At 38.1% G+C, this 226373-nt stretch overlaps 9 protein-coding genes across 14 annotated transcripts; 3 read left to right on the top strand and 6 right to left on the bottom strand.

Moving 5' to 3' along the window:
• Positions 1-1656: 1656 nt before the first annotated feature.
• Positions 1657-115884, bottom strand: cacna1ha (calcium channel, voltage-dependent, T type, alpha 1H subunit a). Of its 3 annotated transcripts, none has more exons than XM_082172377.1 (35): positions 115590-115884; positions 113380-113716; positions 65761-65870; positions 64250-64383; positions 63805-63902; positions 56074-56233; positions 52837-53149; positions 50468-50560; positions 48967-49744; positions 46259-46614; positions 32782-32933; positions 30952-31137; positions 30643-30760; positions 29829-29984; positions 28246-28333; positions 27707-27915; positions 26076-26453; positions 23536-23636; positions 23329-23446; positions 23147-23215; positions 22880-23064; positions 22370-22496; positions 22152-22277; positions 21833-21922; positions 21499-21712; positions 15960-16111; positions 15537-15646; positions 12070-12203; positions 11882-11952; positions 11519-11597; positions 9195-9316; positions 8823-9095; positions 5369-5537; positions 5116-5270; positions 1666-5020 (listed from the first exon to the last, which is right to left on the bottom strand). In XM_082172377.1, the coding sequence occupies exons 2-35, from the start codon at positions 113690-113692 to the stop codon at positions 4022-4024; spliced, it is 6936 nt and encodes a 2311-aa protein (XP_082028503.1). In that variant the 5' UTR covers positions 113693-113716; positions 115590-115884; the 3' UTR covers positions 1666-4021. The 3 variants fall into 3 exon arrangements, with proteins under 3 accessions (XP_082028505.1, XP_082028503.1, XP_082028504.1); XM_082172378.1 differs by having other exon boundaries at positions 1667-5020; positions 21520-21712; XM_082172379.1 differs by lacking the exons at positions 5116-5270; positions 5369-5537 and having other exon boundaries at positions 1657-5020.
• A 28956-nt stretch (positions 115885-144840) lies between these two features.
• On the top strand, positions 144841-149580 carry b9d1 (B9 protein domain 1). Its single transcript, XM_082178908.1, has 7 exons — positions 144841-145024; positions 145135-145203; positions 145465-145573; positions 146280-146376; positions 146480-146542; positions 146846-146913; positions 147059-149580. The coding sequence occupies exons 1-7, from the start codon at positions 144962-144964 to the stop codon at positions 147184-147186; spliced, it is 597 nt and encodes a 198-aa protein (XP_082035034.1). The 5' UTR covers positions 144841-144961; the 3' UTR covers positions 147187-149580.
• Positions 148804-174265, bottom strand: epn2 (epsin 2). Its single transcript, XM_082176341.1, has 9 exons — positions 174081-174265; positions 168607-169381; positions 160251-160363; positions 157040-157141; positions 155442-155568; positions 153768-153935; positions 153517-153606; positions 152981-153178; positions 148804-151591 (listed from the first exon to the last, which is right to left on the bottom strand). The coding sequence occupies exons 2-9, from the start codon at positions 169199-169201 to the stop codon at positions 151215-151217; spliced, it is 1770 nt and encodes a 589-aa protein (XP_082032467.1). The 5' UTR covers positions 169202-169381; positions 174081-174265; the 3' UTR covers positions 148804-151214.
• Positions 174266-177882: 3617 nt separating this feature from the next.
• Positions 177883-185457, top strand: grapa (GRB2 related adaptor protein a). The gene is made up of 5 exons (XM_082178498.1): positions 177883-178188; positions 178284-178381; positions 178970-179089; positions 183679-183847; positions 184467-185457. Exons 1-5 carry the CDS (start codon positions 178111-178113, stop codon positions 184644-184646), a joined length of 645 nt encoding a protein of 214 aa, XP_082034624.1. The 5' UTR covers positions 177883-178110; the 3' UTR covers positions 184647-185457.
• Positions 185458-187530: 2073 nt separating this feature from the next.
• On the top strand, positions 187531-194639 carry fam83ga (family with sequence similarity 83 member Ga). 2 transcript variants are annotated; one of them, XM_082174342.1, is made up of 5 exons: positions 187531-188251; positions 188951-189118; positions 190434-190558; positions 190682-192383; positions 193186-193345. In XM_082174342.1, exons 1-5 carry the CDS (start codon positions 187793-187795, stop codon positions 193198-193200), a joined length of 2469 nt encoding a protein of 822 aa, XP_082030468.1. In that variant the 5' UTR covers positions 187531-187792; the 3' UTR covers positions 193201-193345. The 2 variants fall into 2 exon arrangements, with proteins under 2 accessions (XP_082030468.1, XP_082030467.1); XM_082174341.1 differs by adding an exon at positions 193822-194639 and having other exon boundaries at positions 187550-188251; positions 190682-193706.
• A 2019-nt stretch (positions 194640-196658) lies between these two features.
• Positions 196659-203380, bottom strand: prpsap2 (phosphoribosyl pyrophosphate synthetase-associated protein 2). 2 transcript variants are annotated; one of them, XM_082177902.1, is made up of 11 exons: positions 202660-203380; positions 202010-202170; positions 201183-201235; positions 200742-200808; positions 200148-200320; positions 199930-200045; positions 199492-199547; positions 198598-198746; positions 198441-198511; positions 198213-198359; positions 196659-198129 (listed from the first exon to the last, which is right to left on the bottom strand). In XM_082177902.1, the coding sequence occupies exons 2-11, from the start codon at positions 202090-202092 to the stop codon at positions 197971-197973; spliced, it is 1074 nt and encodes a 357-aa protein (XP_082034028.1). In that variant the 5' UTR covers positions 202093-202170; positions 202660-203380; the 3' UTR covers positions 196659-197970. The 2 variants fall into 2 exon arrangements, with proteins under 2 accessions (XP_082034028.1, XP_082034029.1); XM_082177903.1 differs by lacking the exons at positions 202010-202170; positions 202660-203380 and adding an exon at positions 201884-202000.
• A 136-nt stretch (positions 203381-203516) lies between these two features.
• Positions 203517-209693, bottom strand: cln3 (CLN3 lysosomal/endosomal transmembrane protein, battenin). Its single transcript, XM_082177182.1, has 15 exons — positions 209396-209693; positions 209277-209313; positions 209106-209202; positions 208087-208164; positions 207874-207953; positions 207494-207579; positions 207342-207414; positions 206283-206426; positions 206031-206191; positions 205866-205918; positions 205263-205331; positions 205099-205154; positions 204171-204264; positions 203906-204046; positions 203517-203814 (listed from the first exon to the last, which is right to left on the bottom strand). Exons 1-15 carry the CDS (start codon positions 209442-209444, stop codon positions 203698-203700), a joined length of 1335 nt encoding a protein of 444 aa, XP_082033308.1. The 5' UTR covers positions 209445-209693; the 3' UTR covers positions 203517-203697.
• A 3375-nt stretch (positions 209694-213068) lies between these two features.
• aldoaa (aldolase a, fructose-bisphosphate, a) lies at positions 213069-217574 on the bottom strand. 2 transcript variants are annotated; one of them, XM_082177527.1, is made up of 7 exons: positions 217427-217574; positions 215842-215960; positions 215486-215752; positions 215141-215301; positions 214320-214578; positions 213997-214196; positions 213069-213600 (listed from the first exon to the last, which is right to left on the bottom strand). In XM_082177527.1, the coding sequence occupies exons 2-7, from the start codon at positions 215951-215953 to the stop codon at positions 213505-213507; spliced, it is 1095 nt and encodes a 364-aa protein (XP_082033653.1). In that variant the 5' UTR covers positions 215954-215960; positions 217427-217574; the 3' UTR covers positions 213069-213504. The 2 variants fall into 2 exon arrangements, with proteins under 2 accessions (XP_082033653.1, XP_082033654.1); XM_082177528.1 differs by lacking the exon at positions 217427-217574 and adding an exon at positions 216377-216534.
• Positions 217575-218105: 531 nt separating this feature from the next.
• On the bottom strand, positions 218106-224329 carry LOC309505750 (uncharacterized protein). The gene is made up of 4 exons (XM_082179223.1): positions 224188-224329; positions 222278-222388; positions 221899-222036; positions 218106-219404 (listed from the first exon to the last, which is right to left on the bottom strand). Exons 1-4 carry the CDS (start codon positions 224188-224190, stop codon positions 219318-219320), a joined length of 339 nt encoding a protein of 112 aa, XP_082035349.1. The 5' UTR covers positions 224191-224329; the 3' UTR covers positions 218106-219317.
• Positions 224330-226373: the final 2044 nt, after the last annotated feature.

A 226373-nucleotide genomic window follows, 5' to 3' on the forward strand; every position in this document is an offset into this window, starting at 1 on the left:
AATTGCATTAGCATGGTTTAAATCATACTTATCTGACCGTTATCAGTTTGTAGCAGTAAATGAAGAGATGTCTTATCGATCAAAAGTTCAGTATGGCGTACCACAAGGCTCAGTACTTGGACCGTTGCTTTTCACTCTGTACATGCTACCCTTAGGAGATATCATTAGGAAGCATGACATTAGTTTTCACTGTTATGCTGATGATACTCTGCTCTATATTTCTTCACGCCCTGACGAAACTTACCAATTCACAAAATTAACGGAATGCATAGCTGATATAAAAAACTGGATGACTAGTAATTTCCTACAACTTAATTCTGAAAAAAACCCCAGAGATTTTAATTATTGGACAAAAAACTTCCTCACGTAATAACCTAGAATACTATCTAACACTTGATGGCTGCTCTGTCAAGACTTTGTCTTCGGTTAGGAACCTGGGTGTGCTCTTTGATACCAATCTTTCATTTGAAAGTCACGTGTCTAGTAACTGCATTTTTACATCTTAAAAATATATCTAAATTACATCATATGCTCTCAATGACAAATGCGGAACAATTAGTTAATGCGTTCATGACATCAAGGCTAGATTATTGTAATGCTATTATGGGTGGTTGCCCTGCACGCTTAATAAACAAACTACAGCTGGTCCAAAACGCAGCAGCTCGAGTTCTTACCAGAACCAGGAAGTATGACCATATTAGCCCAGTTCTGTCAACACTGCACTGGCTCCCTATTAAACATCGTATACATTTTAAAATATTGCTGATTACTTAAAAAGCACTAAATGGTTTAGCTCCCCAGTACTTGATGCATTATAGTCCTTCACGTCTATTGCGATCTCAAAATTCCGGCCAGTTGATAATACCTAGAATATCAAAATCGACTGCTGGCGGTAGATCCTTTTCCTATTTAGCACCAAAACTTGGGAACAGTCTTCCTAACATTGTCCGGGAAGCAGACACACTCTGTCAGTTCAAATCTAGACTAAAAACACATATCTTTGGCCTAGTATACACATAACACATTATAGACTTCTATAATTCAATGTTAGGCTGCATAGTTTAGATCAGCCGGAACCGGGAACACTTCCCATAAATCCTGATGTACTTGTTACATCATAAGAAGGATGGCGTCTACGTTAATATTAGTATCTCTGTTTATCCCGAGGTTTACCGCAGTCCGCCGAATCCAGGCTGTATCCAGATCTGATGAAGGAACTGTGCCTGGACACAACGACAACGCAGTCCTGAAGTGTCAACTAGGCTCTCCCCTGTGAAGGCCTCATTCCCTTCTCTTTACCTCTGTAAAGATAAAACGTTGTCGTTTTATCTGTACAGAGTCACCACGTGGCTACACGGACGCGATAAATAATTTTGTATTATACATTTTTAAGGCCAGACAAGTAGTTTGTTGAGGGTTGATTTCAATTAAAACTAACTTTAGCTGGACAATAACTTTATCCTAGAGCTGCTGTAAAGCCAAAAAAAATCTCTGTTACTGTAATTTCCTATTATCACTGTAAAGCTGCTTTGAAACAATTCATATTGTTAAAAGCGCTATATAAATGAAGGTGACTTGACTTAACTATTTTAAGGCTGCTAGGTCTGAACTGCCTCTGCTTCTCCGTCTATGTGTGTTTGCCCTCTGTTATGGACAAAAGACATTTGTGCATTTAAAAAAATGTTTTTGGGGGGGGTATGGTTTAATATATTAAAATTATAATTAATTATAATTCAAATAATATAGAACTGTCTATATAAATAAAAAATAAAAAAACAAATTACACATCTTCCTTTTGCTATAAAATATTTATGTGTATATCACAGAGAATATCCCTCAGATTAGTTGTGGTCATTACACAATACAAGGTAATACAATGTAGAAATACAATTCTATAGCTTTTCAAACACTTCTGCTTTATCAACCAAGTCATATCAAATCCCCAAAAATAAAAATTGAACTTATTGCAGACAGTTTGTGTAAATAAACAAGTCCTATAGTTGCAATAACAGAAGAGAAAAAAAAAAACTGAGAAATGACTGTAATCATGAAAGCTTGAGGAAAATGTGTTGATTATTTATTGAAGGGTAAAGGACATTAGGCTGTTTGATGGCAAAAGCTAAAAAATAAATAAAAAAACAGCTAATAATGTCCAGATGCCCAAAGTGATTAAAACACTTTAAGCAATTATATACTACTCCATCCATACAGATCTATCATTTATTCAGTAGCAATTGTTCAGTAACTCTCAACAATCCTCTTGCAAAAAATGTGGATCTAGTACCGTAAGATGCATGAAACACTGCACACATTAGTCTCAAAGCCCAATATTAAACTGATGTCAGATTATGTTGTCTGAGTACATACTTTTGTAATCATCAATGAGTTTTGCTTACAACTAAACCTCTTGCACTCATCTCAACATTAACTATCATAAAATATTGCATTAGACAACAAGTGGGTTTACTCAGTTCTACAAAGAGGAATACCTTGTAATTACATCTTAGTGCAATTAGATAAGTCTACAAATGGAAAATATCTGAAAATCGAAATATCAAAAACTTAAAAAAACACCCAGATGTTTATATTTCTAAACCTCTTGGTAACATGCAACTGATTTTCCTCCTCCATCTTTTGAGGAGATTCAGAAATAAAGGAAATTAGTAAATTAACACAGCACAAAAGCTGCATCGAGTATTTTAAATCTCAGGTGATACACTGATGACACTGGATATGTACGTTTTATCATTTAAAGAGCAGGATCTGCAGGAGTCATTTACCTGTGAATTCCCCAAAACATCATGGCTTAGTTTAACTATACATAAATCACATTACTCCCTTTAAAAAACAAAAAAAAACAAAAAAAAAAACATACCTTTGTGTCCCTTTCATTAAACATGTGTCTCATTGCTGCACAAGGGCACAAACTCAGAGGTGCCATTTCAAAGCAGAACAGATCAAAAAATAGATCAGAAGTGTAGTGATATAAACTCCCTTAGTCTTCTGCTTTGATAGTTATAAAGTTTGAACATCAGGAGAAACAAAACAAGGTCACATTTACATTTGAATTACCTTGTCCTTCACATGCAACTTGTGCCACAGCCAAGGGCATCAAAATGTCAAAATAGCATGTTGTAGTTAAATTAGGTTATAATGTAGAGTGTAGCAGAAATTGTAATATACATTTAGAGATGAACCTGAGTATGGTAAAGGGTTGTAAATGTGAGATGCACGTTACTGGCTATGTTTGTGTAAAAAGTGAGTAACCTAACTGGGTAAACTTACAGAAACATTTATAGTGTATTGCACTCAGGCTACAGATCATTTGTAGTTTGGTTCTCATTGGATTTATGTAACACGACACACTCCGTCCTCTCAATAGAAAAATAAAAATCATCTCAGTATCAGTAGGCCTAAACAGACTAGAATTGATCCCACAGCTATTCGATTAAAAAGAACTTGTACATTCACAAGAAGACAACAGAGGACAATTCAAATTGATATGTGCAAAAACATTTTAGATCTCTATAAAAAATATGTGCATATGAATAGAGCTTGTTTCTTCACTAATACAATATGTTCTCTATTTACACATTATGAGTCAATAAAGTACATAACTTGTACAATTACTATTAGTCTTTTATTCTGTATACTCTGTCTTTACAGAAAACATTAGCAATGCTCATGACAAAGAGAGGAGAGACTGACAAATATGATACAGATGATACATAACACTACACATCCTGAACTCAAATCAATGTGATTGAGCACTGGGACTAAAATAAGAACCAGAGTTCCATTTGGAAACCTGAAATTGCATATCCCATGTTCAACACCCTTCCAGATCAAACGCTGTTCCCACTAGGATCGGCTGCCATTCCTGGCTGGCTTTAATGATGAAATTACATTTGAAAAAGAAACAAAGAAAACTTTGGCTACAGAAAGAGGTCAACATCCCCTGTTCAACTAGTTGCCGCACCCGCAAGTGCGAACGGTAAAATTTGGCTAAAGCCGATGTCCCTCATTGGGCTGTCCTGTTTACAGAGCTGAAGTCTGTGGATTCTTCAAATCTGCTATCAAAGGGGGGAGGCTGTGTGCTTTCACACAGAATGCCTGCCAGACTGCCCATTGGGGCGGGGTGTGGCAGGGACAGATACTCGGCACAGTGAGAGGGGTGCCGCTCTACTTTGATGAGCGGCTGGGTAGACAGCTGGTTCTCCGGCATATCCAGAGAGTCCCGCTGCAGGGCCAGGTCATAGGATGGCGTCCTCCTCCGCAGTAACATGCTGCTCTCTGACAGCTTTTTCATGGATGCAAGAGAGGCAGGGGCCTCCGTTTCAAATGGAGGCTCGATGGAGATACACGGAGGGCTAATCTTTTTCTTCCGGGGAATGTGCAACGACTGTCCGCGCATCGGAACGTGCCTCTTTTCGCTGAGTTCTTGACCAAACAGCCCATCATCTCCTGAAGAGCAAATCTCAATTGAGTGCCTGCGATGGTCATCGGCACCGTAGGGTTTTGCCAGAAAACCCTCAGTGTCCACACCGAAGCACTTCTTCGGGTCTTTGACGCTTAACTCGCCTAAGTTGGCAGCACTGCTGCAGTTCTTCACGAGAATGGGAAGCAGTGTCCCTGAGGTGGCGTAAGGAGACAGGGAGTGACTCCGTGCTTCTGCCTGGACCCCTGCCCACAGCCGTGTTGTACTGTTGATGTGGCGGACCTCCTCGTCGGTCGGATCAGCGGAGTCAAACATGGAGCCACTGGGGCTGGTGCTTCTGCTGCTGCTGGCCAGGCTGGGAGGTTTAGAAGGGAGATTGTGCTGGCTATGCGGCTGCTGGAAGGTGCGGACACTGGGTGTATGTCCACGTGGGGGCAACAAGGGTGACCCCTGAGGAATGCTAGGGCCAGGGATCCGAGGAAAATGCAGCTTGAAGCTGCCTGTGGTTATCCCTGCCTGTCTTTCAAGATTGTCTTTGGAGTCAAAACTTTGCACGTCGATGGAGTCATTTTTAATTGCTTCCTGAAAGAATAAACATAGGACATTGTGAACATGTGGCCTGCAATCAGAGCACAACAGTGAAGAACTTGATATCGATAGGACATTTGAGAGTATACCTGTCTGTATAAAGTCCTGCCAATACTGTGGGTTGGAGAGGAAATGGGAGGGGGAATCTTGGGGAGGCAGCTGAATTGGGAATGGGGAGGAACACCAGGGACCTGAAGCAGGGAACGGCTTTCGCATGGCTGGGAGTGGACTGAGGTGATGGAGCCTATTTGGGAAAGGTTAATGAATACTTTCCTTAAGTTTTTGTTCTTTTGAAGTCAATAATTATTAATGCATAAATTCATGTTTTCTGGGTCTTTATACCTAATTCAAGGTACCCTTGACTGGTCTCCACTTCTTCTAGTGGATATGGAGCACTGGCTGGCCTCACAGGGCAAAACATGTAGCTGTCATTGGGCAAAGAGTGCATCCTTGACACTGACATTTTCCGTGGAGATAGCAAATTCTCCTGTGTTTTTTGCATCCCCTCCTCCTGTGGAAGAGAAATGTATTCCACTGCTTTTTCCCTCACACATAAACTCACAAACACATAGAGCCAAGCTTGCAAGGTTCGTTCACCAGCTCACTGCAGTTGACAAAGCAAATTTACTCTTTGACAGAGCAGCCCATGAGGGGTAACAAATGTTTCTGGCCTCCTTGTAGAGCCTCACTTCTCACTGTCCACATCGCCTCAGCATATTTTCTTTGTAATGTGACAACTCAGCACCCAATAAAACACAAATGCAATCCTATTGCCTGAAGCCAACTCAGGCTGCTCCTTATAAAGTTAATGGTGCACAGTAAGTGCAAAACTAAACTAAAGAAACTAAAACAAATGGGACAATGTTTTGTATACTATATGACCAGTTCATTATACAAGGGGTTTTCAAACTTTTTGATGCCACAATATGATGATCCCCTGGTAAGAAACCTAAAATATAAAAGGCATCTATATATATTTGTATTAAGAAAAATATTAAGTGTGATTTTATATAGACAACATGTTTTCATAGTGTCACTGTACCAAAGCAAATTATTACAATATTATCATAATTTACAAAATATTTAATCTGTATCAAGATATCTTCTGTGTAGGTTTTGGGAGTAGATTTGTGTTGTGTAAGCAAGGGGTCATTTGTTAATTTGAATGTCTGTATAGCATATTTGTTTGTATGTTTTAAGATTATTTATTTTCATGATTGCTTTATGGAAAATGTGGTGAAAAAATATTTGTATATTTATAATTAATTTAATTATTTTATATACATACCATTTCTTTATGTTTGATGTAACAAAGATTGAAGTGAGATTATGTTGGAGACCCTTTATTATCAAAGGGTTTGGTCTGTTTAGTTAAAAGGACTGGATTTTTGCTGCTGAGTTAGGTCTGGTGAGAGATCCCTGAAAAATGGATTAGGAAGTAGTGATGTGTAGTCATTTGTAGTTCTTTTTTTTTTATGGCCAATTCTGATTGCCGATTTTTTCTTTGTTAAAGCAAATTCATTTGTTGTTTATTTGCTCTAAACAAAAAATATATTTAGCCATTTTAAATTAGAGGCAACCACTGCATTTGAATCACGAGCCAAACAAATATGCTACACACATGGAGTATGAGCAGTTGTTTTTCATTTAAATTAGATTGTATAATTTGCGTTTATGGAACAGGAGTGGTTTCTTTGGTTATCGCTTCGCTTATAAACGCTACCTTTTACAGAGGTAAGAAGAAAAGAGGTAACACTTTACAATAACAGGGCATGAATAATCATGTACTAATACCTGAATTTAATACTGCCATCATTTAAACTGTAATATCACAATCTGCCATCTGCAGCTTTGTGACAAATAATTGGAATGGCACATGATTATTTATCCATTAATTACACAGATCTGTCTAATCAAACGTGGAAAATAGACTAATAACTACCACTAATACATTTAATTTGATCTAAACGGTTTTCTGATTTTTATAGTTCATTTAGGCCTATGTTTAGTAATAGCTACTTTTCGTCCTGGAACTACAGTATGTAGGGTTTGTTTCTGGTGGGACACTCATTAATGGCGCACTAGGTGCTTGCTCTGCACCATAGACAGTAAAAGAAATGGACACAGCGACCCCATTGGATTCAACGGAGAAAAGTGAAGTCAATTAGTTGCACTCACTTCCTGATGGCCGAGCGTACTGCGCAGCCTCAAACTGAGCTTGACGACGTAGATGTGACGTGAGCAACCTGTCTGTCTTCTAGTAGCTGTGCCAAGAGAAATCTGAATCATTCCCTTCCGAAACTTGCAGAGACGGAGATCATAAGTAAGTCCATGAGCTAGGAGGAGCAGGAGCAACTTTTGCTAAGTATTCTGATTAATTATTTTGTCATTTTGCCTCCATGTCCCCTCGATTGCCCGCAAGCTTCTCCTCCTGTCTATACGGTAATTTATCTACTGTGCGACAGAGAGTCGCGTGGTTATGACGCAATCGTTAGCCTATTTTTACAAAAACTGCTTCTACGGGGCCATAACGTAAGATACAAGGTAATGGAGCCTTTTATACATTTTCGTGTTTATTTAGAAATAAATAATGGACAAATGGAGTCTTTAAACACCTCAGATGTGAAGTTATTCGCTGTCAAAGTGATGCCAAAATGAATGGGAGTCAATGGAATGCTAACAGCAGGTGATGGTCTGCTAATCAATGGCGGCCCCCGGGGAAGCTTCAGTTTCCGGCTGATAGATTACCCCCCTGCTCTGCACGTTAGTTGTGTTTTTTTAGGAATCAGGTTTTTTTTAGGGGAACCGATTCCTCAGGAACTGTTGTAAGTCACAGTAGGTTTAGTTTGATGGGAAAGAATATCACAAAACAGATTAGGACCTTTTAAGATAAATTATTAGTCTATTTAGTATGTTCTATTGATAAGGAGGATCAGTGAAATTGACAAACTAATCCTGTGCCTTTCAGTAATGTTTATGATGAAGCTGCTGATGTCAATAGTTTAAATATGACTAATAAATTGTTTAAATGAATTTCAAAGTCAAAATATTTCTTATTCATTCTTACGGAGCCAGACTGATTTAGTTGACCCCTAAATGTTATGCAACATTAATGCATTAACTATCAAACGTACTCAAATGTTTAAGGCTGCTGTTATTCATGAATGAATCATTATAACTCCTGTCGTATAGTTAAGGATTGCTCTTCATTGGTTCATGATTACTTCATATATTCACTAATCATGAGTTAATGTTGAAGTAACTATTAATTCAGGTATTAGTACATGAATGCCCTGTTATTGTAAAGTGTTACCAGCAAAGAAAATCCCATCAAAACTTTTCTGAACTTTAGTTCTCTTTAGAGATACATTCAAATATCCCCCACCACCCCCAATTTAATATTTATATTTTTCTTCCTATATATCTAGCATTGCGAACAGTGAGCTTGCTGTGTCTGGTATAGAACACCAAAGAATCAGCAAAGTATTTGATTACATACCATAAAAAACTTGGTATATAAAATTGAATAACTTGATAAATGTGTTAAAATAATTGCATGAAACATGTTTTATTGACTTAGGTTAACATGTTAACTTTGAGAGCCCTAAAAATACATTTAGTACTATATTGATTTTCCTGAAATGTTTCACATACCCCCTAGCACTGTCTTGCAGCCCCCTGAGGTTTCCCAGATCCCAGTTTGAAAACCCCTCGTTATACTATTATCATAAATACATAGCTTGACAATGTTTATTCATAACTTCTGATTTATTTGGGCAAACCAGGACATGTATACCTGTTCGGGGGAATTTGGATGTGCAGGCCCTGCAGAACTCCCCGCTGAGATGTTGCTGAGACGCCGAGCCATTTTCATCTCCATCTCAATCTCAGCGTCCATTTCTGCATCTTCTTTAGCCTCCTTATTGCTCTCCTCCAGGTGTTTCATTAATACGGCCACCACCACGTTCACCAGCACAAACTGAGCCATCAGTACAAAGGTGACGAAGTAGATGGGGGAGACCAGAGGCAGATAGCAGTACTCCTCTTTAGGGCACTCTCGCAGAGTGTCCTGCACATATGCAACGTATTAATGATTAAACCTGCACCTGTGAAACCCTCTCAATACAGTTACAGAAGAACAATGAAAAACTCCTCTGCATTGTAGTACCTTCATTATGCCATTCCAGTTGTCCCCCGTCGATACTCTGAATAACGTTAAAAAGGCCATTCCAAAGTTCTCAAACGTAGCATGGCGACTTAATCCTTCACATGGGTCATCGTCAGTGCATTCTAGATTAAATATTGGTAGACAATAGTTTACCAAGAGTCGAATTCTTTAAACATCTTATACACAAAAAGCTTAGCTAGACTCCCAGATTATCACTGAATGTGTTGCTAAAAGAAAAGATAACATGACAGGGTCCTCTGAATTATCATTAAAGAAGCAAATGAGCCGTTACTCACAGACACGTCTGACACAATAATTATCATTGATTTTAAAGTTGAAGGCTAATGAAAGTAATTAGAGTGCTTGCCCTTTAAGAGAAAGCATAATCCTGTCATTTGTGATCCAGAGGCCTCTCGCAGGGATTTAAGTAGCATAGAAAAGGGATATAACTAAGTAGCATAGAAATTTCTCTTTGAGCCTAGAGGCTATCTCACAAAAATGCTACCTGTGCAGGAGCAAGGTCCAAAGATCAACAGCGCTAATTTAGCTTCTTCTTCCATTATAACCAGGGGTTCAATTGGGCCAGGGCTGTCCGGGGCTGAGCCCCGGCACATAGTCTTACGCTGGTAACTCATCAGTGGACTTTCCTCCTTCCACATTTTCAACAATATAGGCTATATATTTATTTTTATTTACTTACTAATTCAACAATAAAACAAATCCCAAACTCGAGCACAAAAAATATGATGCACACAAATCAGCATGTTGCGAGGAGAAATAACAAAATTGTGAGTCCTGACAGGACACATGCAGAACTGGCCACACGTGCGAGTTTTGTTCTGCCAGTGCGTGCAAATCTGAACATGCGCGCGTCGGCTTGCTACGATAGTCGGTGTTAACGTGTTCAGAAGCAACACCGGATACATCACTTGCCCACCATGGCACCGCCCCCCATTTTTTCAATAAAATAATTTAGTTCAGTTAGAGAACAGACACTACAATTAAAAACTGAATGGGGTCTGCTTAATAAATCTTGAGCTGAACGAGAGTCGTAGCACAGATCAGCAGCAGGAGTCAGATTTAATTTTTCGCGAGAGTGAGGAGCTAACTAACAAGATGATGGCGGAATATTTGGTGTCAAAGTGAAATGGAAAAGTGCCTATATAAGTGAATTTGGCCGCACGTGTCAACGGGGTGGTGGTGGCGCAATGGATAATGCCTTTGGTGTGAGAGACCCGGGTTCGAATCCACTGTGAGACACCAATGTGTCCCTGAGCAAGACACTTAACCCCTAGTTGCTCCAGAGGCGTGCGACCTCTGACATATATAGCAATTGTAAGTCGCTTTGGATAAAAGCGTCAGCTAAATGAATAAATGTAAATGTAAACGGGCACGGACCGAGCAGAACAGAACAGAGCACCATTATGAATGCACATGCGGACGTGCGCATTTTACTTTCGCCTTCAAATTAGCAATGTAAAAGCCCCCGCCTGTGATACCGGTATTACTGGTGTTGCCACACATCTTAATAGCTGTACGATTCTTTGTGCATTGGAGCAGGGGATTTCCATAAAGCAAACATGCTCAGTTTCATAAATGTATGATGCTCGGGAGGCTAACTGCAAATTATAAATGGTCAGCCATTTAAAATAAAAGATGAGGATTGTGATATTAACGATGTACACTAGGATCTAAGAATACACAGGATCTTTAAAATCTTAATGTTTTTCTTATCAGTTTCCATCCCTTTTAATGGAAATGCATTGCTTTAGCTCATTTGTATAACTATGGTGTCCTGACAATATAGTTTTATATAATTAGTGTAGAAATATGTGAAAGGCTTATAGATCATTAAATGTTTAACTTTTATGGACCCCAAATAATTTTTTCAAATAGCCAGACATGATTAAATATATTGCTGTCTATTTCACGAGTTAACACTTACATACAATTAGAGGGAGTAAAGTTTAATGCGTATTTGGCGTGCTATCCAGGGCTCGGGCCCCCCCATATGACAGTTTGTTCCGTGTAGTATTTCTGCATTCCAGTATTATAATTTCTTTATTTATTACAGTGTTTACCTGGTCATGGGCCATTGACACCACAGAGGGGTGGCACATAACAAATCCCAATTTAACCCCTGATTATGACAGTACTGTATAGTCCAAGGAGAGTTCTAAAACTGTGAGAGAAGCATTCCCATGGGGACCAAACTGAAGCAATTCTGGTCTAAAAATAAGAGTGTCAGCTAAGGTAGAGCAAAGCCGCTAAAACTGTGAAATGGAGAGCTCAGTATGAAGAGTGAGCAGGATTGCAGCACTGACCTAGTTTCCCAAAAAGCTCCACGCCAAGTGCCGCATAAATGAAGAAGAGGAGCATAAACAGCAAGCCCAGATTTCCCACCTAAAGAGAGGAAGCACAATATCACTGTATGTTATTAAACAATCAATCATGGGGAGTACAGTAGCATTGTGTTATAGATACTTTATCTCCAACTTTTACTCTGTCCTCCCACATGACTTACATATCCACACAAAGACACAAACAAATGCAATTGTGCAGTACATCTACATCTCTCTAAAGCAAAATCACACATATACACAACAGCATACTGTATACACTGTAAAAATATTTTGTTTCTACTATAAACTGTATGTGTAAACAAAAACACACACAACATTAGGTACCTGTGGTAAAGCTTGCATTACTGTGTCCAGCAGGGCTCTCATACCTGTAGCCATCTTCAAAAGCTTCAGTACTGTTGGGCAAAAGCACAGAGAAACAGATATCCAAAAACACATCCACTTGTAAACGACCATACAAATACATTTTGTATGGTCTGGGAGAAAAACAAGAAGCTAAAAAACTGCAGTACCTCTAGCTATTCTCAGCACCCTCATAATGCGGATGATGGTGGGGTTGATTGGCAGCGCTGCATTCATCTTGATCTCCTCCAGTGTGATGCCCATGATAGAGAGCAGGACTATGGCAAGATCAAGCTGGTTCCATCTGCCAGCACATTAAAACATCATCATACAGTTAAAATATTACTTCCAGCAACGAGTGTCATTTAGCTAATCGGTGTCTGAACATTAAGCAAGCTGAGCAAACAAACCGTACACAGATTTATAAGCATATTGCAAATACAACAACATACGGTTGATTGCAGCTGTACATGTGCTAATGTGGGATTAATGATAAACAACAGGGATCATGACTCCTTTTAATTTAGCATGTTTCATTTAACTGAAACAAATGATTCATCCCATTCCCTATGCATGACATCAGACGCAACATATTAAAACAGGACTTAATCACGCTGTCACGCTTAATCACAAAGGTGTTTTACAAATGTGTTAGAGAGGTTAGTGAAGTTGTCTTGTGATAATACTGTATACATAATTCATTTTAATTTAAATACTTGATTGGGTGTGGTAATTACAGTTATATTTTGAATATTGCCAAAAGAACGTCTCAGGTTACGTATGTAACCCTGGTTCCCTTTCAAGGGAACTCGAGCTGTGTCGAGACGCTGTGGGAACGCTCCTGAGTGATTGCGTCGTGAAGCACGTGTGAAATCAGTCATGATGGTGTGATGGAACGTCATAGGCCGGTGACGTCACAGACCAGGAAACTATAAAGCATACCCAGAATGAGACTGCACTAGCTTCTGATAGGCTGAAAACCTGACAACCTGAAGTCAATAAACCTGAAGTCAATAAAACCTGACAAAAGTGTCCGGAGAGTACCAGCCTGCTGCATCAGACCCTCAGAGGGTCGCTGGGAACCCTTGCGCCCCGAAACGCCTGAGGTGGCGGGGTTGGCAGAACGGCCCCCTGAGGGCACCGAAGAGAAATGGGCACCGCATAATGAGGTGTAATTCACTTCTCCCCAGAGGGGACTGCCCTCAGAAGCCTGACAGCCTCTGCGTCAGGACTTCTTCTTTGTCAAAGCCTTCCCAGACCCCCCTGTTTGTGTAGCCAGAGTGGCGACGCTCTGCTTTTGCTGCACTGTACTGTGAGGAGCTGTGTAGACGGCCCATAGACCATCGAGGAATAAATCTTTGGAACGCTGCCACTTGTTTCTTTGACTCCTGAAACCTCTTGACGACCAAAGTGACAAGAGTCTCCGAAGACGCCAGAAGGCGAGAGCGGAGCATCCAACGCTTTACCCACCAGCGTTGATATAGCTTTAAGAGGCTTGGTGGGTAATGTTGGGGATTTTAGTCACAACCATGCTGTCTCAGCCCCATGACATTACTGTATTTAGATGTTTGGGGCTGAAGCAGCGATAAGAAACTGGTTTCTTGGGGAAAAATGGCAATCCCCAATGAGGAGATTGTGATCTAGATGGTAGGTATCGTTCATACCGATATTGATCTGTTTATTCTAAGCACGTGCTGCAGTTTTGTCGTCTACCGCTTTAAATGCTCGAGCTCTTTAAGGCAGGATGGATTTTGATTGGCTGTCAATGTTTTTATTGTTTATCAGCTGGAAAGTGTGCATTTCTCTGTGCCGTTATCATTATAGTTATGGTGTGAAATCTGCTATTCTTTTATATTTAGAATGATTTTTAGACCTCTATATTATTATCGTTATCTTTATAGTTATAATTTTTGGTGTGAACAGGCCTTAACACACAAGAATGAACCTCATTGGTTCTCACATGTCCAGCAAACATCCTTAAGCTTCCGTTTACCATATCTAATGTGAGTGTTGATGAATGTTTATATGTGAATAAAAGCCTAAATTCATCATATAAAGCGATTGTGTCTCTTCAGAAAATTTTGACTAAACCGTTAAATTCCAATGGATTTATTTTACAATCTTTTTATAAACTTTTTGAATTGACAAAGAGGTAGTTGCATGGACTGTCAATAGAGGGACAGAAATCTCTCAGATTTCATTAAAAATATCTTCATTTGTGCTTCAAAGATGAACGAACGTCTTATGGGTTTGGAAAGACATGAGGGTGAGTAAATTATGATAGAATCTTCATTTTTGTATGAAGTAACCCTTCAAGTACACATATTTTGGAAGGACATTGGTGTCAATTATCTTTTCTGTCTGATCTGAGTAACAGCCAGTCATGCATTGATCTCATGTCTTTGTTGGCTTGATTAATTCATTCATAATTAGTGTACACCATCTCTCAATGAAGAAAAAAAATATTTTGCTGTACACAAAGCTGATGGAGTCTTTAATTAACTGAATTGGGTTAAGCACTTGCAAATTACAGCATGACTACAGTTATCCAAAAACACAAGTTGATCCACTGCACAAGGAAAGTCTGTGATAAGGGACAAGGTCACTGAGGGGTTGGGGACTGACAAGACTCCCCTTAGACCTCCTTAAAGTGACTTTAGTATCAGGATTAGAATTAGAATAAGATGGCTTAGTTAAAAATAAACTGGTAATGAGAATGTAATGTATATGGTCAGTATAATACCTTAAAGGGTTAGTTCACCCAAAAATGGCCCTGTAAGACTTTCGTTCATCTTCGGAACACAAATTAAGATATTTTTGATGAAATCTGAGAGCTGGCTCACTCCTTCATAGGCTGCTAGGTAATTGTATTCTGCCAGCCCAAAAAAGTTAGTAAAGCCATCGTTAAAATAGTCCAAGTGACTACAGTGGCTCAACCTTAAGTTTATCAAGCGACGAGAATACTTTTTGTGCGACTTTATTCAACCATCTCTTCTTTTCCATGTCATTCTCCTAAGCTGTTGACGTAGTGTAAACAGAGCAGCGCTTCTGGGTTGTACGTCAGAACGTAGGCTCACTATTGGCCGACGCTGGTCATGTGTGTGATGCGTGTGATGCTGGCCAATAGTGAGCCTACGTTCTGAAGAAAACGTAGGCTCATGATTTTCTAGTGAAGAAAATGAATAGTTGAATAACGTCGTTATTTTTGTTTGTTTTTGCGCACAAAAAGTATTCTCGTCGCTGAATAAACTTAAGGTTGAGCCACTGTAGTCACTTGGACTATTTTAACGAATTTCTGGGCCGGCAGATTAAATTATCTAGCAGCCTATGAAGGAGTGAGCCAGCTCTCAGATTTCATCAAAAATATCTTAATTTGTGTTCCGAAGATGAACGAAAGTCTTACGGGGTTGGAACAACATGAGGGTGAGTAATTACTGACAGAATTTTCGTTTTTGGGTGAACTAACCCTTTAATACCATCTAAAGTGCGCCCTAATAAGCATTTGTGAATACTGATTTTACTTCCAGAAATTTCTTCAGTACAATACAGATTTGCATACATGCATCCATTGTTAAACATATTTACAGGGTATTCACATTATATGCTGTTCACATTAGAGCCATATAGGCAACAATACCTGTCTTTGAAGAATTTCCGAACACCAAATGCCACGAGTTTGAGCAAAGCCTCAATTATGAAGATGACGGTAAAGACATAGTTACAGTATTTCAATGCCTCTTCAAGGTACTGTGGGAGATAGGAGCAATGATTTCACCAGTTTTAATGTAGTACAATTTATAGTTAAAGTAGCATATTGACACTTAAAACACATTTAATAATGCACAAATGCCTTTGCATTTATATAAATTGCATACATTCTATAAAAATAATACACCAGGTGTCATTTATTTTAATGAAGAGCACAAACACTTTCCAAGCAGAACATTTCACAAAAATAAGTTTGTTACTTCAGCTTTCAAATGATGAAATACAACTTTATGCAATGGTAGATCACTAGATGAAACAAATCAAGATGTGTTTAAAGTGTTCACAAACTCACCCGAGGCTGATTGAAATGCTCGATTGACATAGTGACCACATTGATGCCGATGATGCAGGTGATAAAGAGGTCCAGGTAGTGGTTGGTACACAGTGTGTGGATGTAGAGCCGGGCTGGAGAGTAATCTGCATAGTACGGTCTTTGCTGGGCCTCTGTTGATAGTCATACAGACAGACAGACAGCACAGAAGAGTCAGTGCAGGGTAAATACAGATAAACCAAATCACTGAGGCAGAGGCAAAAGGCACTGGGTGTGAGGGGACAACCGCTGCAGAGAGGACCAGTACTTTATCTTTTCATCTCTGTGCTATTATTGCGATGCTATCCGTTTACAGTCCTCTCGTGCAGCACTTGTGCCTTCATGGATTTCAAGCATGCTGCTTTGGTGAACATGCCGTTGTAAACATGGCAGGGTGTGGGAGAACATGTGAAAGGACTTCTGCGAGTAGCACCGGTGACGGGGACATGGGTGTTTACCAAGGAGAGCTTAGAGGTGACTGTTTATCGATTAGCGTAGTTGAACTGTGTGTGATAGCAACCATACAATTTATTTGAGTTTGAATCCATCTTTCTGAGTCTGCCATAAAAGCATGTTTACAGGTAAATAGTACCATATGCCAAGAGAGAAGCCTTTTGAGCTACTGAATATCTGATTGAGTTAAACATGCAGGTAGAGCATAACCATTACATGGAACATCTCTCCCTAGCAGATACGACACTCATGGCCACCTTGAAAGTCTTTTACAGTTGCACACAGAAACAGCCTGTCTTTCACTATGATGGGATAATGGCAGGCCCAGATGGAATCTGTAGATTTTTCCCACATTTTCTGCTCTGAATTTGGGGACAAATCTGCTGAATTCTGCAGAACATAATGAGTTAAGCTGAACTCACTGTACTCTTAATGATAGTTTAACGCTTTTTTAGCAAATTAGCCAACATATTTCAAGAGTGGCACAAGATTGATATTCCAATTTTGAGGCAATCCACTGAGCTTTCTGTGGGAGCAGATTCCATGCGAGTCTGGATAATGGACAGATCCACAGATGTTATTTGGATATGTTATATTTATAGGGTTGTTTCTTCAACTTCGGGCTCATTTGTGTCCCATGGGTTTATATTATTTATGTCCCAAATGGGATCATCTTAAAAATGTGAAATAAACAATTGCATTATTTATTTCAATGAAATAATATGAATATGTATATAATTGAGCGAAACATTGAGGTAATAAAGAGGTCCTATGACTTATGAGCATAATATTTTTCAATTACATTTTTTTCAAATTATGCAAAAGCATATTTAGGATGCATAATTAGCCTAAACAAAGTCAAAATAGTATGCCATTTTAATTAAATTTTTTTTGAAAATATCTTTTCCATTTCCAATGCTACTGAACACAATACATAATTTCAGATGTGGTAGGAATTTCCAATGCTTAATAAAAAAAAAAAGACAATTCTCCTGTGATATATGACAAATGTTTTCCACAAGGCTAATTTCTTAAGTCCACATGGCCAAAGTTGAAAAAACATTATGTATTCAAATATTTGCCTTCTTTTCTTTCCTGTCCTGCTAAACTCACTCTGTGTTGTGAGGACTGTTTTGTGAGACGTCCTTTAATCTATCCCAGATGAATGCACTGAGGGGCTCTTTGAATAGATCCAGGGAAATAAAAAACTCAACTGCTATGGACTCAGCTATGAGTACTATAAGTCACAATCTCATACACGATTAATCCCCTGACTGCAGTAAAGGCTAGAGGAGCCAAGTGTGACAAACGTAGATAAAACCGTAAGCTTTTATGCTAAAGATCATTTATCAGGAAGCTTTGCCCTGGCAGGCTTGGTGCTTAAACAAAGAAAACACTTCTTCACATTTATTCGTTTAGTCACGTAAAATCATGGCCTGCATTCTCAGAGTCCTTAATGCTCACAGAAGTGAACCAGACAACCCTAATAAGTGCCCTCAGTGTGCCAAACTGATTAAAACAGACAGCCAGATCATTGCCAACTAACCATTTCCGATCTCTCAACTTGATAATATGATCCTAAATGTCATTTTACATATGTTTGAGTTCAGCGCTCTAGAATAAATATCAGCCACACATCCCCCACCCCTATTCAAAAAATGTTTACTACCTCTTTGGATGCATTACTACTAGGTACTTTATTTAATCATTTGCAGATTAATTCAATTAAATACATTTAGTAATATTTGCTTAGCAAAGCCGCCAAATGAAGACAAATCAAAGGCATGACGTGACTAAGGCAGAGGAGTAAATCCTTGAATATATACACTCACCTAAAGGATTATTAGGAACACCTGTTCAATTTCTCATTAATGCAATTATCTAATCAACCAATCACATGGCAGTTGCTTCAATGCATTTAGGGGTGTGGTCCTGGTCAAGACAATCTCCTGAACTCCAAACTGAATGTCAGAATGGGAAAGAAAGGTGATTTAAGCCATTCTGAGCGTGGCATGGTTGTTGGTGCCAGACGGGCCGGTCAGAGTATTTCACAATCTGCTCAGTTACTGGGATTTTCACGCACAACCATTTCTAAGGTTTACAAAGAATGGTGTGAAAAGGGAAAAACATCCAGTATGCGGCAGTCCTGTGGGCCAAAATGCCTTGTTGATGCTAGAGGTCAGAGGAGAATGGGCCGACTGATTCAAGCTGATTGAAGAGCAACTTTGACTGAAATAACCACTCGTTACAACCGAGGTATGCAGCAAAGCATTTGTGAAGCCACAACATGCACAACCTTGAGGCGGATGGGCTACAACAGAAGAAGACCCCACCGGGTACCACTCATCTCCACTACAAATACGAAAAAGAAGCTACAATTTGCACGAGCTCACCAAAATTGGACAGTTGAAGACTGGAAAAATGTTGCCTGGTCTGATGAGTCTCGATTTCTGTTGAGACATTCAGATGGTAGAGTCAGAATTTGGCGTAAACAGAATGAGAACATGGATCCATCATGCCTTGTTACCACTGTGCAGGCTGGTGGTGGTGGTGTAATGGTGTGGGGGATGTTTTCTTGGCACACTTTAGGCCCCTTGGTGCCAATTGGGCATCGTTTAAATGCCACGGCCTACCTGAGCATTGTTTCTGACCATGTCCATCCCTTTATGATCACCATGTACCCATCCTCTGATGGCTACTTCCAGCAGGATAATGCACCATGTCACAAAGCTCGAATCATTTCAAATTGGTTTCTTGAACATGACAATGAGTTCACTGTACTAAAATGGCCCCCACAGTCACCAGATCTCAACCCAATAGAGCATCTTTGGGATGTGGTGGAACGGGAGCTTCGTGCCCTGGATGTGCATCCCACAAATCTCCATCAACTGCAAGATGCTATCCTATCAATATGGGCCAACATTTCTAAAGAATGCTTTCAGCACCTTGTTGAATCAATGCCACGTAGACTTAAGGCAGTTCTGAAGGCGAAAGGGGGTCAAACACAGTATTAGTATGGTGTTCCTAATAATCCTTTAGGTGAGTGTATGAATATAAGTAGCTTTAGAAGTCAATACATTGTTAACTTTTTTCAGTGCCATTGATTATAAGTCTTTCACTGGCCTATGGTCCACAGCAATCTATTATGCAATCGAGTTCGTCAACCTGTCTGAGATACACAACGGTTTAAAAGTTTGGGGTCAGTACTAAGAAATACTTTTATTCAGCAAGGATGCATTAAATAAAATAAAGGTGAAAGTAGAACATTTATAATGTTACAAAAGATTTTTTAATTTCAAATTTCTTTGAACTTTCTATTAATCAAAGAATCCTTTTCTTTACGGTTTACACAAAAATATTAAGCAGCTCAACTATTCTCACCATTGATAATACAAATGTTTCTTTTGGAATGATTTCTGAAGGATCATGTGACACTGAAGAATGGCATAATGATGATGAAAATTCAGCTATGGCATCACAGGAATATATGACATTTTAGATATTTTCATCCTGTCAAAAAACTTCAACGTGTAATAATATTTCACAGTATTACTGTTTTTACTTAATTTTTGATCAAATAAATGTAGCATTGGTGAACATAAGAGACTTCTTTCAAAAACATAAAAAAATCTTAGAGATCCCAACTTTTGAACAGTAGTGTAGACTTGGTGGCCGTTCACACAGGATGCACTCTTGGTCTAATGGCGCTTTTCCACTGCATGGTACGGCTTGGTTCGGCTCGGTACGGTTCGACTCGGCACGGAACGGTTCGGCTCGCTTCGCTTTTCCACTGCGTGGTACGACTCGGCTCGGTACGGCACGGTTCGCTTTAGCTCGGTTGCTTTTCCACTGCAGTTAGTACCGCTTCAAAGTGGGTGTGACTGATCGTTATACAGTAGTTGCCGTCTCTACTGCCATGACATCATCATATTAAATGCGAATTTTTCATTCCGGGTTTCCCCATCCGCTCCTCGGCAACCAACAAGAGGAACGTCTGCACCTCGTCCACTGACCACGATTCAGCCATTTCTTTTTTTAAGTTTATACTCTTTTTTTTTTGAAGCAAATACTTTGAAAACAGGCGCTACAGCGTTGGCTGTTGTCTACTGGCTATTTAAATCTAGCGGGTTTAGTGTCTCGTGTTGTAAATACAATGACGCTGGTAGTGATGATTCTGTCTGACCTATCAGTGATCTGCAGTGTTTTCACATCACATTTTAGTATCGGTACGGTACGCTTGGAACCTCAACAGAGGTGGTACCATTTAAAGCGAGCCGAAGCGAGCCGTACCGTACCGTACCATGCAGTGGAAATGCATCATAAGTGAGCCGTACTGAACCGAACCGTACCGTACCATGCAGTGGAAAAGCGCCAAAGCGTGCCGTACCGAACCGAACCGTACCGTACCATGCAGTGGAAAAGCGCTATAAGTACACATACAGACTGATGTAGATCTCAGATCTTTGGCCATTGCGCTGCATATTGTGCATGAATATGCCATTGAATTAAAATCAACTTTTCAAGTTTCAAAGTCGCAAACGTTGAAAATTGCTTTTGCATGCACGGAGATGCGAATGGCTTCTTGCTCACTTTGTGCTGCCTGTTCTCAGTTAGTTTGGTTTACCGAGGTGTGTTGACTCAACACACTCAAGGTTGGTAATGCAATGTTGAATTGCTCTGATGGTAATAAAATGAACACAAAATGAACACTAATTAGTACTAGTTCAATCTTATATTCAAAATAAATCTGCGTGTACTATTAACCGATCACACTATATATTGATTGCAGGATGCTCTGCTGCTTTGGTCTTGATGCTGACCCCATATACTGCGCAAACTTCCCCTGTTGGCTTGACATGCAGCATTTTGTGTTGCGGGCATCTCATGCAGGAACATGCTGCAGTCAATCACAATCTAAGGCTGACATCAGATCGGTGCAAAAATGTGCACTTTTTTAAATGTATTTACTCAGCCTTATGACTGCTTCTGTCTTTAAAAAAAAATCTTTCTCTAGCTTTCTCTCTCAGGCTCTGGAAGCAGGCAGTGCTCAGAAAAATAGACTACCGACCAGACCCGCAATTCTCCTTACTCCTGCGCTTTTTGTCCAGCAGTTTATGCCTCTTCTCCTCGCGTAGGCGTGTCTCCTCTTCCTCCTGGTCCTGACGACACTTGTGGAAGTTCTCCACAACCACTCCCACAAACATGTTCAACACAAAAAAGCTGACGATCAGCAGGAAAGAGATGAAGTAGAGGAGCATCCAGGGGTTGTGATTGCGCTCAGGCTGCAGGCGTGAAGGACAGGAAGATAGAGGACACATCCATCATATTACAAATTAGAAAGGTCATGTGAATTTTTAAATACTGAAACAGCACCGGCCAGAATGAGCAAAGCAGATCCAAACCTGCTGGTCCACCCCGACAGCGTCCAACCCGTCATACATTATATTGACCCATCCGTCCTTACAGGAGAGCACGAACAGTGACATGAGAGCCTGCGGAAGAGAGACAGTAACCAGCAAAACCCTCATTCATTCAGTGCAGTTGCAGGGATCATAATGACAGTTTGGGGAATCATTTCAAACAAATTACAGCAGAAAACAATTTCTGGAGGTCCTATAAAAATGAAAAGGCGACATGACCTCACTTTCTCACTCAGCCAATCATATTATAATGCTTCAATGTGTCCAAACCAATTAATAATGTCTAGTGAATAACAGTTACCTGTCCCAAGTTATCAAAGTTGTACTTTCTTCGAATCCATTTGTACTTTGCATCAGTACAATCAGACTTATTGGTGATGTTTTTGGTGTCGCCACCTTCACAATGGAAAAACTTTCCTTTGAAGAGCTGTGAAAGATAATATCGATGCTATGTTATATAAAAAAACCCCTCATATTTCTGTTGAAAAGCATGTATTGTGTTCCAGTTGAAGCAATTACCTGAACTCCAAGAATTCCAAAGACAATAAAGAAGGCACAGCAGATCAGCACAATGTTCCCAATGGGCCTCAGGGACGTTATTAGCGTTTCCACCACCAGCTTCAGTCCAGGAGCACGACTAATCACTCTATTTAGGTGAAAAACAAAGACACAACCTATTTCAACCTGTTTGGATTGGAGTGACGTTTATGTAATGGTACAATAGACTGGGTGACCTTTAAGATCGATAAACCACCGCTTGGCCTTACCTCTGAAATGAATTGCAAGCATAATAAACTTAATTCTGCCAAGCTTTAGTTGAATCGGGACGTGAGAAGCGTGTAGACTCGAGAGATAATGCAACCACATAACTAACCTCTAAGGAAACTTTATTTCCTAACTAGAGCCTCTCCTTACTCCTGCGCTTTTTGTCCAGCAGTTTATGCCTCTTCTCTTCTACACCACTGTGTAGTGGATTTCATTGATTGATTGTGCCTCAGACAGTCAGGTTGTGACCTTTCACTGACTCACCTCAGTGGCCGCAGAGTTCTCAGCAGGCGAAGAACCCTCAGGATGCCAAAGATTCGGTTTGTACCAGTAGAAGCCAGAGAGACCAGAATGTCAATGAGAGAGACAAAGACCAGCACCCCATCCAGAACATTCCAGGTGCTCTGCAGATAACTCTTCTTCCCGGAGCAGAAGCCAAGGGCCACCACCTTTAACACAAGCCATATCACGTCTGTGCAATTGTTTTGTGGAATGAACGCTCTTCATATATATGAAAATACAAAATCATACCTTCACAGTCATTTCAGCAACAAAGATCACAGTGAAAACATAATTGGAGATACTGAGAAACATTCGCTCCTGAAGTGAAAAACAAAATGACATACTGTATGATACATCCAGTAAGCATGACAATCTCAAATATTAGATGCAAATGAACTATTAAGGATAAGATTTCACTTAAGCAAACTTACAGGTGGCTGGATAGTGGGTCTTTCCAGAGCAATAGTTATGCAGTTTAAGAAGATGAATACCAAGACTACATGATCAAACATCTTGTGAGAAATTAACCTTTGGCACATCATCCGAAACCTAGGACAGAATTATATAGCAGTTACAGAAGTGAACGTGAAACTTTAAAAGAACAAACTGGCGAGCAGATGTTAGGAGATGGAAAATACTTGTTCTGAGGAGAGAACAGATAAAGGGACCAGTCGTCATGATCTTTACACCACTTAGGTTTATATGCTTCCAATGTCCTCTTGAGACGCAGACAGAAACTCTGTAACACACAAGAGAGAGGCGTCAGCAAATTGAACAAGAACTACAGATAATTACTACAGCTCTAAATTGTCAGGAGTTTAAAGTGTTTGAGGTAGATAAGAACCTCTGTTATAAGCATTAGGCTAATGGTCTTGATTCAATACATCAATAAATAGGGATTCAAATGCATGCTTGTTTAAATGTGATGAATTACCATTTAACTAACTAATTGTTTATTTTGCAAATGTGTTTTCCGGAAAATAGATTTTGCGCAATTAAAATCCACTTTGTCTCAATGTATAATTGATTTGCCAGGTACTTGGCATGAAAGATGGTTCAACTTGAAGAAATGACACCATGATGCAGCTGTAATTATGCAGCTTGTAATACAATTGTGGGAAATCATTATAGATTATTTCCAGCACTGACACATTTATGCTGTTTTTATGGACATTTTATGCACTGCATTATGCAGTTTCAGTTTCACCACCATGCAGCACCTTATAAACAACAATTTAAAGTGTTTTCCCCCCAACAACTCAGACTCCTTCATGATGCATAACTCAAATTTCCTTCGCAAGAAATAATAGAAACATGAAGACAAATGTACACATGCAATTTGGTTTCCTGGAACAGCCTAACAAAACACAAGACAATGATGAGAGTAGTTTGCCTATAAACCTGTGCTATAAATCTGCACATCTAACAAGAAATACAGAACTAGTCAAAGCTTGGGCACAATTGCTTCTCATTGTATTAAACTTTTTGATCTTTTTGTATTAATATTAATGGTTAAGCTGGACCAAATAGTGAATTAAAAAAACAAAACAACAACAGGAAACAAGTGTTGGGGAACATGATATTTAAGAGTAATGCACTATTAAATACAACTTTAATGAATTAAAATGCAATTTTTAAAAGTAAAATAATATGTTCACAGATATTACAACCCCAATTATTACACCCCAACCTATTTTTATTATTATTATTATTATATCTTATATTCTATTACAAAGGAAAGGGTTTTCAATTGTTTTCAATTCAATTTATCAATACAATTAGAAAAGTAATCCATGTAGGTTATTTGAAAAACAAAAAAACTTAGATATTATGGTGTATTACATTACATATTAATCTCATCAGTACTGCTTAAAAGTATTTAGTTGAGTAAATGAACAGAATGTGCAAAACTAGAAACTAGACAAACTGTGGCAACTTTGAATAATCTAAAATTTATGGTTAAAAAGTTTGGGTTTTTGAAAAAAGTCTCTTTATGCTCAACAAGGTTAGATTTATTTGATAAAAAATACAGTACAGTAATATTGTGAAATATTACAATTAAAGGGATAGTTCACCCTAAAACGAAAATGAAGTCATAAATTACTCACCCTTGTGTTGTTCTAATGAAATTTGCCCTTCTTCTTTTTTTTTTTCGGACCACAAATGGAGTATTTAAAAAAATATGTCCATATAATGGCAGTGAATAGCGACCAGCATCAAGCTTTAAAAAAGGATGTAAAAGTATGACAGAATGATCCCATGCGACACGAGCCGTATATTCCAAGTGTTCTGAGGGTATATGATAGGGTTTGGTGAAAAACAAAATAAAATTAAATTTATTTAACGAAAATCCCAACCTTGACTGTTGGTCTTCTGTGCTCGATTGCACATTTATGAGAATCTGTTAGCTCCGCAGTTCACTCCGACTCGCCCAGAAAAACACACAAGTTGTGAGAAATCAAGATCAACAAAAACATTCTTTAAACCCTATCGTATACCCCCAGAACACTTGGAATATACAGCACATGTTGCATGGGATCATTCTTTGATACTTTTGCGTATTTTTTAAAAAGCTTGATGCTGGTTGCTATTCATTATGTGAATGAGTGCAAGCAGGAATTTATTTATTTTTATTTATTTTTTATTCTCTTGATTTGTCTTTTAGGGTGAACTATCCATTTAAATGATCAGTTTTCTATTTTAATATATTTTAAAATGTAATGTATTCCTGTGATGGCAAATCTGAATTGGTAGTGTATATATTGTTTTAAAATGTACTACAATTGTAAAATGTGTAAAAAAAAAAATATATATAATAAATAATGTGTAGGTGTGTCCAGACTTTTGACTTGTTGTGTTTGTTGTTTGTATGTGGGCCTTTATTGTAGCCCCATTGTTTCTGGTAATTTCACAGCACTTGAAACTCAATTTCAAGACAATGCCTCTTGAGTGAGGAGATATCATCACACTTACACCAATAAAGGTCATTTTCCACCCACCAAGAAAAACAATTACTGTCTTCAAACTACCGTGCTGAATCAATTACAGCATGACAATTAGTCTCCTCACAAGACAAACTCCTGGGAAGACATCTTCGAAAAACAAGTCATAAGCAATGCCTGACTGTAACAAACAGCACAGCACAGGTGTGATTCTCAAGTGTCAAGCCATGACTTACATCGTCCATGTCCTCCTCTGTGATGGAGTCTTCTTTGCTCAGACTGGTGTACAGGTCAGTGGGTATGTGCAGGCTTCTTCCATTGCAGTCGTGGTACTCTCCCAAAGAGCTGAAGCTGGGGGTCTGGGGCAGCTCAGGGATATCTAGAGAGCTGGGATATTGCAGCGAGCCCCCACTAATATTGGCCAGTTTCTCACCCTCCAGGTCCTCGTCCTCAAAACTACCCCTGCCTTCCCCAGACAGCAGAGACTCCTTCTCCCCAGACGTATCCTTCCTTTTCAAACTCGGCGCCCGTCCTAAACTGTTCCAGCTGGATCTGCGGCTGCCCCAGTTACTGCCTGAGCCACGGGGGTGGCACGGAGATCTTCTTGGGCTAGTCTGAGTTAGTAAAAGAATATGTTGTCCTGGTAAGATGTTACATTACAGTGCTTATGTTACACATATTGCTTGTTACTGCAATGAAGTACTGCCTTTCATCGGTACTGGGGCATCAAAATAAGTGTATATTTTGATGCTCTTTTGGATATATGGATATACATTTGCTTTACCTGCAGTACATGGTCATGCATAAGCTGCATGCTCAATAAACAGCTGGTTTGTCATTGATAAACGATAGAAGACATTTACAAGTTTTGTTTCCTACGATGGATTGTAAGTACATTTCCACCGAATCCAGCACACTTTTTGTTTTCTGTCTTATACAGTATCCTGTTACTATTTCGGTGTGAGAAAACTGCATCAAAAGATTCAGTGCGTGAGTGAACTGTTCGAATTAATTAAACTGAAAATTTGACTGATTAGATCAAAAGGGCCATTTATTTGAAAAACTAGGATTGTTCTGATTATGTTCAGGTGATTGTAAAAACACAATTGATTTGATTTCTGAAATATTATTAGGGAAAATGATTCTCAGGTTTGTATACAGTAATATCCAGTGTGATAGAAAAGGATTTATTAGTAATATTTTAGTGGGGCACAGCGAAGGGTCTAGCGACGCCCCTTAATAGCAATGAGAAATTAAAAACAACATAAAATAATTACATTTATGCATTTGGCAGACACTCTTATCCAAAGTGACATTACATTCGAGTTTTAAGTCAATAACAAATAAACAGTGTCCACATTAAACAAATCTTTAAAAAAGTGTGACATGTTTGTTAAAATTTGCTCTTTGTATTCATGATTTCATATTGTTTAAAAAAAAACGTTTACACCATTTCAGGCAAAGTTTAAATTGGATGAATCTAAGAATGTAATGTGGTGTAACCAAGTAGATAGTAATATTTTACAACTTACAACTTGAATACATAGTTAATGTACGTAACCAGTTGCATGTACACATGATAATCATTATTTTCGAAAAAAAGTTTTTACATATATTTTTCAAGGTAAAAAGTAAAATATCATAAATGATTAATGAATAAATATCACTTCGTTTTTTGGGAGCCACAATACATGACGTCACAATTGAAACAAACTTAGCTATGTCATAAAATGATACATTTTGACATCACTTCACCTTATGATATCACCTTTTTTGTGTTCTTTTCACAACTATTTTACGCTAAAGCAATCTATCTGTGATGTCACTGTAATGTACATAAGGTCGACATAGATTTTTTTTTTCTTACCAGGGATTTCTGATCAAAAGCATTTGGATCTATCGAGATCCCACTGCCCCGCCTGGACTCAGTCAAACTATACACTGACTCCGGCCCAAGAGAGCTCTTTGGAGTGGGCATGGGTGTGGCAGCAGTGTGCATGATGATTGGAGGGGGCAAAGTGCCTTGAGGATCCACATGCCCATTCGCTGACATCATCAGAGAGTACATCTTCAACTCTATTTGTGGAAATGAAAGAGGTTATTCAATGAAAGTCAACTGAATAAAAGTAAAAAGGATTATCCAGGATCTACTTAAAGTAAATGGCAGAGGAGCGTAAAAAATACATTTTCCTTAGTAGATTCATTTATGGGAAATGGGTACGCATTGACTTTAATGTGGCTCTAGAGGACCACTGCCCACTTGAATGGGTCTTAACGGACTTCACTCCGTCTGAATGATCAGGCTAAGAATAGGAAAAATCTATGTAGTGTAAAAAGTGTGCATGTGTGCATAAAAGCCATTTTTTGTTACCTGGCAATAACATTTTATGTGAATAAGGAAGTAACCTGAAGCTTGTAATTCCCCCATCTTCTCCTCCTCTTCAAAGTTCACAGATCGCTTCTCCTCATCCGCATCTGACCTATTAGCATCTCCCTGCAAAGCACAAGAGGTTTTTGTGGACAGCTCACAGTGTTTCAGTAAACGCTCAGCCCACTAAAGTGTTATTCAGGGCGCAGTGAAGCCAAACAGCCAGTGAAGCCCGAGTCGCTCTCTCGGAGGATGCTGGCCTCTGGCATCAACAACAAACTGCCCTTCACTCAGTCACAGCCTGCTGTGCATACAGACAGCCGTGGTGCCCGTATTCTCTGTGCCCTGCTACTCTGTCAGAAATTTGGTTAGGGTTGTGTTAAGTTGGTGTTTGTTTTGTTGCAGGTTTACACCTACTAATAACAAGCTCACAATTCACACAATCCCCAGAATGACAGATGAGACAAACACTGCAGCACTGTATCAGCAATGCAGTTCAACTCCCCAGACTATCTGGAGAAAGCAACTACTTAGTTTGTGCAAAAATCTGCATCCTTCAGAAGCCAAATTCAGTAAATGCTTGTAGCACAAGATCAACTTGTGTGCCACAGGTTGACCCTCTTCAAGGGGTGAACACTTTGCATATTAGCTACATATTTAGCTGTACATTTTAATTAAATTAAATTTCTATTCAATATTTAAATTATATTTTGTATATAATTTAAACTTTAAATGTACAAAACAAGCTGTGAGGGTCGTGAAAAACCAGCACAAGCTTATTAAAGTGTAACTTCGCAGATTTTCAACCCACTTTGTATTTTTACAATGTCGGTAGTAGGCCCATATGTAAATGAACCATGTTTACTCCTTGTTACCCGGACTGAGAAATTCATGCGTATTAGTCAGCAAAAACTTTTGACAGCTCCAGGACTTTCTGGAAAACAATAGATTATACTTTGGCATTTTTGTATCCCCGCCCTTGTTCAGTCGAATCGATGGAGGGTTATTAACAGAAAAGTTATTGTAAGAGTCTGTTTATCACTGGAAATTGTATGCAGACTGGTGGGAGTGGCCTTGGAACATGCCCAGTGCATTATGGGTGTTGAAGCTTTATTTAGGAAAAGGAAAGATAACAGCCTTTTTCTGTTTTCTCTAGTCAGGTAGCACCGATATCTTTAGATTTTTTTCTCCCTTTCTTCTGCATAGGCAGCCAAGTTTTATTAAAAGCCCATTTTGCCAGTGGGGAAGTACTCCAAAGCATATTAACTACATATTTAGCACTAGATTTAGATCTGGAGTTGATATATTGGTTTATAAGATGTACATTTAAATGTGTTTTTTTCAAACCATGAATCTATAGAATAATGAAAACCAAAATAATCAGTTATTTGCAGCACAGTTTACATTCTTTACTTTTTTTTTTCATTCAATGCATTATTTATTTATGTAATGTAAAGAACAAAAAAGCTGAAAAATACTTATGTTGACTGCAGTATTGTAACAGCAATGAAGTTAAACTCCCCAGACTATCTGCAGGAAGCAATTACTTTGCACAAATGCTTAAGAAATATAAACAAAATACTGTAAATGAGACAGCTGTAATAGAAAGTTTTTTTTATACCTCTGCCTGAAACCCCTCCACTAAGATGGCCACAAGCAGGTTAAAGAGGACATAATTCCCAAAAGTCATCAGAGCCACAAAGTAAAGAGCCGCCCATGGGGAGGTGGAAGCCATTCCATTATAGAGGACCACGTTCCAGTCTTCCTGAGTCAGAATCTGAAAAACACACGCAAACAGTTTGTCTGAGAAAAAGAGTACAGAGAACGGGCTGAGTAAAGAAAAAAAACTGACATATTAATTAGATGTGCAATAGAGTAGTGTTTTGTGTATGTGTTTTCCTGTATCTGAATTATACAGTGGGGAAATGAATACAGAATTTGATGAATTTGATGAATTTGAATAGTGTTTTGTGATTATACTATACAAACTATTCAGAGTTCCACTCCTTACTGAAGTACAAGTAATTGGCTTTCCCAGTCTAGCAATTAAGTCTTTTTTTAACCACAAAATGGTGTTGCGATAATCTAGTGAGAATAGCTGTAAATGCGCATGGTAGGAAGATACAGTGCAGGTTCAGCAATTCTGGAAATTGTGCTGATGCAAAATTATGCTGATGCTTTCCATTGTAGTGAGCTGCACATTAGTAACTATTTTAGCTCAAGATATCGATATGGAGTTAATAAATTGGTTTATGGGATATACAGATATTTATAATAATATAAATAACTCTGACCTGACAAAAATAAGCAATTACTTACAACACACTTTACATTTGATATGTCAATATTTCAAAGTATGAAAACATTTCTATTCATTCTATATCATTGAAAGTAAGGACAGATCTACGTACAGTAAGCATAGTTTCTGTTCTTACCTGAAACACAGTGACAATGGCCCACAGCAAGGAATCAAAGTTTTTCCTGTCAGGAATGGTGTCTCCATTCTCCATCTTCTGGCTGAATTTGCATCCAAACAGATGCATTCCAAGAATGCTGTATTGACAGTCAAATAAAAATAAAATGCATAAACATTTAAGCACATAATTCCAGAATTACGTTTAATAAAATCGAATTAATGATGCACTGTGTTTTCTAAAACGGTCAAGATTAGCTATAGTGTTGGTGGCACTGTGCAACAAGCTTGGTTCTAACTGGTTGAATGAGGGTGTGGGTTTGGTCTGCACCTGAATGTGAAGATGAAAAGCATGAGCAGCATGCAGAATGTTGCCACATTATCCATTGTCTTCATCAGCACCACCAGCTGTCTACGCAGTGCAGGGAGGAAGCGCACCAGTTTGAGTACACGCAGGAGACGAAACGTCCTCAGCACTGAAAGACCCCCATCCGCCTGCCCTATGATCTCCCACACACTGCCACCGGAAACACATGGTTATATTTAAGGAGTTTATATATTGAATAGTTCAGATGAAAAAAACATTACCTCAACATTGCTTATGTATGCTTACAAGCACTTAAAATACTGTACAACATATTAACAAGAAGCCCTGCTAAAATGTTCTACTATCTTTCAGCTATAGCATCTGGGTAGCTGATGCATACTGTAACATGGCCATGAAAAATCAATAAAAGTTTAGGTCATTTTAATGTAATTTATTTAAAACCTTTTTATGTTTCATTTCATTATCACAAAATCTTTAATAATAATTGTATTAAAATATTTTATAATCTGTTGCTAAGTTCGGGGTCAATAAGATGTTGTTGTTGTTGTTGTTATAATAAATATACTGATACTAATACTTTTATTCAGCAAGGACGCATTCAACTGATCAAAAATGACTGTAAAGACATTTATGATGTTTAAAAAAATTATATTCAAATAAACCCTGTTCTTTTGAACTTTCTATTCAACAAAGAATCCTAAAAATGTAAAATATAAAGCAGCACAACTGTTTTAGATATTGATAAGAATAAGAAATGTTTCTTGAGCATCAAATCATAGAATGATTTCTGAAGAATCGGGTGACTGGTAGCCTAGAAATCTAGACGCACCCTAGCGGCAGCTAAATTTATTTTGCAGCCAGTGTGGTCTAGCAACTCTCCGTTGACTTTCGAGCTGGAAAAACCAAACTCAGGTCAGGCCAATCACATCGTGTATAGAGTAGGTGGGGCGGGCTTAACATAATGACGACAAAGTTGCGACGGTTCCCTGCTACTTGAAAACAAACGAAAACAAAGAATGGCTGCTGCTGCTGGCGAACAGCGGTCTTTCGAATCGGCTTTGGCCACGACTCTGGAGGACTTGGAGTTAAGCTTTTCTTTGAGAAAAGAGCAAAGAACGGCACTTAAGTCATTTTTAAAAAAGGAAGATGTGTTCGGAGTTTCGCCGACTGGATACGGCAAAAGTTTAATATACCAACAACTAGCCTTCTTCGTTGCTCTGATTGGTTGTAGCGCTATCCTATTGCGTGCAGAGGGATTTTGAGAGACAACCGTTTATCCCGCCCCTCGGATTGAGCCGTGCCAATGGTGAGTTACCAGACCTAACATCTTGATGTAGGTCTGGCTTGCCAGGCTAGGTGACTGGAGTAATGATGCTGAAAATTCAGCTTTACCATCAAATTAATAAATAGCATTTTAAATGATATTAAAATATAAAACAGTTATTTTAAATTGTAATAATATTTCACAATATTACTGTTTTACTGTATTTTTTAATCAAATAAATGCAGTTGATGAGCATAAGATATTTCTTTTCAAAATCATAAAAAAAACTTCTGTAGTGAAAAAAGTAGTGTATTTTTGATACGTATTTTATAAATTTTCCATCAATTGAATGTTACAATATAATCTATTTAATATATAATGTAATTCCCTGCTGAAGAATCCAGCATTGCCGGTCACCAGCATAAGGTATGTTTTGCATGCTAAGACCTGCACGGGGTGCTGGTTGTGGTAACCAGCATACAGTAGGACCAGCATGGAATTCATGCTGGTTTATGCTGGATTTTTCAGCAGGGATATCAATATAGATATAGATATATAACAGATCTTACCTTATGACTACAATAATCCCATCAAAGATGTTGTAGGGGTTCTTGATATAGCCGAAGGTACCAAAGGCCAGCAGTTTGAAAAGCATTTCAAGGACAAACATGCTAGTGAAGACGATGTTGCTGATCTCCAGAACATTCGTCAGCTGCATGGGCTGCGAGAGGAAACAGAGCCACACGTCATTACCTTCTGCAGACCAAAGTAATGCCAAGATACTGCTGGGAATACAACATGTGAGTGACCTTATTCACTGACCCTCATAATGGTACCTTCACACACCTTTACTCTCACAACATCACTTGAAACACCATGAGTCAGAGTACTGTATATGAATACAGAGACCTGCAAAACTACTGAGCACATTCAAACGATAAATGGAGCGTTTATGTAAACACGGTACCTCTGGGTCAAATGAGAAAGATATTTCAGCACACTTATGAAGCAATTACAATTGTTCAGTTTTACACAAACAGCTCTAGCGCTGAGCTTGGATAAGCAAAATCAATCCCAAAGCATTATAAGCTCTTTTATTAAGAGCAAAGCAACACAGATCAATCAGACGGACAGTACCTCTAAAATCTGTCCATCATAAGCAGTTTCAGGGCATTTGCTGATGCAGACTGTACCAAGTCTTGTGCTTGAAGAATTACCACTGCACTCTTCCGTTCTTCAGCACAGAGCAAATCAATAAACACATTCTAAAGGAAGCATAAATGATATGAACCTCTTAGTTCTGCTGCCCATTATAAGAGCAGCAAACCTCAGAATTCACCTGGATACTGTTCACATTAAAATACTGTTATAAAATCAATGCCAAACTGTTAGACAATCGCCCTTGCTATGGGCAAACTGAAAGTCATGATGTTAAACACTTCCATTTAGAAAGATAAAACCTCATACATTAAGATTTAACTGCTTCTGATATCACTCTCTCGCCTTATTGATGCTTTTACAGACACATAAAACTGCATTATTGCACATAATGAAATAACAACAAACAATACAGTATTCTACACTCTTAGAAGAAAAGGTGTATTGGACCTTAAAGTGTTTTGTCAGGCGCTTAATATTTAGAACTATTTAGAGGTTCCCATCATGGGATTATTTTATTGATTTAGTTTAACCCTTTCACGCATAGTGGTCACTACAGTGGAAAAATGGATTTTCTTGAATTTTTGAAACTTAAAACTTCAAAACTTAATCTGCAGTGACTTTTTTTACTGTAAATAAATGTATTTGTATTATTAGAATGTAATTTTCATTGACATCGAAAAAAGTCATGTGATTACATAATGTATGACACTTGTAAAGCATTACTTTATCTGTTAGATCAAAAAGTAATTTGATTTCGTAATACATGTTATTGTAATGCATTTTTTTACTCATAACATCAAAAAGTAATCTGATTACGTAATGCATGTTACTTGTAATGCGTTTCTTTACTCGTTACATAAAAAAGTAATCTGATTACGTAATGCATGTTACTTGTAATGCGTTTCTTTACTCATGTAATCAAAAAGTAATCTGATTACGTAATGCATGTTACTTGTAATGCGTTTCTTTACTCGTTACATCAAAAAGTAATCTGATTACGTAATGCATGTTACTTGTAATGCGTTTCTTTACTCGTTACATCAAAAATGAATCTGATTAGGTAATGCACATTACTTGTAGTTAATTACTTGTTAGATCAAAAAGTAATCTGATTAGGTAATGCATGTTACTTGTAACACATTACTTTACTTGTAACATCCAAAAAGTAATCTGAATGCGTTATGCATGTTACTTGTAATGCGTTACCCCCAACACTGATCATTTCAGATGAGATAGAAAAAACGTATCGCTAGGTTTTCTCAGAGGAGGGCTATGATAGAAATGTGCATGTCCATCTTGAACATAATCAGAATTATCAGCTAATAAGGGTAAATCTCCATACTCTGGTACACTGGAGGGAGCATCTGAGTGGTTTCCACAGTTGTACCTTGACAGGCTGTAGAAAATTCTGATGGAATCACGTCCTCATGTTCTGATATCAAAGATACGCGAAGTGCAACTTGTATGAAGTTGTATGAAGCCTTTGCAATATTTTGCATTGATATTTTTTGTATATATTTTATAGTTTTCACATGATTTGATATAATTGTATTGATTAGTTCGATAAATTCACATACTTTATCTGTTTGATTATTGTCTTATTTAATACAGTATATCTTCAGTTTAAACCATAACCGCATGCTGTCCACTCAAGTGGACATCTGAAAATCTCTTTGAAAAATTTGTAAAAAATAAAATAAAATAAATCAATTCTTGTTTTTCATGCCCTAAGAGCAATAAAAACACATAGGAAAAAAATCCTGACTGAGGTTATCATAATTCATGCATGAAAGGGTTAAATTAATAAATTTTGCTTTAATTAATTTTAATTTTTTATTAAATCATATAAATTAAACAGCTCACAATATCACTTGAAACAAATTGAAATAACCCATTCAACTTGAAAGTTTTATGCAATCATTTAAGACATTTCTCTTTATAACAAAGAACAATAATACATTTATAAATTAACATTATCTAGATTAACAAATGCTGTAAATTGCTGTTTGTTGATAGTTCATGATTCCTACTACAGAATGCTGAATGAAACCTTATTGTAAATTGTTACCAGTGAAGTATGTTTCTATTACAAAATATACAGTAGGTTATCTATACCTGTCTCATTATTGAATTAGTTTGCAAGTATAAACTCATACCCTCTAAATAACAATAGGTTACTGTCGTAACCCCGGTTCTCTGAAACATAGAGTGGAGATATCCACCTATGGGATGGGCATCCGTACCTGACCTCTGCAGAAGCATCCAATTGCCCCAAGTCTGGCAAGACAGCGCAGCCAATGCCCGGTAAGGCCCCACCCCTTACCTGCGGGCATAAGAAGCCTGCATGCGCTGCTGTTCTCAAGTAAGTATATTCGCTTCTCGTGCCGTAAGCGGGGCAAAGCTCTCCACTCAGTGTTTCAGAGAACTGGGGTTACAACAGTGACCTATTCTGCCGTGCAAAGGCAAAAGACCGTAACTTAGCTTTAAGTCGAAAATGAGTTATTGATATTTTTGGCACATTCAAGACCTCCTTTATCATGTGGATAAGTATCTTGAGTCAATTCCGTTGTTTTTGCAAGGAAATAATGGGATGTCTTAACAGTAACTTCCAAAAGCCCATGAGAAACCAAGGCAGAACACCATAACACCAGTTACCGCTCTTTGGCTTTGTTTTGGAACGCTTATATTGAGTGAGTCATAATACTCTGCCTTTGTTTAGCCGCACGTCGATATGAAGTTACTGTGCCAGTGTTCTATCAAATTATGCTACCTATCCTACCTAGAACACACAATGCCCACTGAACACATGGGCTGCGCAGCCTCGAGAGGGGGGTGGTCGACCCCTCCATAAGAAACCCTCCGTCTCTTGAACAGGGGCTCTAGGGCAGGAAGAGAGTCCAAAGAGCTTGTGGCTTGTGAGTGTGGACTCGATGCCCGCGGGTTCGAGGGTTTTTCCCGCCGCGGCAGGAGTCAGTTTCCCCCAGGTCTTAGCAGAGGGTGGGTTGCTCTGTCGTGGCAGGGGTTTGTTGCGGGGCCTTTCCTTGCCCTGATGGAAGTTTTGGACGAGTGAAGGTCCTTCGCAGCAGGCTATTCCTGTGATAAGCTATTCCCGTGAGAAGCGGCAGGTTTAGAGAGCGACATACTAGCGAAAAACTCCGTGGCGGGCAGCCGTGGAAAGGGAAACAGGTGAGAAGATGCAAGAGCGTGGGCGGCTCAGAAAGCAAACACAGCTAATCTTGGTAGAAAACAACTGTCACGCCTGGCGGAGGCTGATCTAGCGATTTGTCTTCCTGCAGACACGTATGGTGAGCAGCGTAAATCCAACCAAACTGTGTAAGTGCAGAGATTGCGAGAAGCTAATGTCAACTGGAGAACAGCAGCGCATGCAGGCTTCTTCTGCCCACAGGTAAGGGGTGGGGCCTTACCAGGCATTGGCTGCGCCTGCGCGCTTCTGTCTGTCTTGCCAGACTTGGTGCAATTGGATGCTTCTGCAGAGGTCAGGTACGGATGCCCTTCCCATAGGTGGATCTCGAACACGAGATGATGAAAGAGAACTGAAGTAAAAGAACCTGTGCTGACAGATCACCACTAGGGGGCTCCACTGCCTCTGGTGCCTGCATTAACATCTACATACATTAATCAATATACTTCATGAATATTAAATGCCACTTCCCAAAACTACTTGGTACCCAGGAACAACAGATTAGAAATGGATTAGTAAAAGAAAAATTAAAACCTTTCATTATATCATCTTATACTGCAATGTTAGATTAGACAGGCATTTTCCGCCTAACAGGCATCAATTTGTAGTCCTAAACAGTTTTAGCATCACCGATTTTGTAGGCTATTTGTAGGCTAATTGGTATTGCCGGGTACAAGAAATAAACAAAAAACCAGAATATCTGCTAATACAAGCTAGCAGTGTCAACATAAAACAGATGATAGTCACATTTTCAGTGGGTAAATTTCCATTTAAATCTTACAATTTATGCAACATATATACATAAACAGATGTGGTTGTGTCGTGTTGAACAGGTTGCTTTGTGAATCATTATTCCAGCAGCGGACACCACCTCAGGTGCCAAGATTGTTGAAGTGTGTTAACTCTAATTTGGCTTGAAATAAAATGCAATGCTAATTTGCCAGAACAATTCTGAAGCAACAGATTCATAAAACATACTATGGGGCAAAAACATTGTTTAGTGTAATTTTCCTCATAGAGTGAGACACGTGCCATTATGCAGTGCCATAGCCTGAGCTCAGTCGTGATTCATTCGAAACACAATCTTCAAGCCTGTGCATAATTTTTCCAACAAAATGACGTGTCTTTTTTCTAGTGACAGAGATAATCAGTGCATGTCTAGTTTTAAGATATTAAACAATTGTATTGTTGTTGATCCCTCCTCCCCAGACCCTATTGCTCATCCCCTGCAACAAAACCAGGGATGGTTCACATGACAATCACACACTATCAATATCAAAACAATATCCTGACCACTCTTCAATAGTTGAATAAAGTCGGGGGTTTTTTTGCGCACAAAAATTATTCTCGACGCTTGATAAACTTAAGGTTGAGCCACTGTAGTCATTTGGTCAATTTTAACAATGTCATTACTAACTTTTCTGGGCCGGCAGAATACAATTACCTAGAAGCCTATGAAGGAGTGAGCCAGCTCTCAGATTTCATAAAAAATATCTTAATTTGTGTTCCGAAGATGAACGAAAGTCTTACAGGTTTTGAATAACATGAGGGTGAGTAATTAATAACAGAATTTTTGGGTGAACTAACCCTTTAATGATCCTCAATGATCGCAGCAATTATTGTACCACCCGAATGGGAAAATTATCAGTAAACATCAATGTAAATGAATGTCTGTTTCTCACACAAATATATTGCGTGAGTTCAGATTTGGAATATAGTGTATGGACTATTTTAATATATTTTTATACTGCTTTTGGGGGCTTTTTGAAGACCCTTTTAATGTCCTTTTAACATGAGGGTGCGTAAATGATGACATTTTTTATTTTCGACTGAACCACAACACCACTTACACAACACACAAATCGAATATCCATCCCAGCTTTCCTGAAAATGGTCTGCTTGAGTGCAAAGATACAAATTCCCACTGCTGCTGCATCAAGCACATTTGCTGGACAGAGCAATAGAAAAGCAATGACAGTGAAAATGCATGTTGGGACACTAGGCTTTCAGTGGCGGCAACATGGCAGACTAAAGGAGAGTGATGTTAGCAGGACAGTCCAGAGGGAGTCGGCTGCTGCAACCTTTATTGCCCCCTTCCTCCATCATTTCCCATGATGCATAGCACACATTCCCACTTCTTTATACACCTCTGAGTGCAGAACAACTCAGAAAAGGCAAAATTAATGAAAAACAACAACACTGTCTTTGACTTCACAGCTATTTGAGATAATGCTGCTCATCATTTCACAGCTCTAAACCAATCAGTGACCAGCACAATCTCAAGATAAACACGGCATGGTGTGACAGATAAATGTGTGATGATGATAAGATTCTGGGTGAAGCTAAGTAGATTATGCATAATGTGTCTATGGACATATTTTTGTATGGATTTGCATGCAACGATGCAACAGATAGAAGCTATCCACAGTGTACGCAACAAAGCGACTGTTGCAAATTAATTTGTCCTTTGTATCAGAAGTAGCTCGAGAGCTTGGAGTACGTCAGATATAGAACGGGGGCATCAGTTTACTGTTGGGAATTTTTTGTGTCTGTGTCGTGCCGCACCGCACCGCACTGCATCCAGTGTAGACAGCATCATTGAGTAAAATGGGTCCAATATGCTTTTACTGCATCTGGTGTAGACACAGTGTAATAAACAGGAACATAACTGTGTTAAAGTTGCACAGTTCATCAATTAAGAAACATCTCCAATTTCAGCTGTAAAACAGCTGTACAGAAGATATTATTTAGCTCAATTAAGTTAAAGGTCTCATGACATGAACATTTCACTTTATGAGTTTTTTTAACATTAATATGAGTTCCCCTAGCCTGCCTATGGTCCCCCAGTGGCTAGACGTTTTGATGGGTGTAAACCAAGCCCTGGGTATCTTTGAGAAAATGAAAGCTCAGACGGGCAAATCTAGAATCTTCCCTTTATGTCGTCATAAGGGGAAAGGTCACCTCCCCTTTCTCTTCTTTGCCCGCAAAGAGAATTTGGCACGCCCACGAGAAAATGAGCTACGCGAGCGCGATATTGGCTTGCAAACGAGCGAAGCATGGCAGTTGCTCAGTGTTTGGATGTACAAATGAACACAAAAGTATTTTTTTAGTTCCTTCATCCGAGCCTCTGAAGAACCAGTGGGTTATGTGAATTTCTGATGTGTAATTGTTCAAGTTCAGACAGATAATCTTTCTCTCAAAATTGTTCAATACTGTTTATGCATCAGTAAATCAAGCCAGTGACTAAAATATCAACTTCACATCGTTTCTCTTGGTAGGATGAAAATAATCGTATTTAAACTGTGATTGAAATATATACAGAAAGCGATCAAAGAACAATCCCTTTCCAATCGCCCAAGCTGTCAATCACACAGCGCGAGTTTATCTGGACACTTGCCAAAACTCGTTATGAAATCAATGTACTGTACTTACCTCATGTTTGCATTGGTGAAATCATTAATAAGAGTGCAGAAACTGCGTTGCAATGATAAAATCTTCATTCACGCAATCAACAGGCTGTCATCTGCTCAATGCTCATCACTGCAACCTTTTATGTGATGGAAATAGATCTAAATACTTAAAAAACTTCTCACGATTCGTTAATCTCGATAGCTGTAATAGTAAAAATGTATAACAGCTGTAATAGTAAAAATATTCGAGAGAGTTCCACATGTAATGCTAGCTATTTCATATGCAAGCATGTCAGCGAATCACAGCAGTGGGCGTTTACACTGAAGTCTCACAGCAGACACGCCCCTTCAAACAGAGCGTTCAAATCAGAGGCTAAAATCAGGCTAGGAAATATGCCTTTTATTTCTAAATTATTAAAAATGTTGATCTTAAAAACATACTAACATTATAAGGGCACCCCAGGAAACATTATAAAATTATTAAATAATCCATGTCATGGGACCTTTAATTAAGACATAATAACATTGTCTAACAGTAATTAGCAGAGATGGGGGACTCGAGTCATATGACTTGACTCGAGTCAGACTTAAGTCGCAAATTTTAGGACTTGAGACTTGCTTGACAAATATTAATAAAAGACTTGACTTGACTTTGACTTGATATTCATGACTTGAGACTTGACTCGGACTTGAGGTAAATGACTCGAAATAACTTGTCTTTTTAAAAAGAAATATCTGTGTTTGAACGCACCGCAACAATCACGTGACGCAGCAGGAACGCGCGCTGTGTGAACAAAAGCCGTAGTGTCGTAGTGATGACGCTGAAGCGCGGGATCGTTCGCCAGCTGTGTGAAACGGTACGTAATGCGCAAGTTTATGATCGAATCAGAGAGAGAGAGAAAAAAATGCACAAGCGTGGTCAAACTTAAGACGCTGCTAAGACATTACATGTCTTTAGGGGTTGTGTGTGAACGCAATCTCTGATTCCGGGAAATCACTGGCACTGCCAGACTGGCAGTGTGAATGAACCTAAATCAAACGAACCCGGGTCAAATCTTGGGTCACTTATCCGTGTATTTTCCGGAATCTCTGTGTGAAATGGGCTTTGGTCACACACCCTGACAAAGGCTCATTAGCCACAACGCATAGTTGTGCAAGTACTTGTCACCTGATTTTAAAATATTAAAGCCATGATGAAATAAAGGCTTTCTATATATTTTTAATAATATTCGAGTGCCTTGGATTAATGATTTTTTTTATGATCTGAATAATCCCTTACATACAAAAGCACAGAGAAAAAATATTTTCTTGAAAATGAAAATCGGGTTAAAATATGTTAAAATATGCCATATTCCAGTTTTTCTTACCTGCATGCATCCCTTTGTACTGTCTAGTTATATGCTACCAATATAGTCTGCTATCCCAGGGTTGACTTGAATGTTAACAGAAAAAAAAAAAAAAATGTAACTGTAATTTAATAATAATTAATAATGCATTGGTACAGTTTACCGTTCTCTGGGATTTGTTTTCATGATAATCGAATGTAAAGAGTTTTATCTCTAAAAACTGTTTAGCTTATAACGCTAGTATATAGGGCATAGAGTAAGTAAAAAGAAATCGCTAGAAACCATGCATACACAAATACACAAAACAAAAATTCAAACTTGCAAGCACAACCATGCACACATGCAAACAAACAATACACTCTTCACTCATACACACGCACACACATTCACTCACAAATATTAATGAATCAATCACACTCAATCAAATCATCTCTCTCTCTCTCTCTCTCTCACACACACACACACACACACACACACACACACACACACACACACACACACACACACACACACACACACACACACACACACACACACACACACACACAGTCAAACACAACCATGGACATGCAAACAATACACTTTTCACACATACACATGCACACACATTCATTCACAAATATTAATAAATCACTCACTCACACAGATTAATAATGTACAATAGTCAATCCACCTGATTGACAGGTGTAAGTTTTGTGTCAATTCAATTATTACTGTTTTTTTCTTGTTATTCTTTTGTTAAAAAGGAAAGATCTAACTTCTTGTTAAGGATGTGTTCATGTTCCATAAAGGGGATGCCAGTTTGAAGAATGCCATTTGGTGGCATAGGAACCATTATACTTGAATTGTGAATTGTTTAATACCTTTTAATGGTCTTCTGCAATGTTTGAGGCATATTTATTTTTCATGCTTTAATGTTGGCCTAATTTCAGTTACATTTACATTTTAGGCTATGTAGTTTGACATTTTTTATTTTTTTATTTTTTATTGTAGTAACCACTCAGCTGTATGTGGAAATGCATATTTAAAAAAAATGTTGCAAATAAAACCATAGTCCACAGCTTATGTAGTTTTAACTTATTTTAAATTCAGTGAAATCATCAAACATTTGTATGACTTGCCAGTGACTTGTGACCCAAGCTACGACTTGACTTGACTTGCTTGACATAAAGCAGTGACTTGACTTGACTTGACTTGCTTTTCACAAAATTGACTCGGACTTGCTTGAGACTTGAAGGTTAAGACTTGAGACTTACTTTTGACTTGCACATGTGTGACTTACTCCCACCTCTGGTAATTAGCGTTGCATAATTAAAACTATTTTGTTTTGTTGCCACTAGCAAATTTTCGGCACTGTGACAAATGCATTTTTAAACATACAAAATAAGTATTTTAATTAATAATGCTATACAAAATTTCAAGCATAATAAATAAATAAATGATTGTATGCAAATCAAATCGGAAATACCAAAAACTCTGCCATTGGTGGCAGAAACAGATAGCCCTGCCCCAAACTCGTCCCATTGGTTGAGCAACTGTTGCTATGTTGTGCTAGTCAGGATGTTCAAATAAACAGAGCAATGTTTTGAGTCACTGTGTTTACACATTCAGGGGAATCAGCCAATAAATGACTTACAAATGGCTTTAAAATACTTTTCGAAGGAGAATAGCACATCACACTGCAGGATATGTCAACTTCCCAAAATAATTTCATGTCAGCCCCACACCCTAATGTCTAATATTTATAAAAAGGAAATAACAGTATGTGCAGTCAAGACATGCATGTATCTTTAGTGATGGGGTGAACAGTTATCTCAGTGGGGTGACTTTGACTGATGCAGTAATGAAGACTGTCAGTGGCCCCATGTAAATCCGATTAGGGGGCTGATTGACTCGAGAGTGCGGAGACTCTGCTGAGTTGCTGATCTTTCTCCCGACTATGCCAAGAGCATTCAGTACATAGATCAATGCACCCAGCCTTATCTCATTACTGTAATCCTCCCTCAATTACTACTGGTGACAATTTTTCCCAATAGCTGACAGAACTGAACAAACACCTATATGGATAAGCCTTAAAACAATTGATTTCAAATAACGGCAGTTACCCAGTAAACATCCTGTTTATCACATACATTTTTGTTCTTTAATTTAATGCATGTAGACTATGAAGGCTTGTTACCACCTCAGATGAAAAATAAAGTTGCAATTACACTACAAAGTCAAAATTACAATTAATAAAGATTCAGTAGTGATATAACCTCGTAATAACATTTTCTTACTTCAGCTTTTGTGGCATGCCAACAATAATTAGAAAGATATTTATACATTAAATACACATATAATGGAAGACTAGGCAGCAAGCAGACAGCGCCATAAATAGATTCTTAAAATGTGCTACTATCAGACATAGCCTACTCAAAAGCATAACTCATTTAACGGACTATAAAGCACTGACATTGCCATTGGTTACATAATCACAAGTTCTTCAACCTAAAAAAGTAGTCCCTCCTCAAGACACAAATAACAAGCATTTTACTGAAGAATTCATGTCAATTCTTTAAAATGGATCTAAGAATCTCCAAAGAAGGAAGTCTCTAAACCCCAAAGCCACCATAACAAATGTCTACTAACAATTTTCACCTCTTCTGCTTCTCAAATAAGGATTAAAAGAGCCTTATTTCATGTCTTGGGTTAATTAGACAACATGAACTGTTCTTTAAAGTAACATAACGATTAAAGACTTTACTTCAAAAGCAGATGTGCTATCTGGGCCCCGTATTGGTATTCAACAAGCCACGCTTTAGTCAAAGAGCAACCAATCAATCATATATAATTACACATAATTAAATGTAAGATAAAAGGGTTTGTTCAGATCTATTATTAGTACACTAGCTTCCTATTGTGAAAATTGTTCTTTCAATGATGAAAAAAGTCAAGGTGCAGCTGAAATTTATTTCTACCAGAGCAGCTAAACATATTTTCAACACCAATCACTCTCCAAACTACCTTTTAGCAAAGTAACAATATTTATCACAAGCCATTTATGCAATAGGCTTTATGCTGGACGTCACATGAACAAACAGGAAAACAGGTCTCATTGTATCCGCGGTTGTACGAACTGACGGCAATAGCTATGACTTTAAAGGTAATCAGCTAACCTAGCTAGTTCTTTTTATTTTTTTCTGTTTTATTCGATTTAAATATGTAAATGTTAGTGAGAAGAAGAAAAAAAAAGAAAAAACTTTTAGATATCAATCTGCATATGTGTTGGACTCGCTCCTTTGAAGGTATCTTGAGTAAAACGGCTCTATATTTCACGACGCACATGCAAAAAGACCAGAACCGGAACCGATGAGACCCGTTTTACACTTTGTAAAATAACCCAATATGTCGAATACAGTTTGTTGTGCATAACCCAAATTTTGACAAAACTTAATTTGTGTTAAAAATCTAGAAAACTTAATGACATTTAAATCAATCGAATTTACAACAACATTGTACATCACTGTTTGCAAGGCATAAAAAAAGCATATCTTGTCAATTGAGTCAACTAACGAAACCCCGCCAGTTGGCCATCGGGCCATCATTACTGTAAATCCAAGATTAAGTATTTATTACTATTACAAGAGTGTAGGTAAATGTTTAATTCCCCCTGCATATAATTATTAAGTTTTATACGCAAGACTCCATTCTTCAATATTATCCTCAATACCAGCTGCAGAAAATGTCAGTACTGCTTCCACACACATTCCTTGAGACCTCTATCAGATTGGATAAATGTCAAACCACAGGATTGGGTGCGAAACCACGAGTAGTAACATCCCAACAACATGGTGAGGAGAGATAGAGGTGCATTGCAGCACAACACAGTTATGTAACCAGGAGATCTGTTTGCCCAATAAAGCTATGAATCCTCATCACTGTTTATGAATGCAAAATAAATAAATAGCTAACCTCTGCTCGTGTCACAATGATATTTTGCTGGGGAATACATCATTATATAGTCAGTTTAACTGCAAATGACTTTTTTCTTATTAACTGTTATTAATTATTAGTTATTTATTAACAAATAACAAGGTCACATGAGACAGCCATCTTCTAACCGTATACATACTGGGAACTATATTCTCAGAAGGAGAAGCACTGCTACTTCTGCGGAGTGATTTGCTCGCAGCACCTGATAAGCCCCGTGGTGAGGAGCAGAGAGTTTGTTCAGAGTTGGAGTAAATCCCTCTGCAGAAGTAGCAGTGCTTCGGCATCTGAGAATATAGTTCCCAGTATGTATACGGTTAGAAGATGGCTGTGTCTCATGTGACCTTGTTATTTGTACACGCTGTGACTACAGATCACAACATGTAAATAGGAAAATGTTGCCGTTATTTTGTCACTTATTGGGAGCAGTATGCTAGCTGGAGCCGTTTACCTCCAGTCTTTGTGCTAAGCTAAGCTAGCGGTGGGTGCGTCAGACAGAGATACGGCACGCACGGAGATGAAAAGGGTATGTATGGACTGATCTAACTCTGGGGGATACGGTGAATAAGCTAAAGTCCCAAAAAGTCGGTGTGTTACTTTAAATGCTAATTATTTATGGGGATAAAAAAAAAAGGAGTGTGTGGATTTTTACCATTATAGGGTGGTTGTGTACACACACTGCCAGCAAATTATATTGAATTTTGCATAATATGTTCCCTTTAATTAAAGGGGGGTATTACTGATGTATTTTAGGTCATAGAATAAAACGTGAAAATATCTTGAGCTTTTGTTAACCAAAGACCTAATTGCAAGTGTTTAACCAAAAGCCCATTAAAAACCCATTGTCTTCATGCCAACAGAACCGGAAGTGCAAAACTAATAATAACTTGTTTTCGGTTTTTGGCCAACAAAAATACAACAGAAAATTCATGAAGGAACCCACACTTGCACTCACCTGCTCATGGTGTTCAATCCCCATACTCAAGGTGTTGATAAGGATGGCAATCATAATCCCTTGATTGAAGTATTTGCTATCCACTATGCGTGTCAATCGGTCCCGGAAGTCCTCCCAGAACTGAGCCAGGTGGTTATGCTTCTCCAGTATTTTATGATGGAATACATGTCTGGATTTTAACTCTGCTCCATGGGAGAGCCCGTACACCACGTCCCCTTCTGATCTGGAGTAGTCTGAATCACCGAGCTCCAGATCCATGGTCTCCAGGGCCCTTGAGCAATACGGGCAACTCAGGAGCTCAAGAAGCAACTGGGTGGGCACCACACCAGCTATCTGCAACAGCACACGACTGTGGCCTACATGGGGGAAAAACGCTATCAGTCAACAAGTTACTGCGTTTCATGCATTTCAATACATTACATTATTGTTTTCGAAACATTACTTCACATACAAAGTAACACTGTAACATAATTATACATTTTTTATAATGCAATTTGTAATGCTTAACTGCTTTTAAAAGTAACATTCCCTAACACTGATTGCTAATTTATCTGTTGCTGTTGTGCATTAATTCCTTCTGGATTGAGGACATTTCTCAGGAAACATTATATCTAAATCATTCACATGCTTTATTCTACCTGGCGTATAACTCAAACATTAACAGATCTTACAATTAACCTAATGTTTATTGTGGGGTCACGCATTTGAATGATTACACATATCTGGACTACCCTGGTAATCCAGAGTTCTCGCGAGAGCACAAGTTGAATATGCTCAGCGAGTTACTCTGGTGTCGAGTAATGATGCTCATTAAATATGCCCCTCGATCTGAGCTGCACCAATCACATCGGGTTATCTGATATAGGCGGGCCAGAGGCGAGCTAAACAGATGACGACAGCGCTGTGACGTCGAAGTCATTAGTAAACATTGCAAGATGGCTATGGATGAACACCAGTTGTTTGAAACGGCTTTGGCCGCTACAATGAACGAGTTAGACTTGGCTTTTTATCTAAAACAGGAACAGAAGACGCCGCTCGAATCGTTCCTTTGCAAGAAGGACGTTTTTGCTGTTTTGCCGACCGGATGCGGAAAGAGTCTAATCTACCAGTTAGCTCCGCTGGTAGCTAAGCGTATGGAGCTTATTGTTGTGATTGGTCGTAGTGTTATCCTATTGCGTGCAGTGAAATTTTCAAATGCATGCTTGGTGCCGCCCCTTGAGCTGGGCGATTTTCATTAGTCGACACCAGACCATTAATCTTTTAGATTTAGGTCTGGATTTCCAGGCTATATCTGGATCTAATTTGTTCCACTTTACTAGTCAAACCAATAAAACCAGTTACTTCAACTAGTTAGTCTATTAGTTTACTTTTCTAGCCACAGTCAAGTCAGTGCTCTATGCATTCTGTTTAAGCCCTCTCTTGGTCTTGTGATCTCACTACTTTAAATAAAACTAATTGGTCCAATCAGAGTATGTTTGTGGCTGTACTCTTATACTAATGTGTTTCCTGAGGACATAATCTTACACCGTGGCCCACTTTAGTCTGTGGTAATGAGCTGAAGTGTAGGTGACTCGAGCAGCAATCAAAAATGACTGCTGGCACTGACAGAGGCAGTGAATTTGCAGTACACATTCATGTTGAAAGAAATCCACAAATAGTCATTCTGCAACAGACTGATATAAAAATGAAAACTGGCTTGGGCATGAAAGAGATGCCTTGATTATCTGGGGCTGAACAAACGATATAATGCAAAACCAAATGCACTAAATAGTAGTACTATTTAGTATAGTACTGGGACAAAATGTACTGCTCCTGCAGTAAATTTGTCACTTCAACTCATATAAGTATCATACATTTAAAGGAATAATTGACCAAAAACAAACAAAATAATATTTTTAGTCATACAATAGTTTTATGTGAGGAACAGGGCATAATTTAAAGCGATAGTTCACTCAAAATTGAAAATTCTGAAAATGTACTGATCATCATGTACAAACACAAGCCAGCGTCTTGCCTCTTATTCAGTGTCAGACAGTCAAAACTCAACCTTTAATGTCAATTTCGACTTAACATTACACAGAAAATTCATCTCAGCCTATAGTGCATAAACTTGTATGTGAATTTTAACTTACTTTCAAGTTTTTTTGAGTGCAAATTAAAAATGTGAACTTAAAATAGTTTTTTTTATAGATATCAAACTAGTGACATTTCTAAAAACCAGATGCTTTACCGATATAAGTAATGTAGAAATATGTATATGTGAATGTGGATTCAATGAGAGCTGTGGTAAAAATTCATTTATATGGGTTTGAAAATGTTTAATTATTTTTATATTTGGGTGAACTCAATCTTTAATACTACTCAACTAGAAACGCCAGCGGTCTGAATCATTGAAAACCAACTGATCTTTTCCTTCCAGTGACAGAATAAGCCTGCTGTCTCCGTCTAACACGAGGAATCAACGGTTGATGTAGGATTTCAAAGGGCTTGATGGCCACAATCGCTAGTGGAGTGCTGGTTGCCGCCTCACTCCTTTAAAGATTGTGTTAATGACTTTAACATTTGAGGTATTGATTTTCTGTCGCGTTCGTAAAGGGCTGCCCGACAATCACTTCACAGAACGCCTTTCATTATCCTGAAACAGGCTGTGCAGGGTGAGTACAACTGGAACTGCCTGGAAGTGGAAACAATGACCATGAAAAACTTACTATGTTCTCCCATTAGCTGGTGCAGCTTCTCAAAGGGATCAATCGCTTCACATCCTGTATTTGCATCCGATTCCTCTCTCCCTTTCCCAGCAGAACTGCTGCCTGTATAGCTGCAGATGAGGGAGGGCAAGATGGTCGGATAGTTCATACCCCCGTTTAGTCGTCCGAGCCCCGGCACGCCCACCGTGGCGCTCGATCGCCCTTGTGGGGCCTCGTGAAAGTCACCTTGATAAATGCTGTGCACTGACTGAGTCCTGGAAGAAAGATTGTGCATGCCGGTTGGCTGAGAGGACACAGTTAGTTGCGGCCCCGTTGCGATAGACCTCATTTCCAGAGCCTCGCCGGGCCCAGTAGAGACCACAGGACTGGGGCTGCCGTTGCTGAGGTGACAGTGCTGTCGTTGGTGCTGTTGGATGAGGTTGTGGATGGAACGGACCCAGTTCCCGCCACCCCTGTGCCTGCTGTGACCATTGACCCCGCCGCCAGTGCCTCCTCCTCCACTCAGCACGCTGTTGGGGTTCACCTTCTTTCTGCGCTTGCTCTGCCAGTTGTTGTAGATGCGGGAAACGCGGCGCTTCACCTTGCGGTACAGGTGGCTGATGTACCTGAGCATCTCCTCGTAGCAGCTCCCCGGCTCAGAGTAGCTGGCAAGGGTGCTGTCGTTGGAGAGGTAGCATGCTCGCTGCTCCTGCATCAGCTGGTTCTCACGCTGCTTTGTTTCTGAGAACTGGGTTGCTATTACAACCAGGCACAGGTTGATCATGAAGAAGGAACCCACCTGAGGGACACAAAGGTCATTGTAGTTCACCATCATGAACATGAGAAGTCTCCTTAATGCCTGTTTAATGCCTGTTTTACACCTCACATGTACTGCAAGTGGTGCACATACACCACAGTTCAAAAGTTTGGGGTCGCCAAGATTTCTTTTTTGAAAGAAGGGTCTTATGCTCACTAACAGTAATATTTAATATTTTTAAATATATTTTAAAATGTAATTATTCCTGTGATGTCAAAGCTGAATTTTCAGCATCATTTTACATCTACTCAACCGTGATCCTTCAGAAATCGTTCTAATATGCTGATTTGATGCTCATGAAACATTTCTTATTATTATCAGTGTTAGTATGATTGTGTATATTTTGGCATCCCTATTAACCGGGGTTCTGCTCAATTCAAACTCAGGAATTGAAATGTAATTTTATACCCATTCTCAATTCAATATCCTGAATTTAAAATCAAATTTAGGACTTTGAATTCCAAAATAAGGAGAAACAGATAAATCTATTTGTAATGTCACTTGTAGAAATTTGTATACTACTTCATATTTAACAAATGAATGGATCAGGGTTGAGGAACATTTCATTTCCTGAAATGTTATACCTGTTAAATTTGTCTGAATTGAAATTCAGTAAATTCCACTTTCCTGTTATTGCACTCGATTCATGTATACAGTGTGAAACAGGCCGACATTATGAAATACATTCAATTAGAGTATACTTACTATAATAAGTAATATAAAATATATAAAATTGTAAAAGGAGTGGGCATCCATGACGTAATACATGATGTCCACCCATCCTTCCAAAGTAATAACCTGCAAAAAACAGAAGAGAAATTAAGAGAAATGCTGTGAGCTGGAAGATTCAAGTGATCATTATTTTGAGTTTGGCTCAGCACAATAGCAGTCTCAGGGGCCTGGCTCACATTTCCAACTGTGCAGATGGCTGGTGGCTCAAACACTGAGTTTTGAGAGTTTGTCTGGGGAATGGAAAGCCTGCAAGTTTATTGTATTTTTTTTTTTCTGGAGGTTTTTGAAAATTATAATTGAGTTCAAACACATTCAAATGTAGAGTCCAGGTAATACACCTTGACCTGAGGTAAAGTTTCAATAAATTACCTTACCTCAGATTAAGACATGTCTAATTTTTTATCTTGAGCACTGTTAGACACTAAAGCTCTTGAAAAAGAGTTTTTTCTTCCCAGGGATTAATTTTGAATGTGTGTGTGTGTTTTTTTATAGATAGAGACATACAAATCAAAGAGAAATATAGCAAAGTCTTCATGGTACAGAGTGATGCCAGAGGTCTGATTGTTAGTTTGATTGCAGTAAAAGTAGTAGCGCAGGGTTACGTCTATTAGCATTGAGTCATTTGCTCTGGAAGCTCTGCGCCTGCAGCACTGCATTTCATTCCCATCCAGCTGTATCATTTAGCATTAGACCTCATGTGTGAACCCCCGTTTTTCTCATTCTTTCTATGCTGTCTAACAAGAGACAAATTTCTGTTGTTCACATAAAAACAAAAACATGAATCTTCTTTCTTGATTTCCGCAGTGGATCTACACAGTTGGCTTTAAAATAGCTGATTCAAAACTTTTACATTTTTGCAAATGGGACTGTACTGCTAGACACACAATTTTACATCATTTATTATAGCCTCTTTTTACATACTGTAAACAGCCAGGCATAATTTCAAAATATTGCTTGAGTCCATTTGGGCTCAGGATTTATTGGATGTCAGACTAACAAAAACGTGTTACTTGTATTGTTTTCAGCTGATCATAGCACTAATATCCTTGAATATTTCCTTATGTGGCAGGTGTTTAATTGTAAAAAATGTTTAGAATAAAACTGCCGGCTTTGTGGCTAAGTAAACTTTAATAGATAGCAGTTTATGCATTCCAAACACACACAATTAACTAATATATTTTCAAACTTTTAACATAATTTAGCAAAATATCTGCCAAATTACAAATAGACAGTAAAAATATTTTGCTCACAGGTGAAATTTACCTTGAATTTCATTCTTTTTTTTTTATATAAATTGATCTAAATCCATTTTCACACAATAAATATTAAATCCTAAAATAGTATTCATGTTACAATTCATGACTCCATTCTTAAAATGTAAAACCAATTTTTTTATGATCGATTTTTATTTTTGAAGACTGTAAGTCTGCATCTGAAACAACTTTAAAACAAATATAGTTTCTACAAATAAATAAAAAATAAATTATGGCATGGTATGTGTAAGTTAAATTTTATAGTAACCATTATATAAGAAGGCTTATCTGAACATAAAAGGGAATAACCTGCTCTCGGGGGTGTCATCTTATGAGTACAATCCAGGTCTTATTAAAATCTCATGTTGACACAGATGAAAACGCCCTCTTTTATTATTGCATAACCTTTCCTGTCATTACAGCCCAGCCAAAAGGGACGCCATGTGACTTGTAATGATCGGACAAATGAGATCGACAATCATTTCCACAGAATGAAACATATTTCTCGCTGTATGTCCGTACGGTGGGCCCTCCACCAAAGGCATGACTGCGCATATTAAAATACTCTTTTAACAGAGGTCTGTGCCATCAGTCCGTCTGTGGTGATTCAACTCTGCTGATGAGGATGGATTGAAAGTACTGATGAGTTAATATGCAGCGTGACACTTATTCTTTTCTTATTTAATTTCCACAGGCTGTGATAAAAGATATCACTTTCCCATCGAAAAATCTCATCACTTTGCAGAGCTCCTTCCAAGAAAGGGGCAGAAATGACTAAAACAGACATTTTCTCAGTCGAGATTCAATTATTTGGTGTGGTTGGAGCGTGCTTAACAAGACTTTGTCCTTTCATGAAGAAAATCAAGCAATAAAAAGTTGTAAAAAGCCTAATCTATCTTTGGAATAACTAGGGCCTTTGACTTTAGGAAAACGAAGATAAATGGGTTTCATAGCGCAACCATAAATGGTTACTGAAAGGGCCATAATGCATTTCCATTCCCACAGCGTTCAACAAAAAGAGCATCAGTGATGTGAAAAAAAGATCTGGACAACAGAACTGATCAGAACACCATTTCAAGAGGAACGTACCTGGAATATCGCAATCCAGGCATATCCAATGTTATCAAAGTTCACTGCCCCTTTGTGTGGGTTGAGCTCCCCGGCCTTACACACATTGTAATATTGGTTCCAGTTAACACAGCTGCTGTTGCTGGTCCCATCCAGGCCCGAGTAGGCATGTCCCGGTGGAGATGCATTTAAAGTGCACTCAACACCCTCCTTGAGGCGGGGCACCTCACTGCAGCGCAGCATGCCGTTCTCCTTATTGGTGGAGCAGATGAAGGGGTTGTCCTCACCGTCTTCATTCATGTAGTACGGACTCATGAACGACAGATTATAAAGGCTGTGGAAACACATACAATGCGAAATATATGTATATATATATATACAGTGAGGAAAATAAGTATTTGAACACCCTGCTATTTTGCAAGTTCTCCCACTTGGAAATCATGGAGGGGTCTGAAATTGTCATCGTAGGTGCATGTCCACTGTGAGAGACATAATCTAAAAAAAAAAATCCAGAAATCATATATGTAATAATATATAATTTTTTAACTATTTATTTGTATGATACAGCTGCAAATAAGTATTTGAACACCTGTCTATCAGCTAGAATTCTGACCCTCAAAGACCTGTTAGTCTGCCTTTAAATTGTCCACCTCCACTCCATTTATTATCCTAAATTAGATGCACCTGTTTGAGGTCGTTAGCTGCATAAAGACACCTGTCCACCCCATACAATCAGTAAGAATCCAACTACTAACATGGCCAAGACCAAAGAGCTGTCCAAAGACACTAGAGACAAAATTGTACACCTCCACAAGGCTGGAAAGGGCTACGGGGAAATTGCCAAGCAGCTTGGTGAAAAAAGGTCCACTGTTGGAGCAATCATTAGAAAATGGAAGAAGCTAAACATGACTGTCAATCTCCCTCGGACTGGGGCTCCATGCAAGATCTCACCTCGTGGGGTCTCAATGATCCTAAGAAAGGTGAGAAATCAGCCCAGAACTACACGGGAGGAGCTGGTCAATGACCTGAAAAGAGCTGGGACCACCGTTTCCAAGGTTACTGTTGGTAATACACTAAGACGTCATGGTTTGAAATCATGCATGGCACGGAAGGTTCCCCTGCTTAAACCAGCACATGTCAAGGCCCGTCTTAAGTTTGCCAATGACCATTTGGATGATCCAGAGGAGTCATGGGAGAAAGTCATGTGGTCAGATGAGACCAAAATAGAACTTTTTGGTCATAATTCCACTAAACGTGTTTGGAGGAAGAAGAATGAGTACCATCCCAAGAACACCATCCCTACTGTGAAGCATGGGGGTGGTAGCATCATGCTTTGGGGGTGTTTTTCTGCACATGGGACAGGGCCACTGCACTGTATTAAGGAGAGGATGACCGGGGCCATGTATTGCGAGATTTTGGGGAACAACCTCCTTCCCTCAGTCAGAGCATTGAAGATGGGTCGAGGCTGGGTCTTCCAACATGACAATGACCCGAAGCACACAGCCAGGATAACCAAGGAGTGGCTCTGTAAGAAGCATATCAAGGTTCTGGCGTGGCCTAGCCAGTCTCCAGACCTAAACCCAATAGAGAATCTTTGGAGGGAGCTCAAACTCCGTGTTTCTCAGCGACAGCCCAGAAACCTGACTGATCTAGAGAAGATCTGTGTGGAGGAGTGGGCCAAAATCCCTCCTGCAGTGTGTGCAAACCTGGTGAAAAACTACAGGAAACGTTTGACCTCTGTAATTGCAAACAAAGGCTACTGTACCAAATATTAACATTGATTTTCTCAGGTGTTCAAATACTTATTTGCAGCTGTATCATACAAATAAATAGTTAAAAAATCATACATTGTGATTTCTGGATTTTTTTTTTTAGATTATGTCTCTCACAGTGGACATGCACCTACGATGACAATTTCAGACCCCTCCATGATTTCTAAGTGGGAGAACTTGCAAAATAGCAGGGTGTTCAAATACTTATTTTCCTCACTGTATATATATATAAAACAGACTGTAACTGTAACTGACACATTATATGCTCAGAGACCACAGCTTCTTCCTTATCTTTACATTAGTCATTTACTGTACATGAGACTGAGGACCCCTGCAGAACCTCAGGACTGCGTGCCAAGGTCAATAAGTCTCTTAAAATATCCGATATGTGACCTTTTTATGACAAGGCAAGGTTGGTTCAGGTTGTAAAATGTCATGTGGGGTGATTCCTCCAAAATAGTATGATATTCATGAATTAAATGTAAACTAGAAAATTGTATAAACATTGTTCAAAACCATCTGAAACCAACCGGACACAAAGAATACATTTCTACAAATTTGGAAAATGTGTTTTAAATGAGATTTCTAAAATATTTTTTCCTTTTCTTTATCATGGACACTCTTGCTTATCATTGATTCGTCCGCCTGATATGTTTAAATTAAGAAGTATAAGATTTAAAGGGAAAATAAGTTAATTTCAAAATTGCTATTATCATTTTATATGCACATCATTGGGGAGCGTGGAGCCCCCAAGCATATAACAAATACAATTTAAAACAGAACATGACGGTCAAACATTGTTATTAAAACAATATATACTCTGATGCCATTAAAGGCCTGGGAATATCATGTCACAAATGGTATGGCTAAGAAAAAATTAAATCAACTGAATGCATGTAAGGGCTGAACCGGGTCAAAACTCTGCTTTTACCGCCATCATATGCAGTGCTTAATTTAATTTAATCTCAATAAAATGAAAATAAACTTTCAGCAAAAACACTTCACAACAGGACATTTCACTAGCTCATATTTCATGCTAAATAAGAACTGGCTGAAGAAAATGTTTGCGTAATGGCCCCTTGAATCACAGGGGCCATTACACAAACACATGCACTTACAAAGCACCAATTTGTCCCATTACATCAAAATATACGATTTATAATTCAATCCATTTTGACGACTGCAGTCTGTACTCATCAATGCCTCTAAATAATTTTCTTATGTAATGTTGTTTTACTCTTGTACCTTTGCTGGAGGTGTGTGTACCTTCAGTGCTCGGGGACCAATGCTCGGCACTGATTTGACACCAAGGTGCAATGCTCAGTTTACAAGACTGTCAGTGGCTGAAATGCCATTGCTGCTGGCAACAGTTGGCTGCCAGTTTGGATCATGTTGATAGCGCTGACATGCTCCCAGCGGAGAGAGGGTAAAAGAGGAGAAGAGGGGAAGAAGGCTGCCGGTTAGATAAGAGCAGGACAGTACTTACGCTTTCACGTCAGCTGGCATGAAACACCGATTCCGAAGAAGTCCAGCCCACAGCTGCACCCCGACAATGCCGAATATAAAGAACACAAAAAAGCACAGCAGGAGGACGTTGCCTAACATAGGCAGAGTATCAAGAAGCAGAGTCACCAGTATTCTCATACCTGAAATACAAAGGCACAAGAGAACACAGACGCAACAGCATTTTAATTATCCTGTGCTAACTCCATACTGCTTTTATGGTTTGCATAACATCCAATGCTTTATTTTTTTAAGTACCAGTATAAATTGTGGATAGACCAGTGTATGGATTAATCAGACAATGAGTGCTTCTCAATGCTCTCAATTGATGCTTCCTTGTTTCCTTGCTCCTACGTCATCAAACCTGTGACCGGACTCCAATCGAACATCTTTGATTCGATTGAGCCATCTTAGGACATCTCAATTCTCTAATTGCACCGTAAGGAACGAGGAGCGAGGAAGTTTCCTGAGGAGTCATGAGTGAGGATAGATGATGATGATGATGATGATGATGTTTTTATGTTTATTTTATTAACATTAATGACACAGACAGGGAATATTAGGCTGCTGTCACTTTAAGACTGAATGCACGGACTGAATATCACACATCCGGTTTCTTTCTCAACTGTTCACTTATGACATTACCGGAAGAATACTTGTGGAGAAGGATATTTTGACATAATTTTGTGTGTATGTGTCCGTTCAAGCTTAAGTAAACGCAAAAGAGGAATCAATTCGGTGTTCAAGCACTGCTTGAAACGAGCCTCCCTCTCTCCCTCTCTTTCTCTCTCTCTGCGTGCACGCGCTTCGAGTGTGTGAGGCTGTGCGCACAGATAACAGCGCGCGTGGGCCGATTATTGCCTCTTCTTCCACGTTTAAATCATTTGAATGTGTGTGTGTATATATATATATAAAGCATAGCGTCAGTTCTGGCAGGTCACATTAGTCAAGCTCGCATCAGCTGACTCTCAGCTGATACACGTCTACCTACAGTATAGGAATACAACGCCTATCACTGTATACATATATAAGCTCCATCAGTATCAGCAGCTATCGCGTTTCTCACAAGCTAATTACCCTCCTCCATCCCCAGCCCCTCCTCTTGTCCAGTCAGTATGGCATTAAATTCTTGAATCATGTTGTACTTTAAAATCTTGGATTTATGATATCTGCAATACATTCTTGTTGGTTCTGTTCTGTGTACCCTAAGGGGGGTTATTGCTGCTCTCCCTGCTCTTATCCATGCTAGGCTGCATGAATGCGCAGGGAGTTCTTGCCCAGAACAGAACCATACCGCCAATCTGTATGCATTTGCCAATCGTATTTGACGATAGTGGTCCTGACAGAAATATATATATTGGGTTTAATTTCGGGGTTGAGGACGCCATGTTTAGCCTAAAAGCAGTGAGGAATATGACGTCAAATTTGGTTTTCGTTCCACTTTTGGAATACGGTACAGATGTTTTCTTGTGGAGCTATGTACATATGGACCTCTGATGTCTAGACCCTGCTATTTTGCTTATGATTAATTTTAGTTTTATTATGTATACTTTGTTTAGTTTTGTATTGTTTTTTTGGCTTTGTGTTTATGTTGTACTCTTGTATTTGGTTTAAGTGTGTGATTTTAAAACCTGGGATAAGGTTGAGCCCACCGCTAAGGTTTATTTTGTGTAATTGTTCAAAGGGGAGGTTTTGATTCTTTTCTTTGTGTTCCATGAGCCAGCCTGAGTGGGAGTATCTGTCCTCTGGGGTCATCAGAGTCTTCCCCTTTCTTCACTGCTTGGGGGCTTGAGGTTTTATAGTCGGTATTGGCATCGGGAATTAAGTGTGACCTTTTGATACAGCTCGGTTACATGTAGCTGACTTGATGAATTTAATGAATTTATTGCCTGAACTTATTGCATTTTGCATTTAGTGAATGAACAAATTAAAATGTCCAAAACAAAGTAATGTTACTTCGGACATTTTTTTTAAACAATAGTTAAGAGAACCTAAAACATTTTCTACAGTGTATATCGTGTAAAGTAAATCAAATGGCAAACCTTCCCTCGGTTTCACAGACAAGGCTTACTGTAAGTTATTCCCAGACTAAAATGCATGTTTGAGCTGTTTTAACTGAAAGCAACTTGCACTGACATATCTTAAAATAAAATGCCATTGTTTTGTCTCAAGACGCACACCAGTAAAGTTTTTTTTCTAAGGCATGTTTATTAAAGCTACTTAAATGCCCTAATTGAACTAAGACCTAATCCTGGCTTCATCTAAGCCCTGTCTGTAAAACTGGGCCCTTATGATGTAGAATGACACCTTTAACTTAAATTGGTCCCACGTGTAATAATGCTCGGCAGAGCAGACAAATTGCATATTTTAAGTGCTCTGCTGAGGGACCGGAGGGACTGACTGAGTCTAACTTGAATGGAAAATTAAGACCACTGAACAAAAACCCATTCCAAATCCATTCCCACAACCACTAATAAAAGCTAACCACCACTCAGAACACAGTAGCAACCACATAGCAAGACCCTAGCAACCACATAGCAATGTGCTAACAACCAGTCAGAACACATTAGCAACCCACCCAAAACACCTTAGCTACCAAACAGCAATGCCCTGGCAACACCCTACAATATCATTGTTTTGCAGGCAAGGAACACTCACATTTTCTTGAGTGGATGCAGAATTCTAGTGTAGTGCTGAGAATTACCATAATAGGAAAAGCTTAAGGAATGTATTTCACATGCTAATATAAACTCACACCCGAACTTTCAGGCAGTTAAATATTACACTGTCCTAAAGAATACAAACAATGGCTGTCAAATTTAGCACATTAACGTATGTGTTTAATTCAACTCTAATGTTGTTATTTTTATTACACACAGTTAACACATTAAATCTGACATTATAACGGTTTTATTCTATTCTGTGATTACTAAAAAGAGCCAAAATGTTAGAATTGATTAAAACTGAATTAATGATTAGTATAATTAATTCAAGAGTTTTATTAATTGTCTCTCCTTGGTGAACTATCAAAAATGTAATTTGGACAAACATTAGATGATTGTCAGAGGCAACCTAGGATCATTGGGAAAATTTTGCAACACTTTCGAAGTGAAATGTCCAGTAAGTGGTGCCAAAAGTGTGTTTAATTTTCTCTGAAACATATGAACGTGATTATGGCAATATATTATTGAGTTGGTTGTTCAGAAATGAAATGTTCAGAGAGTGGAAATGAAGTTGTTGGTGTTTTACTGTCACTAGTGCTCATTTCAGCTAGAAACTGCAGTAAATTACATGTATAGGTATTTTTTTAGTTTTGCAAAAATGTTGGTAGAGGTATGTTTTTCCAATGAGCCCAAGTTTGGTCTAAGCCAGGGGACAAAAGTAATTTTACAAGTATAATCTATTAAGTATGTGATGGTGGGGGGGTCCATAAAGTTATTTCACCATTGAATAATATGCAGATGATATTTTTGTGCAAGTGAGATAATCTCTGTGGTGCACATATATTTTGCTGCAATTGAAACATAAAGTGTCCATGTTATGTGTTTTTTGTGAGATTATGTGAAATTAATTACAATCAAATATATTAATCAATTGACAGCCCTGACAAAAAACAAACCAAAGAGCAAAAGAGCAGGCATGGATGCATATGTAATTCAGTTGTGTCACATGGCCCAGTGATCAAAACAGACCGGTGTGTAAAAAACTGTCAGAATGGATAAGCCAGAGAGTATTAACATTCAGCATATTTCATGCAGAATGAATAACCTGTTACCTACATGTACTCATTCTCATTTAAGATGAAACAGAACTGTCTATCACTCTGCTTTCTTGAGATGACACAACAATGGTGAAAAGCAGCAAAAAGACACTGCACTGCTCTCTCAAATGCGCATAAAAACATCAGCAAACATCATTGAGAGAAGTGACCCAGGAGAGAAGCGATTCATCCGGTGGATCCGTGTGACTAATGTGTTTGATGTGGGTGTGTGTGGCTGATGTAATTTAAGTGTATGATATGGGGAGGAGAGGGCTTTAAATGGGCCTGTCTGAGTGCGAACATCCTCTCGATGGCCTGCATCCCTCCCACCAAAGACAGCGTGGAGCCACAGCGTCGCTCGGACACTCTAATGAGCCCCCTAGAGAAAAGCATGGTCATTGGAAGAGGATGAACATGCTAACTTGCTCTCTGGTAAACAGATAGAGGGGAGATAGAGAATCGCTCTGCCAAGCATTTCTAGCTTGGTATTTGAATTACGGCATGTCGGCAATAACAAAACAATGGAGACGCACACATGCACTCAAACTAACATCCACAATTCGCTCCAGCGAATAGTAATATCATTGCATACTAAAAGCACTCCTGCTGGCGGCAACACTCCGCCGAGACAAATAAATCACGATATCTCGTCTTCCATCTGGGCAACAGCAAAGTCATTAAAGCTGATGTGGTGGAGCAGACTTACTCATACTTAAAATCTACAGCTCCAGGGGTGTGTCTCAATCCACCCCCTAGTTTAGTAGTGAGTGCACTGCCCAGGGAATCTTGAAATTCAAGTGGACTAAAAGTTTGCTCCCTAAAAACACTGCAAAGAAACAAATTGGGAGTTTTGAGCATTCTATTCAATGTAAATATATCAGGGTTTCCCAAAAAATATCAAGCAGAACGACTGTTTTCAACATTGATAATTAATAAGGGATAATGCAATGTTAGCTGTGCATTAAACGATTTTAATGCACGCCGTGGAGGCAAAGAAGCACCCGAAGCAAAGCGGAGTGCTTTCAAATCGTTTAATTCACAGCTAACGTTAGCCGTGGATTATCCTGCTTATAGACCTTATTCACAGCAGCGCCATCTTAGATATTTAACGGGAATGAAAGCGAGGCTGTGAGGGATAGACATGCATTTCTTCAGTGGGTTGTACTGTTATTTAATGGGCTTTTGGATTATTCTGTTGATGAAACACTGCAAAAATATCTTTCCAAGACAATCTAACTCCAGACAACATGAGCTGTGGAAAATGATAAGTGATCTAGGAGCTTTATACAGCGTTTTACAGTGGATGCCAATGACAACATGGCAAGTCTATCCCTCAGAGCCTCGCTTTCATACCTGTCATGGCACTGCTCTAAATAAGGTCAATACCATGGTAATTTGCATGCAGCACTGACACGTTAAAGCTGTCATTGATGTTTGCAGTGCTAAATTTGACTGGAAGGGTTAAAATGGTGGTTAGGTTCATCAGCTAAGACTCGTTAGATCTTGCAGAGATTAAAGCCCTATTCAGACGGGACTAGTTTAACATGGAGAGGTGGGGTAAAGTAATAATTACCAGAGCTGCTCAGTGATTTTAGTCCCGTCTGAATGTGCCATCTCAGTAATCATTACAGACAATGTCAGTAAAGATTACGGCGACTTTTACCTTCAGTAAAAAGGTCCGAAAAAATTACCTCAGGTAATACTAATCCCGTGCGAATAGACCCGCTGTAAATATGTACGTAAATATTTCATCATTTTGTGTTTAAAAGTATTTTTCAAATTTTTTCAAGTATGGAAACGCTTGAAAAAGCATTCAGAAGATCGAAAGCACTTGTTAGAGGCACGAAACATCTTTTAGCGTTAGGTAAGTGCCTATTACCAACACAATCCAATCTGAAGTTAATTAATACATCGTTCGACCAGACATAATAGGTTATGTATTTGCACAAGTGATATCAGGAAGCAATGTAATACACACATGACGACAGGAGGGTGACGGCGATGCCCACTTCTGCTAGTTTTACTGAGATATCTTATCCTGTGCGAATTGGCCATTAATATTATAGACATCCTGTGGTAAAATTACATTACTCCATCTACCCTTGTAAAGTTAATCCCGTCCGAATAGGGCTAAAGTAGTGCAGTAAGATTAGCTTTATTTGAATGAATTAGCCTATCGGGAGAGAGAGAGACAGAGAGAGAGAGAGAGAGAGAGAGAGAGAGAGAGAGAGAGAGAGAGAGAGATGTGTGTGTGAATTACCTGTGTCTGTTCAGTGTCTCTCAAGCAATGAAGCTGCGAGTTGAATTGAGTTAAATGAGTCAGTGACGTATGTGTGTGTTTGCTTCAATGAAAGCAGCTCATTAAAGGTGCTCTAAGCGATGTCGCGTGTTTTTTCGGCCAAACATTTTTTTGTCACATTCAGCAAACATTTCCTCACTATCCGCTAGCTGCCTGTCCCCTGAACACACTGTAAAAAAAACGCGGCCTCTGTAGACAGCCCAGGCTCCACAAACGGCAAGAAAAACAAACTGGCCCAGCCTGGACCACGAAACATAACAGTGTTCCAGCCAATAACCGACAATAATTATTTGGGGGTGGGGGTTGGGGGGTTAGTGCACCGCACGTGCACATGAAGGGGGGTGTGGGGAGTGAAGGAGAGAGAAGCATGAAGAGGGAAGTTAGCTAGAGGAGAGATGTCCTAACAACGACTAACGTTAAAATGTTATATTCTTGCGAATTTTGATATGGCCGACACACGACCAAAGAGACAGTGTGTGGGATGAGGAGGAGGGAGGGTTGAGCTAGCCTCCGTTTTGTTTGACAATACTTCGAACGTCAACAAGAAGTGACGTTACCCAACATCGCTTAGAGCACCTTTAATATAGAATGCTGATTAAACTGACTTGGAACTAGCTGTGCATTTTATTGCAAAGCCAATCAGAATTTAGTATTCAGACAGACCATGGTATAATAATAAATGTTTCTTGAGCAGCAAATCATATTAGAATGATTTCTGAACAATCATGTCAACTGAAGACTGGAGAAATTCAGCTTTACCATCACTAAATTACATTTTAATAATAATAATAATAATTAATTAAATTAAAATATTTCATAATATTACTGTTTTTACTGTATTTTTGATCAAATAAATGCAGCCTTGGAAAGCATAAGAGATGCTTCTTTCAGAAACATAAAAAAAATCTAACCATTCCCAAAGTTTTAAATGGTACTGTCTATATATATGACACTTGCCTTTGTAAAAGTCTGTTAACAGTAAACAGAGACAAAGCGGACACAAGTGTAATTTTATTTTCCCTTAGACTTATGGGACACATTATGGGACTCATTGTTTTATCTTATAGGATCTAGGAGATCAAATATAACTGTCAGTCTGTCACACAGAGGCTCATTATTAAAAGAAATACGCCTCTCGTTTGTGGGACATGTTCTGCTGGGTAATTTATAGACTAGTGTGTTCTGTAAGTTGTCTTTCCTGCACACAGGCTCATCACGTGATTGGCTGAGATGATCTCTGCTTCACATGTCATAGATCAGGCAGCTGTTTTCTCCTTTCATCACAGATGAAATGACACGTAACAATGTCTTTGAGAGGCAGGTAGCATCAGCAGCCAAAGATCAGCCTGCTGGAAAAACCAGGTCATAGCAGCCTCAGGTGGTTAAAGCTGGTTTCTGGAATATAATAGCTAGTTTGTTGCTGTCAAGGAAATTCATAGCGGAGAAAAATACTCTCCTGGAAATATACAAATTGCTAGCCGTATTCGCTGAGCCGTAAATGTCATGCGATTAATCACCTTGGATCCCCAGCAGCTCAGCCAAGGTGACCCAGTCGACTTAACCTGACTGATTTAATATGTTTAAACCACCTTGAACCAACCAATGACCATAAATGCATCATTTTATCAGGATTTCCCAGCATGAAAGAAACTTACTAGGCACTCTGTTGATGGCTCGCAGGGGCCTGAGCACTCGCACAGTCCGGATGGCTGACAGGCTGGCGTTATGACCGTCCAGTGAATACTCCATCATCCTGGAGGAAGCAGAGCAGAGGAAACGTACTGCAAGAGTCAGACACTAAAGGTCAATCTCTATAACCTTTCTTTTTGTCGATCTTACGTGAGGATAATGAAAGAAAAGTGGTTTTAAAAAAGAAGACTTGATGTGTTCATCACTCGTGTCAATTTAAAGGTCAATTTAAACAACAAGGGGAATGTTTTTTAAACGGTTAATGGCGTAGCGCTGGGAAATCTCACAGTAATTCTATTTCCCAACTGACGGTCTGTAAATCGAGCGGCGGGTCCCTCTTGACCAGCTTTACCGTGGTGATAATGGCTGAATGCACGAGTGACAAGTGAGAAAAGAGACAGGTTTCCTCACCCTGCCATGACAATGAAGAAGTCCAGGCGGTTCCATGTATCGCCAAGGTAACACTTTGATCCAAAAATCCCCAGGGCTATCATTTTGATGACCATCTCCACAGCAAAGAAGGCGAAGATGCAGTCATCAAATGCCTGAGGACAAAAACCACAGTATTTTTAATCATATAGAAGGACAGACATTTTACGTAGGAGGCAGAACATGAGATGGGGGGAAAACTATTATATTTCAATGCTTTTGCATTTGAGTGCACCATTTTTGCTCTGTGAAAGAACGCAAAAGCATTGAAATATAATTGTTTCCTCTCATCCCTTTTTCGCATCACATGTCGCTTTAGGGCCTCTGTACAGGTTAAGAACTTCAAAAATGTGTGAATATAAATTTGGGCACCATTTGAGAGTTTTACAGGGAGAGAGTGAGAAGATCAGCTATGATTCATGTTATGTAGTATTTTCAGCTCTGGCCTCAGCTGACCCGATCTCCGAAATCCTGCCGATGCTGATGTCAGGCTCTTTTGGACATAAAAATTTCCCACAGTACCATATATACAACCCAGCTCACTTTGGTGGGAGCGTGGGCAGGATTACAGAGAATTACAAAACTAAGGAAGCAAAATGCTTCAGTCTCTGATATCTGGCAAAGGTTCCAGTGACCCCTAAACCTGTTCGTGCCACAAAACATGGGCTTAACGCCAAGTCTATGGTGGGACAGTCCTAAAAACAGACACTGGACACAAAATTGATCAAATAAACAGATAAAATAAAGGGTAACTAATCGTTTTAAGAATAAAATGTGAATTCTGATGTATTGTGGCCCCAAAAAGTATTTTGGACATCCACACCATAATCCACACCAGTGTTATTTTAGATACTATTATAGTTTTTATTAATATTTTGACTATTTTTTTTCTTGATATATATATTTTTGTTATTTTAGTACATAAAGTTAAACTAGATGTTTATGTTAATGTTACCTTGCCAACTAATTGAAATAAAATAAGTTTTTTTTATGTTTTTTGTATTGCTTTAGTATTAGTTGATTAACTATACCCTGATGCACACATAAAATCCATGAATGTCATGGAAGAAAAGGAAAAGAAAAGGTTGTTAGGTTTCAAATGATGAAAAATATGGATAAACCGATAAAAGAAAAAAACAAAAAAAACATGGACCATGTTAGTCTAACATGTGATGAACTATGGCTGTTATTCTAGGACGCCTGTTTGATCTTCATACATCCACTAAAAATCACATTGAAACTAGTTTGATTTGAAGTAATGGCTCAGAAAAGTGAAGCTAGTTCTGAGAAAAGCTCTAACGACATTTGATTGCAGAGGCCATTTGGTTTGATGCCATTTTGTGCAATTTAATATCTACAGTATATACAACTCAATTCAATCTTTCTATCCAAAACTTTTATGAAACACTATCTTTGAATGATGTTTGAGGGAACATTATCATATAATGAGCTTTCAGAGTCCATCTCTCATAGTAAATTGGAGCGAGACTTACCTGTAAGATGATACACCACTCTGACTGGCACTTGAGGTCCTCACATGGCTGGAACATGCCCAGAGTCACACAGTTCAACAGAATCACCAGCATGCTCACATGCTCAAACCATGTGCACAAGAGTCAAGGAAATTTATCATAGATATCATATAGTCATGGTTTCTGGATTGTGATTAGCTCATTGCAAAGAACATAAAAACTACAATAGATAGTAAACACCAATATTGATTTTATTGATCCCTTAGTAAGAGAAAATGAGTTTAACAAATTAGAGCAAACAACACTACGGATTTGCAAAAATTCAAGGACATTATTGCAAAACTTTCCTTTCTTCTGATTGAATTTTAATTAAACTTCTAAAGCATGATTACGGAGTGCAAAGCCTATTATTTACACATTTTTCTCTTTTAATTGTAGATGAAATGAAAATAAAGTACATTTAGTGAAAGGTCTGGAGGTGTATTAAAAGTTTAACAAACCATAATAAAATAAAAAGCCAAGATATGTTGTAAAAAAAAAATTGCTTATATATTGAGAAATCAATGTTACACACAAAGCTACATTTTCAGCATCATTACTCCAGTCTTCAGTCACATAATCCTTCAGAAATCATTCTAATATGATGATAATAAATGTATTTGCCATCACTTTTGTTAAATTTAATTTGTCCTTGCTGAATTCGTAAGACATTCAATAAACTATATCCACAAAGCAGCCATATCAACAATCCAAGCAGAAATAAAATGTTCTTCTCACTGCTTATCTGCTGAAATATTTAGTGAGTGCAACAGAAACAGGGTTATGTGTTTCAGCTGCACAACTATTGGTTCCACTGCTGTCTGAGATGTCAGATGCCATAAGAACCGTCAGCGAAGAGGCCGAAACAAGCTGTTGCTGCTGCTGTCACCAAGCACAACATATCAGCATATCCATACGCGCTGTCCACTACACTGAAGATCACGACCAACGTGTCCATCATGACCAGCGGCCGTCGCACCACAAATCAACACCAACAACACCCACAGGCCCCTATGGATCCTGATGTTTTCCAGACAATTTCTGATCATATAGCTCTATTCAAACACAATCTTTAAAACATCTGCGCTTAAACCCTCCAAGGACACAATCAGCTTTCTTAGGGTTGAAATGACATCATCGTTCCAGCAAGGGCTTCGCAACTCATCTATTAAGCAGGTCTGCTCATCTAAAATGGGGCAAATGATGGGCACTTGCTATGCAATACACAAATGAGAAATTTGAACACTGCTTCATGGACTCATTTCCATAAGCAATCACAGAGCTTCGGATTGTGGGCGTCACAACATTGTACTCCCTCACAATGGAGCAGTGACTGAAATCAGGTGCTGATGATGAACCCTGAGGATTTGCCACTGTCGGAGCCTCACAAACAACAGATAAGGTCTAAAGAATAAAGAACGGAGAGAAAAAAATATATTTTCAAGAGTTTCAAGGATTTCTATTGAACTTGCACACAATGAAGAAAATTAGGGTTGGACATGATTTTCCAAGGTAAATGGTAAATCAGGATGTGGAAGACTTTGATTAACGTGACAGAGATCCAAGCAGATCCAGGTCCCAAATCCCACTTCATAAAGATGGCTACACTCTCCAGGGAAATGCAGGTAATGGAGTGGACTTTAACAAGTCACGTTCCCACTCACAGTCTACAGTCTGAGTGGAGTGGCTTAAATTGATAATCTGTCACTTAATAAATAATGCTTTTCTGTTGAAACGAACTGGCCAAGTTTACCAGCTCTACGGTCTATCCATCCCCTTAAAAGGTAAATGGAAAAGCATTACTGCTAAAATAAGAATTTTCCCAACCACCAGTCGAGCCAACTCTAGGGAGGCAAAATGTCCCAACCAGAGAAGATTGTTTTCTTCTTTCTACTCCTTTATTATTCCACCATTCTTCCCCCTTTATCACCTTTCTTGTATTATTCACAGACAAGATGCTTCAGTAAATATATTGCTTCATAATACTTTGCACATGATGTGTTTTGGAAATGTAAGTGTTTCATACTAGTTCATAGAGACATACTGTAAAATAACAAGTATTTGTTGGAACTCTTAAAGAACCCATGAAATCACATGATGAACACAGTTTTGGTCTTGTGTTGACATATTTCTTCTGGACCTATTAAAATAATTATCTCTCTCTTTTTTAAAATAGACTTTATGTACACAAGTTACACAACCATTTAAATGTGTGCGTTTGGTACAATTTCGAATGCTTTTGAAAAGTTTGTTTATGCTCAGCAAGGCTGCATTTATTTGATTATGGAATTTTACTATTTAAAGTAACTGTTTTCTATTTGAACACATCTTAACATTTTATTTATTCCTGCGATGTCAACACTGAATTACTCCAGACTTATTCCTCATAATTATCAATGTTGAAAACAGTTGTGTTTTTCAGGTTTCTTTGACAATTGAAAGTTCAAAAGAACAGCATTTATTTGACTTGGAATTGTTCTATGACAAAGTCTTTACTGTCATTTTTGATACATTTAATGAATTTCTGTCTGTTGGCGTCAGGGGAGGGACATTCTTATTCTAGAGAGCATCTGAAACCGGTATAGTGCAGAATGAGTCAATATTTATTGTCCTTGTAGAGAAATATTAAAAGTGTGTATGTGAGAAGAGCCATTTTTTAGCAAGTTAGTTCAATGTTATTGTGAATGATTAATCTCTTCTATATGATTTGTCTCTACCCACATACAGCAATATTATTTAATTGTCTGTATTCTGAGAGAGTTTAATTCATAGTTTGATTGATAATTGATCATCTTGTTCAGGACATGATACATTATTCACTGCCATATACGAACTTCCCCTGCACAATGTGAAGTTTAGCAGCAAGAACTGATTTCTTGTCAAAACGGATTTTATTTTTACAATCAACAGATCTATTATGTGACCAGATTTTCCAAAGCTATGGGTATTAGGACATCCAGCAGCATGAACGCCTACTAGTAACCAACAATACAGCGACCTGGTGACCTGCAGTGATGAAAATCGCTGTCATTTTATTCGTTCTCTACACAGCAACAACACAGAAAACTTGCCTCGTCTGAGTGTTTTTTCATCCAAAGCCTCCAGTTATTGTCTTCAGATAGCTCTAGCAATGGGGCTTATGGCAGTAATTTACTGGGCTTTCTGCAACATCACAGAAAAGTTGCACGACTTTGATGTCTAGATGGAACTGTGTTTGTGCAAGACATTGTCTGTCCTTGAAGAACTCATCCTGCTGACTAAGTGGTACACAGCCACGGCAGACTGCCTCCTTTATCACGCTCTCTTGTGAACATCTGCCATATGACTGTGTTGCAAATTGTGTTTGTGTGTTAGAACAAACCTTCAGCATCTCTTTTCTGAGGAAGCCGCAGCTACCGCCCTGATTGAAACCCACTAACATGCAAATGCATGACTCACTGAAAAACTATTGAGGTTGGAAATCACACTTTAAACTTAAATCCCTGTGACTGCAGCAGTTGGCATCGTGTCGCTGAATAAATAAGGCATTTAGTTGGCAAATAAAGCAATAGTAATAAGACATAATTAACAGAGGTGTTCATTTACACATTCTAGGTGCTAATGTGGGTTTTTGGCACTGCTGTTCAGATTATTAGCAGTAGCTTCTTTATTATTTTTTTTCTCTGACAGTTGCCGATGTTATAACAGCATTAAAGTTAGGTAAAAATATACAAAAGATTGTTCTGGGTTTTTTAAAGCGAATACGTGTAATTTGTGCTTCATTCTTGATTTCTCCCATGCAGTGAACTGAAACTTTTGAATCAGTTGACTAAAAAGATTTCTGCAGATTAAGCCTACATCATTGCCCCAGTAAGTGTCAATAAGCAAGACTGAACTCGGATACATTACAATTAAGTTTATTAAAATATGTTATGTTATTTCAAATTCAGTCGTTTCATCTCACATGTTTTACAAGTGAAGTTTTAGCAACATATAAAATGTTTGAATATTTGGTGAGTTATTTTTGTTGAGTAAAATTAAATGCATTTTCAGTCAGTTTAAAATTGACGAATATGATGAGAAAATACTGACTTAATAGATTTGAAAAGTTGTTTTCATGATGCCACAGTGGGAAATCAACCTATGAATGACTCACGTACAGAATTTTTTTTTTTTTGATTCCTTTTATACTAATACAAATATCCTGCAATGTTAAAGCTTAAAGAGAGGCTTCCTTTTTCTGTCAAACCCTTCAAAATGATAAATGGGCTTCCTCTGAGCTCTGGTTTCACCTTTCTTGGCAGCATCATGACCACAAAAAAAAAAAAGACTATGAGAAACAGAAACTGGAAGTCTCACTACTTACTGTCACTGCTAACAATTGTATTATTTGCTTGTTGCTAGCTTAGGAGAAAAGGATTAATGAAGCCGTCACATTGATTAAGCCAAGAGGACCGTCACAGCCTGCCACCTAGACTAATGGACCCCACTGACATGAGGGTGACCGGGTTCTTCTGAGTCAGCCAACTCATCACAATGCAAGTGGAGATGCATTGCTCCCCTCTGCTGTACGTTCATTAGCAGAGAGCAAATTCAATCAAGACAGTCTGTAATAACATTCTCCAGTAGGGTCAGAGGGTCCAAACCCCTGGGACATACAATATTGTTGGGTCCTTCCTGTTTTGCAATACTCTGCGACTTACAGCATATGAATACAAAGAATATTCTGGTGTTGTAATTCAAAGTAGTATTTACTATTAAAGTACATAGACTTAGCAGACACAAATATTCTCAGGTCAAGCTCAAGCACTTAAGACTAATTAATTATTGAATATAACTTGATTTACACAATGGCACAATTGACAATGTGCCTAATAGGATGCAAATAAATGTTCCCTTAATTGTGATTAAATATAATAGGACTGTAAGAGCTCAGTAAAAAAAAATTCAATGGGAGAAATTGTAACGCTCAATTATGGCAGATGTATGAATGAAAGTCCCAACATTCTCATACATGCTATTGAAATGTAATCTTGACAAACCGTTTTGGAGATTTCAGTATGTCTCCCATTCAAGTAGATATGAGCTGTACATGTTTATATATCTGTACATATATGTATTACCTATATAGAAAATTGCTACCCAGATCATTAGCGAGATGGCCGTTGAATAAAATTACTTGCCTTAAAAGGACTTTGGGGAGACTTAAGCGGAGACGGCAGATCCCATGCCTTAAAAACACTGATTCAGCATACCATTTATGAACTATGACACTATAATGATGGGAGGGAATAAGTCCTGGCCTTGAAATACAATAAAGCCTCCAAGCTTCAGTGGATGTATCAGGCTGTGATAGTGTAAGCGGCTTCTTAGAAATAAGATAATCTCATTCTCATTTCCTGTGCTCTCCATTCACCACCACTTAACGTCTTTAATCCTATACATTAAATAACGATGAAGGTCTGACCTCTTTTATTATCCGTTTCTCCAGAGGTGGAATTAGCCGACAGCCAGATGCCATCATTAACCAGCATCAACCAGTACGGAAATTCATTCCTGGTCTAAGTCGGTCCTTTTAACAGGGAGTATGATAAAATACCAGATTCCACAAGCTGAGTGGCTTTTAATGATCACGGACCTGGATAAGTAAAAGGTTTATAGAATGCAGTTCCGAGAGACGAGCCATTTATCACTGTCAGGTGGCTGAATTCCCACAACAGATCCAGCGGATCTAAGAACCGCACCAGGCCAGCTGTACTGCAAGAAAACCTGCTGATCACATCCAAACCATCATCGTTCCTCTTAGTCTCCATAACATGCTGCTAAATTCTTCCATCCACAGGAACAATAAGGTGAAACGGTCCCGGGAGCAAAGACAAACTCAAATTATCAATCACTGGTGAACCAGAATCTGCAGCTGCTTTTGTGTGCAGAAAATAGAGGTCACAGTGTTTGATTGACAGGCAAAGTCACTCTAACATAGTAAAGTGACACAAAAAGTTTCTTAACAAATTGCACGGCTACGGCTTGAATTGCGCTGAGGTCATGAGGTCATTATTCCTTAAATGCAATATTAATATTAATAGAACAACTAAAAAGATCAAAGTGCTTGCAATATTTTTGCATGTTTGCTCATATTTTAGCCTGCTTTATATTTATTTATTAGCATCAAATTGATTATTGTGTGATGAAGACAAAATATCTTTCAATTAACGCTACATCTGTATTGCATTTCCATGCGTAGGTTTTAAAACCTTTACAGGAACCTTTTAAAATGCATTACAAATTTCAGCCAATGCTGCCTACAACACACTTTTTTAAAATGGCTGTCCACAGGGTGTATAAATGACAAAACCTGGCAACTCTTTTGAAAATGTCTTTAACTAAATAAAAAACTTTCCTATATGGACAAAAACAGATCAATTACCATAGCGCCCATGCATTCTTGCAATAACATTTTGGTCTTTAAAAATCAATTACTGAGGCTACTATCAAGCATTACAATACCAGATAACAAAAAACACACACACACAAAAAAAACAAACACATGAGGCCTACTCAAAGTTTGCGCAAAAACGTCCAGGTCATCATTGCCTGAAAGTAGTGCTTTTAGTCTACAATGAAGGACAATTAGCACTTTTTTGTTTCTCTGAAGAAGGTTGCAGTTTTTATAGCTTAAACATTTATCTCAGAGCAGTTGACAAGCGCTCACATCTTTTATGGTAAAGGATTCAGATGAATGTAGCATACATCTGAGAGACAGGGAATATTACTCACAAAAGGTTAACATATTTCATGTTTCCAATAGAGAATTGAAATCGTTACGTGCAATGCTGAAGCTATCATGACGTTCCCTTTGGGCATGTGCTGTTCCACACCTATATACATCATGTGTGGATATACATCAGTGAGAATGATCTAGAGACCAGGCCAAGATGAAAATCTAAGTGCTGAACGCACATGTGACGTGTGCAAGGGCCCTGGGCTATCCAGGAACAGTGAAACATCTGGAATTGTAGCAGACCCTTGAGTCGACCGCTGGCTTCGCTAACGTGCCGGTCGTTCTCTCCGTTAAACCTACGTCTGTTTATAGAGGACGTACAGCGGCAATTAAACAAGCCCCGTGTGGTGCCCCTCCACTGTGTCCTTGAGCTGAGATGCCGTTTATTTCAGCTGAACCACCGCAGCCACTGCCAGCTGTGTGCATAATGATCTGGAGGATTACACGCCTTCCAAACGGGAGAAGAAACAGACACAACGGTGACGTTAAATAAAAGGTTATTGAATGCTACTGATCTTCAAACTTCATGGAGACTGCAAGTGGACAGCATTTGGTTTTAGCACACAAATTAAGCGTAGCATCAGTTCTGGCATGTCACGTTTGTCCAGCTCGCATCAGCTGACACTTCGTAGATCCACGTCTACCTATAGGAATACGATGCCTATCACTGTATATATATAAGCTCCTTCACATGTCTTATCTTTAAAACTGTCATCTGTGTAACTTAAAAAAAAGTGCATGATGCAAATAAAAAAGGCTATCAGGAACAGAGACAGCCAACATTGATTGCACTGATTAGATTGCTTATGAAAAATCTCTCCACTACACTGTTGTATAGTTTTCTAGTTGCTTGGTAACAGCAGGAACAGCCGTTGACAGGGACAGGCCATCTGCGGTGTGACACACCAACAGAGAAATGATTTATACAGGAACAGAGAGTGGAATCACAGACTGACACTTTAGCATTTAAGTCCTAGATAGGCATCTGAGATCCAGCCCACCTAAACTACTTCCACTCGAGAGAGTGAGAAGCTGCAGTGTTGTTGTTTTATGTCTTCTGTGCAAGATCACTTTTTTGCATGAATGCATATCACTGACATTGATTGACAGTATTTGATGTATAACATAAAAACTGGCTAAACAGATGGTGTGAGCCAAAAACAACAGCAAAAAGGAAATCCCAGGAAATGCTTAAATGCACATTCACTTTCACTGATAATTGAAATGTACATTCACTTGCAATCCTTTTAAAAAGCACTTACCTAATCTCGCTCTAATGTGATTATAGTAACAAAATCCAAAAACGTTTCTGACACAAAATCCTTTTTAATAAACATACAGTATAGAGAATTTGGATCCAGTTCTTATATATAAAAAAAATCTATTACTACTTACTTTTATTATTTTACTACTTTCCTTAAAAAAAAAAAAAAAAAAGTGTACTGTGGGTAGTACAGTCACATGCTGAATTAGCATTTATCTTGTCAATTCCAGGTTTAACCAGCAAGATTAGTTCAGTTATTACGTCACAACGAGCTATTTGTCAAATATAATCTCTATTCGAACTTAAAAGAGTAGTACATATTCGACAGTATATTTGAATTCAATACACTATACAAATACAGAATGTAGCAAAACAGCTGTAAACTATGGAAGCTTGTTTCTGCCACAAAAAAGAAAAAGTAATTGCTACTTTTCAGAATTGCATGATATAAACTCACAATTGCAAGTTATAAAGTCAGAAATGCGTGATATAAACTCACAATTGCGTGTTATAAAGTCACAATTGCATGTTATAAAGTCACAATTGCGTGTTATAAAAATCAGAATTGTGAGTTATAAAGTCGCAATTCTGACTTTTTTTCTCAGAATTTGACTTTATAACAATTGAAAGTTTATATCTCACAGTTCTGAGAAAAGAAGTCAGATTTGCGAAATATAAATTCATAATTGCAAGAAAAAAAGTCAGAATTGCGAGGGGAAAAAAGTCACAATTGTGATTAAACAGCCATAGTAAACATAGTAAAGTGTTGCATCATTAAAAATGTCCTTCGATCCGTCTCACTTATCTGTACTGTAGAGCTGTATGTAGTTTTCAGCGGCCTCTAGCGGTGATGTTTCAGATTGCAACCAATAAGTTGACAAGCGCGTGCTCTTGCGCGTGGCGTGCTCGAATTTATGAGCGAGCGCTGTGGGTACCGGCCAGACTGAGACGCGTCACGCAACACACCGGAGAAAGCATCCCACAACATGCTGGAAACTCAGGTAAACTCCCACTGCAACGTTACAATAATAGGCTAATTGTATCAGCTTGACGTTGAACTAATGCTCCATGCTCGTACCATGATAAGTATGGAACCCTATCAACCGTGCCGAATTTTGCCACTGCAAGCACTACTTAACATTTTCTTCAGGAAATGTACATTCTAGGTTTGTAGATAAGGTTTCTCCATGATTAAAATGCCCTGCCGATGTTGATCTGTGTTTCTTTACCCGAAGTTCATCCGATACACGTCTGGCCTTTAATACGAGCTTCAGCAGAAAAAAAATCGTTCTATTGTTTTTTATCAATATGTGGAGTTTGTGTTGGAGTCTGTGACGTGTTGTGCTGGGAGCAGGTCGTTTCTTAGTGTTATCAGACATGTCATAAGTTGCATAAGTCATAAGTCCATGTCATAAGTTGCAGTGTCGTCGCTGTTGAGTGCAAAGTTAGGCTAGACGAGGCGAGAGGCTCGGGGGCGAGCATGCAGGTGACGTCACTGGATTTCGCGGTAAATCCGACCCGGCATCTTCACATAAAAATAAGAATACTTGCTTTCAGAGGTAATAGCAAAACCCGCAAAGTGGATCATTTTAATGTGAGATTACAACCCCTTCACACACAGGCGATAAAAAAAGGATTCGTTTTAGTAGAAAAGCTACATACAGCACCTTTAAAACACTGCCTTGGATTCAGCAATCTCAGCTTTTTGCAGCAGGGAACATGGCTGAAATTACCCTCCTTTCATATAAGAAAAGAAAAGACATAAGGAGGAGAAACAGAGGCAGGGAGCACAGAGAAAAATAATCAAATTTGTTTCCTCATTGGTTGTCTCTACAGGAACAATTGTCTGCCTTGGGGACAACGCATAAGTGTTCAGCAGCTTCCTTTCCCACAATCCTTTGCTGCCTTACATTAGATTAAGAGTCTAGTAAAAAAAAAAAACCACACCTTAAAACACCTTTAAGAGATATTACAATGCTCTTGTCTTTAATGTGTGTCTATCTTCTGTTACTCCATTACAGTATCCATTTCACACACATTATTCCAAACAATGCTCCGTATAAGTGCAGTGTGTTTTATGCTGTTCATTGCATTAAACAAGTGAAGCATCCTCCATTATTGGCACCTCATCCCCTCTGGCAATATTCAACAAGTTCTTTGGTTATGTTTCTATTATCATATGCAGGCCCTGCAGCTCGCTTGAATTAATAATTAAATCAACAAATTATATCTATACTGTATAAACAATAGTGTCTGATATCGCCAACGCTGTAATTTCACATAACAGGCCTATAATCTTCTGCACCCTGAGCGCTTTCCTGTCTAACGTCCTTGACATTGTTCATCTGTCAATCCTCTGTTCAAAACGACAACAAAGACAGAGAGAGAAGAACCTCCACAACTACATTTTAAGAAGACCTATTTCTCAACTTTCTTTAGTGTGTAATGCTGCTGTTTGAGCATGAAAAACATCTGCAAATTTACAAAGCACACAGTCCACTCCAAAGGGAGTTATTCCAACGCATTCTCATCTTAGGGCGTCATATACTGACGCTTTTGACATTTCGTCTACATCCAACGCACATGGCACCCTTTAGCGTCAATATGACACGCACAGAGCTTTGTTCGGTTATGGGTAGGTTTAGGTCTGGGGTAGGGTTAGGGTTAGACCGCTAGGAGGCGCCTTCTGGCCCATATCTATCTGCGTCTCATATTGACGCTAAAGGGTGCCATGTGCGCTGGATGTAGACGAAATGTCAAAAGCGTCAGTATATGACGCCTTGGTATTCTCAATATCAGTAAGCACTGTTTCTGAACTCCCTCAAATGCCTTGATTGTAGTCTTGCGTTTTCTTTGGTAAAGTACGTCACAATATTCCTCATTTAAATAATTCCCTCCCAGATTATATGCAAAAAAGGGGGCGAGGCCTGGTTGAGTTGCTTTAGTAGTGTGTTGAAACTCTTGGTTATGGTAAGGGGTGTGACATTTCCGAAACATGCTCTAAGTGGTTGACCAATCACAACATGCTTGCCCAGCCAACCAATCAGAGCACATTACGCTTTTCAGAAGGAAGGGCTTCATTGAGACCAGAACTAAACAGAGATTTACTGAAGGACTGGGAAGAGAGGTGCTGCAATAATGTAAAATATCTGAAAAATACAGTTTTTTTTTACATTTAAGCATAAAAACCTGTTCTAGCAGACCAGACCAAAAACAAAATCAAGACTTTGTAAAGGGGCATAATATCGCCTATTTTTTTTTTTTTTTTAAAGTGGTGGGGTGGTTTAAAGGGATAGTTCGTACAAAAATGCAAAACCTGTCATCATTTATGCACCTTCTAATTTTCTGTCTTCAATGGAATGCTCAATTCTGAAGACTGTGCTGGTTGCTCCTTTCTGTGCAAGTTTAATGCATGGGATCTCAAGCTTTCAAGTTAAAAAAGGACACAAAAGCACCAAACAAGTATTATTAAAGTTAAGTTTCAAGTTCTCTAAAGTTATACAATAGGTTTGGGTGATTAATAGACTTTAATTTAAGTTTGCTTACACTTAAACTTAAACTCACTAATCATTTTCCCCTCCATTGAGCTGTAAACCTCTGCATTCAGTCAGTTGAACTGAGAACCAATTCATGATTTGTGAATGAATTATCCATGTATTAACTGGATCACCCGATATACTAGAAATATTTATCTCAAATCTATCTACCATGTGACCTAAGACTTGGAACACACAAATAATATGATTTGATTTGTCACCCCTAGTCCTTATTTACTTTCAATGTATGGAAAAGCATGGCCAGAACATTCTTCAAAAATGAACTATCTCGCTGCTTGATAAATAAATAATCTGTGTGATATTAAATAAACCATTTTAATAGCACATAGAGAGGCTTTTTTCATACAAATCTCACTCCTTGTAAAAAGTAGTAACTTCATACCTTCAAAGATTAACAATGAAATTCAGTGTTGATAAGTTGGTCTAAGGGTGAAAAGAATTTGAATGAGGCTTATAGTTGAAAGTGATGGTTGGTTACCCACAATGCTTTCCTTTGAACATTTTATTGTAGTTCAAACCTGCAAAGCAACCAGCTTTTGTGACTATAAACGTAAACCCTATGAAAGAGAGTCTGGGATCCATTTTGCACAGCAGATGGAATTTTAGCCAGACAATAGATTTGTCATATTCTGGCTTGTGCACTTTAAGAGTCTTTTAAAAGTGGGACAGGCACAACAGTGGTGTAGATAGCCTGTGAGAGATAAAAGCACTCTATATATTTTGCCCCACATCTCTGTTTAAAAAATAAACAATATTTCTGTCGCTTGCCTGATTTGTGTGAGGAAATTAGCAACTTACGTAACATAATTACAAATGGTTCAGAGATGGAAAGAACAGCCTTATTTTTGTGCAACATAAATTCAAGCAATTTCAGAAGCAACACTATGCCATGGACCAGTTTACAAGCAGTGTGACACTACAAATGAGAGAAAAACAGAAGCAGGTGCAGATATCAGTCACAAATATTAGTGCCATGCACGTACACTAGTAACATTACATAAGCTAAAGCTTTCCATAAACAAGCAACATTTAGGAGAAAGACAGCAGCCAGGGTACTAAAAGCATTAACTGTTGTCTCCTTTGGAGTTGGTAATATCGTAACTATGAGTTACAGAGCACATAAATGACTATGCAAAGTAGTATACTGCACAAGCAGAAACTCTCAATTCTAGTTGTTGAGTTGGAATGTTGGAAGTGTTGTGTCGATTTGAAACATGGCGGAAACACTGATCTTTAATATAGATGACATCATATAATCTAGAGTTAAGTGAGCAAAAAAGTCTGTAGTGCATTGTACTTTTACATGCTGTATTTCACATTTTAAAGACTTGATGTAAGGAACCTCTAATAGAAAACAAGATAATCACTCAACTTTCATGGTTTGCAAATATTTAGTATAGATAGCTTACAATGTATAAAGAAGTGAATTCAGATGTAGTTATTTGGGTGTATTGGTCAGAATTCTTTTGTTTCTTAAATAGGCAGCATAAATATATATATTTTTCTAATCAGAAGTTCTGGCTCCATTACCTTCCATGTCCTTTGCTAAATGCTAAAGCTCATGTAAATAAAACATGCATTCATCTTTAAAACCAAGTGCTACAACAGCTTCTTCAACTTCTTACAATTTTACTTGGTAAATAAATATTTAAACAGAGTCAATAAGAGCGTCTTCAGCTTTGAAACTGCATATATCCAAGTCTACGTTTGTGCAGTAAGTTCTCTCACTAGCACTAGCGAAGTGGATGGGAATCACATAGACACGCAATTAGCACACTCCTGATTGCCATGGAGATACGTGACTGTGCATCTGCTTGAATGAGAAATTCCGTTTCCACAGTCCGTTAAAACGCCCACGTATTTTTTGAGCTGTTTGAAAGCTCCCCTGCGTATTTTAGCACCCTGACAGATCCTCAAAGTCTGTGTCGATGCGACGCAGTCTAACTCCTGCATTTCTCACGACTGCAGAACTTCTTCTTTTGTTTTTTTACCTCAAGGGACAAGAGGATAACGGTTTGCGGTGGTTTAGACTGTATTAATCACAAAGCGTGGCTTGGGGTTTTTCTTCCAGTGGATGCACACATGCGTCGATTGCACAGGAGAGACGTTTGGCAGGTGCTGTCACATCAACACTCCTCCTCCATACTCTTCAAAATGGTGTCCAGATCTACGGCTGTCCTCATATGGATAATAAAACTCAGGCTATGGTGTCAGCCAAAACTTTCTCCTTCATTTCCCCTTTGCTTTAAAGCTGTAAGACTGTAATTTGTGATGATTTGCTTTCCTTAATGTACTGTCCCAACCTCTGACTTAACAATGGTACATCTCCTTCTAGAGACCAAGATCTAGTTTAGCTAACAGATCCTCTCATTCCGCATGGAGCACACACATCCACACATGCTTATGGCAGAAAATAAGGAGCTAAAGGAGGCAAAACACTGCATTTCTTCCCCCCCGAGTCAGCTACAGTACACAGCTGACACATGCTGCTCTGCCTTGATGTCCCAGGCAAGATTGCATGCTTTTATGCCTGTCGGGATGAATGGTTTTCTGCGGTCAATCCCAGCTGTAAGCCACACCAGAGGAAGAGGGGACAGAGGAACCGGCGTGGGCTTTCAAATAAAGGCATCATCACCCTGCGTGCTACCCTTTCAGGCTCTGGAGACTGCTGAGGGAGACTGGTGCTTGCAGAGGGTTGAGTTTCATGCCGAGCTGATAAAAAAAAAAGACACCCCACTTGGGCAGAAGCAACACGATCGTTCAAACTGAGAGGGTATGTGCCCCCTCAAATTTGTGAGTGGAGTGGATTTTGAATGCAGCCTCCGAAATAAAATAATATATACACTCACCTAAAGGATTATTAGGAACACCTGTTCAATTTCTCATTAATGCAATTATCTAATCAACCAATCACATGGCAGTTGCTTCAATGCATTTAGGGGTGTGGTTCTGGTCAAGACAGTCTCCCGAACTCCAAACTGACTGTCAGAATGGGAAAGAAAGGTGATTTAAGCAATTTTGAGCGTGGCATGGTTGTTGGTGCCAGACGGGCCGGTCAGAGTATTTCACAATCTGCTCAGTTACTGGGATTTTCACGCACAACCATTTCTAGGGTTTACAAAGAATGGTGTGAAAAGGGAAAAACATCCAGTATGCGGCAGTCCTGTGGGCCAAAATGCCTTGTTGATGCTAGAGGTCAGAGGAGAATGGGCCGACTGATTCAAGCTGATTGAAGAGCAACTTTGACTGAAATAACCACTCGTTACAACCGAGGTATGCAGCAAAGCATTTGTGAAGCCACAACACGCACAACCTTGAGGCGGATGGGCTACAACAGAAGAAGACCCCACCGGGTACCACTCATCTCCACTACAAATAGGAAAAAGAGGCTACAATTTGCACGAGCTCACCAGAATTGGACAGTTGAAGACTGGAAAAATGTTGCCTGGTCTGATGAGTCTCGATTTCTGTTGAGACATTCAGATGGTAGAGTCAGAATTTGGCGTAAACAGAATGAGAACATGGATCCATCATGCCTTGTTACCACTGTGCAGGCTGGTGGTGGTGTAATGGTGTGGGGGATGTTTTCTTGGCACACTTTAGGCCCCTTAGTGCCAATTGGGCATCGTTTAAATGCCACGGCCTACCTGAGCATTGTTTCTGACCATGTCCATCCCTTTATGACCACCATGTACCCATCCTCTGATGGCTACTTCCAGCAGGATAATGCACCATGTCACAAAGCTCGAATCATTTCAAATTGGTTTCTTGAACATGACAATGAGTTCGCTGTACTAAAATGGCCCCCACAGTCACCAGATCTCAACCCAATAGAGCATCTTTGGGATGTGGTGGAACGGGAGCTTCGTGCCCTGGATGTGCATCCCACAAATCTCCATCAACTGCAAGATGCTATCCTATCAATATGGGCCAACATTTCTAAAGAATGCTTTCAGTACCTTGTTGAATCAATGCCACGTAGAATTAAGGCAGTTCTGAAGGCGAAAGGGGGTCAAACACAGTATTAGTATGGTGTTCCTAATAATCCTTTAGGTGAGTGTGTATGTATATATATATATATATATATATATATATATATATATATATATATATATATATATATATATATATATTAGGGCTGTCAGTTAAACGCGTTATTAACGCCGTTAACGCAAACCCATTTTAACGGCGTCAATTTTTTTATCGCGTGATTAACGCCTAACAAACTTTGTAGTTTTTTTTCACATGCTTTTGCAACAACTAGTAACGTTAGTTAAGTAAGGGATAATCCACAGCTAGCCATGCATTAAAGGATTTTAATGCACGACGTAGAGGCGAAGAACCGCCCGACGCGAAGCGGAGGGTGGTTGCCTCTACGAAGTGCATTAAAATTCTTTAATGCATGGCTAGCTGTGGATTATCCCGCTTATACCTTGGTTATTTGCCAAGTTAAAAACAAGTTAAAGCTGTAACTGATGTTCACAGTGTAATTTTTTAACAGACGTGTAAAAATGACGGTTATTTTCTTAAGTTACGGCTCGTTAGTTCTAGCACTCCGTCCACTTTAAATAAAGTAGAGCCATCGGATTGCTTTTATTTGAATGAATCATCACATTTATTTAAATTCATTATTAAAAGAGAGAGACAGAGAACTGAAAGAGAAGGAACAGAGAGAGAGAGAGAGAGAGAGAGAGAGAGAGAGAGAGAGAGAGAGAGATGCGTGCGCGAGTTAACGTAGTTACCTGTGTGCGTCTCTTTAAAGTCTAGCAGCTACAGTCCCCTCGTTGCTTAAGCATATAGCTAACTTAATGATTCTTTAATGGATTTATTAAAATTATTTATGAATGACAGGCAACACTGACAGTGACAAGGCAATCTTTATTTGAACTAATGTCATTATTGTTAATTCTTTGTGCCGCTTTTTGTCATTCAACAAGTCTTCTTTTTCGTCTTGTGCCTGGGCCCATTTCTCAAAATTGCCATATTCACCATACAAATTAAACGATATGCAAAAATCATCCATTTAGCCTACCTAAATAAACGTTTTCATATGAGTCTCTCACTCTGCTTGCAAGTGTAACTGTGTTACTATGGTTACCAATGTTTATAGTAGCGGATTCATTTCGAACTGTAACTGTAATCAAACTGACTGGAACTACCTGTGCATTAAAGGGTTTTACTGCACACCTTCCAGCCAATCAGAATCGAGTATTTAAACAGCCCATGGTATAAACTACAACACCACCGGATCTAGCTAGACCGAAAACAAAACAACAGGCACGCCGCTCACACTTGTTTGGGCTTGCGAGCCGGCCGGACGAGAAGCCGCGTCTACAACTCGTATCCGCTTGTATCGCACATCGGACGCGCACTTTCTCAGTTTATGGCCAGCAATAAAAACGCCGAATGGCGCCGCCGGTGTGGTGTACACTCATAGAGAATAATGTGTTCGAATTTTAAATACGACGCGCTGCGCTTCGCTTCTCGTCCAGTGTGCGCCTTTAACATTACGTTTTGAGTGGATGAATGATGAGCGCGAGACGGCGAAATGGATGCCAATAAGATTCTGAATGGAACGTTTATTTTTAAAAAAGTGGCCAAATGGTTCAATTGACAAGACCAAAGTGATCTGTGTGTTTTGTCGTTGTGAACTGAGCTATCATCGCAGGCTTCGCAGCACGTCCAGTCTGAAATACCACTTGTTGGCCAAGCACACACAGCTGATGCGAATTCTCCGCCCCTCGTCAATATCAGGACCTCGTCAGTATTTCTTTCACCCTTTTATTGATGGACAGTGTTACATTGTGTGAGAGATTATTTGCTCCAAGTGAGAATGTTAGTGTCAAATTGAACACTACAGTATGCCAATGTTGTTTTCAATAAAAAAAACATTTGCACAAAGCAAGCCGATCCACTTTTCCATGTTGATAAGAGCATTAAAATGAGAAAAAAATAATGGGACAAAAAGAAATCAAGAGACATTTAGAATAGATAAAAATGTGCGATTAATCGCGAGTTAACTATGACATTAATGCGATTAATCGCGATTAAATATTTTAATCGTTTGACAGCACTAATATATATATATATACACACACACAAACACGTTATTTTCATTATTTTTTTCAAAAACATTTGAAATTTAATATTCATGTATTTCTTTGAATCAGGCCTATCTGAATTATTAATTCATATACACATCACAACACATGAAATTGTACAACTTGATCTAACCTCCCCTTGTAAATAAAGAAGAGAAGGGTAAGTAGAGTAAAGTAGAGTGAGTAGAGTAAGTACCATACATAGAGTAAGTGGAGTAGAGTGAGTAAGTAGAGTAGAGTAAAGTAAGTAGAATAGAGTAAGTAGAGTAAGTAGAGTTGAGTAGAGTGAGTAGAGTAGAGTAGAGAAAGTAAAGTAGAGTAAAGTGAGTAAGTAAGTAAGTAAGTAGAGAAAGTAGAGTAGAGTAAAGTAAGTAGATTTGAGTAGAGTAAGTGGAGTAGAGTAAGTGGAGTAGAGTAAGTGGAGTAGAGTAAGTGGAGTAGAGTAAGTGGAGTAGAGTAAGTGGAGTAGAGTAAGTGGAGTAGAGTAAGTGGAGTAGAGTAAGTAGAGTAGAGTAAGTAGAGTTGAGTAGAGTAAGTAGAGTGAGTGAGTGAGTAAGTAAAGTAGAGTTGAGTAGAGTAGAGTGAGTAAGTGGAGTGAGTGGAGTGAATGGAGTAGAGTAAGTAGAGTAGAGTAAGTAGAGTTGAGAAGACTAAGTAGAGAAAGTAAGTAAAGTAAGTAGAGTAAGTAGAGTGAGTAAGTAGAATAAGTAGAGTTGAGTAGAGTAAGTAGAATAAGTAAGTAGAGTAAAGTAAGGAGAGTAGAGTTGAGTTGAGTAGAGTGAGTAAAGTAAGTAGAGCAAGTAGAGTAGAGTGAGTAAGTAGAATAAGTAAAGTAAGTAGAGTAAGTAGAGTAGACTAGAGTGAGTAAGTAGAGTAGAGTAGAGTAGGGTAGAAAAAGTACACTTTAAAAAAGTGTAAATACATGTCAATTAAGAGTATTAGTAGACTAAGTCAGGGTTAGTAGAATAGATTGACGTGTTGAGGGGACCATCAAAGTAAAGTGCTGGCAGATATCAAGCAGACAGTCTACTAATACTCTAATGACTGCAAGTTGACAAGTAGTTGCAAAGTTACTTATAGTTAGTAGAACGTCTAAAGTGGGCTATTGAAGTAAAGTGCTATCGAAGTAAAGTAAAATAAAATAAAATAAAAATAGTTGTTGATAAATAAAATGTGATACCCTGTGCTTGAGTACTCCCTAAGCTTTTCTAAAAGTGATAATTGCAAATGAAACAAATAGAAGAGCACAACTGCTTTGTCACAAGGCACGTCAAACTGCACAAAAGTCTCAGGTTTGGTTCTGTGGGTGGACAATCTGCTGTCTCTGCTGTCAATCTATTGCAGCACAGCTCTGCTTTAATGAGCCTCAGAATGATGTGGGCTACATGGAGCCATGAAACAAGATTAATAAATAACTTACAGCCTTTATCAAATATTTGTGCTCAAACAGCCTCCAGTACATCATAGATGTGTTTTATCCTCGTCTCTTTGCCCAGCCACTTTATCTCAGGTTATTAGTTCATTGCACCAAAGCAGCAATATAATGTGCTAACATGAAAATATGGAATCCGTGAGCAGGGGAAAATGTGACTGTGATACTTCCCTGTGACTACTGGAAAAAGCTTTTACTTTTCTCGTGGCCTAGTCTGTCAAATTACATAGTTACATGCTGGACACGAATGTGTCAGGACTGGAAGATGCTGTCGGCATATGCGTAAGTGTGTGTGTTCAGCAACACTGATGGTGGCATAGAACTGGATGTTGTGGACATAATTTGTCATGATGTTAAAAGAGACACTTTAAGCTGTTTAAAAAAAAACAGAGAAAGACTAACTGGAAAATGCTGTCAGAATGCTGATGAGGTAAAGACTCAGAAGGCAAAGTAGACAGAATAGAAGGCAAAGTAGACAGAATACATGTTCATACTGAGCTTGTCAGCACAGATGCATTGCTGTCTTTTACTTTGATGCTTTTAACCTTGTTTCAACAGTGCATTTAAGTGATAAAAATGTTTATGATTAGTTAAAAGGCACACTCAGCATTTTTATTTATGTTGTGCTGGTCGATATTGCAGTAGTATGACACAGTAGTGCAGTAGTGGATGCATTTCCGGTTATCGATTCCATAAATGCACTAATCACTGTCAGACATGATTCCTTTTGTGTGTGTGTGTGTGTGTGTGTGTGTGTGTGTGTGTGTGTGTGTGTGTGTGTGTGTGTGTGTGTGTGTGTGTGTGTGTGTACGTACGTGTGAAAGAGACAAACAAAAAAAGATTGCAGAGGTGAAGTGATTTATACAGATAGTCATTTTTTGTACAAAAAATGTTGTACTGTTAATTTGTGGAAAATTAATGTGAGAAAAAAAGTCTGAGTGCAATTTTTCTCTGGCAGCCAGCCCATAATAACAATAATTAATTAATTAAAAATAAATATATAAACAAAAAATCCAGACAGACAGACAGATAGATAGATAGATAGATAGATAGATAGATAGATAGATAACCCACAGATAGATAGATAGATAGATAACCCACAGATAGATAGATAGATAGATAGATAGATAGATAACCCACAGATAGATAGATAGATAGATAGATAGATAACCCACAGATAGATAGATAGATAGATAGATAGATAGATAGATAGATAGATAGATAGATAGATAGATAGATAGTGATAAAACACCTTTTTAAATAGTAACAGTAACAGAATAAAGAACTTATTAAGCAATATTACAGCTATACATTATGCTGGGCAACATAAATTCTAATTGACATTGATAACATTTTACAAACTGAATTTGCTGTGCTGCTAATTGATAATATTGTTCGTCATCTTTTATTTGACAGCAATGGGCATGATTATGATTTGATTTCCCCCTTTAGGCATAGATGAAGTAAAGCATTAGCTCTAACTATGTGGCGTGTTCAGTGGTCTGCGTTTTGTCACATTCTTTCTTCTGACAGAGGCCAAGAAACATGGGTGTCATATCCTGCAGCTCAAAGCAAAGACAGACACTGTCATGCATTCGAATGGACAGGGCTTCCCCAGGCTTTATTTTTCTGATTACTCTATTGACAGGACTCCAAGAGCACGTCACTGCAGATTGTCGAGCCCCACTTGATGGACTAACCCGTGTATATATGTGCCACTAAAGCCACTCACGCAAGCGAAAACGCCACCTCTCCATGTTAAACTCATTATAGCCATCACAAAGCAAGCCTGCAACACTCTACAAGAGGTGCTCAAGGATTACCATTAACATATTCTTGTGGTTTGAGTCATGCAAGAGTTTTGATTTACATTTTAGCTGCAGGAATCCACTGGTGTGTAAAACCTTTTAGGTAGACCGATAAACTCACACAGAGCAGATTCAAATTCATCTAGTACAATTGGTTGCTGTAGAACAGTTCATAATACACAAAATCCTGCAAGCTTCCACTAAGGCTTATGCAAATTTATGACTGTACGAAACCAACGTACATTTAAAGTCATGCGGCTCGCCACTCATCGCACTGTAATCTTGAATTCTGATAGTCTCAATCGTCTATGTACGACTACACTGTGGCAGACATTATGCAATGCTGGCACTATGATTTCTGCAGCCAATTAGGAACTTCCTGTAAAATTTCCTGTAACAAAACCTTGTTTTTTCCCCTAGTCATTGCATTCAACAAAACCCACACAAAATAGTATGGGTGGTCAAGTCTGGTCATGCGGTTTTGCAAGGCTAATTATGGGTGTGTGGCAGAGCGACGGTGCCAATGCCACCTCCACACTCAGCGGCACCATGCGCAGGACCTGAGATCCACAGAGGATCACCTGTGGAGATCTTGCGCACGGTTAGATAACGCTGCTATGACAGAGAGCAGCTCAGTCTGGGCAGAGAAAAGCGTGTGAATGTGCTGTGTGTATCTGTGCTAACCCTGCTTATCTCTTTTGCGCTATGGCTTTTAGATACTTTCTTATTCAAAAGCTGGCACTGCTTTATCATTACAGCCTGTCATGAATGATTAATACATTTTTATGAAGGTGAACAGATTTCTTTGAAATTTTCAGTGTTATTTTTTATTACTTAAAAAATGGGATAGTTAAAGTTTTGTTTCCCTCAAAATTCTGCTCATGGATTAATGATGCATACCGGTAGCTCCAAAATAATACATTAGAGCAGACATATGCATGATATATATATATATATATATATATATATATATATCTAAAAAAAATTTTGTGTGTGTATGTAGTATATATATATATATATATATATATATATATATATATAAAATCTTTGAAAGAGGTAAGCAATTTACATATATAGTAATTGTTCATTGAGATTAGATGCATGAAATAATTTAGATAATGGATTCCAAAACAATGCCTCATCTAAATTATTTCATGTACACTACCATTTAGAGTTAAGATTTTATTTTAATTTTTTTAAAATTTTTAAGAAAGTATTATATTCTCACCAAATATTCTGATTTGCTGCTCAAGAAAGGTTTCTTACTATTACCAATGTTGAAAACAGTTGTGCTGCGTAAATGATACAAATAAATAAAAAATTCAGGATTCTGCAATGAATAGAAAGTTCAAAAGAATGAAATAAAAGTATCAAAGTACAAATTTCTTACATTTTTTATTTAAGTTCATTTTTAAAAAGTATAAAAAAAAATCCAAACAGTAGTGTATTGCTGTTTATTTATGTTAAAATGAATTTAACATGTCTGTTTCACTGAGGTAGCTGGCTGCATTGTTTAGGCTGTAATGGTAATGGTCATTGCATAATGACTATCATCATTGAGCGCTAATGTTCCCAGAGCAAGAGCAGTGTGTGTCATGACATGCTCAGATGATGTTTATGTACTCCATTGTGTGTGTTCGCTTCACTGTTCTCACAGGTGTTCTCAGTTAATCATATACGCAGGCGTGCACAAAGCGGGATGGATGCCTAAACTGCCCACTCCTCTCCCATTTCAGCTGTCACACAAGAACCACATCAGTCTTGACAGCATTTACGTTTTCTCACTTCAGCCCCACCCATCTCCCGCTCCCCCCACCAAACAAACTCCCTGCGGCGCAAAATATCAGTGTAGTACGCCGAAAGGTCAGTCCTGTCAGACCGCCCCAAACAGCTTGTGATTAATCAGAGAGGACATGTCTCTGTGCACCTCACCTAAAAAAATTACTAAACAAATCAGTCCTTTCAAATGCGAAACACTTCTCCGCAGGACAAGCCGTTGCATAATAATTTAACTGTCAAATAAACATGCTAATTTAGAGTGATTCATTATTTAAAAAATGATCTGATAAAAAAAGCAAAATGAATCATGTGCCCTGACCTGTATTTAATTTCCACAATAATGGATTTTCCAACATTAGGAGCAATTCAAGCTTGAAGTACCAGCTTAAAGGGTAGGCAAGATGGGCTTTTAATAAAACTTGGCTGTCTATGCAGTAGAAAGGTACCTCAACACTCATTATCCACTTTTGATTTTGGCATCGCACTTCTGTTGATCTGACTGTCCATGGACGGGATTACAAAAACAATGCAGTTCAATCTGCATTTTTAACAAAAGCCCCGGAACCGTCAAAAGTCTGCAAGCAATTTTCTGTCAACTGTTAGACATTTATTTGACAGTGGCTGACAAATAAATGGGTAGATTTAGGTGCAGATGAAAAAAAGAGCACACATTGTTCATTTACACACTGTATACTACCAACATTGTAAGTTGTAACAATACAAAGCAATCTTTTCCTTTAATGGTTGTGCAAGTCTAGCTTGGCACTACAGGCAACACGCTTCACTAAAACAAACTTACACAGAGTGGGGAGTACAACTTAAACTGACAGCTCTACATTTTTTGTAACGGCAGTGACCAGACCACCAATGCATTTTGAAATCATTTGGCACTAAAGGAGTTGGCATGATAGCATGGCACAGTCAGTAACTACAGCTGCAAAAAAAGCATATATCCCATTAAAAGCCATTGAAATGTTGCCATTCAGTGAAGGAAATGTGTTGCGAGCCACATACAAATGATACATACTTAATTATATTAATGTAGACCTTTGTCCAGTGCCCAATTATTTTTGGAGGGCTGTTAAAAGTGTGAAATAGACTTACATTATTACATCTTCTACTGATTTTTCCATCACAGTTCATGAATATTGCTAGTGAACGGTTTAGGCCTGTTTTTTTATGAGGCCATCAGCCAATCAGTGTTGTCATGACATCGTTTGCCCATGGATCCAGAGTGATTAGTCGCATGACATTGACAGCTTACACAAGATTATACCAACTATTCGACCAACTGCCATTGAGATGAATGGAAATGCTGTCTCCAGGCACTTTACGCCTCCTTGTTCAGCTCCAATAAATATGTACCGTTTCAACTTATTTTTCTTTTTCAGGCAACAGTGTACATCAATTTTCACAACTTTAAATGCACAGCCCATAATACTATTACTCACAGTGCAAGATGTGCACTGCTGCACTTCTGCACTACTCAACAGCTTTCAGCTGGCCTAATCATTTCCACTTGACTGCATTTGTTTGTTGTTCCCTTTTGTGCCTAAGTGAAAATATGAAAGCATAAATACGTAATTCAATACGAGCAAAGAACAGAATGCTACACACTTAATTTGATGGACTTTTATCGAATAACAAGGGAAAAGCTTGTAAACCACCATCAAAATGATGTGTCGGCCTAAAGTTTTTTGACATTGCATGCTGTGAAGTGCTCCAAAAGATTGAAACGGCGGCGCCATTAAATGGTGTGTGTCCATGGTCATGATCTTTCACACCACCATGGGGGTCAGTCACACCTTTTCATGTGCAAAACACATCTTGGAGGGCCTGCAGAAAACTTCATTTTCAGCTTGACCCCATCACTGCGCTGAGGACTCGATAGGCTCGCAGGGTGTTAATAGTTTGCTGCCAGATCCATTCACAGAGGTGCTGCAAATAAATCTCCCTCTGTCAACCAGATTTAACTTGCCAGTGAAGCATTTCAAAGCTGCCCCCGTATTTCTGAGAAAGTGATATTTTCTCACTTCCTGTGCTCACGTTGTCCTCCAAGTAAGGACACAGGCAGACTGAGGCGGATGCAGCGAGTAACACACAAAGCCTCCTCAACCAAAGCTCATCCCTTTCGGAGCTTAAACAAAACAGCACTTGAGAAGTTTATGCATATTTCATCTGAGCGTGAGCGCTTCCAGAACAAATAGAGACAGGCATGCCTCTAGGCTGGGATCAGACCCTTTTTTCTTTATTAGAGGTAAAAGAAAATGTGGCTGATCCGGAGTCTGTGATCCACTGAGAGTTGACTCATTACAGGCTCTTCTCTGGCATCCATCCATAGCAGACGCGGTGACACACGCGAGTGTATTGTAAGATGCTCTCGATGTTCTGACTAATTGTCCACGAGCCCAGATGAACTTCAGAAATTGCCTGCAGCTAAAGGAGAACTCGCTTCTATCATGGCCGGAGCCGAGCCTCTGTACTGTATGTGAGAGCTCATCACTAACTTAATGTTGCCTTGGTTACGAGCTTAGCAGACTGCGGCAGTGGTGCTGGGATTCAGACCGTTTGAATCAGGGCAGATCTGGTTACTCTTGCCTAGGGTCCAATTAAGGAAGGTTTCTTTGATGTTCCAGGGGAGTGGAGAATTCCCCCATCACCATTAGAGCTGCTGGTGTCCATAGCCTGACAAGCCTGTCAGAGAGTAGCACAGAGCAGCAGCAGGAAGACACAAGGTCCTCCTGCTCTATAAGGGACTAAGAGTGCTGCAGATACCACATCAACACACACATGCTACTGTATGTTCATTACTAAACACTATTACCGCATTATTCAAAGCGGACATACTGTACCACTGACAACTGAATTTTCTCTGACTTCACAAACATGAGTACAAATAACTGCCCACATTTGCATAACAATAACTATAATCATATAATATAATTGCAAATATGCAAAAGCACTTTCTTCCACCCTCAATACCCACGAATGTGCAAGGCACCTCACCCCCTAATCGTTCCTCGGACGCCACAGTGAAGGGCTACCCACTGCTACAGGTGTGTGTGTCCACGGTTCGCAGTGTGTGTTCACTGCTCCTAAAGTGTGTGCACTGACTTGGATGGGTTAAATGCAGAGGACAAATTCCAAGTATGAGTTAACATACTTGGCCTTCACGTCACGTCACTTCTTCACATCACTTCACTGAAGTAGGATAAGAATAGGATTGTTGTAGTGTAATTAATTCCCTTTACACCGTTTTGAGCTTTTATTCTTGTGCCTAAATATGGGCTTGAGTAGAATGTTCTCAGGACGTGACTGTTCAGAAAACTCTTCAACTTTAATGTCCTTAGAGAGTAAAGACACTCAAATTATGAGCTGCCTGTGATTTCACTCCACTCTACGCCTCGACGGACAACAAAAATGAGAGTAAAATGACAAATGAGAATCCCAATAGAGTGCTCCTCTCAAGCCCTTTAAAGCAGAGCAGGAAGCAGTGGGCCCTCTGACATTATGCTGAGTGGCACACAGAACTAAAGGACTTTCAAGCCATATTTCATAATATATCCACGTAGGCATTCCAAGTGTACTCACAGTGCAGCACCAGAATCTTCCAAGCAAGCCATTATAACATGCAACAATGCATTAACAGTCAAACTACCCTCTGAGCAAGGAAGTTACAACAAACTTGTGTACTTCATTTAACTCATTGTGTCCTCTGGATAATTACAATGACATAAACATAAACAACACCTCCTAAACAGCGGCAAGAGTAGAAATGATGCGATGTGTTCATTACCCAACTGGCTCTAACCATTAGAAAACAAATGCTTTTGTCTACCTGAGCATGAAATAGAGCTGTGAGTGTGTGAGAAGCCATGGCAGCTGAGTCTGGCCTCTTAATTACATTTCCACGGCAGGAGAAATGGTGCTGCTCAGACATTCTACCGCGCTGCACATTATTATATTAAATGAGGCGTATCTAGGGGTTTCCAGCCATTCCTTTGTTCATTTTGGTTCTCTGTAAGTGCACCTATCTTTCTACCCCCAACAACACTTTCATTACCATCGCTGGTTGACAAGAAGTCAACAAGAAGAGCAGAGACAGCAGCCACAATAAAACATGGTTATCTTAGCATGGCACAAGTGACCGCCTTTCAGCGCTGACACATTTACAAATCAATTTGTTTTTGCCATGCAGGCGTGTAAATCTTATCAGAACTGAGGCTCTGTATAAAGATGAAGAATTTGAGATGACAGAGAGCAGAGTACCACACATCATGTTTGGAACTGAACACGGATAAAAGCATTCTGCTCAGTCTCCATAGGGAATTTCCATTATCATGGATTTCAAGGTTGTACAATCTTGGAAGATATTTCTGCTTTCCACTGAACCTTATATGGTAGAATTGGGATCTCAAAAACGGCAGAATTGTTGAATACCTGAAAGAGCAGGAAGTGCTGTCTGATGCTGTCTGTAGAGAAGCAGCTCATTGTTTTGTGTCTAGAGGCACAGGTCATCCCAGAATTATCTGGATTCTTCAGTAAAAAAAAAAAAAAAGCTCAATTTGGGTATTTTAGGATACAAGCAGCAGCAACAACAATACAAACCAGCTTTGTTGGAGAAACAGCCAAGCAGTAAGTGTTAATACTGGCGATAATACTGGTTTGAATTCAGCTTGTGACATTATCTGATTCCCTTCCTTCTCATTTCCTCTCCTCAGTTTTTGATATTGACACTTTATTAGGTATCTGATATCTCTACAGGGTCCAAAATTAACCTTTTGCCACACTTTTCAATAGCAAGATGCTATACCAGCCATATTTTTCTCTTTTATATAATTACACTACCGTTCAAAAGTTTGTCAATACGTTATTTTAAAGAAATTCATACTTTTATTCAGTAAGGCAAATATTTCAAATAAATGCTGTTCTTTTAATCTTTCTATTCATCAGAGAATCCTGAAAAAATAAAAATAAAAATCTCAGTCCACAAAAATATTAAGTAGCACAACTGTTGTCAACATTGATAATAATAATAAATTATTGAGCAGCAAATCATCACATTATAATGACTAGTGCAAAATCAGTTTTTGTGTGTGTTTTTAGTAATTGTTGGTTTGGTGTGTTTGAGTGCTCATTGTTACAATTACACAGCAAAAGTTCAGTGACATTTTTATTTGTGCATGGTAGAAAGCAAATACTGATACTGACATAATGACATACAATAAATGTGGAAAATTGAACTACATGATTCAGGGAGTAGGCTACACAGTGAACTCCGAGAAAACGCTACTTAAAGGAGAAGTTCACTTTTGAAAAAACTTTTGCTGATAATTTACTCACCCCCATGTCATCCAAGATGTCCATGTCTTTCTTTCTTCAGTCGAAAAGAAATTAAGGTTTTTGATGAAAACATTCCAGGATTTTTCCACATATTATGGATTCCATTGGGACCCAAACGGTTCAAGGTCCAAATGACAGTTTCATTGCCGCTTCAAAGGGCTTTAAACGATACCAGACGATGAATAAGGGTCTTATCTAGCGAAACGATCGGTCATTTCAAAAATAAAATAAAAAGTTGACGTTTTATAAGCACAAATGTTCGCCTTGCTCTGTTCTGTGATGCGCGTTCGTGACGTCACGTAATACGCAATTACGTTGAAAAGGTCAAGTTTGATGTGTTTACAAATGTGCGGAAGGAGGACCATATAAACATTTTCAAATGTATTTGTGTCAGTTTATCGTTTAAAATGCCCATTTCGTGTGCGCATCCTGAGTGTTTTAATATTAAAAAGCCAAAAAGAACATTTTCTTCAATTTTTCAAGCGTGACCTTTTCAACGTAATTGCGTATTACGTGACGTCACGAACGCGCATCACAGAACAGAGCAAGCCGAACATTTGTGCTTATAAAACGTCAACTTTTTATTTTATTTTTGAAATGACCGATCGTTTCGCTAGATAAGACCCTTATTCATCGTCTGGTATCGTTTAAAGCCCTTTGAAGCGGCAATGAAACTGTCATTTGGACCTTGAACCGTTTGGGTCCCAATGGAATCCATAATATGTGAAAAAATCCTGGAATGTTTTCATCAAAAACCTTAATTTCTTTTCGACTGAAGAAAGAAAGACATGGACATCTTGGATGACATGGGGGTGAGTAAATTATCAGCAAAAGTTTTTTTAAAAGTGAACTTCTCCTTTAAGCTCGGCTGCTTTCTTCGACCCTCTCTGTCTCTGGTCCTGGGCTGTGCTCACTCAGTGTCAGTGTGAGAGGGGGAGTGGCCAACTGAGCTCACTCAGTGTCAGTGTGAGAGGGGGAGTGGCCAGCTGTGCTCACTCAGTGTCAGTGTGAGAGTGGGAGTGGCCAACTGAGCTCACTCAGTGTCAGTGTGAGAGGGGGAGTGGCCAGCTGAGCTCACTCAGTGTCAGTGTGAGAGGGGGAGTGGCCAACTGAGCTCACTCAGTGTCAGTGTGAGAGGGGGAGTGGCCAACTGAGCTCACTCAGTGTCAGTGTGAGAGGGGGAGTGGCCAACTGAGCTCACTCAGTGTCAGTGTGAGAGGGGGAGTGGCCAGCTGTGCTCACTCAGTGTCAGTGTGAGAGTGGGAGTGGCCAACTGAGCTCACTCAGTGTCAGTGTGAGAGGGGGAGTGGCCAGCTGAGCTCACTCAGTGTCAGTGTGAGAGGGGGAGTGGCCAACTGAGCTCACTCAGTGTCAGTGTGAGAGGGGGAGTGGCCAACTGAGCTCACTCAAGGTGTGTTCGACATCGGCTGCGGCTGGATGTAACCGATCGGCGAGAGTAGCCGCGTGCAGGCGGGGAGGAGCTGCAAACGGAGACGTGAAGTCGGACACTTTCTGGTTCCCGTAGTGACCGCTCACGTGGTGTTCGCGTACTTTACCACAGCTGAAGTGAAATAAATGTAATATTGGCCAAATAATACACAGATTTTCAGAGACATTTTCATTCAATAGGCCTACTTTATGTACTGCTTCATACAGCGTCTGTTTGAACAAGAATACAGTTCAACATAATTGCTACTATTAATGAAGTGGAGTCTATACGTTTTTTAATCAGTTTTAATTTGATAAACATGACACAATATAACATACGACATGAAAAGAGTGTTTACTGTTATAAAAAACTGATTTGTGAGCTTTAGAGTAACTAAAGGGTGTTCGAATAAACACGAAACACACGTGATCGTTGTCATGCGGTGAATCCGGCCAATCGTGGGACAGCTGTGTCGTCATCAGCCCTCCTGCAGCCCAGTGCAGCCGCTCTTGAGAAGCTGCGCTGGCTGAGTTCTCCGGCTACTCTCGAAATGCTCTCGCGGTACTTTGATGTCATATGTCACAGTCACGTGGCGTCGGCGCTGTATCAAGTCGGACAACATTTCTAACCGGCATATGCACTGCTTCAAGTCAATCGCCGATCGGTCTGCGCAGAGCTGTATGAAGTCGAACAAGCCTTCAGTGTCAGTGTGAGAGGGGGAGTGGCCAACTGAGCTCACTCAGTGTCAGTGTGAGAGGGGGAGTGGCCAACTGAGCTCACTCAGTGTCAGTGTGAGAGGGGGAGTGGCCAGCTGTGCTCACTCAGTGTCAGTGTGAGAGTGGGAGTGGCCAACTGAGCTCATTCAGTGTCAGTGTGAGAGGGGGAGTGGCCAGCTGAGCTCACTCAGTGGGTGCTTCTCAATTCTTATTTGTGCATCCTCGTTTCCTTTCCTCGCGTCTCAGCTCCACCCCCTGTAGGATGCGAGGAAAGGCTGCAAGGAAAAGACGCGAGGATGGAGGGATCGAATGAAAGCTTTTTTTATACATTGGAATACTTGATCATTCGAGCGTCACTTCACCGCGTCATCAGCAGCGCTCAGAGGATCTGCCCTTATGTTATTGAAGTTTGTTTATTTAAGAAATTCATAATAAATATTAATAAAGCAAGTGATTGAAATTGAAATATGTGAGATGTGTGGTTTATAGAAACTGCAAAGGTAAAGTATAAATTAAAATTATTGTGACCAATGTGAAGGGGGAGGAGAATTTATACGTGCGTCACGTTTTAGTCGATAAAACTCTTCCGCATAGGATACACCTGTGTATCCTCGCTCATGACTCCTCTGGAAGCCTCCTTACTCCTCGATCCTCGACTCCTCGCGGTGCAATTAGAGAATTGAGATGTCCTTCAAGATGGCTGTGCTCGATCGGTTTCCGGGTCATAGGATGGAGGACGGAGGAGACGAGGAGGGATATTGAGAAGCACCCACTGTCAGTGTGAGAGGGGGAGTGGCCAGCGGCTAGAGCAGCAAAAGCCAGTGTGTGCTTCTTTTACCAATATATATTTAACAATATATTTTGCATTTCTAATCCAAACAACGTCAAACTTGGCACTGCACTTACTCGTGCCCGTAGCGAGACACCTGTCAAGTTTGAAATCCATCGGACAAACGGTTCGAGAGATATGCGAATAACAGACATACATACAGACAGACAGGCAGACACACAGACATACATTTCTGTAATTTATAGATCGATTTCTGAAGGATCATGTGACACTGAAGACTAGAGTAATGATGCTGAAAATTCAGCTATGACATCACAGGAATAAATCACATTTTAAAATATATTAGCATAGAACACAGTTATTTGAAATTGTAATATTTCACAATAGTATTGCTTTTAGTGTATTTTTGATCAGATGAATGCAGCCTTGGTGAAAAAAAGATACTTCTTTCAAAAACTTAAAATTCTTACTGACTCTAAACTTTTGAATGGTTAGGCTATGTATTTAAAACTGTATTTGCATTATTTCTGAATACATACATACATATTCAGTGCCTGATTAACACTGCAGACATTGTAGTTTTCACAAAGACTGACCTGCTGTATCCTTCTACACAACATGCCTCTAACACTATTTTTCCCTTCACTTTGAAAAGAACGTCGTCAGCCGAGATTCCGTTAATGACAGGACTATTGGGAAGAATCCATAAAGAGCTTGTTCAGAGCAATCCAGGACTATCAGGTGCCTTTCTGGGCTACGATCCAGCCATCACTGGAACTATGAACAATCATTCAAGCTTCTCATTATTTTAAAGGAATCAATTATAAGGTAATCAAACTGTGAGGATCGTCCACTCAAAAGTATGTAAAGATAAATCTCAATCCTAATTGTCACTCTTCACAATCCCTCCCAGCACACAATCCAATACATCAATGCCTTTTTTACATTTGTCCATGTAAGACAATACAAATACATAAACATTTGGCCCTAACAGAGAGATTCTTCACAGTGAGGATTAACAAGCTGTACTTCACAGGATATAAACACAGTGGGAATGTTCCTCTGTCTTCTCTCACGGAGTTTCATAAGTTTCGAGCACTGGCCCTGAGCTGACTCCTCTCAATTATGCAAGTCTAAACTGAGCATGACATACACTCTAAACTTGAGAGAGCTCTTGAAAGGTAAGTTAATAAGGTGGGCTTAAATAAAGAATCATAAACAACATACAAGGGCCCATCATATTTAAGCAGCTGTGTGAAAGTCGCATGTTCGCAGAGCTTTATTGAAACCCCTCGTCCTTCCTTTCTGGCGTGGGATGAGGGACCGCAGGTCTGCCGGTGCAGGCGATTATATTTGGAAAGTCTGCCAGAGCGCTTGGGGGAGGAATGCTTACAAACAGTAACACTCTATACTCAGCACAGACAAAGGAATGTGGCGTTTAGAGTAAGGGAAGATTTATATGATACCTTGGCATTTTTCATTTATAACACACTAACACGCTCTGATAATTTACCTAATTAGGAATTGAATCCTGACCGTCATGCAAACATCCAGCCGTGCCGAATGAAAAACAACAAACACACGTGTGTAAATACAGCCCTGATGCTGAGCAACTGCAAAACAAGCAGCCTGAGCAGTTCATCTGTGTTTTCTGAAGCCCCCGGGTGGTCTCGCTGTAAACCTGGTGAGTTACGCTATAGGGCCGCCTAGTAAGGGTGCCAACTAAGGACCGTCCACCTGTGTGGCCCTCAGAGTCTTGATTTTAAAGTCAACCTCCATAAATCAGTGTGTCACAGTCCCTCTGAAGTGTATTCCATTTATTCATCACTAACCTGTGATTATGAATAGGCCAAATGTGAGCTATTTATACAGTTGATAGTGTGTAGGTCATACACTCTAATCACAGTTGTCTATATGGCACACAAAGGTGCAGAAGACTAGACTAATAACAAGGTAAAGCGCAGGGAGACACAGCAAGCACATCGTTAAATATGAGCAAATATGACAGCTGTATTAAAATAGCCCTCACTGCCATAGGACATTTCTGTTACTCGCAACCACTAAGATGAATTATGACATGGCTTCACAGGATATTTCCTTTCGGCCCTCATAATCACGTTAACAAATGTGTTGTAATGTCATGTCACGTGTGTAACTGATATAATCTTGTGACACTACTATATAAAACATGAGTCTTAGATCAATGCTGAATGCAAAAAAATAATTATTGTTTTTGGTTTTCTTATTATTCCAAAGTTTAACCAACGTACAATTTCAGAAAATTGTCATTTCAATGCAGATTTTCTGTTACAAAATTATATTATATTATGTAATATTTCAGCTCTGTGTATTTTGTAATAGAAAAACAACAAGCAGCATTGAAATAAGTTTTATGATATATATATATATATTCATATTTTCAGTCTCTAAGATTAAAAATAAAATAAAAAATTATATATATATATATATATATATATATATATATCGTTTTTATGTATACTGTTGTTAATTTTGCTGTCACTTTTTTGCTGTCACACATTTTGCTGCAGTAAATGTTGTCAATTTTACATAGAATTTTTTATTTTTATTTTTAAACTTAGATACTGAAAATATGAATATGAATATGAATATGAAATATGAATTATATACAAAAATTCTGAACGATTTAAAATCATGTTAAATCAAGGGAACAATTTGCTTAAGCCTCAGTTTAAGTTGACAACTGGAGGAACTTAAATGTAAATTTTAGCGGCTAGCTAAAGATCAAATCACCTACCCTGCCTTTAATCTAAATAGTTAATTAAAAGATAGCAGATTTTAAGTCATGGCAACTTGACATTTACTTAAGTATGATTAAGTAAATGAAATGAACTGTAAAAGAAGTAAGGAAGCCCATTTCCACCACATAAAAAAGCATGCTTTGGTAAATCAAAATTATAACATAGAGTTGAAATGACTGGATACTAAGAGATAAAAAGTCAAAATTGGTATAAGTCATAATTATGAGAAATATTATGTCTACAGTCTATGACTTTACTATGACCTTCAGTCTCGACTTTGACATAATTTCAACTTATCTCATAATAATGATTTTTTAGATCATAATTATGACTTAGTATGTGATAATTTTGAGTTATCATTATGACCTGAAATGTCAAAATTGACATGACTTCTTTTTATATTAAATTGACCTTAAATGTTCATTTTTACTTGTTATCTCGTATTTATGACTATGTCATAATTTAGCATCTCATAGCTATGACTTAGGATCTCACTTTTGTCTAAATTATGATTTACCAAAGTATGAACTTATTTTTTTATGTGGTGGAAATGTGCTTCCATAAAAAAAAGCCACGCAAACTGTTGCATTTAACTTATTTTTTTAACACTGTACCCTGAAATATAATGCAGTCATATCTGATATACTTAGAGCAATAACAATCAGAGACACATGGCCATGAGGGGCAGACAGAAATAGTGAGTCTTCCTTGTTGAAAATAATGACAGATAATTAACTTCGGCCATCTCTCTGTGCTAAACAACAAGATGGGTGGCGCACGGTCAAGACAGGAAGTGTTAGGACTGGACTGACTTCAGGGCCATGAACTGGAACAAACAAGATCAGGGCATTAGCGTAGGCGTCCTGTCAGATAAGTTAATAAATGCTCTGTGGCATGTAGCTGTACCTCATGGCTACTCGAAACATTAGCACAGCTCTCTCAAGCACATACACAGATAAGACGACTACATCTGCCTCTTCAAACAAATCGTTATCAGCAAGTTGGAAGCCACTTCAGCTAAAATAAGCTATTTATTGTACAATTGCTGGTTGTTTTGTGGGCCATTTCAAAAAGCTTTTTATCATATACAAGTGGATCATGGTAGACTGAGCTGGCAAATGTGATCTCTTTTATACAGTAATAATAAAGCTCCATCTGGCCTAGTGGGAAGGCTAATGAGTATCAACATTTTTTTCATTACATCATTGACATTAGCTAATGTGCTTTTAAATGGCAATTTAAACACCATTGAGTTACCACAAAATGCCAGCCATCACAAGTCTCTCTGTGGGGTTGCCAACCCTGCATTAGAGCTGCCTAACATTTCATATCTGGCGAACCAAACTACACAGAATTCTGGCTAAATTATGAATTTGCTTCACTGAAGCAGCATGCTTAATTTACAAGGTCAAAAACAATTATGTTGCACTTTTGGATTGCTGAAGAACTTGAAACGGAAGTTGTGTCTATTCTTGCCTATATAGCCGAGTGAAATGTCTTCTTGAACAAGAAAAAAATGTAGGTGATTGACAGGGTGTCCCGCCCTCAAGCCAGTAAACGCATCAGAGAAGAGAAGAGAGGGAGGGGAAGTTATTTTGATTATGAAGATTATGAGGGCACATGAATTTGAATAAAAATAATGATGTGCACAGATAAATAATTTATAATAAATACTGCAATATTCCACAAAAATAAGAATTGTCCATTTTGATCTCATGATGACTTTAAAAAAAGAATAAAACTACATTTACTACAACAGGACAAGGACTACTAGAATTAGTTTTATAAATGTTAAGTAAAGTAGAGACATTCTCCCTAGAGTACCACTGGGTCAAGTGCCTTGCTCAAGATCACAAAGGTTGAAACCTGCAACTTGTTGGTTATTACTCAGATTTTATATGAAAGCCTGACTATAAAATATAACAGTGGAGTTTTACATAAAATACCCACTCACTTTCACCATAAACTCTTCAAAGTAAATGTTCCTAAAAGGAATTTTGGATCAATGCAATGCAAACGGTTCTTAAAATGACTCTTTTTTTCAGTGAGAAGAACTGTTTAATAATCTGAAGAACCGGTTTCCAAAGGTTTGTGCAATTGAAAGTTTTTATGGATGTTAAAGGCTCTTCATGGAACCATAAATGCCAAAAGAACCTTTATTTTTAAGAGTGTAGAGGAACTGATTTTTAACGATTATGTATAAACCTTTAAAGACAGCCCTACCGTGAGCTCAGTGATGATATACAGTATGCTTTTATAAAAGCCATAAGTCATGGGTGATTTCAACACAAAAAAAGCGCTAACTAGCCAGCTTCCCTGAGAAGAACTACACTACACATAATCCTGAGGAGAGATTCTCCATGGATCCTCCAATCAGAGAAAAAGTCACTGTTACCACAGAAACCAAAACCAGACCAAAACAGCTCAACAGTAACCTCCCACTCCCATGAAGCATTTTGAATGTAATAGAGATTGAACATATATGTTAATATTATTTATATTGTATGGTTGTTCTTGAGTCAATTTATTTATTTACAGAGCTTCATGGGATATGTAGTTCATTGTACCTTTGTCTTTTTCAAATCAATGTTTGTAATGTGATTCATCTCAGAGCTTGGTTTATGACTTGTACGCTTTATTATGGAATTCATTTATATCCCTATGCGAGAAAATGAATAGGGAGATACCTCTGGAACGGTCTAATTTCTAATAACTAGGGTCTGACTCTGGAGTAAAACACCTGACAGCACATTATCATATCAATGATTAAATCAAATTACAGAACACCATATAGGGAGCTTTTTAAGCCCTTATGACTTCCAATCTGAAGGATCTACCACAGTTTACTGTTTGCTTGACAAATGAACACAGAGGGTTTAAATTGGTCCAAATGGAATTTTCATTTTCCATCCTTTCCTCTCCCACCCTAATTCCCCTTTGCCCTCTCTCCACACCATCTCATAACCCAGGCCATTAATAATGTATGATATTGACTCAGCAAAGCCCATTCTTTCGGGATGAAGGGGTGCTGTATTTTCTCTTGAAGTGTGAGGCATGAACTCATCTGTTGCCTGGCAACCAGGTAGTTCCTAGCAAGTGCTTCTCCTCAGAGAAACCCCCTCATACTATAATGCAGTGAAAGCCCAAAGTGCCGCCCCCAGGCCCCTCCCAACTTTTACGAAACTACCTAATACTTCATTTCAGCACACCCCAATTCAAATATGTACAAATCCTGTGTGGATACATACTTTTATCTGTAATGAGATTCCTTAAATTTCACGTATCAACGTATCATCGGCATTGCATAAAAGCTCTGTTTAAAAATGGATCTACGTACAGAACGAACGCGGTTTTGCTGTCATGGAGCAAAATACGCTGCTGTGCTGAGAACATGCCTCATAAGCCTCATATAAACTAATGGTCCACATTGCCATGACAACCTCAGTGTGGCGGACAAAGACCTTGCCGTTAGCACCAGTTTTTTGCAATGCAGTTTTTATTTATTCATCAGTTTCTGCTTTCATCGTGCACAGAGAATTCAGTGCACAAACTCACATGATTGACAGCCAAGCAGGAGCTGTAGCTCACATAAAACAGCATGACTGGCTGAGGCAGGTGGTAAGGAACGGTGCCCAATAAAAACATTATTTATAGTTTATATCTCTCTAACCATACAATGAAAGCCAATGGGGTCCAAACAACAGTGGACTCTATTGGCATTCATTGTATGGAAAAGAAAATGTCTGAATATCTTCTTTTATGTTTCACAGAAGAAAACAAGTTATACAGGTTTGGAAAAACACAAGGGTGATGTAATTTTAACACAAATAAGAGCAAGATGCTAATGTGCAGATTTAAGCAAGACCCAAGCAAATCATTCCTTCCCATTTAAGAAGTGCAGCAAACATTAATAATTTAATTTCTGAACAAGGCCAAAGGAAATGATAATCGAATGCACAGATATTTTATCACAACAAGAAAATATCATTGTGATCTAGCCTACTTCCTACAACCTCTCCTCTTTGAACTCTAGATATCTCTGGCAGTAGTAGATTTGTTGCCACCCAATGAGACTGCAAAACATACAGAGCCATCTTTAAAAATTAATTATTTTCATTAGCTTGACACCATAAGACTGCGTATTTAGAAGTCAAGTCTTTTATAGGATCTCTTGCATAAAAAAGGCATTATTAATAATCAAAACAAGGGGAAAAGGGGGAAAATGTGACAGCAAAACTCAATTCACATCCCAGCATGTTTAGGGCCGAGTGAATTTAACATCTGCAGAACCAGAAACATAAAACAAGCTTTATTGTCATCTTCTGTCAAGTGAGCCTTGTGTCATATTGTCACTCTCAATGCACATTTCAAACTGGCATCAACACCTGATCCACAGCTTTTAACACACTGTCATTTGTGTGTGTGGTCTAACTTCAAAGTGAGAAGGCAGCTGAATCAACACAATCATGAAACATCTCAGTCAGAGAGAAGCCCAGTTCGAGAGCATGCTGGTATTTGGGAACGGATGCTTCAGAATTGGCTCCTGTGACAACTGGTATTATAAGCGAGACTTATAGAGACTCAAATACAGACAGGGGCCGTCAGACAACAAAAAGTAGCAGTGCTATTGTTTTCACAGATGGGAAATGTTTCTGCCACTGTTGGCTCTTTTATGAGGCCGGAATATATCCGTCTCCCTCAAATACAGTGGATCCCAGCTGGCCGCTGCTCCCCAGGGAGGTCCATTGCGACCTAAACAGCCACCTCCCACCAGCCACTCAAATATCATCCTTTCAGTTCTCACCTCGTATAAACACTTCACAGAGCCAGGTGGATTTGAGGTTCACCAAAGGGACCCGTCCATGGCAGCCTTCAAAATCGATTGCCACTTAGTTTTTCAATCATGCCCTTTGCTTCTGTCTTTTGTTTATAACTGTCTGTTGGGAATAAATCACACAAGTCTATTGCACCACGCCTTACACGAACAAATCAATAACCGCTGAGATCAACAACACCTCGGAGACTGTGGCATGTAGGATATATACATTGTCAGCTGTTGACTGCGCGAGTAGAGAGGACTTTGTCTTGTGACAAAGTCACAAAATAAAACAAGTATATTTCAAGCTCATTTTAAGTATACTTTAGTTAAGTTCATGTATATTTTAAAGTATACTTTATTTAGTAAGAATACTAATATCAATGTACTAGAAGTATACTTGCAAGTGCACTGTTTCAATACTACTTGGGACTAAATTGGCCCAGTTTTAGTCTATACTTACACTAAAAGTATATTAAAGTATACTTTAAGTGTAACAACAGTAAACTTTGAGTACACAACTTGTTTACAACTAAGTTTTTTCTTTGTACTGCAACAATACTAGAAGTAAACTTATATAGGTATATTGATATTTTACTAGTCAAATACTACATTTAGCACATTTTTTTGTTTATAAAAGTACACTTTGAAGTATTCTCTCAGTAAACTACAAGTTTAGTAGTTTTATACTGCAAGAACTTGTAAGTTTATATGCTGTTTAATGTTTGATGATTGCGTTGTTTAACATTTACCTAAGCAATCTTCTATCACCTGTTTCTGCTTCTTCTTCATCTGTGTTTCCAGAGATTTTGTACTAGATGATGCGTAATAGCTGTATAACAGTGAAAACACGGATAGCCGGAAAATTCAGTAAATTGGGGGAAAGTAAAGTATACTTGAAGTAAATTCCTATGTAATCTTAAAGTACACAAAACTTCAGATATATCAAAATGTATACATAAAACAATGTAAGTTTATAAGACAGCATGAAAACTATGTGAAATAACTATGTGAAAGAGTAAACACATCTACAAGAATACTTAGAATATGTATTTATACATTATGTATATCTCGATCAAAAGATTGAGCACAAGTATAGGCCAAATATACTTAGATCTGTCAGTACAAGTCAAGAATACTTTAGTATACTTACTTTCTTATTTTTAGTTTAAAGCTACAATATGTAATTTTTTTTCCGCCGCCAGGGGCAACCTTTTACAGTAACAAAGGCGTAGGTTGATGACGCAGTGATAAGCGGAATGATGGGACTTGCCGTCATGCTGATGGATCTAATAATGTTTATGGATGAGTGAAAACATTTATGTTTTTTTACATGACTGAGGTATGAAGTGGGTCGCGATTGTTAAGAGACAGATATCAGCGCCACACGCGAGTCCAGCGGATATAAAGGAATAAGGACATTTAATTCTTCCGAACTACCCGCAAGTGCTGAATTACTACTCACAAAGGTCAGTTTATTTGACGAATTAAACTTGTGAGGTAAAGCAGCGCTGTTTAACTGGTCTAACGTTACACTATCATACTAAACAGCATTTGAGTGTGTTGAAAGTTTTAATGTTATTCTATGTGTTAGTTTGTTTGCTATGTATGAGACTAGCAGTAAGCTAGATCAACATTAGAATAACATACTGATCATATTCTAACATTTCATCATGTTTAGCTATATAACATTGATTTGTTTTATGTACATTTGCTCACCTGTCTAATAAAGTACATGCAAGAGCGGCGTCCCAGTCAAGTCGTGACTCGTGAAGCTCGGTCAAGTCAAAGTTAGTCGCGGACGTGGAGCTCTCGGTATCTCGAAAACGCCACACTGATATTGATCCTCGTTTTAGTTCTCCTTTTGTCCCAAAGTCTGCTTGTCATGGTCCATAATGTTTGAACGAAACAACAACAGCGTGCCGCTAGACGTTATGCACTACGCAGTTGTCCATCTCTGTCGCCATGGTTACTATAGCAGTACAAGCGGAAACCAGGGATAACGCGGATATTACGTCATTGACAGGCGACAAGTGAAGAGGGATGGGCACTTTTTAAAATAGTTAATTTCTCTGAATTTACAAATTCTTGGACACATTTAGGATAATGGAAGTACACAATTGAAAGAAATATTTAACACTGTGCAAGTGGTTTTTGGATATATTGATACAAAACTCTTACATATTGTACCTTTAAAAGAAGTATACTAATGGCACACTTGAATAAACTTCTTTTTTGTAAGGGCAGTGCTTCAAGCTCACACATAAATACATTCATAAAATATGCAACAGCTATTAAATACTCAAATTTGTTTTCATAGTCAACGGGATACATAATCAGGAGGATAAATTATAACATCTATAAGCTTGCCTCATGAATATTAATTATGTGACGTGACGTTGTCACAGATTCAGCCTGCATGCCATCAGCACCAGCTCCACCCACTCTAGTGGAAAACTGCCTTCATTTCACCATCTGGGCACTATGAACACCGGGTCATGCTGTATGGGCTAGCTAACTCACCTTCAGTCTTCCAAGGCTTCATGGATGAGGTATTCCGGGACATGCTCCAGAGATTTGTCATCAATTACATCAATGATATCCTTATCTACTCCTGAAACCTGGCTGAACATCACCAACATGTTGCGCAGGTCCTTCATTAGAGACCAACTTTACCTGAAGCTGAAGAACTGCCAGTTTCATCGTCCATCCGTCCACTTCCTGGGTTACATCATCAACGGATGTGGCATCCAGAAGGACCAGGGGAAGGCCCATGCTGTCAGGAACTGGCCACAACCCACTTCCATCAAAGAGCTGCAACGTTTTCTGGGATTTGCCAACTTCTATAGCAAATTCATTGCCAACTTCAGCCTGATTTCCTCTCCCATCACTTCATTACTCCAAAATCGGCCCAAGTCTGTGTTCTGGAGTCCACCTGCCATTGAAGCAGCTGAAAGAAGCCTTTTGCATCACTCCCATCCTCAAACACCCCAATCCAGACTTACCCTTTGTAGTGGAAGTGGATGCATCCACCAACGGTGTAGGAGCGGTAACCAGCAAATCCTCTCACTCCTCCATGAACACTATTGGTGGCCAAGTATGACGCAGGACGTCCAACTCTTCATTCAAGGATGCCCCATCTGTGCCATCTCCAAAACACCAAGACACCTACCGGAAGGCAAGCTCCATCCACTACCCATTCCTCACCATCCATGGTCTCATCTGGGAATAGAATTTGTCACCGACCTGTCTCCACCGACCAGCTGTTGACTGCTTCTCCAAAGCTTGTAAACTCGCACCAGGACTCACTCCCTTCCAGTGCATACTAAGATACATGGTCAGGTGAGCCATCAGAGGTTCCAGCTGTTAACCACTTGTTTCAGGAGAGCGAGAAGGTCTGGAACTCAGCTCATGTTTTAGTTATTGTTTCATGTTTCTTGTCACGGTCATTTCACGGTCTTGTCATGTGATTCCCTTGCCATCATGTCTAGTGCTTTCCTTGTCTTATATGTCATGTTCTGATTGGTCCATTTTGGTTCAAAAACAAGGTTTTGTTTTTTTAGAATTTTTTACTTCATAACACGAAATCTTGCTCTGAAAAGGTTGAAATGGTCCTAAAAATAGTCATACTTGTACTCCTCGTGATAAAAAAATGACCGCATTATAAATTAATGGGCAACTAATTTCATTTAGTGGAAACGTAAAGCACCTCATACAGCATGTTTTTACGACAACAGCCTATGCAATATCCAAGTTGTCCATTCTGCCTAGCATGTGACTTTGGTTCAAATGTAAGTTGTAATAATTAATTAATCTCTTACAGGATGTGTTTGACAGATCAAACCAGCTAGTACAGTGATTCAGTTTACTGGCTCTCAGTTAACCAGATCAATCGCCAGCATACTATGATTTGTACATTATAAAAAAAAAATCTTCTAAAAACAGTGCTTGTGCATTGTTAATATCTTGATGTTTTATTAACAAAGTTCGGGAGGAGCATGTTAAGATGATCAACCCAATCAGAAGAGGCCTAGATATACATAGCCGACTCGCCTATGTTTCTCAACAGTTTTTCTGCATCCCTCAGCCACCCCGACTCCTCAGTCTCCACTGGTTCCTATCCCAGCCAGGGATACAGGGGGAGTACTCTGGGTTTGGGGTCAAATTCCGAGCTCGGAGCCCTCCCCTCGGACAGCACGCCAAATACGCATACTCAGATCTGATTATTTGTAGGTGTGAACTTGAGAATTTTTTGTCTGCATATTTTCACCATCGATATGGTCTAATTAAAATTGGTTAATTATTGTCATGCATCTTTTTTGTTGATGAAATTGACAACCACTGATTAGCACTGATAACAGCAGTTTTGCTTTTTACTTTGATTAAAATTCTGCACACATATCAATATAGAAAACTGTTGCTAAGATACAACGAATGTTAAATAAAGAAGCTTTAAATCACTGGAGAGTGATGTTTCAGCAAGCAGCATTTTAACAGCAATCTAAAGCTACAATATCACTCATCCTAACCCCAACATGAGAAACCTGTCTGAATTGCTTTCGGGGAACAGGCTGCCACCTGCTGTATCGTTTGTAATCTTAAAGTCAAGTCTAAACTACACATCCAGATCGTTGCCCCTCAGTGACTTTGGCATGAATAGCTGTTGTTTTGCACTGTTAAGCCTGAGACCCATTATCATTATCTAGACTCAAACACACAGTGTCATAAAAATGCCATCCAGAGCTTTTACCACCCCGGAGGATCAGTATGAAAGTTTAAACGTGCATTAATGTTTACAGTCATGACCTGACCCATGAAGCTCACTTGTGCTGCAGATCTGAAATATCTGTACAGGTTGTCCTTTAAAGGCACAGACGCATGTGCCTTTATCGCTATTGTGCATTTGAAGACATAAAACTACGAGAAGACAGTCTTGTTAGTTACGTGCCATTGCTCTAAAGACTGCGAGCCGCAGGCCTAAAGATATACAGAAATCCAGCTGAAATGATATTAATCCTCAAACACTCCTCTAATCAGCATGCTTTGGCTGTGACTAACTTCTCTTCTCCATAAGCCCTAGACCAATAAATCATTCAGCTTCCTCTCCTATAGCTACATTCAAAGACTAGAGGTTATACAAGCACTGATTCTCATCAGACTCTGCTGTCTTCAACCGAAACAGCATCAGATCTCCAAACGTCCACTCTAATTTCATCCTTTAAACACAATACAGATAAAACATGATGATCCTAAATCAGGATGTACTGTAGGCTTATGTCGTGACGTGAAGCTATAAGTGCATTTGTTCCTGTCTGTTTTGTGCCCTGAGTGGGGTTTCAAAAACAAGAACATGTTGAGAGACTGCAATCTCTCTCACTGTGTCTCACCCTTTCTCTGCCAGCACAGCCTTTCTTTGTTTCTCTGTGATGCACAACCCATGACCTATCCCACAGTGCCAAGCTTCACAGTCAAACTGAATGATCCACACCGTAAACACATGCTTTCATTTAATGGTGAGAAGTTGCGTTGGGTGGAAAAAGATAAAACATGCAGAAAGACAAGCTCGCGTTGTGCTATATGACAATATTTCCTGATAATAGAGGAAATTATACTGATAGCCATCATTGTTGTTTCTTTGGTAACTTGCACCTTGTACGATGCCGGGTCAAATTTGGGATTATTTAACTTACAACACTACAAACCCTCTTGATGATATGAACATGATATGAATCCAGTTTTACTAACTGGACCCAATTAGTCTTTCTTCAATCTTTACTTAAAGAGATTAGCTAATCCCAGCTAACAAAAATATGCACTAAAAATGTTTTGTTAATGTTGCCATTAAGTTATGAAAATGCAATTTCTGATGTTCTCTGAAAACTCTGAAAAATCTCTTAATGTTTTTTTTTTAGGTTATGAAAATGTTAAGGTTACTGAATGTTAACATTCAATTTTATTATTTTCCAAACATTATGGGAACGTTACTTTTGAATGTTCTCTAAACATTCTGAAACAAGTAGTGTTTTAAAAAAAGTCAGCGCTTAAAAAGTCAGCGCTTTCTGCTTGCTAGGAAAGTTCTGCGTTTGGTGAGCTAATAAAATATTAAAACTCAAATCAATATTTTGTGTACAGTTATTTAATGATGTCATCTGGTATCATGGACTCGCTCTCTCATTTCATACAAACGCAGCTGCTACCATTTTGTATTGATTGTTTTGTACACTGTAATGGATTATACGATAACAATCGGGTACAATTTTAAAACATTTTCATCTCAAATCAATATCTCTTACCTCATAATTATTTATGTGGCATGTAATAAGTGGTATGACTGTACCGTATCCCTTAAATATCCGTCTAGTTAGAATCCGCTTGCTAGCAACTGCTTTCATTGCGGAAGCTTTGCATTTAAAGACCTAATAAAATATTTCAACTCAAGTCAATATTTTGTGTCTAATTATTTACTTATGTGGAAAATAGCCGTGTAATAAGCGGGATAATGTACATTCAGCTGGTTGTTATTGCAGAATAAACCCCTTCAGGGTGATGCAAGTCCTGATCATCCTGTCTGGGTTTATTCTGCGATAACAACAAGGGTGGATCTACATTATCCCTTACTTAATATTACTGGAAGAAATGTTTGCTCATAGCTTTGATATAACCTTGCCAGAATGTTAGCTCAATTTAGGTGGGATCACCCTCATGTCATTCTAAACCTGTATGGTTTTCTTTTTTCTTTTTCTTTTTTCTTCTTTTTTGTGAAACCTAAAATTAGATATTCTGAAAAATGTTTCTGTGTTCTTTTCTGTCCATCCATTTAAAGTCAGTGGGGACTAATATTGTTTTGGAGGCCCACTGACGTTCAGTGTATGGACAAAAATAGTCTAGAAGTTTTCTTCTTCCAAAAATATTTGCGTTCGACAGAAGAAATAAAGTCATACAGGTTTGGAACGATATTGATTTTTGACTGAACTATCCCCTATCCATGGCAACATGCCTGCTCTCAGCAGACTGAACATTGTCATTGTGGTCCAGGTGTACATCTCAACAGGATACTCGTATGGCCATATGAACACTGCACATATGGGGCCAGTTGCATAAACATAGCTGTTTTAAGACAGTGTTTTAAGATCTAGAATGACCCACTAGCAGTTAGTCAAAGGGCAGTTAATCTTACTTTTTGGTATCAAATTAGGCCAATCGACATTTTTATGTAACTGACTTAAAAAAGTTATGAACAGACTTAAAAAAAAAAAAAAAATGATGACTAGCTTGTAAAACTAGTCTTACCAGTTTATGCAATCAGCTCATTATCTAAATCTAAACACATTAATAACTCCCTAAGAGGCAAATGCAAATACCTTTTTTGTCTTTTGAGAGCAGCTCTTTTGATCTATCTAGAAAAACCAAAATAGCGAGAATAAAGATAATCACCAGGCAAAGGTCATGTTTAATAAAATATTTTAATATATATATATATATATATATATTTTTTTTTTTTTTTTTTGGAGAAGAGTTGGCAGCCATTGCTTATAACGACACACACACAGTCCCAGTTCTGCCATTGATATATACAATATGTCAGAATACAGATTAATCATCACCTCAGTAAAAAAGTGTTATGGCCTCGCAACACGTGCCTGAGGGCGAGAAAGCTCATGTATGACTAATCAAAATAAAGATGATACATACTTTCATCTGACAAGCATGCTCGTTTGCAGCCTTCATTTTACACTGCTGAACACTGACGCTGGCGTATCTAACTGACCCAAAAACAAGCACACAAAATAATAGAAACAGAAGAGCAGAAGACAGATAGAAAGATGAAAGAATATAAATGACCCAAATTTATGAATAGTAATTAAATGAACAACCAGCAGTTTTCCCCTTCGTGTATTGATGGGAGGGTGACAAATGGCATTTCCTCTCATCATTTACATTTCAGCTGTTCTGTATATTTGTCTAAATATTCAGTGAAATGTTGCAGTGATGTGTATTGTCATTTCTCTAATGTTGCACATAGAACTGCATGCTTGGTGCATAGATCCTAATTGTGATTATAATAATCCAAAAGACATTTGAGCAAGTGAAGCTGCCATTTATATGCATTTTTATATGTAAAGTGCCACACCATGAAAAATGTAAACAACTCACATAAAGAACATTTAAACGGAAAATGCATTTCCACACAACGCTAAGTAGCCCGAAAAACGCATTTGGAAATAATACAGATTGCAGTGGGGTTTTGCACATCCTCCAAATATCCCACAAAGTGCTTTCTATATCCAGGCAGAACCACATGACAACAAATCCATTAAGTCTATATACACTAATCATGGGTCTAATTGCTCTCTTTACAGCTGTCAGTCAGAAAGTGATGTAATACATAATGCACTTCATACCACAATGTGGCCATTATAAATGTAATATGAAAACAATTACAATCTAAGTTTAATTTGCTTAATGGCTAAGCAACAAAAAGCAAATCACAAAATGGAGGAAACTCCAGTGCACATATGAGGCCAGCAAGTCCAATTCATCATTAAAAACTAGAAATCATAAGCATTGTATTTAATCTTATCTATATCTAGATCATAAAATAATATCTACAAAGTGCCAGGCTGCATTTTGTGCATCACTTCTAAAGAGACTCAGCAGAGAGCTTGAGCCGCCCCTTCAGCTAATGAAGCTATTTATAAAATAGTGCTCTTAATTGCAACACTGCCAAAAGGACGAATCTTTGGGAAGCCTACACCGGTGGGAGAACGAGATCGGCTCTTATTTGTTGTTAAGAGTTTCCTGTCAAAATACGCGCAGGAAGCTGCAAGCTGTCACGGCAACCAGCCAGCCATTCAGCATACACCTACAGATCCTAATTGATACCAAAGTCCTGCAAGGTCCAAGAAAAAACTAAACTGTAATTAATAGGCTATTGTGTATTAAGGCCAAAGTCATCAGCGTAAACTTTAAAACCACGTACTAAATTGCTAAATAGTAGTTTCAGATGAAAACATTAGTTAAAGGATATGGGTTGCAAACCATCCTGAGACACCAGCTCCGTGGACGAGTGGTCTGTTTGATGCAGAAGAACACCACGGGCGCCAGCATCGGGTAGGGGGGCTGCTCCTCCTCATCGGAGGCCAAATCCGGAGTGGGGTCCCGGGCCCCGGTCCCCTGTGTCTGAGAGCTCTCATGGACGGGGATCCATGTGCTGCTCTTTTCCTCCTCATCGCCGATCTCTTCACTGGAACCGGGCGCCCGGTACAGGCCTGCAATGGGAACTCTTACCTCTCCTCTCTCCAAGTAATGAAAGTGTTCTCTCCCCTCGCCATCAGTCATGATAAAGCGTCTGACAATGGAATCCTGTAGTTAAAAGAACAAATATGTCAAACGAACAATGACATATGGCAAGCCGATTTAACAATTATTCCTTTATAGTACCTATTATCTATTTTTATGTTACTAGTGCTTTTAATACTAGCAAGTAATCCAATAGTGACTAGCTCCTTTTCAATTTCATTAGTATTGAAGTTTCATTTCGATTAGTATTAAGATGTGCTTATTGATAAAATACTAGTATTTGTATATACCAGCACCATTGTCTATTCAATTATTACTTATTCTATCTACTAGTCACTATCCCAGTAGTAATAGGCCTAAATAACTATTACCCAGTTAATGGTAACATATAGCCAATTTGCCATTTAATTCTATGGAGATCTATAGTTTAGATATCAAACATTGAAAACTACCGTAGTGAAAAAAACCTGTTCCAAAATGTATTTAAAATACATTTATTTCACAAATATGTGAATGTATATACAAATACATGAACATTTTTACTGACATATCACTTGAGACTTACTGATATACATATTATAGTTAAACTTTATTTGGAGTACTTCTTTATTGCACAATGCACATTTCATAACATTAAGCCTAAATGTGTTTAATATCACTATTAGTAAGGATAGTATGATCTCAGTATAATATCAGTCTTTAAATGCAAGATATTTAAAGTCTACACAAAGTATACTTGCAATAGTTCCACTTTAGCACAATCAATCAAATATAAGTATATCTTTAGTTGGACTTCAGCACTATTTCTGGATAACTAAAGTGCATTAAGAAAAAACTTAGTTGTTCCAATTTAGCAATCAATGTAGTATACCAAAAGTACAATTGCATGGTGTTTATTTTAAGACCATAAATATGTATATATATATATATATATTGTAGTAGGCCTATACTTAGCATAAAATAAATTAATTTCGTATATGTTTCAGCTTTACTAGCACACAGTTAATATATGCTAGTAGCCTACCTATGAAACACTAGCATCAAAAATGTAAGCATTTCTTTTATCTTAGCCACTAGTTATGTTTTACTTGTCTTATGTATCTAGTCAAATGGTTGTTACAGTTCAATTTCAAAATGTTACTAGTAGAACTATATAGCCTATATAGTGAACAATTCAAATGATAGTAGTAAAGGTCCTTGCACACTGAGTCCGAAATTTTCGTATGTGTTTTTTCGTGATTTGGTGGCTCTGAATTGTCAAAACACCATTCAAAATGCTTGCTACGCGAAAATCGCAGAAAATCTAACCTGATCCGAATTTTTTTATGACGTGCGAAAATTTCGGACGTGAATTTCGGACCTTAAATGTTTAATAATACGTAGGCCTATAGCGTCTAAAGAATTAGTAAAACAGTGACTATAGTAAAAGTAACTAGTAGGCTAAAAACGAATTAAAAACTAATAATTTGAGTATAATTTAATTTAATAATTTAAGTACTAATAAAATGTAATATAAACCTACTAGTGAAGAGGAGTGAATGTTAAATCGGCTTGCCATAGGATGTGTGTATTAAATGAAAGATAGTTGATTGTCACGGTTTTGTACAGTGAAGAGATAAGCGCTTGTAGCCTAAGATCCATCAAAGAGACAAGATATCAAGCTCCATTGCAATAATCTCATAGTTGTACATATTATAAAATAAAAGGGATCATGAATCAATATATAGCCTACTAGTCCTGAAGTTGAATAAAAAAAATAAAAAAAAACGTTTCGAAAATCATATCTGCGCATAGCTGCCGTGGAAAATAATCCTGTTATGATTATTTGTAGCTTTCTTCCTAAAGTATTTCTAATTTTCTACACAAAAAAAAACATACTGTGACGGAAATTGATTTTAAACACAACTTACAAAACAAAACAAAACACATAAGTTACCTTATAGATAAGGAATTGGAGGTTCCCATAAGCATCTCCTTTACTTTCAGTATACCGCAGAAAAATCCGTTCTGGTAAGAGACAGAGACTCGCTGAGATCCATTTGTCTCTTTCAAATGCAGTTTCTGCCTCTTAACGACGTAAGTCCTTCGATTTTCTTTAAAATGAACAAATCTTGAGTGATTTATCCCAAAACATGTCAGACTGTCTCAGGTGTGAAGCGAGAAAAGCCATTATCCAAAGAAGAAACTGCGAAAGGGTTTGGCGCATCTATGTTGGTCGGGATTCTCCCTTGATGTGACACGCCAAACTTCTAGTGAGCAGAACGCGCGCGAGCACGTGACGCTTCATTTGGCGTTACCCGCATTACTTCACACCAAATACTCTTTTATCATTCTTATTAAGACGGAATACAATATCTTAGATACGCTGAAGGCATGCTTAAGTAATTAAATCTTGTAAAATTACAATCGAAGGCTGTTCACTCAATGGACATGAGAAAAATCTGACTACAATTACTGAAAATATTAAAAGTGTAACGTTATGCGTAAAGAAATAATTTCGAATGAATCTGTTCAACATCTTCGTACTCACCTATGTTTAGCTGTAATCCTCCGATTCTCACAATATGCGTGTTTCCCCTTGTCCCAGTCACCAGTTAACACCCTCAGATAGGCTGCAATAATTATAAACAATTTTGACAAATCTAGCATTTAACGTTACGTCAATATATTTATGAATTGAGACAACAGGATGGCCTCAAACTGATTTTCAGCTCTATTTATTGAATTGTCACCATCGACCATTTTATGTTGGTGACAAAATAAGTAACGTTAACTTAGTCTCTATTTACATCACATCACACATGTAGGCCTATAATGTTAGTAATATTTTTTTCTGGTATTATATGTTACAGGTCCCTGCAGTCGGGAGGACTGTAAAAGAAGTGAAAAACTTAATGAGAGTAACTAAATGAGAGAGATAGAAAAGATTGCTTGTCACTCAAGCGGTCCTGTGTTTTGCATTTCAGAGTCATTAAGACATGAAAAAATATATATCTTTTAGCCTAGATATAGGCTAAATACTTAAATCAAATCACAATAAAAGAAAGAAAGAAAGAAAGAAAGAAAGAAAGAAAGAAAGAAAGAAAGAAAGAAAGAAAGAAAGAAAGAAAGAAAGAAAGAAAGAAAGAAAGAAAGAAAGAAAGAAAGAAAGAAAGCCTAACAACATGTAACAGTTAACGTTAGCTGCTAACGTTAAGTTAGCTGACAGTTAACTTGTAACACAGATGCTCAGATTCTTTCACACAACTGGCTGAACTCAGGTAAGTATCTCTATCTCAGGTAAACAACTCAGGTAAGCAATTTCACGTAAATGACTCAAGTAAGTGATAGAACGGACACTAACGGTTGATATGAATTTAAATGAATTTAACTAACCTTAACAGTAAATTAGAGAGTCAAGTGGTTCTCTGTGTTGTCAGGATGCACAGCAGTTGTCATGGTAACTCTACTCTCTCAACTGCCACCCATAATTAAAAAAATACAGCTCAACTGTTCAATGCAAACTCATTATAATACATTAAAGTTATAAAAAGATATTGGTAAACACGGTGACGTTTTTTGTGGGCGGAGCTTAGGTGGTGGCAGAACGATCCCTCTGGCCGCTTCACTAACGTTAGTTTGCGAGTTTTGTTAGCTTGTTTTTTAATAATGACTGGAGAAAATCCGATTTTAACTTAATGTGCAAGGTCACTCACTGTCCAGGACCGCGATTATTATTTGCAAAAGTTAATTTTAACGGACATCCCAGATTGGCTGACCCGTGACGATGGATTAACGTTAGCGCTACCTCCGGTTGAGTGGCCTGACTTCTACATCTAACGTTACCTGATAGAGAAACTGAGCGTAAAGAGAAACTGAGGGCATACCAATCTTTAGATGCCTAACGTTATAACTGTACTAAATGATCACGTACACGACTTGTGTGGTAGCCTACGATCAGCAGTTCTGCCTAGCCAGTTTTATGTCTCCTGCCAGTCTCCTGCAATTTTAATGATGTGAATAATTTCTAGAAATAAAAATTCCAGATACAGCATATTCATTTTTTAACAATGTATTTGATTACACTTTCTTACCAGGTTCTTCAAAAAGTCCAGTCACAATCAATCAAAACAATGTATAATCATAGATGATTCACAAATAATCACAATAATTTAGAAAACATTATGCGATAAAATTTCAAATTGGAGCCTGTACTCCGTTGATTCTTGCACCCAACCACACAACAAGATGACATTTAATAACAATAATTATAATTTAAGCTCTTATTATGTAACGTTAGCCGAATCTGGGCCGCTTCCAGTTTTCCCTTTGTTTTGCCGCCAGCTAGCGCCGTGTCGTAACTGTGACGTCGGCTCGAAATTGGTCAAATAGAAATTGCAAATAGAAATATATATATATAGGCTATATATACAAATAATTTAATATTTTTGTGACCCCAAATACCATAGAAAAAAAAGAAAAAAATCTTTACAATTTGTGTGATGGAGCTGACATTTTCAGTTGAGACAGAAAATATAGGCACAATTATTTGAAATGAATAATAATCATAATAATATTCCAATAATAACCAGAACCTGTTTGACCTTGTTGAGCTGCAGGTAGAACATGAAAGAAATCCTTCAAGATGAAGAACGACTTTAATATTACCTGATTTTATAAACATCTGCCAGTGTTGACATAAAACATAAGAGACAGCTGTGAAATCTTATCGAAAAATGAAAATGAAATCAAATGGTACACTGCATGTAAAGAACGTGATACTTATTATCTAAAATGCTGCTATTACGGCATACACTAATGGCATGAGTTGTCCCATGTCCCAAGAATCAGTGAATTATTACATTTACAGAAAATACAATGCATTATTACTTGTAATAAATCATCATTGATTTCTGTTGGACTGGATGAGGATTTTGCGGTTTTTAACATCTCATGTGAGTTGACTGTCAAACATGGCATTGAAAATGCTCTTTCATTTAAAAACACACTTTCCTGTGTTCTGAATACTAAGCCATTGTTTCAGTGTGAATCAATATTGCCTCCAAAAGCGTTAGACATTCCTTAACCCTAATATGTCTTTTAAAAAATCCCTGAGAAGAGCATTTTACAGTGTACAGTATCACTGTTTCCATGGCATCTATAATCTCATCAAATTAACTGTAATTTTGAAGAAATATCACCTCCAATAGATAATTTATTTCCCAGAGATAATCAATACACTGCTTTTGGGAGAATGACCTCTTAAGTTCAGGGTAAGCATGTGGTCGCCACTGATAGCAGCACTGGGGTTGTGCTGGATTTAGCTTGCACATGTGCTGTACAACAGCAGTGGAAGATATATGGACTGAATGCATTATTGAGAGGCATGTGGGCGAGTCTACATGCTTTCCTTCCACGCTCAAGTTATCTTGTAAATGAGTACAGCAAACCATAATAAAAAAATAAATAAAAAACAGCTTTTAATGAATATCACATGAGCCCAGCTACTGAAGAAATTCACAATATATTAACATCAGAGGAAAGAGATGAAGCCTAATCATTTCAGCATCATTTCACATGCCTGTTCAAAAACATAGCTTTTTTAGCTATGACAATACTATTGTTTGTACATGTTGCATATATGTATATATATATATATTACATAAAAGTTTGTAAATATGGAGATTTAGTTTAATGATTTGCTATGATCATTCAGAAGAGTTTCTGTAATGTGTTTTTTTTTGTGTGGGGGTTACCATCATGGTGACGAGTGGAGCATGAGCTTGGTTTGAGAACAGATCAATGTTAACTGATCTATATTGTCATATTCTTTCAGCATAATTGCAATGCTATGCTTTGCTAATGCTATCAAAGCATTGTATTAGCAAGTTAGTTAGTTAAAGCTAGCCAAGTTTCCACTACTAAAATATATGTTGAAATTACATTATAATTTTAATGTATTTATTAGCTTACTCAAATATTTCAAGTTAAGAACCATTCAAATGTATAAGTACTAAATAAAAATCTGCCAGTTCTGCTTACTTAAACTTTGAAGTAACTTTTTACCTCAGTTTTTTTAGTTTGCCATCCTTTTCAGATTTACAATGTACACACACACACACACACACACACACACACACACACACACACACACACATATTGTATATATATATATAACTTGTATGTAAGATGCGATTAGACAGCACTAATATATGTATTTTAAACCACTAGATATTAATGACTCACTGAGCTGTGTCAAACTCTACACCACCACTTCTTTAATTGAGAAAGATTAAGAACAAAGATCTATCGACAAGTCCGGAAACAGGTGTGTGACTTAAATTACACTGAAATGGATTTGATGATTGTTGGGGCCAAGGGGTTTGCACAGTTTGGTGAGCATCCAACAGGTGTGCTGCGTCAACTAAAGGCACTCCAATATCTGTGGTGAGAGAATCTGACGTGTTCTCACAGACGGGGGGGGGGGGGATGCAAGCAGCACTATCAACCTGTCAATCATCCCCTGGGTGGTTATGACTGCCACGCCCCATTTGCTCCTCCATTCCCTCCCTTTTTTATCACTGCAAGTCATTCGAAAGAATTCTAGAATTTTAAGGATTCTATTTATTTTTTTCACAGTTCTTTCTGTACCACAGTCAATATTTGTAAGCACTATCTGGTTCTATAACAGATTTATTTTTCTATTCAAAACTTTTCAGAGATTAGATGCAGCTTGATTTATGAAAGTTGTGAAAGGCATGTATATTTCAAGGACCTTCTTCTGCACTCATCCAGGAGGTACTCAAATATTGCTCGTCATATCCCAGTGTTCTATCAGGTGTTCCGTCCCACTCGGCTCCTTCGGGCAGTCAAACGTGTCATGTCACTGGTATCTTCTGAATAGCAGCTGTACATTCCAATCTGTAAAGCTGCTTTAACCCCCTAGTTTAGGCATCTCATTATCCCGGTGGCTGAGGAGCCATCTGGAGACGGCCACCACTTTCTGCTTATAAATATAGGGAGGAGGACTTAACTCATCCTTACAAGACGGTAGACCTTTAATAAAAAGCCATTGATGGGACGGAAATAAGTAATACAGTGGGCATAGATATCCTGTTATACAACAGATTCCGATCTTCTAATCTTCTTGATCAGGGGTTCTCCAAGAGTGCTGATATTTGATATAACATCTCGCGTTTTATTCTTCCTTAAGGGTGGATTGAGCTTCTACTGCATGTTTTCCTCATTTCCCTTTCTTTACTGAGGCAATCTGAATGTGGCCTGTGGTCCAGAGCCGGTTTAACACAGATAAAATACTAAGTTGCATTGTCAGGGGGAATAAACAAGTTGCAGAACCAAATGAGAGTCTTCTTTAAACAGACGTCATGCAGATTTTCTTTTGTTTTGATCTTCTGTAACACTTTAATCCTCCAGTATAGAAAGAGACAACTGATCTGCCAGACATATCAACGATAAAGATGCAATGCCAACATTTGTGGACGAAAAGTGATTATGTTCAATCTTTTGAAAGTGAAATGGCAGAAACATTACAAGCATCCGTGGGTAGAAAAACAGTGGTAATGAGAATGGCCTTCACTGATTCACTAACAAGCTGAGGTTGGAATAACACACTGGAATAATGAGAGAAGACAAAAATCAAGCTAATATTCATCCACCGAGCCACCATCTCCAGCACTGTGTAGTCACTTTCACACGGTCACGAAACCCATAGCAAGGAGTTCTCAACTGGTTTTGCTTCATGAGCCGGATTTTACAGTGGACATCAAGTGACGCTCAAACCAGCAACCCATATTTAATCTAGGCTGTTTTTGTTTTTTTGTTTTGTTTTGAATGTTTGAGGATGAGGGCATGCCATACAACCAGCCCATGCTGGCATCTGCCTAATTTGGCTGGTTTTACAAAGTGACAGATGAATTTGATTGGGTGTCAGCCTTTGACATCAACAGTGAAAAATATGGGATTGTTTTTCTTCTCCCTTTTACGTTATTAATTCTATTATTTTGGGGGATTTTATAGTGGTCTAAATGATGGAGAAGTCCAGTACATCATCAGAGAGAAGACTGTTGGCTTTACCAGATCGAGGTCTGACATTTTAACAAAACAATTTAACTAAACAAGGTGCAATTTTTTTTATTTTTTTTATACAAATTACCCGTATGCATGGATGAATAATTCACAGTAAAATCAATAACATGCATTTACAAAACAGATCGAGAGAATTTTCATTTCATGCTGACTTTTAGGGGATAGTTCACCCAAAAATCTAAATTCTGGCATCATTTGCTCCAAACTTGTATGAATTTCTTTCTTCTGCTGAACACATAAGATATTTAGCAGAACGTGAGTAACCAATCAGTTGACAGTAGCCATTGACTTCCATAGTATATATATTTTTATTTCATTTTTTATTCAATGGAAGTCAATGGCTATACCGTCAAACATATTTTTTTCTTTTTGGGTGAACTATCCCTTTGGCAACTTTTTCCACCCTTGAAACGGATGCTTCCATTGACTATTTGCATCATCAAGTCTCAGAAATATTATTTCTTTCAGGTAGACTTGTTAGACATGATGGAATCTGCACATAATAGCCTGCAGCTTTTGGTTTTTGACATTAGCTCCTAATTTCTCCAAAGAACAGGAGGGGCAAAGGCTAAATGTTCCGGAGCAGAGGCATATTTATACACCTCATAAAGCTCATTTGGAATTTTCTGATACTGCGAGAGCTATCATGATCCTTTCCACAGGACTCTGGGGAAGCTGTTGGAAACTGATAAGGAGCTGTGGAGCCGTGTAATACACAAGCTATCACCCAACTCTTATGATGGAACTAAATCATAAACTGTTATGCAGTGATAGTAGGACCTGGAATTATACTGGTGTGGGGTAGTCCACTTTATGTCTGGCCTTGAAGAGGGCTCCATCGAACATACTGCATCACTGTCCTCATTTCATTTCCAAGGGAAAGGGTCACGCACAAGTTCACCCTTTAGACTATCAGTAAGAAGGTCAGGAAGAGTGCAGCGTTCATCCATGAGCTTCTGCACCCTTAATACTAACATTCATTTGATGACTGTACTTTCCATCAGGGATGGAACGGATCATTATAATCTTAGCAAAAGCAACAAAGTGACATGAGTTTGCATTAGCCATCTGACCCCTGAATAAATACGTTTATTATTACACAGCTTTCTAGAATATCTATTTCTGATTGGTTAGTCGCGACTTTCCAAGGTCTGATATTTCCTGATAATGACCTGAATGAACATTATGCCTTGCATTTTACTTTTATTCAACTAATCATATTAAACCAAAACCGCTTCAGTTAAATTTATCTAAGCAATAATAATTAACGCTAATGCCAAACTATTATGCCAAAGAATTTCAGAATCTTTTTCAGAAAAATAATCGCTGTCTATATGATTTGCATTTTTTAAATTGAATTTTAAATAACTTAGTAAAAAAGAAAGAATGTCAAGCCAATATTTTTATTTCCTCCTGTTTACTGTCCACCAAACCAGAATTTGTGTGGAAGAACAGCTAAATTTATGTCAATATAATATAATGGACAAAATATCAGCACCATGTCACTTGCTTTATTGTCGACCTAAACTGTTAGAAGACACATGAGTCACCTCTTCCCTCTGTCACAGCGGTTCACATTGCCAGGATTGGGCAGCATTTGCAAATCAGTAACTGTGCTGAGCGGTAATCCAAGGCTTTGAGATCTCCAGTGGGGTTTTCTATGTGAAAACATGCTCATTAAACTCATGTCAGACTGGCCTAACTGCGTTTTATTGAGTTGTTTGCTAAACACAATGTGAAAGGCACCACACAGTCTCAAAGAAACAAACCTGAGAGATCATGTTCTTATATCAGTCACTGAAAATGTCATCAGACAACCAGATCATTAATTTATTGTATGGGGAAAAAAAGAAATAATTAACTCATACAAGTTTGGAATGACATGAGGATGAGTGAATTAAATAGTTTTCATTTATTTTCCCAATAGCAGAAATACAGTCACCAGCCAATGATATTTTTATGACATCATGGAATAACATGACACCAAAAAATGACATGTTATATGTCCATCAGACTGACCAAAATCTGGAGCTTGTCACAGGATTTAACTGTCAAGAGGGATCCATAAAGCCTCTATTCATCTCATCTGAATAATGTTCACAAAAGCCTGTCAACAGACACTGTCTGCCAAGAGTGAGTGATGGCTGTTTCCTGGATTGGGCACAAGACTAGTGTCTGTGTAATGAAGACAACACTATACTTCCTTTAAACACTTTGCAAGATAATTTTACACTCAGCACATATCCTGACATGGAAATGCAGTGATTTATGATGCAGACTTCCAGTTCCATGCAACCCACACTCGACAGCAGCTTCCAGTGCATGTCTATAATATGCACCAGAGATCAAAAAGGTTTCCCAGACAACTGGCAGGATCCCGTGTCAGCTTGTAAAAATCCTCTCCTGATGCAGGCACGGAAAAACCATTACTGCAAATGCACTTTTAGTCCTCTAATGGTGCACCAGCGAAGCTGTGTGAATTACCAGAAAAACAAGACACATGAAGAGAATTGACACAATAAACATATGTGCATGTATGATTGAATAACAGGTCTTATAATGGCTCCTACAGTGGGGATCTCAGAAAGAGAATTTGAGAGAGAAATTTTTACTTAACAGTCACATATTGCAGTCCAAAAATCTATAACTAGCCGCAATCCAGATTAACAAATGAGTTGTGAACGTGTAAATAAGCCATTGTCATTATTTTCCATGTAAATTATGCTCATTATTATGGTGGCTGAGAAAGCTCAATGCGCTGCAACTGAAGAAAACACATGCAAATAGAAAAACAACAGCAAATTAAGAAAACATCTTCTCACAACACAACCAAATACAAAAACGCGCTTCAATACTCATAACGCACATATGATCAGGATGTTAAAATAATTGTACATTGTGAGTATTTACTGTGCGTTTCTGTATTTGGTTGCTTTGTGAGTATTTGCAGCGCGTTTCTGTATTTGGTTGTGTTGCGAGTATTTGCAGCGCGTTTCTGTATTTGGTTGAGTTGTATTTGCAACGTGCTTCTGTATTTGGTTGCTGTGGCCAGGGGGGCGTGGTTCAGCGAGGTCTGTGACGGGAGAGAGAGAAAGGAGATGAGCGGCGGGTAAGTGGGTCAAGTGCAAATGACAAACACCTGAGTCTCGTTTCAGTAATTGGCGTGAAGAGACCGGATAAAGCCACCTGGGAGATGTGAAGTGGCAGAGAGGGAATGGCTGAGACTCGTGGACCAAACAAGTGGGAAGAGCTGGAACATTTGTAAAACTCGGAAGAGCGCTGGTGGAAAGAGTTAAAGACTGAGTTATAAGAAGCGCCCGCAGCGTGGATTTATATTATTGCGTGATCTACTGTTTCTGAAATAAAGCCATCTTACAGCAGGTCGGCCGGAGCCCAGACCAATATCGCCAGCGGTTCCGTTCCCTGGGTCTGGGCGAAAGTGGCCGACCCTTCACGATGGCCCAACAGCTCCGGGACTCCTGCCGCAAATGGCTCCTGGCTGAGGGAAGTGACGTCGAGGGAATCATTGACTGAGTGGTACTGGAACAATTCATAACTCGCCTGCCCAGGAAGACCGCAGAGTGGGTCCAGTGCCACCGCCCAACGTCGCTGGACTCAGCCATCCAGCTGGCGGAGGAGCATGTGGTAGCGTGCCTAGGGGTCGGCGAACCCCTCCCAGCAGTCTCTCCCTCTCCTTCTTCTCTTTTTTCTCCCTCTTCCCCTCCCTCTTCCCCTCGACCCGTTCCTCTCCCCAGGTCTCGACCTCCAGGCCCGCCGAGATTTCCACCCCGAGGACAGGGTGGGTCCGGCCTGGACTACGCTGGTGGCCCACATGCTCCGCCCAGGGGGAGGAAGGACCTTCGGAAAGTCTAAATTAAATTCAGTATGTCCTGGACCTGAGAACAAAACTCCACACATTGGGGCGACTCTCGAGCGAGAATTTGTTACAGGGTAAGGACAGACAGACCAGGCTATACAACAGGGGGACCAAACTGAGAGAATTTTCACCGGGAGATAATGTCCTTGTATTGCTCCCTACATCGAGTTCCAAATTACTTGCGAAGTGGCAAGGGCCCGTTGAGGTCACACAGCGAGTTGGGGATCTCAGTTATGAGGTAGTTCGAACGGATAGGAACGGGCACATCAAATTTACCACCTCAACCTCCTTAAAAAATGGTGTGAGGCGGAGTCAGTGATGCTGGCGACGGTAATTAGTGCAGAAGAAGATCTCGGGCCAGATGTAAATACGAAAAATCAATGGATCATCTGTCGCAAAAGCTCTGGATCATCTGTCGCCGTCCCAGATCACAGATGTAGCCAGGTTGCAAGCAGAATTTGCTGATGTGTTCTCGCCCCTACCCGGTCGAACAAATCTCATTCAGCACCATATTGAGACCGAGGTGGGCGTGGTGGTGCACAGCCGGCTGTATATGTTACCGGAACACACCAAAAAAGTGGTTCAGACTGAATTAGAGGCGATGTTGGGGGTAATAGAAGAATCCAACAGTGATTGGGCCAGGCCGATAGTTTTAGTACCTAAAACCGACGGCTCGGTTCGCTTCTGTGTGGATTACCGCAAAGTTAATGCTGTGTCGAAATTCGACACGTATCCAATGCCGCCGGTTGAAGAACTGCTTGATCGGCTAGGCACCGCTCGTTTTTATTCAACACTGGATTCGGTCCTGAGTCGGGCGGTGGGGCTATTTGGCATCGGGGGCGTGGTTCAGCGAGGTCTGTGACAGGAGAGAGAGAAAGGAGACGAGCGGTGCGTAAGTGGGTCAAGTGCAAATGACAAACACCTGTGTCTCGTTTCAGTAATTGGCGTGAAGAGACCGGATAAAGCCACCTGAGAGATGTGAAGCAGCAGAGAGGGAATGGCTGAGACTCGTGGACCAAACAAGTGGGAAGAGTTGGACCGTTTGTAAAGCTCGGAAGAGCGCTGGTGGAAAGAATTAAAGACTGAGTTATGAGAAGCGCCCGCAGCGTGGATTTATATTATTGCGTGATCTACTGTTTCTGAAATAAAGTCACGAGTCTCAGACAAGCCGACCCCGTCTTCTTCCTTCACCTTTTATCTGAATCTTACTACAGTGGTGCCGAAACCTGGGAAGGAAGAGGCAGCCGCCGCCATGCAATCTCCGTCAGGGACACCACTTGCGGATGTCATCTCATCCCTCGCGATCCTCCATCAAGAACAGCACCAGGCCTTACTGGATCTGAAGACCTATCAAGAACGTCGGTTCCAGGCCATTGTCCAGGCCCAACAGGAGGACCGCAAGAGGTTCCGGAGCTGGATGGACTGGGAGGTTCGGGCAGAAGCCACGGCGCGCCAGACCACTCCTACCCACCTGCCGTTGAATAAGATGGGGGCTCAGGACGAGCCAGAGGTCTTCTTAGACCTCTTTGAGAAGACTGCGGAGGCAGGTGGGTGGCCACGGGACCAATGGCTGGTGCGCCTCATCCCCCTTCTGTCTGGCGAGGCGCAAGTAGCTGCCCAACAACTGCCTGTCCGGAACCTCCTGGCCTGCGAGTATTTGCAGCGCGTTTCTGTATTTGGTTGAGTTGTATTTGCAACGCGCTTCTGTATTTGGTTGCTGTGGCAAGGGGGCCGTGGTTCAGCGAGGTCTGTGACGGGAGAGAGAGAAAGGAGACGAGCGGCACGTAAGTAGGTAAAGTGCAAATGACAAACACCTGAGTCTCGTTTCAGTAATTGGCGTGAAGAGACAAGATAAAGCCACCTGGGAGATGTGAAGTGGCAGAGAGGGAACGGCTGAGACTCGTGGACCAAACAAGTGGGAAGAGTTGGACCGTTTGTAAAGCTCGGAAGAGCACTGGTGGAAAGAGTTAAAGACTGAGTTATGAGAAGCGCCCGAATCGCGGATTTATATTATATTTATATTATTATCTACTGTTTCTGAAATAAAGTCACGAGTCTCAGACAAGCCGAACCCATGTTCTTCTTCTTCTTCTTCTTCTTCTTCAACGTGTTTCTGTATTTGGTTGCTTTGCGAGTATTTGCAACGTGTTTCTGTATTTGGTTGCGTTGCGAGTATTTGGAACGTGTTTCAGTATTTGGTTGCGTTGCGAGTATTTGCAGCACGTTTCAGTATTTGGTTGTGTTGCAAGTATTTGCAGCGCGTTTCTTTATTTGGTTGCATTGTGAGTGTTTGCAGTGCGTTTCTGTATATGGTTATGTTGTGAGTTTTTGCAGCATGTGTTTCTTAATTTGCTGGTGTTTTTTATTTGCATGTGTTTTCTTCAGTTGCAGTGCATTGAGCTTTGTGCTGTTTGCAGTGCGTTTCTGTATTTGGTTGCATTGTGAGTATTTGTAGCACTTGACTTCTGAGTGACGTGAAAACCTCAGGTGATCTGTAAATCTTTTTGGCTCTGTGCTTAAAGTGAGAAAGCATCACACAAGGTGTAAGTTGCACATGAATACTTACTCGAGCGACTGATGCAATACGTTTGCAATGGTGACACACACTTGCTCTGAGATGATTAGATGTTGGATGAATGGATGCTAGCACAGTGAAGCTACCACAGCATGATTGGTAGAACTATGTAGACATTGGGACGTTTACCAGTATTTATTAATGTGGTTATGCTTGTGTGTTATTCATACTCAAAACATACGGGCACCCAGGTTTTGAGTCTGGCCTGGTGGGGTCATGTGATCCCAAAAAGCACAAAAAGAAAAAGAAAAAATGATGCCATAATTAAAATCAACCATCTAAAATGTATGCATCCAGCCAAAGTGCTTGTTCTAAAGGCCATTCCAAAGTGCCACATTCACTGTGAGGCAACGACAATGATCATATGTACTAAACGCATCTGTTATGTTGGCAGAGTTAAGCAGGCATCTGGTCTTGCGGTTGGTGTATCAGCTGTTGACTCAGTGGACTGCCCCTGTTTGTGGGATATTTGCCCAAGAGTGTCCAACAATCGTCATTACAGAGAGATCAAGCATGGCCTAGTTGTGCCTCCTTGGAGGATGGTCACCAAGGTTACCGCAGAATACAGCAGCCGAGAGATCTCTCGTCTTTCCAACGTACAATAAAACCTCAGGTTTCAGATGGCTTCCTGTTTGTGCATGTGCGTGTGTCCACTCCGGGTGATTTGAGAGGGACATACAACGAACTCTGATCTGTTTTGCCTTCCTGAGCTGTCAGAGTTTGGAGATTTCACAGACATTGAGATGTCTGCGCATAGAGATCGGTGAGAAAAAAAACACGCATTTCTTTATGTAAACATGCCGTTTGGCTTGAGCGTGTGGAGGAGGGGAGTGTTCAAGCTGTTCTTTGAGTGACAGCTTTTATCTTACTGCATTATCTGCAAGAACAGTTTTGACAAGTTCAACAAATGGATCGCTTAAGATATGCTATTGAAATCTCTGATAAAGCAGAGTGCTGTCAAAACAATATCGTAGGCATTTCTGTTTACACACTTTCCCTGATGCATTTTGATGAATCGTTCCATTGCACACACCATGACCCATCTCATATGAGCTATCATTATGCTTAGTGTCAATTTCACAAATTCATATCAAGCTGAAATGCAAGAACCATCTGAGCCATCGATCTATGGTGAATGTTATCCAGCCCTTAGACTTCTCATAACACAGCATTATTGGAAAAGAAAGAGGTCAGCCCTCAATAACACACAAGCAGAGTCAACCAGTCTCTTTAAAGGCCAGCGCAAAGCACTGACCTATGGCAAAAGGTCATAAACCCTGAGTGCAATTAGCAAACATAGTTTATTGGCCTGTCTATAATGTGATCGTCATTATGCTGTTTCTCAAGAGTAGTTACTTGTCACTGCACCACAACTGAAGTGAAATATCCTTCAATTTGCTTTAAATAGTATTCACTGATGTACGTGTCTGCATATCTCCAGCGTGCATCATGGGAAAACTACATCACCATAGAGACTCCTTTCAGCCGATGCTTTCTGTTCAAAAGTGGCCAATATAACTATTTTAATTATCCTGCATTAAAGTACAGACTGGTGCTGGAAGTGTGTCCTCGACAGAGTAGCGTCTGATCTGCTGTGGGCATGAGTGAGCGTGGAGTGGTGTGGAGAACGGCGCTCTAATGTTTAACAGTTACAGGGAGAAAAGGTGCTGTAATACACCAGGCTGCCTGCTGGATTGTGACTGTTCTACATCAAAGCAGGACAGGTAAAAGCAAAGTTGCTAAGCAACCTTTGTCCTTGATATATCTTTCCTTTTTGCTAATGTTATTATGTTTAGGAATATACAAGCGTAGGTATGTAATACTTTCATAAATGGTGTGTTGTGTGTGTTTACTGGGGTCCCATGCAGTAGTGTGTCAGATAAGCATGTTGGATGTAACTGACAAGGGAAATCAATGTTTATTAGGTTTGCTGTATCTAGGATACAAACGAACAGATAAAGTGCTACAACATGAGCTTGGATATAATTTTATTCCACACCATTCATTCATACACTACAACAGAAACATTAGGGGCAACATGAAGGACATTGCTGAAAAAAATTCCTTCTCAAATTTAGTATTGTAAAGTTGTTTAAATAATGTTTAAATATATTAAGTATTAATACCAAATAAATTGTAATATATAAATGTTTAAACATACTTAATGTATTATGTTTGTATGTTTGATGTATAAATATATGCAATATTTAATATAATATTTAAATATAATATTTAATTATATATTATATATAATATTAATGTTTAGAATATATATATATATATATATATATATATATATATATATTAAACATTAATACATAATTTACCATATATATGTATATACCATATAATTATATTTAAATATATTTTACAACTTTACAACACTAAGTTTTAGATATATAGATATATTTTAGGAAATATAAATCCCCCAAAAGTATATGTTAGATAAAATTATATGTTAGATTTAATAGTTACATAATTATTTATGTTAAAAACATATTGGGGATTTAATATATTAAACATTAATATCAACAATACAATTGGTCATATTCAGTTATTTAAAAAAACAAATATAAAAAAAAAAAATGGGGGGGGGGGGATATGTAATATATTAAAGAATATTACATTTAAATAATTAGTATATTTAAATACTATATATATAAAATATTTTTTTATGTCATTTATATTCAATATATTTCAATATTAAATAATGTAATATTAAATATACCACACTAAAATAGTAATATTTTAATATTAAATTTAATATATTAAGTTGGATTTGCATATGTTGTGCAACAATAATGATCATGTGATGCATAACAAAAAATCAGTACAGAATCTCTGTGGACAGGTTACAATTGCAACTGTCATCTTTTCTTTAAGTTTGTACTTGGATAAAACATCACTGTGACATATAGGAAGTACAGAGAAATGTCACAGGCAATACAAAGCCCATCAGTCACCAATCCACCTACACATTTAAACACGTGATATCTTCTGCTAACCTTCCTCTAGCAAACAGCTAATGCGCAAACTGGGAAACGTTAGGATGCAATCAAATGCTGTGTTGTGCAGAAAATGTCATAGGTTAAATATTTAATCAGATTGTGATGACACATTGCATGAGAGGCAGCAATAAGCATGAGTTAGCGCATTTCCACAGGAAAATATTCCTCTCCTCTGAGCACAATGCTGCCCCTGACTTTTGTTTTGTTTTACACCAATCAGACCCAATATGGGTCAGGCAGCCCCCTCCTCGCTCATTCCCACCCCTGCAGTTCCAGCGGCACGTGAGCGCAGCATTGGCTGGCTCCCGTTTGCCATGTGAAGATTCATCTTTTATTTAAACTCCAACTGAAAATGAATATGTGAATACATTCAGCCTGCTCGCTCATCATTAGTGCAACTATTTACATAAGCGTTGAGAAACTCCTCTGCACGCACCCCATGCTTTAACAGGAATGCTTCGAAATGTACATGAAAAAAGATTGATTCCTGATTTCATGGAGAATACAATGGCTCCGTTTATTTACAGGGTTTTCATGGTTTGTGCTTGCAGCAGGAGAGAGCGATGGAGCAGGATTCTTATCACAGTGAGAGAAGCCATTGCCTGTCAGATATGAGAAGACAGTGCGTGGGTGTGCTGGGGTTAGAGGCTTGTGAAGCACAGGGCCCTGTTAACACCACCTCTCCCTCCCTTATTTATGCCACACTGGAGGATCTCTCTGCTGCTATAACATCACCGAATGGAGCTCAGAAGAGCAGATGGTGTTCAAAAGACCTTAATTCAATTTCCCCATCACCACAGATGATAAGAGACGGCAGACACATTGTCATCCACCTCCCTATGGAACATTAACGGTAACATGTTTGCAATCTCTTCAGGGATCACACATCAATATTACTCCATTTCCAGTAACTACTTTTCTAGATAACGTATTGACTAGATGCTGTATCAACTATTAACTATGACTTCCTTTCTTTTGTGGAACACAAAAGGAGAATTTTGAAGAATGTAGTTGGTCAGCCGTATATCAATGCTGTTATATAAAGGGGGACTAAGGTTTTCTAAGCACCACAAAGGACACAAGCGCACCATAAAAGAATCATAAAAATAGTCGTTATGACTTCTGCGCTATATTGCAAGTCTACTAAAGTTGTACAGTAGATTTGTGTAACGAACAGACCAAACTTTGTGTTGTTGTTCAATGAAAAGCCTCATCACCTCCAGTGAGCCGTGAACTGAACTCATGAACGAATTTGTGTCCATAACTGTGAGTACCCGTTACTTCTTCTAAAAAAAAAGGAAAAAAGAAACATCTCGGAAACCCTCAATTTGTTGTTTCCCTCTCAAATGTGATTGGATTGTGCAGGCGCCACTGATTGGGACAGCCTATCAGCAATCACCTTCAGCTTTCCGCCAAAGTCAACTCCATGGTCAGATTTAGATAAGAGACGAAACCATGGACGAAACAATGGATGAAGACGCAGCAGGTCCATCCCGGGAGCGATATTTTTTTTTTTTCAAGATGGTAGGGGAAGACTGATGAATATTCATTAGGGAAGTCATCCCTGATTGGTCTTAACCCCAGTGACGGGTAGGTTTAGGGGCGGGGTTATGGAGGTCATAAGACCCCCAGTGACGGGTAGGTTTAGGGGTGGGGTTAGGGAGGTCATAAGACCCCCAGTGACGGGTAGGTTTAGGGGTGGGGTTAGGTCATCAGACCAATCAGGGATGACTTCCCTAATGAATATTCATGAGTCTTCCCCTACCATCCTGGGAAAAAAAATATCACATCCCGGAAATGTGCCAACCTGTGCCCCACCTCGCCAGACTATTTCAATTTTCTGAACAAGTTAATGATAGTTTTCGCTTCAAGTGTTTGCTGTGTTTACCAATGTATGTAAGCACTGTGGCAGTAGTAATGCAATATTTAGAAAATGTACTCTTGTACTCTTGATACTCAAGTACTTTTAAAAACAAGTACTTTAGTACTTTTACTTAAGTAGACATCTGACTGTAGTACTTTTACTTGTACTTGAGTAAAATTTAGCAAGGGGTATCTGTACTTTTACTCAAGTAATTAAGCTGTGTACTCTGTCCGCCTCTGCTTATAGTCAACAGAATGTTCAAAAGGGACCATCACAATAAAGTGTTTTTCCAATTATTATTTTTTTGAAAAACTCAAATTAATAATTAATTCTCAAAACAGTTATGTGTAAGCAATGGCAATGTACAGTGAGAGATTTACTAAATTATTTACAAGTCATTACTTTTACAATTAATTGGAACAGCATTTCGAAAATATTTTGATGTGGAAATTTGAATATTTTTCTATTCATCTATTAGTCTGTATTTGCATTGGTTAATGCAGTCAAATCTTAATGCATTCAATCTATTTTGACACTGACCATATTTTTATTCCGTCCATTGCTATGGTTAGGATGTCAATCATTGCAAATTCGAGAGCCTAGGTGGATCAAGATTTCCATGAATTATGATTTAAATTGCTGTCTGTTTGCCACACATAACTATACAAAGACTTGGTCGAATGGACCACGTTTTAGATACATTTACTTGCTCTTTTTGTTTGTTTCTGAAGCGTGAATGAGTCTTCAAAATCATTAATGTTGTGTTTCAGAGAAAAAAAGAATGTTAAATGCCAAAGATGAGTGATTAATGAAATAATTTTCCTTTTGGGGTGAATTATTCCTTTAAATGGATATCCCCTCCACAAGCTCCCCAAATCTTCATCATCACCACAGAAAATAACAGTTGACTGAGACATCGTAATCCACTTCCCTATATGAAACATTACATCAGTAGCATGTTGTCAATATCTTGACTGAGTGACCAATCAATTTAACTCCATTTCCATTACCCAGATGAATAAATGACCGGTATGGGTGCTGAGCTGATATCAAAAGGTACAGGGAGGGCGGTTAGAGGATTTTCTGCTTTTAACAGTGTTAGTTAAGGTCACGTACAAACCCTGGGTTAGTATCCCATCAACAAACCGTCTTTTATTCATAAGACTGTAAGCACTCAAGGTGAAACTGCCACTCTGAGTATATGTTTAAGTAACTGTTGGTACTGTATGCATAAATCATACGTACAGAAGACCTGTCAGAAAGTAGAGAGCATGCTGGGCACATTTGGATTAGGTCAAAATTTTATTTGTGTTAAAAAGCCGACCGTAAAATGGAGCCAGTGTCAATGCACTTACTGTTCTATGCTGTGACCTTACATAATATGACACGCACAGTCAGTGGTGCTTGGAACAAGCCAAAGGCTGGAAGCCAGACGGTGAGGATCCTGGGCACAGCACACCGAAACTAGAGGCGCTGTTGGAGTGGTAGTACACTGCTATCACACATCTCGCTTATTCGGAAATAAATTATGCAAATCAATGGAATCACATGCACAAAATACATTAGACAAAATCACTTCCATGTGGATTAGAGGATCATTTATCTGACAGGGAAGAAGGGAATGACGACACCTGCATTTTTACACCCAAGGCTTAAGAATAACTGATAGCGTGAGAGGATCAGATTCACTGGCACTGTTATGTACTTGTCATGCTCAGTTAAAGCTGCGCTGTGGAGGATGTGTGCACTGCTGAGGGAGGGTAGGATTGGGTAGAAAATGTCCATTTTTGCTCTGAGGTGTGACCTTGCACTGAGTACACCATAATTAATTCTATTACCAATCAGTCTTCGTCCAAAACTAGCACTTAAGCCATTTACAGACCTAATGCTGTACTAATTGCTAATTTATTGTTGCACTTCGAAAAGTGAGCGTACGTTGTTTCTTACTGTTGAACTAAGGACTGTATATTTTCCACAGGACACAATTAAACATTATGTATTTCTATAGTTTGCATTTACCTGATTTTTGTATGTTTATATTAAAATACCATGTATTAAAGCCAAGTCACATTAAAGTTTAAAAGTAATTACAATAATACTGTAACAAAGTATGTGTATTTTTTGTTTGGTGTTCTGATGGTCATTGCACCTTCACATTCATGCCATGCTTAAAGGTGGCATGAAGTGGAAGTTGCAATAGTAATTTCTAACAATAAGCGGCTTCTCGAACATTAATCGACAAGTAAACACGTCATCAGAGAAGAGAAGAGATGTCAGTACAAGAGGGAGGGGAAGTTATTTAGATCAAAGATTACGAGGGCACATGAATTTAAAAAAAAGATGAGCTTGGATAAATCATTTATAATAAATCCTGCAATATTCCATAAAAAACAAGACCTGTCAGTTTTGATTTCATGGTGACTAAAGATTTAAGTGCGTTTCCTTGCACTCATTTTAGTAAATCTGAATTGATCCAATCCAATTTCAGATTCAGAAAACTGATTAAATGGGCCTTAAATGTTGCAATCCGATTCACAAATTGGTTTACATGTCCGAGCAAAACCTGAGTCCAGTTGCCGCGTTCAGAATGAATATATAAACGTATCTGTCAGAAGATCTTTTAAGCAATTTTTTAATAAACATTCAGTCCCCTCCAATGACCATTTCTTAAGACGTAAATAAACATACACCTTTTAATAAGACGTAAAACAGGTAAACGTTGGAAATTTCATTCGGATCGATTGAGGTGTTCATTTGAAGGCTTTTCAGTCTGAAAACAGAATTTCATAGGATTTTGGTTTTTTTGTTCAGTTAATTATTTCCTCATCCGTATCTTCAAGGATGCACTGCCAAATTCCTGATATGTTGCTCACATTCAGTTATACTGTATATTTTGTCCTTCCATTTATCTCCTGTGCTTTTTTATACGTTTCTATATATGACTTTCCAGTCTGGGAAGAACTGCAGTGCACTGTGCAGTGAACCTGAACAATGAAGAACTTGATTTGACAAATTATCCCTAGTCTCAAGGACAGTCGCCCTGGAGCAACCTGGGTGTCTTGCTCAATGGCACATGATGATAATTTCATGGATTGTCCCTTGCGGGTTTTAAACCCAGAACTTTAACCACTAAACTACACCATGCCCTTGAAGTAATACACAACTCTAGGAAAGCACTCCGTCTTTACTACACTTCCGAATTGTACTTGGGAGGTTAAAACTAAAAGCAAGCCGTACATTGGATCACACTGCTGTATTTCACTAGGCAGAGAGGAATTTTTCTTCATTCCATTCCTGAACATACTGGACTGAGTAACAAACCCGGTTTGCCAAAAGGAGGTGAATGGTACAAATGCCTCGTCTGATTTAAAACAGCAATTAGAGTGGTGCAGAGTTGCAGTACGCCACACAAACACGAGGAGCGTAACCCCTGTAGACCTGAAGCTCAACGCGAACCGTATTTACATACGATGTGCTGGTGTACTGCAGTTGCTTAGAAAATGAAGGTAGAGTGCAGAGGATATTTTTCCAAATTAGGCCATGGAGGGGGAGGAAAGGAGTATGACAGAGCAATGCTGATTATCCCAACATGCAGAATTCATAGCGCTGATGTTCCACTGAGAATCTCAGCAAATGCAAAGTGAATTAATATCTGGAAGTTTTTTTTATTTTTTATATCGGTTTAGCGCTGGGTCACGGCAAAAAGAGAAGCATTGCTTATTATCAGCTACAATTTGAAATGGTTGATTTCCTCTTTTTCTGCTCTCTATGTCTTTCCGTACTGCAGAGGTATCCTGCGCAGACGCTTATTGGCATTTCTTGTGAAATGCTTTGAAGTGGGCTCTGAAGGATTTAGTGGGGGAAAAGCCCCCAAGGTCAACCAACAATTTATTTTTATTTTTTTACTGAAATTTGTGAAGCAAATGCCATTCAATTCTTCTCTTTAAAGAAAATCTCTTGGTAAAGATTTTTTTTCAGGTTGTAGTTGAACTAGCATGGGAGGGGGAGGTTGGGGGTAGTCTGATAAGTTAGTTGCTATGCAACAAGACGGTTCTGTATGAAAGCATTAACATCCTCTCTGTAATGGAACCTGGTGCTATGAAAACACTGGCGCTCTAGATCAGCGATCACACAGGCGTTTTAAATCTCTCTACCCTTAAGATTAGCCTCTATTTATATGAATTTCGAATATTGGAAGTGTTGCTTAAATCCCACCTGAAATACGCATCAGAGAAAGTGGCGAAGACAGCAGGCAAGTATGGTTCGTCACAGTTGTTCGCTCTTCCCATGAGAGGACCTTAAGATCTAACAAAGACATACACATCAGGCACGTTTTTCTCCCAAACCACAACATTAACAGATGTGAATATATGGCATTCGCTTCACTTCCTGTTATGATGCAAAAAGACAAGAAAAAGCCTTGGGGGCAAATTCACTGAACTGTTAGGGAAAGTAAAAAAAAAAAAAAAAAAGATCTGAAAGGTGACATTACAAACTTTATTAGCTTAGCTCATGAATACTAATTAGGTCATGAATCTTAATTAGGTAGTTGTAATAGGATTACAAACTTGTGTGTTTGTTTCGGTGCAACTTGTCAAAGGTTTCAACGTGATTCTAAAGGTTTCATAAATGCTTTTCTTTGCGCTATAACAAAATGACACTCAAACATAAAACAAAATAATTATTAAATTATTAAATATATAAAAATGATGAGCTGGAGGAAGACTTTGATACGTCTAAAAGTAAAGCATTGCATCTTATTCTATAACCACCCACAATTCAGTTTAACGAAAAGCTAGTGTGTAGAAATAGTGCTGCGCCATTAATATTTAAATTAAGTAATTGTCATTTTTTTCAACACAAACATGCCTCCCTTATTTGCCAATTTAGCTCATTATAGATTTGCAACCTATAAAGAACCGCTCAGAACCAACCCACAAGATCAGAAATTGCACCATGCAATAAATTACAATTAAAAAAGTTTTTGGGGACGTGTTTCTTACATCACCTGATTTGCATAATTCCTTCAGTGAGTGGGGTGCTAAGCAGAGATATTAAAGGGATAGTTCACTCACAAATTCTTTCATCTTTCATGTCATTCCAAGCGAAAATAGACTTCTGTTCATCTCTTGAGAGATTTCTGTCTCTCTATTGAAAGTACGGAGCAAGGTTTAGTGCACTTTGAGTTTGTATGTCCAAAACAAATTTCCCTAGGGACAAATAAATTAATCTTGAATCTTCCCAAAAAATGTGGAACACGGCACAACGCCCAATACTCATATTCTACATCTCAATTCAGAGGCTGCATCCTTCGAAGGCCACAAAGGTCGGAATGAGTTAAATGTTGTAAAATGGGACGGTCTAGCCTCTGGAGGATTGCTCTTGTTGCCTAGGAACTGTGACAGCTGTCGTTGACGAGCGGCTGTAAAGTTTACACTGGACTTTTTTAAAAGTTATATTTTTATAACTGTTTGAAAACAAAACAGGGTTCACAACCTGTCTAAATCTGTTCACCTTGGTCCATTTATGTACATAATAAAATAATATAGTATAAACTATAAATAATCAAATCTTAGTAAGATATAAGTCAACATTTTCATTTTTACATTTGTATCATTAGATATTTAAGTAAGCTGGAACCCAATAATTATATTTAAAAGTGTAATTTGGCAATGTCTCTCAAAAAAATCCTGTCGTCACTGGAAGAATAAATTCTGGGGTAGATAAGGCCAGACAAGACAAGAATTGGGCAGCCTTCGTCGCGCCACGGTGACGCAATCGGCCTTTGAATTCACCCTCACATGCAAAATAATTTCCTTCAAATGGAAAACCATAATTTAAACAGTGAATTGAAACAGTTAAACAGAAAATTGTTGAAACAATTAAAGTCAGTGGGGTCCAATGTTGTTTTAACATTGTACAGGCAAAATAAAGAAATAAATAAAATGTAGATTACATTTTTTCAGGTTATATTAGTGTTAAATAGAAGGAAGGAAGTCATTCAGGTTTGACATGAGGCTGAATTTTCATTTTTGGGTGAACTATCCCTTTAACAGATTACCAAGGTCACCAGGTTTTACTGGAAGAACTGAAGAAAAAAGGCATTTCATGTGAGAGTTATGACATATACAAGGCACAGAGATTGATTTCCTTTGTCAACTGCAATACCTTTTCACACGGCCCAGACACTGCTGCTTGGCAGCCTCCAAACTCTCTTCATCACACGCAGCGAATATTCAACTGTGAATGAAATCTTTGATATAAGTCACATGAGTCATACGGCAGTCTTCAATCAAAACTCTCTGGCATTAAAACTCCCACCCCTTCCTCTAGACTCACCTGGTTCCATGTTCTTTTCTGCCGGGATATGGACGTGTCAAAGCTTTGACCCTGTTATACTCGCTGTATGAAATAGACCTGTTATGTAACCATTCCACTAGCAAATTAAATTTTTCTAAAGATTTCCAATCACTTTCATTTCAGGGCCAATGAGATTGTCCCCTTTAGAAGCGATTGTTGTATTTGGAACGGCGTGTGTCTTGGATTTAGTTCTGTAAAATTGAGATGCAAACATTTATGTGGATACATGTAGCTTTGTTTCATTGGATTTTCACAAAGATATTTACTCTCAAAGTAAAAGCTCCCCGCGTTGTTGTTTTCATGCTGCTTTTACGCTGATAGCTACACAACCTTTTTCGTGGATCTTCTATATGATTGTTTAACTCTTGCTTCAACAATAAAAGAAATACACATTAAAGCCGCTGTTGTAAACAACACCGCAAAATGAATGAACCGCATCTGAGTCCAGGTACTATAGAGGAGATAAACACTAAGGGAGAGATGGATTTGTTTGCAGTGGCTTTTCAGTAACAGCGTGAGGTGTGGAGGAGAAGAGAGGGGTAGATGCTGACAGTGTTTGTTTTCACCAGGGACTCTGCTGAATGCATTATTGCTGTGAGACACACACAAAAACAATGCACGCTGCCGCCATAGTACAGTAAATGGTCCGGCTCTTTACCAAACCAGTAAAGAATGCAATTCAGATTAGGGTTGCAGTGATTTGTTTTCTTTTTCAGATTCTTCTCAGAGGTCTTATCTAACAGAGGCAAAATGCTGCAGAGTGTTCTGTTTGTGAGTCTCATGCCAGCACTTCACTGTAGAATGCTTAATAGCGGCTAGCGCAGTGTACACAGTGTTCAAAACTGGAATAAGTAGAGACCTGTCTGAGAGCAGAGAAAAATCCAGCCTCAAAGCGGACTTTCCCTCTATGAAACCAGGCTTCAAAGTAGGCAGGCCATGTTCGGTGCAGGCTCTGCAGTTCCTGAAATATAGATTTCATCGCCTATGGGATTCTGCCTACCATTTCTTATTATACACTTCTTCTTTAGAGTTAAAAATCTTCTGCAGTAATGTTTATTCTTCAGCAGGCTTTCAATATTTACAAATGTTTATCGATACACCTCCAACTGCTTTTTATCATAATTTAAATATACAAAACAACAACAAAAACAACAATAATAATTATTAAAACACATACTGTATGTTAAATAAATATTATACATATTTGCATATTATTTTATTATAATTATAATATTATTATACTGTGTATATTACTAAATAATGTACACTATATGCATAATATTTATTTAATATTAATACTAATAATGTAAATTGTATATTATACTTAGCTGCCTATAATAATATTAAATAAAATATATTTAATTATTATCTGTCATAATTGCTTCTAATTTCATTTGTATTATTGTTATAAATATGAATAAAAATATTTATTATATAAATATGTATAAATATTTTTTATGAAATATATAATAAAATAATTTTGTAAAGTTATATTGCAGCCCTATAAGGATTACAAGGAGAGCAAGCCTGCCCATTATATTGCAAATAATATTTTTAACATGGCTTTTATTTGGTGAAAATTCTGATTAAAATGTCATTATTATCCTCACACATTAGTGCAAAGCACCCAACTATGATGTCATTAGTGATCAGTGATCAGTGACCTGAGGTTAAACTCAGATACTAATCAATACTGAGCACATATATCATCACTTTTAACTGCCCATAAATTATTCAAGTAACTCTAAGGTAATATGCGCTTCTGGGCAGTGGCACAGTAGGCCAAACATAAATTAAATGTCATAAGGAATGGAACATAATTTAAACGGACTTAGGTTAAACGAGGTCATGACTACTCAGAAATGTGTAGTTAAATTTGATCTGTAGAGTCAGAGGCCTCACCCTCAGCAAATGAACTTCCCTTACCTTCAAATTGCTCAACATCTTTCTTCATATTGTTAAATGGCAGACAGGTTATATTCATGATCAGTCCACTTTTCTTGTTGGAGACAGTTCCTACAAAGCAAACAAAATAATTACAGAATTCATCTGCAAGTTTAGCAATGATTGAAAATGTCGTCCTTATCATCACAAAATTGTCCCTGTTGTCTTGATCTTCTACTTAGTGGGTGAGAGCTTGAAAAGTCTGAAAGCATGTCAATTAAACAAAATGGCATAAATCAAGTGATCATATCACATCAATAATACAACTATACACTAGTGAACCGTTTAGGAACATTCACTTAAAACAATAGCAGAAAAAAAGCACAAAACATCTGTTGAAGTGGTCTATAACCTTTCCGAACTACTGAATGAAGCAAACATACACAAAGTCACTTATGCTCACCAAAGCTACATTAACTTGCTAAAAATACAGAAGAAATAGTAATATTGTGATAGATTATTACAGTTTAAAATAACAGTTTTTTTTTATTTTAATATATATAAAAAAATAAAATAAAAATCCTGATGGCAAAGCTGAATTTTCAGCATCATTACTTCAGTCTTCAGTGTCACATGATCCTTCAGAAATCATTCTAATATGATGATTTTCTGCTCAAGAAACATTTCTTATTATTATCAATGTTGAAAACAGGATTCTTTTGATGAATAAAACTTCAAAAGAACTGCATTTGAAATATAAATCTTTTGTAACATTATAAAAGTCTTTACTGTCACTTCTGATCAATTTAACTAAATTAAATTTTAAAAAACTATACATTTACTATAAAAAACCTTAATGACCTCAAACTTTTTTTTATATAAGTTCTAATCCTTCCTGTGTTATATTTCCTGTCTAACTTCAGATCAATCCGAGAAAATCAATAAACATCAGTTACGGGAATGCCCGAGACAAAACCATTTATGTGCTCCTAAAAGAAAATTCATTATTTTATTATTTATCAAATGGAAAACCTCTAAAAGCCAGGGTGGGGAAGATTTATTCTGCACGCAAAGTTAGGGCGTGGTCACAATGAAAGAGCCCTGATCCCTGCCACAAGATTGGGCTGCTGTAATTTGACACGAGCAGATCCACGGTGACCCCCCCATCTGTCTGACACGGGCCATTATGCTGTCACAGAGCTGCACTCCAGCTAATGGAGAGGCAATATTAATGATCAGACCTCATAATAAATGGCACTCTGCTTTCTGACCATGATTGGAGTTTGGAGGAAAGGACATGAATCGATAACAATTTTACATGACATACATTCAGGTTGTGTCTCAGCTGAGCATTTCAAAGACACTCATGTAACCTGGTATTTTCAAATGCAGGTCCGGGACTGCACTAATATCTTGAATACCTTGAATCTGAATCATCCTAATTTTCAAAGAAAGTTTTTATTTTTCAAGTAAATAACTTCTAACAAAGATGAAAAAGTTCCCCCAAAAAAATATTTTTTACAACATTACAAAAGTGCCATGTCACTGACCCATAAACTGGATGAACCAATGCTATTATAAGCTCTTTCAAGACTAAACAATGGAGATCACTTGTCTTTAAGAAAACACAAGATCATCTTTCGGACCACCAACCAAACCCGCCAAGGGCACATGACATTTCAATGACATTTGCTATGGTGTGGACAGTTGGTGCATGTTTGGGTGACACTAGCAAAGGTCAAACAAACAATCAGATGGACACAGCTATTCACATAATGTTGAGAAATTTCACAACCAAGCATTTGTGCTATGCTATTAATGGAGGACAAGAACAATACGCTCAACCTAAAAGCCAGATGGGTTGGGATTGGAAGAAAAAAAACATGCCCCACGGAAATGACTGAATGACTCTTTATTTCAGTCCTAAAAAAGGGAGACACAGGTCCCGTAGAGGACTTCTAAGTAGTACAGAAGTCTATTGCTATAAATTGTGACTGTGTGTCAAAGACCTGGTCCCAGAGAGGGAAAAATTGGCAACAGACGAGGACAGCTCAAACTGGGACACTGTAGGGCCAAAAAGTGACAGGCAGGTCTTCATCTAGGTTAAAAAAAGCTTGAATCAGAGTTTACTGGGGTGTAGAACTAAAACAAAGGACTGAGCACTAAATTCAATCCATGGATTTCTCTGCGTAACATGTTGTCTCACTGGGACTTTTCCATTTTTGCTTTATTTAATGGATGTCTCTCTTTGTTTTTCCAGTGTCAAGGTCTCGGTGTCTGTAATGCGGCCTCACCTCAGCTTCCCTAAAGCTGAGAGCTTTGCACAAGGAAAAATGTATCCAGAACAAACAAAGAGCAGAGTGATTTTCAATCAACAGAGAGGGTGAGAGAGCAATTTAGTAGCCTATACATGCTTAGATCATGTAAGGGCAGAGGGGTTTATTGCTTGAGATGGTTATCCATTTTGCTCAGGTGAGAAAACAGTGATTTGCCATTGGTTGGTTGGTTTATTATTTTAGCTGCTGTTGGAATGTATACTAGATCTATTAGCAGACACAGACAGATCTGGCAACCAAACAAATCTCTTGACCTCATGCTGTAATTATACACTATTTCTTTCTTCTTCACTGCAAATTGTTTCCTTTGCAAACCATAGAGTTACATTTAACATCCAATATGCCCCAAAATGTAGCCTATGAGTCTTGTAAATTATTTCCATAAGAAAAGGGGAACCAGTGGGACAAAAACCACACTTGCACATACATAAACAATGGTCTACATGGACATGTCTATGAAAAACCAGTAGGCCTAATTTAAATTATTTAAAAGTTTTATCTTTATAGGTCTATGTATTACTTGTGTGGAAAACAATCAAATTAAGTTGTGTGTGCCCAACATTTTGACTTGTAGTGTATCTATGAATGTGGAATGTTTATTTTTGCTCTGGAAATATAACCCCATGTTTATCATGCAAATACATTAATATCTTGAGAGAATTCAATGCAGGAAACCGGAAATCTTTATCCATAAAACCGGATATTGCATTTTTCATTAGAAATTACTCCTAAATAGGCCCTAGCTGCATCCGAAACCACAGACTTGACAAAAGAACTAGCCTATGTCCAAATTCACTGTAGGCTACTCATAAAAGAGTATGCAAAAAGTACCCAGATGACCTACTACTTCCGGCGAGATTCTGAAGTGTGCATATGATGGACATTTGCAATCCATGAGGCCACGGGAGAGGATAATTTGAATGACCGTGAAGCGACATAACATGGAAAAGACAAAATGTCGAATGTAATAGGCTACTTCTGGATTAGGCTACATTCATACTATAACTGCTTTTTACTTATTTTTTGTTGCTGTCGTGAAGTAATGACTTATTCAAAATAAGTACCTTCTCAAGAGAATATGCGATTTCGGACGCGGCCCCAATTTCATGTCCACGACAACCACCTAGTGGAAAAGCAATTTACAAACGCGTTTTGTCTTGCAATTTGGACCTTATTGCCTGCCGTACTGAAAGCGTCCATAGCACCCAGAGATCTGTTGACAACGGGAATCCATTAAGTTACAGCTAACCTGATATTTTAATGCAGAGAGGGTCGTTTGGTGTGATTTAAATGTTTTCCAGGGTGTTAATGGTGTAAAAATGACCTCAAACAATCCAGCTGTTTTTCTTCTCATGATCAACGGGCAAATCGAAGCAGCTGATGTAAGTTAACAGTGATTTATAGAGGCCGAGTTTGATGCAGTAAACTGTGTGAGAAGCCTGTCGTTAACGTGTGTTAATTTGATTAATTACATGTCGTGTTTTGTCTAAAGTTCCCAGAATGTGATGATCTGTACTGCAAGTATTGTTTTGTTTATGGACACGACTGGGCGCCCACATCAGTGAGTGACATCACTTTACTTCCTTATGTCTTACAGTAACGGAAATCAGGGCTATAACATTTATATATTAACATGTAATATATTTAGCATTTAATATGTAACTCGAATAATGATATTAATATGTCATATATTACTAAGTAATTGTCATCTTAATAAAGTAGGATCACTTATTATTTGCAACTACTCTTCTTTAGTGACGTGATACATAAACTTTTGTTTTATTCTCATATGTTCAACAACAGTAAGTTTGTCTTTTCCCAGGGCTTGGAAGAGGGCATTTCTCAAATAACATCAAAAGGTAGAGGATCTCAGAGTTTGGTGTGGAATTTCCCATTGGACATCACATTTAAAAGCACAAACCCATTTGGCTGTAAGTGCACCTTGTTTTTGTTGAGTCAGAATAATATGCTTGCATTGTGTAGAGAGGAATATTAGTCTGAAGATCGGCACAAAATCTGTTGTGTCATATATTGTAATGCAGCTTAATTGTGATCACTATATGTGACCCTGGACCACAAAACCAGTCTTATGGGTCTTTTTTAAATTTTATACATCTGAAAGCTGAATAAGTAAGCTTTCCATCGATGTAGGTTTGTTTGGATATGACAATATTTGTCCGAGATACAAAAAAATCTAAATATTGAGAAAATCGCCTTTAAAGTTGTCCATTTCTTTTGGCGATTGTGCTGCATCCACTCACAAAAATAAATGTTTGATATATTTAAGGTAGGACATTTACAAAATATCTTCATTGTGATCTTTACTTAATATCCTAATGATTTTTGGCATAAAAGAAAAATCGATAATTTTGACCCATACAAAATTGGCTATTGCCACAAATACACCTGTGCAACTTGTGACTGGTTTTGAGGTCCAGGGTCACATATGCATTGAAATATCAGGATAGCTGTACTTTATATATATATAATATATATATATATATATATATATATATATATATATATATATATATATATATATATATATAAATATAAATATATATATATATATATATATATAAATATATAAATATATAAATATCCCCGTTCATCTTTTCACATTTTCTTTTTCTCCAGGGCCCCAGATTGTAGTTAGTGTGTATGGCCCCGACACCTTTGGAAATGATATTGTGAGAGGTTATGGAGCCGTGCACATCCCGTTTACACCTGGAAAGTGAGTCACTCTGAGATTGTGGTGTCGTAATGTAACAAAAGCAGCCAGCATGCTTGAGATATGTCTGAAATGTACAATTACATGTGAATGCTCTCTGTTCCAGACACACCAGGACCATTCCTATGTTTGTTCCGGAGTCTACATCAAGACTGCAGAAGTTAACAAGGTTATAACTCATTTCTCACATATTCTAAATTATTTACTGCTCAGTGTTTTACACGCATTTAAATGCAGACGTATGGCAACATTTTAAATTTACCCAATTTATTATGCACCAGCTTAGGGTTGTGATCTGAATTTAATTTCTTGTTGCCCTTCCCTTTTGTCCTCAATAATTGATATGAACTCAAGTTGTTTCAGTTAAATGTGCAACTTGTATGACAGTTTCAAATGAGCAAGTACATTGTAACTTAAAAACATTGATTTGCATGATAGGCCCTGTATCTAACATGTTTTATCTTGTACTCAGTTGGCTGATGGGAAGGCGTCCAGAGTTCACAGATCCCAAGGTTGTTGCTCAAGGAGAGGGAAGAGAAGGTAAACTTTCATTTAACCTTTGACTTAAAATGAAACCTTGCAGTAGATGCTGACCATCTCTTATCATAGTGAGTCTTAAAAAATTGTTCTTCTTCAAACAAGTGTAATTATGAGCCATAACTGATGCAGTTTTATCTATTTGCAGTCACAAGGGTGCGCTCACAAGGTTTTGTCACACTACAGTTCAACATTGTGACTAAGGACATGAAGAAGCTGGGTTATGACACCACATCAATAGAGCATTCACCTGCAAGAACACCGCAACAGCTTTGATAACCTTAAGGATCTTTTTTGTATCTTAGTTGCTTTATTCAGTTAGTTTTGTAGCTGCTTTATAACATGTTATATTGTTTAATCATCTTTGTATGTTTTTAAATAAACTGATCTTGTTTTGTTTGTCTATAAAAGAGTCAACCATTTCTGACCTAAATAACTCGGCTTGTCCTTAATTTACACGCCCGAGTTTCATTCCAATCTGCAGATTTCATCTTAGGGATGGTCATTTTTCAAAAATTATTGCATTCTAATATTCGGGCTCATAAAAGCCCACCAGCATGGAACTGTGAATGAGAATGTTCTGGAAAGTGATTTTGTGGCTTTCTGTGATGGAACCACGAGACGTCGCTCGTTGACCGATCGTAGGCTTCTTGTAGGGATGTAGACTTGTAGGAGTGAGTGAAAGTAGGAAGGAGCTGAGCCTGTGATAGATCTGTAAGCAAGCGTCAATGCCTTGAACTTGATGCGAGCAGCGAGAGGTAGCCAGTGCAGAGAGATGAACAGAGGAGTGACGTGGGCCCTCTTGGGCTCGTTGAAGACAAGACGAGCTGCAGCGTTCTGAATCATTTGTAGAGGTTTAATTGCACATGATGGAAGTCCAGCCAGAAGAGCATTGCAGTAATAATATAATATATTATATAATAATAGTATAATCAAGCCTAGAAATGACCAGGGCCTGGACGAGAAGTTGTTTTGCATGCTCAGTTAGGAAAGGCCTGATCTTCCTGATGTTGTGCAGTGGAAACCTGCATGATCAAGCGGTCTTTGTAATTTGGTCTGTGAAGGTCAGCTGGTCATCAAATATTACTCCAAGATTTCTGACCGACCTTGATAGTGTGATTGATGATAAATCTAGTTGGATAGTGAAGTCGTGTTGCAGAGATGGATTGGCAGGGAGGACGAGAAGCTCAGTCTTTGCCAGGTTGAGCTGCAGGTGATGTTCCTTCATCCATGTCGAGATGTCCGCCAGACAGCTTGAGATACGTGCTGCTACTGTGGGATCATCTGGTTGAAATGAGAGGAAGAGCTGTGTTTCATCAGCATAGCAATGGTAAGAGAAACCATGTGCCTGTATGATGTGTCCCAGTGATGTGGTGTAAATGGAGAACAGGAGGGGACCAAGAGCTGAATCCTGAGGAAGCCCTGTGATCAGCTGATGTGCTTTGGATACCTCGCCTCTCCATGCGACCCTGAAGGACCTACCTGTGAGATAGGACTCGAACCAGTTTTTCTTTTAGTTGAAAACATTAAACAATGTGTGATCAAAAAATATAAAGAACAAAAGCATTTAAGCTCAAGAACCCTAAGCATGAAAACATTGTAGTACACCCCAAAAACAAAATCAATACTTAAAAAGAAAGGACATAATAGGACCTTGAAAAACAAACATTACCTGAGATAAACTAGAAAAAGTAAACTCTTTTTTTTAATTTCAGTTAGTCCTCATTTTAATTTTGCTAACTTGATGTACTAAAATAAATAAAACTGAAAAACTATTACATTAATAAGAAATATACTAGTTAAAAAAAATCTCAATACTAAAATAACACTGCGTCCGGCGCCATAACGGGATGTGATAGTGGCGTGTTTACTAACAGCATGAAGAGACAGATCAAAAGTCATTGATACAATTTATTTGTTTTACCACTGCAGCTACAGGTCCTTTATCACTTGCTGTGGTTTAGATGGCAATAAAACAATCACTCTTCCTGTGACTTTCCTACAAAACCATTACACAGAAATAAGGTACACAACAAATATGTTACAATAGAACAGATGATAAATTATATTATACAGTTATAATGCCAACAAGTTGAGCACATATCCATAAAAAGCAGCCTGCTCCCAGTAATATGAGACAGTTTGGTAAATACACAGACACAACAACATGGAAAAATAAAATGTTATGCATGTTCACAAGGTTAGTCCTCCACAATAAATGCATAATGAGTACATAACAGAAGAATGAGTGATACACGGCAACAGCAAAACAAGATGGCCGAGCAAGATATCGTATGGATTCAAAAGTCAAACTAGTCTGCATAATCGAGTACAGTGATGTTCACTAGCAGGGAGTCTTGTTTAGCAGGATTAGAGCCTGCTTATACCATCGTGTCCATCAAAAGCGCATTACATACATCTTAAAGCTCTCTTAGCCACAACCACCCCCTAAAATGCCTGAGTATGCCTGCAGATTATTTACCATAACACACCCAGGCTCTGCTACAAGGCTGCACATGGTCAGTACTACCACAATATTTCCAGCAGAGGTCGCTAGCTCACAGATGAGAGAAACCGTAGAGTCCATACTCTAGTAATCAAGAAAACAAAAGCAGTAATATTGATGATAATAATATGGGAACAATTGAAGATAGATAAATGTGTAGTCAGTTAGAAAACGGCCGCAGCTCTGCATTTAAAAAGGACAAGCAATGTCACTTTGGTAACTACTATTCATCTTGTGCTTAACTCGTTGAATTAAAAAGTGTAGACATAGCAAGCCACACGACACACCTAAGTCTAGGCGTTCTTGCTTTAAATCGACCGCTAATTGTGATATCAAACGATTCGTAGTCTAGTTTAAGTCTCATTTAATGACAAAACCGTGGCAAAAATAAACTCATTGGAATACAGAACAATGCAATTGAACCACAGGGGTCTAGCTGCAGAAAGATGCATATGACCCTAACATACATTTACACCACATATTCAACAACAAAAACAACCCTAGAAAATAGATCATACAATCTATTACGGGACCCCTCCCACACTATGACCTGTCTTACCATCTCCGCTCATTCACGTAACACAATAAGGAAGTTAGCTTTCCATACAGAACAGAGGATTTTGTTAACAACAAGCTTTGATATACTTTTCTCCAACGGAAGCAGTGATTAGTGATACAGCTGTTGGTTATAACAGTAAGATGCATTAGGACCTGATGAAGATAAACAAACACAAAATTACCTCCCGTTTCCCTTTTCTCCATCCACACGCGCACACATAAATTAAAAAAATGTAACTGAAATGATCACATTTCAGGTTGTTGGATACTCACAGAGAAGCTAAGCGGATGAATTCAAATCATTAGTATCGATTAGCTGTGGAAATATGGAGCTGTGCAAATAGTGAGCCGTACTGAATTGAAAGAACCCATTCACCCAATAAACAACGTCTTGGGATTGTAAAGCAGTAAAAAACAGGCTACGGTATAAAAGTTGAGCCGTATTATGATATGCAAACCAACTCCCAGTCATGCATTAAAAAAAGAAAAGGAAGAACGAACAACTCTCCACTTCAGTATGAAGTTCATCTTTCAATGCATCAGGTTTAAAACCATTCACACATGCAGTTCACAGACTCTCTCTCTCTCCTAGTCCTCAGATTTGCTCGTGTCTTAGTGAACGGTTTCCCATCTCGCGCTAAGGACTAAAGGTGGGCAAACAGTCAAAGGAAGATAGATCAGAGCATGTGCAAAATCCCTGCTTGGAACATCAAAATCATTTCCATGTAAACTGATAGAGAGTCCTCTAAACTGTCTACTTAAGCGTACTGTAAATACACATAGTGTATATGCACTGCGTAGAACGTACAGGCTGCTTGGATTAAAAGGGTTAGAGCTTTATCTAGCACGCTGCTCGAAAGATTAGAAATTAGAAAAATTAAGACAAACCAGTACTCCTAGTTTTAAGCCTCTGATAAGAAAAGTAAGCCATCAATAAGAAGATAAAAACAGGACCCCTTTGAACGGGAGAGGAAAATCTCCTAGACTCTGTATCGCTGATGGTTTCTTTCGAGGAAATTTAGAAAAAGAATACCAAATTGCTGTATGGTACCAATCTCTGACAGGAGAGGAAGGGAATCGCCTGCCAGTGTAAAACCTGTAAACACCACTGCTACTCCCAAAAGTCTCAAAATAGCACACCGGTTTTGGGGGAACACAACCGACTATGTTGTCTATACCATAGAAACGGGGATGGGAGGGAGATTTGCGTGGGTTTCGGGGAGGCAGCCTATGTTGTTCCTCACAATAAGAAGGGGTTGGTTGTGCCGCCGGCTTGTGTTGCTGCGCCTGTGGGCGGCAGCCCTCCGCTCATGAGCGGCTGGGGCATGGACATGGATGCTGGGATCCCCATGCTTGGCATCATCTGGCCCACAGGCCCAAGAGGAGCCATGCCGGTCATGGGTACCATGGAGACGGAGCCGGCTGGGGGCAATGAGGAGAGAGGCAAGGGCTCGTTGCTCCTCTGGGCAATGCTGTTGAAGCCCTGCCCACTCAGGCCCATCATGGGACTGACTCTCATCTGGTTGAGGGTGGGCGGCTGTGGCTGGTTCACCTGGAAGGGGTTGACTTGAGCTGCAGTTGCAGGCGCTGGAGCCGAAGCTGCTCCTGAGGCTGAAACTAAACCAGTGGGAGATACAGGTGAGCTCGTTGCTAAACAAGGGCTTTTAAAATCCAAATTTAAGGCTCAAGACCTGCACAAATAAAATGTCTATTTAGAAAAAAAATCTATACGGTCTCAAAATAAATCATGCATATCAAAAACTTTTACTTTGTTAAACAGGCTGCTCAACAAGGACTTTATACTTCTTATTAGCAAAACAGGTAGTTTAAAAGCTATTTTAAAATATGCAAGTCATGTTTTATCCAATATGTAATGAATTTGGTTTATGTACCAATATATCAATACTTAAAGGAATTAGAGGTTGAGCATTATTAGATTTTGCTGATACAATACTAATGTGTTTAAAGATAGACAGAATATTGCAATACTAGTGAAACCTATACACAGCATTTTTGGTCAAGCAAAATATCTATGATAAAAAGAAAAAAATATGCATAAAGCAAAAAAATAACTAAAAAATAATTAAATAAATTTGTAACTAGAAATAAGATCACACCTAACGCGTTTTTCAGGTTCGAAAACGCGAGGTGCACAGCACATTACCATCACACAGAACGAGCCGTGCGCTGCGTTTTTTATGTTGCTAGGCAACCACTGAAACAGCTGTCCTGTCAGTCAAGTAAACGTCCAATCTTCCTTTTATTAACTATTTACTTTCTGTTAAAATTGTGGTAGTTACGGTTCGTGAAGTCGTTAAGCTCCTGGTAACCCGCGAGAGCACCACAAGTTTATCCTCCATCATCGCACTCTCCGGGCGTTCAAGCAACTGTAGCTTTCATCACCTAAACGGCAGGCCCGCCTCTCCATTCATTCGATTGGACAGTGGAAAAAAAAACGCGATGACGTCGGGCGCTTTTTCCGCTCGAAGTTGCTTTTTTTTCCAACTTCAAAAACGCTAGGCGCAGCAGGCGCATAAACAGCGCGCAGAACGCTCGCTGCCATAGGAAACCAATGGAAAATAGGCGCCTCTCACTGCAAAAACGCGTCAGGTGTGATCGGCCCCTTAAACTGGGACTCTTATTTTGAAATATATACATACAGTATCACGATTACTGATATAAATTTAAGATATCTCAAAACAATAATTAAAGGAACACGCCAACTTTTTGGGACTTTAGCTTATTCATCGTATCCCCCAGAGTTAGATAAATCCACTTATTGGGAGCAGTATGCTAGCTGGAGCCGTTTACCTCCAGTCTTTGTGCTAAGCTAGGCTAGCAGTGGGTGCGTCAGACAGAGTTACGGCACGCACGGAGATGAGAAGGGTATGTATGGACTTATCTAACTGGGGGATACGGTGAATAAGCTAAAGTCCCAAAAATTCAGCGTGTTCCTTTAAGACTTTTCTTAAACCATTAAGAAAACATGTTATTGGTGAAGGGTACCTCCAGCAAGGAAGGGGTTGGAGACTGGAGGCTGCTGGAGAGGCTTGCTGACCAGAGAGTCTAGGTTGACAAGAGCGGCGTTGGGACCCAGGAAAGACTCCGGAGTTTTTCTGGTTGGGCCGCCCGGTAAGTCAAACAGATCAGAGCCTACAGACAAGCTGGTCTGCGATGGCAAGGCAGAACTTCCTCGACCATCACCTGCGAAAAGCATCACATCCTCATGTCATTCCCAACAAGAGACAACCCTTCTTTTAACTAGTAAACTGTAGGGATGCATTGAAATTAAAATTCTGGGCTAAATCCGAAACTTCAGAAATGCTCTTCTCTAGAGTAATTTTTTCAAGCTATCTAATGAGGTTATGGACATTGAACGGCTTTCTTGAAGTAAATGTAAAATTAAGTGACATTGTATAGCCTACATACAAGTTGTTTTATTGACGTCTTTTTCTATTGAAATACTAATTGAGTGAATACATGAGACAGAATAAATTTCGGTGCATCCCTAAACCGTAGTAGTAGAAGTGGTCAGCATTTACCTGTCAGTGCTGAGGAGCGAAGACTATCAAACTCAGAGAGGTCCTCCCCGGAAGTACCATTTGGTGCGGAAAAAAGATCAAAGCTACCGACTGAGGGAAATGAGAGATGGTTGGGATTAAAAAGAAAGAAAGAAAGCCTTTAACTTATAAAATACAAGACAAATAAAAAGATCTATGAATTCAAAATAAAGAGAGCGGCCTTATTTCCTAAAGTAACAAATATATTTTGAACTTGAGTTTTCAGAGCTCACCTGTGGCAGGAGCTTTGGGGCGGGTGGCAGGAATTGGGCCCCAGGGATCAGCAGCTGCAGGAGCTGGGGTCGACCCCCAGGGGTCACTGCTCTTCAGAGGAGTGACTGAGGAAGAGGCACTGGGAAGACCCCAGGGATCCACAGGGGCAGCTGGCTTAGGGGTGGCACCTGGAAGATACACACAGATGTGTTAGGTAACTGACAACTTAAGTTAAAACTACGATGAAAAATTACTGCCACTATCCAAGTCGAACACTTTAAAAAAAAAAAAAAAAAAAAAAAACCCTGTTGAGACTTCCAAGTCGTAATGTAACTAAAGTAGTGTCAGATCTTTTCTTCCATATTGTGACGTACATCTGAGTGAAATGTATTATGGAGAAAAATAAAAAGTAGGGCAGGTACTTCTTATCCATCACTTGTTGATTAGTTTGATCTAAATGCTAGCTTGTAGTTGATTTTAAGATGGCGACTGGGTTTAAGTGGACTTAATGATTGGAGAAGTTCAGCATAAGTTACCAGATAGAAGTCTGTCGTTTCACTGGAAGGTCAAGCTGACATTTTGATAAAAAAGAATTACATTTAAAAATGAAATAAGTTACAAACAAAAAAATAAGATACATTTAGAAAATAAATAAGGTTCATTTCCATTTCATGCTGTGTTTAAGTAATTTGCACCTATTTAATTATAGCAAAAATAGCAAAAACAGCCAGAGAAATTCTATTTTATAAATGGGTGTGACAGGTGATGCAAGTTAAATGGGAGTGAAGGTGACCCAATTATGAAATATGCAGTCACAGTTTTTGCTCTTTCCTCTTCCAGAAGACAAGTACACCTGCCTCAGACCTTCTCTCCATTCGCTTCATGACTTCAGTCTGGCTTAATTTTCAGAACACAATCAAGAGATTAAGAGAACTGGGCTGTTGTTGAAGAGGAACCCCTTTACAGACTCTGTGCTCACTCTACCAGTGCAGATCTGAATACTGAGTCTCTTTTGTTTTGAGCACACTGGAATGCACAACTACCGGCCTAGCTACATTACTGAGCTGCCACGAAGAGCTACAGGCACAAACAACAATATGAAATAGAGCCAATGGTGGGGAGGGGGCCCCTAAAAGAAAAGGGAGCTTTTGGTTAACAGGTGGTCTTCACATCCTGAGCATTGAGGGTTATTTTTTTTTTTATATGTGACAAAATTAGATGCAAATCTGACTTAACTTAGTATCATATCTATTATGCAAATGATTCTGGTGAGAAAGTAAAAATACAAATAATTCACAGCAGGAAGCTGATACAAGCTATAGTCAATGTGATATTATTAGCCACAGACAAATGTGATCTTGAACGTGAAGGGTGTTTGAAACTAGCTATTGTTGTGTATGTGCCAGACTTCAAGATGATAAAACTAAAAATAGTGTTCGTGTTAGGGCTGGGCGATATATTTTCCTCATATCTCAATATTTATATATTTGCACCAAATTGGTTTAAAACTTTGATTTCTGATGTTAAGCAGATGTTTGAACTAAAATGTAGATATAAATGGTGACAAAACCAGGAAGGATAGTATAACAAGTCTAATGGCCAACCAAAAGTGCATTATAATATTTACATTGCTATGATATTTACAATCTTATTTATATTGTCCAGCCCTAGTTTGTGCACGTGTCTGTAATTACCGTAGGACTGCCAGGGGTCTGAGGTGGGGCCTGCGGCTGCAGCACCTGCTCCCCAAGGGTCCGCAGCTTGATCGGCAGGTCCCTTGAGAACCGGGTCAATCAGATCCATCAGAGAAGACTGTGGAGGCTGAACACACAGTGAAAGAGATAAGTGCCCACAATTACATCCAACTGACCAAAACAATCACACCAGCTACAGTCAATGTGAACTTGGTAGCCAATCAGAAGATAAATACTCACATTGAGTAAACAAGTCCGCAAGGAAAGAAAGGGAAAATTATGTTAATTGAAGAGATAAAAAAAAAAAAAGTCTGATGTCTTTACTTAGCTAAAAGTAGTTTTGTGGTAAAACATTAAAGTCAGACCATAGAACTTATAAAACAAAACACACACAAAAAAAAAAACGAATGAAGGCAAAAAAAGTGATTAAAAACAAATTCAATATTTTTATTCAGCAGGGATGCATTAAACAGCGTTCCCACACCTTGATTAACTTCAAATTCAAGGACCTTTCAAGAACTTTCCAGGTCCAATATCCTCAAATTCAAGGACTTAATGTGGGGACACATTTCAAGTGAGAGCAAGGTTACATCGTGTTCCCTTGTAAGATACATTGTTACCGTTTTTTGTGTGTCAAACACAACTATGCAAAAAAACTTTTTTTTGCATTGATTTTTGGCCATATGACAGAGATCAGATATTCTATTTGTCGTATTTCTGATTTGCATAAAACTGAAGAATATTCAGTACATCCTATACTGTATTCTAAAATGATCTGATATTAACTTTTGCATGAAACGTTGAGGTACCATCGTTGTAGTTTGGTGCGAAAGCACTTAACGGGAAACACTTAACGTAACGGGAAATTGCGTGTAACTAACGTAAATCAAGCAAGCTAGTATGCATAGGCCACGAAGTGTTGGCGAAATAACACATTAGAGGACCGGAGGGAATAATATGGAATTTTTTCCAGAAAACTTCTCGCACAAAATAAATTCAAGCACTTTCAAGGATCTGTATTAATGCATGTTTATTTGCAAAAACTTTGCGGGGCCTTGAATTTTTTTTTTTTCAGATTCACAAACTTTCAAGGATTTCAGGACCCGTGGGAACCCTGTAACAAATTATTTTTTGTAAAAAAAAAAAATCATAAGAGACAAAACAATCTTCTGAACTGTAGTGTACATTTATATATTCATAAATTCTAACCTAAAATCAAACCAAATGATGACTGAAAAAAATAGTATTTTCTTCTACTTTACAGAATTTGTGCACTTTTCTCCCCAAACTGGAAGGGAAAATAGCAGAATTCTGCTCAACTCCTCTGTAATATAGCACTATCAAATTAGGCCTTCGGCTTCTGAAAAATGTGAATATGGTGAATAATTTTATTCTTGTTTTACGGTACTTTCTACCCAAGTAAGAAAATCATTTAAGTTTGGAACAACATGAGGTTGAGTAAATTATGAGAGAATTTAAATTTATCTCTTAATAAATGAACATGCAGGAGGTGACGGATGTTTAAACTAGAGTTTTGTGTGGCCACAGATTCATTTCAGGCCTACTGATGAGTTAAAGCGCTCAGAGCCTGCACCTACCTCTTTCTTCTTCTTGGCCACTTTCCCTCCGCTGGAGTCTTTACGGCTTTCTTCCAGAGCCATCTGGAGCCGTAGGTCATCCCCACGACGCATCCTCTCCTCCTGAACAACCACACACAGACACACAAAAGAATACGTTATAGCACACATATTATGGAGCGCATGCCTTCTGCTGAATCTCAGCATGAACCTGCTGCCCTGTTGTTGTGATTCATCGTGATTCAGCATCAAAAATCAGTTACTTAAGCTTGTAAAAATTTAAAGATTATACAATTACACACTGAACTCAATTGTGTTAGAAAACCAAGAGACACACCCGGTACTTTGTTTCCTCATCGGGTTGCTTTCAAAGGGCAGAGGAGACAGGAAGGAAGTGAGAAATGTAAAGTATGTTAGTGGGAAGCAACTGCAGATAGGCAGTAATCTAGTCCCTTAGCTAATTTGGTGGCAGTAAATAACTTTGCATTTGGTTAGTCAAATTCAAGATGAATTAAACCTTTCAAGTGGAAGGGGACCAAGAACAGAGATCTGCTGTAGGGTTCGACTGATATAAATCAACACCAATATAATCTTTTTTTTTGGCTGATAATATTATACAATTATAAAACTTAAAAATAACAGCAGCTGCAGTGAGACTTCAAATAAATGGCAATAGGTTCTTATGTAGAAGATGGGAATTATTTAACTAAAGTAGTCATATTGTGTCTGGTAATATACAGTCTTTGGAATTTCACTTTCATTTGGAATAAAAATCAAAATAAAATAAAAATAATAATAAATAAAAATCACTAAAAATGATTAGATATTCATAAGGTGATCAATCAAGGCTGCTGTAGTTTAGTGCTACCAAAGGTTAGGTTAACTGATATCAAACATGTTTATTGGTGAACGTTTCTAATATTTTTTGCGTATCTTAGTGTAGCGTTGTAATATGGAGCATGTCGGTACAGAATGATTAATGCAGAAGGCAAATACAACAGAGAAAGGACATTGTTTACACAGCAGAAAAGCTAGAGATGAGTGATGCACTTTCAACATTTCACTAGAAGCCTCATTTTATCTACGGTTAAAACACTACGGTTCCCTTCACCTCATAATGATCACAAATCTGGGACATCTGACTGTCTCATACAATTATGTACATTTATGAAATGACCCCTAATTGCCTGACAGGGAAGAAGCTCACAGAGTGAATTACCCTTTATCGACACATGTCAGCTATAAGCTAACAGGTACAGTGAGATTCAAGCGTGCCACTAGTGTTACATAGAAATGAGACGAGCCCCTCCTCACCAGTTCCAACATGCCCGTTTTTCATTTGGAAATTTATCCCAGATGTCCAAACACACACAGAATTCCTTCACATTATTCCTTGAGCAGCTGATACGAGTCCCGAGCATAATCAGAGCTTCCAGGAAAATTATATTTCCTAAAGTATCAGCTGCCCCACTTCATCACTTTTATAAGACGTGCAAGATGTGGTTTTAAATACCAGTGAGACAATTGTGTGGTTGTACACTAATTTGTACGTTTCCTAAACAATATCTTCTGGCTAGCCTGGCCCGACTTTGCAAAAAAAAGGACAAGTGGGCGGATTTGTGTAAACTTGCAATTGGGAAGAAAGACAGCCAGTATAAGCTCATATTTCCCACTTCTTGACACTCAGATTTGAAACGCAAGAATTGTGAAAGCGGCTTTCATGTGATGCAAATAGAGTTATCACCATTGCCTAATAATACAGTGACCTGGTTAGTGTGTGTAAATGGTACAGATGCCCGGGAGGCACAGTAAGGTTAATATGTATCTGATAAGAACACATACAAAATATTATGGTGACAAATACTGGCCAAAACATTATAAAAAAAATTACACTGCCAATTCAAACTCCTGTGTCACAAATACTTTTCCACATTTGATGCAGTAACTATTTGATTATGTTCACAGTGTGGCGAGACCTTTGCTAATAGTGGACCATTAGAGCAAGTCATTCTCTGAAATTGCGTGCTGCTTGTCTGGGTGGTGAAAATACGGTTTTAACTGTGGCGTGTTGTTCATAAATATTGGAGTGAATTAAAATCAAGGAATCAAAATAACCAGAATCAAAAACTGAAATAAGTTATTTTGAGCTCAAAATGTGGAGGGAGTTCATAGGGATGCACTGTTTTATTTTGAAATCTATTTTCTAAATCTTTAAACTTAAATGTATTCCGTGAATAGGCCTCACACCATGTCCAAAGCAGGTGCAGCTCAATAGACTGCTTTAGGCATGATGTATTTTTGGAGGCCAAAACTCAGAAACAAGTGAGCATTTTGACACTCCTGGTTCTATCTTCTTGAGGTCAATGGGTTTTTTTAATAGGTTTTTGGTTAAATGTCTGAAATAGGGTCTGTGGTTAACAAGCTCAAGATATTTTCACGTTTTATTCTATGACATAAAACACATTAGTAATACCCCAATTGTGATTTTACTAAAGAAAAAGGCAGTTGTGAAACAGTGTCTAAACAGAACTACAGAGGTTGTCAGGGACATTAAATGCCACACAACAGGTAAAGTCATCTACTCACTAGACTGCTTTAGTTTATAATTGTGCTCTTGTAAAAATACATAAGAACTAATTGATGGAACCCACGGGTGATGCTAACTTTCAGGTTGGCCAACAAAAATATGAAATCACTGCAGCATATAAAAGCAATAAAAGCTCTCTTTAAATGTACCTCTGTGCTTCTAGGTAGACCCACCAAACAAGTTATAGAGGGCTTTTGAATCCAAAAATCACCAACATTCACCATGAATTTAATGTAGCAACGCAAACTGTAACCATGTTATTGTGGCAGAAATAGCTTAATTTTTTTTCATTTTTAATTTCAGGGTTCGTACAACCTTTTGAGTGTGAAATTCAAGCCCTTTTCCAGCACTTCAAAGCTCTAATGGTACATTTAATAAGAGTAGAATATTTTAGAAGGTTTTAGCATGTTACTGCTGTTAATAAAAAAAAAGCTTTACTGTCAAATGTCCAATAAACAAACATGTCATATTATTAGTAACTACCCTTATTAATGCAAAATAATAGTGATTTTATGATTAAATTAACGTTATGATTAAAAATCCCCCCAGCACTACCAAATCAGGTGCTGGTGCCACCATCTGTAGAACTTAGTGGCTACTGCTCTGAAATGTCAGTCTAGAGCCCTGTAACGTGATGTACTGCACCTGCTCGGCAGCCTCTCGACTCATGGCAAGAGCCAATTGCAACTGTAGCTCCTCTTCTCCACTCGTCTGAGGCCTGGCTTGCTCCAACTCTGAAGATGCATTGGGAGATGTGGCTGAAACAAACAAAATACACATACAATGCCATTATCATTCAAGCAATGCACTGCTACCACACCCGGTTGGGTCCATGAGAAAGTTGTCAGGCCAGAATAAAGAAGCAAAACTTCCATCTGCATGCTGGGCAAGTCACAACAGCCTGCATATTATTTCAGATTATTTTATTTAGTGCCATGTCAGCATTCAAAGCTATTTTCATGGAAAAAATTCAATTACAAAAATACAAATATCATATAAATACAGTAAAAACCAAACAAAAACAGCAAGTCATATTATCCCAAAATCCCAACCCTTTTCAGACATAATCTTACTAAATAAGTCCTTAAGTGAGGCAACTTCATAAAGGAGCATTCTGCTTGTATTAAGTCCAGGACAATCTAATAAAATATGTTTAACAGATAAAGGAATCTTACAAAACATACATAAATTTGAGTCTTCACCTTTAAGCAAAAAAGCATGGGTCAAACTTGTATGACCCATACAACATCTGCTGTAGACCACTTGATCAAGTCTAGTTTTAAGAGTGATAAAAGGTCTGTTTGTAATTTCCGGATGAGTTTCATATAGCTTATTATTGCACATATTCCACTCTTCTTGCCACTTACTATGAATCGATTAATAATCAGTCTGATATCTGAGGGAGGAATTTGACATTTATCAACTTCCTGATTAAGAGGAACTTCCTGATTCCTTAGTAGCTGCATCAGCTCGTTCATTTCCTGAAAGTCCAAAATGGCCTGGAACCCAGCAAAAGATAATACTGAAGAACGGATTTAGTAGATAATCCACTTTGGTTAAGATGCAGTCCACTAAAGGATGATACATTTTTAAAGTGTCCATTGTAGGGCTGTCACTTTACGTTCGAAAATCGATTGCACAATCGATCGGACCAACCAACACAAGTTTCGAAAACGAAAATATGGAATCGATTTTAACGGCCTTCTCTCGGAGCGCGTCCAGCTCGTCATGATACGCCCGCAGCGAACGCGCGTCACACAGCAACTGCAGGCTCTGACAGACACACATAACAGCAAATTATCCTTCTGGATAATGTGTCTCTCTTTACTACAAAAATGTGAATTCTGCCGGTATTCAGACAGTCTCATGCATACAGATACAGATTCGGGCTACGGTCTACAATCGCCTACGTAGGCTAAATTTGTTTGACATTTCTAATCATAAACACAGCCATGTTGAATCCTGCAGTAATGTTTTTCATTGATGTTATGGCAATCCACTCTGCTTATTGTTTTTCGAGAATGTTGCACTCCTGTTTGTCATTGTGCACGAAACTTCATTGCAATAAATCATCAGAAATATTGCTGACTTGTGCGCGTCTCAAGCGCGGCGTGCCCTCTTTACATTCGTCCTAATGCCTGTTAGTTGTCCGTGGATTTGCCTATATTTGGCGTTTAAAATGGAAACGTCTTTAGACATGGAAAATCGATTTTACAATCGATTCAATGAACACTTATGTCTCAAAAATCGAACAGGATTTTTTACCAAAAGTGACAGCCCTAGTCCACTGCTTGAAGGCAAGATTTCGAGTCTGTAAAAATGATAGAATCCTTTTGTGTATTTTCAATATGTTCTAAAGCTAAAAATAAAGCACGTGCTTCAGCAGAGAAAATTGAGCACTGTTTTGGAATACGGACTCCATAGCGTTGATGTCATCATTGCTGCCGTTACACCATTTTCCACCTTCGAACCATTTGTGAATATAGGTACGTGAAAATGGAATTGGTTTCTTATGTCCAAATATTGCTGTCTATATACATTTGGATGAGTCACTCCTTTCTTCTGATGAGCCAAATCCAAATTGATATTAGGCTTCTTTAATTTCCAAGGAGATATAGAATAGAATTGTATTTGATTTAAAATGTTCAAATTTGTATTTAAGTTCTCCAAATGTGGTTTAATACGAATACCGAAGGATCTGATGCTTTTAGGTTTGCTCTCATACAAGTGAGTAAATTCTGGGTTGAAGACTGTAGAATAGGCTGGATTGAGTGAGAGCTTCAATCGTCTATTTTGAAGTGAAGGTTCATTGGCTTCAATGTACAAACTTTGCACTGGCGAAGTTCTAAATGCTCCCAACGCAAACCTGCATATTATAAGCTTGTTGCTAAAACAGTGGACGAGAGTACTTCCTCCTGATTGGATTAGGGCAAGCCATGTGCTTATGAAACAAGCATCTCAGAAGCACATGAAGCAGTCACAGGCCATTGAAAAGCCACACACCTTACAAAGTACAGGTCAGAAGGCTAGAATTAACCCTACGTTCAAAGCAACCACAACTGCTCAAACTATAAAGCGCATCTGACAAAAAGAGCTTTGCATTTGTGTTAAGGCTCTGATGCTTTAATTCTCCATCGGTCTTGTTGTAAGCAGTATCAATCAATAGACTGCTCGTCTGTGATCCATAAGATCTTTGACAGCCATTAGGCCTAGTCTTGATGTATTGCTTCAGTAACGATCAGAAAAACTGGACCTGGAGATTCTCAGTGCCTCTAGAAACACAAGCTTCCCGCTTCTAACCCTCGAGGGAATGGAAATTACGACCAAAGGGCTTGAGATTCTGTGGGAAAAGCAGTGAAGGCGAATAGGGGAAATGAGCGGGGTGTTTTGGTGAGATCACAGATGACATCACAAGTGCTTCCAGTCCTCACCACACCAACCTTATTGGGCTAAAGTGGAAACATGACTCATATGCAAACTGTGTGCTTCAACGTCAATTTCTTAGAATCATAACTTAAGCAACAAGAATTATTTGTCATTAATAGACTGACTGAGAAAGATTTTTGGTTATTGGCATGGAGCGTCTACTTTATTTTATTTTTAGCTTATTCTGACCAATAACCACACATTTAAAAAGAAAGAGGCTGACTGACTGACATGAAAAGCACCCAATCAGATTAGAGCTTGCCGTTTTTGTGAAACCAGACAGTCAGTTCATGAGTAAACAGGATTGGCTCACCATTTCACTCATAACTATGGTTCTGTTCATCAAATCTGACGTCTGACATTAAAACTATGTACAACCAAATTGCAATTGTTCTTATTTGAAACACAGCTGGATCTTTGACTAATAGTACTATATGTAATCTTATTTATCTTCTAAAAAGAATATTTCAAAATGTGGCCAAGATTCTGAAATAATAGGCAATAAATGTCACATTGTATGACAGATTCATTTAATAATTGTACTTTTTAATTTAAACAAAACCAAAAACAAAATAAAATGTTTTTGGAGTTTGAAGACATGAGCAAAGTTTGGCTGCATTATGTTATTGTTGGCTGACGTAAATTATCCAGAATCTATTTAAAACAAGATCAAAACCTTTGCTACAGGACACAGCAAATTAAACCATCCACTGCTCCGCAACCAATCTTGGGATTAAAGAAAAACTGTACTAGTAAGCGCCGCAGCATTTGAGTTTTGCAGCTCTAAATACTTTCCCTTGGTTATTTGCAACTGTGAATATCTCACACACAGTTTACCAATACGGGTGTGACGATACTTAGTTATATTTAGATATCGCAATATAAAAATGTGACGATATGTATTGATGTAAACGATGTGATCGCGATACAGAGTTGTTTTATCCAAGGCTATACAATTCACCCAATTCACTAAAGTCTATTCCTCTAAAACTTAAAAGATCCCCAAAAATGTCAAAGGCATTGTAAAATAATCAATCGAGTGGTCTAATCCAAATCTTCTGAAGAGACATGATAGCCTTATATGATGAACATATTTACAGCGACGCGCATACTGTAGTAAACACGGATGTTCAAATGCTTGCTTGACGCACAAAAACAACATGAAAGTGAGTAAATGCAGAATAAAAATTTTGTTGGGATGAACTTATTTACAGTTTGGAAATAGGTAGTCATTTTGACACGCTTTCTTGCGATTAAAACTTATTGATTGCAAACTGGTACTACCAACAAAATATTAGTGCATTCCTGGAACTGGGCATCATTACACTTCATCCTTATGCATCGCTTTCTGCCAGGAATTTTACGTGCTTTTCCCAAATCACGGAAGTGACCTCGACGTCCGGGTTAGCAGTAGCATAAGCCATCAGGCAAGTGTTATTTAAATTAATTCCTGATGTACTTACAAACTTTCCAATAACTCTTTTTATGAGTACAGAACCTATTTGTACTACTGTAGAAGTTTGGTACCATTCTGGGCATTATTAGTGGGGTAATTTACGAGATACATCATAGGATCCATTAGCGCCTGCACGAAGTCATTCGGCTGATATCTCAAAATAAGCTCTAAATTTAATAATGTTAATTTTATAATGTGTGTGTGTTCAGCTCGAAGTCATGGTGCAAAGGACCCTAGGTTGATTTTACTCCGAACCATCCCTTTAATAACGGGAGAGGTGGGACATAGCGAGCACCAGGAGAGTCTGTGTAAGAGATCTAATGAATGCCTGCATTGAGGGTGAGTACTGCGTGTGGAAAATCAGATTCAAAGCTCGCACATCTACAGCAAAGAAATATGTTGCTCAAATTGGGTGCTCAACAAGGAAATTGATAAAAAGGGAAAAAGGAAAGAGGATCAAATGAAAGTTTACGGAGTATCAGTGACATTACTACATTAAACTACTATAATGTTAAATACAATGAAAAAATGCAATGGAGGATATGTTATAATAAAATAATATTATTTTAATAATAAAGTAATAATAATAATAAAAACGTACAGCTCAAAATATCGCAATTTGTATTGAATCGTGACATGAGTGTATCGTTACACCCCTATTTACCAACACAAAGAGCTTTTTATATGCATGAAACTGACAATGGAGATGTTTTCAGTACCATGTTCATGCCCTGGACACCTTAAAATTACATTACATCACAGAAATTACACAGTGTGCAGAAAGGGGGGGAGGGGGGGAAATGCTTGTTTTGACATATGAAAATGACTTCATATGAATATGTTTCTAATTTAGAAACTAGAAAGGATTTTCTAAAGGTTTTCCGTCAGCGGTTTTATAAGCAGTAGTCACATTACAATTCACTTGACTAAAACAGTAATACACTTGCATGCAGGTTATTACTAAATGAAATGGACAAACTTTTTCCAAAAAGATTTTAGATTTTATATATGTAAATCACCATAACTATAATTTCAGATTATTTAACAGATCACCTTCATATTCAAATGAAGCCTTTGTTTATTTAAATGGTCCTGTGGTATGACAAGTGAATAAACAAACATTAAAGTAGTCTTTCGGTTAATATGAAAACTGCATGGACAATGCCGTTTAAAGTAACTTTAGATGAAGTTTTTCACATCACACTGCAGGACTATCACAAGAAGATTGTAAAACTGCAAAGGATTTTGTGAGTACCACCAAAAGACACAATAATTGTATTTTCATTTTGTATTAACATTTTTAGGGTAATATGTAAATGCATGACCAGTAATTTTGGAAAGTTCACTCCAATTAAGTACAACCAACATATTCGGATAATAGGCTATTTCTATCCACATTAGGCTATTCATTGTTGATAGGTTTTTTTGTTTAGGATCGCATGCCAATGTTGATATTGTGCTTCTGGTTGAAATTGCTAAAAACAATATCCAAATTTTACTGTCAAAATATTCTTTGCAGTCCAGCCAAATCATAAAAATACATGCTAAAAATATTAAGTCTTTATCTTTGTCATTGTATGCATTTAATTTCACGCATCAAGCAATCACATTTGAGCTTCTTGGTCTCCATTTGTGTGCACTGATCAATGTTTATACGAGCATATATTAAATCTGTTGATCATATAAAGTGACGCGTCTCTTTTGAAAATTTGGCTTAACCGTTCTATTCATATTGATTACTTTTACAATGTATTTTTCTACTTTATAAACGCTAGAAAATCATATCAAAAAGCTTCTGTCGCTCAACACTGAATTAATTTAACATTTTCCCAAAAGCACCCATGTTCTAATTTCCTTCAGTCTGTTGAAGTGTGAATTAGATTTGACCGAGAGCCCATTTACAGTTTATAGAGAAACAATACAAGGAAACTAGCACTGGAATGCAAAACACTCCTGCCAACATATCAGCTTTTCTTCTAATTTTCCCTTTTTTAATGACTCGGCTGTTTACAGACTCTTTTGTGCTATGAAGCTCCCCACACACTCTTTATTTTCAACTACATTCTGCTTAATCAAACACACTTAAATGCAACTGAAGACAAAGGACACACAACGAGAAGGTCACAAAACTTAACCATACGTTTAGATTTCTAACTTTACACCATGTGGGTCATTAAAATACACTGACTGACTATTCTCAAGAAGATGATCAAATCCTGTATTAAAAAAAGGAGTTGGGGGTAGTAAGGAAAAGGGGAGAGAGACAGCTTCCTCCCTGAAGCACAGGGCAGAGCAAAAGACCTCTGGGAATTGAGGAATTCTGTCTTCCTGTAACAAGCTCAGGGAAAGGGGTGGGACATGAACGGCACGCAGCTGTCCGGGGCAGACGTACAGCCACTCAGTGCTGCAGGGAGGCACAACAGAGGATGTATCTCCTGCAGGGTAACAGCAGACTAGCAGTTTCCTGGTCTGCAGTGTAAAGAATTTGCCCCATGTGGTCAAAGCTCCAGGTGTGCAGAGTTTCTCAAAATGAATTCAACAAAGTTGACTCCTTTACAACAGCACCAGCCCAGATTTAGTTGTTGCCATTAACAGTAACATTTCAGACATAAAGGGAAAAGATCAGCAGGATGCCAACCTATTACTGTCAGTAAAGGGCTTAATATGGTCCTAAAGAATAATGCATCCTGTAGCATTTAAAAAAGCTTTAGTTCCACAGTTACAGCGACTTTAAAAACCTGCTGCACACAAAAAAACTCTTGATCCTGAAACTGGTCTGAATACAATATGGTAAACTTTGACACTACAACCATTTTGTGGTGCATCTGTTTAAATATGCAACAGAAACATACAAGGTTCTTTTAAAATAGCTATGACTAAGTCCACATGAAATCTGAGCATGCAGATTAGAGCAGAACAATTATTTTTCCAAAAATGTAAATGCCCATCGTTTAAGTCCTATTCACTTTATATTGCAACGCAGAAGTAAGCTTTTTTTACTGGGCACTTCCGATTCATCAGCCACTATAGTAAATAACTGGAAGAATAACAAAATGCAGTAAATGGTTAAATCATTTGTGCTACAAACTAGTGTGTTTGTGATTACGATAATAAATTAGAATATGATGACAAAAAACAGTCAAGCAGCAATGCAATATCAAGCAGCAAAATTGACTTTTTACAGCTAAAATAACTGGAAGCGGATGAGACCGGAAGCCTCAAACACTATCAAGTTACAATGGTCGAGCCCACTCTTACATTAAGAATAAGATGAATACGTGTCGTTGCCAGTGTTAAGAATTATTCCTGTCGAGTGAATCGAGTCTCTCTAGGACTCCAGAAGGTTGCTGTTTGTAATGCTTGATCAAAAGCTGTAATGTTTGCTAATATTTTGTGCAGGTTGAGTACCCATCAAATGTTCTATCAGCCAATAGCATAGTTTTAGGGTTCTAGAGGGACCTCAAAAACACAGAAGGTACATCACAATTTGTGTATGTATGGACAAATTCTCGTAATCTCTATTGTATAAATAGTGATAGAGCTTTAAGAACAATTGTTAAAAGATCACAATCTCGATCAAAGGATTTTTTTCTAGGATGTGTTTACATTCTAGTTTATGCGCATGTCTTCTTATCGAATGAAAAAAAAAAAGTATCCGCCTCAAATAAGTGCATTCATTTTTTTATGCACATTTTTTGAATCTATGCTCATCTTGGCGTTTCCATCCTGCATCTTTTTATGTGACATCCCAAAATTAGCATAAAATTATGTGGATGGAAACATGGCTAGTGAAATTCAAAAGATTAGTTCAAAAACAGTGATTCATCCAGTAATTAAACAAGTGAGGTATTTATGGATGACTCATAAATCATTCATTCAAACGGAATAAAGAAAAATCTAAATTGAATAATTTTTTTATACAGACTGCATTAACATTTTGTCAGAAACTGTATTAAATGACATTATCGTTTAGTTGTCTATTCAGAATCATGGGAGAATCTAATCATCCAGCTCTGTAGCGTGAGCAGTGTTCTCACTGATAGTGCACTTCAAATACTCAGATGATGCAGTTATTGTTGGATTCCATGCCTGGTAAGTTAACAAACCAAAGAAACTTACATCCATGATATGATGCAGGTGAACCCTCAGACTTGCCGTACTCTTCCGAGTAGCTGGTGGAGAGGTTGGGCTGGCTGGAGCCACGGCCGAAGCTGATCTGATTGTTGCTGCCCACACTGGTGGCGACCTGTGCCATGCGCTCCTTAGTCTTCAGGGCCTGAGAGCGCTCTCCCTTCAGACGGTCATCATCCTTTAGTAGCACCACCAGCTGCTTGGACTTTTCTCTGACGTTGATGCCCTGGTCTTTGCCGTCCCGATCGATATACTGGAAATCTTTCAGCGTCTGTATGGCAAAGATGTTCTCTTTGCACTGCAGGGCCACTCGCTCAGAGCCCGTTTTGATTAGGTAGTCAAGCAGAGTCAGGGCCTTGTACACATGCCGCCAGTTCTTTCCATGGTCGTTCAGCCTCTTCCAAATCATGCTCATAATCTCTGAAAAGGCCACCACATTGTAAGTGAGGTCGGCGATCTCTGACATCAGAGAACTGGAGGGGCCCCACGGGTCATTGGAAGTCGCTTCCCTGACCTTCTTCTCTGGCTCTGAATAGTTATTAACCACATTTTTCATTTGTCTCCGAATAGTTGAGCTTGGCATTGTGGCGTGTAGTGTTAAAAATTATTGAAAATAAAAAATAAGTTTTGCTTAAAAACAAATAAGTCCTTTGTGCAACTGTTTTAACACGTTATCCGTTTGAACAGTTTCTCTGTTACTCTGTGCCTGTTAAAACCATTTCCACACAGAGAAGGAAGCCAGCTCGATGAATTCCTCCATTACCTGAAACACAAAACCAAAATGTCAGACAGAAATAGAAAAGGTTCAAACGAGAAGCTAGTCATAATAGTAGACTACTACATAAAATCTAGTTCGCATAAAAACAGTTAAAGCAATTATCAAAGAAAAGAAAGTGATCATGTTGATAAGCGTTACATGAACATACAGAAGTTTAATGGTCCATTCCTGAACTGTAGTTTGCAGCTCTTCCTGTTGATACCACAGTTCAGATAAAGAGAAATGGATCACAGCTGTTCCATTTTCAAACTAAGTACAAGTAGAAGTCTACCACCCAGGTATGTGTGGAGTAAAACATAACTGTGCACACACAGAAGGGCGGCTTAGTGTGTGAAGTTCTTCCTATTACTCATCTTTACGGTAACACAACACTCACTTCTGTGGGAAGACATCTTATTTCCCAAATGTAATTGCACCATACTTTGCTCTCCATTACAGTACGGCATGTAAAAACAATCCATGTTCTGAGCTCAAACGCATCAGTCGTCTCTGCTAGCACAGATGAAGCATCAAAGTCATTCTAAATATAAGTTTCCTGTCCTAAGCACACCGGGATGCTTCATTGCCAACAAAACATCTCAACCTATCCCATAAATTCATTAAAAGCCACTGAAATGTGACTCCTGCTCTCCCACGGAGGAGCCAATAGAGCGCTGCCTTGCGAGCAACCCCCACTGCCTCTCCCCCCAGCCCGCATACACATGAATACAGCCACGGCCTAATGAAACATCTGCTGCTTTAATGACCAATTCAGACCCAGCACATCAGAGGAAGAGAGAGGCAACTGTATCACTACCGGAACAAAGCTCCAGTGGCTCTCACTGTGACGGGGGCTCAGGAAGCCAGTACACAGGCCCGGGTCTGTGTGCGGATCCAAGGCAAGTGGTGGCCTCCTCCATACTAAAAGAACAGGTCTGGCAATGTCCCGCCAATATCAAGGAGTCTCAGTGATCAGTGTTGAAGCTGAGCCAGAGACCCAGCATAGCAAGTCCTGCAAGCAGCACTGAGCGTGTTTACATGCACACCAATCTGCTGATAACTACCAAAAATCAGTTTATTGAAATAACTAGATTTACCAATTTACATGCAAAACAATAACCTGGCAATGCAAATAAACCACATTTACAAGGAAAAAAAACCTAGGTTATTCCCCGGTGGTGGTCTAAACATAAGCATCCATGTATTTCGCTCAAAGTATTCAATTTATTACGCGAGTTGATGTTAGTTCACCCAGAAATTTAAATTCTGTCATCAATTACTCACCCTCATGTCTTTACAAACCCAAAAGACCTTCGTTCATCTTCAGAACAAGAATTAAGATATTTTTGATGAAATCCAAAGTATCTACAACTATACCACTTGTCCTTCGGCTGCACAAGATGAGAACACATTTTTATATGTCTTAGGACAGTTTGGCTGGATGCGCTGAAATCTTCCTTACAAGAATGGTTTCCTGTCACATATCATACATGCACACTTCAATAAGCGGACAGAATGCAGGCTTAGGTGTTTACATGCCAGGCGAAATCGGGGTAATGGGCAAAAATCTAACTGGTTCGATTGGTTTATGCTTAAGCAGTTTATGGCCTTGCGCTGATAAAGGAAACCGGTTTAAAGCAGTTAAATGACCGCATGCGATGTCGGCTTAAGCATAATCGGTTTAAGAACGTGCATGTAAACGTACTCACCATCTATTTTCTACTAATGAATCAATACTTTAGGATACTTTGAAATACATAAATGCTTCTTTAAAACATTTGAGACAAGAGTGCCAAAGAACCTGATCTGCATCTACAATATTCAGTTTTGACAACACTCCTCTCACACTACATGGAAATGCTGCTATGAACATATTTTGAGGAATCACAGCAGTGTTTGGTCAACACCAGATCGCAACAGAGCTTCCTTATTCTGCGAACTGTTGAATACCCCCTAGAAATTGCCTTCAACATTTGGTTGAACTAACAATAACATTTTCTTCTTAACAGAAAAGTGAAGAGCTGTTTTTGCATACAAGCCATTTGAAATCCATGCAGTTGCAGTCAACATTCTCCTCCAATTCTCAATAATTTTGGCTGAAAACAAAGCTAATAATTTCAGTTTACTTAGAATACACAAGGTCGCCCGATGTGTTTTTAAAAGTTTAACTCGACTTAAGAATGCAGTGTCATGTGCGAGATGCTGCAAAAGACGTGATGTGAGCATGACAGTCAAAGACATCCGTCTAGCCTCTAACCCGTTTACATAGGAAAACACTGGAAAAGTTGTAGAAACAAGGTCTATGTAAAAGGCCTCCTCTTTCGACTACATATATCTTGTACCATCAAAAAGAAAGTCCTTCTGAGAACTTAAATATCTCCTTAAAATGTATTTTAAATATATTTTCACCTTAAAAGCGGTTAAAAAGCATTACCATATAAAAATCAAAGACCACATTAAATGGCTTGACAAGCACAGTTTTAATTTCTGTGTTGATGCATTGCCTGTTGAAACAGGAGGTTTGGGTGAGACATGCTTTACTTTTAAACAGCCAATAAGCTTTAATTGTCATCAATGAATCATGAATCACTACTTGCCATCTCATTCCAGAGTACATCTGATTGGACAACAATCCGTGTAGCGCAGAATGAGTCTTCTATATTTTTGGTCCATTTTCCAAGAAGAGAAAATAAGATTTTAACAATAAGCAACCCTTAATACCTAATGCAAAATTATACATACAGGTGCCAAAAACCAGCACACATTACATAGGCAATATCATTTTAGCAGCGAAAAGCAACAAGCAGCAAAAATCACCAAAATCATGGTGACCTTGCTGCACACAGCAGTTGATGTGACCTATTCCTCCATCATTTGACATGCGCAGGCCATGCCGATCCATGGCTGGCTGCATGACACCCATGCAGCGAATACAAATCCTGCATAAGAAACACCAAGAGCAAGTTCTGCACAGCTGTGAAGGACAGCGCAACCAGGTATGACTCAATTCAAACAAAAGATAGTGTGCATGGCAAGTGCCAGCATGTCTCGCCTCTTTAGGATCCATTGTGGAAGCGCTAAGGAAGGGTCTATGGTGGCAAAGTGAATCCAGCAGCAAGAAAAAGCAGGTGTAAAGATGTTGTACACAAAACACTACATACATTGGGGGGGATTGAAATACACACCTAGAATTCCTCTATAGTAGGCCCTTCAAGGCAAACTGAAAAAGGTAAGGTGAATTTCGCATAAGCCAGAGCTTGTGAGAATGGGCGCATGAGCACTGCATTCTGCTCTCGGGTAATCCAGCCGGTTCTGCCACTTCATGTAAACTGTGTCCTATAAAACTATAGAATGCCTATGAAATTACACATGTAATATATTCAATGTTATAGTCTGTTGACTATGTTCAAGCTCTAAATAATATTTTTTTTTAAAGACATGATAATTGGTAAATTCCACTTTAGTTGCTAAATAAGGTAGAAGATCGACTATTCCTCAGTTGTCCTCTAGAGACTCTGTCTAATTACAGGAAGCAAAACACTAAAAGATGAAGATACAGAAATTGATTATAGAAACAACAGACAATGATTCTCCTCAATCACGGGTGTGTCCACTAGGAGATCAGAGGGGGAAACTGTGTGAAACGTCCATGTTGTGGGGATAAAACGGTTCTGTCGGGTCACACTATCTACAATCTTTGTAGTGTCGACTAAACAAACTGGTCAATCTACAAATCCGTCTTTACACAAACTTAAGCAAATGATTTGTGACTACACAGTGATCTCACAGATACACAACAATACTGAATTAGAAACACCGTAAATCTGATCAGAGCAGAAAGCTATTCGTTAACATCTCAAGAAAGGACTGTATAAACCAAAGTTAGGTCGTGGTAAAATATTTATATAAGATACCATTGCTAGAGGAATTATACTTACAGCTATATACAGAATGGACCAAGATTAGAGATGAATAGAAAATGTGTTTACAACTCTATTTGAATGTATAACTATTATAGAAACACAAAATCCCACGGATACTTGTTGCCAACAGTTTAACCAAACAAGGCCGGTTACAAATGTATTGAAGTTTCAAGCTAACTTTAGCACGTTAGCAAAACCAGACCCATAAAACGTCCAATTGTTGACCAAAATAAAAACTAAACCTTCGCTTAAATGTCCGTGTGTGTTTTAAAAGATGTAAAACAGCAACGTTAACGACTTTAGACCGTTTCCATTATTAACGTTAAATTGCTAACTAACGTTAGCAAGCTACAGAAACCACGACGAAAGTTTCATCAACTGTGAGAACTTTTTTTAAACTAAACTATTTTATGCTGCTAATATAATGCTGTTAAAAATGTCGTAAGACGTAGCACACCTGAATTGTAATGTTTTGATGTTTTATTTTTAGAGAAAACGACTTTTTAAAAGCTATAAAGTGATTTGAAGTATTAGCCGCTTAGGCTAGCTAACGTTAACTGTGGCTATGCTTTGACTAACTTGCTAGTTTAATCAAATGTCGCTCTAATGCCACTCACACCCAAAGAAAACCTAGCTTTATCATAGTCCTTCACTCTCCAGGAGTGTGTTTGTTTAAAAAATAACCTCCTGAATTAGTTAAACCTCAAGCCGAAATGTGTGGTGCTCGGTGGAGATATCGCCGCACTGAGAGAAGCGACTAGAAAACAAAAACAATAACTTACCAAACCTCCTGTGCTGATGATGACCGGGGGTAACACCCGGCATAAGTACAGACTACTCGTATGAGAGATATAGAAACTTTATTTTCTAAGAAACGGCCGAGGTGAGCTTTAGTGTTGGTGTGTTGGGCTTGTGTATGTGTGTGTGTGACACCCACACCGTTCAACATGGCGCTCTGAGTCTGACTGCACATTCATCCTCCTCAGGAGGGGCGAGACAAGCCAAAGGGTGTGACCAAACTCACTGGGTTTCATTCTTAAAACTGTTTATTTCCCAAATTTCACCGTCGCGGCCTCTTCACGGCCATGAAAGTCCACCAAGACACGCATTATACGACGTTCAGCTGAAATTAGTGCAAAGGTTTCGTCATCGTGAGACTTCTTCCCGAAACTGATAAAATCGGTGGAATGTGGCCCCCAAGTGGGGTGAAATTAGAGAAATCTGACTGTGACCCTGATGGACTTTTTCTAGGAAATAAACGTAATATTCTCATCATGTTTCATCTATCTATCTATCTATCTATCTATCTATCTATCTATCTATCTATCTATCTATCTATCTCAGAAGAAAATTTACAAAGTAAATGAAAAATAACATTATTTGTATAGCCTAATATTAATTGTATACAATAACATTCCCCCTTTTTCGTACAAAATGTAGGCTACAATATTTTCCACCTGAACGCCACAGTAATGGTTAATAATGTAAAGCCATAACAAATCAATTTGTGGATTTCCAAGTCAACAATCTTTCTTTTGTATTTTATTTTATATTTTATTTTCTGACAGTAATGTCTACCAAGTTACTAGTTTTACTACTACTGAAGTTACTATTCTATACTATAGTCACTGTAGTATAAAGCAATATCAGTAGTATTTTTACTAAATAATAAAGAGTTTTTAGAGGTGTCTGTTTTGAATAGATAGACATAGACTAGCTGGTTTCCCTTTCAAGCCTGAGGATTGTCTGAGATACTAGGTTTTTACACTTGGACTGCATAATTTGATGTTTTAGTAACAAATACATATCTTCTATTTGTCCGCAATTGTCGGAATTAAATGCTTGAATGCATGTCGATAAGAAAAAGAAAAATGTTTAGTTGCATGTCATACATACAGCCTAGCCTCTTGGGGCGGCTACATTAGAAAATATTTGATAGTATTGACATGAGTTGACCAGTAAGTGGCAGCATGGTAAAGATTTTCCTCCTCATGGTACAGAATTAGACCTGTGTTTAATACAAAAAAAAGTAAGACAAGTCTATACATTGCCACAGTTTTACCTCCTGATATTAAATCTCAGTATTATAATCTCATTAATTATAGAATATGGTAAATGTGTAGTGAATCTAAAAGTAAACAGACCATATCAGAGCCTTGTGGTTGAGCCGTGTGGCTCTTTTCATGCCTGCATTTATTTCTGCACATGACTGCATGTGACATCCTACGGAGAAACAAAACAGTAGTTTCCATTTAGCAATTTCAAAAAATGTCCCAATCTGCATGGTTTTCTTCACATGGCAATGAAGTTTTTGGTTACAATTGACTATTACTGCATGGTCATACAGGGTTGTAACAGCATGAGGGTGAATAAATGATGGCATAATGTTCATTTTGGAGTGAACTATCCCTTTAAAGGTTTTATATTTTCTTTTGTTTAGAGGAATGTTTCACTCCAGTCTATTGGTGACAAAGAATACAGTGCATGACTTCTTTTAAATGAGGATTGTTTAAAGTTTGCGGTTATTAATCATACACCATCAAGTGTAAAATGGTGCAACTATATCTTTCACCCTGTCACAGAGTGACTCCTTTGTTTGTGGTTTCCTTGTTTCATGCTCAGGAAGCTCTGTTTTCTGTCCCTCATATGATTGTTTATATTGATGAGTAAGTTTCTCAGGAACTTTTTTATATAATTACATTTTAAATATGAATAGGGCTTTCATATATATATATGTATATATATATATATATATTGTTCAACCCACGTTGACCCAAACATGGGTTGAAACAACCTAGCATTTTTAGAGTGTATCTATAGATATAGAGGTTTCCGGCAATAAACTCTCTCACACATAAGCATCTTAACCGACTATGCACACCTTCACACCAAGCAGTTTCTCACAAGCACTCTTACATCTGAGAGCTGCTGACATTCACACAATGTCTTTTGTGGTGCAAAATGTTTCCAAGATGAAGTAACAGTTAAGTCACGGAAAATGTTGTTGAGTTGATTTCCTAATTTGTAGTTTATGTGGAGATATCTGTACACATACAAGAGATATATCATGTTTAAGTGATAACTTATGAAGCGACCTTCTTTCTTTAAGTCTAAACTCTCGCCCAGCAGGGTAGTGTTCATAACATCAGCTCAAACAGCAATATTGACTGTCTGTGCATGTAATGAGTGCCATTATGGTCCTCTTGTATAGCCAATGATAGACTCATTGAATTTGGTATCTAGTGTGTGCCATCTTAATTAGTGGATAAGTCAATGAAAAATAAATTTGAATGACACTTTAGATGTGTGTGAGAATAAATTTGAGTGAACTACACCTCACTGGTACCACTTTACAATAAGGTCCCATTAGTTAATGTTACTTAATGATTTAACTAACATTAACTGCAATGAGCGATACATTTGTTATGGTTACACTTTATTTGAAGGTGTCTTTGTTACTGTGTAATTATGTATTTAAGTAGCCTACTGAGTAATATTAATTAACATGTACTTATATAGGGTTAGGAATAGGGTTTATTTTAAGTTAGTTGCATGTCATTTATTGTTATTCATATAATAAGTACAGCTATTATGTAACATGCATAAAAAGGACAATGTAGTTACCCTGTATTCATTTTTGTTAATGTTAGAACATTGTTCATTGTGCATCTTATAAATGACAGCTTGCGATCATTCTTTCTAAATATAAATATGGATATCAATGTGATATTAAAGTATATGTCTACATGCTGATAACATAGCTGAAGCTATAAGTATTAATGGAGACCGTTTCACTATAACGTGTGAGTAAATGAGGGAGAAAAGAAAGTTAAAGGAAAGTTGAGAGATGGAAGTCGTAAGAAGATTGAAGGTTAAAAGAAGGTTGAAAGATTTAAGTCTTAAGGGAATCCTTTGAAGGAAAGATCTATAATAACATTCTTTTTTTATTTTTAAAAGTACTGTATTTTATTTTATTTTTCTAAACTGTTTTAATTATTCTTATTTCTTTTTATTATTTTAATTTCTTCTATGTAAAGCACTTTGAATTGCCATTGTGTATGAAATGTGCTATATAAATAAACTTGCCTTGCCTTGCCTTGCCTCTATGTGAGAAATATAGCCAAAATGGGATGTCCATGTGCATTTCAGGATTAAACAGCACCACCAATAGAGGAACATGAGAGGTGTACTGTGAGTCATGCAGCTCTATGGGGACGTTTGCTCCTCTAGAAACTCACATGTTCTTTGAATCATATACTCTTTTCAGATGAGCTCCTCAGCTGATATAATTCATCTCCAGCTATTTCCAGACATGGTAGTAGTAATATGCAAGCCTAACACGGATTAACCAGATACATTTGCAAACTACAGATCTGCTCATAAAACAGCAGTCTGCAAACACATATGTGTTTTTCTTTACTTGTAATACGCAGGTCCGGCTCTCTGATGAGGGGAAGTTTTCGAGAGGCCATTCTTTTTGTCATCCTCCCATCATTTTTTTTAACTTTCCTGTTTCTCACAATGCTGTATTTCCTTCTATTAGAGCACGCTGAGACAGGAACTGCCACCCCTGCCTCCCTCCCACATGTTTTTTTCTGTCTTTCTCTCTTTTAGACCCACACACGTTCTCTCTCTGCTAGTTCTCTCGGTTGATTTATCAGGGTGCAGTGTTTGACAGTGTCTCTGGACAGTCTGTTTCAGTGTGGATGCTCTCTGGCTCAATCCTTTCCTCCGTTCAGTATTTTGTGGCTGTGGTGGGACGTCAACCCATTTTGATCTTTTGGGGTTCACCTCCAGCTCAGTGGACTCAGGATGGAAGCAATAGCAATTTACAACTTTTGTGCTACGGAAAGTGACGAGCTTAGCTTTCAGAAGGGAGATGTACTCAAGGTATAAGCTGTTTTGAGTTGGATTATACATACAGAGCTTTTGTTTGCTACAAATGATTTGATCTGGTCAAAGCTTACTGGCTGTTCTTCCACTAGATCATTAATAAGGAAGATGATCCTAACTGGTACACAGCAGAGTTGGTTAACAGGAAGGGCTACGTACCTAAAAACTATATCAGCGTCCGGCCACACACGTAAGTATAATTTTATGTCTGTAAATCTTGAAAAATATTGTGTGGACTTGTGCTGGTATTGGTATTCACTAGTCTTTATTCACTAAGGCAGAATGGTCCTGGGAATAAAAATAATATGTGTGATGTCTCAATTGCTTCACCTAGACAACAATGAGATTAAACTATGAAAATGGAGACATTTACTGAAGCCTCCTGCTCCACAGATGGAGAAAAATGTAAATCCCCATGTAAATCTCAAATTCGTACCAAAAGTGTACTATAATATGTGAGAAATTTCAGTCGAACTCGAACATTTCTCATCAAATTCTTAATTTACAGCTCTACATGTCAGTTTATACCATATACACTATACACACATATCCTAAATCTCCTATTAGGATATGTGTTTCCCACAAACACATATCAAGCAACAAAAGCTCTTCAACGCTGATAATAATAACCATTACTAATAACTGAGCACCAAAGCAGCATATTAGAATGATTTCTGAAGGATCATGTGACAGTAAACAGCCTATGTGGCCATGTGGCCTGTCTAGATGTTAACTGTATCACTAATAGTGCTGTTGTTCCCCTCTATCTCGCCCACAGATGGTTTGCGGGCCGTATCTCCAGAAATGTAGCTGAGAATCGACTGCGCCAGCAGGAATGTGGAAGCTTCTTAGTAAGAGAAAGTGAGAGTGCACCTGGAGAATTCTCTATGTCAGTGAGGTAAGACGCATCCCAACCTGCATAACCAAGCCTGCTCTATACACTGTTCCCGGGGGTCGATGTAATTGGTTGTTTGCTGCACACCTCATAAAAGTATAACTAGAATTTTAATAAGATGAAAGATTGTAGGGTCCATCAAAACCCATCTGACCTACTTTGCAAAGGACACCAATATCCCCTTCTGCTTAAGAAAATTTACCATGAAGTTGTCTGAAAATGAGAGCATCAGAAAGCTATTACGTCGGAGCACAGATTTCATTTAAAATTCATCAAACGCGCGGGGATCACATTATTATTCTGTCCGGCTCTTTACCATCCACTTCTTGATGGCTGAGTTGGGTTTGGATGGCAGAGCCTGTCCGGGATCCCGGGAATGAGCTGGCTGGGATAATCAGCACTGCGGTCTGGAGCAGGGCTGGCCTCAGGTGTGGAAGCACCGGCTAGGGTTATTGTGAGATTAAACACACCGTGAGAAGGGGAATTGGCAGCTGGTCTGCAGGTCCAGGGCTAATTTGTGACGCACAAACTCTCTATCCATGCATTCCCTGAGAGAGCCCTGTCTGCCAATTCAGATTACTAATCAGACTGTCTCTGTGATCGCTGTTAAGGGAATAGTAGAAATATAAATTCTGTCATAATTTACTCACCCTCAAGGTGTTTCAAACCTTTATGAATTTCGTTCTTCTGCTGAACACAAGAAGATATTTTGAAGAATATCGGTAACCAAACAGTTGACAACCAAACCAAACAACTTGAGGGTGAGTAAATGATGAAAGAATTGTCATTTTGAAGTGAACTATTCCTTTAATTAACAAATCAAGGTCCTAGTGCAAAAAGAGCAATGCGAATGCCTGGAATGCCTTTGATTTTAAAAATGTAAATCTCTGATGACTTTGGGCATTATTGTCCAATGTCATCTAGGTTTGAAGCAGGTTCATTTGACGAGACTACAAGAAACCTCAGACGATGGAATTATTTTATTTTTCACAGCACTCACCTTCCCGCATATTTATTTTTTCTCTGAGACCATATATGCCAGCATTTTAAAGAAGATATCCAGGGATTTTGAAAATAATAAAATGTTTCTTGAGCAGCAAATCATCATATTAGAAAAATTTCTGAAGGATCATGTGACACTGAAGACTGGAGTAATGATGCCATTTCTTTTCTTAGACAAGAATGCATCCTCTGCTGTTTGCAGGGCATCAGTCAGGTCTGTCAACACCGGGGCCTGATACTAAGAAGGCGCTGTGTATCTATTCTGGCCCTGCGCCACAGGCCTTAGTCACTCCACTTGGCCAAATGAAGATGAAATGATGATAACTCAGCTGTGAAATGTCTAGTAGTGAGTGAACCATCTGTCTGTCTTTAAATGGGACACTGAGGGACTCAACCACAAAACTAAGCTTGGATGTCTTAAATGGATCATTGCAATCAATATATATTTGTTCACATTGCTAAAGCAAACATCCCTATTATACTGAAAAACCAACCCCGTAAACCCAAGTATTAAACTCTTCATCCTAAATGCAACTTTTACCTCACTGTTTGCAATAAAGACATAAATGATAGCCCAAAACATGGGTCTTGTTGAGATGTGTGCTATTTTCTTACCTGGCAGACAATAAAAAAGTAGCAATGCAATAAAAATGCAACCTACCACTTATCAGCATGCTAAAATGACCTAGAACACATCAGCAGTCACAAGACTTGCATGCAGTAACCCCCTATAGCAACACCTTAGTAATTATCCAGAACATCCTAGCAACCACTTGTTAACTTACAATCATTTTTTTCTGACAGAGTGGTTTCATTATGTTGCTTAAGGGTCAAAACAGAGAGTAGTTCAGCCTGTCAATCATCTTCAGTGAAAGGAGAGAATGCCAGCAAGCAGGTAATCCTGCATTGGGGAGCTAAAACTGCAACTGGGCTGTTCCCTAGATAAAAGAATTAAACCTTCAATCAAAGAGATTCAAATAAAACAGCTTTGTCACAGCAGTAAACTGAAGACCATGCAACATACCACAGCCATTTGCTGTAACCTCAACAACACATGCGAGATGTACCTGCCTTGCTACAAACCACAACAGCACTGAAGATTTAAGCACTGAATGTAGGTCATTGGTAATGACACTGATGGGTGAGAGAGATATGACAGGATCTGCTGATGAACCACCAACTCATGTCCATCTATATTTAAGTACTGTTTCTGTCCTCAACCTCACATCCAGCATATGCATAGAAACCTTCAGGCCATTAGTGGCATGACTCACAAGAAAACTAAATCACAGCTTATATGCTTTTATTTGTATGTATAAAGCATTACATGGGAAATAATCTGCACTTGTTATCAGACTTTATTTCTGTTAAAACAACCTAATTTAGCTGGACTTGTGACTCAATTCAAGAGTGTGCTTGTGACTAGTTTAATCAGCCCTTCAATAGCACTGCTTGATGAAGCATCCACCCTCTGACGTTCAGGAAGCTTTTGAGGAAGTACAGTATTTCACATTGACAGTCACAAGCTTTTTAGGATTATTAAAAGACAAGCTCTCCAACATTACGGTTTTCACTTTTTAAAAAATTTTTTTTTTTTTTTTGCAGGTAAACTAAGTGACAAATGAATTAGATCGCTCCAGAAAGCAGAGATATATGTATCATTGTGAGCACACAAAAATGAGATGAGATGACTCATGCTTCTACCTTTGATCTACTTTACTTTGAAATGTCAAGATATCTTATTAATATTCATAAAGCTCAATTAGTCTTTATCCATGCCTTTGTCATACAGTTGAAAGAACAAAGTTTGCTGTGTTTCAAATGCTGAATTATTTATATGTTCTCACAGCTTTGAAAAGAATATTTGCAGAGTCTCTTAAAGACATCAAGGAGCTTTCTAACCTAACGCAACCAAAGACACATCTAAACTTTTTTAAGACATGCTGACTAATTGTTGTGAAATGTTTGGCCTGCACCAAGAACAGCTGTTTACAGATCCTAAAATTTAAAAATAAGAGAGGATGTTTAACACCGTGTCTACACCGGACGTGAGCGGTGCAATGCGACGCGACAAAAAAGACAGCACAGCCCATTGTACGGTCCAGAGAGGATCCTTACGGTTTTTAACCTGTATCATGACCCTTTAAAAAAAAATTCTTCCTGTGAAATGTTTTGGTTTAAAAGTTTGTGTTTTGTTTTAAGCATTGCCAAATGGTTATAGTCTATATTTTGTTTGATACGTTCGAAAAATTTATGAATTTTATTGTACCGGTAATTTCAGCATTGCTCAAAATGGAAAATAAAAGCTGAATCAAAATAGTATTAAATACTATGATGTAAACAAACTAAAATAACAATGGTTTGGAAAACCTGTTTGGAAACAGTCATTATTGCAATTCCATTTGTGGCCACTAGTGGCACAGAAGTGGCACACTGCACTTTTAAAAGAGTGACTTAAAGGTAGGGTAGGTAATCATTTTTCTAAAAAAAAAACATTCCAAATTTGTTTAAACTGTCTTTATATACCAATACATAATTAAAATGTAAGTACTTTGAAAAAGAAAATATAAAAATCGAGTGACTGTAGACCTTTTAATCTGCAATAAACACAGCTCATTATTTCCATTCACTCCACCCCCTCCCTTCTGAGCTCCTTCCAAAGCCACGCCCCCAAAACACATGAACGCGCGACGCCAAACGCTCAGGCTGGAACAAGACGCATTTATTACCTGAGACGAGTGGAGAGGAAGGAGCGCAGTACGTACAGTGACATCATGTCAGAATCACATGTAATAAAATACCTAACTTTATCACTATGAATATAAACAAATAAGATTTATTTTAGTACTCACTATCAAGCTAGCATATCGATAATGGTAAAGTTTCATTCGGTAACGAGCTATATTTATAAGGCAAAACTAAAAACAGGTTGCATTGATACACGTTTTTCCATTACCATCAGTTACACTGTGATGAAGATGAATTTCGTGTAAGATTCATAACATATACGGTGTTTTGCATGTAAGAGTTTCCATGATGAAAACATTGTTGACTCTAATGAAGACTAACGTACACTCCGAGTCTGGAGACAAGTACCGCATCGTCGGTTCGAGGACAGGTCCGGGGTCGAGGGCGAAGCAGAGGAGGTCGTTCAAGAGTGCGGGCAGGGTCCGAGGAAGTAGTTTTTGCCTTGTTTTTTGCCTTCGCTGACTGCATATGCAGGTGCTTTGAGCTGAATATTTCCGGGAACGGTGACATGTGATGAGTGCACGCAGGGCAGCGCGCGCAGTGGGGCTCGGGCACGAGACATGAAGGCATCTGATTGGTTCTTTACGTTCGCACCGAATGGCAGTGATTGGTCAGAGTTTTTACTGTCCTGCAGCTGCTACAGAGGTCTGATTTTTTTCATTCCTTTTTCTAAACACATAATGTATTGACTACTATCAGGATGGAAGGACCATTTCACCCAGTATAAAAAAAAGTGTTTCTGAACAGGATTACCTACCCTACCTTTAAAAGTTTTCTCCTTTTTGATGGGCTTATTCTGTAGTGCTGTCTGTTTATTTTGAATCTTGGTCTCTTCTTACCAGCTATGGGGATCACGTACAGCATTTCAAGGTGTTAAAGGATAGAGATGGCTATTACTTTGTTTGGGAGGAGATCTTCCCTTCCTTAAATCAGCTTGTGGACTTCTACAAGACCAACAGCATTGCAAGGGAAAGGACTGTGTTTCTGAGGGATACAGAACATGCATTAAAGGTAAGACAACACTTATATTATTCTTATGAAAATATTTTGAACTGGGTACCAACATTTTGCCAACAGCAATTCAAATGTCATACTTAAATGCTTCTAAAATGAAAGCCGGATTGTAAACAGCATTTGTTTTTGTTTTTTTCACCAAAGAGCAAGAAAATATTGGTTTAATGGGAAAAGTGTAAAAGACAGCAAATGTGTAAAAACACTGGTATTCAGATTCGTGAGCACAGAGGTGTCAGAAGTGATTCATTGATTCATACAGTCATTCCTTGTTTGTTTGTGTTATGTAATAATGTATTAGTAAATGTTGAAATTAACATTAACAAGATGAACAAATGCTGTATAAGTGCAGTTCAATTTTAGGTAATGCTAATTAATGTTAACTAATGAACCTTATTGTAAAGTGTTACCATTACATTTATATCCGATTGCCATTTATCCAAATGACATGTAATCCACACCAGGAAAAACATACTAATCAGTAATGAAACTATGAAAAATATCTCAGGTGTCATCATAATAGTGAGGCACATAAAGTATGACAGTAAAAGGGACCTAAATGTGGAAAATGTGAAGGTAGGCACAGTAATAATGACCTTTGTCTGTTATTGTTTCCCAGCAGTGGCCCCATCACGCACATGCCCTGTTTGACTTCAATCCAGAGCTCAACTCCCAGCTGCACTTCCTGCGGGGTGATGTCATAGACCTGCTGGACTGCTCAGATTCTCAACGCTGGAAAGGTCGTTGCCGTGGACGTGTGGGCTTTTTCCCCCCTGAGTACGTCCAGCTGACTCACTGACTCCGAAGGACAATAACAACACTATGTGTACATAGCAGTAGGCGATTGTTAGCATCTTTAATTGGTTTAATACGACAGGAATCATCAAGCTAAGTGTGTTTGAAAATGACTTTGGAACACGCAAACATACCGAAATGGACAGTTACTAAAACGTAATCATGCTGTTGACACTAAAATGACACATTTCAGCTTTATAGGATAAAAGCCGTCAAACTATCCAGCATCACTGTACAAAAAATAATCTCCATTTATACTGTAGTGTATTAAAATGCATATATAGATTTTGAATTGTATTAATACAATCTCTTCACTGCACTTTGCTGACAAAGTAATACAATACAATAGCTATATTTATTAAAAAGAAATTCTGTGTATATATTGTTTATAACTGTTGTTGTCTATTTCTTTTGATGATGTAAATGTTAGCATTATAATGACTGAATAGTTGACTGAATAACGAGTTAATACGCACATGTCAATAATCTTCAGTTTGGGCACAAAATGGCCGTTGGATCAAGCAATGACTAAACTTGATATGAAATGGCAACACATTCTCACCCCAAATCGTAACTTTTTCGTCACTTTGACTAAGCTCATTCAAGAAGTTTTCATCTTCCATTATTTTAAAATCTGATGTGCTGTAAAGTCAGAGTCCCAGAGTAAAGAGAATAGTTGGATGAGTAAAACAAGGTGGTTAAATGTTTAAGTTGACAGGCGATCTCTCCGTTTTGAGTTCTATTACTTACATTAGAGATTTTCTTCCCTTGAAACTTGATACAGGATTAAAAAATTGGAAACTTTTGAACCTTCATTATGTACACCAATTATTTAGTAATAACAACTTCAAATCATTCGAACAACTGAGAACAGATTTTAAATGACCAAGAACAGATTTTTTCCAGGTACCTACAATTAAGGAGCTTCATACTCAAACACCCAAACTGGAACGGATTAATAGAGCCCTCCCTTTTAGAACAGTATTTATTAAAAAATTCAGGGTGGAGAACATATGAGGAAACCAATAACCAATGTTTATAGAATCATTGCTTCAATGACAAAAGATAATTCATTTTATGTGAAAGACAAGTGAATTAGGGAGCTCCGGCTCGAAATAAGTGAAGAAGTTTGGCTGGAGATATGTCACGAACGCTCACAAAGTCACGAACGCCAATTTGTGGAAGGAATTTCAGTGGAAGAAAAATAACAGATTTTTCAGAACACCACAAGTTGTGGCTAAAATGAATCCGAATCAATCAAGTCAATGTAGGAGGGGGTGTGGAGAGACAATGGCTACTCACTCACATATTTTTTGGCAATGCCCATTGTTAGATAACTTTTGGAAATCCATTTTTACATTAGTTACATTATTATTAATAAAGTATTGAATATTGAACTGATAAGAGTCCCTCTGATAGCAATTATGAAGCCAGTTGTGATACACAGTAGGAAAAATATGTATTTATTACAGATATTACTGGTAGCAGCCAAGAAAACAATAAAATGGCTTAAAAAGGAGTCGCCAAACCAAGCTGAATGGCTAACAATTTTAAGAAATATGGAAAAAATTACATATTCGTTGAGATTACAGAGGGAACTTTTTATTGAAAGATGGGCACCATTAATGACGGTGATGGAGGACCGTTAGAACTAACTCTGATTATATCTGCCAGGGGAACTTGTATGTTTTGTTTTTGTCACGGACACACACGGGAAACAGTAGATCCAATAGCAGTAGGTTTATTAAAGTGTAATCCAATCTCGTAGTCATCCAGGCAGGGGTCAAAATCCAAAGAACAAGAACAAGAACAAGAACAAGAACAAGAACAAGAACAAGAACAAGAACAAGAACAAGAACAGACCTCAAAGTGTAGCGACATTAAACAACGACTCCATGACATGGACTGAAACAGACAGTGTATTTATACACAGATACTAACAAGGTGACGGGAAACAGCTGTGTGCAATGATCAATGATTAGACAGAACAGGATGATGGGAAATGTAGTGCATGAGAGAATGACACCGTGGGGGACAAGGACCTCTAGTGGACACCCGGGGAAACACAAACCAGACACTGTGACAGTTTTAAGTTGATGTTTGTTCTGTTCACATTGTTTATTTTAAATGTTGTTAATTATTTTTTATTTCTTCTCGTCCTTGTACTTCTGGACATATTCTCCTGTGGACTTGACCATATACGTAAGAGCGTGTGAATGCTATGAACCCTTGTACAGGATATTGTTTCTGACTGGAAGTAATTGCTGCATAAGGCGATTTGAAGAATATAAAAAAATTAAAAAAAATTAAAAAATTAAAAACAAGGTGGTCAATTTTACTTTTTTACAACATAAATTACACACAATCATCAGATGTGAATTTTTAAACCAATGTGTGCTTTTAAAAATGTAAGTTGCTACATATGATATGGGCTACAACAATTTCTAATTCGCAAAGCATTTTAAACAATCATCCTTACTGTAGTCCTTATTAAACAACGCATGTTTTTATTGACATAATTAGCATTAGAATACAAATATAAAAATGAATTATTTATACAATGGCCCATGTTTTAAATAACTGGGCCTATATGAAGCAGTTTCATGTTTGTTTGATGGTTTCAGAACTATCAGAGGGCAGCAAGCTCTGAAATGCATGGTATACCGTATGACTGAACCACAGGCTTTCTGTGTCATTTTAAATCATTTACATTTTTTTATTTTTTTTAATAAAATTAGATACTAAGACAATTCAAAATAATAAACTTATATTTACAAGTCTAGCACGACATAGCTGTTCATTTTACCTTCAAACTGGCGTAGAAAACTTCCCAACTACTAAATGACGATTAATAACACCATAAAGCTTGTTGGGCTTCTTTTACAATTGGTTGATAGTCAGTCACGTGACTGAGGTGTTTGCGTTTACCTGTACTTGCATCTGTGCGTGACGTACTGAACACACATTCATATATACTCTTGACAGGATCAACTAGATGAGCAGAAGCGAGAGAGCGCGTGTCTTAGTTTTTGTAGTTCCAATATTTATTTAACATTGTTGGTTAAAATATTTGAACTAAACCTTTTCAATTACAAAATTATAGCCTACACAAAAGCTTTTAAATGCAGTTAAAAATAACGTAAATAATTAATGGCACTGTCACAGGTTCAGTGCCTTGATGACAATCACATCAACTTGCGCACTAACGAGTCCAAGCCGGAGTTCTTTTACAGCGAGGAACAGAGGGTCGCGCTGGAGACGCTCATACATGACGGACAGGACGCCTTTGAGGACTACATCAAAACAAAGAACATCCGCTGCTTTCTATCGGACCTTGAACTTGAGAGGATTCTCAACACTGTGGAGGTCTATAGCCCGGGTTCCCACGATAATAACGCTGAACTATACGGGGAAAGTGATGGGGAAGATATTTCCCTTCAGTACTGGCCCGACCGCTCGGACTGCTCGATCCCACAGCTGGACATCGGGTGGCTGGACCGGGTGTCCTACCGCGGATTGACGCGTGCCCAAGTGTACACTCAACCCCCTTATGAGGGTCAGCCACATATTAAAGAGGTCGTTAGAAAAATGATCGGCCAAGCACAGAAGGTAGGGGATAAAAGTTATATATGATTTTTGTGATTTTTGTTGTGACTCGATCACCTCTGGTGAATAAGACACTGATCAAAGTCCAGTGAACATGTAGAGATCTACACGTGTGCTCAATCTCATAAAACGGGCTTATGTCATTATTAGCCCTCTGAGTCGTAAGGCTGGGTACCTACTGAAACTTTGACTCTTAGAATAATAAAGTGACATTTTAAAACACTTCATATAACGATAGATATACATATTAATTAAATAAGAATATAGGCTAATCAATAATAACAATTAAATAAACAAAACTAAATTTTATAGTACACAGTTCACATTGAAAAGTGTTTATCTAATTTAAATAAACTACATTTATCAGATATTGCCTCTTTTTTATTTTTATTTTCTTTATCACAAATTAGTATGCTGATAAAATAATTTGTAATAAAGAAAATACATGATTGGACCCTACATTCTATTTGGGATAGTCCTCACAGTGTCCCATGCACTTTTCCAAATCTGCTGTTGTGATTAGGCTACTTTGAATACATTTTTCAAGAATGTCCAGTTTTTCATCTGTGTGCACCGTTTTATTTGCATGAATTAATATTTGGATTACAGTATGTTTTTGACAGATATATTACAATGTGCTGTCTTTTATTAATTTTTTACCTCAAAGTTCTTGTGTTTTCATCAATGCTTGTCCCTTTGCAGGTTATTGCAATTGTCATGGACTTGTTCACAGATATTGACATCTTCAAAGATCTTCTGGATGCAAGCTACAAGCGGAAGGTTGCTGTGTACATTATGCTGGAGGCCACTGGAGTAAAGCATTTTCTGAGAATGTGTGAGAAAGCAGGCATGCACACTGGACACCTCAAGGCATGTCACAATTAATATAAGAAAATCATTTGACCGTCAATTTAAGATTAAATATTTATTAGTGGAAAAGGAAAATATTATTAAACGCCTGCAGTTTAATGAGTAGAAACAACCGAGAGATAACTTAAGTTCTCCAAATCAGAAAGTCTAATTTTCCAAACCGCCTGAGGCAACTGTGAGCGCTTATGACTCTTGATGCTCTTGTTTTGAGACTGAAGCAGATTTCTGCTGATGATAAATAATTTTGCAACACATTTTTGAAATAACATAAAATCTTATACTGTATCAGTGATAGTAATGGATTTATTAGAATGATGTGTGTAGTATTTATACCAATATTTTTTTACAAATATTTACTTCTGTTCTATTACAGAATTGTATATGTGAATCGGTTGACCTGAATATTTGAGATATTAGCTTTTGTCTGTGTATCACTTAAAGGCGCCACAAACGCAACAGCAAACAGGAAATTTAAATACTGAAATGTGAATAGTGATAAAAGCATGATCACAAAAGGCTCGTTTCAGCATTAGCATCAATGTGCGTAATTGTGAAAACATTACAGAGATGTGACACCTTATTGTGTGTTTACTTGCTAATGTGATCACATACAAATAGTCTGTCATTGATGAAACCAAGTCAAACATACAGTGTGTCAGAAACTATGGCCACATTCACACAGCAGCAGAATACGGTTGTCAGTCCTGTATTTGAGTCCTTAATACGGTTACGTTCATACACGGTTATTTACGGAGAGTGACAACCGCTTTCTATAACTGAACTCACATCTGTACAATTTCAGGGCTCACAAATGCATTCTCGGACATTTTTGTGTTCTACGCGTGACTCAAATGCTCTGCTTTCCACCCCGATATGAAAGCTGCTGTCAATGAAGGTTTGATGGATGAACTCGCCGCTGAATTGGACTCTTGTCTTGTCATAAGTGATAAGACTTTTCAGTTTTATGGATGTCACCATCTTTTATATTACTGTGTGACTCCTGTCACACGTTCATAAAGACAGTATTCGAGATGCTACTGTAAGTTTCTGTTTTAATGTGACATTTCGAGACTCACACCTGTAAATAAATGCGGTTGTCAAATCCGAAAAATGACAGTTTGAACGTAGCCTATACCTTCAAATATCCCTCATGGTACACATAAAACCCTGTTTGTAGATCATTTCTGTTATACCCTAATACAATATTTGTCTGACTTTTGTATTAATTTTGTATTAAGTTGCCATTGTGAGATAATTTCTTTTAGTTTTTCATCCACGCATTAACCAAACATGCTGAACTCTCTTCTTCCATCAGAACTTGAGAGTGCGCAACATCAGTGGGGTAAAATTTTTCAGTCGATCCTCTAAGAGAGTGTGTGGAAGCCAAAGCCAGAAGTTCATGTTTATTGACGGAGACAAAGCAGTCTCAGGGTCATATAGGTAAGTCCGGTCAACCCAGTTTAACAAGGTTAGACCTAACCTAATTTATTATTCTATTAGCTAAATACATCCATAATATAAATAATTATTACAATAAAAAAAAAAAGTTTTCTTTATTTTCAGTTTCACATGGTCTGCCTCTAGATTGGACAGAAACATCATCACTGTTCTCTCTGGCCAAGCAGTCGACACATTTGACGCATTGTTTCAGGACATGTATGTGATGTCTAATGGAGTGTGCTTGAGCAAGATTAATCTGAGCAGTGAGCCTGAACCTGAGTTCCTCCCTCAGGTGGTACCAACTCTACTTCCCTCAGCAACAAATGCACTCAAGCTCATTAACCCAAAATACTCTCTGGTCTTTAACTGTGGTTTCACTACCAATGGACCTGTATCTGACCAGACAAGTGCCAAGAACAACATTTCCAAGAATCAGACGGAAGTCATCAAACAAATCAAAGACACCCCAGTGGTGCCATCTATTCACCCGGGACTTCTAAACTTGGAAAAGGCGAACATGATCAATTATGTGCCGACCTGGCCTGATCCTGACCCACCGAGTGATGTCATTGGTTTCATTAACATAAGAGACTCCAACAAGCCATTGCAAGTTCACCTAATGCGCTCAGAGCTCTTTGAAGTGTCTCAAGCCATCCGATTCAAGGATCCTTTTCATGAGCCAAAGGAGTCTATATATCTGAGGGCTTGTCCTGGACCCATATCCCAAACTCCCTCTGATCCTGAAGCTCCAGCACAGAATCAAACATCAGGAGAAGCTCGGAAGAATTTTGATCAAAATCAACATCAAACAAGCAGCCGGAGTGAGGATCTTATCTTGCCTTTGGAAAAGCCAGAAACTCTGCATGTGCTTGCCTGTAATAAAGTTGATAAAGAGGAACTATGTGTAATGGAAAAAGACATATTTGACATCTCTACATCTTTGCAGAGTAAAAACATTCACTCTGAAAAAGACTTTCCCAATGCAATTCCGAATGCGTCTTTTACTCAAGACGATAGAGTCTCAGCTACAAAGCAAACCCTGGTTACTCCACAACCTCTGAAATGTCCTGCTCAAACCTCTGACGATCTTGACATTAAATCATCATCAGGAGTGTACAACAAAACTCATTGTGACTTATCTTCAATCCCAGACACCCCTTTTGTTAAGCAAAGCCTTGATGACCAAGTCTTAATTGATGTTGCCACTCAAGAACACAGAGATACAAAACCAGAGACAAACCAGTATGGCTGGAATGGTACACAAATGTCTAACTGTGACTCCAGCATCTCTTCATTGTCTGATGTATACTATGATTGTTTTAGCCCTGTTGCTGACTTAAGGTCTTTAGGAGATTTTTTTGTGGCTGAAAAAACACAAGAATCTTTGCATAATCCAATCAAAAATGGTCATCAAGAGCAGGAATTTCCTCGTTCAAATTCATCCTCAACTCAAGATCGTACAGATTTGGATACTAAACAGACCTTGTTTACTCCAAACGTTTTGAAAACCTCTTGCAGTATTGTCTTCAACTTCTTATCTACAGAGTTCAAAACAACAACTGCAACTTCCGAAACCACCTTTGCCCAAGAAAGTGACAAAGTTATCACAATAAATGATAGTAGGCTACCAGTCAAAGATAGTGAAATCTGCTATTTCTCACAGACTTCAACTTCAGAGGAATACTTTGAATGCAGTGACATAGTGGGTTTGAATCCGGATATTCATGGTATGGTTCATGAGAAACCAAACTCAGTTGAGAACTTCAGCCTGAATGAACCTCTGGAAATACTGAAGCCCGTACTGGAAGCTGAGAAACTATTCGAGGTAAGCTGTCAGAGCATGAAAGAAAAAGATGAACCTAAAATGGATTCTGGACAGGAGCAGCCTGAATTTCAACACATACTAGAAATAACAACTGACAGTCACCTAGTGGCAGATGAAATTAAGGCAGTTTTAGGGTCTGAGGATATTACTCAAACTCAACTGAATAAGAAAAATCACAGACACCAAAAACAAGTGTCTGAAGTTACCTCAGAGCCAGTAGTAAAGAGCAAATCGATGAGTAACTGTTTACAAGAACATAAGATAAGTGCATCTCAGGAGAAATTAGAAATACAGAACAAAGCAGAATCTGTAGAGTTATCTGAGAAAGTTAAAAAAGAGCCAATGCAAGCCTTAAAACTTGATGCAAGTCTAGATTTAGTGAGTGAGGAATCACTACGAGACTTACAATCTGAAATAAGTCTGGATTTAATATGTCAGGGAAAGTTTGTACAGTTAGCTGAGAAAAATTCAAAACTTCATCGTCAGGACTTAGAATCTGAGGTAAGTCGAGATGTAAACTGTGTGGGGCAGTCTGTAAAGTTAGCTGAGAAAACTGCAAAACTGCAACTGCAGGATTTACAACCGGAGGTAAGTCTAGATTTAATATGTGAGGGACAATCTGCACAATTACCCGAGTCAACTACTATACCGCCACAACAGGACCCACAGTCTGAGGAAAGTCCAGATTTAATACTCAAACCTTCAGAATTAAATGCTATCAGCAAACCGCATTTGGCAACAGGCAGTGAATCTAGAAGCTCAATACTGCAAGTTAAAGCAGATATAACTTCTGTAATTCCAGAGGAGACCAGGGTAACAAAGTCTGAAGAGTTGCCTAAGAGTGAGGAACTGCAAAATCCAGTGACTTATTTAGATTCTGGATCAAATCATCCATCCAACCTCAAATCTGAAGAGCATTTAAGGCTGCAGAATGATGAGGCCAGTCCAGCAGTGTTCAAGATTAACTCTGAGGAGCAAAATCCTCAAGAGAAACTGCCTGAACTTGAAACCATTGAGCTGTTGATATTAGAGGATTCGGACCCCCAAGAGACAGAGCTGAACAATTCTGATCCCATAAGACCAAGACCTGCACTGAGCAAAGAAACAACGTTCAAAACTGAGCCTATTGAACCAAAAACTTCAAAAGATAGAAAACGTAAAGAAAATAAGACTGGTCATGATGTTTACAGTAGGAATGAGAAGAAAACATGCCACCCAACAGCTCTGGTTGAGGAGAAACAAGAAGGGGAACATACTTTTACAAATCAATTGAACAAGATCCTGCCAGAGGCTAAATCCAAGCTGGACTGTCTGGTTAGGAAGGTAAGCATTTCTTACTGTACTACTACCAAGAAGCAAGCACTAGTTCAATTAGAAATCAATTTGGAGAACTGCATTAAGGATAATATCATTAAAAATGTTCTGTTCTTCATCCTAGCAACCACATCAAAAATCATCGAGAATTCCTATTCAAGCAAAAGGAGGGTTAACTAAGTTAACCATCAGCAAAGCAGACACTCGCTCATTCGGGCTGCAAGCTCCTAAAGCTGGCTTGCATAGCAAGCTGCCATCACTTGGAAAACCACTGGGGCAGAATAAGCGTAGCCTTACATTATTTCCATCTTCTGAAGAATTGTCCACAGGAGGAATCGCTCCAGTTAGGTCACCACTAATTCCCCAGAGACCCCCTCGGACAGTCCCCTCACCAAACAGTCCCATCTCTCCCCAAAAACAGCCTCAGGTCCAGCTGATTGCACCTAGGATCAGGCAGTCAGACCAGCCAAACGTTTCCAGGAAACGTTCTGCCTCCATTACAAAATATAGCTGCTCTTCTTCTGGAATGTTATGTCCAGGACAAGTAAAGAAGCAGGCGTTTAAAGGGTCTCCACCAAGCAAGTAGAATAAGGGAACAAAGTGCAGTTTGAATTCATGGTTGCATACTGACTTCATAAATGTAATGATGTTCAATAGAAATCAAAAAGCCACTGTGTTATTTTAGTTAATTGATTTGTTTTATTCATTCCATTTAGCAAACAGAATTTCACCCTCCTACAATGCACTCAAGCTAACAGGGTTTTCCCTATACAAACAGGTTTTTTCTAAAGTGAACGTTTTATGTAAATTGCAGACACAGACTTTTAGATAAAGCTTTATGATTGTCCCTAAAGCTATTAATATGTAAATGCTTTATTTTTTTAATTCAGCTTATTGTAAATGATCAATTATGGGCCTCATTAAATCATCACATATAGTTCACCATTTGCATTACATGTTATTTCCTGATTCTTTTATGGGCTGATTTAGTTAATTGGTATACTAAAGGAAATGGATATGAGTGTTACTCATTTAGATTGAGGTACAAAAACTCCAGACTTTTGAAGATTAGAAACCCCCAGACTGTACACACGCATTTATTGAATTATTGAAACAGACCTTCCACGACAGAATTCACTTGATTACGACTGGACTTTATTCCTTTATTTATATGAAGACTTTTTACCATCGTTGCTACTTATTGAAGCAGCTTCAAACATGATTTAACCTTATTACACACCATAACCTCAGTCAGTTTGGCTACTTTTTAAGTTTTTCTTAGGTGGCCTGGGACTGTCAGTGTTCTTGTGGTGTCAGCCACCATCTTTATCGTAATGTAATTTTCCGGAAACTCCAGATTTAATCACATATGTACAGTTCAAGTGAAAAACAGTTGTGTGCAGAACTAAGAGCCCACGTGCAAAGATGGACCAGACAAGCAACTGCCACTGAGATAAGGATGCTAACAGATACCTTTCTCCATGTAATAAAGACCTTCTTGTTGTTAACAAACTAGACATCAAGAAGAATGAATAATACTTTCGGTATTATTCAGACCGGTAACGGGTTTTAATTTAAATATCAGGAAGTATCAGAACTTTTCTCAGTAATTTGCTTTTGTTGACAGCTCTTCTCTTTTGTGGCAGACTGTAGTGTTACAAAGTGTTAAGGCCATAACACTAGGGACCTTTGCTGGATAATTTACATGGAAGTTAGATTAGTCATCCAAATATATTTCCAATAAAGTCAACATCAGTTTTATGCTTCCAGAGCAGGCAAATAAGGGCCATATAAGCAGTTAATTTGACAAAGGCCAACTTGAGATGCCATTTCATAAAGAAGAACATCACCATACCTCACACCTAACCTAAAAATGCCTATAATTGTTCATGATCATAATGTGTTCCTGCCAGTTTAGTAATGGTGCAGTTGCTGTTTGTTTCTCTAACCACAATGTTTTGATTTTCTTAAAGGGATAGTTCAATTCAGTCATCCGAATGTATGTAATTCAATAGGGTCCAAATCAACATTGGACTCTACGGACTTTCATTGTATGGGCAAAAAATCACAGGGATATTGTTTACTTTTATGTTTTACAGAAGAAGGAAAGTCATACAAGTTTGTAAAACATGAGGGTGAGTGAGTAACATAATTTTTTGTAGGCAACTCAAAACTGGTCACTCACTAAATACAGACATAAAGAACAACCGTATGCTGCCCTGCTTAGTTAAAAATATCTCTATAAGAAGTATTTGCTGGAAAAGAGGAAATATCAGGATTTTTTACTTCCCTGTGAAACTAGCCGCAAGATTACTTGGGTCATACATCTTAAGCTTTGTAGAGCGGTACTTCCCATTACAGACATTTTTGCTGAAGCAGAGTCTGCCATATCCATGACAGAAGTATCTTATGTTCTCAGGGTGCTAGTCATTATGCAAACAGGAACAGTCTTTATCGTTTAACTCACTGCTGCTTATCTGTGTCATTTAATGAAATTAATAGAACTGTAGGGAATCTTCTTCATCCCTTTAAACCCCCATCTTTTATTTTCCTTTACTACTAGATAAGGGTTCTGCCAGTGCCTACTGAACAGCGAATCAAATTCACCAGCATAATTTATGCATTTGGGAGAGGATTTTCTCCAAATCTGCTTAAAATGCATTCAAGCTACACGGTTTGTGCATAAAACCAAACCTATGACCTTGGTGTTGCTAGCATACTGTAAAATAATTTGTTTAGGTAGTCTGTGAAGTGTTGACTGCCCTCTGTTGGCTAATTATATAGGTGAACTTTGAAGTAAACTTAGTTTAACCAACTTAAGGCAGATCTCAAAAGCCAGTGAATAGCATAGAGTAGCATGGTGCAATAAACTTGAAACTCTAGTTCTGCCAACCTATTTGTCAATCTTATATCAGCTGGCATAAGAAAAGGGTGGATCATTAACTAAACACTGCACACATATGACACCAGATATTCTTTGTTTATTTATTGTCATCAAGTGCTGTAAATAAATACAAAAGCCTTAAATATTGGTTACATAACAAAAACCCTGCATTTCATTTGAAAATGAGAAGTTAAGTTCTTAGAGGCAATATATTTAGAAATTCTGGCCACTATGATCAAACATTTATGAGGCAAAGATGCTTAAAAACAAATAGGCTCTCAAGTTAAAGTTTTAGTAGAAGAATCTAGTGGGGGTGGGGGAGGGGAGGGGGAGGTTACATTAGAGAGGGTACGTACACCATAATGGGTACATTCAATAAAGTACATTAGTTTCCTTGCCTTGTACAAACTAATTCTTAAATTTAACATCAGCACTACTTAGCATTACCAGACAGAAACACAAAAACTACTAGTGGCCCAATAATTACACAAGTCATGAGGCACTGACACTGATATGTCACAGCATAGATTTGATATATGGTAACATTTTGTAATTGTTGGCCACAAAGTGGAGTCGTCCATTCTCCAATTATAAAAAAAGAAAGAATCCAAGACAGAAGATTTACGGCTAAAAAAAACCGAAGAGGTAATTTTAACATCCAGTGGTCCTTCTTTTAAAGGCACACTATGCAAGATTTGTACCTTAATATAACAGCTTCGAAATCATTTCGATGGTAAACAAACTCGTAGTAGGGCGAATCATCCCTATAGCAAAGCAGGGGGTGGGACGCCGCTGGCAAAATCAGCAATGCAGGTTTGAGAGGTGGCGCCCCGCCAAATCTCGCGAGAATCACGACTTGCTTTACGGCACGACGTCACATACATCAACAACACATGACGCAGCCTCTATGGAAGACACTAGCACGCATTTCAGACGTGAATCATGGCAGAGTCGACGAAGAAAAGAGTGCAGGAAGAGTGCAGAGACGGCTCTGCGTGAGTGGTATTTACGACAGTAACGTTAAATACAAGTACTCGACAGCAACTCCAGGGGTCGCTGTTTGAGAAAAACGGAAACTGCATAGTGTGCCTTTAAATCCAGTACTTCAAAATCATATAAAAGTGCCAACATTTCAGTTCAAGAGGTTGAGTATTCCTGCACTTCAAACCTCTAAACGCTTTGACATCAGCATTTTAGGACACTGAAATCATGTAGCAGAACATCCCGGTTCTTTGAACGTACAATTATTATTTCAAAATATTACACATACAACGAGGTGACGCAGTTATAATGGGCGACAGAAGGAAAAATGGTTAATGATGCAGGCAATAGGGAGAGAAAAAGTCTTGACCTCTGTGCACGTGTTAAGACTGACTGTACATGACCCTGCTAATCATCCATGCCTATATTACGAAAAAGGTAAGACATGGATTCTCCATTGTGGATGCGGCGAATGGCTTCTGACAGGATCATGCTGATATCCACCGTCTTTATTTTGGGACACTGGAGTTTTTGGATCTCGTGCGGAATGGTGTTGGTGACAACTACCTGTACAGAAAGACATCAGAAAGTCAGTTCATGACAACACACTTGTCACTCTGAACCTCAAATTAAAATGATGTTATGAAGACCTCATCTATGGCGGACTCCTCTATTAGCTGAGGGGCATCTGAGGAGAGGATTCCATGAGTAGCCATGACAAAGATCTTGTAGGCGCCTCTTTCTTTCAGAGTTTCGGCTGCTGCTAGAAAACTGTCGACATCGTCAATGATGTCATCCTAAAACAAAGCAAAAAAGGTTAAGAAGAGGGATAAACTTAAAATAGCACCCTGAGGACATTCAAATCATCTTGAACTCACCACTATGATGGCAATTCGTCCACCTACATCTCCCACAACAGTTATTGGGGGTTTTTCTTTGGGAATCAGCACTATGCAATAAAAAAAAGACAATAGGGAATAGTCAGGGAGAAAAAGTAAAACAGACTGAGAGAGTTTGCTGAGATGAGATTCTCACATGGGATCTCTAGGCTTGGATGGATGGCGCCACTGTTTTTGACAGTGGGTGGGGAATGACGTCCATCCACCAGGTCCGATTCTGCATCCTGGGCTTCACCGTGGATCACGGCGATACCCAGCCGCAATCTTTCAGCAAATGACTGGGCCCTGTAAAAGGACAGACACAGAATTTGTTTTCAAAGTTTTTTTCCATGTGGCTCTACTAAACCGTTTTGACACAAACCAAGGAACAAACACGAAAGAAGAAAAAGAGCCGCAAATGCTACTCCAAATCCTGTTAGTCAGGTAGGGATGAGCATTTATAACCAAATTTACATAATTTCAAGACCCCCAGGGAATTTTGCTGAGGCCCCCTACCAGTGTCTTACACTGTCCTCTTTTTTAAAATACAACTTTGCACCTCACCCTTACTTAAGTTATTTATGAATCATCTATATTTTTTTGCACTGTTGTGTCTATTTTATATAGATGTTTTGATGTTGTTTGTGAGACAAATTTATATCACCATGTGACAGACAATTTTTTTTTAAATTGAATTTCTCATTTACTTTCAAATTTACAACCAATTTTTTTTATCCCGTGGGATGCATGACTGTACCAGTATACCAGTAGGAATCGAAATACTAACACACTTGGATGCATTTGAAAGCACACATCATCATCTTTCATTACCTCAACATCATGTTTGCACAGCGCCACCCAATGCATACAGTTGCATCAGTGAGATATAAGTGAGGGATTTAGTGGGAAGGTAATATTATTTAATATTATAATCTTACTAGCTGGTCTTGAACAAATACTTGACGAGTCAATTACTCCTGCAAGTCTCTATTTCAAAGGCCTGTGGATCTTTCATATGACATGACACCGCAAAAGTAAGATATGACTTTACCTTTTGGCTGCTGCTGGAGATTTGGCCACAATTACAGCATTTCTGTAGTCAGGAATCTGAATGCAGAGGCAAAGCAAGTAAAAAAACGATTTAAAAATCTAAAAGGAAAGGCAGACATACACACATATATTATGCATTCTGATACAGTCAACGTGCATTATTAATTATTGGCAGATGACCTTCCATCTGAGCAAGAGAGAAAATTGATCATGAATAAATGATTGCACAAGCTTGAGTGGAGAAATTTATTCGGAGAAAATTCAGCGTCTGATAAATCCGGTTTCTGTCCTGCTTTCTATTTATTAGCAACATAACATGGACTGACCTATTATTCAAACTGAAGGCTTCGACAGGACAAACGGGAAGAACAACTACAGTATCTACAGGAATCTCAGATCTCATGGATGGCATCCAGACAAGCATTAAGCAAGGACCTACTTCTTCCTGTATGTACTGTAGCAGGAACGGTGAGGCGCGGAGATTGTCCACTGGAATGTTGAAGAAACCCTGAATTTCCTTTTGATGCAAATCCATAGTAATGAGATGAGTCAGACCTGCCCAAAGCCACATTGGACAGAGTTAGAAGACTATAATTGCCCAGTTTCCTTATAAACCACAAATGAAGGGACAGTTTAGTCTCAGATGGATTCATTTACCTGCTTTACACATCATTGAGGCAAGTAGTTTAGAAACGATTGAGCCTCTCTTCCTCATTTTGCACTGTTTGCTATAGGGGAAGTAGGGAATGACACCGATGATGTTCCGAGCACAGGACGTCCTGCAGGCGTACACCATAATGAGCAGCTCCATGATGGTGGTGTTAACATCTCTGCAGATGGGGAAGGAAGGAAGCTTTCAAAGACTGGGATTTAGGAAAATAGTGCAGTTGAAAAAATAAATAAATAAATAAAGTTGATTATGGTTCCAATCTCACTGAAGAAATTCCCCATTTAGTCAACTTTTCTTTTGACTTCATGTTAAACCATTAAAGCTGCACCAAAGTACTTTTCCTCTTCGGTCCCCCTACAGGTTGGAAGCGTAATTGTCCATTACCGCTGTCGTAAATAATTTACCCTACCGCAGCCTACGTTGCTATTTGTTTATCCAGCACCGGCTTTAGAAATAACGAATGATGGTAGAGAAATTATTATTACTTACAAGTCCAGTAGCTATATATATATACAAAATTAGAGTGACTTTACATGATGAAAAAATGACTGCCTCCTACTGTTGTGTTTAAGGTTTCTTACTTGGACACGGTCTGAATGATGAAAACATCTTTGCTGCGCACAGACTCTTCGATTTGGACCCGTGTTTCTGTGGAAAAATAAATGTTAGTTTCTTTTTTTTTCTTAGGTCCACGATACATTTTTTAACTTCACACAAACATACTAGCTATTTAAAAGTTTGCACAAAGATTTGACTGTGCAGGGAATGCTGGGAGAATTTCACTACAGTGTCTGCATGTAGGAGTGTAAGCATATCTCCATTTCACAATACACAAGCATGAACCAAAACAAAGACTGTCAGTTGAATTAGCCAATAGTAGCTCAGATCCCTGCTCTGTTTTGTCTACTGTCTCCAGTATGGCATGCAAAGAATGAACAACCACTACAGCTACAGCCACCGCTAGTGTAGATTTAAAAAAAGCAGATATTTAATAGAAAGTTTAGCAGAAAACAGGCCTTCACCTCTGTTAGCTTCCTGATAGACCTGCACCTTCCCAAGTTCCACACCTAACCGCCTGTGCAAGAACAAATGTTTAGGGGAATATGAAGCAAAATAACAACTTAAACGGAAACACACAGCAGAAATCATCCGTGTTTGACATTTAAGTTACAAGATGTAAATCTCAGTTAGACTAGAAAGACCCATAGTTAAAATGTTAACTAATGATGTTTATTCATTGCATGGAGGTATATATAAATACAAATATATACTGTTTATATTTATTAAATGTGAGCCTTTGTGAGATTCATCCAGACATACACTACTATTCAAAAGTTTGGGGTCTGTATTTTTGTAATGTAAAAAAAAAAGAAAAGAAAAAAAAAAGCCTCTTATGCTCACCAAAGCTGCATCAAAAATCTGATATGCTCATTTAATTTGGTGCTCAAGAAAGATAATTATAAATGTTGAGATCGTTTCTAAAAGTGAACAGTTGTCTTTGATGAATAAAACAGCATTTATTTAGAACATAAATCTTTTGTAACATCACTAATGACTTCACTGTCACTTTCTGTGATTAATTTAATGCATCCTTGCTAAATACAAGTATTAAAAAAAGAAAGAAAAAATACTGGCTCCCAAACCTTTGAACGATAGTGTATTTTAAAATAGAAAAAGACACCTCTTAGTAAAAAAATATATGGTACTAAAATTTGGTACTAACCATTGGTACTCAAAAGAATACAGTTGTTCCAGCTCAGATCTGCTGTTGGAGAATGAATGTCTTACCACTTTTCCTAACTACCCAATATAACTGGCATGTTATAATGGACCTCCAGTGGCAACTTACTCGGCTATCCTCCTGCCCAGCTCTCTGCTGGAGGGGTTGGAGTTGGCCGTGAAGATGACCAGACCTCCTTTGGCGGCACTCATGTCCTGTGGTTGTCTGGTGTCTACCTCTAGGGACTCAGGCAGTGGCTCCCTGGGCACCCAGGCACTGCTGAGCCCTTCCTATCAACAGGACCACAGGCACACTGTTAGTTTAACACCAGACACTTCCTGCAAGAACAAAGGGAAGATGGCATGTTTACACACACGAATCAACCCAGACTTGATGAGAAATGTGCACAGACACATGGATGACTAACTACTGACACATAATTACAGCAGACAGGGGACTTCTGACTGAGTCTGCGCGATGATGGTGAATCACGGTTCGTGACAGGAGCACCAACAGACCCTCATCGAGTCGGGCATGTCATGACAATACAGTATGAATTAATAACGCGACATCCACATTGCAATGAGTCCAAACTTATACAAAAAAATAAATTATTATGCTAAAGAGTTCACTCATTCATTATGCTGCTAAGCTAGCTAGACCTTTTATGTCTTTTTAGGATAAGAAAGATACACGTTAATTTACAGAAATTAATATTAGCGTAACATAATTTGTTGTGGGTTTGATTTAGCAAACCAAAAAAAATTGACAAATCTCACCAGTTTTGATCTTTTAATCGATCCCTCCGCCTGGTTTACTGTATCATTTGCAACAATGTGAACATTGCTACCTTCGAGAAATACCCAAGATGGCAGCTATTACGCACAGAGTTTCAAAATAAAAGTCATTTGTTTACTTTTTTTTAATGTATGTGTGTATATGGTGTATATAACTGGTCACCATTTTTATTCACATTTTAGCTTTTTTCCCCTCCAGTTTTATCATGTTGTGTACAAAAGTCCATGTATTGTGACAATAAGAGGTTGTAAAGCTGCATTCTTATCATAATAGTTGTGCAAAATATGAGTTGGCATGTTTTTTTTGTTTTTTATAAACATTTCAGTCTGAGTGGTTGTTAATTTTCCTCCCTTGTGAAAAATAAATTTTCCAATGCATTTAAAAAGAATACTTATTACAGAAATAATATACTTAAAATAGTGATTTAAAAAATAAATAAACTAAGCTACATCTTTATGCGTAATTTCAAAATGACTTCTATTGTCAACACTCTAGCGTACTGTCAACTCAGAGCACACAGACTTCCCTTTACGGCTGTAACTCTATACTACCATCTAGTGCCTGGTTATAATACTTTTCCATTGCTTAATTGTAGCATGAAGTTAAATTGAAACATCACATGCAACTGGCAGGGAATGGGAAATGAAAGCAATGATTCTTAAGAAAGCAACACACTGACACCAAGTCTGCAGACGTTTGCTTCATAAGTTCAATTACAAAACCAAGAGTGAGGACCTGCAACCGTCACCATTAGCCACAAAAAGAGAAATGAAAATGCTTTTATAAATGACTAGTGGGTGATTTTCCAATAGGGGACATTAGAGCAACACACAAGAACCTCAAGCAAAATATTTTAATACTTAAAAGAATACTTTTAGGAAACATTACACATTTGATTCCAGGATTTTTAGTTACAAAGAAGATATTCATTTAAATAATAACATATTAATTTTTTTTTATCAAGATGTTAAGGGATTTTTCAATGTCTTTAGATTTCACATACACACATTTTCATTGACTTATAAAGAGCAGAAATACTGGTGAACGGGGAAGGAGACAGCTGTAGAGAGAGCGATTCCCAGACTGTCCCCCACGCTTGCTGCAGCCATGGCAAACTCTCTCTCACGCTCAGCGGTCTGTCCAGAAACACAGCGTAAGAGATTGCTTTAGAGACCATTGACTGATACATGCTGATCTAATCAAATGGTTCGAATGAAGTTCACATACCTCCTCATGGATGAAATGGAAGGTATTCACATAGGCTGCTCCTCCCAACAGACCCTCATAGAGGACAATAATAAAGACCACCCATGGGTAATGCAAGAACTGGTAATATACAGCAAAACCCAACACAACAGCATTCACACACTGAAAGAGAAAGAGTAATCGGTGTCATGAGGAGTTTTAAATATGTTTTCTATTGCCTTGCATTTACTGTTGCATATGTATGTCTAAGTTGATGTACTGTTGTGTGTTGTGCACCAGATCTCACCTGTAGGAGAGACATAAGGAAAATTTTCCTGATCTTAAAACAGACGAGAGATGTGCGGGAGAAAAACACACCAATCTGGTAAATTGTCTGATACCTGCAGAGGAGAGATAATGATGTGCATTGGGCATTTGCTGGCATTCAAACGGAATGAAACAACATCAAAACAAAAACACAACTGATAATGTTTGAGGCGGAAGAACCAAGTTTTCAAATTAAGGGGATTTGGGATGTTCTCTTAAAGGGATACTTCACCCCAAAATTCTTTTATTATATATTCACCCCTTATGTCAGAAACTTTTTTTTTAAGAGAATGTGATAACTAAATTTTTTTATGATGTCTACATTATTAGGGTACAATGGAAGAATTGTACCTTATTTTATTTTATAATAATTTCAGTAAGTTTATTATTTAATCAAACAATCTTTGTGTATCTATATTTTATTATTTTCTTTTAATGCCTTTGCAAAGCTTGGTTGAATACTTTTTAAAATAAATCAATTAATGCTTTTATTATTTAATGCTTTTAAATGCTTTTATTCAGCAAGGACTCAATTTCAATTTCAGTTCAATTGAAAGATTTCAATTTCAAATAAATACTGTTTCTTTTAACTTTCTATTCATCAAAGAATCCTGAAATGTTTTTAGAGCATCAAATCATCCTACTAAATTGATTTTTTGACGGATCATGTGACACTGAAGACTGGAGTAAAGATGCTGAAAATTCAGCTCAGGAATAAATTACAGTTCAAAATATATTGTAAAATATACTAAAACAGAAAACATTTAAATTGTAGTAACATTTCTCAACATTATTGTTTTCACTGTTTAAAAAAAATTAAAAAAAATTAAAGCAGTTCCGACCCCAGTTTTTGAACGGTAGTGTAATTCAAAAGTCAAGAAATGAAAGAGATTTGTCATGTGTCCTACCAGCGATATTGTTCTGCGTGTGAGAGAGGAGAGTCAGGAAAGTAGAGCAGCTCCAACTAATGAGAGAGATGAATACATATATAGTGATATTTAGAGATCACAGGTAGTTTTACTGTTGTCTTACTCTTTTTGACTTGTCTGTGACTGTTACAGAAAACACTCACCAGTCCCTGGTTAATGAAATACTCAGCGAAGTAAACCAAACTAAGAGGAAAAATAAACTTCAGCAGGCCCTGAAAGAGATCATATGGGTAAGAACAAACACTAAAATAAAAGACTCAAAGAGGAAGTGCATTTCCTGACTGCAGCACAACAAGGTGCAAACTAAACAAAAATAAAAACACACACACAAACTGCTATCCTACATGACACACACAAGCTATGTATGCTCACATTTTAAATGTAATGTTTTTTTTTTAAATGTAACCCCAAAAGAAATTAACAGCATTTCTGATGTTCAGTGGCCTTGAACAAAAATGCAAATAAAGACAGAGATCCCATGACTAACTGAAAATGACTAATTTTATCTCAGTAATTCTAAACTATTATAGGAATTCGATTTTTTTGGGGGGAAAAATAATCATGAGACAAATTTGCCGATATGCTAAAAAAAAAACGGTAATAAAAATGCAGCACTGCATCCATCTTTATGAGTGTCAGTATAAAATTCAAGGCCTGTGAATAAATAAATAATATACAAAATTATCATGCAAAAATGACTTAAACACCAAATTGAGGCTCATATAGATGCACACAGCAGGTCTAACCTTAATAACGTATATTTGGTCAGTGAAGGTTAGGGGTCCGATGTGATGGTCCTCTGTCAGAAGGAAGAGTACAGTTATCTGAATAACTGTTATCATCATAATATACATAACCATGAGAATGAAAAATTGCAACAATACAAGCAACCAGTTCCTAAATGTACACACCTTGTTCTTCCTGAGATGGCTCAGAGTCCTCATCAGTATCAGTCTCTTCCTCAATTAAAGGGCGTCTCTCCCTGGAGTTCACCGTTCTGAAATAATTGTGACCAACATTGTGCCGTCTCCACTGTGGGAACGAGGGTGGGAACACCAGGAGGAAGAAATAGCTGGGGAAAAAAAATCATGAGAGAAAAATATGTTTATGCAATCGATTTGGTCAACAGGTTCAACCAATAGAGTTGAGAAAGTGATTCTGACCTAACAACCAAAATAACAGGGACAACCAGCATGATCCATAACGTAACTTGGGGGGTCAGACCAGCCTGTGTAAATGCCGAGTAGAGGAAAGCTCCAGCTACTCCTGCTGCCCCCGTGCCGGACCCCCAGCCACTTAACACATCCCTTAAAGAGACAGAAACAGAAACAGCTAGTAAAACTGAGAGCAGTGACTATGGCTATGCTCGGAATAGAATACTAACATATTATTCATACTTTTTCTGTAATATGCAGTCATTACTACACTACCATTCAAAAGTTTGGGGTCGGTAAGATTTTTCAATGTTTTTTAAAGTCTCTTATGTTCACCAAGGCTGCATTTATTTGACCAAAAAACAGTTCAAGAAGCATAATTGTGAAATAATAGTACAATTTAAAATATCTTCTCTATTTGACTATATTTTAAAATGTAATTCAGCATCATTACTCCAGTCTTCAGTGTCACATGAACATTTCTGATTATTATCAATGTTGAAAACTGTTGTGCTGCTTAATATTTTTATGGAAACCTTGATCATTTTTTCAGGATTCTTTAATGAATAGAAAGTTCAAAAGAACAGCATTTTTTTTGAAGTAGAAATGTGTAACATTATGAATGTATTCACGGCCACTTTTGATCAATTTAATGCACCCTTGCAGAATAAAAGTGTTCATTTGTTTACAAATGTTTTACAGAAGCCAACCTTTTTTTGTTTGAGAATACTGTGCATAGTAATGCTAATTTCTGCATGCATAGAATACCCAGATATTATAACCAACTAAATTTCACAAAATGTGCAGCACACTAGATGCAATATCTCACAATGCAATGTACTAAGCATTGCTGGCTCTTATTGGATCAAAACTGCATAATAACTGCTGTTACTACCACAGATAATACCTGAACATTCACTAAATGAAATGACCAAAAGACTAACATAATAAGGTTATATTAATATGAATAACGGTTACTTTAACATAACAAATAGTGCATACTGAACAGGTACAAAAATATCCCAACACAGAACAGCTTGTATGAATGAATGGGTGTCTAGACGCTACCTGCTGAAAAACACAGAGAGGGAGAGGAAGGAAAGCTCCCCCAATCCTGAACTAATACTGGCAAAGACGACACCTGAGGAAGGATTCAGAGGTTCATCATCACAGCACTTATCAGATCTCATTAATCCAATACAAGAGGACATGCTCATTACCAGTTATGCTCATCGATACAGTTGAAGAAAATGACACCATCAGGAAGCTGACCACTGCCGTAAAGAAACACACCAAAACACGGAAACTGTTCATAATAAAAGTGAAAGAAAATAACATAATAATTAACAATTAAAGGGATAATTCCTTTTTGTCTTTCACAGAACTATCCCTTTAACAGAAAAACACACTGTGCAGGGCTACAATCAAATCAAATTCATCCTTTCAACTTTGTTAACAGGTTTGACATTGATTTCTCACACTATTGCAAATCTCTTATCACAGTCTTACATGACATGATTTCAACATCTACGCAGCTAAATCTGTCTGAAGATGCTGACGGTTGTTAGACATAAAATAAATAAGTGCTTGTCAACTTTACCCATAAGGCACTTTGTGTATATAGAAAGGTGCTGTTAATTTGATTATGAGGGTGGGTAAGATGTCAGCCAACAGCACAGCCTAGAAAAAGAAATAAAACACTGTCACTTTCCTGACAAATATTTAAACATACACTTAAATCCCTAGACAACATGAGGGACACGTTTGAACGGTTGAAACAAGGGATGACGGAGAGAAAGAAAGACAGACGTACCGCAGTAGACACAGGATTGCAGTCAAAGCGGTTGCTGCTGTTCCTGATCTCTATGTTAGTCCCATTTGGAGCTGGAGTCTAGTGCGAGAACAAAATAAAAAACGAGAAAACATGAGCAATCAAACCTTGTGGGAAAAGTCAACTTGAGCATACTTTTAAAAAGAGTACATAATTGACATAATATCCTTTAAAAGAATATATTAAGTCTGAATTGAACGTAATGTTTTCGGAAATTCTATTATAGTTTAAATTCATAATAAATACAATTAGTTAAAATTAAGATTTAGGTCTTAAGTACATCTTTATCCCCCAGTTTCACAGACAAGGCTTAAGCTAGTCCCAGACTAAAATGTATGTTTGAGCTATTTCAACTGAAAGAAACTCACACTTAAAATATTGTCAAAATTGTCTCAAGATGCACACCAGTAATGGTTTTTTTTCTAAGGCACATTTATAAAAGCTACTTAAATGTCCTAATTGAACTATGGCCTAATCCTGGCTTTATCTAAGCCTTGTCTGTGAAACCAGGCCTATGCAATTTCATTATTACTTCTATTGTCTTTGAAATATGACTGAAGTGTACTGCTGAATGTACAGATAAGCATTAATGTTAAACTAAAACATAATGCCATGTATTTAAATATATTTGTAATTACACATTTGTAATGATTAAGCTGCAATTTAGTACATTTAAAATATATCTACTTTAAATATTTAGTATGTTAGTCAATACTTTAAAATAATAAGTGTACTTCTTAAAAGCATGACTAAAGAATATTGAAATATGATTTAAAATTTGACTATTACAAAGTGCACTTTTTTAAAGTATACTTACGTTTGTTAATATATATATGTATTATATATATATATATATATATATATATATTTTTTTTTTTTTTTTCAAAGTACTCATGCACATTCATTACAATTAAGCACACTTCTTTTTCACAAGGGAAGGATGGAGTTGTGGCAACTGTTTTTAGCAATATAACCATAGCCAAATCTCAGAAATATCTTACAGGTGTTGTTGTGTTTTGAGATTCCTGTTTTTGTAAGATGTCATGTGCTGCACTCAGCATCACCACATATGCAAAGTTATTGCAAAGTCCCAGTAACCTAGATAGAGATAATGAAGATTAGTTTACATATTGCGTATCACTTTAAGCAAAGTTTGCAGAAGATTCACTTACCAAAACCCAATACAAATTCTCCAGCGCTGAAAACGACCTATACAGAAAAAAACACACGTCAGGATAAAAAAATCATATAAATCCTAAAATACTGTTAAAGTATCATTAGAGCATCCTACCTTCAGTGTGAGCTGTAATGACAGGGTCAGAGTTTAATGCTCGATCCATTGCGACTTTTCGCACTGAAAAACTGTCACATACAGAAAACTATTTCTCTAGCTGAGAGTTCAACTGCAGACATCCATAAACATTACATATTCATAACAACGGTGTATCTGAATGATCATAGCTCATTTGCAGCGGCGTAATGTTAGATAAACAGACAGACACGAATCCACTGTCTTCCACTTTCATTACCTCAAATTATCAGCAAATTATGACAAGCGACAGCAATAATCACGACAGCACAAGCGTGCTACACAGAAATAGATCCGACCGAGCGCAATGTTGCGAGGAGTAAACAGTTCCCACCGACTGCAGTGACTGTTTTCAGTGCACAATATAATTTTCTGAGTTTTCATTTCATTGTTTTTATTCATTTTGAGGAATACTGAATCTGTTGTTGTACTCAGATGATCAAATATTCACATTTAGTCTAGAACTAGGCTAAAATAAGCATCAAGTTTACACACAACACCTCTGTATGTTCCTTACAATTTCTCAACATGAGGACAAGAGAGGTGTCAGTAAATAAATGGGAAAACAAAGTCACTTGTGTTGCTTATTTGAAAAATTAACTAAGATATTTTGTTGTAAATGTAAAAGTACTGCATTTTAATGTAATGTATTGCATAAAAAGTAATGCATTTTAATGCAGTAATGTAAAAGTAATGCAGTAATGTAAAAAGTAATGCATTTTAATTTAAGTAAGGCCTAACTCCTAATCTCTCCCAGGGTACCGCAGTGAATGGCTGTCCACTGCTCCGTGTGTGTGTGTGTGTGTGTGTGTGTGTGTGTGTGTGTGTGTGTGTGTGTGTGTGTGTGTGTGTGTGTGTGTGTGTGTGTGTGTGTACACTGATTTTGTCCTCTGCATTTAACCCATCAAAGTTAGAGTATGGGTTTTTCAGAGTATTTTCCTTCACTTCACTATGTTTTATTGCCTTTTTGCATTAACTGACCAAAGAGTGAGGGTGTTACTAATACAACAACTGAGAAAATAACTGAAAAAATCATTGTTTCTTCTGACAGTCGAAATCAGTTTCTGTATATGTTTTCCCCTCTTTTGGAAAGTTTTGGATTATTTTTTACTATCATGGATTATTTTTCTTTTGGAAAAGAAAATGGGAATGAAAAAACACATTATCAGTAGCCTTCCATTAACCACTAGAGGTTTACTATTCACAGTACTATAAGAATATGTGTACCATTTGAACAAGTATTTAACATTTTAGTTACCAAACCCATGAGTCAACACTTCTGCCATTCTCCATTATCAGAACATCATTGGCATGTCACTCTCTCCCTCTACTGGTCAGTCTTCATAAATGCATCAAAAACTAAACTGCAGGACTGTTCATTTATAAAAAAATTAATTAATTAAATAAATAAATAAAGTAAAATACAGAAACTGTGTAAGAACATTTATAATCTATAAGAATTTTGTATTCTAAATTAAGAACATTTGTAAAAAAAAATAAAAATAAAAAAATAAATAAAAATACAATACATTAGAAATGTTCTTACTTTAAAAATGGAAAAGATGAGATGTACTCTAACTGGTTCATTGTCTAAATTTAATAAAGCATGGCAGCCATTCTTAAAATATATGGAAACTTTTCAAATGTGCACTATACCATGTCATGAAAAATCAGCCACGTCTTAAATGTGATGGCTTAACTGCTGAAAATCTGATCCTATTTGTTAAACTCATTATTTTATTTTACTTATTATTATTTTTTTATTTTTTTACTTTTTTTAATCTTTTGTTGGTCTGGTTTAATGGTATTTAAACTGCTTAATTTTCTAACCTTAAATGTCTAATTATGTTGTTTTCTATGTTGAGGTTTTTGTTGTTGTTTGAAAAAAGGCACAGCAGAGAGAAGTTTTATTGTGCTATGTTGTTATAAGCTGTCAAAATTCATAAAGAAAAAAAGAAAAAAGAAAAAAAGAAATGTTCTTACAAAAAAGGTAGGCAATTTGTTCCAGAAACAGTTTTTGATAGCTGGTTGAAAGTCTGTGGGAGGCATAGGACCATAAAATGTTCGTCCAATCACTGCATTCGGACCGAAATGCAAATGCAGGAGCCAGGAGGTACAGTGTCCTACCTGCCTGTATTTTCATACCTCCATGCACCTGCTCGCGCAGACATCTCATGTCATAAGCATGTTTCATGGCCGCAAACAAACAGCAGCCGCATTTTACAGTTTCTCCTGAATCAAAACAACAAGCTCATGCTGCGTTCATGCCATAATGTTATGTGCTTTGAGACATGAGGTAATTTAACAATGTCTCTCTCGCCTCGTGACGCTTTGCAGACTCTGCTCTGGCTTTGTGCGTTTATTGTTTTGAAGGAGGCATGACTTTGGAGACACTCTGAAGGGAGGGAGGGATCTAATCCTTTCAAAGCTAACTTGCTATTGGCTCTGGCTATTGCTAGCCGTTCTGAAAATGTTCTACCTTTAACTTATACAAAAATTTGTAGGAAATTTCATAAGCAAACTTACAAAAAAAAACTTTTGTAAGATAATGTATAAACACTTTTTGGAGAAATGTATAATCTGTTATAAATAGTACATATAAATATATATAAATAGTAATACAATTCATGCTAAAATTATATTTATGTATATTCACATTGCAAGTTGTTTGTGGATTTTTATAGTAGGCCTACATTAATTCCCCTGACATAGCCTATCTATAGGCTCCTGCAGGTCTGACACTTCTGAAACTGCTATGGCCATGAACTACTGCCATTTGCCAACAAACTGAAATTTGCCAAGATTTTTTAAAATTATTAGATACTGTTAATGTGTTTACGTAAAATTAAGGCAAGCTCACACTTTTGGCCAGATGTTGCTGTCGCAGATTGATTTACAAGTCTGCGACAAAACCCCTGGATTACGGCAAAATCAGTCTTCGTTACGGTTGGTGATGCTTGTTAAGTATAAGAATAAGAATCTTTATTGTCATTGCACATCAGGTATACAATGAAATTGCAGTGCATGAGACCGGCACGCCACCATCTTTATCACACAGATAAGTCACATAAATAAATATACGAAGAAATGTAAAAAACAAAACAAACATTAATGAGTATTTATACTTTTATTTCCTTATGGATAATTACATTTTTCCCCACATTTATTTAATTCTACTTTTATTTATTTTCACATTTATCTATTTATACATTTCTTTGTCTGTATGCTAATGACGGGGGCTTGTTTTACTTCAGACATAACAATCGAGCTCAGAGTGGCAGTGCTGAAGCTTTGAGGCCACAGTGACACCTTGTGGTGTGACCAATCGAAACGCAAGCCATTGCAAAGTCACAGAGGCAATGACTGACTTCATTTAATAATCAAAGTCATTTAATATCACCCTTTAGCCAGTTTAATTTAAACCCAAAAAAAAGATTCAAAAGTTTCATGAAGCAGCGTTTACAAAGCACAAATCATAATAATAATAAAAAATACTACAAATAATAATACTCATTTACTGCAATTAAATCTATCAAAGGTGTTTTTAAGCAGTGCTGCTTCTTATGATAATCATCCTATATAAATAAGAAAAGTTCCAACAGTGCCGACACTCACAAAAATGTATTGTTTGAATAACACCACAAAAAGAAGCAAATGAGGTTAGCTGTGAAAGATACTTTATTGTTTTTGTAACAGTGAGTATCATATTAAACAATAACAATAATAATATACCCCTGAAAGGCAGATGTACTTTGTGCAAGTCAAATACAGTTAATATAAGTACTACAAGTACATGAGCAACGTTTCTCAGCAGAGTTCGACATTAGAACACATGGGAGTGTTATTAAAAGTGGGAAGAGGGAGGAGATTAGGGCAAAATACATCTGGACATCAAGTTATTAAATTACAATTATTACTCTTTTAGGTTTCATCTCTTAGTTTCATAGTTTTGTTTCACACGTGGAAGTAACAAACACTAGAAAGAAAAAGGGAATGGGTCAAATGATGAGAGTTCCGAGTACAGATGTGTTTGGGTTCAGCGATTCTTTAGGAATAAGATGTGGATTGAAATGTAAAAGGCTTCTTGGTGATTAGTAGGCATGGTTGGCCACAAAGAGAGATTCTCCAGCAGCAGCACCCTTATCTCCTGAGGACACATACTTCCCAACACAGGCCAGGCTGTTGTTCTGGAGATAGAAGCACAAGACAATGAGAGTAAAGTTGATCTAAAACATAAACATATGAAATGCTTAACGTCCACCTGAATTAATTAGTCCATGTCTTTTAACAAGTAAAAATACAAGCGAGTTAATAATAACAATAAATATTAAATATATAAACTAATTGCATTACTTATTTTTTTTTAATAAAAAAAAAATCGATATTTTAAAACATGTATAGGCCCTTTCACACCAGAAATGAAATAAGCCTCAGGCTGAAGGAAATGCTAATTCACACCCGTATGGTTAATAAAGTGAGGTTAAATACATAAAGTATACACTGTATTTATCATATTTTATTATTGCAGGTTTGCATAATATTTCACTGTTTTAATTCATTTTGAGGAAGTTAATGAAACTTACAAGAGCTCTCTTTATGAACTCCTCCTGGCAGGCTTTGCCATTCTCCTTCTTGCCAGCCCAGGCTTTGAGGGCAGAGGCTTGCAGGGCACGACCGTAGGAGAATGTCAGGGCCCAGGGTCTATGCAGGGGACACTTGTTCATGGCATTCAGATTGAGTGTGGCCTCCTCCTCACTCTGGCCTCCAGACAGGAAGGTGATGCCTATATCAAGAAGAGGTGTGGCAAAATGGGTCATATCACATAGTCGAGAACTTATCCAGCAGGCCTGTGGTAAGATAAAGACTCTGTCATGAGCGAGTGAGTAATTGCGGTTGTTTTACTAACCAGGCACAGCAGGAGGAACAGTGCGGCGAAGAGCAGTGACAGTTGCCATGGCGATCTCCTGGGGGGTGTTTTTCTGGGAACAGGCATGGCCGGCAGTCACCATGTTGGGTTTGAGCAGAGTGCCCTCCAAATAAACATGGTGGTCTGACAGGGCCTTGTACACAGCAGCCAGAACCTTCTCAGTCACATACTGGGTCCTCTTCAGGTCATGTTCACCATCAGGCAGAATTTCAGGCTCCACGATGGGCACAATGCCATGCTAATGAAAAAGGAGATATCATGTCAGTAATAAAAGTATACAATTATTTTAATATACTCTAGCGTTCAAAAGTTTGGGGTCGGTAAGATTTTAAGATATAGTCACTTATGCTCACCAAGACTGCATTAAAATACAGTAAAACAGTAAGATTGTGAAATATTATAAAAAAAGGTTTTCTATTTTAATACATGTTAAAATGTAATTTATTCCAGAGATGGCAAAGCTGAATTTTCAGCATCATTACTCCACACCAGTCTTCAGTATCACATGATCCTTCAGAAATCATTCTGATATGATGATTTGCTGCTCAAGAAACATTTATTATTATTATCAATGTTGAAAACGGTTCCGCTGCTTAATATTTTTGTGGAAACACTGATACATTTTCAGGATTCTTTGATAAATAGAAAATTCAAAATAACAGTATTTATTTGAAATAGAAGTCTTTTGTAACATTGTGTCTTTACTCTTTACTGTCGCTTTTGATCTATTTAACGTGTCCATGCTGAATGAAAGCATACAAAAAGCATTGTGTGTGCATACATAGCTGTGCGCGTCTCACCATCTGGCAGATGCTAGCGTAACGAGCGAGCACATTGGCGTTCTCAATGATGGCCAGTCTAGAGGGAGTTGTGGCAGTGATCTTCAGCACAGACCTCCATTTAGCAAAGTCTGCCCCATCCTTCTTATACTGAGCACAACGCTCGTACAGCCCATCCAGACCTGCGAACGCAGAGAGAAATGAAGGTTTAAAGAGTCCCAAGCAAACTAAGTGACCGTGACCATTCAATTCCGGTCAAAGTCCATCAAATTCCAACATTTAAGTGGATACAAAAGGTTAAAAAAATACCATGTGTAATTTTTACTACCTGATCATCTATTTCATAGATAATCATGGGATGTTCACCTTGTGTGGTGGTCTCTCCATTAGTGCCAGCCAGGGGAACCACACCCTTGTCCACTTTGATGCCAACTACCATGCCCCTCTCCTTAAGGTACTGGGAGAAAAGTTTGCCATCATCTGTCTTCTGGTAGAGTGTCTCATGGAAGAGGATGACGCCACCGATGCAGGGCTTTACGCGGTCGTCTGCGGTAAACAGCAGCTGGCGGTACAGTCTCCTGTTCTCCTCGGTGTTCTCAGCATTGATGCTCTGGAATCGCTTCGCCACGCTACCTGCACAGGACCAACGATACGAGATGTTACAAGTCATAAGACAAGCAAATAAACTGGTTACTAATGAACGTGAACTCAACAGCCTGTACCTGTAGACTCATCCGCAGCAAGAATGCCTTTGCCAGGGGCCACAATCTTCAGAGCAATATCGCTCAGCTCCTTCTTCTGCTCTGGTGTGAGGAATGGGTACGCGTGAGGCATCTTGACTCTAAGGAGATAGGTTTGGGAAACAGATTTATATAATCATTCTGATTATCAGATTCATAATCATTAGAAACACACGAATCACATAACAAAAACAGTGACCTATGATAAAGTAATGAATCAGGTGACTAATTAAATCAATATCAAGGAGCCTGAGCAAGGGTTCAGATTTGGGTGTGTACTCGCAAACCTTACCGAATTATTTTTTTTTTTCTTCAACAAACTACATCTTGTTAGTTCATGATGCAACATGCCCTTCAGATACAAGCATGAATGACCTTGTGCGGCTCACGTAACGTTGCCTGTTAACTTTGCATTAAAACGGAAAAGCGACTAGTGAAAGACTAGCTTCCGACAGCGGTCAAATATATTTGCTTTTACTTGGAACTAGTCGGCGTTTTATATTAAGTAAAAACTCACCAGTTAAGAGGGGTTGAGGAATAGCGATGGTTTCCGAATCAAACTCTCAACGTAGTCACGTTATTCTACGGATGCAATGAATTGCAATAAAAGGAAGGAAATTACAAGCAATTTTACAAGGCTTGACCAATCACGACGGGAGTCACGTATTGATGTACAGGATGTAGGGACGATGATTGGCAGTTGTGCTTTGAAAGGCGGGTTTAAGAATTACGCATCAAAAGGGGAGTGGTTTTATTACAATTTAGAGGCGGGTACGCGCTCTTGTGATACGTGACAGTTCACATGCAGGAGAAACAGACCTGGAAATTACATTTTGAAATCCTCTTTGGATGCAAGCGAACAAATGACCTTGCGTGTGCAGTGCATTTTAGGAGTATGTTTAACAGTCTATAAATTATAAGACACTAATGCGCTTTAAAAAAGAAAGAAAGAAAAAGTCTGGTATATATAACATCAAATTACATCTCTTGTCTACTGGACATTGAACAGCCCCACAAAAGGCTCTTAACATTCCAGCAACAAACCTCTTAACACCCTCCGCTCAAGTTGCATTCAACCAAAGGCCAACTTAAATATAGACAATCATTTAATGGCTGAAATCCAGCACTATAGAAGAGGATTTGACTTGTGAAAGAGGGTCTGAAACGGCATTTGTGATGTTGAATTCCAAGCAAAGTCAATCAAGCTGGTAAATATTATTAATACAAGCCAAAATAACACAGATTAGCAGTGTTTTGTGTATTATGCATTTAATCAAGACTAAAGAATTATGAATTATTTTGACAGTAAATTGTATTACGGTAGGCTAATACATGTACAACAATTAAATTATTATTAGTTAAAACATTTTAATATTAAAAACTATTATTGTTATAATTAACAATATTACTTTGATAAAAAAAAAAAAAGCAGAAGCAAATTTGACAGAAGCAAATACATTGAAATAAAAGCAAATAAAAAAGCCTAAAGAATATAGGCTAGTCTTGTTTTTGTAGTAATTTACACTTTACAAAAAAAAAAAAAAGAAAGTAGAATGCACGTTTTTACCGTGGAGCTGGATGAAGTGAGCGAGAGATACTCCCCAAATGGATGCAGAGGAGGTCTGGATAGTCTGTGACACTCTTCTGGTGCCAGATGACCTGTATTTATTCAGACGGCGTGACCTTTGACATTCTGTGGGTTTGGCTAATCTTAGCAGCAGGCAAACCCACGGTGTAACTGGAGAAGGGCGATGTGACATTCATGTACATTGGCATTCAGCAAAGAAAGGTTAAAGAGAAAGGCAGTGAGTGGCATGGACAAGGCACATGATTATTAATGTTGCTGCAACATGCATGAAGTATCATACAATCCCAATAAATTAATGATGAAAAGGGAGACTTGTGGTCTATAGATGACTGCAATAACCCGATTGAATCTTCTGCATGATGCTCTTTAATATTACTCCATGCAGTCCTTACAAACCTCCTGAGTCCACGAGATAACTGTCATCAGAAAAGGGATCTACTGTCCTGAGATCTTCTGTCATGACCTTTCATCTTTTAAATGTCTTCTCTACATAGTCCCTATAATCAGCAAGAGCTTCATGTCTGACCAATTCATGAAGGTATAGAAAAAATAGAAAACCTTTATAGAAAAATGTAGAAACTTGGAACAAATACATTTTTGCAAATGCATGAAAACAAATGAAGCCACCAGAAAATCTAAGACAATCCAACAATGAATGTAAAAGTGAATTCTTTAATATTTTACCACCAATGCTTGATAGATAATAATACTACTGTAAACAAAGCATTTTGCATGAAAGAAAAACTTTAATTCATTTTAAAACCACACAGTTACAAAAATAGCACGTATTTATATATATAAAAAATTTATACAAAAAAATAATTTCAACTTAAGTTTTGCCTGACAACAGAGAAAAGTGACAGAAGTGACAGTCACAGCAGGTTTACTTTGTAAGCCAAAGTATGCTGGCTGTAAGCATTAAAAAATATGGCCACATACATAACTGTATGTCACACAATACAATATGCACAAATATTTCACAGGGCGATGTCCTGTAAACAATTACATTAGTAAACATTAGAACTAGCTTTTATTACCTTTGTACAGTATTACAGTATGTATTACATTTTTTTTTTACAATCTAAAATTGGTAAGTCAGCACTATATGAACATGTATCTTATATACAGTCCACACAGTTCAAAGATATTGGTGTCAGAATGAGATATATTTAACAGCATGTGTGGTTTATAGATTCCTCTCTTCTCTTTGTATGGCTCATAACTGAAGAACAAATGTCCATCATACCCAGTACAATGATACCACAGAGAAACACATTCGCTACACAAAGCATAATTAATTATTGCCGACTGGGAAACTAGAAAAGACAAAAGTTTGTAAATATGACCTTTTGTGCTGAAAAGTAAAAATTCATTAAACGTCATGCTTTAAAAATCCATGGCACTGCTTAAAACCTTAGCTTCAGTCTTCTATTGTTCTATAGTGATTGTGTATTTCAGTAATTACAGCAGTTTGGAAAACTGGCATCACACTATGACTTAAATATGTCCAATAACCATTATACTACAATAGTATGTACTGTGTTTACAGTCTATATTGTTTTATTAAGCATTTATTAATCTTGCTCACTTCATCCATACATGACTCAACTAAACAATGTATATTCCCAATAAATGCACATCTAAATCTTTTAGAACCGATGTTTTAAAGATTCATTTTGGTTAAATCAATGAGCGTGAACAGGAAGGATGCTGTAATGTCTCCCAAATGATGCAAACATTACAGAACAACCGAAGACTGAATCACAGTTTCTCTGGCTATCTTAAAACATACTTAAGTGTCACTTGGAGTTGGAATTTAAGGCATCTTTTAAAGTGAGGTGGGTCTTCCTCTTTTCCTCCACCTTTCCTTCTACTTAAACTTGATCTCAAAGCAGAAGCAGTTGATGGAGTCGCACTCTGGTGGTTGACAGGTACAAGCACAATCCCACATCGCACACTGCAATAAGAAGAAATGATGATGAACAAGAAAAACCTGATGACAGTGTGAGGAGGTTTATACCACTTCTGTTCATATTTATAGGCAGTGGGGGCTCCTGGCCGTGAATTTAGGTATGGCAGATTCAGGGTCTTAGCACTAGTTTATGATCAACATTTTGTAAGCTTTATATCCTAATCGCTGAACACATCAGACACACATTTGACAGAATTCAGAATTGTCCTTGCGTTATTCAGCCTGAGGGTGGCGCTCTAATGATAATTGACAGACAAACGACAAAAAACGCATAGAATGCCATCTAGAATTGCCTTAATGTATTATTTATTGCGTCCGAATGTGGTTTTGTGTATTCTATGGGGCGAGAAAGCAGAGATCAAAATCAAAAACACTGTTTTCCTTAGGGGCAAACAAAATAATTTCAGATGTATTTTCATTTAGGGAAAATTGCTCAAGTTCGTTTAGGCAATCTAAAAGTGGCTGAAGAGAATATTTGTTGTTGCGCTGTAAGGGAAGATAGATTTGGGTATCATCGGCATATAGAAGAAAAGAGACACCATATTAAAAAAAAACAACATTACAATTATTGTGCAAAATTTATATAAAATTACTTATACAGAACATAGTATGTTGCAACAATCCTTCCCCTTATAAAAATACATTGTTAGGCATGGTTGTGTTTGTTTTATGCAATACATAGGCATTCATTTAATATTTCAAGCATGTTGTTTGTGCACTCAATGCAATAAACATCATACAATTGTTAAATAGGTTATAATTAGTCAAGATTTTGATCAGGCATTACCACCTGTGTTCTAAAGGAGACCCAATTCCTGGGGGGGGGGACTCGATTACTCATGACACCGGCTGCCCCGCTTAATCATGAATCCATGCGCTTCATTTTTATATATTCTGCTCACTTTACGACTTAAAATAGTCTAGAAAATCCGAAAAAATATTTGTTGCAAAATGCTGAACACATTTATAATTTATTATTAATTGAATGTATATATAGAGGTCTATGTTTGGATGAATATTTTGGTGGGGACCTGCCCATACCGCGGATGTTTATAGGGCTGTTTGGAATTCGTGTACTGTTTATTATTCAGTTAAGTTATTTGATAATACCATCATAATATGAAAGTTAAGATTATTACAAAGGCAATGTTAACATATTTATAATAAGATTTCATTTGTTAACATATATAGCCATGTACACACTGTAAAGTTTCAGGAGTGACAACAGCATTAAAATACTGGATTTCACCCATTGAATCCATATGTGTACAGAACACGACTCACAACCAAAATTGCGACGATTGACAGTCTGATAACCATGACAAAATTCTGGTGTCTTGCTTGTTTGGTATCCACTATTTTTGACTAAATTAATATTACAGTGGCCAAAGACTCATTATGTTAGATTTAGGTCCAGTTTAAGGAGTTTAAAAAAGCATTGCATAGAATTTTTGTAAATACGATTGCAACTACCTACATTTTTCAGCAGTTAATGCGGTTGTAGAAAGCAGTTGTCACTCCCAAAAAATGACTGAACTGTGTGTACAGAACAGGATTAAGCACTAAAAAGTGAACTGACAATCGAGTGGCAAAGTGGCTAGTTTACTACATTAGTTAACATGAACTAAGAATAAACAATACTTCTACAACATTTATTCATCTTAGTTCATGTTAATTTATACATTTACTAGTGCATTGTTAAAATCAGCAGTTGTATATGTTAACATAAGTTCTGTCCTGACAAATCTCGGAGTGTTTGGCATGGTAATGGTTATGACAATGTTGATATATATGTTGATACAGATCTGCAACGCTGTTGCTGCTGAAGAGTAAGTACGGGACTTGCTACTGCCAATACATACACGCCACGCTGCTGTGAGCAAGTAAGACATGCTGCTGCTGTACAATATAGTGTACATGAATTACCCGTAGCAGATCTATACAGGTGGAGCTGGGGAAGGTGGAGGGTTTCTGAAAGTGCACTGCACTGCTAAGACAAATACTAACCAAGTATTTGAAGGTTGAGCATGTGAGATCATTGGCTACTGATATAGCAGGGACTAATCAGCGGTGCTATATCGAGAATTATGTGATTGAAAGCAGATCGAGTTAAAGACTTAGGCTATTAGCTGCGCCATCTAGAGTTTCAAGACAGAACTTTACAGTATTTAATGCACTAAAAGAAACAATGTATTTTTATTAACTAACATTAAAAAAGGTTAGTAAATGCTTTAAAATTATATTGCTAATAGTTACTTAATGTTAACAAATCAAACCTTATTATAAAGTGTTACCAAGGCATTTAATTGTCCTTCGGAGAGCATATAACCCTAAACAATCAAAAACTTCGGGGGTTTCCCAACAATGAAACAATTATTTTACGATTCCTGAAATTTGTCTAAGGTTGCAAAATTGTGGCAAAAACACTGCATCATGCATCCAGCTTAAAGCAAAAAGAAATTGGCGACATATCACTTACATTAGGGGAGGGACAGGAGTAGTCCAGGCAGGATCGCAGGGAGGGTGGACGACAGTCACATGACTGGGCACACACTAAACAGTACTCACAAGGAGAGAAACCTGGACAGCAATCTGAACACCGTGGATCACACTTGGCCTGTGAAGAGAGAGAGAGAGCCAAGTGTGATCCACACTGCCAAAATTACTCAAAAGATAGAACTAAAAACAGCAGGAAGTGAGATTCAGAGCAAGGCAACTGTGAAAAGTGTATACTTACTGGACTTAGTGTATAGCAAAACAGCCATTAATATTTACTCAATTAGATTGTTCAGCAATTTGGCTAACAGTAAAATTTCATGAAGTTTCTTCAGAAAGAGGAACTGATGATGTTGACGTACCTTGAGACAGTGGTGACACCACAGCACAGCCGCAAGGACCATCATATAGAGTCCCACAGAGATCATGATGATGGCAGGCAGCGGGAGAGAGAGAGCCCACACAGGAACAGCCTGACAGAGTCGAAGGAAACAGCACTTGATTTCACTACACATCACTACAGCTTATGGAATTTTTTTAATAATCTTTTTTTTCCATTTTTTTTTTGTAATAAGAATTTTGAGAATTAGTAATTTATTTAGTTTTTAAAATGAATAAATAACATCTTTCAAAGCCAGGGCTATTATTTTGTTGTACAAGAAAGATTTATTTTTTATAGGTTTTTATTTTTAAAATATGAAATATGAAAATTGTGTCTTTTTATGTAATTTATATATCGTCTTTCCCGGGCTCAGTCATTTCACATGAACAATTATATGGACAATGGACATTTGGCCAGTCCAGAACAAGAGATAATGCAGCTGCAAACATTTTGCAAACATTTAAATCCATGACAAAGAACTGTAACATTGTCTAGACAATGTAGAAGGTAGACTAGACAGTAAAAAATCATGAAGCAAGTACACAACATGACTGATAATAATGGAAGAACATATTATGACTGATAATCTGGGATTTGGGCTGTGATTTAAAGCAGATACAAATTATGACTGATAATATTAGGCAAACAAATAGGTTTTGAGTTGTGATTTTAATTCATGGATACAGATAATTGTCATAAGTGTCAGGGGAGTGAGTTAAATAGCTTAGGTGCTATAACAGAAAAAGACCTGCCGTCCACTGACGATAGGCGAAATCTAGGAACAAAGAGAAGTTCACACCCAGAAGATTGGAGTGATCGAAAGGGAATATAGGGAGAAAGTATGTCAGAAAGATAGGAGGGAGCAAGACCATTAAGGTAAGCAGAATAATTTTATATATAGGCTAATATGGAATGATACAGGCTGCCAGAGAAGGTTAAATAGGATGGGAGTAATATTAGCAGATCGTGTAGTGTAAATGAATATTCTTGCAGCAGAATTTTGAATATATTGCAAGCAGGAGATAGAGTGTGCAGGCAGTCAATGCGAGATGTAATAAATGCATGTACTAATGATTCAGCATCTTTTGGGCTGAAGTAGGGACTAAGTTTACAGCAGAATTGAATTCTGTTTGTATCATGGAATCATTGTTGTCACTGCGACTAGAACACCGCAGATGAGAAGTTTATCTATGTATCATATTTTTACTCTTTTAATTCATTTTATAACTGTATCATATATCTCTTTTAATTTCTTTTATAACTGTTTTTAATTTTCCTTGCTTTTATTTTGTGATGATTTTAATTCCTTTCTGTAAAGCACTTTGAATTGCCATAGTGTATGAAATGTGCTATATAAATAAACTTGCCTTGCCTTGTTCTCATGTTTATCACTGTAAAGCTGCTTTGAAACAGTCTGTATTCTAGAGCAATATAAACAAAGGAGACTTGAATTGATTGATAGTAACAGCGGAGGACTATGTGCAAGTTTGCTTGTGTCTGAAAGCTGGAATTTCTGTCAAAATAACTTTACCGAAATAAAAAACACTCTGGATCACATTCTGACGGAACACCTAACGTTACGTTATTAAATACAAGCTAAGTTAATTCGTGTGTAAATTAGTGTGCATTTAAATAAACAGGATATTTTCTTCGTCTTATTATTATTATTAAAACAGTATTTCGCAGTATGGTTAAAGAAAAAAAAAATTAAAAGACTAAAACTTAATTTGTAAGGGGGAAAACCGTTAGTAGCTTGAACGCTTGGTTATACGCGACTAGAAGACGCAGCTGCTGTAACGTTAACGTTAGATGCATTTACACCGTTTGATGTCCAACAAACACATCTTCATTTGAAGGACGTAGCACAAAACACAAGACTATCTTACATACCATTATAACGTCCCTGCATTCCCAGTGTAATTGAACAGGGTTTTCAGTTATCGGGAGATTTCTTTAATTTAATTTAATTAAACCAGATGTTACTCGTATAGCACATTGCTCTATAGCGAAGCTGATCAATGTTGTCCTAGCAACCGCGATACGACTTCCTATGAGTGTACGGCGTCATGGAAGGACCAAACTTAATCCATATTGAAAACATCATTAAAAGTCCGACAGTATAATGGAAACGAATAGCCCTACTGCAATGCATGCAGACTTTTGTGCTATACATTATTGAATATGAACCCTTTTATAGCGTTTATATAAAGTAATCGAAATGAATTCAATTTAAATGAGTTAAATAAAATAAAATAAAATCAAGCTAGAAGCCATTTAAAGTCTTCTTGGTGTATTTGTGTAATTTATATGTGCATATATTACTACTGTTTGTGCTGACAGATTTGTAATACCATAAGTAACCCTCCAGTGTTATTATTTTTTTTTTGGATTGGTATGCCTGGGAAAATGACAGACAAAAAGCCTGACAAAGATTTCTTTTCTTTTTTTTCATGTATTTTGTTGTTGTTGGGAATTACAGTTTTAAATTCCCCTTTAAAACGGTTTCCAGGCCTTTATTGTGTTATTAACTTTATTGAATCAAAACTAAACTGAATAAATATTTAATTTATTAATTTATTCACTCAATAACTAAAAATGTTTCCTGCTCAGACTAGCCGAATGTCGCTGGTGAGAAAAGAGAAAGAGTGTCCTCAAGATAGCTTTGGATTACTTTTAGCTCACTGTCCAGGGAATAAAATCTTCTGAAATAAATTGAGAATTACATTTTAACGGTAACATACAGACAGAAAATGAAGAGAGCTAAGCTGACAGAATAGTGCTGCTGACATCTGTCCCAACACCCTGACTTCAGTCAAACCATCAAGTGTAAATATTTAAGCTGAGATGAAACAGTGAGGATGCTGTGGTCAGGGAAAATTGAAATTCATTTTGCTTTGTCATTGTGATGTTATTTAAAAACATACATGGAGTAGTCAGCTACACATTCTGGTCCTCAACAGGAAGTGGAGCTAAAAGTGATGAAACCAGTCCTATTCTCTCCGATATGCCCAATAAATTTGGAAAATGGGAATTTCTATAATCTATAAAGGCAAGTTCGATGGCCGTCCTTAAGGTGGCGCAACCTCGCAGCGAACAAACCTTCTTCTTCATAACCTCTGCAATTCGCGCTGGCATGCTGGATATCAGCTTCTGGACCAAATCCTGAGTGATGGGGATCCATTCTTGCCTCTTTAGTGATTGGAGTTGATCACAATTGCGAGATTATGCTTGGCCACTCGTCTTTTGAGAACTGACCCCTGACAACTGACAAAATCTCAGAGCCACTTCATTATCACTCTTGCCCTGTGACATGGTGCTTCATCATACTGAAAAATGCATGGATCATCACCAAATTGCTCCAGGGTTGTTGTGAGAATTTGCTCTTGCAGGACATTTTAATACCATTCTTTAGTGTTTTTGGGCAGAATTGTGAGAGAGCCCATTCTCTTGGATGAAAAGGAGCGCCACACATGGATGGTCTCAGGATGCTTCACTGTTGGCACGACTCATGGTAGCGTTCACTTTCTCTTCTCTGGACAGTGGGTTTTCCAGATGTCCCAAACAGTCTTCTGTACAAGTCTTCTGCTGTCCAATCCTTGTAATGAAATGTGTTTTTTTGTGATAAAGTTCTTTTTTTTTTTCCTCCACAAAAAGGTCAATGAAGCTTTTAAAATGGATTTGATCACTCTGCACAATAATCTAGAAACAATGCGAATCAACAACACAACAACTGAAGCAGAATGCTTATGGTTTTTACCTGATAATGGATCAGTTTTTATAAATTTGCAGACATTTTAATTACACATTTGTATAATAAAAAGGAAGAGTAGCCTGATTAACCAAGCCCTTCATAAAACAAAACAAGCATGCAATTTAATAAAACAACACATATTATACAGAGATTTCATATTTAGTGGTAAAAGAAAATTTGTTAAATTGAATTTTTTATTGAATTTTAAATTTTTTGCCTACTAAAAAATATTGCTGTTGGTTTGTAAAAGGTATTTTTATGCCTGGACTTCGTTGAGTTTTCAACACTGTTCTGACCAAGGCATCACCAGCGTGTGACATTTCCA

Source organism: Leuciscus leuciscus (assembly GCF_965113295.1).
Source record: "Leuciscus leuciscus genome assembly, chromosome: 1".
NCBI lineage: Eukaryota > Metazoa > Chordata > Actinopteri > Cypriniformes > Leuciscidae > Leuciscus > Leuciscus leuciscus.

Coding starts and splice junctions, on each gene's coding strand:
- prpsap2 (XM_082177902.1), bottom strand. CDS start 202,092: ATGAGTGCCGCCAAAGGAGGTCTGGTCATCTTCACGGCCAACTCCAAC. Junction 200,809..201,182: donor CTATCAGGAAGCTAACAGAG/GTGAAGGCCTGT, acceptor ATTTTTCCACAG/AAACACGGGTCCAAATCGAA. Junction 200,046..200,147: donor CTCAATGATGTGTAAAGCAG/GTAAATGAATCC, acceptor GGCTTTGGGCAG/GTCTGACTCATCTCATTACT.
- LOC309505750 (XM_082179223.1), bottom strand. Junction 222,037..222,277: donor GGTGTCACCACTGTCTCAAG/GTACGTCAACAT, acceptor CTCTCTTCACAG/GCCAAGTGTGATCCACGGTG. Junction 219,405..221,898: donor ACTCCTGTCCCTCCCCTAAT/GTAAGTGATATG, acceptor TTCTTATTGCAG/TGTGCGATGTGGGATTGTGC.
- cacna1ha (XM_082172377.1), bottom strand. CDS start 113,692: ATGACTGATGGCGAGGGGAGAGAACACTTTCATTACTTGGAGAGAGGA. Junction 23,637..26,075: donor CAGAGGAGGACATGGACGAT/GTAAGTCATGGC, acceptor TGTGTGTTACAG/AGTTTCTGTCTGCGTCTCAA. Junction 22,497..22,879: donor AGAACTCTGCGGCCACTGAG/GTGAGTCAGTGA, acceptor TCACCTAAATAG/AGTGATTAGTCGTGCTCCTG.
- b9d1 (XM_082178908.1), top strand. CDS start 144,962: ATGACCTCAAACAATCCAGCTGTTTTTCTTCTCATGATCAACGGGCAA. Junction 145,574..146,279: donor AAGCACAAACCCATTTGGCT/GTAAGTGCACCT, acceptor CTTTTTCTCCAG/GGCCCCAGATTGTAGTTAGT. Junction 146,914..147,058: donor TCAAGGAGAGGGAAGAGAAG/GTAAACTTTCAT, acceptor ATCTATTTGCAG/TCACAAGGGTGCGCTCACAA.
- aldoaa (XM_082177527.1), bottom strand. CDS start 215,953: ATGCCTCACGCGTACCCATTCCTCACACCAGAGCAGAAGAAGGAGCTG. Junction 215,302..215,485: donor TGGAGAGACCACCACACAAG/GTGAACATCCCA, acceptor CTGCGTTCGCAG/GTCTGGATGGGCTGTACGAG. Junction 214,197..214,319: donor TGTTCCTCCTGCTGTGCCTG/GTTAGTAAAACA, acceptor TTCTTGATATAG/GCATCACCTTCCTGTCTGGA.
- cln3 (XM_082177182.1), bottom strand. CDS start 209,444: ATGGATCGAGCATTAAACTCTGACCCTGTCATTACAGCTCACACTGAA. Junction 206,192..206,282: donor CCTGTTATTTTGGTTGTTAG/GTCAGAATCACT, acceptor TTTTTTCCCCAG/CTATTTCTTCCTCCTGGTGT. Junction 203,815..203,905: donor TCCATTTCATCCATGAGGAG/GTATGTGAACTT, acceptor GTTTCTGGACAG/ACCGCTGAGCGTGAGAGAGA.
- fam83ga (XM_082174341.1), top strand. CDS start 187,793: ATGGCACTGTCACAGGTTCAGTGCCTTGATGACAATCACATCAACTTG. Junction 188,252..188,950: donor TGATCGGCCAAGCACAGAAG/GTAGGGGATAAA, acceptor GTCCCTTTGCAG/GTTATTGCAATTGTCATGGA. Junction 189,119..190,433: donor TGCACACTGGACACCTCAAG/GCATGTCACAAT, acceptor TTCTTCCATCAG/AACTTGAGAGTGCGCAACAT.
- grapa (XM_082178498.1), top strand. CDS start 178,111: ATGGAAGCAATAGCAATTTACAACTTTTGTGCTACGGAAAGTGACGAG. Junction 178,382..178,969: donor ATCAGCGTCCGGCCACACAC/GTAAGTATAATT, acceptor TCTCGCCCACAG/ATGGTTTGCGGGCCGTATCT. Junction 179,090..183,678: donor GAATTCTCTATGTCAGTGAG/GTAAGACGCATC, acceptor TCTTCTTACCAG/CTATGGGGATCACGTACAGC.
- epn2 (XM_082176341.1), bottom strand. CDS start 169,201: ATGCCAAGCTCAACTATTCGGAGACAAATGAAAAATGTGGTTAATAAC. Junction 157,142..160,250: donor GTCGAGAGGCTGCCGAGCAG/GTGCAGTACATC, acceptor GTGGTTGTTCAG/GAGGAGAGGATGCGTCGTGG. Junction 153,179..153,516: donor TCGCTCCTCAGCACTGACAG/GTAAATGCTGAC, acceptor TGCTTTTCGCAG/GTGATGGTCGAGGAAGTTCT.